Consider the following 288,358-nt stretch of genomic DNA (forward strand, 5'->3'; position numbering starts at 1 on the left):
CAAGATACATTATAGTTTTGTTTGTTATTTGCTGTTTGCTTTTTTTTTTTTACTATAGTTTTGATTGTCTTCTTTCCTATTGTATTATTAACTGATTATTGCTGGTATATAGAAATGCTATTGGTTTTTGTATGTTGATTTTATATCTGGTCATTCTGTTAGTCTTAAACCCTATATTTGTTGTGAATTTTGTGAAGATGATAATATCACCTATAGATTATAATTCTTTGTCTTTTTTTATTTCTTTATTCTTGTATTCCTTTATTCTGTGTTTTATTGCATTATTTGAACAATATTCATTCATAGTAGTGATAGAGGATATTATTACCCTGACTGGAAGCAATGGTGGTCCAGGCAGTGGAGAACTGAATGCCTTTAACTTGGCCACTGGAGTTCCTAGTGCCAACAGCACACTTCCAGCGAGAGGTGGCTTCAGTAGATCGAGAAGCAGAGATTTATTCTGAGCAACACTGGGACCATTGCCGCAGCAGCCTGGAACTAAAGAGGAAAGAAGTGGGCTTCCCTGGTGGCGCAGTGGTTGAGAATCCACCTGCCAATTCAGGGAACACGGGTTCGAGCCCTGGTCTGGGAGGATCCCACATGCCGCGGAGCAACTGGGCCCATGCGCCACAACTACTGAGCCTGCGCGTCTGGAGTCTGCGCTCCGCAACAAGAGAGGGCGCGATAGTGAGAGGCTCGCGCACCGCGATGAAGAGTGGCCCCCGCTCGCCGCAACTAGAGAAAGCCCTCGCACAGAAATGAAGACCCAACACAGCCATAAATAAATAAATAAATAAATAAAATTTTTAAAAAAAAAGAGGAAAGAAGTAACAGGCATATAGGGAGCTGTCCCAGACACAGTCTACCCCTTGGAGACTCCTACTCTAGAGAAACCTGAAGGGACCAATGTGAGATCTGTTCTTACTTCATCAGCCAGGTCTCAGGAACAACAAATGCAGGTGTTTGTTGAATAAATCAATGAATGTTTATTGGACTTTGTAGAGAAGATAGCTTGCCTCCTGTAAAGACTGAGATAGACTTCAAACTATCTAGAGAGAATGAGGGCTTGGGGACAGTTCTCGCCCTTCTCTGCATCACCTAAGGCCTTTCTTCTTCCTGTACCCTCTCCTGCTGAGCTGGTCCTTCTCTGCTCAACTCTTCTCCCTATCCCTGCTTCAGGATTCACAGGTGTGCTCCACCATGCCCCCTTGGTTTTGTTTTTCCAAGTCAGTCTCCAACCACTCCCTGATGTTTTTTTTTCTGATTCTGAGGAAGCCGGGTGAGAGGTTCTGTATCCCCCTCTCTCTCTTCCCTCTCCTTCCTCCTTCATCTTCCCTTTACTTCTATCTTGCATCTTTCCTCTGGCTTTTACTATCCTGCTTGCTGGAACTGAGCTGATACGGGGTCAAGCATAATGTCCAGGGATTAAAGGCAGGCTGGGCCTAATGGAAAGCCAGTCTGGTCTAGAAACAACGAGGGTTTTGGAACCACAGGGAACTAAGTTCAAACTCCAGGTCTTCCAGGTACTAGCTGGGTGATCTTAGGCAAGCCACTTACATTTAACATCTGTAAAGTGGGGATAATAAGAATAGTCTCATCATAGGATTGAGTTAATCATGTGAAATGCTCAGGACAGTGCCTAGTACATTCTAACTGATCAATAAATGTTAGCCATTGTTATTTCACTCTGCACGGGGGCAGACTAGAGCACTTGTCAGAAAAAGGAAGTCCCTCCTTCTATATTAGATTTTTAAGGCTGTCATAACCAAGTACCACAAACTGGGTGGCTTAAACCAACAGAAATGTATTATCTCACAGTTCTGGAGGCTGGAAGTCCAAAATAAAAGTGTTGGCAAGGACATATTCCATCTGAAACCTGTAGGGGAGAATTCTTCTTTGCTTCTTCCTAGTTCTTGCTGGTTGTTTTTTCTTGGCTTGCAGCATCACTTCAATCTCTGCCTCCATCATTACATGGCATTCTCCCTGTGTATCTGTGTCCAAATTGCTCTCTTCTGCCTTTTTTTTTTTAATTAATTAATTAATTAATTGATTTCTGGCTGTGTTGGGTCTTCGTTTCTGTGCGCGGGCTTTCTCTAGTTGTGGCAAGCGGGGGCCACTCTTCATCGCGGTGCGCAGGCCTCTCACTGTCGCGGCCTCTCTTGTTGCGGAGCACAGGCTCCAGACGCGCTGGCTCAGTAGTTGTGACGCACGGGCTTCGGTGCTCCACGGCATGTGGGATCTTCCCAGACCAGGGCTCGCACCCGTGTCCCCTGCATTGGCAGGCAGATTCTCAACCACTGTGCCACCAGGGAAGCCCCCTTTTTTTTTTTTTAATATTTATTTATTTATTTATTTTGGCTGCGCCTGGTCTTAGTTGCAGCATGCGGGATCTTTCGTTGCGGCGTGCAGGCTGCTTAGTTGCGGCATGTGGACTCTTAGTTGCGGCATGCAAACTCTTAGCTGTGGCATGCATGTAGGATCTAGTTCCCCAACCCAGGCCCCCTGCATTGGGAGCTCCGCGTCTTACCCACTGGACCACCAGGGAACTCCCCAAATTTCTCTCTTCTTTCAAGGACACCAGTAATGTTGGATTAGGACCCACTCTAATGATCTCATCTGAACTTGATTTCATCTACAAAAGACTCTATTTTCAAATAAGGTCACATTAACAGGTACCAGTGTTTATGGCTTTAATGTATCTTTTGAGGGAATACGATTCAACCCATAACACTCTCCAAATTTTTTAATATTCATCTTCTTGGCACCCAGATTGCTACCACCAAGTGAATTTGGATGGAGGCCTGGACTGAGAAAACGAACAACTCTTTCATTTTCAACATTGGCATCCCCCTGCCACCACGACCACCAGTTCCTAGAAGGCTTCCCAAACTGCCCTAGGGAGTTCACCCATTTTTAAGGGCTCCTCCTGCACGCAATGAGTCCATAATCTCTATTTCTTGGCCTGATATCATCTCGCAAACCTAGCCACTTAGATTTTAGAAGATAAAATCTTTCCCAATTGCCTCCTGTAGGCTTCCTTCTGAAGGTTCCTCCTTCATCTCTACTTTTCCATGTCTAAAGCTAAACTCAGCACTTCCCCAGTCCTGTTTGTGCCCTACACCCGTCTCTCAGGGCACGAGTCTGTCTTCCAGACTAGGAATCTTAGAGTCATTCCTGACTTCTCCCTTACTGTAATAGTTTCCAGTACTTACAGCTCTGAGACGCCAGTGAGGGAACGTCCACAGGTTATTTTCAACATTTCAGGAAGCTAAATGGAGACCGTGTCCACAATAAGTTCTCAAAGTTAACCAAAGTTCAAGTTCTTTATTGTTGTCTGATAATGTATCAATTCTGGGAAATAACACAGCTATGTAATGATGATCAGAGCCCCTGATTGGCTGTATCTGAATCAGAGTTCAAGCGTAGTTCCTAGCTGTCTGTGTAGGTGGCTATGCTCCTGATGGACACAGTGTGCCATGGATCCGGGACAAGACAGGATGGCCAACTTCCAGCTCAACATCCTCAGCAAGCTGCTCAACTTCTAGCAGAGGAGCTCTGGGACTCAGGACCCAGGAGTTCTTCCTCTCTGACCCCCCACATTTCTGCTGTGTGGGATCTGCCCTTCAGTTCTCTGTGCTTAGATCTGATGATTCTCCCAATCCTTTGTAGGTTCTAACCTCTCAAGCTGTCTTCAGTCTGCCCAGGTTTCTCCAAGACATCATCCAATCACGGCCTAAGCCACTGAGACTCCCTGGCAGGCTTTGGACTCCAGGTTGCATCAGATTTTACCTTAACCTGCTCTCTGAGCCTCGAGGCTGGACTATCCACACAGACTGAGATGGTCCCAGGGGGGCGCTGGCCAAGTGATTATAAGTTCTCCCATGTCACCTCCCCTGTCTTCCTTCTCACCATCCCTCCCCACCCCCATTCACTCTCCTTGCCTAGATTCTCAACACCCAGATTATGCAGAAGGACTTGGATCCAGAGGCTCCAGGATGTCCTCACCTAAGGGGGTGAGTTCGAGACAAGAGAGAAGATTAGGACTCTCTAGGCAGCTGAATCATGAAACTGCTGTGAGGCCAGGACTAACTGCCTTTCCTTCTCCGGATGTTTGGACCAGGAGATCTAGGTCTCTCATACCTGACAGGCCATGGGGAACAGATCTGGGCTTCAGAGGTGAGAAGTGCAGTACATGGAGCATAGAAGTCCTGATTTGTCCCTAGACCCAGGCTATAGGCAGGGAGACGAGGCTCCAGAGGGGACCGGTAGTGAATGTACCTTAACTGTGCAGCAGGTCATGTGCAGAGACACGGGATGGCATTATGAGATGGAGCCCTTCCAGTTGACACACTTTGCCCTGATGCCTCTGCCCCAGCCATCTCCTAGTTCTGTCCCTTCACCTTCTCTTCAGTCCTTGAGCAGTGCTTCACCTGGAGGGCTTGTTAAAACACAGCTTGCTGGGCTCTGCCCCCTGACTTCCTTATTCCTAGGTCTGGGGTCGGGCCCAAGAATTTGCATTTCTGACAAGTGTCCAGATCTGATACCGCTGGTCCTGGGAGAACACTCTGAGAACCACTGCTCCAGACAGAAAGCTGGAAGCACAGAACCACCTGAGGGCCATCACCAAAGTGAGTCAGGGTGTGTGCTCCCTGAGGGCAGGGACCAAGACTGATTGCCCTCTGCACCGAGGGCCTGGCCCTGAAGCTGCCGTGTGAGTACGGGACTGAATTGGCATGCGAAGTAAGCAGCAACCGGGCATTGAAAAGGTTGGGAACGGGCTTCCAGGAGGGAGAGGGTCCCAGGTGGGTGGCATCTACACAGAGCTCACCACAAGACATTACTTTGACTCCCCAAAAAAATCTCTGACAAATATCTCAGGTTTCAGAAAGCAGCTCAAGGAAGAAGCCACCTGCTACCTCCTGCCTTACCCTGGAAAACAGAAGATAAACAGCAGCAGAAGGGTGACTCAGAAGGTGAGGGTCCTGGGGTCCTCAGAGAGTCAGGGTATTGTGGATAAGTCCGCATGACCCGCTTGGCTTTCCTCGTGGATGTGCCAGCATATGGCTCTCTGCTCACAAGAGCGCAGTTACCATTGAAGAAGGGGGTGAGCAGATTTCCCAGAGCCAAGCCCACTAGACCTAGATCCGTCTCTCACTTGGCTCCTCAGCAGCCCCTTTCCTCTCTGCTGGGCTCTCACAGGCATAGAAAGAAGGGAAGGAAGTTTCACAGTCTCCTCGGCCGCTGAGATACGGTCTAACCAAGCTGGGACTGAGTTCCAGAGAGGGCAGAGAGCCGGATCTCCTGGCTTCCCAGAGCGAGGATTCAGGGCAAGGGCTGTGGTCTCTCTGCAAGTTACAATGGGAGGCGGCGGCCTCCCTGACTGTTCTGAGGAAAACAGAAGCTACCAGGAAAGAGGCTGAGGATGATGTGGAAAAAAAGAAACGGATCTGGCTGAAGTGGGGCCTGAACTTGGGAGGCTGGGCTCTCAGAAAGCGAAGGGGTGACAGGCCAGGGCTGCACAGGATGCGGCTGCCTGAGGTCGTCCGGCCCACACTGCCAGGAGAAGTCTCTCGTGTGCCCTGATGCCAGGCAGGACTGTTCTCCACCTAGCCACTGGCCGTCTTGGTAAGACTCTCTCAGACCTTGAGGAAGGCCCAGAATATGGAGACGTTGGAACAGGGACTTCAGAACAAGAACAGAGCCTTCCTGGACAACAGTATTTACAGACCTAAGGGCCAGATGATGACTGTAAGGGGCATTGAGTCAGCTCTGTGGGAAGCTGTTGATAGGACCTCTTTGACTGGGGCTGAGACTTGGGCTGCTAAAACCTTTTCTAAAGACTGGACAACTTCTGGAATTGGGGATGGTGAGGATAATGAGGTGAGTTCCATGCTGCCCTATCTGGAGTGAGGCAACAGATGATGCACATATTGGATTATCAGGCAAAGATATTAAAGCAAGTATAATAACAACACTGAGTGGTAAACACACTTAAAATTAATGGAAAAATGCTCATCAGAGAAATAGAGACTATAAAAAATTAAAATGTGATATCAGACGTAAAACATTCACTGGACAAATTTCAACAAGCAAGATGGAAGTGATAGGGGAAGAAGTTAATGAACTTGAAAATGTCAATAAAAATTATATTATCTGAAGAACAGAAAGGGGGAAAAAAGATTGAAAAGATAAACAGAACCTTAAGGACCTGAGGAACAATATTAAAGATCTAATGTTTGTGTCATTGAAGTCCTAGAAGAAGAGGAGAAACATATTAGTGCACAACAAATTTAAAGGAATGATGGTCAAAATGTCTCAAATTGGGAAAAGACATAAATGAAAAGAAGCACATAAACTGGATAAACTCAAAGAAAACCATCCCAGACACATCAAACCAAAACTACTAAAAGTCAAAGATTAAGAAAAAATCTTGAAAGTAGTCAGAAAAAAATTACACATTATTTACAGGAGAACAATGATTTGAATGATCACAGAAGTCAAAGGACAGTAAGACAACATCTTTAAAGTGCAAAGACCTTCCAATCCAGAATTCTATATTCAGTGAAAATACCCTTAAGGAATGAAGGCAAAATAAAGATATTCTCAGATAATGGAAAACTAACAGAATTTATCACCAGCAGCCCTGCTTTAAAGGAAATGATAAAGGAAGTTCTTTGGGCTGAAGGGAGATGATACCAAAGAGAAACTGGGAACTTCAGGAATGAAGGAAGAGCAAAACAAATGCAAATATCTGTATAAATATAAAATATTTTCCCCTCTTAAGTTCTTTAAAATATTTATGACTGCTCAAAGCAAAAAATACAATGGTATCTGGAGTAGTTTTCATGTAAGACATGTAAAACATATGACAACTATAACATGTAGGCCAGTGGGGGAGGGTAAATGACCTGTATAGTTACTTCTACATTTTGTTTGAAGTGGTAAAATATTAACTCTCAATAAACTACAAAAGGTTAGTGATTGTTGTGGGTTGAACTGTGTCTCCCTAGAATTTGTATGAAGTCCTCAGATGTGACCCTATTTAAAGATAAGATCTTTATAGAGGTAATCAAGTTAAAATGAGGGCATTAGGGTGGGCCCTAATCTGATATAACTGTGTCCTTAAAAAAAAAAGTAGAAATTTGGACACAAAGACAGACGCAGGGAGAATGCCATGTAAAGATCAGAGTTGTGCTGCCTAGAGCCCAGGAACCACCAAGCTAAGAGAGAGGCTGGAACGGATCCTACCATACTGCTTTCAGAGGGAGCATGGCCCTGCCAACACCTTGATCTTGGACTTCAAGCCTTCAGAACTGTGGGAAAATAAATCTCTGTTATTAAAGCTACCCAGATTGCGGTACTTTGTTACAGAAGCCCCAGGAAACTAATAGAGTTATGTGCATTATATTCTCTAGAGCAACCAGCAACAGAAGAGAAAAAAAATACAGATATAGGTAAAAAGCCAATATGTTAAAATCAAATACTAAAAAATATTCAAATAATCAAAAGAATGCAAAAAGCAGAAAGTAGGGAAGGGAAAAAGAGAAACAAACAGAAAACAAATAATAAAACGGTAGAACTAAATCTGACCATGTCAAGAGTGACACTAAATATGAATGATCTAAATCCCAATTAAATAGCAGAGGTTGTCAGATTGAGTTTTTTTTAAAGACCTAACCATATACTGTCTTCAAGAAAAAAAATACTTTAGGTAAAAGACATAAGTATGTTGAAAGTAGAAGAATGGAAAAAGGTATGCCATGCAAATATTAATCAAAAGAAAACTGAAATGATTACATTAATATCAAAGCAGTCTTCAGAACAAGGAATATTATCATGCATAAAGCATGACATAATATAATGATAAAAGGATCAATTAAACCTTAAATATGTATGTACCTAACAGCAAAGCTTCAAAACACATGCAAGGAAAACTGATTGGACTGAACAGAGAAATACACAATTATACTTGAAGACTTCACACTGCTCTCACAGTAATTAATAGAAAAAGTGGATAGAAAATTAGTAAGGACATGGAAGACCTGAATAACACTATTAAAAAGCTTGACTTAATTGACCCAACAACAGCATAATATACATTCTTTTTGTTTGCACGTGGAACACTTATCACAATAAAACATATTCTGGACTATTTGGGAGGAAAAAAGCTTAAGATTTTTAAAAGAATTGAAATTATACAAAGTATCTTCTCTGTCCTAACAAAATTAAATTAGAAATCAATAACAGAAAAATATCTAGGAAAACCCCAAATATTTGGAAATTAAACAATGTACTTCTAAAGCAATTTATAGGTCATAGATGATATCACTAAGGAAATTTGAAAATATTTTTAATTTCATGAAAACGTAATATATCAAAACTTATGAGATGCAGCAAAAGTAACCTTTCTAGGGAAATTTATAGCATTAAATGGTTATATTAGAAAAAAAAGTCTCAAATAAATAATCTAAGCTTCCACCTTAAGAACCTAGAAAAGGACTTCCCTGGTGGCGCAGTGGTTAAGAATCCGCCTGCTAATTCAGGGGACACGGGTTCAAGCCCTGGTCTGGGAAGATCCCACATGCCGCAGAGCAACTAAGCCCACGAGCCACAACGACTGAGCCCACGTGCCACAACTACTGAAGCCCGCACACCTAGAGCCCATGCTCCACAACTAGAGAAGCCACCGCAGTAAGAAGCCCGTGCACCGCTATGAAGAGTAGCCCCCAATCGCCGCAACTAGAGAAAGCCTGCATGCAGCAACGAAATTAAAAAGAAATAAAATTAAATTAAAATTTATTAAAAAAAAAAAGAACCTAGAAAAATTGGAGCAAATTAAACCCATAGCAAGTAGAAGGAAGAAAATAATAAAGATAAAATCAGAAAACAATCAAATTGTTTCACTGAAACAACAAATTGAAAATAATGGAATTGATTAAACCAAAAGCTATTTCTTTGAGAAGATCAATAAAATTGATAAATCTCTAGCCAAACTGACCAAGAGAATAAAAGACAGAAATTTCCAATATCAGGAATGAAAAAATGAGCATAGAAGCAAAAATCCTCCAATAACAAAGTGAATTCAACACAATATTAAAAGGATACTATTTTATAACCATTTGGGATTTATCCCAGGAATGCAAGGTTTGTTCAATATTCAAAAAATCAATCAAAGTGATTCACTAAATCAAGAGACTAAAGAAGAAAACAAGTATGATAATCAAAATAGATGCAGGACAAGCGTGTAACAAATTTCAATATCCATTCATAATAAAAAGAAAACTCTCAGCAAACTAGGAACAGAAAGGGACATCCTTAACCTGATTAAGGACATCTACAAAAAACAAACATCTTGCTTAAAGGTGAAAAATGGGAAGCTTTCCTCTGAGATTAATAACAAGGAAAAGATGTCCACTCTCACCACTCTTATTTAACATTGTTTGGAGTTCCTACCCAGTGCAATAAGGTGAGATAAAGAAATAAAAGGCATAGAGATTGGAAAAGTTGAAAGAGAACTTATTGTCTTATAGTCTTATTGTCAGATGACATGATTGTCTACATAGAAAATCTCAAGGAAAATGAAACAGAGGCCTAAATATAATAACTAAAACTATAAAATTTCTAGAAGAAAACATAAGAGAAAATATTCGTGACCCTGGGTTAGCGAAGATTTCTTAATATGACAACCAAAACATGATTCAGCAAAAAAAAATGTTTTTTTGATAAATCGGACATCATTAAAATTAAGAACCTCTGCTTAGTGAAAGACATTGTTCAGAGAACGAAAGAACAAATCTAGAATATGAGAAAATGGTTGCAAAACACATTTCTGAAAAACCTTTTGTTTCAGAATATAAAAAGAACTCAAAACTCAGTGTAAGAGAGCAAACAATCCAATTTTATATAGGCAAAAGATTTGGATACTTCGTGAAAGAAAATATATAGATGGCAAGTAAGCATATGAAAAGATGCTTAACATCATTAGTCCTTAGGTAAATGCAAGATCAAAACCACAATGAAAGATGACTGTGCCCTAATAGAATGACTTAAAAAAAAAATACAACTGCTGGGAAGGAACTGCAACTCTGGTACCTTGCTGTGTGTACAAACACACGAGTACAAACATATGTGTTATATACATAAATACTTGTGTATACACACACACATGCAAACAAAATGATTCTCTCATTGCTTTGTGTGTGTGTATATATACAAATACAAACCTATATGTGTATGTATACATACATACATGCATACAAACTCTCACATGTTGCTTATATATACATACATACAAAACGGTACAGCCACTTTGGAAAAGAAATTGGCAGTTTGTTATAAAGTTAAACACAAACTTATCACATGACTCAGCAATCCCACTCCTGGGTAACATATGAAGTGGAACACAAAACCTTACACACAATTGTTTATAGTGGCTTTATATATAAACACCCCAAACTGGAAACAACCCAACATGTCTTTCGTCTGATGAAGGAATGAGCACCTTGGGGTGCATCCACACAGAGAAATACTACTCAGCGATAAAGAGAAATGAACAACTGATAGATTCAACAGCATGATGAAATTCAATGCCTTATGCTGAGGAAAAGAAGCCAGACTCAAAGGGGTACACATTGTATGATGCTATGACAGTTTGGAAAATGTCATAGACATTTATGACATTCTGAAAAGGCCACATTATAGGAACAAATCAGCAGTTGTCAGGGGCTAGAGGCTAAGGGAGAAAATGACTACAAAGGGACAGCACGAGGTCATCCTGGGGTGAATTGGAACTGTTCAGTACATTGATTATGGGATGATTACATGACTACATGCATTTGTTAAAATTCAGACACCAATAAAGTGTGCATTTTCCTGTAATTTCAAAAAGGGAATATGGAACCTGGCTGCAGTGGGTCAGGGGCTGGGTCACGGCTGTAGCTGGGTTTCCAACTGGGGTTAGAGGGATGGTTAGAGATAATGTGATGGAGCAGCCCTCGCAGGTGCACTGGGGAGAGGGCTAGGGATGGGCAAGGAACAGGTGGCAGGACCCATAAGGGCTCCAGCCAGCAAGGCAATGGAAACTAAAAGACTGCCACAGATCTCAGACACCTCGTCCATGCCTTCCCCCACTCGATGTGTACGGGAATCGTTTGGAGGATGCATTAGACAGACAGGTCCCTGCCAGTACTGCCCACGTGCTCCCAGGTGCAAAGTGGGTACCTCTTTTGTGAGGGCAGTTGAGGAGGTCCCCAAACTGGCCATGCGCCCTGAGAAGCCAAAGGATGGGGTCCAGGCTGAGAACAACTTTCACATTAATGTGACGAGGGCAGGGTGGGATGCTCCTTCGGTGAGATTTTCAATGAAGAGGCACGTGTTACTCAGTAAAACCTTTCATGAGCACAGATGCAAACTCGATGGGCAATGCCGGCAAAAGAGACCCAGCTCGCACAAATTGTCGAGGGAGGATGGACATAGAATTACGTGCTCTAGCAGCAGGCAGGAGGGGTCTACCACGTCCTGATGACTCTAACCCAGTTTTCTCTCCCCTTCCATTTCCTTTATTGCACATAAAGCCACTAATGCATGTGCACAAGCGTATTGCATTTTTATTTTTTTATTTTTTGCTACACGGCCAATGATTCGTTTTCATGGACAGCAAATGGAGATGAAAAATGGATTTTGTAAAAATCCCTCCTTGCTTCGTTACCGAATTGCTCATTTTACTTTTATCTTCATTTTCTAGTAAATTTTTTTGCTCTCCATGTTTAGCAGCAACAAATCCTTGCGTATCTTATTTGGAGAATTTCAATGTTTTCCATTTTTTGTAAAGCCAAGGACTGTTTTGTGACTTTTTGGCATGTGACCATTTCATGTAAGGCAATCTATCTTTAGCTGGGAATATGACACTCTAAGTAGAGACTTTTTCCTTCATGTCAAGTATCTGGGTTTTCTGATTCTGGGGTTCTGGCTCTGTGGCTCTGGAGCGAGGCCCAGGACTCTGTATTTTGAACAAGTGCCGGAAGTGAGACTGATGCTATCGACGTCCACCAGCCTGGGGGGCACACTGTTCCCATCTAGAGATGGAAAAACTGAGGTCCTGTCCCGTGTGTTTGACTGAAGTTGGGACGCTCTGGGTGGGGCTGCTCCTGGCTCGTTTTGGAGGCAGGAAGAGAAAATGGTTTAAACACCAGCGGTGCCTAATACAGCGCTTGCTGCCCAGAAGGCACAACAGAAGAAGAAAGCCTGGTTTCTACTTGGGTGCCTTTAACAGTGGACCATGGGAGGGGTGAGTGGGAGTCTGGGCTGTGAGCCCCTGGGTGTGGCGGGATGAGGGACGGCTGGAGACCAGGTCTGAAGCCACAGAGAGGCACGTCAGAGTGGCATTTCCATACAACACTTTGGGTTCTTTGTAAAAGATTTGGGGATATGGGAAGGGAGGGTTCCCACCTATCCTCCGCATACCCCGTCCACTAGAAAACCAGCTCTTCCTCCCAGGGCTGTCTTGGATAATCGTCACCCCACCTCTCTAACCTCCCAAGAGCCCAAGGAAGAACTTTGGGTTGCGGCGTGTGCCAAGGGTCCAGTATGAGGACGTAAGTTGCAGGGGCCGAGAGACGGATGAATTGACCTGCAAGCAAAAGTGTGTGCACCTCATAGCGGCCACCTCTTCCACCTCCCCTGCCAAGCCTGAGCGTCCCCCGATCCCAGCCCCCTGGCCCCTCCCCAGGTGGGGCTGTGAGCCTTGCCTGACCAGGGAAGGCACCATGGTGCCCCTTTAACATTCAGGGGCTCCTTCCTTCCCTCCCCTCCCACCCCCAGGGAACACTCAGGGTCTTTCTTCCTCCTTCCCTTCAGGAGACAAAGGCTCTTCCACTGTCACGGGTAATTTCAGGCTCTCTTCAAGGCAGAGTTTCTCATCACACCTAAGCCTGACATACTTACTTGCCTGGCTCTGCAGATCACTCAGAGAGCAGGGCACAGACAACAATTGCGCAGGGGAAAATTCCACTCCTTCTGGGCAGGGATCCAGTTTCCAATTATTTCTTTATCCCGTTTACTTGATGACCAAATCTAGTGTCATCTCATAATTTTATGGCCATGAGCAGACCATGATAAGGGGAAATGGCTTCATGTCACTGCCAATGAGGGGCCTGCCTCCTCAGAGCCTGGAGGGACGCAAGGTTGCTACTCCTCTTTCTCTGCACCTGTGCACCTGCCACGCCTCCAGGATCAGCTACCCCTGCCCACATTTGAAGCTTCAGCTCTGTCCATTCCTGGGTCTGTCCACGAAGCAGCAAACCCCACCCCCAGCCTTACAAAGCCCTTCTCACCCTGGCTCTCTCTTAAGCATCCTCACCTCCTTGCCCTCACCTTCCACAGAAGCTGCCGGTGACTGGCATTATCCACGGCAAGGCACTGTGCCAAGTGCTTTTCTAACTACTGTGTCCATTCGTCCCTGTGACAACCACATTTTACACATCTAGATACAGAGACCAGAGATGTTAAGCGATTTGCCCAAGGTCACACAGGCAGGAAGGAAAAGAGCGACAACTTGAACCCAGCTCTGATTCTAAAACCTGTGCTCTCCATCAGTGCCCTAACCAGGCCCCCAAAGGTCACCAGGGACCCCCCCCCCCAAACCAACCTGTGGCTCCCCTTGGCCTCAGCCTCCTTGACATTCGAGTAACATTTGACTCCTCTGACTTCTGAGATCTCCTTTGCTGTCCTCCTCTGTGTCTCTTCCCCTCGACCCTCCCCTCATGGCCGTCAGTGCCCCATCCCTTCCCCCACCCCAGGTCAGATCTTCAGCCTTCTTCTCTTCTCCCTCTACTTTACCCAGGTGGCTCCGAGTTCCAACTCTTATCTCTACCAAACGCCTGTCCAATCTGCGTGAAGAGCTCTCCCCAAACTTCTCAGCTCTATATGTGTGTTTGCAAAGGATTCACCCTTCCTCCCCATACTCTCTTTGCCAGAAGCTGTGTCAGAGATAACTGGGCCCCCTTCTTCCTGCCCACGTGGGCCTGAGACTCCAGGGTCAGCTCTGCCTCCCTCCATCTTGCCGTGCTCTGCACTAATGAAATTGGCTGCCCGCATTTCTCTCCCTGTGAATTCTCATCCTTCATCCTGCAGCTTAGGGGTCCCTTGGAAGCCATTGGGAGCTTGTAATCTCCACCCTCTTCAGGATCCTGCAGTCTACTGATGGGTACCAGTCCTGGAACCCCTCATCTGAGCCGAGACCTCTGTGCCTTTCTTGCCTGTCAAGTTGGCACACACAGGGCTAGCACTGGACTTGGCTCAGAAGTCACCTCCACCTGGAAGCCACCCCGCTTAACTGGGCACTTTCCCCTCTGGACTCTGATAGCACCTGAGCAAACCTTAATACATGGTTTTTCTGTGCTAGGTGCTGGGGACCCTGGTAAGGAGAACAAATGGCCCCAGTATTATTGGAGGAAACAAACAGACATAAAGAAAATGCACAAGGTGTGTCTTAGGTTTGCATGCAGGAGGTCAACACTTGTGAGGGAATGACAGAAGCAAGACTGGACAGAGGACAGACATACTGAGCTGCAGTCACAATAGTCCTCAGCCAATCCTATGAGGAACTCTGAGCTGGATGGCCCTTCAGAGTGGTCTCAAATTGAGGCAAGAAGACTGGCCTTTACCCTGCTCCCATCCCTTAGAGTGTAGGCTGCTCCCAGCAAGGGCGTGGGCTTGGACAGGGCATCTGCCTCCTGCTGAAGGCAATTCCCAGAAAGGGCTGCAGCCATCCTGCCATTGCAGCCAGTACTCCAGGCATCTGGGAAAACAAGTGCCTTGTCCAGAAGTGAGCTCTGGGTAACACAGCACAACATCCACTCCAGGGCACACACAAGGATGCCTAAAGAGGGGATGGCCAATTCTAAGTTGAAAGGAGAAGCAATAAGAGGACAGTAGGAGATCTTCCCATTTGGGCTGGGTCTTGAAATACACATATAAGTCTTTGTCAAGCAGACAATCCAAACATCTTCAGTTCCAACAGCTCTTCCTCGTATAAACATGACAATAATGGCTAATGCTTTCTCTGCCTTTGCTATGTGTCAGGCCCTGTGCTAAGCTCTTCACCTGCACAGCTTAGTTAATCTTCACGGTACTCTGCCAATTAAGAACTGCTGCCGCCCTCATCCTACACAAAAGGAAAGCCAGGCTTAGAGAGGTAAAATGACTTGTCCAAGGTCACACAGTAAGTAAGAGAGGGCCCCCTCTGCCTTTCTCACTAGTGACCTCCTTTCATCCTTCAAAGCTCAATCCCCACTTGCTCGACCAAGCCTTCTTCATTCCTCTTAGGAAGATCAGGTCCTTGCAGCCAGCCTGCAGAGTGTAAGCTGATCTGCAGCCACAGACCTCGGTTTCCAGCCCCTTCACCATCAAGGACGAGTCATCTAGGAGGTTCCATCCAGCCCTGTGGCCTTGCCGGTTTAAGTGGGATTTCACTTCCTTTATTCTGGACCCTGGCTTTGCGGACACCCCACCCCCAGGATGGCTCATGAATCCAGGGCAGCTGAGCTGCACTGGGGCCTGAGCCTGTGGTCAGCAATAAAGCATTAGGTTGTTCTCACCTGTGCCCTAGAAAGCCACCTCTCCTCAGCCTGTGCTGGTCATTCGGTCTACCCAACTGAGACAAGGGAGACTGAATGGGTTCAGGGGTCCCTTCTGCTGTGAAACTCTGCTTTGAATGAACACATTCACTGCATTCATGAGGGGCGCATCAGGAACAGACCGTATTTGTGTTTTGTCCTCACTGGTTGTCATGGGTCCGTTCTTCAGAAGAAGACCCTGAGATGGGGGTTCATGCAACTGGCAAAGAGAGAAACCAGTAAGGGAGTGGGGGAAGCAGAAGAGAAAAAGGGAAGAAGATTGTGCTTTGGGCAGAATCCTAGCCTCAGCTCAAGGTCAATTATACCACTTGAGGCAGGGTGGCTGGGTTTCCACGGCCCAGCACTAGCCTGGCACCCAGGCATCTGTGCACATGTGCAGGCAAGGTGGCTCCAGCAGCCCAAAGGCCAAAGAGAGTCGCAGATGCAGGGCATTAGACGACACGCCCTCAGACCCTGGGGGATGGGTGCACAGACACAAGTAAACAGACCCGAGGGGATCAGAGCAGCGGCCTCTACACTGTTATAGGGATGTTCGCCTCCCCATGCAGAGCAGGGACCAGGCCTCTGATCCCCTGGGTCATTCCCTGTTCTGTGTTGCTCAGCCAGCTGAGATCAGAAGCCGCCCAGGCACCCAGGGAGACAATGCCCAGTAGGCTTTTGTTTTCAAAGTCTGTGCTCAGAAAGTTGATAGAACTGATTTTCCTAGGAGGAAGCGACACCAAAGTTTGGCAAGGTTGGAATCCAGGGAGAAAGAAGGATTTAGTCTTCCCCAAGACCTCGGAATCGAAATTTAGAAACTCTGGAAGCGGGGTCTCTGAGATGGCAGGAACCCATGCCTTCACCTGAACACCTTCCCAAGCAGATAGCAGACCTCACAGAGGAGGTGCCTAGGGAAGCCGACCTTAAATTCTGAGATTCCCACCTAGTAAAGATCTCCAGCTTCAGCCCACATAGAGGCAGAGAAGCCACACCTGCTGGGGTGGGAACTTAGAGTGACCAGCGACAGCAGAAGACCAGAGGGTTTCCCTGAATGTTCACCCTGGGTGAGGCCTGCCCAGAACATGACAGATACGGATTTCTCATCTATCTTGACAAATGGGGGCTTGCAGCCAGTTTAACTTGATTTGAAACAAATAAAATAATGTGACATTCTTTCACCCCCAGCAAGAACAAATCCCTTCTTCAATGCTCCTACACATGGCATGCATTTCCGTGATACTTCTTTGTGTGACTGTCCTTCCTCCTCCCTAGGAGACCCTAATTTCCTTAGGGGAGAGTTGATGGTTTTCCCACCATTTCTGCATCCCAGGTACAAGGGCCCAGCACAGTATGGCTCTGCCGTAAGTGGGATCTATTGTAACCAACCTTCCTCTACGTCAGCACAGAAGACATCACGGTATTGTAGGTCGTTTCCATTTCTACATCCCTTCCCCCTTCCCATCACCTCGTAGCTCTCCAAGCACATAGAACAGAGTAGGCACTAACTAAGTGCCTGTACTCATAAATGAGTGCCTGCTCTGCCTAAAGAAGGGATGGATGGATGGATGGATGGATGAATAGATGGGTGGATAGACAGATGGAAGGACTGACAGATGGGGCTAGTGAGAAAGTGAAGGAATGCTTGCTGCAGAGTGATCTATTTGGGACACTGTCATTTCCTCTTGGCTGAGCAATGAACATGCCACAGGGCCAATCAGCTTGAAATGCAAGGGAGTGCATGGCCAGAGGAAAGTTCTGCTGTCTCTCCTTCACCCTGACAGCCATCGCCCTGAAGGCTAACAGAGGTCCTTGAGACCAATTCCGCCATCAGAAAGGAAAAGCCCTGACAAAACGCTTTGCATTCAGAAAATTAATGTTTATAACACAGCCAGAGAACTACGAAAGTATCTTCCCAGCCAAGAACTGGGCAATGCCATCTTGGGTTCTCAGGAACACTGGCAAACTCACGTGGCATTTCCTACCTCCCCACATTCCAGATACCCCAAGGTGTGGAACCAGCACCCATTTTCATACATTGCTCTTGGGAATGCACTTTGATACAGCCTCTATTCAACAGCAATTTGGCAATATCTGATAACATTTTAAATGTACATACTATTTAATCTAGGCATTCTACTCCTAGGAATTTGTCCTGTAGATACAGTCACATACACACACACACAAAAACAAACAAAAAAACAAAACAAAACACTGCAAAAGCCAAGCTTGGAAACCATCAAAGTCTCCATCCAATGGGGACTGGGTAAATAAATAAGGCATATTCTGCAGCCATCACAACGAGACTTCTACATGCTCTGCTATGGAAAAAGCTCCAGGATATATTGCTAAGGAGGGAAAGGCAAAGTGCAGTTCTGTGTGCATCACTATTTTTGTGTGATGGTCTTATCTAGGATAGAGGGAACGGAGGAGATGCCTTGTGTTGTCACTTCTTGAGTACAGCTTATGGAGGGAGAGGAAAGGGGGGAGAATGCACTAATTCAGGTCCTCTTGTAGCCTTGGGATCCTTAGCCGCTCACTGCAGAGTCTGGGGGTAGAGAGAGCACCTGCCACTTTGCAGAAGTGCCCTTCTCTCCTGATCAAGATCTTTTTGGTCCTGACATCTGCGGGATGCCTCAGAGCACAAAGGTCAGAATGCCCACTAAGACGGTCTCTGGAGATGTTGGGCTGTACTGAGCCAGACTCGCCTTTCCGGCACTCCTGGAATGCAAGAGGCCAGCCCTGGGCCCAGGCTGGGGTGTTGTGGAGACTCAGTCTCAAGCTGCCTTCTCATGGACCATGAGCTCTTTGAGGCCTGGACCACATCCTACACAGGGTGCGTACAGAGAGGCCAGGAGAGTACGGAACACAGAGTAGGAGGGACCCAATATCTGGACCACTTCCCCATGTTTCAGGAATGGGCTGTTGAGTGAGTCTTGGAGAAGGTTAGCCCTGCCTGCTCCAGGAAAGCTTAAAAGGCCCTGACTTGCTCTCTTTAGCCTGGGCAGCCAACGACAGCAGGTGCCTGAAGTTCAGACGATGGGATTCCCCCATCAGGGATTTAGGCTAGAGTGAGTGACACCTAGAAGCAGGGCAGGTCACAAGTACGGCTGGGGCTTCCCTGGTGGCGCAGTGGTTAAGAATCTGTATGCCAATGCAGGGGACACGGGTTCGAGCCCTGGTCCTGGAAGATCCCACATGCTGTGGAGCAACTAAGCCCGTGCACCACAACTACTGAGCCTGTGCACCTAGAGCCTGTGCTCCGCAACAAGAGAAGCCACCACAATGAGAAGCCCGTGCACCGCAACAAAGAGTAGCCCCCACTCGCCACAACTAGAGAAAGCCCGCACACAGCAGAGAAGACCCACCGCAGACAAAAATAAAATAAATAAAATAAATAAATTTTTTTAAAAAAGAAGTACTGCTGGCCAGGGTGGCAGTGCCGCCCCCAGCTGCAGAAGAAGCAGGGCCAGTAGTGACAACTGGTGTCCACACTGATGGCCACAGTGTCCTGTCACATGACCTCAGCTGTCTTTCTGGCACCTGTGGTTCCAGCTCATTTCCCTTGTGCCTCCCTGGATTCTGTGAGGGCCCACATCTTCCTCCAGAGAGTCAGAGCCCAGGTCTGTTGTGGGCAACACGGAGCCCTCATGGTCACAGAAGGGGAGGGAGGGACACAGACAGCGAGGGAGGGAAGAAAGAATATGATGCTAGCAGACCCCTCTGTGGCATCTGGGGGAATTTAAGGCTTTGTCCAGCCCATCCCCCAGAAGCCTAAAGAGACTTCATCAGCCCTCTCACTGTGCGTGGGTTCCCGGCACATACCCCTGCTCTAATGCTTGTCACCTTGTACTAGTTACACATCTGCCTCCTTCATTTGCTTATAGGTGTTTGGAGGGCAATTGAAACTTTCTCTCCCTGGGACTCAGTTTCCATTTATTCATTCATTCATTCATTCATTTATTTATTTATTTATTTATTTATTTATTTATTTATTTATCTTCATTGGAGTATAATTGCTTTACGATGTTGTGTTACTTTCTGCTGTATAATAAAATGAATCAACTATACATATACATATATCCCCATATCTCCTCCCTCTTGTGTCTCCCTCCCTATCCCACCCTTCTTGGTGGACACAAAGCACCGAACTGACCTCCCTGTGCCATGCAGCTGCTTCCCACTAGCTATCTATTTTACATTTGGTAGTGTATATATGTTCATGCCACTCTCTCACTTCGTCCCAGCTTACCCTTCCCCTTCCCTGTGTCCTTAAGTCCATTCTCTACGTCTGTGTCTTTATTCCTGTCCTGCCCATAGGTTCTTAAGAACCATTTGTGGGGTTTTTAGAATCCATATATATGTGTTAGCATACGGTATTTGTTTTTCTCTTTCTGACTTACTTCACTCCATATGATGGACTCTAGGTCCATCCACCTCACTACAAATAACTCAATTTCATTTCTTTTTGTGGCTGACTAATATTCCATTGTATATATGTGCCACATCTTCTTTATCCATTCATCTGTCGATGGACACTTAGGTTGCTTCCATGTCCTCGCTATGGTAAATAGAGCTGCAATGAACATTGTGGTACATGACTCTTTTTGAATTATGGTTTTCTCAAAGTATACGCCTAGTAGTGGGATTGCTGGGTCATATGGTACTTCTAGTTTTAGTTTTTTAAGGAACCTCCATACTCTTCTCCATAGTGACTGTATCAATTTACATCCCCACCAACAGTGTAGGAGGGTTCCCTTTTCTCCACACCCTTGCCAGCATTTATTGTTTGTAGATTTTTTTGATGATGGCCATTCTGACCGGTGTGAGGTGATACCTCACTGTAGTTTTGATTTGCATTTCTCTAATGATTTGTGAAGTTGAGCATCCTTTCATGTGTTTGTTGACAAGCTGTATATCTTCTTTGGAGAAATGTCTATTTAGGTCTTCTGCCCATTTGTGGATTGGGTTGTTTGGTTTTTTGATATTGAGCTGCATGAGCTGCCTGTATATTTTGGAGATTAATCCTTTGTCAGTTGCTTCATTTGCAAATATTTTCTCTCATGCTGAGGGTTGTCTTTTCATCTTGTTTATGGTTTCCTTTGCTATGCTAAAGCTTTTAAGTTTCATTAGATCCCATTTGTTAATTTTTGTTTTTATTTCCATTTCTCTAGCAGGTAGGTCAAAAAGGATCTTGCTGTGATTTATGTCATAGAGTGTTCTACCTACATTTTCCTCTCAGAGTTTTATAGTGTCTGGCCTTACATTTAGGTCTTTAATCCATTTTGAGTTTACTTTTGTGTATGGTGTTAGGCAGTGCTCTAATTTCATTCTTTTACACGTAGCTGTCCAGTTTTCCCAGCACCACTTCTTGAAGAGGCTGTCTTTTCTCCATTGTATATTCTTGCTTCCTTTATCAAAGATGAGGTGAACATATGTGCACGGCTTTATCTCTGGGCTTTCTATCCTGTTTCATTGATCTATATTTCTGTTTTTGTGCCAGTACCATACTGTCTTGATGACTGTAGCTTTGTAGTATAGTCTGAAGTCAGGGAACCTGATTCCTCCAGCTCTGTTTTTCTTTCTCAAGATTGCTTTGGCTATTCGGGGTCTTTTGTGTTTCCATACAAATTGTGCAATTTCTTGTTCTAGTTCTGTGAAAAATGCCATTGGTAGTTTGATAGGGATTGCACTGACTATGTAGATTGCTTTGGGTAGTATAGTCATTTTCACAATATTGATTCTTCCAATCCAAGAACATGGTATATCTCTCCATCTGTTTGTATCACCTTTAATTTCTTTCATCAGTGTCTTATAGTTTTCTACATACAGGTCTTTTGTCTCCTTAGGTAGTTTTATTCCTAGGTATTTTATTCTTTTTGTTGCAATGGTAAATGGGAGTGTTTCCTTAATTTCTCTTTCAGATTTTTCATTGTTAGTGTATAGGGATGCAAGAGATTTCTGTGTATTAATTTTGGATACTGCTACTTTACCAAATTTACTGATGAGCTCTAGTAGTTTTCTGGTAACATCTTTAGGATGTCATCTGCAAACAGTGACAATTTTACTCCTTCTTTTCCAATTTGGATTCCTTTTATTTCTTTTCTTCTCTGACTGCCGTGGCTAAAACTTCCAAAAGTATGTTGAATAATAGTGGTGAGAGTGGACATCCTTGTCTTGTTCCTGATCTTAGTGGAAATGGTTTCAGTTTTTCACCATTGAGAACGATGTTGGCTGTGGGTTTGTCATATATGGCCTTTATTATGTTGAGTTAAGTTCCCTCTATGCCTACTTTATGGAGGGTTTTTATCATAAATGGGTGCTGAATTTTGTCGAAAGCTTTTTCTGCATCTATTGAGATGATCATATGGTTTTTCTCCTTCAGTTTGTTAATATGGTTTATCACATTGATTGACTTGCGTATATTGAAGAATGCTTGCATTCCTGGGATAAACCTCACTTGATCATTGTGTATGATCATTTTAATGTGCTGTTGGATTCTGTTTGCTAGTATTTTGTTGAGGATTTTTGCATCTATGACATTGGCCTGTAGTTTTCTCTTTTTGTGACATCTTTGTCTGGTTTTTGTATCAGGGTAATGGTGGCCTCGTAGAATGAGTTTGGGAGTGTTCCTCCCTCTGCTATATTTTGGAAGAGTTTCAGAAGGATAGGTGTTATCTCTTCTCTAAATGTTTGATTGAATTCGCCTGTGAAGACATCTGGTCCTGGGCTTTTGTTTGTTGGAAGATTTTTAATCACAGTCTCAATTTCAGTGCTTGTGATTGGTCTGTTTATATTTTCTATTTCTTCCTGGTTCAGTCTCAGAAGGTTGTGCTTTTCTAAGAATTTGTCCATTTCTTCCAGGTTGTCTGTCCATTTTATTGGCATATAGTTGCTTGTAGTAATCTCTCATGATCCTTTGTATTTCTGCAGTGTCAGTTTTTACTTCTTTTTCATTTCTCATTCTATTGATTTGAATCTTCTCCCTTTTTTTCTTGATGCGTCTGGCTAATGGTTTATCAATTTTGTTTATCTTCTCAAAGAACCAGCTTTTAGTTTTATTGATCTTTGCTATCGTTTCCTTCATTTCTTTTTCATTTATTTCTGCTCTGATCTTTATGATTTCTTTCCTTCTGCTAACTTTGGGGGTTTTTTGTTCTTCTTTCTCTAATTGCTTTAGGTGTAAGGCCAGGTTGTTTATTTGAGATTTTTCTTGTTTCTTGAGGTAGGATTGTACTGCTATAAACTTCCCTCTTAGAACTGATTTTGCTGCATCCCATAGGTTTTGGGTTGTCGTGTTTTCATTGTCATTTGTTTCTAGGTGTTTTTTGATTTCCTCTTTGATTTCTTCAGTGATATCTTGGTTATTAAGTAGTGTATTGTTTAGCCTCCATATGTTTGTATTTTTTACAGTTTTTTTCCTGTAATTGATACCTAGTCTCATAGTGTTAGGAAAAGATACTTGATACGATTTCAATATTCTTAAATTTACCAAGGCTTGATTTCTGACCCAAGATATGATGTATCCTGGAGAATGTTCCATGAGCACTTGAGAAGAAAGTGTATTCTGTTGTTTTTGGATGGAATGTGCTATAAATATCAATTAAATCCATCTGGTCTGACGTGTCATTTCAAGCTTGTGTTTCTTTATTTATTTTCATTTTGGATGATCTGTCCATTGGTGTAAGTGGGGTGTTAAAGTTCCCCACTATTATTGTGCTACTGTCAATTTCCCCTTTATGGCTGTTAGTATTTGTCTTATGTATTGAGGTGCTCCTATGTTGGGTGCATAAATATTTACAATTGTTATATCTTCTTCTTAGATTGATCCATTGATCACTATGTAGTACCTTTCTTTGTCTCTTGTAATAGTCTTTATTTTAAAGTCTATCTAGTCTTATATGAGTATTGCTACTCCAGCTTTCTTTTGATTTCCATTTGCATGGAATATCTTTTTCCATCTCCTCAATTTCAGTCTCTGTATGTCCCTAGGTCTGAAGTGGGTCTCTTGTAGACAGCATATATATGGGTCTTGGTTTTGTATCCATTCAGCCAGTCTGTGTCTTTTGGTTGGAGCATTTAATCCATTTATATTTAAGGTAATTATCAATATATATGTTCCTATTACCATTTTCTTAATTGTTTTGGGCTTGTTTTTGTAGGTCTTTTCCTTCTCTTGCGTTTCCTGCCTTGAGAAGTTCCTTTAGCATTTGTTGTAAAGCTGGTTTGGTGGTGTTGAATTCTCTTATCTTTTGCTTGTCTATAAAGGTTTTAATTTCGCCATCAAATCTGAATGAGATCCTTGCTGGGTAGAGTAATCTTGGTTGTAGGTTTTTCCCTTTCATCACTTTAAATATGTCCTGCCACTCCCTTCTGGCTTGCAGAGTTTCTGTTGAAAATCAGCTGTTAACCTTATGGGGATTCTCTTTCATGATATTTTTTGCTTTTCCCTTGCTGCTTTTAACATTTTTTCTTTGTATTTAATTTTTGATAGTTTGATTAATACATGTCTTGATGTGTTTCTCCTTGGATTTATCCTGTATGGGACTCTCTGCATTTCCTGGACTTGATTGACAATTTCCTTTCCCATGTTAGGGAAGTTTTTGACTATAATCTCCTCAAATATTTTCTCAGTCCCTTTCTTTTTCTCTTCTTCTTCTGGGACCTCTATAATTCGAATATTTGTGCACTTAATGTTGTCCCAGAGGTCTCTGAGACTTCCTCAGTTCTTTTCCTTCTTTTTTCTTTATTCTGCTTTGTGGTAGTTATTTCCACTATTTTTTCTTCCAGGTCACTTATCCATTCTTCTGCCTCAGTTATTGTGCTATTGATTCCTTCTAGAGTATTTTTAATTTCATTTATTGTGTTGTTCATCATTGTTTGTTTGCTCTTTAATTCTTCTAGGTCCTTGTTACACATTTCTTGTATTTTCTCCATTCTATTTCCAAGATTTTGGATCATCTTTACTATCATTACTCTGAATTCTTTTCCAGGTAGACTGCTTATTTCCTCTTCATTTGTTTGGTCTGGTGGGTTTTTACTTTGCTCCTTCATCTGCTGCATATTTCTCTGTCTTCTCATCTTGTCAAACTTACTGTGTTTGGGGTCTCCTTTTGCAGACTGCAGGTTCGTAGTTCCTCTTAGTTCTGGTGTCTGCCCCCAGTGGATGAGGTCGGTTCAGTGGCTTGTGTAGGCTTCCTGATTGGGGGGACTGGTGCCTGTGTTCTTGTGGGTGGGGCTGGATCTTGTTCCTCTGGTGGGCAAGGCTGTGTCCAGTGGCGTGTTTTGGGGTGTCTGTGAACTTAGTATGACTTTAGGCAGCCTGTCTGCTAATGTGTGGGGTTGTGTTCCTGTCTTGCTAGTTGTTTGACATGGGGTGTCTAGCACTGGAGCTTGCTGGCCATTGGATGGAGCTGGGTCTTAGTGTTGAGACCAAGATCTCTGGGAGAGCTCTTGCTGATTAATATTACATGGGGTCAGGAGGTCTCTGGTGGTCCAGCATCCTGAACTCAGCTTTCCCACCTCGGAGGCTCAGGCCCGACACCCAGCTGGAACACCAAGATCCTGCCATCAGTGTGGCATGGAAGAAAAGGAAAAACAAACAAACAAACAAAAAAGCACCAAACAAAACAAACAAAACTGACAGAACCGCAAGACAAATGATAAAAGCAAAACTAAACAGACAAAGTCACACAAAGAAACATACACACACTCACAAAAAGAGGGGAAAAAAAAAAGGAAGAGAGTAACCATACCAATAAACAAACCCACAAATGAAAACAAACACTAAAAACTAAACTAAGGACTTCCCTGGTGGCACAGTGGTTAAGAATCTGCCTGCCAATGCAGGGGACACGGGTTCGATCCCTGGTCTGGGAAGATCCCACATGCTGCGGAGCGACTAAGCCCATGCACCACAACTACTGAGCCTGCGCTCTGGAGCCCACAAGCCACAACTACTGAGCACATGTGCCACAACTACTGAAGCCCACACGCCTAGAGCCCATGCTCCACAACAAGAGAAGCCACCGCAATGAGAAGCCCACACACCATAATGAAGAGTAGCCCTGCTCACCGCAACTAGAGAAAGCCCACGTGCGGCAATGAAGACCCAACACACCCAAAAATAAATAAATTTTTAAAAAAAAACAACTAAACTAAGATTAAAATAAAACCAAAACCAAATCAAATGCAGAAAGCAAACCCCAAGTCCAAAGTTGCCCCCAAAGTCCACCACCTCAGTTTTGGGAACACTTGTTTTCTATTCAGGTATTTCACAGATGCAGGGTTTGCCAAGCCCGTTGCGGGGATTTAATCCGCTGCTCCTGAGGCTGCTGGGAGAGATTTCCCTTTCTCTTCTTTGTTCGCACGGCTCCTGGGGTTCAGCTTCGGTTTTGGCCCCACCTCTGCTTGTAGGCCACCCTCAGGCATCTGTTCTCCACCCAGACAGGAGGGGGTTAAAGCAGCGGCTGATTAGGGCTCTCTTGCTCACTCAGGCCGGGGAGAGGGAGGGGTAGAGTAGTCATAATTGGGCTGCGGGGGGGAATGCCTGCATCAGCAGAGGTCAGTGTGTAGTTGCAACAGCCTGAGATGTGCCATGTGTTCTGCGGGGGAAGTTGGCCCTGGATCACGGGACCCTGGCAGTGGTGAGCGGCACAGGCTCCCGGGAGGGTGTGGGTAGCGACCTGCATTTGCACACAGGACTCTTGTTGGCAGCAGTGGCACCAGCAGCAGTCTGTGCCCGCCTCTGGTGTCCGAGACGATAGCCGTGGCTCGCGGCCATCTCTGGAGCTTGCTTAGGTGGTGCTCTGCCGTCTGTGGGCACACGGAACAGGAAGCCCTTCTCCTCGTGTACCCTGAAACAATGGCCTCTTGTCTCTCCAGCAGCTCCAGACTTTTTCCCAGACTCCCTCCCAGCTAGCTGTGGCACACTAGCCCCCTTCAGGCTGTCTTCAAACCGCCAACTCCGGTCCTCTCCCTGGGGTCTGACATCCAAAGCCCGAGCCTCAGCTCCCAGCCCCCACCCGCCCCAGCGGGTGAGCAGACAAGCCTCTCGGGCTGGTGAGTGCTGGTTGGCACCGATCCTCTGTGCAGGAATCTCTCCACTTTGCCCTCCACTCCCCTGTTGCTGTGCTCTCCTCCGTGGCTCCGAAGCTCCCCACCCCCTGTCTCTGCCAGTGAAGGGGTTTCCTAGTGTGTGGAAATTTTCCTCCTTCACAGCTCCCTCCCAGAGGTGCAGGACCCATGCTTATTCCTTTGTCTCTTTTTTTTCTTTTGAACTACCCAGGTACGTGGGGAGTTTCTTGCCTTTTGGGAAGTCTGAGGTCTCTGCCAGCATTCAGTAGGTGTTCTGTAAGAGTTGTTCCACGTGTAGATGTATTTTTGATGTATTTGTGGGGAGGAAGGTGATCTCTGCATCTTACTCCTCTGCCATCTTGAAGGTTTCCTTAGTTTCCCTATCTTTAAACAAGAGATGGGGTAAGATTATCTCCAAGGCTGCTTCCACTGATTGTTTTATGGGTTGGTTCATGCATTCAACAAAGCATGCCTTTCTGGAAAAGCTCTACTGGGTTAAAAACATGGGGAAATTTAGGCTCAGAGAGAGGAAAGATGAATTGCCCAAGGTTAAACAGAACCAGAAGTACAGACACAGAAAGGAGAATGCATATGACTGTAGGACTCCAAATTCTATAACTGATGCCCGCTCTTTAAACAGATGCCCGCCCTCATCTCTTGCACTTAAGACTTTGTTTGCAGATCAATACCCATTAACAACTGGGGGAGATGGGCCAAGACTCCAGTAAAGGCCAGGTCTTCCCCTTGATGTGTCCAAAATAACGGGGACTCACCCTCCAGGTGGTGTAGTAAGTCAGTAGAGGCACTCCGAGCTGGGCCTGCCCACCCTCAGCCCCTACCCCCCACCCCGCCCAGCTCTCTAGGACTTCATGGTGAATCCCTCAATACATAGGCCGCCTTCTGAAGACACGTTAACTTCGCTCTCATTTTACTGTAATAAAATGGGCATAGTTGTTGAACAAACGAATACATGAACCTCAATTTTCCCTGTAAGTGAGAAGGTTGAACTAGAATTAACAAGGGGCTCTTTGAAGCTCTTTCCAGTTCTGACCTTGTCATCTGTCGCTCACTCGTTGTGCAACTGGATTATGTAAAGTCCTGGCCTCACCAGCTGTTTGGAAGGATCCTGTCTTTCGTCCCCAGCCAGACAACGATGAGCCTGAAGGCAGGGCTTGTGCCCACACTCACCAGGTATGTGTGTTAGTGTCTGTGGGTGGTGTGATGGGGGTCTCAGTGCTGGCCCACTGCGTCTGTCCCTTGCTGTACCTCTAGTGCCCCATCTCACACTCCCTTAACCTCCCCTCTGACCACAGCGGTGCCCAGTCTGCCCCCAGCTCAGAAGTGCAGGACAGCTAAGGATCCTTGGAACAGCTCTCAGTGGCCATGAGGCTGGGGCATCTGCAGAAGAACATAAACTCCCCAGAAGCTTCCAGCAGGATGGAGAGCGTGTCCAACAACGTACCCTTGACTTGGCTTTTCCTCCTTCTCCATTTCAGCCCCTCACTCTGCTCCCTGAGCTCTGCCCCCAAATACACCACGTGCACACTGGCCTGAGGCTCTGCCCTGAGTGGGACTCCAGGCTGAGACATGCCCCAGGGATCTGAGCCAGAGCCAGAGAGCAGGAGGGCTGTGGGCTGCAGCCAATGAGGGCTTCCTGGATGTGGCATAGGATCATGGGCAGGAGAGAGGCGATGGGACACAAGGAGGAGAAACACCAAGACAAAAACAACCAAACAAGAGGATTCCTCAGACAGGTTCAGAGGGCCTTTGGTTAATCCAGGGTTTTTCAATTTCTTGACTTCTTGGGCTAGACAGTGTTTTGCTGCAGAGTGGCTTCCCTATGCACTGCAGCCTCTCTCTGGCCTCTATCCACTAGATGCCAGTAGCACCCTCCCAGCCATGACAGCCAAAGATGTCTCCAGACATTGCCAAGTGTTCCCTGGGGGAGGAGGGGGAGGGAGTAAACTTGGCCCAGATGAGAACCACCGAGTTAATCAGAAATGATTCAAGAAACGTACTCCAGTTTGAGAGCTATTCACTAGAGAGAGTGGTTACGTCTATGGCACCGGGGAGTGCCTCAGTTTCCTCATCTATAAAATGAGGGTGATGGTCATGCAGCCCAGTTCATGGGTTGCCCATAAGACTTGATGAAATAATGTACGTCAGGACATATATATGACAGAGTCTGGCACCTGTAAGGGTTGTGTGAATGTGACCTCTCATTACTTGTCTCTTAAGAAGAAGTGACCCTAAAGGCAAAATAGAACAGTAAGTGATTCCTTTAGGGGATCTTGGCTTTTCCTTACTGATTTCCCGCTTAAAGAAAAATATGTAGTCAGAGTTAGCAAGCACTCAGCAAAGGACAGTGGTAGGCTAGTCTGTGGGGGGCTGCACGAGGCATGACCATTCTGCAGGGCTGGCTGGAGAGACGGCCATGAAACCCAAACGTTCCGGGACCAGAGCATCTCGAATGTTCAGGGGCGCATGGTGTCCTGGCCAGTCGGCACAGCGGCCTGCTCCCCGCCATCAGTGGGGCTTCCACAGCTCTGGCTCCACGTCCCAGGCGCCTGGCAGGGACATAGCCTGCTCCCCTTTCCTCAGTCCCCAGAGCTTGCTAACTACACGCAGGTGTTCAAGACAGGAGCTCGCCGAAGTCTCAGAACACAGGCCGTGGAAAACTTTGAGCGGAATGCCCCACAGCACAGTTTCTAGAAAGAAGCGCCTAGATTCCACCCTGTTTCAGAAACCCTTTTCTCTCTAGGTCTTCCTTCTGGCTGACTTTGAGCTCTGGCTCCTCTCCCTCTCTCCCAGGTTGCCCGAAAGGCAAAATTCCTGTTATTTAAAATACAAGAAAATGTATCTCCCATGAGTCTGGTCCCTCTGCGCCCAGGTGCGAGGTGAAAGGTTAGAGAGGAGTTTCCCTTTCATGGCAAAGGTGGCATCCCAAAGGAGCGGATCTCTCTCTTTCCCTCCCTGAGAGGAATTCTGCCTTCCTCCTAGCCCAGGGCACTCAAATTGTAGCCTGTCTTTAAAAATAATATACTTTTCCTCCATATTAAAGAAACATCCACCTGTTCCAATACGAAAGAGATGCAATTGCCCACTAAGTGGTGAAGAGCTCTGAGGACAGGGGGAGCGGGTCTGAAGCTTGGCTGTGGCGTCTGGGTGTGTAAGCGTGACTACGTCCCTGCATTCTGGATGCTGACATCTGAAGGGCTGGAGGAGGCCCAGAAAAGAGGGGCATATCAGGCAGCTTGACTCCCCACCTGCGATGCTTCCTGAGTGCCCAGAACAACAGCAGGAGGCCTCAGACCTGGCTGCCAGCGCCGCCCCCCCCCCCAGGCCTACCCCCTTCCCCATCCTCCACCTTTGCCCAACTGCCCCTGCAGTGCTGCCAGCCCCACTCGGCCCCTGGTGGCTCTTCCCTCAGTGCCTCCAGCCTCTAACTAGGCAGGACTTTACAGCCTAGAAAGTCAAGTTCAAGTTGGAGCAATCCCAGAACATCCAAGCTGGAACAGCCCATGGGTGTTATCAGCTACAGCTGTCTCAGTGCCCTGATAAGAAACTGAGAACAGAGAGAGTGACTAAGTCAAAGGCACCCAGGCAGGTTAGGGAAGCTGGGTCCCTGCAAGATGCAGAGTAGATGCCTCAGACCCCAGGCACCCCCTGGGGTACAGGCTCGAGAGTCACGTGGCTAGGACAGCCTTCCACCTGTTTCTCACTTACACAGGCCCCACTGTAGGGATCCCGAAATGCCACAACCCGCCACCACAGCGACCACAGCGTGCTGGCGGCACCACTTCCTGACCAGGGGCATGTGTCTGCCCGCCGGTGTTTGCAGATTTCAGTCTACATCTTTATTAGAGGGTTGGGTCAACAAGCTTTTTATTTATTTTTTATTAAAAAAAATTTTTTTAACATCTTTATTGGAGTATAATTGCTTTACAATGGTGTGTTAGTTTCTGCTGTGTAACAAAGTGAATCAGCTCTACATAGACATACATCCCCATATCTCCTCCCTCTTGCATCTCCCTCCCACCCTCCCTGCCCCACCCCTCTAGGTGGTCACAAAGCACAACAAGCTTTTTCTTTAATGAAGTGGAAGAGAATAAAAGTTTAAATATCAGATCTTATCCCACGTGGTGAGGCTAAGTTTTGCCTCCTAACACTTTTTTAAAAATTAATTAATTAAATTATCTATTTATTCATTTTGGCTGCGTTGGGTCTTCGCTGCTGCGCGCGCACGGGCCCTCTCCAGCTGCAGCGAGCGGGGGGGGGGGGCGGGGGGGGGCACTCCTCGCCGGGGCGCGGGGACGCGCGGTCTTCTCCCTGCAGTGGCCTTCCCTGTGTGCGGAGCGCGGGCATCCAGGCGTGCGGGCTTCGGCAGTTGCCGCAGGGGGGCGCCAGAGCGCAGGCTCAGCAGCTGCGGCGCACGGGGCCCAGCTGCTCCGAGGCACGTGGGATCCTCCCGGACCGGGGATCGAACCCGCGTCCCCCACCCTGGCAGGCGGACTCCCAACCACTGCGCCACCAGGGAAGCCCTGTCTGCTAACACTTTCGCTTCAGGTGTGGATCTATAGCCTATATTTGAGTATATATATACTGGGTGGATTCTACGACCCTGTGAAAGAGCCTGAAAGTCATCGCCTTGTACCCATTTGACAAACCAACCACCCATCAAAAGCTTTCCAATATGAAATCTGCCAACTGAAAGGGGGAGAGCTTGAGCCTGGGAGAAACCCCGGGTCTCAGGTGCTGTCTCCCTCGGCAAGGAGAGGGTTGAGGCCAGATTCGCGCTCAGGGCTGCGCTGAGCCTGACTGTTTGTAGCACCATCCGCCACGTGGCTGCTTCAGCTCTCCCTGCTGGAGGATCAGTGTTCTTGGCTGAGAAATGGGCAGATGCTGAGGGCCGGCCTAGAAGGGTGCTGAAGACGTTAGAGATAATGAAAGTGGAGCGGCCAGCGCACGCACCGGAGAGCTGGCTGGCAGGTGAGGGGACCCAGCGCCGGGCAGAGGGAGCTCCAGGGCCTCCTGGCCCTTCCCCCCGGCGCTCTCCTGCCCCCGCTCAGGTAGGATCTCTGCCCGGCAGTGTTTCCAACCGACTGGACTTCCGCCCTAAGAAAGCACCTTTGGGGGCTGACTGGGGAATGTGGGCCCGCTTAAGAGTGTGTGCCGCGGGGGAACGCCCTCGAGGTGAGAGAGCAGAGCCTTGGAGGGTCGAGGATGGCTTCCCAGACCTGAGTCTTAAGCGGGGACCATGAAAGAGATGCCCCAGCCCTCAGGGTCACTGCCTCAACCACACTCCTGGGGAAGGCTCCACGCGGCAAGCTCCATGTCTTTCCACGGTCTCTTCTTTTCCAAAAGCCCTGCCCATCACCGGCCCGCCTCTCGGGCCCACATGGTGCATTTGAGCCCCTAAGGGGACGTTCCTCTGCAAAGTGCATTACCTAGGCCTGTGGTTAATTTTTCAACAGTTGCTCGCCTTGCTAATGGTCTGGGAAACGGGCTGGGCCTCCAACCCTACCTAAGTGCTCAGGCACCCCACCTCTGCCCTGCGTGGGCAAGAAGCCCGGCGCTGCCCCCAAGCCAGGCTCGCCACACTGCCAGCCACTGCCGTTTGCCCTCTGCCAAGGACTTGAGCCCCTGCTTTGGGGTTTGGCATCTTACTTTACCAGTAATTTACCTGGTCCCTGGGAAAGTGAAAAGCTGTGTCTTATTTCACTTTGGGAGCCAGTCAAATTCTGAAGTAAATGCTGCTTGGGAGGAGATCCCAGTACTCAGAGGTTGGCAGTAAAAGGGGGCTGGATGCTGGGCCCAGGGACCCCACAGCTGCCACCAGTTCTGCCTGGACTCGCCAGCCCCTGCCAGCTCTGGCCACTCCTTCTGCCATCATCACACTGGCACACCCCCGTGGGTGTTTTTCCATGCTGTGCCTGACCAGTCCACAGGGTTTCTGAGCCCATCAGCCTGTGATCCCAAAAAGAAAATACCCTTGCTTTTTAGGCTGAAGTCTTTGTACCACAAGTCCCTACCATCATCTACCCAGAAAGTTATCCCCTCTCAAAGTATACCTGCCGTCGCCCCCCCATTATTTCTGAGTATTTCCCAGAAAGCTGCCTCCAAGGGCTCCTGCATGAAGCCCTTCCTCCAGCCTCTGGTCTGACCACCACGTTGCAAATGACCATATGAGATGGCCATCTGTGCACTTGTGTGGGCGCAACTGTCTCACTGGGGACCACTGATGACCCCACTGGCTTGGGAGAAGGAATGGGATCCCTGATTGCCCACAGCACAACTAGGCCCAGCCATGACTCTGAGCAAAACATCCCTCAAAGTTTGGAGTTAACCCAAGTCCGGCACTCTTAGCTCACACAGATCTTACAACTCACACTCAGTTCATAACCTTACGATTTACTGACCTTACAACTCCACTCAATTCTTGCCCATGTCCGTGTGATCCCCTAGAACTGAAGTTGGAATGGGGAGGGGCTGGAGAGGGGACGAGGGAAGTTGCCACTCGACGCCCACTGGCTGGAACTCTTGCCCCACCTTCTCTGAGCATTCAGGTCAACACTCTCCAGCCCCAGAGCGGACCTCCTTTGCCCAATTCTAAAGCCCCCTACTCTCCCACAGCTGCTTTGCCCATGACCTGACCAGCTAATAGAAATCCATTCTCTGCAGCAAGAAAACCCCACCCCCAGCTATCCTCATGGTATGGCCAGGCCTGGACCAGGCTGACTTAAGAGCAACAAATACCTTGAGTAGCTGAAATAGACTGTAAGTACCGACATTAAAGATGAGCTTTCAGGCATTCCTGAAAACATTAACCGAGCACCTACCAAGCTCTAGGCACTGAGTCTGGGAATGGGGACGTGGCCCAGGGCTACCACGTTAGGCAGGCCTGGGTCGCAGTACAGGGATCTGGAGGCTTCTATGCGACCCCATTCCCACATGTGTGTACACATGGAGCAGTGTTTAGTTGTCAGGTAGCACAGCACTGTAGACTGCGGTCACGGTGAAGGGGCATGGGATCAGAATCGGGCAGCCTTGGACTGAATTCCAGTTCTGTCACTTCTAGCTGGGTGATGGGGAAATTCCCCTCACCTCTCCAAGCCTCACTGTCCTTCTCTATGGAATGAAGACATTGTCCCGAATCAGACTGTCTGGAATCTTCCTCTCTGGTGCCCCCTCGGTGGCCCTGGTGCCTTCCTACACAGTGGGACCTACTCATTGTAGGCACTCCAGAGTTGTTTGTCTTTGGCGTAAGCCCACTGAGAAGAGGGATTGTGCAAAGGGAAGGCTATGGGCCTCTCCCTGTGAAGTCCTCAGAGGCCTAAGGCAAAGTCAGAAGTAAAGGGGAGGCATCCCATCCCGGACCAGCTGCCATCCCAGGGAAGCCAGCCTAAGGCCAGCTTCATATGCATGTTATTTGCATAAATTTGCGTAAGCACCATATCCTGTGCCTTGTAGCCAATTATTTCATTCCTGCATCTCTGCTTTCCAGGAAAGGGCACCAGCAGAGGTGTGGCCCCCCCTGGGCTTCATGTCAAGAGGGCACCCAGAGCCTCTGCCCCACCTCCAGCAGAAAATGTCTCCCACGGGCCTGCACTACCCCTTCTCCCCCTCACCTACCTGCTGCCCCAAACCCCCATCAGGGCCTACTATCCACTGCCTTTAGCTGTGACCACCGGAAGTTCCCAGTACCTGGGAAAGGCAGGTCTTGGCAACTCCAGTCATTCCCCACTCCTCAGCAGCCCTAATTTAACCAGATTAGAATCTTAAATGTGGAGGGGACTTTCCGGAGGTCTAATCCAAGGGCATTCAACTTGATTTCACACAGAGACAGGTAATGGTAGCCCTGCTCTAGAAGAGGGGTGGGCGCAGCCTGGAGTCCCACCCTTGGACTAGTCTCTCACCCTGCAGAGGCATCTGCAGGGACTTCAGGCTCCTCAGAGCATTTGAAACCCACCCTCATTTTATATCTGGGCAAACAGAGGCCCAAGGAGGGGAAGGATCTCAGCCAAGGTCACAATGGCTGCAGCAGAGCTGGAACCAGAACCAGAGGAGCTGGCATGCCTGTGGTCCCATTGAAACTGAGTCCCCCTAAAGCCCAGTTCCTCTACCAAGTTCATGATTAACCTCTCGATCCAAGACTTTATTCCCTTTCTTGTCTTGCACATGTTCTCCTCAAGATGGAGGAGTATCAAAGAAAAGGGAGGATTGAAACTGAGCAGGACCCTGCAGGGCCCTCCCGCATGCAAAAGCCTTTCCGTGTCCTCCATTTCTTATTTGTAGGAAAAGGCTTCAGCCTTCTAGACCTTCTGTGAGTTCCAAAGGGCAGATTCAAACAGTTACTAATTAGGGAAGTAAGGGAATGCAGAATCAGAGGAAAAGCAGTCAAGAAACAACAGTGCAGTGATAAAGCAGAGTCCTAGATCCTCCTCAAGGGATAGCAATCCGATACACATCTTTGAGTGTTCTACAGGAACTAAGCTCTCACCCCCTCCATGTGGAGGATGGTGACTCCATGCTGAGCCCAGGATTCTGGAACACCACCCTGCTACCTCACCGCCAATCAATCAGAAGAAAGTCATGCACCCTGCAGCCCTCACCCCAGGGTTGCCTATAAAAACTATTCCCTGAAAACAATCAAGGAGTTCAGGTCTTGTGAGCACGAGCTGCCCGTTCTCCTTGCTCGGCCCTGCAATAAACCTCTCTCTGCTCCAAACTCCAACGTTTTGATTTGCTTGGCCTCACTGTGTGTCGGGCACATGAACTTGGGTTCAACAACTCCAGCAGAGCTGGAGAACATGCCCAGGAGGCTCCAGGCTTCACAGAGCAGTTCCAGAAACAGAGTAGCCAGATGAGCCTGCAGCAGAAAGGGGAAAGACGGGTCCCTCCCTGCTTCCCACCCTTGGAGAATGAGGGTTCCCGGAACTTCAGGAAAGATTGCGAGGGGAGAGCTGAGGGAAGACTGGGCCTTGCAGCCACCCAGTTCAGGCCTTCCAGCCAGGACTGGGCCAGGGCCAAGGGACAGAGCGTACCCTGGGTCCTAGCATCCTCTTTCCATCCGCTCAGGCACTGGAATCCAGGGGATTGATTGAGGCAGAGGAGAATAAGGAACCAAGGAGTATAGGTGAGGGGAGGTGGGGAATTAACCTGTGTGCAAGCCTAATTGTACCACCTGCACTTGGTTTACTCCCCTGCTGTCATCATCTCCATTTTACAGATAAGAAAACTGAGGCTCAGGAGTCACACCTAGGTCCTTGTCACTTCAAAAGCCTTGTTCTCACCAGGTATCAAAGTCAGCAGGTGGGTCACGGGTCCTGCAGTCACTTCCCTTCCTGGACTCCCGAAGGCAAGAGATTTGACCTTGGCTAAATGACCTTTCTGAACCCCCTTTTTACCCCCGGCCAGAGGCCTACTTGGGCAGTTGCTTTGAACTCTGATTAAATGTGCAGCCCTTAGGCCTGGATGAGGAGCTCCCAACACACAAGATTTACTAGACTTATTGTGTCTCCTAAGTAGACTTCAAAACACAGCCTCGGGGCTTCCCTGGTGGCGCAGTGGTTGAGAATCTGCCTGCCAATGCAGGGGACACGGGTTCGCACCCTGGTCTGGGAGGATCCCACATGCCACGGAGCAACTGGGCCCGTGAGCCACAACTACTGAGCCAGCGCGTCTGGAGCCTGTGCTCTGCAACAGGAGAGGCCACGACGGTGAGAGGCCCGCGCACTGTGATGAAGAGTGGCCCCCGCTTGCCGCAACTAGAGAAAGCCCTAGTACAGACACGAAGACCCAACATAGCAATCAATCAATCAATCAATCAATCTTTAAAAAAAAAAAACAAAAAAAACACAGCCTCTCCCAGCCTCTCATGTGCCTCTTATGATCCAGCCCCATGGCTGCCAGAGAGAGAGGAGCTTTGGAAATGAACAGCCTCTGGACAACAGGAAGGTAGTGGTAGGGGGTGGGCACCAAAACACATCCATGGCGTTTCAATCCCAGCTCTACCACTATCTACTTCCCATTAAGCAGGTGACTTAACCTCCCCATACCTGTTTCCTCATTTGAAAATGGGGAAAATGTACCGTGAAGACTGTTGGGCTGCACCCTGCAGGCCTGCAAGGCTTGCAGCTGCCCAGACTCGAGACCAAAGAAAGAGCCCAGGGACAGCAACAGAGATACCAATAGCTTATTGGACAGGGACTTCCGTGGTGGTCCAGTGGTAAAGAATCCGCCTTCCAACGAAGGGGACGCGGGTTCGATCTCTGGTCGGGGAACTAAGATCCCACATGCTGCAGGGCAACTAAGACCGCCTGCCATAACTGCTGAGCTCGAGCGCCTCAACTACAGAGCCCACGTGCCCTGGAGCCCATGTGCCACAACTAGAGAGAGGAAATCCACACGCCACAACTAGAGAGAAGCCTACGCGCCACAAGGAAGAGTCCATGCCGCAATGAAAGAAACCGCACGCCTCAACGAAGACCCCATGTGCTGCAACTAAGACCCAATGCAGCCAAAAAAATAAATACATTAAATACATAAATAAATAAAATAAAATACTTTATTGGACAGGGGGATCTTACACAAAGGGTCCTGGAGTGACACCCCACCACATGTGGCAGATGGTGGGTGGGACATGACGACAGTCTTTGCTACTAAGGGGAGAAGGAGGCTACCATTTATAGGGGAATTGAAGTCAGGTGGGCTTATCTGTTACCAGGGACTAATTAAGCCCCATAATTAAAAGGATTAGGTAGTCATGTGAGTGGAGCAGGGCCTGGTTGAGGAGGGGATATACAGAGAACAAGAGAACAGCCATCTTGAATGGCCTGACCATACAGGGATTAAATGAGTTAATACAGATAACATGCTTAGAACAGTGCCTGGTATACAGGATGCCTCAAAAACTGTTAGCTATTATTATCACACACACTCATGCCTCTTCAAATCTTCCTGGCCCCCAGGGCCAGCAGGATAAAGCCTCGATTTTCACCCAAAGGCAAACCAGGCCTCTCTTCATCTGTCCCCTTCGTCCCCAGCCCCATGTGCTGCAGCACCATTCAGAGACCACCAGATCATGCACAGGGCAGGGCCTGTTCACAGGACTCTCAAGGCAGTGGGGGAACTTTCAGACACTAAGTTTTCAGACACCTCGAGCTGGCAGGAGAGGAAGACCCAGGAAGAAGATCCTACAGTCGGCCCGGAGGCTGACTAGGGGGCCCACAGTGCCCGCTGACCACGGGGACGGGGCGGGCAGAGAGAAGAGGGGTAGCTGGCATTCACTGCCCCCCTGGGGGTCCTTGACATGGGGTCAGAGGAGAGCCAGTTCCCTGAGGGCTTCTCAGAGGCAGGGAGAGTTTAGATCAGGACACAGAAGGAAGAAGACTTTTCGAAGGGGGAAGAGAGGGGCCTGACAATAAGTGCAGTTCTTACGGAAATGGCTCTTTCAGCCGTCTGCCCTTCTCACTCTTCCTCTTCCTCTTAATGGCTGACTACTTTTAGTGAGCACCTGCTAAGCGCCAGGCACTTTCCTGGCAATTTATCACCTCATTCTCACAACCACCTGAGGAGGTATATACTCTCATCTTGCAGTTGAGGAAACCAAGGTTCAGTGGAGAGACCACGTTTGGACCGAGGTCAATGTGCTGCTTTGCCCTGCAGATGCCTCCAAAGACCAAGGCCTGGTCCCTCTCCTCCCTGGAGGCCCCAGTACCTGGCTGACTGTGGCCGTGGCCCTTGGCACATGTACCAGATTTGGCCCACTATCTCCCTTATTTGTCCTGCAGGGACCTGGCTTCTCACATGCTGCCAGGGGCCAGCAAACATCTACACATGACTCGGAGGATGATGGCCAGCTTGTGCGCGTCAATGAAATCAGGCAGCACGCTGGAAAGAACCAGACTCTTGAAATCCTACCTCACATTCCACAGACCTGCTTCCAGGCTGTGCAAATCTCAGGTAGACACACTGGTGGAGCCGTCACCTCTGAGAGGCCGGGGGGTGGCTCATAGGCTCTCACCTAGGTGGGGCAGGGCTGCAAGCGTTTGGGAGTGACCCAGGTTCGTCTCCCCTTTGGTCCCGCTGCATGGACCGCCCCTGATCTTCCCCCGCACTGAGCTGGCCCCAGTCCTTGGCACAAGGTGTGCTGGCCACTGCCCACAGGAGCCGTCCACCTCGTGAGGCAGACCCGTTTCGAGTCCCAGCTCTACCATCTCCCCACTGCAGGATGCTTTCCTCATCTGAAAATGGGGCCGATTCCATGCACCTCACAACGTCTGGATGGGGCTTAAAGCAGGTGATTTAAACGTGGCACAGTCCTTGTCTCAAGGCGGGTCTTCAAAAATGTCACTTCCCTCCTCCCCTTGGGAGCCAGGATCCAGGAAGCGGAGAATTAAGCGGGTTGAAAACATCCCCAGGGCTGGAGGGAGGGCTTATCTCGGCTGCTGACCACAGTGTGTTTGCAGATAACCCTGAGGTCAGTGACGCCCATCTGGGCTGGACCCAGCTCTGACCCTCCTGCCCTTGAGCAGCCTCAGCTGACTCTCCCCACGCCCCACCCATGCCATGCTGAGTGGGCGCTGGCCACCCAGTAGGGGGCCTAGCAGCAGAAGATCAGCACATGGAGAGCCTGCCGCTGGGGTCCCTGGTGAGCAGGGCCCCTGCCCCGGGCTGGGAAAAGTCGCCTGACATGGAGGACAGCACCTTGCACCCCCAATCAGGTGAGCTGGGAACCGACTGGCAGGGAGAGAGCAGGGAGGTGCACAGGGTGAGTGTCACAATACCCCACCGCCACCTCCCCAGTGTCGCCCAGCTTTCTGGGCTTTCTTTTCTCGGTAACTTTGGGCAGAAGTCCACGGACTCATCCTTCTCCCAAGCCCTCCGTCCTCTTCTCAAAAATCCAGCAGAGGGTAGGAATGACCCTGTTCTTGCCACGAAAGGGAAACGGCCACCCAGGGGAAAAAGAATTTGCCACTGTAGCACACAGAGTTTACCTATTTATTTTGCTTAAACAATTGGCTTTTTCCGAAGGCAACTTAGAACACCTTATAACGAAAAGCTTCACGATACAGTTAATAGTTAACTAGACACAGAAAATCATGGGCTGGGGGAAAATAAAGTGGAACTTAAATACATTTAGTAAGGATCATATAGTCCTGAATACGGGTCTGAGTATCCTAGTCGCCACAGTAAAAAGGGAAATGAGATCAGCAATTGGAAAGGAATAAGCATACTAGTGTTATATTTTTTTCTCAGAGCTTTGTATAACAGGCATTGAGTATTGCGAAGGACAGGTCATTTACTTCATATTTATAAAAATTCAGAAGCGCATGAAATCAGGTTATTTGGTTCACAAGGACCTTTGAGAAAGCAAAGGGGACGGTATTAAAGAACCACCCAGTGAGGGTGAAGGCAGCCCAGTAGAGGTTTCTGATGATCTGCCCTGGCCCAGGTGTTCAGGGAGTTGTCCATTTTCTCATCTGTGCTGTAGACCAGCGTTTCTCAAACCTTCATGTGCATACCATCTCCGGCGGGTCTTGTGAAGATGCATTTCTGATTCGGATCTGGGGTGGGTCTGAGACTCTGCCATTCTAAAAACCTCCCAGGCCACCACGTGCACCACCCTTGGAGCAAGGGGCTAAAGCCCAGACTTCTCTAGTTGTGCACCTGTGCAATCTCCCCCAACTGAAGGCAACGCAGTGCTACCGTAGTTCCCGCTGGCTACGGATGTCCAGTCACGAGCCAAGATGCCTGGTCTCACGCAGAGATTAAGTACATGCCATGCGCCGGAGCTTCCTTAGCAAAATGGTTGTTCCAGCCCACCCCTCCCCTAGTCCTTTATCTGCCCACTCCTTCCCCTGAAAGCATCTGCCTTTCGAACCTTGTTCACACTCTTGTGCTGCCACAGTTAAATCTCTTGTGGATACGCAGTTTCTCATCCCACTGAGCTCAGAGGGCTTTTCTTCTGGAGAGAGATTTTCTTCTCATGTTTCAATAGAGAACTAGGAGGGCGAGCCTTATGCAAAAGCAGAGTACCAAGCCCTGGGGCGCAGGAACAGGGGCGGTGCCCTGTGCTCTGTTAGCCATGCCTTATAACGTCTTACAATATTGGCTCGAAATAAACTGCCACGTGAAAGAGTCTAAGCTTAAACGCCAGGCCCTGAGCACACTTTTGCAGCTTGCCTCCCCATCCGGTGCCTGCCCCTCACAGACCATGCCCATCGCCCACTGCCCTGACTCACCTCTGGGGGTTTTAGACATGGCTTCATCCACTGGGTCTTCATGGAGGAAGAGACAACCCCTCCATTTTCCCTCAGAATCCCTACCCCAAGCCGCAGCCCCTCTCCGTCCTTCACAGGAAGAAGCAGCTCCCTGTGCCCAGAGGCTTGGTTGGAGGAGTCTTACCTGGCCTGGGCTGGGCAATGGAGGCCAGGGCACCTTCCCTGGGGACACAGCCCGGGCTGGGCAGAGGTGGCCTGGCTCCCAGCCAGCCTGTCAGAATACATCCGGCACATGGGTTCTTGTGACCATCTTGATTGAGTAGTCATTTAGAGTATTTATTTTGTGAAATGGATGTGCTCTGTCTCAGCTTATAAGTGCGGGATCAATCCAAGAAGCGGAGCGTGAACTACGTCCTTCTCTCTGGCCCAAGTAGGAGATGAATCTAGATTCTCTTCCTGAATACTCTCATTTTCTTAGCCAAAGGAGTAGCCTTGTCTTCAGGAAAAAGGGCACTCTCAGGAGACTGACACCCAGGGGCTCCAGGTGCAGATATCCACCAGTGCGTGTACTGAACGTCTCCTGTGTTCCTGCAGTGTGCTAGCTCTGGGGCAAGCAAGGGGGGGGAGACCAGAGGTGGGCAGGAGCCCTGGGGAAACTTCCCAGAGATGCTGGGAGATGCAGAAGGTTGAGAATGGCAGTGCATTCATTCAACAACTATTTACAGAGCACCGACTATGTGCCAGGCTCTGATCCACGCGCTGGGAACACAGAAGTGAAGGAGGCAGATAAAACTCCCTTCCCTGGGGGAGCTCACATTTCTGTGGGAGCAGACAGTTCATAAACAGCTAACAGAGAAGATGTGTTTTATAGTGTGTTAGAAGGAAAAAAGGCTAAGTGAAGAGAAAAGAAATAGGGCAGGGTACACAGATGAGGGATGGGGATGATGGGGGGGGGTGGGTCTCGCGGAGGTGATATTATTCTGCAAGGCTCCAGAGGAGGGAGGGAGAAGGCCAGCTTGGCAGGGCTGAGAGAGCAGAGAGAGGGGAACCGGAGACAAGGTCCCACTGGGCCTGGTCACCATTACAAGGACTTTGCTTTGACTCCGAGAGACCAGGGAGCCAGGGCAGGTTTTGAGCCGAGGAGTAACATGATCTGACAAATGTCTCAGAAAGATGGCTCCAACTGCTCTGCCCTTGGCCTTGCCAAGGACTCTGGCACAGAGGAAGTGCTCAACCAATGTCGGTGCCACGCTCCCTCCCTGCTCAGGAGAGGGCTCGTCTGCTTCCGGGAGTTTGGCCCCAGGAAACGTGTATTGAGCGCTCACCCTCACCAGGCCCCATGCCAGGCGAGATAGGGAGACAGACGGGCAAAGCACCAAAGCCCGACGGCGTGGGTGGTGCTATGTCCACCAAGGTGCTTGGCCTCAGCAGGGTGTTCACCTCCCTCCCTCCCTGTGCCTTTCAGGCCCCTGATTGTTCTCTTGCAGAAGTTCATGCTCTACTAGGACATTCCTCTGTGCACCTCTGCCACTCCAGCCTTCAGCTCGCTCCCCAACTCATTGGGAGCGCCTCAGCGGCCCACCAGGTCTCTTTGGAAGGATTCTGGACAGATCCTTTGAGAAGGCTGGAAGACCTCTCAGTGTCTCCATTTCCCAGGCTTCATTTCCTTGTGCCTCCCTTCGGAGTTGCAGGAAGGGTGCTCAGAGACCCCCCCATCAGCCAGAGCAGATCCTTAAAGAGTACCTACTATGCGCAGGGCACCATGCTAGGGGCACCAAAGAGGGCTAGGTGCTCATTCTTGTCTCCCCAAAGTCTACAACCCACTGCAGAGGCAACTTGCTATCCAAGGGCCAGGACCAGGCATGGGGCATCTGTGTCTCCGGCACCTGGAACACTGGTATGGTGGGGTTCCCTGAGTGTGGAATGCATGAAGACCTATGAGAACTGCCACAGGAGCTCAGAGAGGTCCTAGGGTAGGGTGGGGCAGGAGGGTCACCGAAGGAGGTGGGAGAGGACCTGGGCCTTGGGGCCTGGCGGAGCAGCGAGCTGGGGAAGGAGGGTATTTCAGGCAGGAGGAAACCTACGGAAGTGAGGAAGCACAAGACGCTCATGGGTGGGTCTCGACAGGGTTGGAGGATGGAGGAGAGGCCCCTCACCCCACCACCCCGCCAGGTCTGCCCCTCCCCCCATAGTGCTCGCTGGGGTCTAGCTCTGGGGCCATTCCCGAGGCCCAGCCCCCTGCCTCTCTGGTCTCAGGGATCAGATTACCCCTCCCTAGGACTTATCTCTCCAGAACAGGTTGTTATCCTGGAGTAATTTGAAGCTCTTTATCAAGGGCTGGCAGAATATGTACTACAGGAATAATCCAGAAAGAGTCCCAGGGGTCAGGTGACCCCCAGTCAGCCTCCCAGAAGATGAGTGACATTGGTGCCCGACAACCATCAGGGTCCCTATGTCCTCACCTGTAAAGGGGGGCGGTATAGCTGTCAGCAGCACATGATGTGAGGTTGTAGGTGAGAAAGGGCTCCAGGTGAAGGCACACACCTCTAGAAAGGTACCCAAAAGATATCCTTAACTTACACCTGACTCCCTGCTGTGTGGGACGCCACTAGCGTAGGGGAGGGGAGGACAGTGCCCAGGGCTGGAGGCCATCTTTCTCGGGGGCAGAAGGGTGGTTTGAAGCCCAGGAAGTCTAGACAGACAGACAAGCTCCCAAGGGCCCTCCACCAGCTCCCAAAACCTGAAACTGAGGACTGTTTAGAGGGTCAGAGGTCTGCCCTAAGGGTAGACAAGCGACAGAGGAGAAACAAGGAACCAAAGGCCGGGATGCAGCCGCGTCCAGGAAGGGCCTGTACTGCCTGCTCCCCTGGCAGGCAGGCAGGAAGGAAGCCCGGTTGAACCTGGTGCCCTGGCCTCTTTCCACCTGTGTGAACTTGGCCTGCCACTCAACCTCGGTTATAAAATGGACGTGGATTTGAGATGTCCCTCAGGTGAAGGGAGCGAGTGGGTCCCAGAAGTTACCCCGGCCTCCACACGCCCCCCTTGTCCCGGTTAAGAGTTGGTCCCGGAGTTCTGCACCCTTTAAATCGGGGAAGGGGGCGCCGATCAACACGTGTCCGAAGCTCAGGCCAGGGGCTGAGGGGCGGAGGATCGTTGGTGCCTGCCGCCCGAGGACCCTGCGGCTCTCCGATTGTGGCCCCGGGGGAGGCGGCCGAGCCGGATAAGCAGCAGCGGGCTGGCGGGCGGCCACCTCCCCCCGCAGGTCCGGCCCCGCGGGCAGGCGGGGCGGGGGGAGAGGAGGAGCCTCCGGGCCGGGCCGCCGCCTCCGCCGCGGACCGTCTGCCGCCGCCGCCGCTGCTCCGCGCGGCGGGCCTGAGAGGTGAGTGACCCCCCGCCCGCTCGCCCCCAGCCCCGGAGCCCGCCCCCGAGCGCGCCCTCGCCGCGCGCCGCCGCACGCGAGCTGGAGGCCTGCGCCGCTGGGACCGAGCCACGTGTGCCCGGCGGCAGCGACCCTGGGTGCTGGGTCCCCCACGCCGTGGGCGCCTTCCTTCCCCAGGGACGCAAACCTCAGGCGCCACTCCGGCCGGGCAGGCCGGACGCGCCCTGCGCCGGGGGCGGGACTGCAGGGGCCGCGCTAAGCCCCGGGGCTGCTGCCTCTCGCGCCCCACCCCGCCGAGTCCTCCGGCCCCCGGTTCCCCGCAGCTCCGGGCCCGCGGTCTCCGGGCAGGGCGGGAGCGGTGGGCGGGCTCTTCTCGCAGCCCGTCGCAGCCCGGGCGAGGCAGGCGGTAGGGGCGGGGGCTCCCGACCTTGATCGGGAGGAGGCTGGGCTCACCAGTGTCCTCTGCCCGCGGAGCTCCCGCCTGGCAAACTTAACCCATTTCCCTTGCCCGTTTCCCCGAAATTGGGGGCAGGCTGCCCAGAGAGGTGCGGTTGGAACTTTGTTCACTCTGGATGGATGAAGGGGAGGGTACGGCAAGCTAATATTTCCTTTGAGGGCCAGGAGGCTGGGTCCGCGGGGAAAATGCAGACAGGTCTCGTTGGGAGCCCTGGCAGAGGACTCCGCGGAGAGGCCTCGCAGGTTTCCAGGGCCGCCTCTCAGGCTCCAGAAGCAGGGATTCTGGAGATACCCACAGGGAAATATTTCTGTCCATCAGAGTGCAGTGATGATATAATTAATAGCAGACATTTATTGTGCATTTATCTGTGCCAGACATCTTGCTTTGCGCACAATATCCCAGTTAATCCTCAGCATAGGAAGGCACCAATTATCTCATTTAAGACGGGGAAACTGAGCCTCAGAGAGCATGGGTATTTTGCAAGGATACACGGGTAGCAGGTTGCAAAAGTAGGATTTGTACACAGATTTATCTGACTTGAGGGCCCAGAGGAGCCTACTAGTGGGAGAAGAGACAGGCCGTGTTCTCAGAGGATTGTGGCAGCCTGAAGAATGCAGTACTGGGGGCCAGAATATCCACAGGACCAAAGAGTCTCACCTGGGTGTGCCCCTTCAGTCACCCGCATGGTTTCTTTTTTTTAATTGATTTATTTATTTTTGGCTGTGTTGGGTCTTCGTTTCTGTGCGAGGGCTTTCTCTAGTTGCAGCAAGCGGGGGCCACTCTTCATCGCAGTGTGCGGGCCTCTCACTATCGCGGCCTCTCTTGTTGCGGAGCACAGGCTCCAGACGCACAGGCTCAGTAGTTGTGGCTCACGGGCCTAGTTGCTCCATGGTATGTGGGATCTTCCCAGACCAGGGCTCGAACCCGTGTCCCCTGCATTGGCAGGCAGATTCTCAACCACTGCGCCACCAGGGAAGCCCCGCATGGTTTCTTAAAAAAAAAACAAACAAAAAAAAACAGATGCCTAGGTCCTACCCACAGCTGGCTGAATCCAGTTCTGCAGAGTGAACCCCTCCTGCATCCGGTCAGGAGTGCCTGGAGGGCTGGGACTGTGTCTAACTCACCTCTATTCCCACTCTATCCCCAGTGGCCGGCAGAGGGGTCACCTGGGAGCAGATGTTTAATCAATGTCTGATGGATGAATGGACGTAGTGGGGCAGGGGCTATCACTGGGGTAGAAAGGTTTTCCCAAAGGAGGCCTTGAATGGTAGACAGGTAGCCTCAGCCAGGCCTGGGGGAGGAAGGCCTGGAGTTGGCATGGGGCGACCCTGGCCTCAGAGCTCGCAGGGAGCTCAGGCCAGGCCACCTGTTCACTAGAGAGTTGGACAGCCAGCCCCAAGCCTGCTGAGCTCCCCAGGACCAGGCCTGGCCACACTGGGACCATAGGTGTGCCCTCTCCAGCCTAGAGATGCTAAACGGGTAAATTCCTCTCCCCTTCAAGTTTCCTGTCCTTAACTCAGGGCCCTTCCCTCGCTGGACGTCTCAGAGTATTGGGCAGGGCTTCAGGTAGTTAAAGAGGGAAATTTAAGGACTGAAGCCCAAGCTGCACACCTGAGCAGTGGAGAGGCTGACTGCAGGGGAGGGCGCCTGGCTCTGCAGTCAGGTGGACCCCCAAGTCTGAATCACAGCTCTTTACCATGTGGCCTTGGCCAAGTCCTCAGTTCTCTGAACCTGCTTCGTCTATAACACCTTGCTAAGGGCTTGGGACATAATCTTCCTGTAAAACAGGAACCATAATGCCTGCTGGGGGTGGGGGTGGATGTGACTGTGTGAAGTGCTGGGTTTTAGGAGTGCAGTAAATATCAGGTCCCTCCCCCTCCCCCCAGAGTTTGTGTTAAAGTCAGCTGGGGACCTTCCAGGCTCATCGCTCTTCCACTCTGAACCCCTCGGCTCACGAGAGCGTGGCCTCCATGCTCCCCTTCTCTGTTGCGGGCCTGACCTCGGGGCCCAGGCCTCAGTTTAGGAGCTGTGGAGATTACAGAACTTGGAGGTGGGGAGGCAAGGGTTGGGGGCACAGGGCAGTCTAGGTGATTTGCAAGTGTCACTTCCTCCTGTCTGCTCCCTGCAGCTGGACCCACCTACCTGTCCAGCCTGACCCGCTGTTCCCAGACCTCCGCATGTCAGCCCTTCACATCCTTGGCGTGCCACGAGCACCTCTTCCTTCACACCTCAAATGGCAATTGTCATCATCACTGAATGTCCAGCTTCCCACGTGCCAAGCGTGTTATGTGTGTGAGCACACTCAAACCTTCCGGCTCTCTTATGAAGTAGACAGTGCTGTTCTCCCAGCCACGTAACTCTCCCAAGAGCACATGAGACTCCATTCTTTTGAGCCCAAATTTGTGCTCCTAACCACGAACTCTATGCTTGTCCAAATTCGGCCTCATCGTTTATTCTTTCAACATTTACTGAGCACTAACTTGGTGCCAGGCACTCAGGACCTGGCTGAGTCCCACTTCTGGCAGGATGAGTGTCGGTTGTCATTTATCATCCCACGACAACCCACACCCTCCGCTTATTTCTGAATACAAGTGGGGCAGCTGAGGCCCAGGTCCCACAGCTAATGCAAGTCAGGATTCCAAAGCGGAGACGGCTCCCGCCTAGCTTGGAGGTATTGACCACTGTGCTTGCTGTCAGGGTGGGATCGGCGGCTGCTAGTTTATGCAGGATCCTAAACCCCTGCCTTCTCACTTCAACCCAGAGCAAACTGTTTCCCTCCTCCTCAGGTGTGGAAAACTGTCACTAGAGAATTACTCTTTCCAATCAGTCTGTCCTCATCAGTCACCGTAGTCACCGGGCGGAACGTGCAGCGGGTGAGCGCTAATTGTCCTGCGATCAGGCAGTAACTTACTCCTTGCTCCCTCTTCTGCTTAATGAGAGCCAGGTGGGGTCGGAGCACAGCACATTTTTAAGCCTTTTGGAGCTCTCCGATTAGGAGATCAAACTGTGAAAAATGCAGCCCCAAGACTATCAAATCAGTCACAGGTAGATGTAGAGGAATTTAGGGACTGGTGAGTGGGCTTCCTAAGCTTTCCACGGGGAGTGGGCCCAAGCTTTCTTGGTTCATGTGTAGACAGCTGGCTTCCCGGAGCCGCTGTGCCGGGTGTGTGACGGGAAGACCGTTCCCGTTACTGTGGCATCCGATGCTTATGGTGGCCGTCAGCCCGTGGGAAGGGTAGGCCTGTGATTTGACTGGCGGGCTTGGGAGGGTGACAGCATGCCCTGCCGTCGGGGTGAAGGTCTCTCTGAAGCTGAATGACTCAGGGCTCGCAGCTGAGGATGTTAGGGGGCTTTGGGTGGCCCTGTGAGGCGGGCCCTCCAGGGGGAGACTGCGCAAAGACAGGATGGCCAAACACAGAGCCTGTGGGGCCACCCAGACGGGCCTTTTGGGATCCAAGGGGCCTGTGCTGAGCCCGGGCGCCCAGTCGGACGTGTACATGGGTCGGTAATGCACCGGACGCGGTGGGGCAGGGTCCAGCGAACCAGCCCCGAAGTGGGTGTGGGCCTGAGCCGCCGCCGCCGCTGGAGGTCAGAGCACGCCCTTTGCGGCTGGTCTGCGGAGATGGCTCTGCTCTGGCCGGAAGTCAGGTGGCGCCTGGAACTGGAAGGGGAGAAAGCCAGACGTGCCGGGCCAGGTGGCCGCGGGTTGTGATGGGGGTCAGGGCACTCCATTCGGGAAAGCCCTGCCCTCCTGGGGTTGCTGGATTAGAAGGCTGGAGGCTGGAGACCTGACTGCTCTGTAAGTTCTGGCTTGGCTGCCTTCTGTCCTCCCGTAACTTTGGCTACAACTCTTCTTGAACATTCTGATCTGGCGCGGCTGTGTGTGGCAAGGGAGGGGAGAGGGGGCATCCCAAGATTGGGGGGAGCTCAGGGAGAACCCCAGGGGACAGGCCATCACAGCTGGAGCCGTGGGGGTGTGCCTGGACCTCCTGTCTGCTCATACCTGGCGGGTTTGCTTTCAGAAGGAAGTGCGGTTTCCTGACTGTGCAGCTTCTCCAGGGGGATAGGAGACCACCCGGTAGCCCTGATGGGAACAGAGCGTGCGGAGCCCACCCCAACTACTGCATCAGGCAGCGGCTCTACGCGTAGAGCTGCCCAGAAGCCCACTGCCGAAACTCCGGGGCGATTTGGTGTTCACTGTTGGGGAGCACTGCCTGAGCGCCCCCAGCCCCCAGGCATCCACCAGCCTCACTGAGCAGAGCACGACGCGTGGGGCTGGGTAGGTACACAGGAGTGGAGAGCCCTCAGGGAGCTTGTAGTCAACTGGGAAGCTGAGTGAGGGTACAAAATGCTACCAGGCGGCAGAGGGAGAAGAGGCCAGGGCTGCCTGTGGCCGGTGGCCCACGGTGGAACGCAGGACATGCGTAAGTAAGAGCAATGCTAAGATGCGGGTTTGGGGCTTTCATGTTCACTGTTTCACTTAACCAGCAGAACAGAGACGGAAAACAGCCTGCCCAAGGTCACACTGCTGGTACGTGGCCAAACCTGAATTCACACCTAGGTCTGTCTAACTAGATCTCCCACCTGAACAGCTGCCTCTGTATTCAGAGCGGGGGAAGATGGTTGCAGGGCTCTGGGGGGCTGGGAGGTACCTGGCAGGCCCAAGGGCTCAGGCTGGGTCTTTAGGGAAGGGGCGTTTGGATGGCCAGGAGGCTGTCAAGACTTCAGGTGGAGGTGGCAGCACCGGCCGAAGTGGGGAGCAGCGGGGACTGAAAGGAGGCAGGCGGGCTGAGTAGGGGAAAGTCAGTCCGCGCGTGCTGGCCTAGGCTGGACTACAGAAGATGCCAGAATGCCCCTGCCCGCAGGCGGGTGCGCTCGAGTAGAAGTGACAAGACATAGGAGCCACGCAGAGAGCCGTGCAGGCCCTGATCTGTTGCTGGTAATAAGAGTAAAGCTGTCAGGAGCCCAGGGTGATGTATTCTGGTCACCAAAGGCCCAGATGCCCAGGGTTGCTCAGAGCTAGTTTCCCAAGATCGCCAGTTTTCCAACAAGTTGAAAACAATCAAATACACCTGTCGTAAGACTGAACTTGGCATGATTTACTTCAATGATACGAAAGCCTCCAAACCTCTGGCCTCCCTCTGTGCTGTTGGTGTGGCCTCCAGGGTCGCTGGCAGAGCAGGGTCACCGGCACCGGCAGGCCCGCCCCATCCGTGCTTTGCCCTCCGAACAGGTTGTCTTTCTGTGGGTCCTTCTGTCTGTCTGTCTTTCTCCCCACCGTGGGCACTGACTAGCAAGTAAAGACGACTGTGAAGCCTTTGTTGGCACAAAATGTAACGAGAATTATCACTAAGCCAGTGACAGCCACAGTGATTGCAATGCGTTACCCACCCAGCAACTGGTAAATTGCCATTTTCTGCAGCCATTACGTTCGGCTTTGTATCCGAGAAGTAAAGGTGTCCCTCTCTTTCTCTTTCTCCTTCCCTCCCTCTCGCTCACACACACACACACATACACACAGCCCTGTGGTGAGGCGATCTGCCCTGCAGTGGATGACGTTTATTCATTTTCTGTATCCTGGGTTCTGCTGGCTGTCCTGCCTCAGTTCCTGTATCAAAGAGACTTGACTCTGAGCCACTAATTACCACCAGTGAGGTTTCCTCCCTAAACAGGAAGTATCAAGACAGAGCCGCTCTCCCGCAGTGCACTCTGAAACCGGGCATCAGTCACGACCCCGTCCACTCCCCACAGCCAGGAACTGGAGTGCAGGCTGAGGGGGCCGGCAGCCTGGCCCGTGGCGGGTCCCACGCCCATGGCAGGTCCCACGCATCTGGTTCTGAGCATCTGCCTGTCTTCAAAACCAAAGTCAGGCTGCTCGCAGGTCAGGGGGAGACCCCAGCAAGAACGGGTGGCCAGATCACAGTGGGGCTGTCAAGGGACCCGTGCTTCAGCCCCTCACATCAGCCTGTCGTTGGTGAGTCTGGTTAGAGCCAGGGTGGCCTGGGCAGGGTGTGGGTTCCTCCCTCCAGCCCCACGAACCCCTGGCCTGCTGAAGTGTACCCCGGCACCGCAGGGAGCCCCCGTTTGGCAACTGGCACCAAAGAGCACAGTCTGGTGAAGCTCTTGCCAAAATGGGGAATCTTCTCATCTGCACATTAAGTCAGGAACCTTTTCAAAATAAGGTGTTTAAGGATTTATCACACACAGTGCCTTCAGTTAATGAGAGCAACAGCTTTGCGGGTTCTGGTGTGTTACAAAAAAAAAAAAAAGGGTTAATGTTTATGATGTGTTTCTGTGGAAGGCAGGTCCATTTGGGAACCGTAAATTTTACTTATTGGTAACCACTTCTGTGTTGGTTTATCAGAGAACGACTGGTGTTAAGTAATCAAACCGGATTTTTCTAGAATGTTTCAAAACTCTAAATGTCTGTAAAAAGCCCTGTAAATTATTCATCCACTTCTATTTTGCAAGCGGTGTGGTGATAAACGTCTCTTTTCTGTCCAACCAAACTTGCACATGTGTGTTATTTGTGTGTGTACAGGCTTGTATGAGTGTGTGTGCACGCACCCGTGCTTTTTGTATTCTCTTTTGTAGGAGCTTGTCAGCCTTCCTTTTAAAACGATAATGATTTTTTAATGATGTCTGAATAACGATTCCAGGCAGTATTACAAGAAATGTAACAGTAAAATGTTTGTAAGAGTCCGTCAGAAAGGCAAAATGCCCACAGAGAAAATAGAAATGCACCAATTAAGATGTGTGTGGCTATAAACCTGGATTTGAGGCTGGCATCTTCTATGCTGTCTCCCCTCAAGTGAACTGTCGGGGTGGGGGGTGTGAGGGGCACCTGGACTCAGGTAGCACCTCCTTCTTGCCCCCTGGACCCATTAACCTGAGATCTGCGAGGGGGGGCCTGCGCTGCCGTGGTTTAGAATCTAGGAGAAGAGGGCAGCCCCAGATTTGCAGGAACAGCCTGAGAACGAGAGGCTGGAAAGTATGAGTTTGGGCAGCTCAGCAGGGCAGAGGCAGAGCCAAGAGGAAGCCAAGACCACCTCAGAGCCCCATGTAGACCAGGTAACCGGCTATGACTCATGCCCACGGCCACGAGCTGCCCAGCCTCACTGCCCTGGAGGCAGCTTGAATGCAGGGACTGGACTAGGGCAAGAGCCAACTGTGGGGCCTCAACCTCAGTTTTCTCATCTGTAAAATGGAAGTAATAATACCCTGAGTGTACAAGTCCACAGTCAGTCTCCCCACCATTTGAGTCGGGCCTCGCCTCACAGTAAGTTCTCTTCTTTGACTCTTGATCGTTGTTGATGTGGCAGGTGCCAGGCACTTGCTGGGTGCTGGAATGTGACCTCCCGGCTGCATCCCGGTAGGGGAGGGCGGACGGACCTCACAGCCCCGGGGAGGCCCGGGATTTCTACATGATGTGGCTTCAGGGGCAGTCATGTGGAGGGAAGGGGGAACTAGGGGACTTCCCTGAAAGCTGCTTCTATTTGCATAGCAAGTAGCCGGCTTTTTACTTGGATTGTTTGTTTCAGATCTGTAAAATGGGAACGATTTTGTAGGAGGTGTTATTCACTTTACCTGACTGGGAAATGTGAATTATTCATACCAAGGGTATTAGTTTTCATACTAACATTAGCACATGGGGAGGGGTGACGGAGATTAAAGGGGGCTAGGGACCCCACCGCCATCCACCCCTTGGACCTCTAAGTCCAAGTAGGTACTAAGGAAAGTACCTACCATTGTGTGCTGGTTCCATCCTGTTACCTGTGCTGCAGAGAGCCAAGGGGACTAGGGGAGGGACATTCATCCTGCCTCGAAGAGGAGGTAGGGTAAGGACTTCACAGAGGAGTGGCCTTTCTGCTGCACCTTGAATTTTGTCCTTCGGAGGAAAAGGACTTTCCAGGCACAGAGGTTAAATCTATGACTTGAGCCGGAAAAAAGCATAAGGTGGGAGAGCCAGAGTCGAGACTGTAGATCAGGTGGGGTTTGACTGGGAAAAGCCACGGAGGCCATCTGCCAGAAGCCGCAGCTGGGCCTCACCTGCCCCAGACGCTTCTCCCTGGTGGAGACTGGGCAGACCGCTCTACCCCCTGGCTCAGAGGCTCATGGGCCCTGGAGCCATCGACCGAGCATACCTGAAGCCTCCTTCCCTGGGTATGCACCTACCAGGCTGCCCCCTGATGTGCCTCAGATATGGGGTTTGATTTCCTACTTTTGCCAGAGTTGCACGAACTAAGCTGCATTTGTGTTATTCTGTTTACTTGCAGTGTTTAAGCACAGCTGCGCATTGGTCTTCTGTGTTACAAAGTTCATCAAATAGCGAAATGCCTGGCCAGTTCTAACAGTATGGCCAGGCTACCGGAGGGGTTCAAAACGCACTGTATGATTGAATCCCCACTGGGTGCAGGAGGGCTCCAGCTAGGTTCTGGGGAGAACAGACGCACTCAAGCGCACTCTGCCCTCAGGCACGGAATCTAGCAGTTAAGTCATTCAAGCCACAAGCGTTAATTGAGCACCTACATGGCGCCAGGCCCCGGGCTGGATGCTAGAGACACAGAAATGAGTCGGAAGTGGCCCCCAGCCTGGTGGGGTGACAGATGAGTGAACCAGTGTGTGCAGTCGATGGTAATGTGACAGGAGTGCGCAGGAAGAGGCCACGGAGGGTCAGGGGAGGGTGCCCCGAGGTGGCCCATCAGCGGGGCAAAGCTGGGAAGCATGCACCCCAACCCAAGAAACTGGCCGCGTGAGGCGGGCTGAGCTCCTTGGCAGGAGCCTCGGGAGCTGCCTCTCTCTGGCTTGGCCGCCTGCCTCTGCCCCTTTCCCGTCCTCCAGCCTCCCCAGGAGCAGGGGGCCCCTTGCTGAATCCGCAGATTTACACCGCGGCAAGGGGGAAGGTGGGGACAGCCAACAGCCCACAAGACCCATCTGGCCCCAGGGGTTGCAGCAGCAGGTGTCCCTGGAAAGCAAGAAGCCACCCAAGCCCAGGTGCTGAGGCTGCAGATTCAGCTGCCACTGCCGATAGCCTCTAGCCTGGCGGGATTAAGGGGTCCATAGGGAGCTGGGTGCGTCCACATGCCAGCGCCCTGACCTCCCTGGGCAGAGACAGGCGTTCCTCCCTGGCTGCCACAGAGCTGGGCACGCCCTCTTTCGAGCACTTTTCTCTTGGCTGCGGGGTGTAGCTGGCCTTTCCCCAAAGAGCCCCAAGAGGACAAGCCGTCTTCTAGCCAGCTGCCAGAACACCTGCTGGGTACACAGTGGGGACTCAGGGAATAACAGATGAGGACATTTTTCAGACGAGAATTGGCAGGACCAAGCTTTGCATAAAACCGTGCAGGCTGTGCACCGTACCACTCCAGAGGGCCCTCTTCACACGGATCACGATGTGAATCACGCCCCTGAGGTTGTGCAGCCTGGGGACCCTAGCATCTTCCCGCTTTGCGCCCCTGGTCTGGGCGCTGACCACTGACTCCCTCCCCCTCGCAACCGGCACTGACCCCCCTCCTGCCTCTGTGCTGACGGTGGGTAGTAACGAACTGTGCCGGTGAGACTTGCTCCAGGCCTGGCTATTCAATCTTAGTGAAAGAAAGTCATGAATATGGTGTCAGGCCTTCTGAATTCTAGGTCATCTAGGAAACTCGTACTCTGGGAAGATCACCCCAGTTGTTGTGTTGGGGGCTCCGGGGTCCCCAGGATCTGTGTGGTCTCCCAGTTCCACTACTCTCTTCACCCTCAGCCTGCAGTGGGCCTGGTGACCCACGTACAGGAGGGGAGGGGACCGTGGGAGCGGTTCTCCTGGAGGGTTTGCCTCATTGGCTGAGTGGGCAATGCCGCCATGGCCTGGACCACCTTCTCCTTACCAGAAGGAGCCAGCTTTGGGAGGCCAAGGGGTGTGCAGGAATGGGGCACACACACCTGACCCTCAAGACCAAGAGGAACATAAGGAGAGATACCAGGGGCCCTGTGGGTCAGGGAGGGCTTTATGGAGAGCTGGGCCCGACTATAAGAATTCAAGGGAAAAGTCAGATCTGGAGTGGTTCTTACATGCAAGTGATTCGTTAACTCACTCACCCCTCACATAGACCTTTTGTGAGTGTCTACTGCAGTGATTTTCAGCCTATGACCGGCAGCATCAGAAATCCTGGAGATGCAGCCCAGCAGCATGTTTTAACAGGCCCTCCAGCTGCCTCCAGTGTAGCTCAGGCTTAACCTAATGGCACTGGACTAAGTGCTGGGCTTACAGAAGTGAGTTTCACTCTGTTCTCGCCCTCAAGGAACTTGGGAAGGAGACAGGCAGGAAAGAGAGAAGTACCGTCAGTGGGAAAGGGCTGTTCTCAAGGGGTGTGAAGGCAGAGAGGCAGCTAGTAGGGTTTGATCCAGGAGCTGGGGATGCTGGTGAGGGAGGGTGGCCTGGGGACCGCCATGACATGAGGGCCATCCCTGGCAGGGGGCCCGATGTTGGGACTAGCAGCCCCTAGAGGGCTCACTGCCCGGTCCCAAACCGCCCTGGTGCCCTGCCCCTGACCGCCAGCCTCTCCCTACTCTACCCCTCCCTGCTCTACTGCCCCCCTCTTCTTACCTCTTCCTGAGTCCCGAAGAGTCTTGGTGAGAAATGTGTGCAGATCTCCAGACCATTATCTCAGAGCTTATTTTTAGAAAATTTTAGAGTAAATTTTTCCATTCAGCAGAGAACACCCTGTATTGATTCAGGTGCTTCTATTTATGCTTTACACAGACCAAAGGTTTTTAAAAATCCTAGGCAGAAAGGAACATCATGAAAATTGTGTGGCTTTAACAGGCTCAGACCGTGGCACTTAGCTTATCTCATATAATCCTTACTACATTTCATTCAGGTAACAAACATCACTCCATTGTACAGATGAGGAAACTGAGGCTCAGAGAGGTAAAGTGACTTGCCAAAGCCACCCAGCTAATATGTGGCGCAGCTGAAATATGACCCCACAGCTGCCTGTGTTCTTGCTGGCCTATCTCGCAGTTTACGAAGGCGTCTGATCCTGAGTAAATCCACAACATCCAGATGTTTTCCTGAGACCACATTCTGCTGGGCAAGCTCCCAATGATCAGTGATGGCTCTCGGCGGCTGATCTTCTGCCTAATTAAGGAGGGAATGAGTTTGGTGGGGGAAGACGAATGGATTGGACCTAATGCAAGCGGATTTGCCGTTGTGTGCCAGTTTCCAGCCGTATGTCTTTATATAAACCCTCAGCCACTTGGATGAGTAGCAGATGATTCCTCCCAGTCCTGTGTCACCGGAACACATCTGTCCTATTCACTGACCCACCCTGGGAGCTGGGAGGGTGGGCCTTAGGCCTCAGTACCCTTCGTCGCATGCCGTCCAGTGTGGCTCTGGAACAGCTGTCTGCTGGCGTGGGGTGGAGTGCAGAGAAGTAGCTGTGTGGGCAAAAGCTGCTGCAGGACCCACTCAGCAGCCAAGAGGGCTGTGTAGCCCGTGGTACCATCTCCCCTACACCAACATAAGCCTCACTTTGCTAGAGGTCCTGGGGCTTAGAAACCTCAGATTTTGGAAAACAGCTAGGAAATAACTTCGGAAGGTTGCAGAATCACCAGCACGGATGTCACAAAATTCACGCATGAAGTTCACTGAAGAGTCCTTAAACTCTCACCAAAGCACGTTTATTCTTAGTTTACACACAGTCATAACAGGCTGTGTGGTATCTCAGCTTTTTTGTAACAACATTATTGAGCTATAATTCACATACTATATAATTCATCCATTTAAAGTAAACAACCAGTGGTTTTTAGTGTATGCACAGAGCTGTACAACCATCACTACAGTCAATTTTAGAACATTTTCATCATGCCAAAAAAGAAACCCTGTACCATTTTCCCCACCCACTCCTCCCCTTAGGCCCTGGCAGCCTCTCATCTACTTTCTGTCTCTATAGATTTGCCTATTTCTAGGCATTTCATATAAATGGAATCATACAATATGTGACCTTTTGTGACTGGCTCCTTTCATTTAACATAATATTTTCAGGGTTCATCATGTTGTAGCATGTATCAGTACCTCATTCCTTTTCATTACTGAATATTATTCTATTGTGTGCATAAACCACATTTTGTTTAGGCATCCGTCCGTTGATGGTCATCGTGTTGTTTCCACTCTTTGGGTATTGTGAATGTGCTACTAGGAACATGGGTGCACATATTTTTGTGTGTACATATGCTTTCATTTCTCTAGGTTATATATGTTCCTAGGAGTGGGATTGCTGGGGCATATAGAAACTCTGTATTTAACTTTTTGAGGAACTTCCAGACTCTTTTTCCCTAGTGGCTACACCATTTTACTTTCCCACTAGCAGTGGATGAGGGTTCTGATTTCTCTACATCCTCACCAACACTTATTTTCTCTGTCTTGTTTTGATTAAGCCATCCTAGTGGGTGTGAAGAGGTATCTCATGGTTTTAATTTGCATTTCCCTGGGGGCTATTATGTTGAGCGTCTTTTTATGTGCTTATTGACAGCTAGTATATCTTTGGAGAAATGTCTACTCAAATCCTTTGCCCATTTTTATATAGGTTCTCTTTTTAATATTGAGTTGTAAGAGTTCTTTATATATTTAGAAACAAGTCCCTTATCAGATGTATGATTTGCAAAATCGATCTCTCATTCGGTGGGTTGTCTTTTCGCTCTCTTGATAGTGTGTTATCTGTATTTCTTGTCCCCAGCAGATGAGCAGGACCTGGGAGGGCTTTAATTAAGAGGCAAGCAGGCTGACAGCTGTGATAGATATCCTGACAATGAGGGAGGATATAAGGCTATAAAACAGTCCTATAAAAACAAGACGAGACTCAAGAACATCCCTTCTTGCAGCTCGGGTTGATCTCTGGGTTCTGGGAGAGGACCTGACTGCCTTCTCTTGAAATATGCACTGCATTTTGGAAGGATTTCTGCCCCCAAAAGACAAAATAGAGTAAGTTTTGAAGATGTAAGCTCCCGTGATGTGTATCTCTGGTCACAAATATGCATGGAACTTCTGCAATGTGCCAGGCACAGAGCTGGGTTTTCGAGTCGGGCCATGGAACAAGTATGGTGATCTCTATCTACCCTCCCAAAGCTGACTGGGAGTGGGGCGGCGCAGGGGTGCACAGAGAAGCCAACAGGCAAAGGACCCGGGGAAGCCCCCAACCACAGGCAAAGCCCCAGGCCCTTAACTGCCCACTGAGCGAAGCCGGGCAGCCCTCGGTCATTTTACAGATGAAGCTAGAGGGAAGATGTAACTTGTCCCGTGTCTACTGGTGAGGAAATCGTCGGGACAGAACCCAGAGTTTCAGCCTCTTGGATCCATACTCTTTTCATCCCTATAATTTTTAGGTTTAAAAAAGAATTCTGGGCAAGAATTTGTGTTTTCATTTATGGCTTGCCAACTCCCGGGTGCTGGCTGTAGGCGCACTCCAGTTTGCCCCCGGGGCCGCAAGCTGTCCGTGGACACCTGCTGTTCGGCCCCTGGGCCTTTGCTCACACAGGCTCTTCTTTCTAGAAGGCTTTTCCAGGCTCACTCTCACATCCTTCAAGGCTCAGCTCAGGCCCACCTCCTGCAGGAAGCCGCCCAGCTGCCCTGCCTGAAGGCAGCGTCCTCTCTCAGGAGACCTTGTTCAATTGCGTCTTGCGCCTGTCACTCCGCGGGGACCCAGGTGTCTAGGAGGGTGTGGACCTCCCCAGGGATCGTAAGAGATCATCCCTGGGAGCAGGAAGAAAACTCAGAGCTTCTATCTGTGTTTAAATTTTAGCCTTATCTCTTTACATTTATATTTGTTTATATATGATTTATTCTGTATATAACATTATAGTGCACCAGTCATATTTAAATATATTTATAAATAAATAGAGCAGTAGTAGGAATGTGTCCCCCCAGATTTAATGTTAAAATCTAAGACTAAAGTTTGAAGGTAACTGTGGGCTGTGTGAGACAGGAACTGTGCCATATTCCTCTCTCAGTCCCCGAGGCCAGAAGTGCTAAGTCAGCCTCTGGCTGGGAGGGGGTGGGCGGCACCCCAGCTGGCTTGTAGACCATCCGGCCGCCGGGTGCCCAGCTGGTCACCCCACCGCCACCCACCCACACCCACCTCCACGGTGACCCCTTCCCGGCCGTGGCCTGCTCCGGCCACTGGGGTCTGAGGGGCTGCGCGCTGCCCGGGCAGAACAGGCTGGGGGCTTGTCCACGCCCTGCCTGCCACGTGCCTGGGGGCCACGCCTGGCCCACTGGCCTGCCCAAGAGCAGACGGGAGCCGGCAGGTAGGCCTGTGGGCCAGGCGTGGCTTCCAGCCCCAAACAGCCCATGTCGGGGCCCTGCCGGGAAGAAGGCGAGACCGGGCAAGGCGGGTAGAGACCCAGAGGGGCTGGGAACCGTAGCTGGTGCCGGTGCCTGCACACCCGGGCCTCCGTGCTGCTCTGTCTGCAACCTGGGAGGGGGCAACGGGCAGGTCTGTGTGCGCAGGCCGCAGGCCCCCCCGGCCCAGCGGCTGTTGGATCCCTCCCCCCACCCCCAGATCTGTAAATAGAACAGCCAGCGAGCCAGGGCCCGGCCAGGATTAGGCACTCTCACCTTTGGGCCACATAGACAGGCAACAGGGGCTCTGCTGGACCTTTGGGGCCTCCAGGACTCTACCACCTGTCCTACCCTCGCCAGCATCACGCCAGCAGCAGGCCTTGTGCTGGGCACCGGGAGGGTGGAGGAATTCTGAAAGGCCCGTGAAGCACTTCAGAGAATACACACGCACACACACACACACACACACACACGTACACACACACACACACACACACATGCACGTGTACACAGAGCACCAGCCAGAAAAGGTGGCTCTGAGCTCTCGTTAACTAGTTTCATCCTCACAACAGGGCATGGAAGAGGTGCAATTCGTGTCCCCATTTTAAACGTGAGGGGACTAAGGTGCAGAGGCACCTGGGTAGTGAGTGATGGGCATGGCTATGATTAGAACCCAGCACCTCTGCCCAGGGGGCTGTGTCCCTGCGTCAGAGCTGGAGGGGAAGGAGGCGTTACAACCTGGCGCTTTCCTGTCCCAAGGATCGAATTTTGGTGGCAAGAGCACTTTAGAGGTGCTTTACGTTTAACTTCCATTTACCCTGCGGCTAAAAGCAGGGCCCCTTAGGACCGTAAGTCTGGGATGTTTAATAGGTCCCCAGAGGCTCCCATGTCCCAGGGCCAGTTTGGGGCAAAGCTGGGACCAGCCCCAGGCCACCAGGCCCGTGCCCTTGGCTTCCCTCTGCTGCAGCTGCCTCGTCTGGGGTCCCCCAAAGGGGACCGAATGAGGTTCTCAGCAGTGAGCCTTGAGTGCCAGCCCCGAACACTTGCTCCCCGCGTCGTGATGCTAAGTCTCGAGATAAACAAGGACAGGATGCAAAGCCCAGGTCTCATTGACTTTCTCGTTGGGCTGGTTCAGGTTTGCTGGGAGGCTGTAAATCATTCGGGGCTCTGCGAGGACCAGCAGGTGCTGGGTGTGCCACGAAGCCCTCCTTGGCTGCCCCTTTGGCAGCCCCACCCCTTCCTTCCCCGCATCCGCTCACGGTGGACACGCCACCCAACACGCACACGATTATAAGCCATCCGGAAGCGGGGAGCACGTCTTGCTCACCCGTATGCTCCTAAGAGTGTTCAGCACGTGGTAGTTGCCCAGGAGATGGGAGGGAGGAGAGAGACAGCAAAGCTGGAGGAGAGGCTTCCGTCCAGGAGGGGATCTGCCTGGGATCCTCCAAATTGCTAGCAAATGTGAAGACGACCTGAAGGCCTCAGCGTGGTGACTCTCCCTCCCCGTAGGGACAAAACCTGCCCCAGGACTGGTGTCTCCAGGTGGCTGAGGCAGGGACTGGGGTAAAGCCCTGGGGTGTATCTGTCCCAGGCATGACTGACCCATAGGGAAGGCGGGAGTCCCCAGGGAGGGATTTACAGTTACCTTGGCCCAAATCCCCCCCCGCCACCCTGGCGCTGGCCTGGGAGTCTGAGGCCACCTGCAAAGCCCCTGTCACCGCTCGCCCCTCTTCCCCCGGGGCTGCAGAGGTGCTGACAGGGTCTCTCCATCCTTCCTTTGCCGCATCCCCGCTGCTGGGACAGTGCTGGCAGCCAGTGTCTGCTTCGTCACCGCCAGCCGCCCACCCAGTACTTACTACGTACCGAGAGAGCACTGTCCCGAGTGCTTTACCCACATTGGCTTCATTCCTACAAGCTCCCCGTCAGGAAGGAACTGTGATCTCTCCCGTTTATAGCTGGGGAACTGAGGCACTGACAGGCCCAAGGTGGCAGAGTGAGAATTAGAACCCAGGCAGACGGACTCCGGAGCTGGCTCTCCACCCAGGCAACTGTAAGTCGGGTGCTAAAGCAGCCCACGGACACATGACACTAAGCCTGGCCTCTGGGTATCCTCGGGAGGCCCATTTGCATCTACAAAGCACAGATCATCACCACTTGGAAAAATATCCTGTACCCAGGCCAGGCAGAAAACGCTCTTTCCCATTTTTCAGGGAGTGGCAATCCCCGTCTGAGCCCACAGTCAGCCTGGCCCGAGCAGCGTGGAGGCCCCGGCTGGGGCTTGTATATCTGTGTGGTCATGGCCCCTCCATTTGTGTGTCCCCCAAAAAATGACCCTGAAGGGGCTTAGCTCAGCCGGTCCCTGGTGTCTGTGATAGAGACAGGGGCGATGCTCTGAAACCACTTCAGAGGCGCGAGACGCTAGGGGAGTTGCCTGTATTTGGCGGACGCAGGCCAGCAACACGTGTCCCTGACTCTCGGTCACTGCGTCCGCTTCCACACTGACCCTCTCTTCTCAGCCAGCATGGTCCCAACTATGCCACTTGCTGGACAGGTCACTGTCCTTCCTCTGGGAAGTAAGACTCCTGGGGAAGTTCAGACTACAGAGGCCAACAGACCTGCGTCCCATTCTTCCTTCCTTCGCTTCCCCTCTGTGCCACCTGAACTCGTCACGCGTCACACATCACCTTAGAGCAGCGTCTGGCACGTGGCGGCCGTCCCATAGCTAGGAGCTGCTGCTGCCCCCTTGTAAAATGTCCGGGTCAGTTTTCAAAGCCTTTTAAGATTGCATTGTCTGCCATCTCGGAGCAGAGATTGTGACCTCCATTTACAAAGGTGGAAGCTGGGGCCCAGAGAGGCACAGGGGCTTGTCCAAGGACACACAGCTGATTCGTGGGAGAGCCAGGACACAGCCTCCTGGTTCCCCTGCGCCCCCTTGTGTTAGATCTTGTGCCTCCCACCTCACCCGGTGTGTAGCACATGCCAGGAGGCTTCTGTGGAAAGTGGGAAGAGGGTGTTAAAAAGCCATCCCTGCAGCTCCACTGGTTCCAGGCAGGGGTTCTTAACCCTCCTATGCCGAGGACCCCCATGAACTCATAGACTGGTGAAGCCCCTAAACTTCTGCTCAGAATAATGCTCTTCTTACATACATAAAATTACATAGGGTTACAAAGAATACCTACTATATTGAAACACAGTCCCTAAAATATACTTTTAAAAGACGTATAATAGTAACATGCATGATTCTTTATGTTAAGTAACAAGATCTAGTGACAAAATCTAATACTATAATTTTAGTTTTTAATTTCCCCCCACCCTTATTGAGTTATGAAAGACAAATAAAATTGTGTATATTTAAGGTATACAATGTGATATTTTGATATACATTGTGAAATCACTACCACAATAAAGCTAATTAGCATATCCATCACCTCACATAGTTTCCATTTTTGTGTGTGTTGGGAACACTTGAGAACTACTCTCTTATAAAATTTCAAGTATGTAATACAGTATTATCAACTGTAGTCACCATAATATTCATTAGATCTCTCATCTTATAACTGAAAGTTTGTACCCTTTGACCAACATCTCCCCATTTCTCCTGGTCACTATTCTTTCTACTCTCTGCTTCTAAGTTTGACTTTTTCAGAACCACATGTAAGTGGGATCATGCAGTATTTGTCTCTCTGTGTTTGGCTTACTCCACTTAGTGTAATGTCCTCCAGGTTCATTATGTTGATGCAAATGTCAGGATTTCCTTCTTCTTTAAGGTTGAATATATTTCATTGTACGTATGCACCACATTTTCATTACCCAGTCATCCGTCGACAGACACTGAGGTTGTTTCCATATCTTGTCTACTATGAATTATGCTGCAATAAACATGGGGTGCAGATCTCTTCAAGATAGTGATTTTATTTCCTTTGGGTAAATACCCAGTAGTGGATTGCTGAATCATATGGTAGTTCTATTTTTGATATTTTGAGGAGCCGCCATGCTCTTTTCCATAATGGCTGTACAAATTGACATTCCCACCAGCAGTGCACAAGAGTTCCCTTTTCTCTACATGTGTGCCAACACTTATTATCTTTTGACTTTTTGACACTAGTCATCCTAAAAGGTGTGAGGTTTTGATTTACATTTTCCTAATGATTACTGATGTTAAGCATCTTTTTATAATACTTGTTGACCATTTGTATGTCTTCCTTAGAAAAATGTCTGTTCAGTTCCTTTGCATTTTTAATTGGATTATTTGGGTTTTTAACTATTGAGTTGTATGATTTCCTTATATATTTTGGAAATTAACCCCTTATTGGATATATGGTTTACAAATATTTTCTCCCATTCCATAGGTTACCTTTTCATGTTGTTGATTATTTCCTTTGCTGTGCAAAAACATTTTAGTTTGACTTAGTCAGACTAGACTTGTTTGCTTTTACTTTTGTTGCCTGTACTTTTGGTGTCAAGTCCAAAACAAGTCACTGACAAGACCAGTGTTTTCTTCTAAGACAGTAATACAGTTTCAGGTCTTACTTTTTTTTTTTTTTTGAGTTTAAGTCTTGAATCCATTTTGAGTTGATTTTTGTGTATGGTATGAGATGTGGGTCCAGTTTCATTCTTTTCCATGAGGATGTCCAGTTTTCCCAATGCCATTTATTGAAGAGACTGTCATTTCCCCATTGTGTATTCTTGGCACCTGTGCTGAAGATTAATTGACCGTATATGCATGGGTTTATTTCTGGGCTGTCTGTTCTGTTGCATTGGTTTATGTCTGTTTTTATGTCAGTACCATATTGCTTTGATTACTAAAGCTTTGTAATACAATTTGAAATTAGGAAGTGTGATGCTTCCAGCTTTGTTCTTCTTGCTCAAGATTGCTTCAGCTCTTTGGGGTCTTTTGTGGTTCTATACAAATCTTAGAATTTTTTTTCTATATCTGTGAAAAATGCTATTGGAATTTTTATATAGACTGCTTTGAATCTGAATGTCTTTCCATTTATTTGTGTCTTCTTCAATTTCTTTCATCAATGTTCCGTAGTTTTAAGTGTACAGCTCTTTCACATCCTTGGTTAAATTTATTCCTAAGTATTTTATTCTTTTTGGTGGTATCGTAAATGGGATTGTTTTATTAATTTCTTTTTCAGATAGTTAATTGTTGGTATATAGAAACACAGCCGATTTTTGTATGTTGATTTTTTTTTTGGCTGCAGTGGGTCTTTGTTGCTGGGCACGGGCTTTCTCTAGTTGCGGTGAGCGGGGGCTACTCTTCCTTGCTGTGTGCTGGCTTCTCATTGCAGTGGCTTCTCTTGTTGCGGAGCACGGGCTCTAGGCGTGAGGGCTTCAGTAGTTGTGGCTCGCAGGCTCTAGATCGCAGGCTCAGTAGTTGTGGCGCACGGGCTTCGGTGCTCGGCGGCATGTGGGATCTTCCCGGACCAGGGCTCGAACCCGTGTCCCCTGCATTGGCAGGCAGATTCTTAACCACTGCGCCACCAGGGAAGCCCTGTATGTTGATTTTGTATCCTGCAACTTTACTGGATTAATTTCTTAGTTGTAACAGTTTTTTGGTGGAGTCTTTAGAGTTTTCTATATATAAGATCACGTCAACTGCAAACAAAGATAATTTTATTTCTTCCTTACCAATTTGGATGCCTTTGTTCTTTTTCTTGTCTGATTGCTCAAGCTAGCACTTCCAGTACTATGTTGAATAGAAGCGGCAAGAGTGGGCACCCTTGTGTTGTTCCTGATCTTAGAGGAAAAAGCTTTCAGCTTCTCATCATTGAGTATGATGTTAGGTGTGAGCTTGTCATATATGGCCTTTATTATACTGAAGTACATTCCTAGTTCTGTATCTGATTTGTTGAGAGTTTTTATCATGAAAGAATGTCCAATTCTGGTAAATGTTTTTTTCTGCATCTATTGAGATGATCATATTATTTTCGTCCCTCTTCTGTTAACATGATGTATCACATTTAATGGTTTGCTTATGTTGAACCATCCTTGCATCCCAGAGATAAACCCCACTTTGATCATGGTGTAGGTTCCGTTTAATGTGCTGTTGAATTCAGTTTGCTTGTTTCATTGAGGATTTTTGCATCTATGTTCATCAGGGATATTGGCCTGTAATTTGCTTTTCTTGTAGTGTCCTTATCTGTCTTTGGTATCAGAGTAATGATGGCCTCATAAAATGAGCTTGGAAGTGTTCCCTCCTCTTCAGTTTTTTGGAAGAGTGGGAGAAGAATTAGCATTAACTCTTCATGAAATGTTTGGAAGAATTCACCAGGGAAGCCCCCCAGTCCTAGGCCTTTCTTTGTTGGGGGAGTTTTTTGCATCACTGATTCAATCTCCTTACTCATTACTGGCCTGTTCAGATTTTTTATTTCTTCATGAGTCAGTCTTGGTAGATTGTATGTTTTTAGGAATGTATCCATTCCTTCTGGGTTGTCCAGTTTGTTGTCATATAATTGTTCATAATAGTCGCATGATCTTTTGTATTTCTGGTGTTATCAGTTGTAATGTCTCTCTTTTTTTATCTTATTTGAGTCTTTTTTTTTTCTTTGTGAATCTAGCTAAACGTTTGTCAGTTTTATCTTTTCAAAAAACCAGGTCATAGTTTTATTGATTTTTTTTTCTGTTGTGTTTCTAGCCTTTATTTCAATTGTTTCCACTCTGATCTTTGTTATATCCTTCCTTCTGTTAACTTTGGACTTAGTTTGTTGTTCTTTTCCTAGTTCCTTGAGGTGTAAAGTTAAGTCGTTTGAGATCTTTCTTTTTTCTTCATTTTGGCATTAAGCTATAAACTTTCCTTTTAGAGCTGCTTTTGCTTCATCCCATACTTTTTGGTATGTTGTACTTCAATTTTTGCTTGTTTCAGATAAATTTTTTTTATTTCCCTTTTGATTTCTTCTTTGGCTCATTGGTTGTTCAGGAGTGTACTAATTTCCACATATTTGTGAATTATCTAATTTTCCTCCTGTTATTGATTTCTAATTTCATACCATTGTGGTCAGAAAAAATACCTGATATGACTTCAGTATTTTTTAAATTGTTAAGATGTGTTTTATGACCTAACATATGCTCTGTCCTGGAGAATATTCTGTGACACATGAGGAGAATGTGTATTGTGCTGCTATTGGCTAGAACGTTCTCTATATGTCTGTTAGGTTCATTTGGTCTAAAGTGTAGTTCAAGTTCAGTGTTTCCATACTGATTTTTTTTTGTCTGATCCATCCATGGTTGAAAGTGGGGTAGTGAAGTCCCCTACTGTTATTTATAATGTTGTCTATTTTCCCTTCAGATATGTTAATATTTGCTTTCTGTATTTAAGTGTTCTACCTACCATAATTTTAAATTAATGATGAGTTTAAATCGTATTTGGAGAGTTCTTTCACAATTAAATTTGTGATGTGACATTGGTCATTATTGGTGACAAACTCGCAGGTAGGCTAATACTACTGTGTTGCTGCTTACATTCATACTTGAAGAAAATAGCAACTTTCAGTTAGAAGTTGGTGACCATTAAAACAAATAATTTTCCCACCCAAGTTTACTATAAATTCGTGGCCCAAGTCCAGGGTTTCCTCCACGTCCCCTCATATCTCAGACTTAGTAAAGGAGCTCCCAGGGCACCCACCCAATCTTAGGGCCCCATTCACTGTCATGTCCCACTCCTATCCCACCCTCAGAGAGTAGGATTTCAGTGTTCATTCATTCAGCAAACATTGAACACCAGCTCCGTGCCAGGCCTTGGGACAAATGGTGAGATCCAAAGTCAAACAAGATGAGGTCCCTGCCTTTAAGCTGCTCGTCATCTACTTAAGGAAGAGCATCAGAGATACCATCCCAAAATGCAAACTGTAAACAAGCACAGGAACATATCTACCCTTCCTGGTAATCAGATAAACCCGGTGATGCTGAAGTTGGGTCACTAGTATTGATCATAGAAATTCCATACCCTTCTTTCTCAGCACTCTCACTCTTGCAAATTTGTGCCAAAGAAATAACTCAGGACAAAGGACAGAGTGTGGAGGGCAGAGGTCCTTTCCTCTTCTTTTCTGGAGGCTGTGTCCTCCTCAGGAAGGGGTTGGGTCTTGTTCAGCTTGTGCCCCCGTGCTGGCACATGTTAATACTCATAAAGCCCTGTTGGGTGAATGTTGGACCACCGTGCAGCTCCAGTGGACAAGAGAGGGAGCTGGTAGGAGGGGCAGTCCAAAAGCCCTCCACTCATCAAGTTCCTGTGTTCTCTTCTAGCCACCAGAACATCAGGAGAGATGGACAAGCCACTCATCAGCTGCCACCTGGTGGACAGTGATGGCAGCCTTGCTGAGGCCCCCAGTGAGGTTCCCAAAGTGGGCATCCTGGGCAGCGGGGACTTTGCCCGCTCCCTGGCCACACGCCTGGTGGGCTCCGGCTTCAGCGTGGTGGTGGGGAGCCGCAACCCCAAACGCACGGCTGGGCTGTTCCCCTCAGCAGCACAAGTGACTTTCCAGGAGGAAGCAGTGGGGTCCCCAGAGGTTATCTTCGTGGCTATGTTCCGGGAACACTACTCCACACTATGTGGTCTCAGTGACCAGCTGGCCGGCAAGATCCTGGTGGACGTGAGCAACCCCACAGAGCAGGAGCACCTTCGGCACCATGAGTCCAATGCTGAGTACCTGGCCTCCCTCTTCCCCGCCTGCACAGTGGTCAAGGCCTTCAATGTCATCTCTGCCTGGACCCTGCAGTCTGGCCCAAGGGATGGAAACAGGCAGGTAGGTGCTGGGGGAATGCCAGTCATCATAACAATAAATGTAAATGGCTAACTTTCATTGAGGGCCCTTGGTGTACCAGGCTCTCTATGTACATTATCTCAGCTCATCTCACAGCACTGCAAAGTTCCATTTTACAGAGCAGGAAACTGAGGCCCAGAGATGTTAATGAACTTACTTACACTAGGTCCCACAGCTTGGTGAGCTGGGATTTGAACCCAGTTCATAGGAACCTGAAATCATGTTCTTTCTTCTATGGTAATTTGATTTCCAAGAAGACAAGGAGGAAAAGGTTGATGGCTTTCTTTTTACTATTTGGAGTCAAAAAGAGGAGAGATTTTGCTTTTAGGATTGGACTTAGAAAGAAGAAGGTAACACACTCATGTGCCAGGTCCTAAGGAAGCAGGCATGTCCCAAACTTGATCTCATTTATTCCAAGGGCTTCCAAAAACTGTGTGGATTTCTCAGAATAGTCAACAGCAGGTTTTTCTGAGGGTGGAAAATGGCTCCAGAAAACAGCCATTGCTGCATACTGTTGTTGGCAAGTGGACCCCTAACCAAGACAAGGTGATTTTTAATGCCGAGAGGCAACCTGTACTTGCCTCAGGGAAGCATGCCAGGCTCCACATGTGTATGAGAACTTCCACCCATGAGTCCAGCTCAGACGCCTTCTCTGCCCAGCTCCATGCCAGGCTGTGGGGAGCCCACAGGTACCCAGCCAGCCCTGACTGGAGGGCCCTCCATGCAGCCTGCATCTTGGGACTCCTATATTTGGACAGGCAAGGAACAGCGGGGGAGTGTAGGGTAGCAGGGCCTGGGAGGGAGCAGAGCTAGAGGCTGGCTGGGGAAGACTTCGAGATCGGCCTTGGCCTTTGCCCTACCTCACGTCGTCAGGCACAGGGAACAGGAAGGGCGTTCCAAGCTGAGGGGGCAGCCCACAGAGGCACAGAGGTGAGGAACAGTGTTCCAAACGATGTTCCCAGATGGGGACGATAGTACCTACTTGCAGGCTTGTGACGAGGCTGAGGGTCCACACGTGTAACGCCTGGCACATAGCGGGTGCTGAGTCAGTGTTGGTAGACCACCTGACCACAGCGGTGTCAGGAAGACCCATGGAGTGTTCGGGGATCAGAGGACACCAGTGGGCCTGCGTTGGGGCTCATGGAGGGAAGCAGTGGGCTATGAGGCTGGGGCTGGCTTGTGGAAGGGCTTGTGTGTTGGCTGAGGGCTGTAAGGGGCCAGAGGACGTGGTCAAAGGGGACACTTCTGGACTGAGGGATGGAGCTGCAGCCACAGTTGCACTTTCTGGGCCATATTGCAAAGCCCAGTTGCTGAACGACCCCCAGGGCGGGCCACAGTCCTTTGAGGCACCTACTCCAAGGGCCCCCGGGGGCTGCCTAGATGGGCATTTTGCTTGTGGATGCTGATGGCAATGAACTGGGCGACATGCTCACTGTTGGATGAGCGTTGGCCGTTTTCCTCGAGTAGCGGGCATTGCTGGGCCAGAGGCTAGGGGCCCACAGGGAGCCGAGGAAAGGCCCCAGGCTGGGATTCAGGGCCCCCTTCCGCTCCAGCCGTACCCTTACCCGGCAGATCGCTGGGCCTCGGTTTCCTCCGCTGCTCCATGAGGAGCTTGGCCAAGATGCCCTCCGAGGACCCCACCTGATCCCCCCCACCTTCCTCCCCACAGGTGCCCATCTGCAGTGACCAGCCAGAAGCCAAACGCGCCGTCTTGGAGCTGGCGCAGGCCATGGGCTTCACCCCCGTGGACATGGGGTCCCTGGCCTCGGCCCGGGAGGTGGAGGCCATGCCCCTGCGCCTCCTCCCAGGCTGGAAGGTGCCTGCTCTCTTGGCCCTGGGGCTCTTCGTCTTCTTCTACACCTACAACTTCATCCGCGATGTGCTGCAGCCCTACCTGCAGGAGGGCAAGAACAAGTTCTACCAGCTGCCTGTGTCCGTGGTCAACACCACGCTGCCCTGCGTGGCCTACGTGCTGCTGTCGCTGGTGTACCTGCCCGGCGTGGTGGCGGCGGCCCTGCAGCTGCGCCGCGGCACCAAGTACCGCCGCTTCCCCGACTGGCTGGGCCACTGGCTGCAGCACCGCAAGCAGATCGGCCTGCTCAGCTTCTTCTGCGCCGCCCTGCACGCGCTCTACAGCTTCTGCCTGCCGCTGCGCCGCTCGCACCGCTACGAGCTGGTCAACCTGGCCGTCAAGCAGGTACGGCGCTCGCCTGCCTCCCGCCAATCACAGGGCCGGGGGTGCCCGTGGGTGCAGCCCACCGGTTGTCATCGGCCAATCCTGCCCGGACTGGGTCCCGCCCACATCCTGCTGTCCGAGGTTGGGCGTATCAGCGAACAAAACATGGAAAGCCCTATGCTCCCAAGCCAGGGAGACGTAAAGTGCAGCTGTGAGTTACAGAGGGTAGTGAGGTGCTCAGGAGGGAAGTCAAGCCGGGGAGGGGGTGGGGTGCAGTATTAAGGGGCGGTGAGGGAGGCCTGGCTGAGCGGGGGACATGTGAGCCCCGGTCGGAAGGGCAGGAGCTGCCTGGCACCTTTGAGGATCGGCAAAGAGGCCCTCTTGGTGGAGCCAAGGGACGGCGGAAGCCACACGAGAGCGGCCTTAAAGGCTGCGGAAGGGCTTTGACCTTAGACTTGAAGCCAAGGAAAGGTGTTGAGTAGAGGAGTGATGACCCGTCTGGGGTTTTAACTGGCTCCCTCTGCTGCCAGGTGGAGAACAGACAATCAAAGCGCAAACGCACACGCTGGGAAACCAGGTAGGCTGTGCAGGAACCCAGAGGAGAGGCGGTGGGGCTCGGAGTGGGGTGGGAGCGGCAGAGAGGCGAGAAGGTGCTGAAGGCGTGTTCTGAAGCTAGAGCGCGCAGAACTGCTGTAACAGACGTGGGATTCATGAGGTGTTTGAGGACGGCTCTGGGGTTTCAGCCTGAGCACCCGGAGGGCTGGAGTCGCCATCACCGGAGACGGGAAAGGCTGCAGGAGCATGTGTTTTCCGAGGGGGGAGAAGGGCACAGTAATTATTCATTTAGGAGAGCCGTACGGTGATCTTTCGCCAGCAGGATTCCTGGGAATGGAGGGCCTTCGGGCCAAGCCAGGTGGTATCACAGTCAGCATCCCCTGGCACCTGTACCCACAGAAATAGTCCCCCCCCAGATGCTTCCTCCGGGTTTCCAAGCTCACGGGGCCTGATCCTGAGTCCCAGGCTCAGGTCTGCAAGCAATGCTGTCTTTCTTTATTGTCCCCAGCCTGCTTAATTCCACCTCTAGTCCTCAGCCTCTGGCCTGGAGCGTGGGTCCTACCCACTCCAGGACCCTTAGTCACCCAATGAGACACTTCTCTTCTACCCCTGGTTCCAGCTGCAGTTTTGTTCTTGCTTGGGAAGCAGGGATCTTACTGAGGCTGGGCCCTCCCCAGGTTCACCCACCATGCGGCCGTCCCCTCGGAGGCCTGACCACTTCCCAGAGCAGGACCAGGAGGCAAGGCTGGGCCGCTCCCTGGGAACCACAGACCTCAGCCCCTATTCACTCTAGTTCCTGCTTCCCTGCTGGCAGCTTCTCAAATGCCCTCGTCATTCCCCACCCACGGACACCTGGCACCATTTCATCTGTAGGCTTGGGCTTTCATAAGAGAAAAGAGGAACCCCAGACTTCAAGCAAAGAAGCAAGACACCTGCTGGAAATGAGAGAGGAAGGGAGAAAATAATAGTCACTAACGCTTAAAAAGAGCTTACTGTGTTCCAGGTACCATCTAAGAGCTTTACATACCCAGTGTGAATTCATTGAACTCTTATCCCTATAAGGCGGGTGCTGTACTACCCTTATTTTACAGATGATAAAACTGAGGCACAGAGAGTTTAAGTAACTTGGTCAAAGTCACTCAGCCAGTAAGTGGCTGAGCTGGGATCCAGATCCAGCCAGTCTCCTCCAGATCCGTGTTCATGCCCATACTGCCTTCTACAGGGAAAACAAGTCCAAATTAACAGTTGAATAAATGATCCCAGAACTCATCCATTCGCTGAGTTCTACTCTACCGGGCCCTGAGGCCACAGGATGAAATAAGACGGTCTCGTCCCTCACCTTAGCTGGCGTGGGGTGGCGTGGAGGCCTGCAGGCCAGAGCCCTAGACTCTTGTCCTCCAGCATCACTGACTGGAACAAAGATCTTGACCTTGAGCAAGTCACAGCCCCTCTTTGGTCCTCAGGGCCCTGATGCAGATGGAGGTCTCACCCAGTGCTAACGTTTCCTGATGCAGATGGAGGTCTCACCCAGTGCTAACGTTTTTGATGCTCCTTGATGATATTTTCTTACTTCTAAGAAGAGTCAGCCCGCTGGGCAGGAAGCTCTGCATGGCTCCTCGGAGAGTGGAACAATGTTTGCTGCCCAGGAGGTGGCAGGTGTTTCAGGCAGTGGATGGGGAAGAAGGTAACGCCCCCTCCCCACTAGAGCACAAGGCAAAACCCCTGCCCCCTCCTTCCCCTGCCCACCCTCTGACTGCCATTCTCCAAATTCTCCGCCCCGCCAAGGCTCTCCTTGATATTACGTTCATATAGTTTTGCCATGATGCAAATACCAGGGCACAGAGGGGCCCGTGTGACGTAATTTTCCCTGAGTTCCAAGGCCCTTTAAGGCTGCAGGCCCCCGTGGCGGTTGCCAGGCCACCATCACTCCCACAGGACAGGATCAGAGACAGACAGCAAGGCCTGTCAGGCAAAGGGGCTGAACCTTGTTCTGCAGAGTTCTGGAGGGCAGAGCCAGGGCTGATGTGGCTTCTCAGGGACGGGAGTGGAAATGGGGGGGAGGGATTAACAGAGCAGAGCAGCCCAGAAGAGGGGTGAGCAGCCAAAAAGTAAATCAGTGGTGCCTTAGAAACGCATGTCAAGATCGAAATCCAAAATCAAGATAAAGATCAAAGAAAATGTTTTACCCACACACTGTTTTCTTCGCCCTATGACCCCAAATCTAGTCCAGGCTGTCAGAGAGAACTGTCTAAATCTCACATCTGAGTCTCCTGCCCCTGGGCCCTTCAGCTTCTAACTTGCAACCTACGGGGAAAGGAAACCCCACATGTGGATGGCAGCGTTCCATCTCTTGTGGACGAACGCTATCCTGGTCGTGCTCAAGGTGGCCAGCTTGATTAGCTCCGAACATGAGAGAATCACTAGGGGAGTGGAGAGCGTGTAACCTATGTCCCAGTTTGCCATCTGTGACACTGGTCACTGGGGAACCCTGGGAACAGCACTGTAGTTCAGTCAGCTGGGTGAGGCTCCCACAGGCTACTGAAGGTGGCCGGGAGCCAGATGCCTGTGCAGGTGCCTCACCCCACCCCTTCCCAGTGTCGCGGCTGAGTGGAACTATTAGAGGAAAAAACAAGACCTTTTGCAAGCAGATGTGGTGTATGTAATCATCCAAGCTCTGACTTGTGACATGAACTGCCTGATCTTACCAAAATGCAGAAAGGAGTGACTAATAAAGTATATTTGAAGAACAAACAACTTACAACTCGGGGATGACCCGCTGAGCGGCAGTCGTTAGTGCAGGGAAGGTCTGAGTTAACCTTCTCTGGGCTCAGTTACGTGGGAGACCTCCCTGCCCTCTGCAGGGTACCGTCGGCCCCGCCTTTCTCGCTAGCGCTGACATTCGTTTGGCACACAGCAAAATCACAGGATTTTAGACGTGACCTCTTCCAGCTCTGTCAGTGGAGAAACGGAGCCCCAGAGATGGAGTTGCCCGGAGTCTCACAGGACTCATGGTCAGGGTGAGAACCTGGGTCCCCAGACTCCTGGTCCTTTTGTGGCTTAAAGGCACCAGTGAGAGCCAGCTGCCCTGAAATAGAACAGAGGGCCTCGCTTCTCTCAAATTGCAGGAGAAGTACCCAGTGGATGGCCTTTTCTCAGTTTCTTTCAACGTTCTCTCATAAGCTTTTCAACCATTTTTGCTCAGACCACTAGATTCACGTTTAATATTATATCTTCTAACTGCACTTGGGTTCTTTTTTTCCTGCTGAAATAGTTTCTCAAAAACCTGTATGAGTCACTCTGTTTTGCGAAGCAGAGACCTACCTACTAAAGCCTAGTCATGTTTCCTAATGGAAATGCTGTTCCTTGTTGTGTGGGTAGAATTGAAGCAGCAGCGTTTCCTGGTGTTTCTCAGAAAACATCTTGACTTCCAGGAACTCTGCAACACGGTCTAGTTCGGAAATGATGGTTCTGTTAGAAGGATCTTAATAAAAGCTCTTCCTCGTGTGCACGGTACGAGTGAGCGTCGGCCAGGCTGGGGGGGAAGGGTGGGGCTGAGGTGCAAGGGGTCGCTGAGTGGGGAGGGAGAGGGTAGAATCCTCTGGGCCTGCAGGGGCTCCCCCATTGGTGCGTCCCTGGGGCTCACTGGGGGATCCCAGAACTCTGTGAGGGCAGGTATCTTTGCTCTCTGCAGCCCAGGGCCTAGAACACAGTAGGTGCTTCATAAGCACCTACTGTGTGCTAGATTCTTCATAAGTGCTCATGGGCCCGCTTGGTGAATGGATGTCGGCCTCTGTTGCCTGGCAGTGGTTGACTCAAAGCTACATTCCTCAGACAGAAATGGGGAGCTGGGTGGGAAGATGGGAGCTGGGGGCTAGTTAGGAAATGTTGAGGGGTTTGGTGTGTGTGTGTGTGTGTCTGGAATATGAGCCAGTGACAGGGGCAGCTTGGGGGACCAAGGATCCAGGGTGAGACAGGCTGGGAAGGAAGGTAGTCAGCAGAGGCCGCAGCCTGTCTGGCTGAAGGGATTCTGAGTTAAGAGAGCGCCTCCTTCCTGCTGGGGATTTGGGCACCAGAAAACCTTGTGAGATGGTCATAGTTGGAGGTTCTTTATGTCCTGTCAAATCCTCTGGCTCCTTACTCTTGGCTTATGTGACTGTTCTGGTCGACCGGCCCCAGACAGAGTTGTGAAAGCCCTGGGGAAGGAGGAGCCATGCCTTCCGAGCCAGCTGCCTGGGTCCTGATCTCAGCTCTGCCATCTGCTAAGCTGTGTGTGACCATGGAAAGGTCACTTGATCTCTGTGCCTCATTTCCCTCATCTGGAAAATGGGGACAACAGTGACCTCTGCCTCACGGGGTTGCTGTAAGGATCAGGTGAGCTGATACCTGAGGAGCGCTTAAAACAGAGCCAGACACATGTTACGTGGAGTGGAAAGTGGGAATGTTGGTCGTTACTGCGTTCTTCCCGTCCTAAATTCCTTGCTCGCCCAAATCCCAGGGCATCGACCTTGGCCACGGTGTTCATGGTTTCCTTTCCATCCACACCAGGTCTTGACCAATAAAAGTCACCTCTGGATCGAGGAGGAAGTCTGGCGGATGGAGATCTACCTGTCCCTGGGAGTGCTGGCCCTGGGCACGCTGTCCCTGCTGGCTGTCACCTCACTGCCATCCATCGCAAACTCCCTCAACTGGAGGGAGTTCAGCTTTGTTCAGGTAAAGCAGTTCTGCCTCTGCTGGTGAGCCTCGGCGTGGCCCTGGCCCTGCCTCTCCTGTGCAAGCACCTTGCCATCCACGCGCTGCCTGGGCTTTTGTAATCTGTGCTACAGAACCTCTCAGTCAGATGCCCGGGCCTCCCCAAGCCTGGCAGGCTCATCCGAGTCTCCTGATAAAGGGGCTTCCTGGGACGAGCTCAGCCTCGTGGCACCTGGGGATGCCAGATTTAGGCATGTGTAAAAATCAGACAGCAGAATGCTGAACCCTGGACTACACATTCTCAGTATCTACAGTTCTTGGGCTTCCCAAACAAAATCCCATAATACGCAGTCACTGGACGTGTCACTGATCTGGCTGGGTCGTCAGTGAGCCCTTGGGTGAGCCAAACTGCCCAGCCAGCACCCTCAGCTGAACCCGGCCCTGTTGTTTCCTTTAACCTCTTGATTCATGCAGGGTGGATGGCAGGTGAGAGTAGGACCTTCAGTTTATAGGAAATAAAACACAGCATTTCCCAAAGGACACCATTCCTATGTAAAAGGACATGCAGAGTCATATAAATCTGGGAAGAGATTTGCTTCCTGCTCAGCGAGTCACAATGCACTTTGGCACATCAAGTACTGTCTACAGCAAGCAAACCTTGTTAAGCAGACTTATTTCAGTATTAGCGTCCTCCCTCCCCCACCCCCCACCCCCCACCCCGTTTTTCTTTCACTGTCTACACTCCACAGAACACACTTTGGAAGATGCTACTAGTGGCAAAGGTTCTTTATGCATTTATTCACTCAATGTTTATTGAACACCTACTGCGTGCCCAGCGTCATGCTAGACCTGGGATGCAAGAGGGAACGAGACAGGTATAGCCACGTTTTAATTCTGAGGGCCACTGGGACAGGGACATTTTTTACATTCCTTTGGCATCTCCCACTGTTCTCCATACAGAGCACGTGGTCAGCCCCCAAGTGCTGGCAGATTAACTCATCCCCTCCAGTGATGGGCGCTGACTAAGACTGGGTTCTGCCATCGATATGGTATCAGGGCAGGGAAGAGACATCACACCCACCCCCGATGTCAACAAAAAATCTGTCCCATATCTTCTCTGTGCAGCGAGGACACAGTACGGGATTCCAAGAGGGACACCAACAGGGCAGTGCTCTTATGTAATCCAAATTAATTATCCCTCATTGGGGATGCATGCGTACCCTAGAACAAAACAGAGTTGTGGGTTTTTTGGGGGTTTTTTAAGTGTGTCTGTTTCTGAATCTCACTGGCTCTGCTCATCCCGGAAGGTCTCTGAAGGCGTGCTCAGGCCTGACACATGCCGGCAAAAGGGGAAAGAAAGAATTTTATTTATCTGCCACTAATCCTCACGTGTCGCACACCCAAATCTGGGATTTTCGTGTTCCTGCCTGGAGTATGCTGAGGTGCCTAGTTTATTCACAATTAAAACAGACTGCAGTTCGCTCCCCTCACCGGAAAGTTGCTCCCTTAAGCAGCTGTAGATTACAAGGCCCAGCTCCAGCTGCCAGAGAAAGCCGGGGGATTTGGTTTTGTTAGCAAAAGCTGACTGGGACTCAGCAGCTGTTCTACTTTACATACTGAAGAGTCGAAATACAAACAGGAAAGTCCTCATGCTGCTGCAAGAAGAGGGGAGTGGAAAGCCGAGAGATGGGTAGGAGGACAGGGTTTTACGTGAGGAAATCAAATGCCCACATTCTGTCCACAAATGCTCTATCTCCCCGGAGTGCTGATACTAGAGGAGGGACCGGCACATTGCAGCTCTGTAACCATTAGCAGATCACGTGCGCTCCCCGAGCCTCACTTTACACTCTTGTAAAATGGAGTTAGTCAGTTCCCTACAGACGTGTTGTGAGCCACTGTGCAAGATTACGTGTAAAAGAAAAATACAAAGCAATTTGCAGTGATTCTCGGGGCATGTAGCCACATTTCCATGATCTCTGACTAAGCCACCCATTTCTGAGTTCAGTAGGAGGCAGCAAGAGACAGGCAAGAGACTCCCACCCAGAGTTGCAGAATGGTCCGGGGCAGTGTTTGCAAACTGCAGTTGACACTTGTCGGTGGGTCATGAAATCAATTTTGTGGACCACAGCAAGCTTTTTAAACATGAAATAGAGTAGAACGTCTCCAAACATGTCAGAGTTCTTTTTACATGTTCTAAGCACAGACATTTTTTCAGTGGTATCAATTCAGTAGTTATATACACATATGTGGGCATACGTCATTGTGTACTGGGCAGTAATGAAAATGTGATTCTTAACGTGAGCCGCCATCAAAAAGTTTAAAGTCACGGAGCTCTTGGAGCAATGCAGATACCCAGGGCTACCCTTGACCTGTGGACTCAGATGCCCGGGGTTGGCTCTGGAGTCTGTTTTTATAGGCTCCTTGGGTGACTTAAGTGCACGTGATGCAATGTGTGACAGTCTCCGGGGTGGGGGACACAGGCTGTGGAGGCAGCAGACCTGGGTTTCAGTCCCAAGACCACCACTTAGCAGCCCTGCACCACTAGACAGTTCCTTAGCCTCTCAAGCGTCTGCGTCCTGACCTGTCTGCGTCCACCTCCTGTAGTCATTGGGAGGATTTGTGTTGAGGACATGTATAGCACATGATGCATGCACCCAACAGTGGCTGTGCACTTTTTGAGGTGAGCTGCAACCTCCTCCTGTAAGGTGAGCGCTGCTTTACAACGAGGAGCTACCCGGACCCCATTTCCTTTCCCAGCCACGAACGACTGCAACAGGTCACCAGGGCTTAAAAAGTGGCTGTGGAGACACCGTGGTTCTCAGTGGGCCTGGCCTGACCCCTGGGTCTGTAATGATTTATTGAGCTAGAAAGCCATCAAAACAGGGTGTGGATTCCACAGAGGTGGCTCGTGCTTACGTGTATCCTTTTGTTCCTGAGGCTGTTTTCGAAGTTTTTAATTTGGGGTTTTGTTTGTCTGGGTGTTTTTGTTGCTATTGTTTTGGTTTGGTTTGGGCTGTGCTAACTGCTCCGAATTAAGCCAGTTAAACATTGTTAGATTGCCAAATACCCAGGTCGGGGCAGCTGCCCCTGGACAGAGAAATGAGTGTTCGGCTCTTAGCACCTTGGCTCTGCCCCATCGTTAGGGGAGCTCCCTGTGGCCTTGCCCACTCCAGCCACCTGCCTGAGATAATAACAGAGCCCCGTCCTGACCCCAGCTTTGTGAGCGATTGTCCAAAGGCCCTCCCGCCACCGTGATTGAGCGCCAGCAGGAGCCACCAGCAACCTAGCTGTGTCTTGTCTGCTAACAAGCTTACGTAGAATAAAAATGGCCCTAGCTTGTGGTGGGCGTTATTAATTGCCCCCTGACGATGCCTCCCTTTCTTTTGGTTTCCTTTGACTGTTCTGGGATTTTTTAAATTGTTCCCAAGGAGAGAGAGTTTTAGGGAAACTTGCTGGAATCACCCAGGCTTCCCATTGGGACTGGAAAGTCAAAAGGCCCTTTGTTACTGGCTGGTCTTTGGGGCCTCCTGCCATCTGTCACCATGGGATTCTGGATGGCAAAGGGAAGAGGATACATGAGCAGAAGCGGGTCTTCATACTCTCCCAGGGCATGTCTTGTTTGCCCAGCACAGCCCATCACTCTCCAGATTAGGGCAGGGGACAGTGGTGAACATGGGCCAAACACTGGAGCCCCAGGGCACGTCACTGAGGGAGGTGCTGAGGCCTTTCTGGGGCCACCAGGACTCAGTCCCCAGGCCTGGGTGGCTTCTCGCTGCTGCAGCATCTGGGAGAGCTTCACGATGCAGCGTGTGAGCCCATTCAGGCCCTTGATGGGTCTTTGTCTAAGGAACAGAAAGGACCGGGTCCACCCCAATCAAAGAGCCTGGGCAGAGGGACCTTGACGACTTCTCAACCTGAAGTTAGAAGGGCTCAGGTGATAAGAGTCTCCTAAGTTAGTGGTTCTTAGTCCTGTCTGCATGTCAGCATAATCTCTGAGCTTATAAAAGCTACCATGCCTGAGCTTCACCCCTATCCAATTTAATCCGATTTTCTGGGACTGGCGCTTGGGCATTAAGATTTTCCCCATTGACCGTGTAGCCAGATTTGAAAACCACGCCTCAGGCCGCTAAAGTCTCAGGGGTAAAAAGGCACGTCCCAGCCGTCTCAGCAAAGCCCAGTAAATTCGCCTGAGTAAGGGGAGCAACAGCTTGCGACTTGGACGCTGGTTGGGGAATAACAAGGTGGTTGTCAGGCTAGTTCAAGATTTATTCCTGATGGTCAGTGCTGGGGCCTTTCCTCCCCCCAATTTTTTTTTTTTTTATTGTAGTAAAGTAACATAACAAAAGTTATCACCTTAACCGTTTTGAAGTGTGCAGTTCAGTAATATTAAGTATATTCACATTGTTGTGCAATCATCACCACCATCTATCTCCAGAGCTCTTTTCATCTTGCAGAACTGAAACTCTGTCCCCTTTAAACACTAACTCCCCATTCCTCTCTTCTCCCAGCCTCTGGCAATTACCATTCTACATTCTGGCCCAGTGATTTTTACTACCTCATACAGGCACCTTATATAAGTGGAATTATCCAGTACTTGTCTTTTTGTGACTGGCTTATTTCACTTAGCATGATGTCCTCAAGGTTCATCCATATTGTAGCATGTGACAGAATTTTATTCTTATTTAAGGCTGAATAGTATTCCATTGTACAGAGATACTACATTTTGCTTATCTGTCTGTCAGTGGACACTGGGGTTGCTTCTACATTTGAGCTATTGTGAATAATGCTGCTGTGAACATGGGTGTATAAATAACTCTTCAAGACCCTACTTTCAGTTATTTTGGGTATATACCAGAAGTGGAATTGCTGGAGCACATGGTGATTGTATTTTTAATTCACTGAGGATCCTCCATACCATTTTCCACAGTAGCTGCACCCTTTTACCTTCCCACTAGCAGTGCATAAGGGTTTTAATTTCTCCACCTCCGCACCAACACTTGTTTTCTTGTTTTCTTTTTTCTTAATAGTAGCCATCCTAATGGGTGTGAAGTGATTTTGATTTGCATTTCCCTGATGATGAGCAACGTTGAGCATTTCTTCATGTGTTTATTGGCCATTCATCTATCTTCTTTGGAGAAATTTCTATTCAAGTCCTTTGCCTATTTTTTAATTGGGTTGTTTGTTTTTGTTGTTGTTGAGTTTAAGAGTTCTCTATATAGTCTGGATATTAATCCCAAATATTTTCTCAATGCTGGGGACTTTTTTAACCCCCGTCTTCGTTATCAATAGATCAGAACTTGGAAAAAGTTGGTGTGGTTCAGAAGTTGCTACGAGATTTGGAATCTTGATAGACACGTCTGGAGGTGACAAGGATTTGGTTACACATGACTCATAGTCAAAGAGGCTTCCATTTGGGGGCTGACCGTTTGCACATGACACGTGAAGTAGCTGTGGGTAGTAGCATAGAGCCAGCCATGGCCTTTCCCTACAGGCTGTGCTGAGCCAGGAAGTTGTTAAGGATGTAATAAAAAGATCCTTGAAGTGGTCACAAAGCCAAAGAGAACCAGAGACGGCTAGGAAGGATAGAGACTGGGGATCTTCTGGCAGCTAGTATTTTGTTTAGGGTCAAAAATGTTATACTTGTGAACCTGTCTATGAACTTGTATGTATAGCCATTAGAAAATATTTATTATTACTATTAGTTTTACTATTTACTATTAGTTTACTATTATTTATTATTACTATTATTTATTATTACTATTATTATTACTATTATTTACTATTACTATTATTACTATTTACTATTATTAATAGTACTATTTATTATTATTATTACTATTATTTATTATTACTATTATTTACTATTGCTATTATTACTATTTACTATTAGTATTACTATTTACTATTAGTTTATTAGTTTTACTATTAGTAAAAGCGTTACAAACAATTCTTCTGAAGCATGTTCTTCCACTTACTGAGGTTCACCATCCTGGTGTTTATACTGGAGAAGGTATAAGCAAAGCGCCCCCCCATGCTAGAGAGGAGCGAGAATGAGGCACGGTAGCAGAATCAGACCCACTTAGCGCCGTGTCTGGGGGGAGTGCAAACAAGACAGCGTCCCTCAGCCAAGCCCCTGGATTGATGCTGAGAGGCTGGGCTGGAAGGAAATCCAGGAGGCCTGATTACACTTTCTCTGTGGAAAGCTCAAAACCAACCTGTAAAAAGCACCCTGAGGTATCGTCATGCTGCCACATTTCAATTAAACCCTTGCAGTGTCTCGTTGGAGAAAATGCAAATGTGTTCACTGCTCGATGGGCCACTGCTGTCTTCATTCCTTGTGTAATAAGCACGGGTCTCTCCCGCCCGGAACCTCTTGGTGCCCGGTGCCCTGTGCCCTGTGCCCGGTGCCCGGTGCCCCTCCTCCCGAACCTCCACGAAGTCCTAACCCCGGGGGCCCTCTGCTCTGCATCGCTGCCTGCCAGGCCTGGGGGCTGGAGAATGCTGCAGCTATACAGCACTTTCCCTACAGTTCTGACTTCACTTTTGTAATCACCTCCTTCTCACTGAGGCTAATTAAGCAACTTGCCGAGGGTCACAGTGTCAGTTGAGACTAGCACCAACAGTAGAATCCGGAAGGCATCATTTGTAGTTTGCAAGAAACCCTACATGCAAAAGATTCCCAGAGGCTAGAGGTACAGATCGTCACTTCCTGGCTATTTGCACATCACACTTCTTCCCATAGAAAGTCATGATTGTATAGCACTTGGGGTGACGAGGAACTGCTCGTGGCTGGAAGTGACCCACGAAAGCCCACACCTGGCTCAAGGGGCAAGATGCTCTGCTGTACGACGGCTCGGACCATTTCCATTTGCATCTGTGATGGTCTTGATCTCCCCAGCATCACTAATCTCCTTCCAGGCAGGAGAGTAATCCTGGTGGGGTTTGCACCTGGCGTGTTCATAGCTCAGAGCATGGGCAGGAGGTGAGGGACCAGCACCCACAGAAAGCATCTGTGTGATGTTATGGGCTTTCTATACAGTGTCAGGACAACTAGCCTGCAAGCCCCTGTGAGTCACCTTCACTATTGGTGCCAAATCCATGTGCCAAGTAAATTTTTCCTTTGTGTTTATCTTTTCTTTTTTTTAAATATTTTTTTAATTTTTATTTTTATTTATTTATGGCTGTGTTGGGTCTTCGTTTCTGTGCGAGGGCTTTCTCCAGTTGTGGCAAGTGGGGGCCACTCTTCATCGCGGTGCGCAGGCCTCTCACTATTGCGGCCTCTCTTCTTGCGGAGCACAGGCTCCAGACGCGCAGGCTCAGTAGTTGTGGCACACGGGCTTAGTTGATCCGCGGCATGTGGGATCTTCCCAGACCAGGGCTCGAACCCGTGTCCCCTGCATTGGCAGGCAGATTCTCAACCACTGCGCCACCAGGGAAGCCCCCTGTGTTTATCTTTAAATCAACTTGAAATCCACTCACTTTTTACCTGGCCGTATCTTATGCCAAATATTATCTGTGAAATTATGATTTTGATATGCTAACAGACACATTACTCTGTACACATGAAAAGATACACAAAAGTAGTAACATGTTTTTAAACTTCTTTAAATTTAATTCCATCTTAAGTCCTCTGGCAGCCACCAGAGGTAAGAATAATACAGTTTGGGGAAAAGCATTGGGTTTCTTTGTTTTTGTTTTTTAATAAATTTATTTATTTATTTATTTATTTATTTTTGGCTGCGTTGGGTCTTCGTTGCTGCGCGCGGGCTTTCTCTAGTTGCAGCGAGCGGGGGCTACTCTTCATTGCGGTGTGTGGGCTTCTCGTTGCGGTGGCTTCTCTTGTTGCGGAGCACGGGCTCTAGGCGCACGGACTTCAGTAGTTGTGGCTCGTGGGCTCAGTAGTTGTGGCTCACGGGCTCTAGAGCACAGGCTCAGTGGTTGTGGCGCACAGGCTCAGTTGCTCCGTGGCATGTGGGATCCTCCCGGACCAGGGCGCGAACCCGTGTCCCCTGCATTGGCAGGCAGATTGTGCACCACCAGGGAAGTCCCCAAGCATTGTTATTTTATAGAATCCTTATGAATCAACGAATCCTTATATACTTTGATGTACGAGCATTGTTCTCTTGGGGAAACTGAGGCTCCGCAGAGTTTAGATAGTAACAAGATCGCACAGAGAGTGAGTGATGGGGCTGGGATTTGAACCCAGAGCCCTGCTAAAGCTGCCCTCCTTCCTTCCCCTCTGCCAAGGAAGCAGACAAGCCATTGGTAGGATCTCTGTGTCCATCGTCACCCTGAGCCTCATTCTAGCCTTCTTCTGTCCGGCAGTCCACTCTGGGCTTCGTGGGCCTGGTGCTGAGCACCACGCATACCCTCACCTACGGCTGGACCCGCGCCTTCGAGGAGAGTCGCTACAAGTTCTACCTGCCCCCCACCTTCACACTCACCCTGCTGGTGCCCTGTGTGGTCATCCTGGCCAAAGGCCTCTTTCTCCTGCCCTGCTTCAGCCGCAGACTCTCCAAGATCCGGAGGGGCTGGGAGAAGGATGGCGCCGTCAAGTTCACGCTGCCAGTGGACCGCGCCCTGGCCCAGAAGACAAGCCACGTGTGAGGTGCCTGCACCCGGCTCCGGAAGCCAGACACAGGCAGGACAGTGCCCAGAGTCTCTCAGGACTTCTCGCCTTGATCATGCAGGGCAACAGAATTACACACAGATTGGTGGGTTGAGGTCTGAATTCCTGGGACGTGTGTGGTGATATTCAGAATGACACACCTGTGTGTGATATGTATGTCCATATGTATTTCATATATATAACAGGATTTGCAATTATACTTACTTAGCTAAAAAGTTGAGTCCCTGAGATTTCAACCTGTAGATTTAAAAGCAAGTGTCAGATGTTAGGAGAACAGCAGCTCACACTATTGTGACATTTACAGAGAGATGCACAGACTTTTTGCACAGAAAAGGCAGTGAGAGGCTTGCACTTTGGTGGATTCCATCCATTTGTGCACCTCCCCACCCGCCCCTTTTTGCTACTTCCCCAAGGCTTTTGCAGAACTGGGGCTCCAAGGTGGCAGGACAGACAAGAGCTCTGCCTGGAGCCCAGTTTGGGTGCACAGGGCTGACGAGTCTCCAGTGAGCAGGGCGTGCAGCTCCGTCTTTGGCTGCAGCAGGAGGCCAGGCGGGATTGAGGGCACTGGGGGTGAGCTTGTGTCTGTCCTGGGTGCCACCTGAAGGTCCATCCTTTGCCAGGTTGGTGGGTGGGAAGGGGGAGGGATTGGAGCTAAGCCTGCTCCCCCTAATTCTCCCTGAGCTGGGAGAGCTTTTCCTGAAAGTCAGAAGTCACCACGGCAGCTGCAAATTGATCCTCCTGTGGGAGTGTGAAGTCATCTCCTTGCCAGAACCACTAATGAACCCTGTCTTGAGAACAAGTGTAATTTTCTTTCCTTCCTTTAAGTTGGTGATGACCGTTCTTTAAACCGCTGTGCCTTCTCACCTTGTAAATCATTAGTTTGAATGTCTCCCAGGAAGGCCTAGAGCAGACCCTTTAAAAGTTGGTTCAGGGGGAAGGGAACACAAGACCCAGAGCGCTCAGCGTGACAGCCCCGCCTTTCTTGGGACCCCATCCAGCGGGCTGAAGGATGGATTGTCCTCACTGAGCTGGTTCAGTGGAAGGACACCGGGGACCTCTTCAAATATCTTCTGCTGCTACCGGGCAGAGAACCTGCCTTCCAAGCACCCCGAAAACCACACTGGCTCCAGGTTCCTCCTAATGCAGGGTTATGTTTCAAAATAGCTGGAAGGGTCTTTTCCTCCAAAGCCACAAATTTGAAACACTGCTGCTCCAAAGCACAAGAGGCTGCAGGGCGTGTATCCTTGAATCACACGCCATCCCTCACTGATTCATACTGAAACTGTTTTCATTTCCCCCGTAGAGAGAATCAGCTGTTCTCGGCTGAGCCCCCAACCCATGGCAGAATCAGGATGATTGAACACAGAGGGGATCTTTGAACACAGAGGGGTGCGGTCCTGATGGAGGACATCAGTGAGGCGTACCCAGGATGGGGGTGTTGGTCACGCTCATATTCTTAGGTCTCCTGGGCCAGAGGGCATCTTAGGATGGAACAGAGTCAGCTGGCAAAAGCTGACCCAAGAGCGCCCCAGGAGCGGATGGTCCCGCCTCCCCACAGAGACTGCGCTGGCTCATGGCTGTGAAGCACCTTAGGGTCCTTTAGCGAAAAGGGACAAAAGAGCCAAGTGCAAGCATATCTCATTGGCCCAGTGACCGATGGAGGGAAGGCAGTGCAGGCAAAGCTGCCTGCTTCCTGCACATGTTTTCCATCTGCAGCTCAAAGGCTGAGCAGCACAAGCTTGCCTCCCAGATGGGCCCTGACGGAGTGGCAGCCTTGGCCTCAGAGAGGCTTGCTGGAAAGGAGGCAGGCAAAGCAGACATGTCGGCGTTTGCTTGACAAAATGAGGGCCCATCAGTTTCCTGCTGACAGGAAGCAGGGAGAACATGGGCAGCTGGGACCCACCAAGGATTATCAACCCCGGTCAGTATTGGCTGCCCTTTTTCTCTGGCCCTCCCCAGGCCCAGGATGTTTCCTTCTACCAAAGATGCTGACCCAGAGCCAAGTTTAATGCGCTCCCTCCCCTTCCCCGCCCAGGAGGGGACAGGCGCAGCAGAGGAGCTGGCCACCCCCAAACTGGACAATCAGCTCATGAGAGGCAGGGTGGGCTGTGTGCTTGGCCTTGACCTGGTGTCTGCTGCTGCCCTTCCCTACCTCATCAGGCAGCTGGCAACAGCACCCCCGTGAGAGCAAGTCTCTCCCTTACAGCCTGGGAAATTCTATGTGCCTCTGGGTACAAAAGTGCCTGAACCAAAGTGCTCTGGAAACCCTAAATGCCATGGTCTGAGGTTGAATGTTTAAAATCTATGCTCTTGGAACTGTTTGTGTATTTTGTTTTTACCTTGTAGAGCTTGTCTGAGAAGCAGCAAAAATAAACACCTAACTTCCCGTGAATTTCAGGCTTTTATTTCTGTTGCACTGATCACCTGCCCATTCATTCATTCATTGGCCTGGTGAGCCTTCCGATTGGAGTTTGCTCTGAGTCAGGCAGCGTGCAAAGTGAGCACAGAATGATCTGGGCTAGAGCTCACCTCTGAGGAAGGGACCTGCAGACCTGCAGTGACAAGGCCAGTAAGGATATGGACGAGATCCAGGTGACAAAGTGCCAGGGTATGTGAAAGGAGTACCAGGAAGGCTTCCTGGAGGGAGCAGTGCCTGTGCTGTGGTCTGAAGGCTGTGGCTTTAATGTAGGTTAGAGCAGCAGTGCCTCTCAAACTATCACGCGCACAGGAGTTGCATAAGGGTCTTGTTCATACACAGGTTTGGATTCATGGGTCAGGGGTGAGGCCCGAGACTGTGCATCTCTAATGAAGTTCCCAGGTTACACACATGGTATTGATCCTCAGACAGAGTAACAAGGGCTTAGACAGCTTCCTTTGTCTCTGCTGTGCTATAGTCTATGGCCCACAGACCAGTGTATCTCTGCCGCATTAAGCTTCCTCTGGACTCTGGTGCCCTGGTTGCCCTGGTGAGATATGCCTCTGTATACTGCTGGTGCTGCTGCAAGCGCCTTGTTCTCTTTTTTTTTTTTAAAGAAATTCACGTTCTTTTATTTATTTATTTATTTATGACTGTGTTGAGTCTTCGTTTCTGTGCGAGGGCTTTCTCTAGTTGCGGCAAGTGGGGACCACTCTTCATCGCGGTGCGCGGGCCTCTCACCATCGCAGCCTCTCTTGTTGCGGAGCACAGGCTCCAGACGTGCAGGCTCAGTAATTGTGGCTCACGGGCCCAGTTGCTCCGTGGCATGTGGGATCTTCCCAGACCAGGGCTCGAACCCGTGTCCCCTGCATTGGCAGGCAGATTCTCAACCACTGCACCACCAGGGAAGCCCGCGCCTTGTTCTCTTAAAGGCAGAGGGAGAAGACACTCCACCAGGGCCACAGCCTTGCACTCTGCGTGCTCCGTGCAGGACGCCTCCAGGTAGTCCCACACATCAGCCCTGGGTCCATCAGGAAAACAGGAACTCTTCACAGAACACCCCCCTGTCATGCAGTCAAGCTTTTCTACTGAAGCAACCAGAAATGTCTTACTGTACTGGGAAATGAAAAGGAAACCTCCATGCAGAAAGCAGTCTAGTGACTAAAAACCATTTCTTGGGAACAATAACCATTCTGAGCCCATGAAAGGAGTTTTCCAAAATAAGAAACATGGCCAGAAAAAAAACTTCACAACAAATAGTTTTCAAAAAGAAAAAAAAGAATCTTGTGCTTGAAGGTTTGTTTTTCTACTCTGCATCCTCCCACGCATAATGCTGGGAGAGTTAAGTTTAAAAAGAAGTGATAAAATCAATGACAAAGTATCCATTATTTTGATAGTTCACATAAGAACTAACGAGCAACCAAAATAACTCATATTAGTTAAAGAGAAGAATGATCATTCAGCTACTTGAAAAGCTGAATCTGTTTCAAAAGCGATGAAGGGGGACCCTTGGAAGTACAGAAGCCCACTTGCCCTGGATCTCTTTAGAAAGAAGAAGTTGGCATCACTAGAGCAGAAACTCTCAATCCCACCAGACTAGCACCAACTTTTTCTAACAAATATGTTGAAAATTCCTTTCTACTAACCTAAGATGAAATTCAGAAATAATATAACCTACTTATGTGTGTAGTTCTTTTAATCAATATAAGGTCTGGATTCAAATATAAAGTATAAATAAATCCAAAGTCTAATTTACACTAACATGCGTATAATACTAATAATGAGTAGTAATTATTATAAGTAATAATCTTACAGTAAATAACTTGGTATTGAGAGAAATACAACGATATTCAACTAAACACTGCTGACCCTCTTTATAATTGACATTTTAAAATAAAGGCTAAAGAAGTGTAAGAGATTGTGTGTGTGCTCACGTGAGTGTGTGAAACAGTGTTGGAGCCTATGGAGAAGTCAAGTAGGGTGAAGACCGGTAAAAGTCCACAGAATTTGGAAATACGGAAACTTTAGGGTAAGAATTTCAGTGGAATGTTGGGCATAAAATCAAGATTGGGAATGAGTGAGAAGTAAGGAAATGGAGGCTAGTTCTAGATACTCTTTTGAGATTTGGCTGTGAAGTGGGGGAAGAGAGGATTGTAGATATAGGGGGTTAGAAGGAGAGCTGGTTATTTTTTTCCCATGGTTCTGACCTGAACCTGTTTTAAATGTTTCTGGAAAAGAACAAGATGAACTGGAGTGGTTGAAGATGAGAGAGAGAGAGAAAGATCAAAGTCCTAGAAGGTATGGGAAGAGATGAGGTCCAGAGAACAGGTGGCTTTAGCGAGGAGGAGTGCCAACTTGTCTTTTAAAATTAGGAGAAAAGAATAGGGGCCAATGAGGGGAGGATTTACTCCTGGTGATGTAAGGTGTGGAAGTTCTCTTCTGATGATGTCTATACCCTTCGTAGATAAGTAGTCAATGCCATCTGTTGAGAGTGACAGGGAAGGAAGTTGTTTTGGCCCTGAGGGTTGAAGAGGGAGGAGAAGTTTAAAAGTAGTTGTTGGAAAAAGTGAAAGAGGACCTGACCAGAGAAACATGGTAGGATTAACCTAAAACAAAACACCTTGTTTAGAACAGTTTTTGTCTAAGATGAAACATACTAATTTTGTTTCCTGGAGAGTGTGCAAAGTAGAATTTTTGTTCAGTTAAATTCTATTTTCCCCCACCAATTTCTGTAATAGTTCCAGACAGTTTATCTTAGTTCACTTTGATCTCCAATAGTTACTCAAAATGCTTTGGCTTCATTTTTGTTTTCTCTGTTCAGAAATGAACAGTCATAAATGGAACCTTTGATGCGCCTGGCAACCAAAAGCTTCCACTGCCAATCCTCCCATAAAGTGAATAATCAACCCCTTGTTTATTGAGTGTTGATTTTATTTATTGGATCAGAAACCTAGCTTATTTCTATAATATCCATCATATGCAGAGCCTACTCTTGAAAATCTAATTTTACCCAACAGTTGAAACTTTTCCCCAACTAAAGAATTTATTAGGGCTTAACTTCCTGAAGAGTCTATCTGTTATAAAGCAACTAGTTCCTGGCCAAAAAAAAAAACATACTTTTTAATACACTGCTGAACTCTCAGGAGGTAAGGGAAATCACCGGGCAGAAAATAAATGGGAATACACATGCACATGCAAATAAATGAACAAAACAATGCTCTCCATGGCTACTGCCAGAAGCAAACTTAAGTCCTGGAGAAAAGCAAACTCACTTCAGACTAACCAAATAGGAACTCAATATCTAAGATCAACAAACCACAGGGGAGAATCAGCAGAAACACAACTCCAAGGAATAGAATTATCAAAATAGAAAAATGATATACTAAATATCTAAGGAATTAAAAAGTAGAGTCATGAAAATAAGTAAGCAATGAGACACTATGAAAGGACCAGGCATGATGAAAAATAGAACCTTCAGAAATGAAAAACTGTTGGAAACAAACCTAATTTGAGAGATTTAACAACAGACTAAAGAAAACTAATGAATTCTAAAACGGAGCTGAAGAAGTTACCCAGATTGCAAAAGAAGAGACAAATGGATTAAAAAATATAAAAGGTTAAAAGACAGAGGTTAAAATAAAAAAGACTAACATGAAAATAACTGGAGCTCCAGAAAGAAAGAATGGAGGAGAGGCAAATTTTTAAAAATAAAGGCTAAGGATTTTCCAAAAGTAATAAAGACTGAAATCCAAAAAACCAGGAAAAACAATGCATACCACCAAGCAGGAAAGCAAACTTTAAAAATAAAACCACACTTAGACACACTAAGAAGCCCTTAAAAGCAGCCAGAGAAGAATGACAGATCATTTAAAATTGTGAAATTGTAACAGACTTCTTAACAAATTAATGGAAATCAGAAAATAGCAATCTAATATCTTGGAAGTCCAGAGAAGAAATAATTGTCAAAATTGTAAATCTAGAAAAACTGATTTTCAAGAAAGAAGGAAAAATACAAAAATTTAGAGAGTTTACCAATAGTTCTTATATAAAGAACTTCTAAAAAGTACACTTCATGTAGAAGGAAAATGATCCCAAAGGGGGAATCTGAAAAGCAAGATGGTATGGTGAGTAAAGACATGGTGACTGTGAAGATAAATATAAATAAGCTTTATCTATTTAAATTACATAATGTTTATTTATGTAGTTTTTTTTTAAGGGCACACTAAAAGACAGATAAAAATGACGTGTAAGTTGATTGAGTAAAGGATTGAGTTAAAATGTTCTGAGACCCTTGTATTTGGGAGCAGGGGCAAATTATGGACTAATTTAGATTTTGTTCAATAAGCCTGGAAAAATGTCAGGGGAAATCACTAAAAAGCTAAAAATATAACATCCAAAACCTTAAGAGGGGAAAAATGAAATAAGAAAGCAAACAAACAATTCTTGAAAATCAAGAAAAGAGAAAAATAGCATAGAAAAGGCAGGACATGTTGAAATCAAAAAGTAGATGTTAGAAACAAATCCACATATATATCAATAATCACAATAAATATAAATGAATTAAACCCTTGAATTAAAAGATAGAGATGACTAGATTGGATTTTCAATATAGTTATATGCTATTTATTTTTATCTTTAAGTAAAGATAAAGGTATAATAAAAGAGATGTTAGGCAAAAGCAAACTAAATGAAAGTTGAGGTAGCTAGGTTATTATCACATAAAGTATACTTTATGACAAAGGACATTATTAGGGATAGAAAGAGTCACTATGGAATGATAAAAGGAAGAATTAAATATTTTATAATTGTATGCATTTAATAATATAGCTTCAAAATCATAAAGAAGAAAAACACTGTGGACAAATCCATCATCATACAAAAAATTATGTGTGTACATGTGTGTACAACACAACAAGCTTCATATAAAAAATAGGGAACTTATATTCCCCTCAAGAAAACAAATTGAAAACATAATAGACCTGAGCAAATCTCAATAAATTTCAAAGAATAAATATCATATAGACTACATTCTCTAAACATTGTGCAAAAAAGTTAGAAATCAAGAATAAAGGCTATATTTTAAATACCCACACATTTTGAAATTACATTTCTAAATAAATCATTAATCAAAGAGGAGATTATAATGGAAATTTTTCAAAAATTTAAAACTAAACGGTAATTAAATATCTCCATAGCAAAAATTTGAGGATGCAGCAAAAAATATTACTTAGAAGGAAATCAATAATCTCAGTAGGAAATAATGCCCTAAGAATCCAACCCAGAAAAAGTAAAAAGAAAAATATACTACATATAAGAGCTGAAACTGGTGAAATAGAAAAAAAAGATCATTAAAGAGGACTGACAAAGCCAAACATTGATTTTTTGATAAAACTAATCAAACAGATAAATCTTTGATAAGGCTGGTCATGGAAAAAAAGAAACCAGAAAAGCCTCAAAGGAATAATTTTAGGTATAAAAAGACAAAACTATAAATGAAACAGAAATTTAAGAGATGATAAGAGAATACTACAGAGTTTATGTGATTAAATTGGACAACTTAGAATGGACAAAATATAACTTACCAAAAGAATAAAGTCTGAATATTCCTAAAGTCATTAAAGAATTCATATCAGTAGTTTAAAATTTTCCCACCAAAAGACCCCCTCAAAAAACCCAAGGCCCAGATGATCTATCAGCAAAATTCTACTAAACTTTCAAGGAACAAATAATTCCATCTTATATAAACCCTCCCAAATATTATAAATTGATAAACTACTCCCCAACTTATTCTAAGAGGGAATGAGTTATAATAAAAATAGACAAGAATTATATAAGAAAGAAAAATTATAGGTCAGTCTCACTCCTAAACATAAATGCAAAACTCCTAAATGAAAATATTAGCAAACTTAATCTTGTGATATATAAAAAGGTCATACATCATGACTAGGTTTGACTTTTTCCAGGAATACAAGTATAGTTTAATATAAATTCTATAAATATCATTCACTGCATTAAAATTTTTATCATCTCAATAGATACAGAAAAAGATAAAATTCAATACCTATTTATGATTTAATTTTTTAAAAAAAATTTCTTAGCAAAATAGGAATAGAAGGGAACTTTCTTAACCTGATAAATGTAATCTATTAAAAACTTATAGCAAATATCATTCTTAATGGTGAAATGTTAGTAGCAGTTCACTTAAAATCAGAAGTAAGGATGTCCGCTATCACCACTCCTATTTAAGATTGTACCAGAGGTACTAGCCAGTGCAAAAGAAGAAAATAATAAAAGAAATAAATGGCATATAGAACAGGAAAGGAAGACACAAAACTGTCATTATTTACAGATAATATAATTGCATATACTGGAAACCCAAAAGAATCTACAAATTATAATAAGAGAATTTAGCTATTTTTAAATAGCTAACTCTCTTTTAATGGGAAACTATGTCTAAATAACTAAAAGAAAGCATGAGAATTGTATCTCACCAAATAGTATCAACAAAGAGATAGAAAATGACCATACTGGACTTCGATCTTGGACTTTCCAGCCTCCAGAACTATGAGAAAATTAGTTTCTGTTGTTTATGCTACCCAGTCTATGGTATTTGTTATGGAAGCCTGACCTTACTGAGATAACCACGGAGGCAAGAAGGCAGAAAGATGATATATTTAAATTGCTAGAAGATAAAGACAGTCAACCAAGAATCCTAAATCCAATAAAACTACCCTTGAAAAATGAAGGAGATCAACTTCCAGCATCAGTGTGAGGAGCTCCCACTCCCCAGTGAAACTGTGAAAATTATGTAAACAAGCATGTAAAGCCTCTGGAAATGGTCCTAAAGGCAAATAGCAAATGGAGAAGCATATGTTTAAGAAAACCTTCCCCTCAAAGTTGGTAGGAAAGGCAAGAATGTGCAGTCCTCGAACAAAGACCACTCCCTCCCTCCCTCTCCCAGCTCAGTGAGGTAAAGACTCCAGACTCCTGCAGCCAAGGACACAGGGCTCCCTCTCCTCAAGCTCAGTTGAAGGAACTTCAGTGTTTCTCCGCCTATCCCCAGCTGCCTATTGCTGAGGCTAATTCCAAGCAAGTGTCGTTGAGAGGTGGGAGCTCCCTTCTTCTGTTCAGCCCCCACTTATAGAATAGAGGTTGTACCTTGGATGTGGCATGCTGAGAACACTGGGGCCCAATTGCTCTTGCCCCAACTGATGAGGTGGGTGGCTTCATGCCAGAAGAGACAAGACAAAGGGACTTCAGGCTGCCATCATCACATTCCAGTGATCGCTCAGCTCCTAGAGAAGGGGTATGATCAAAGAGAAGCTTGTCATCACCCCCACCTGCAGCTCTAGAGCCCTGGCTCAGAGATTTTGCCTGGGTGGAGAAGCAGGCTGTAAAATAGGTAGCTCTGAATCTCTTCCCAAAGGAACTGATTTTATTTTCAACAGAGCATGGAAAACTTCAAAGCTAAGAGCACTGTCAAGAACAGTGAAGGTTTAGGTGAAATGCAATGAGGGAGAGATTCATGGATTTTTAAGAAAACACAACCTAGGGACCTCGTTGGTGGTCCAGTGGCTAAGACTCTGTGCTCCCAATGCAGGGGGCCTGGGTTCGATCCCTGGTCAGGGAACTAGATCCACAACTAAAAAGATCCCACATGCCACAACTAAAGAGCTCGCATGCCACAACTAAAAAAAAAAAAGATCCCGCATGCCACAACTAAGAGTCAGTACAGCCAAATAAATAAATAAATATTTTTTAAAAATTAAAAGAAAACACAACCTAGACTGTAGGGTGGCTAGTTTATGAGGGAACTATGGAATAAGACTGCTGGGAGGAACCCTCCTGGAGTCAGAACAAATATCAAACACAGACCTCAGGAACTATTTTTTCAAAGGAGCCACACTTTGATTGGATTCGTTTGTAGAACATTTATGCCCTGGGGCATTATTGGAAACAATAGATCAATAAGCTAGCAATTAGTGGGGTTTAACAACTGGGTGTGGTCAGAGAAAGAGAGAAGGAGAACCCTACCAATACCACTATCATCCCAAGGTGACTGTGGGAATATCCAAATTGGGCCTCCTGATGCCGAAAACTCAGCCTCTGTGCACCAGTGCCTAATTGAATCTTGGAGACAGAGTTTTGGGTGAAGTAGAAAAGAATAGCTTTATTGCTTTGCCAGGCAAAGGGGGACGCAGGGGGCTCCTGCCCTCGAAAACTCTGTGTCCCAACCTGGGAGGATTTGGTGAGGAGTGTTATAGAAATAGTTCAAGGGTGGGGTTCCTGACAAGATTAGGGTGTCTGCAGGGCCTGCCCTCCTTTAATCTGGTCTCAGGTAATCTCTTGATGAGCTTCTCTGGTTCCTTTAATCTGGCCTCAGGTGGTCTTCTCTGGAATGAAGAATGCTGACATCTTCCATTTGTTGGGGGTTTCAGTTCTATAAAGATATTGCTATGTGTATCTCTTGAGGACCCTGCCCCAAGGCTGCACTATTGTTTCTTGTCTGTTCCTCCCTTGTTTCTGCATCCCCTCACTTCCCTGATTAGCAACTGTTTGAATCTGCCCTTTGGGACTCAGGGAAGGTCATGGAGGCTGGAGGCTGTTCCCTACAAACAAGGAATGGGGGACACAGAAAGGCTTCTGTGCCCAGGAGCCCTGCAGGGTCCTGCTCGGTTTCACTGCCTGAGGAGCAACGTCAGAGGCTTCACACTTTATGGGAGGGAGAAAATAAACGTCACTAAAATAATCCAGTCACTAAAAAACAAACAAAAATAACAAATCTTGGTGGAGGAAAGGGGGAGACCAGAACCCAGAGTTGCTACAATATATTATCTAAAATGTCCAGTTTCCAACAAAAAGTGATGAGGCATGCAAGAAACAGGAAAATGTAACCCATCCACCATGGGAAAAAAGCAACAAAAACTGCCTCTGGAAACAACTGGATATCAGATTTTACAGAAAAGACCTCAAAATACCTATTATAAATATGTTCAAATATGAAGGAAAAAAGAAGACATTCACAGGTAATAAAAACTGAGATAATTCATCACTAGCTGACCAGCCCTACAAGATATACTAAAGTTTTTCAGGCTGAACTGAAAGGACACTAGACAGTAACTCAAACCCAGATGAAAAATAAAGAACACCAATAAAGGTAACTACAGAGGTAAATATATAAATGTATTTTTTATTTGTAATTTTCTCCCATCTGATTTAAAAGACAATGTGTAAAGCAATAACTATCATCTGAGTTGATGGGCACACAGTGTATAATGATGTAATTTATACAACAATAACAGCACAAAGGAGGGGGGATGGAAAGGAGCATATAGGGGCAAAGTTTTATATAATACTGAAATTAAGTTGGTATTAACCCAAACTAAACTGTTATAAGTTAATATGTTAATCACAATTCTAAAAACAACCAGTAAGAAAATAATACATAGTAAAAGAAATGACAAGGGAATTAAAATGGTACACTAGAAAAGGTCTATTTAACACAAAACAAAGAAATAATGCTGAAATTGAGGCACAAAAAAGAAGATATATAGAAAACAAATGGCCAGATGGAGACATAAATCCTACCTTATCAATAATTACATTATATGTAAAAAGACTGAACACTCCAATTAAAAGGCAGAAGGGATTTTCTTTACATGACCAAACTATCTGTTGGCTGCAAGAGAAATACTTTAGATTCAAAACCACAGATAGGTTGAAAGTAAAAGGATAGAAAAAGATATTCTATGCAAACAGTAACCAAAAGTGAACTAGCATGACTCTCTGAAAAAAGACAAATAGATTTAAGACAAAATTAGTTAATGGAGACAACATTTTAAAACAATAAAAGAGTCAATATACTGAAAATATATAACAGTTATAAACATATATGCACGTAACAACCCCTCAAATACATGAAGTAAAAGCTGTCAGAATTGAAGAGAAAAATAGATAATTCAAAAATAATAGTTGGAGACTTCAATAGCCCACAGAAAACTTGACAAAAGAGCAATAAGAAAATCCAAGATTTGAACACTATAAACCAACTAGACTTAACACGTAGCTATAGAACACTCCAACAACAGCAGTGTACACCTTCTTCTCAAGTACACAGGGAATATTCTCCAGGACAGACTATACATTAGACTATAAAACCAGTTCCAATAGATTTTAAAAGACTAAAATTATACAAAGTATGTTCTCCAACCACAATGGAAAGAAATTAGAAATCAATAAGAAAAATATATTTTGGGAATTCACAAATATCTGGAAATTAAACAACATATCAATGAGTCAAAGAAAATAACACAGGAAATTAGAAAATATTTTGAGATGAATGAAAATAGAAACATAACATACCAAAGCTTATAGGATATAGCTAAAGCAGTGCTTAGAGGAAAATTATAGCTGTAAATACTTATATTTAAAAAGAAGATCTCAAATCAATAATCTGAATAAACTAGAAAAGCAAGAGCAAACAAAACTCCAAAAAAGCAGAAGGAAGGAAAAATAAAGACTAGAGTGGAAATAAATGAAATAGAGAATAGAAAAACAATAGAATCCACAAAACCAAAAAATTGGCTCTTTGAAAAGATCAACAAAATTGATAAACATAGACTGATCAAAAAAAACCACAGAAGCCTTAAATTATTAAAATCACAAATGAAAGCAGGGACATTACTACTGATCTTACAGAAATAAAACAAATTATAAGGGAATACTATGAGCAACTGTATGCCAACAAATTAGATAGCCTTCTAGGACAAATTCCTAGAAAGTCACAAACTACTGACACCGAGTCAAGAAGAAACAAAATCTGAACAGACCTGTAACAAGTAAAAAGATTGAATTAGTAATCAAAACAACTTCCTACAAAAAAAAAATAAAAGCCCCTGGAACTTCCCTGGTGTTCCAGTGGTTCAGAATCCACCTTCCAATGCAAGGGACGCGGATTCGATCCCTGGTCGGGGAACTAAGATCCCACATGCCGCGGGGCAACTAAGCCCATGTGCTCTACAGCCTGCGCCACAACTAGAGAGCCCACGCACTGAAACTACTGAGCCCACGCACTCTGGAGCCTGCACGCGACAACTGGAGAGAAGCCCGCGCACCACAGTGAAGGGCCCGCACGCTGCAACAAAAGATCCTGCACGCCGCAACTAAGACCTGATGCAGCCAAATAAATAAATAAATAAATTTTTTTTTAAAAAAGCCCCTGAAGGAGGCTTCATTAGTGGATTCTACCTAATGTTTAAAGAAAATTAACAATAATCCTTCACAAACTCTTCCCAGGTATAAAAAATATGTGAACGCTTCATATTATGGGTTGAACTGTGTCCCCCCCAAAATTCACATGTTGAATTTCTAAGCCCCCAGGGCCTCAGAATATGACCTTATTAGGATATAGTGTCTTTACAGAGGTAATAAGTTAAAGTGAGGTCATTAGGGTGGGCCCTAATCCAATATGTGTGGATTACATATTATAGTTGTTTGTAACATATCATTGTGTCCTTATAAAAAGGGGAAATTTGGACACAGTTATACACATAGGAGGAAGATAATATGAAGAGGCATAGGGAGAAGATGGTCATCTACAAGCCAAGGAATAGGCCTAGTATAGACCCATCCCTCAGAGCCCTCAGAAGGAACCAACACTGCTGCCACCTTGATTTTGGACTTCTACCTCCAGAATTATAAGACAATAAATTTCTATCGTTTAAGCCACCCAGTTGGTAGTACTTCATTACAGCAGCTCTAGCAAACTTAGATATTTCCCAATACATTCTGTGAAGCCAGTATGACCATGATACCAAAACCATACAAAGATATCACAAGAAAACTACAGACCAGTATCCTTTCTATGAATACAGACACAAAAAATCCTCAATAAAATACTAGAAAATTGAATCCAGTAACATATAAAAAAGAGTTATAGATAATGACCAAGTGGAAAAGCAATGTAATACACCATATTAATAAAGGACAAAGATCACATAATTATCTCACTAGATATTAAAAAAAGCATATGACAGAACCCAACATCCTTTCATGATAAAAACACACAACTGATTAGGAATAGAAGGGAACTTCCTCAACCTGATAGAGGGAATCTATGAAAAACCCATAGCTAACACAGTGGTGAAAGACTACTTGATTTTCTCCTAAGATCAGGAAGAAAACAAGGATGTTCACTCTTACCAATATTGTATTGGAGTTCTCTCCAGGGCAATTAGGCAAGAAGAGAAATAGAAGGCATCCAGATTAGAAAGGAAGAAGTAAAACTACCTCTGTTTACAGATGACATGATCTTGTATATAGGAAATCCTAAGGAATCCACTAAAAAATTAGAGCTAATAAATGAATTCAGCAAAGTTACAGGATATAAGATCAATATGTGAAAATCAGTTGTACTTCTATGTCCTAGCAATGAACAATACAAAAATTAAACAATTCCATTAATAATACCACCAAAAAGACTAAAATACTTAAGAATAAATTTAGCGAAAAGGTGTGAGTACACTTAAGTACACTGAAAACTATAAAACATTATTGAAAGAAATTAAAGAAGACCTAAATAAGCAGAAAGACGCCCCATCTTCATGGATTAGAATACTTTAACGTTTTTAAGATGACAATATTCCCCAAATTGATCTACAGATTCAATGCAATCCCTATCAAAATTCCATCCATCTTTTTTTTTGCAGAAATTGACAAGCAGATCCTAAAATTCATATGCAAATGCAAAGAGCACAGAATAGCCAAAACAATTTTGAAAAGAACAAAGTTGGAGGACTTTCAAAAACTTACTACAAAGCTACAGTAAACAAGACTGGCATAAAGATAGACATATAGATCAGTGAAATAGAATTTAGAATCCAGAAATAAACCCATACACCTACGGTCAATTGATTTGAAACAAGGGTGCCTATTGAATGGTGAAAGAATAGTCTTTTCAACAAATGGTGCTGGGACAACTGGATAGTGACACACAAAAGAAAGAAATTAGACCTTTACCTCACATCACAGATAAAAATTAACTCAAACAGATCAAAGACCTAAAGGAAAGAGCTAAACGATAAAACTCTTAGAACAAAACATACATGTGAATCTTCACGACCATGGATTAGGCAATGGTTTCTTTGATATGGTATGCAAAGCACAGCAACACAAGGCAATAGATGAATTGAAATTAAAAACTTCTGTACTTCAAAGCACATCACCAAGAAGTGAAAAAACAATCCACACTATGGGCGATAATATTTGCAAATAATTTAACTGATGTGGAACTTATATCCAGAATACATAAAAAACTCTTTTTTAAAAAATATTTATTTATATTTATTTTGGCTGCCCTGGGTCTTAGTTGCGGCACGCGGTATCTTTAGTTGTGGCATACAGGTTTCTTAGTTACAGCGTGCAGACTCTTAGTTGCGGCATGCGAACTCTTAGTTGCGGCATGCATGCGGGATCTAGTTCCCCGACCAGGGATCGAACCCAGGCCCCCTGCATTGGGAGTGTGGTGTCTTACCCACTGGACCACGAGGGAAGCCCCCTATAAAGAGCTCTTTCAACTGACCAATAAAAAGACAAATAACCCAATTTTTTGGATCTAAATAGGTAAAAGACCTAGATATCTAGAAAACGGTTTGGCAGTACTTCAAAAAGTTAAACACAGAGTTACCATATGACCCAGCAATTCCACTCCTAGGTATACACCCCCCAAAATTGAAAACACATGTTTATACAAAAATTTGTATATGAATGCTCATAGCAGCATTATAATAGCAAAAAAGTGGAAATCACCCAAAATGTCCATCAAATGGACTAAATAAACAAAAATGTGGTATAACCATACAATGGAATATTATTCAACCATAAGAAAGAATGAAGTACTGGTACATGCTACAACATGATGAACCTTAAAAAACATTATACTGAGTGAAAGAAGCCAGACACAAAATGCCACATACCACATGATTCCTTTTATATTATGTGTCCAGAATGGAAATCTAGGCTGAAGGGAGTGGGAATGGGGAATGACTGCAAATAGGTACAAGGTTTCTTTTCAGGGTGATGAAAATGTTCTAGAATTGGATGTTAGTGATGGTCATACAACCTTATGATGTGCTGAAAGACCACTGGATTGTTCCCTTTAAGGGGTAAATTTTACGGTGTGTGAATTATGTCCCAATTAAAAGAAAGTGATTCAGAAGTAAATGTGAATAAATTTTAGGACTACTTTAACCAATTTAATTCACATATATTTTACTTATGTGGATTCAAAAGAGTGATAGATGATAAAAATGCTTTTCAAAAAAGTATAAAATAAACCATGTTAAGTGATAAGAAAGCATTATGTCATCTTTTAATTGACAGCAATTTTTCTTTTTTAGCTGCACCAAAATAATGTTACATCTTACATGGATAGCTTCTTAGAGTCAGTGAAATATGGTATGACAGAAGTAGCATCACAGGTTACTGGAAAAAAGGTTATTATCAATAAATGGTGCTGGATAATTGGTTACACATATAGGGAAAAATCGAATCCCACCTCACACTACTTACTAAAAACAATTCCAGATAAAGACTCAAGTTTCAAAGGAGAAAGTACAGAACATCTTTACGACAAAGGGGCAGAGAAAGATTCTTTTAACAAGACACAAAAGGCACTAAGCATAATAGAAAATAGTGATATATTCAACTATAGTAAAATTTTTAAAGTCACTGCATTGCACATGTTAAAATGGTGAATTTTATGTTATATGAATTTTACCCGAGTAAAATATCAAGAACTCTTATCAAAAAGGCACCATAAATATGTGAAATATAAACGGAGAAAAGTATATTCTCTAAGAACTAAAATTAATTTAAAAACATGACTACCCAAAAGAAAACTGGACAAAAGACATGAAAGGCAATTCATTTAAAAGAATGAATGCAGGATAAATAAACATACGAAAAGATGTCTGACCTCATTATGATTCAGGGAAATGCAAATGAAGATGAACCATTTCCATCTAGCATATATGGAAAATCAAGAAGTCTGACAATACCAAGTATCGGCAAGCATGTGGATCAACAGGGACTTTTATATTCCGACAATGACAGCATAAATTGATACAACATCGTTAGAAAACAATTTACAATTACCTTGTAATATCAAATATTTGCCCTAAGAACCTGTAATTTCTCCCATAAGTACACTCAGAAAAATTCTTATAGGTATACAACAATAAACTCTATAACAATATTCATGGGGATTCTGGGAAGGCAGTAACCTTGGTAGTGTAACTGTTTAATCTCTTCAAATTCTCCATAAGGATACACAGAGCAGCCAGGATTGGCAAAACTGAAAACCCAAGGGCAATCACTACTACAAACTAAATGACACAGAAGCCACAAACCCTTAAACCTGACTGGGTGGAGACACACCTACAAGACCTGCACATCACAGCAGCTGTGTCAGAGGAAGCAACAGAGCATGTGACAGACCTAAGAACCTCGAATAAGTAATCCAGCAGGCCAACTGTAGAAGGGCACTAGATGCAGGGAGGGGGTCTGCTTACCCCCAGAGCAGTGGTACAAGGGCGGAGTCTGAAGGGACCAGTGGAGACTGGACCTGAGAAACACTCAGAGCTGACCAGCTCAGGCTCCCATCAGGACAAATCCCAACTGAGGAGGGACTGCCAGGAATAGAATACAAAGGGAGCAGGTCAGGAAACTAGAGAAAAGGGGGGAAAATAAAGTGGATCCTGTTAAAAGTAGTCAGGAGATCTCAGGAAGTGAGGTGCCATAGTTCTTTAATACTTAACAACAACCACAGAAGAGGATATTCTAAAGCTGTAAAAGTAGAACAACTCTTAAATTATACCTCCTTTCTGTAAGTTAGGGAAATCTAATGTTATGTACGCATAAGTAACAGAAAAGGATTGAAGTCAAATCCTATGCAGTTATTTAAAGAAAAAATAAGGAGCAGAATAACATCCCAGCAGATAATAAAAGCATGCCAGATGAAATGCACAGATGAAAACAATAGCCTAATATTTCAAAATGGCAAGAGGAAGAAGAGGAGATGGAAGGGGGGCCTACAGATTAAAGGAGATCTAAAAAAGACATCTGAAGAAAGAAAAAAAAAACAAGCAAAGCTAAATTGTAGTGTTTAGGAATGGCGACAGTACAACAGAGAAAAGTGAAGTGCTGATTAGCACAAAAGTCAGGCTGGAGGAGGGAGGGCATGTGAGCACTGCTGGCTTTGCAGTCAGAGTCAAGTCTCCTTGCCATGTGGTATTTAGAGGGGCTTGCTTTTTAATTCATGAACTTTTCATTTTTTATGCTATATGTATGTGTGTATAATGTTATTTTAACAGTTCAAAAAATTTTTTTAAGAATGTTCATAGCTGTATTGTTCATAATTGCCCCAAACTAGAAACAACCTAAATTCCATTGACGGGGGACTGCATGAAAAAACTGTACTATTCAGATGATGTCCTATTTATTATTCAGCAATGAAAATAAACCACCTATTGCTCCAGTGAAACTTAGAAACATAATGTGGAGTGAAAAAGCAAGTAGCAAAAAACAATAAGCTGTATGATATCATTTTTATAAACTTCAGAAACCAAGCAAAAACTAAACAATACACTGTTTAGGGATACATACATATGTGATTTGAAAAACTATTTTAAGGAAGTAAGGGTGGTAAACATAAGATTTAGGATGGAATACATACATATGTGATTTTTTTTAAACTACTCTTTTAAAAAGCAAGGGAATGAGAAACACAAAATTCAGGGTGGTTTTTATTTAGAGGGAAGTGATGGGAAGGTATCCACAAGCTTTTTTCTGAAGCTATGTAGTGGGTTAACAGTGTACTTCCCACTACTGTTTCTTAATTTACAAATATGTTTATATGAAGTGTTTATCAGATCTGCACACAAAGAATAAAAAATTAAAAATGTAATTCTCCCTTTCATCCACCATTTGTTCACTCACTCAGTTACTCAACAAACGGTTCCTGTGCACCTACTCTATACCAGGCACTGTGCTAAGTTCTAGGACAGTGCAGTGAACAAAACAGATACTGCTGTTCTCCTCTTGCAGCTCACAACTTCCTAGGACTTATCACGTCACTGGAGATCGTGCTGAGTGTGAAGCAGCTTTTTAAAAATCTACAGAACTAACAGCCAGGACAATCGCAGAACAATCAATTTCAGGATAACTGGGAGATACTTTCTTAGCATCACTTGAAGGAGGTCATTTTAAAATTAAGCTGCCAATATATCTGGAAAAGATGAAAACTCTAATTCGAAAAGATACATGCACCCGAATGTTCATTGCAGCACTATTTACAATAGCCAGGACATGGCAGCAACCTAAGTGTCCATCAACAGATGAATGGATAAAGAATATGTGATATACATATACAGTGGAATATTACTCAGCCATAAAAAGGAATGAAATAATGCCTTTTGCAGTAACATGGATGGACCTAGAGATGATCATACTGAGTGAAGTAAGTCAGACAAAGACAAATATCATATGATATCACTTATTTGTGGAATCTAAAAAAATGATACAAATGAACTTACTTATAAAACAGAAATAGACTCACAGACATAGAAAACAAACTTATGGTTACCAAAGGGGAAAGGGGTGGGGAGGGATAAATTGGGAGTATGGGATTAACATATACACACTACTGTATATAAAATAAACAACAAGGTCCTACTGTATAGGGGACTATATGCTTGCATACACACACATATATGCACATGCACTTGCACACACACACACACACACATACACACACACAGATTATTCTGAGCTTATGTCCTCCCTATGTTTCTGGGTCAGGATCTCCTTTCATTCTTTATCATTTATTGACAATGATAAAGAATGATTGTTGGATTTTGCTACTACTTAGAGAAGTAATATGTTTACTTGGTGAAATAAAGAGATGGCAAAGCCAAATCAACCTCTAAGATTTAAGTTATTTATTATTTAAATGCCAGAGTCTGAGACTTGTGGTCAAGAGTTATGTTCGGACCCAACTTTTTTTGAAAGAGAATGTAGGAAGACTGAGCTCAGCTTTCACTAACAAGTAACTGAGAGTGTAATGACGTGGCTGAGACCTTGCTGGGTTTCAGAAGTGGCCTGGCCTGTCCTCCCAGGCCAGCTCCACTCCTGTTGGCAGAGTGGCCTGGACAAGTTCCACAGCATATCCCAGGCTCAGCTTCCTCATCCTGGGGTGGGCAAGAAAACCACCACAGAGGCTGTCATGAAAATTTAAAGGGATAATATGGGTTAAAGAAAACAAGCAGATGAATGGATAAAGAAGATGTGGTACATATACAATGGAATACTACTCAGCCATTAAAAAGAATGAAATTTTGCCATTTGCAGCAACATGGATAATAGAGATTATCATACTAAGTGAAGTAAGTCAGACAGAGAAAGACAAATATCATATGATACCACTTATATGTGGAATCTAAAAAACGATACAAATGAACTTATTTATAAAACAGAAACAGAGTCACAAAGAAAACAAACTTCTGGTTACCAAAGGGGAAAGGGGTGGGGAGGGATAAATTGGGAGTTTCGGATTAACATATACACACTACTATATATAAAATAAACAACAAGGACCTACTGTATAGCACAGGGAGCTATATTCAATGTCTTGTAATAACCTGTAATGGAAAAGAATCTGAAAAAGAATATATATATATACATATATATATGTATATCTATCTATATATATATAACTGAATCACTTTGCTGTATACCAGAAACTAACACAACACTGTATTTTTTGTTTGTTTTGTTTTGTTTGTCTTTATAACACAACACTGTAAATCAACTATACTTCAGTTAGAAAAGAAAAGAAAGAATGGTGCTGATAAAGCTGTGGGGCCCCATTCCTGGTACACAACGGCAGTGAAAGCAGCAGCGTGCATCTGCATGTACGTGTGCATGCGTATGTGCGTGTATCTGTGGATGTATATACCTATTATTACAAATACATCCTCTGCCGCAGCAGGACATCTCTAGTACAGAATCAACCTGCAAGAAGTTTTATCTGCAGCTCCAGGGATCCTTTGGGTCAGTGTGCAGTGTCTGTGTCTCAGGTCCAGTGCTTAGTCAGCCGAACACAAAGTCTGGAGCCGAACACAAAGTCTTCCCCCACTGCCGAACCTGATTGAACCCTCTTGTTCCTCGGTTTCCCCATCTGTAAGATGAGGGTGATTACAGTTCTTATCACACAGGTTTACAATCAAGTTGTGAGAATCATAGGATTGTCTCTTTGTAAAGTGTTTGAAAAAGGCCTTCCACACAGTAAGTGCTATATGAGTGTCTGCTAAATAAACGCCTCTAATGTAAACGGAAAACCAGTATTACCCGCCATAAAATCTTAAAACAAATAAAACCTTAAAAACAAAATAGGTTTACTGAAGTCTAGCTAGATATCTACCTGCTACAATGCTTAGTGGGGTGGCCTTCGTATCTTTAAAAATATAAAATAGACAGGAGGGGATGAGGCGAGGGAAATCTTAAGGACATCCCAGCACCAGAGTGAGGCCTCCTCTCCACTCCAGCAGACGACCAGGAGGGGAAGTGAAACAAGAGTAAATTTCTCACTGTGCCGTGACCAGAAATCATCCCCAGACGCACCAGGAATAGGCTGTATATGCTCTGGAAAGTTCTGGAAAGCCCGTTAAGATGGAAAGTGAGAGGTGCCCTGAGGAGAACATATAAATGAAAAATGAAAGCAGGCATTCCTGTGTCGATCTGTTTATCACAAACATCCCCGTATTGAGAGTAAAACATTTTACACTGGTAAGTTGGCTCCAGTGCAGAGAATCCGTTTTCACTTTGAACTGAAGCTTCGTTGTACAAGGTGTCGCCAGTGGGACTGTCACTCAAGCCTCCTCTCCATCCTTAGTCTTGAGGTGACCCAGCACTTCTCAGTAGGTGATGCCAGGTGACAGCCTACAGCCAACTTGCCTTCTCTTCTCTTTTGCAGGCACAGCGGGCTTAATTTCCATGTATTTATTCTTTTAAGCACCAGTGTCACCTGAGATGGATGGCTAGAGGGGCAGCAATAGATTTGGGATCTTGGCACCTCCGAACCTCCTGTTCTGTGTAGGCCAGGTTACAAAGGCCTGTGAAGTGTCAGTCTCAATGGGCCCTGATGGATGGGGCGAGGAGCACCTTGGACAGGCTCCCTCCATAAAAGGATTAAAGGTGATGTTTAGAAAGCAGAGCTCCATCCCTGGAGGCAAGGTGCTAAGAGACATCCACACGCAGCTCTGCATAATCGGTTCAACACCAAAACAGCAAAAATGGGAAAGGAAGATTAAAAAATAATCCAAATTTCATAGCACTGAGCGGTGTGATGAAATGGGGAATAGGGTAAAAGCATGAAGCCCAGAATCACAAAATGCTCTCCTTTCACTCTTTTAAAACATCAAGGCTGAGGTAGGAGATGGCGTTCCTGCCCTTGGGAGAATTCTTCCAAGTCCCTCGGAAAGAGTGTCCACTTCGGAGGTTCTCTCTTTGTGAATGAGCACAGGAGGGGGTAGAAAGCTGGCCACCTTAGGTGAGTGTCTCCAATAATTAACGGGGCATTCACAGTTGAGTGAGGCCCTAATAGGCCCACCTCCCAACCTGGGAAATCTCTCCACAGGGCCCTTGGCAGGAGGCCAGGGCTCCAGAGAGCTGCTGGTGACCTCCTCCCTCGAGGCTGCAGGCTGGATGCCCCTGGAGGCACCAAGGGGCAGCAGGGGCAAGTGGAGGGTACAAGGGTCAGCACTCAGCAGTCTCTGCTGGCGTCACCCTGCCCTCCCCGTCTCTGGTTTATGTAATGTGCTCACCCAACCCCAGTGCAGCAACCCACTCTCCCAACATTCCTGGGTGTCCAGCCCAGGGTTTGCCCTGGTCCTGCCTTTCTCCTCCCTCTGTCCTTCCTGTACCCCTCCCACCTGCTCCCCTTTCTCTTTGCCATGTCCCAAATCTAATTTACAGTATTGAAAGACTGACATTGGAGGATTTTTCCACTTCTAGGTTCCATATTATCAAAACCAAAAATTCAGAAATTGGGCTTTGACAATAGGACTGAACCTTGGAAACTGAGACTTCCCAGGAAGTCCAGAATACAAGCCCTATTTACACAGTGAAATGACCACAGACCTTTGGGAGCACAACTAAGACATCCAGTATTGGCTTCTTGGTAGAATCTGGCCTTTCTGCTCACCCATAATATGAAAATGGTTTCAGACTTCATGCTCACTCCTCCTCTAAGTGACATCTTTGCTCCCTCCTGGAGTTCCTAGAAGTCTTCCATAATTACCCAGCAGCAACCTCAGTTTCTGCATACCCTCTCAATCTGCAGAGCCAGAAGAGTGCACCTTGCTAACCAACGTGAAGGAGAGTGCATCTCCAGCCAATGACAAGAGCTACCTACCGCTTGCCGAGCCACACCACTAAGAGACGCCATGCTAAGCACTGGACAGACAGCTGATATTTAATCTTGATGACACCCCATGCAGTAGGCACCATTAGCCTAATTTTACAGATGAGGAAAATGGGGCTCAAAGTAAATTTCCCAGAGTCATATGGACCCCAGAGCCTCTCATCTTAACTATTGTGTCACTGTGTCACATAGAATCGCCAAAGAGGCCTCAATGGGTCATTGGGTTTGTGTAACATTGATTTAGGTATATATTGTCAAATTACCTCCACCCCAAAAATACTGCTCCAGGTTTTCTCAGGCTTTTACCATATGGAAATACTGACGTACATCAGCCCACGTTCATTTTCTATACTATGCATTTTTTTTTGAAGCCTAATGGCTAAAATATTTTTCATGTTTGAAACTTAAAAACATATACATGGAAAGGATGTATTGTACAACACAGGGCAGATAGCCAATGTTTTGTAATAACTGTAAATGGAAAGTGACCTGTAAAAATCATATAAAATTTTTAAAAATTAAATTTAGAAAACATATACATGGATAAAAAATTAAAATAAATATACTGTATTTGCCAACAGAATCTTATGGCTGACAATTTTCTAAAGAATTTAACCCAGAATTTCACATGAATGAACTTAGATTTAACTATCTATAGGTGGTATGTGTTAGTGGCTGTAGAGACCTCCAGCAAATTAATGAGCTTCGGTTTTTTATTCTGTAAGGAAGGGATTTAATATCATTGTGCCAGGATTGTGGAGAAGATCAAGTAAGGTTATTCATATCCAAAATACCCATCACAGTCTTCACTAAACATCAGTACTCTTGTAATTTCCTTCTTGGGTTTCTTTAAATAAGATATACACATTTGTTTGCATATTCTTATGAAATTCTTAAAAATCAATAGTCAAATCCAATTCACCTATACATACATATATAATAAAACCATCTACTGGGCATAAAATCATTTGAAAAGAATGACACAATAACTATCAAATGACGTTTGATTTAACATGATAGAGTGCCATAGTCTCAGTACAAAGTGACCTTAACTGCTTCAGAGTTCCTTCCTTATTCTTATTGCAACAATCATATGATGAGGGAAGACCTTCATCAGGGTCATGCAACTCAGAATGGATTCTTTGTGGCTATGTGCAGACATCTTTGGGGACTTTGGAGGAACGTCTTAGTAATTGGCTTTAATGGGGCTTTTTCCCCACAGGCTCTGTCCTGTCTCCGTTTTTTTTATTTTTATTTTTTTAAATAAATTTATTTATTTTTTTATTTATTTTTGGCTGTGTTGGGTCTTCGTTGCTGCGCGTGGGCTTTCTCTAGTTGCGGCGAGCGGGGGCTACTCTTAGTTGCGGTGCTTGGGCTTCTCATTGCAGTGGCTTGTCTTGTTGTGGAGCATGGGCTCTAGGTGCATGGGTTTCAGTAGTTGTGGCATGCGGGCTCAATAGTTGTGGCTTGAGGGCTCTAGAGATGTGCCACAAGATTAAACCAAGAAGTCCCCAGCACCACACTAGAGTGTGGACTTGGACATAGTCAGACTTACACTTTTTTTTTTATTAAAGTATTTGTTTATTTATTTATTTATTTATGGCTGTGTTGGGTCTTCGTTTCTGTGCGAGGGCTTTCTCTAGTTGCGGCAGGTGGGGGCCACTCTTCATCGCGGTGCGCGGGCCTCTCACTATCGCGGCCTCTCTTGTTGCGGACCACAGGCTCCAGACGCGCAGGCTCAGTAGTTGTGGCTCACAGGCCTAGTTGCTCCGCGGCATGTGGGATCTTCCCAGGCCAGGGCTCGAACCCGTGTCCCCTGCATTAGCAGGCAGATTCTCAACCACTGCGCCACCAGGGAAGCCCCAGACTTATATTTTTAAGAGATTACTCTGGTAGCACACATGACAGATGGACTCAATGCACAAGAGTCTGCAGGTAGGGACACCAGACAGGAGAGTGTCTCTATGGTCAAGATAAAAATGACCAGGGCCCAAAGCAGGGCAGTGGAAGTGGAAAGAGAAGGGGAGGGCCGTCTCGTGAAATGTTAATTCCAGGAGTTCTGAGCTGACTCATCTTGAGGAGGTATCAGAAAGCAGTGAAAGGCAAAGAAGGATATCATTCACTCCAGCTACAATCAGGAAATTTTTTCTAGTACAGCTGGTGAGTCTAAGGAACCTCTCTTTTACCCTTAGAGTCCCTCCTGGCTTCCTTACAAAGACAGTGTGATAGCTGCTCGTGAGCAGGCTCTACACCCCAGCAGGGTAACTAAGTGCGTAAATCTAGTAGCACTCACTAAATGCTAGCTGCTCTTGGACCTGCTGGGCCTCTCTTCTGATGGCCTAGCTTGTCCTACAGAGGTCTCTGACTCTTGTTGTGGGAAAGACACTCAGACTTAGCATTTTAAAATATGGCTTTCATCATTCATGGAAGATCTACATGAAGCGAACAACCCCCAGGCAGAAGCTAGGCAATTAGAACACCCCAGTCCTTATCACAGGTCCCCTCTACACACACGGCACCACCCAGGATCCACCCTCCCTTCCACCCCTGCCTTGAGGGCCTTGTGCCACAAGTGCACACACTTCAGAAGGTATTTGAAAGGATGGCTAATCATATATGTTTTGATAAGAGGTCAGATATCCATTTGAAAACAAGGGGAATCTTGGTTTTTGTTTAGAAGAACAAAGAGGAGTGTGACCTTGAAGATCCAGAAAGAGGGTGTGATGTTTGTTCAAAGATATTAAGGATGGTTTTTGACTACTTGAGTTTTAAACTAAATATGTGATATGAAGTTCTGATGGTTATGGAGGAAACTGATTTCCTCAAAAGTCTTTCTAGGTAACAATAAATCTCTCTTCACTCCCGAAGAAGGACGTAAGATTTGGACAAAATTCTGTGCCTTTTTTTTTTTTTTTAAATAAAACAGAGTTGCTCTCACTTAAATTTCGATTTCTTATAATAATAGAGTTGTTCTTCAGTTAGATAAGTTGGGAGAGTGATTTGTACCATATAAATACTTCCCTCAAACATTCAAAAATGAGGATCCCAAACTTATCTATAGTGACAGAAATCAGAACAGTGGCTTTTGATGGTGGAAAGGCAGGGAGGGAACTGAAAAGGGGCATGAAGGAAATCGCTGGGGCATGGGCACGTTCTGTAAAGATGCAGGTAGGGATATAGATTGCACATTTGTCACGCCTCATGGAACTGTACACTTAAGGTCTTTGCATTTTACTATATGTAAATTATACTTCCATTTTTAAAAAGGAAACAGGGAAAGAGCATGCAAGCAGATTTCCAGTTAAACATGATAGACCGACCATATTCATTATATCATCTCCTCTGGAAACTCCAATAAAATGAGGATAAAGGAATAGCATAGGTATAAGCCCATGAAGACAAAGAGATTAAGAGAGTTCATCCAATTTTTGAAGATGGACAGTTAATAGAGGAGTAGGAATTGCCAGAATGAAGAAGCTCCGAGTAAAGTGCTCACAGAACGTGCTAAGAAGCTGGCTGACTCACGCTTCTGGACCCTGGGAACCTCGGGCTGTTCCCAGGCAGGAGACTGGACATTTATCCTCTGGACTCTGGGACCTGCAGCACCATTCAGCAGGTCCCATCCACCCACAGAGCTCTTTTAAGAAGTTGTTTAGCACCTCAAGCTTAATATAAATGGACAGACATTTGAGGAATACCTCTACCACACAAGAAAGAAACTAAAGCAAACTGGGGAAAGGAACCCAGAGGAAACAGAAACAATGTAAGGAACAGAATAAAACATTCCAATAAAACTACACCTAACATCTTTAGAGAGAAAAGAGAAGATACTGCACCCATAAAATAAGAAAAGGACACTATAGAAAGGAAATAGAGAATTAAAAATTGAAAATCAAAAATATGAGAGCAGAAATCTTTAAAAATCAATAGAAAAGTAGGAAGATAAAACTTAGTAAATTTCCCAGAAAGGCAAACCAGAAGACAAAAGATAAAGGCTTTAGAGGAGAAATCCAGGAAGCAGAGAAAACAGAGGAAAAAAAGAAATCATCAACCTATACAAGAAAACTTCCCCAAACTGAAAGACACAAGTTTCTAGATTAAAATGGTCCACCAAATGCCCAACCCAAAGCCTTAAAACACAAGCACCAGGTTGTGAGATTTTATCACACCTGGGATAAAGAGAATGTTCTAAAAGCTTTTAGAGAGAAAAAAATGGTTTGCCTACAAAAAAATAAGGCTTAGAATGGCACGGGTCCTCTCAACGGCTTCCTATAAGCTAAAAGCGATGGGACGGTGCCTTCAAAATTCTGAGCATCGGTGTTTCAGCCTAGATTTCAATACCCACCAACAGTGTCTGAGAGAAAAACAAAGACATTTTCAAACATTTCAAAACATGGACCTTCTGTGTGCTCATTTTTAGGAAACTACTAGAAGCTGTGCTACAGCTCAACAAGTGAGACAAGACAACAGTAAAGTATTCAGGGAACAAAGAGGACAGGAAAGCAAGGGAGGGGAGTCCCAGATGATGACAGTGGGAAGCCCCCTGTAATATTTTTACAGCAGACCCAAGGAGCAGCCCATCCTGGTTGGAGCAGGATAGAGGTCTCAGAAAACAGCAGGCCAGGGAGAAGAGGTTATCTGATGTGCTTCAATAGTTTGGAAAAACTACAAGAGGCTTAGACCAATCTGATGGGGAAACGTATGTATATGTATACAGACAACTACACATGTGAAGCTGGAAAGCATTTACAAATTCCCAAGAAAAGGCACAATCATGGTATACAACCATAACAGTGTAAACACTGAATGTTGATCTAACTAAAAACTGTTCAAATACAGTGTGAAAACAGGGGGCAGAAATGTGAAAGTAGCATAAAAGAGTTAAATCCTCACCTACCTGTAATAGGTTGAGTCAATTCCCTTCTATAATAGGAAGTCAATAGATTCTTCCACAAATGGACAAATCAAGGAAAGGAACAGGAGCATATAAGATGAACTGTGGAGATAGATAGCAGAAGGAACTAATATAAGAGTTTAAAATAGTTGCTCTTGGGTTTTGAGACTAGGGAGAGGAGTTAGGTCAGGAAGCTAGTATAATGCTTTCAGTACCATTGGACATTTTTTTAAATTGGTAAAAATAAAATAAATATATTTTTTAATTCTCCAAAAAAGAGATGTTTCTTTTGATAATTTAGGAGTAGAATTTAATTCGGTACTCCATTTTTCATTAAATTATCATTTTGGTTGGTAACGAAGAGGCTATGTTGCCCTTCCTTAAATATTAGGTTGGGTCAACTTGGTATAGTGGGTATGAATCTGCAATTGTAAACATATGTGTAAAAGAAATTTCATGTTTTTTTGATTTTCTGAAGTCCGATTCCAAGTCCCTATCTGGCTTGAAATTCAACCTCAGTCATTATTGAGCTTCCTTATTCTCTGCCTGAGGGTATGCAAAGGTCCTGGGGCAACGCATTCCAGAGACTCTTAGTCTTCAGTTCACAGTGGCTTTCCCAGAAATGCCTGTTGTCTCAATCCCTGTGGTTCTGAGAGGCTGAGCAACTTGGCTGCTCACAGGAAGAGTGGAGGCCCGGGGTCTTGGGTGGAGGTGGAGTGCTCCCCCTGCTTAGGGCTAGCTCTTTGCCTCTGAGGCCAGACCCCCACGAGAATGCAGACACCTGCTTATGGTAGAACCCACAGGCCTCCATCCTCGCCTGCCTTGGGGAATCACTCCAGCTCCCCAGTCTCACCCACCCTCCCTTCCAAAATCTGCCTGACCAGCTAAGGCTTTCAGGAAAGACTTAAAGAATTTATCTTCAAGTTGCTTCTGCTTTCAAGCCTTCAAGCACCCTGGGCTAGGACACCAAAGAGTCTGACGACCTTGGAATGAGCGGAGGGGAGAATACAGAGGACCACACACAAATCCCTGTCTCTGTACTACTCTGTCCTCTTGAGCTGGAGACTCTGAGGAAGGCTAGTCACCATGCCTTTGCACAACAGGTCCCAACACATTTCCATCAAATATGGGAGACCTAAGACCACAGAATGCTCACTGGGTCAGGGGAGTCCCATTCAGCCCAGGGCTGTAAGAATTTGGAAAAGGGAGAGCTGGGGAAGGGTTGGACTAGCTCCTACATCAAATCTTCTCCTCCTTTCCAGCCTCTGTGCTTCATCTTGCACTTGACCAAGTCTTTCATCAGCATCTTAGTCTGGAAGCATCTACCAGCTGTGGTACATGCATTAAAGAGCTGAATGGCATTGACAGCACTGGGGCTGAAATTAGACATCAACAGAGTCCCCAAAGCTGTAAAGAGACCCTGCTACCTCAAACCTACTCTCAGGCCCCACTCCTCGCACCACCTCAGCCCTCTGTCTGCCCAAAAAGTTTTCTTCTAATAGCCAGACTGAAGCTAAACCATGAAGAGAACCCACGGAGGCAATTCTGCACCACAGCAGACTGGATTTTAATTCTGTTCACTAACTTAAAGTGATGTTTTAAAGTTTTTAAAATAATTCAGAAAAAAACCACAGGGTTTTTTGTAAACTATTCAGGGTTAATGGCATTGCCTAATCACGTGTGAGAACATCCAGCCTTCAGAAGGGAAGAGAGACGCCACCTCCCTCGTGCAAAGTAATGCCTGTGTCCTTGAGGTGGGAGTCTTTGCTCCCAGAGCTGTGGGCACTGCTTTAAAGCTCGCAAAAAGAGAGCTTCCAAGGCCTTCCACCAAGTGCAATGTATGCACAAACATCACTGGTTTGGGAAGGAATTGGTTCAAGTATCTCACCTCAGCCAAACAAAGGAAGTTGTATATAATGCAGTATACAGTAAGTCCCCTACATACGAACCTTCAAGTTGCAAACTTTCAAAGATGCGAACGTGCGTTCGCTTGTCAAATCACGTAAGTTAGATAACATGTCTGGCGTACATTGTCACGTGCGTGCATCCTCTGCAAGTGGTTGTGCTTTTGTGTACTTTACTGTACAGTACTGTATAGAGTACAGTAGTACAGTATCTTTATTTCAAGCCCAGGCTGTCCAGAAGCAAGCGTAAAAACAGCAGTGATGTAGCTGGTGCTGCTAAGAAGCGCCAGGAATTGGAGGCCCAGAGAAAGGACGAACAGAGACAAGAGGAAGAAGAAGTAACTGAAGAACCGAAGAGATTCATGACGCAGGAAATGGCAAGGGGATTTTCTTTATTTGAGGGGGCACTGTTAGTTTTTGAGGCACAGGACCTGAACTTAGAATGGTACACGAAGGATGCAGAAGCCATTCAGAATGCAATCCAGTGCTACCGTGTCATCTATGCCAAGAAGAAAAGAGCTACTACCCAGACATCACTGGATCATTTTTTCAAGAGGGTAGATAGAATTGAATCCAGCAAGGAACCAGAACCTGTGCCATCCACGTCAGGCGTGAGTGACATTGCAGCTTGCCCTCCGTCTCCTATTGCTGACGACCCTTCAGCTCTACCATCTCCCACCTCCTCTCCCTCCTCCTGTCGTAACTCTTCTTGCCTGTTCACTCGATGCCAGCCCTGTATGCCAGCTGTTGTACTGTACTACTATACTTTTCAAGGTACTGTACTGTAAGATGAAAAATGTTTTTATTTTTTGTGTTTGTTTTTCATGTATTATTTGTGTGAAAAGTATTATAAACCTATTACAGTACAGTACTATATAGCTGATTGTGTTAGTTGGGTACCTAGGCTAACTTTGTTGGACTTAAGAACAAATTGGACTTACGAACGTGCTCTCAGAATGGAACTCGTTCGCATGTGAGGGACTTGCCATACTTGGAAGCTTTTAACAAAGCCTCTATTAAAACTTGCTTGCCACCTTTCAGTCCTTAGCTTTAAAAAATAATCCTCCTCAACAAATAAGTAGGAGCATTTTCTGAAGCGTTAACACATTATTGGTATTCGTTGTAGAAATAAACAAGATTATAAAGGTATAGCCGACTAAAAGTAAGGCACTGGCTTTGAAATAATTAGGCACTGGTTTTTGAAACAAATCAAAATTTTAGGCAGTAGAAACCACACAATCGCTTTGTCCGTGAGTACAACATACCATTTACTGGTCGAAGGCTTTGACTTTCAGCTGATGGACTGCAGGGCCGACTCAAGAGGTGTACAAACCTCCCCACTAAGCACAGTCATTGACGGACGCCTCAGCCCTCTCTGCCCCGGTGGCTCTGAGGCCCAGCAGCCTCTGCTGACACCTGCTGGCAGATAGCAGGCAGATGGAGCCGAGTCCATAGCGGAGTTTCCTCCTCCTGACCTGCTGCCTGGACTTCCGGTCTGTGGAGTGGGTATTGGCTAGAACAGCAGGAAAGGCGTTATATTAGAGGAACAGCTGCTCTATAAGATCTTCATACTAATGGCCAGGCATTAATCAGCACCAATAACGAAGCCCGGGCAGGTATCTGGAAAATTCAAATGGTAAAACCGGCTTTTGCAAGATTGCTCTTCCCAAAGATGATATTTGTTTGAAAAACATCCGGGCTTCCCTGGTGGCGCAGTGGTTGAGAATCTGCCTGCCAATGCAGGGGACACGGGTTCGAGCCCTGGTCTGGGAAGATCCCACATGCCGCGGAGCAACTGGGCCCGTGAGCCACAACTACTGAGCCTGCGCGTCTGGAGCCTGTGCTCTGCAACAAGAGAGGCTGCGATAGTGAGAGGCCCGCGCACCGCAATGAAGAGTGGCCCCCACTTGCCGCAACTAGAGAAAGCCCTCGCACAGAAATGAAGACCCAACACAGCCAAAAATAAATATAAAAATAAATAAATAAATAAATAAAATTTTTAAAAAAAGATTACTATAAAATTCTTTAAAAAAAAAATCCATATCCACCTCTGTGGAACCCATTCATTCTATCACCCCCGATCTCCTCCCCATTTTAAGCAAGTTATACCCAGAGAATAGAGAAGGGGCTGGCCTTATTCTTTTAAAAAGGGAATTTAAATTGTTCTGCTGTTGTTAATTAACTCAGTCCTAATTGGGAACAATGCCAACCAGAAGAAAGGGGACATGCACACGAAACATTTGACAGGTAATGTGCGAAGGGTGAGCTGCATCCGAGGACAACGCTTCTCAGGAAAGGAAATGGGATGGGAAGATTTCTTGGAAAAAGCAAAATGAATTCTTCCCTGGGTCCAAGAACATTGCTGAGCTGTGCTGTTGGAACCAACAGGTCAAGCAGAGAGAATTGGCAAGCAGCAGGAAATAGCTGTCTTGTAAAGGCTTGGCTCTACTGCCCAGCATTTGATGCAGGATAATCTCATCTGTCTAGATTGTCCCTAATGGGGATGAATAGTCTCCTTTGTGAAAATAGCAACACGATAGTTCTTCCCAAAATAGAGTATGTGTGTGCCAGGCACAGAGCTAGGCCATCCTACCGAAGCTCAGAGCAATCCTGTGCGGTTAGTGTTATTATCCCCATTTAACAGGACAAGAGACTGAGACCTGGAGAGGCCGAGCCGCTTGCCCAAGGTTACACCTCCACGCCGGTGACAGTGTGTGTGTCCTTCCTTCCCAGGGCTGTCTGACTTCAGAGTCAATGCTCTTTCCTCCTCCTCATGCTTTCCTAAAGCAAACACTGAAAGATAAATAATTCCAATGCAGGCAAAAGTGCACCATTTGCCTTTTTCAATTTGTATAATTTTAAATGTCACCACAAGTTCACTTCTAAATCACTTTTAAAACAAGTAACTTTGTCTTAAGGCAAGTGGGGGAAAAATCCTGCTGTAATTTGTACAGTTGTAGAATTCGCTGTGCAGTTTTCTACTCGGCTTTCCGGGGACAGTTCAAACAGAAACAGATGACAGTCTAGGACACTTATCTTGCCTATTGTGAATACCCACCACCGCGGTTTTTTTCCAGCTTGTAAAAAAGCCGTCACACGAGGTACACGATGGCCTCCAGGCACACACAGAGACTGCACAGCGAAGAGAGCTGTCAGCTGCATGCCTAGGCAGGGGTGGCAGCGACCAGCTTCAGATGAATAAACACCAACTGTAACAAGATTTTTAATCTCATTTCCTCAACTGCATTTGAAGCACATCTGCATTCAGGACTGCTGGCCGATTACCGCAGGGCCAGGTCCATATTAGTATACAAATCTAGATGACTGTCCTTCAAGTAAAAAAGCATCTAGAATTTATCCGGCCTACTTTGCTAAGGGATGAGCTTCAAGAATCTATAAAGTTTTGCTTTAAGATTCAAATATAATCCTAAAGTCATTCTTTCATTCAAGAAATACTCGTGCTGGCCTATTAAGCGGCAGCACAATGCTACATACTGTGGATAGCCTGTTAGGAGACTGACTAGAAAAAGATTTTTTAAGAGTAGAGTTCAAGGGACAGGGAGTGCTGCAGGGGCAGGCATTTGCTATTTTATACAGGGCGAGCAGGGAAGGCTTCTTTAATGGCATTTGAGCAGATATCTGACAAAAATGAGGGGGCAGCCCATAAAAATAACTGGGAGAAAAGGCATTGCAAGCAGTGGGAAGAGCAAGTGCAAAGGCTCTGAGGTGTTATGTTTGGCACGTATCAAGAAGAGAACCAAGACCAAGGGGGCTATTGCAGAGTGAGGGGAGATGTTAGAGAAAGCCACAGAGGTGGCAGGGGCTGATCACTTAGGGCCTTGTATGCCTCAGCAGGAAACTGGCTTTTTCTCTGAGTGAGGGTTTTAAGCTGAAGCATGACGGGATTTGACTTATGTTCTAGAAGAATCACTGTGACTGCTGGGTGGAGAACTGTAGTGGGGTAGGAGTGGGAGCAGGGAACCCAGTTAGATGGCTACTGCAATAATCCAGGTGAGGGATGCTGGTGCCTCGGACCAGGTGGTAGCAGTGAAAAAGGCTACGACTGTGAGGCTGGACACTGGATATACCTTGAAGGTGGAACAAACAGGGCTGGCTGATGGACTGGATGTGGAGTATAAGAGGAAAAAGAGAGATGACTCCCAAGTTTTTGGCCCGAACACATGGACAACTAGAGTTCTTTCCTTTGCTGGGGAAGACTGAGGAGGGACCAGGTTTGGGGAGAAAGCTCAGAAGCTTGGTTTCTGACATGTTAAAGTCTGAGATATCTATTAGTTGATGCCTATTAACCATCTTAATGGAGAGTAGCCAGTTAGATGTACGCACGCAGGATTCGTGGGCAAGATCTGGGCTGTTGTATAAAGTCGGGAGTCCACGGCATCTAGTAGTCATTTAAAGTTGTGAGATGCATGAGGTCATCGAGGGAGTAGAAAGGTTAAGAAGATGAGGAAGGACCAGCAAAGGAAATCAGGATGAGTTGCCAGCGGAGCTTGAGGAAGCTAAATGAAGACCGTGTTTGCAAGTAGGAGAGTGCCAAGTCAATCTCTGGGTCAAATGCTTCTGATAGGTTAAGTAATTAGAAGACAGAGAATCATATTCCTTTGGCAACAGGGAAACCATTGGTGATCCTGACCAGACCCATTTCAGTAGAATAATGGGGATGGAAACCCAATTGGAGAGAGTTCAGGGGAAAATGGGAAGAGAGAAAGCGGAAAAAAAGAGGGTATGTATAATCCTGTTAAGGAACTTTGCTGTAAAGGGAAAATGGGACAACTGCTGTGGGATGGTCAAGATGGGAGACGTTACAGCACGTTTACATGCTGCTGGGAATGATCCAGTGGAGAGGGGAGGTGAGACGACGCAGGAGAGGGAGAGGCTGACTGCTACGGCGGAGCTCGCGAGGCGGGGTGGATGCACGAGTAGAGGACAGACTCAGAAAGGGGCACTGCTCATTCACCACCGTCACTGTGGCGGAACAGAAGCAAGCTGTCTTCTGATGACCCCTGTTTTCTCAGTGAAATAGGAACCAGGGAAGTGTAAGAACTGTAGGGCAGCGTTAGGAACTCACTTGAGCTTAGTAGTCGTGAACTAAAGCTTTGTCGGTCAACATGTTCTTAGGCAGCCATGCAGCTATTCAGGGCAGGTGTGGAGAAGGCAGAGCGTGGAATTAAACCTGGGGGCTTGGGGGTGGTAAGTGAGGGTCATACAAAGGCATGATAATGGAGGACCAGAAAATCTCGATTAGGTTAGGGGAGGAACACTGAGAAGACAGTGGAGTCAACGATGGCGGAGTCTTGTGAGGTTGACGGGCTGTGGGAGAGGGCACCGGAGGGAGAGAAAGGGAACGGCAGTAGGCAGTGGTTGATGAATGAGAGGCATGATGCCGAGACGAAGCTGTGGACGAGGATGTGGTTACTGGTGGTAACTATGGCTACAGTGTGACTGTAGGAGCAGGTGGCTGAGACCGCTGAGCTGGCCAGTGACCGCCAGGACCCATGGTACCGGAAGGCTTGCCTAGAGCAAATGACGACAGGAGTAGTACTGGCCTGAGCCAGGAGCTGGTCTGAGTTTGCAGGGAACAAGGGGGACTGGCACTGGCCCTACAACAAGCAGGTGGGGAGGCAGGCGACGTACAGTCTGACGGCATGAGGCACAAAACTGGGGTTACGTGGAGGGGGAAGGGGCAATGATCAGGAAATTAAATGGGATTCTTGTATTTCACTAAATGGGATTTAACAACAAAAGGATTGAAGATGACAGTCCTTGATCTTTCTGGCTCTCATTTCCCAAGAAGTGAGAAACGGGGGGAAGAAGCACCCACAGTCTTATCCTTATCACTTGCCTTAGTCCTGTTAAAGAATCAGAGCCTCAAGCGTACTCTGCTCACTCATGGACCACAAGAATATGATTATTGGGGGTGGCATTTTTCCTGTGGATTGAACTTAATAGGTATGAGGCTAAAACCAAAGCCTTGAATCTCTAAGGCAACATTCCCAGCATTTTCCAAAAGGTTTGCCTTCATGTATTTCAGGAGTCGTATGACATCATCTGGGGCCTGAAATGGATCTTCTCGATCTTAAATCTCACTGCCTATGAATATTACTTACTGAATACTCATGTGAAGAGCCAGAAGCACAGAATAGTCGGGTCACAGCTCTCTAAAAACCCACACTGCAGAGCAGCATGACACACATCCTGCATATTCCTGTTATTTTTATTTCTTAATTTTTATTGGAGTATAGTTGCTTTACAATGTTGTGTTAGTTTCTGCTGTACAGCTAAGTGAATGTTATACATAGACATATATTCACTCTTTTTTTAGATTTCCTTCCCATTTATGTCACCACAGAGCGTTGAGTAGAGTTCCCTGTGCTATTCAGTAGGTTCTCATTAGTTATCTATGCTATACATAGTAGTGTATATATGTCAATCCCAATCTCCCAATTCATCCCACCCCCTCTTCTCCGCTTAGTAACCATAACTTTGTTCTCTACCTCTGTGACTCTATTTCTGCTTTGCAAATAAGTTCATCTGTACCATTTTTCTAGATTCTACGTATAAGTGATATTATATGATACTTGTTTTTCTCTTTCTTACTTCACTCTGTATGACAATCTCTAGGTCCATCCACGTGTCCGCAAAGGGCACTATTTTATTCCTTTTTATGGCTGAGTAATATTCCATTGTATATATGTACCATATCTTCTTTATCCATTCCTCTGTCAATGGACATTTAGGTTGCTTCCAATGTCCTGGCTATTGTAAATAGTGTTGCAATGAACATTGGGGTGCATGCATCTTTTTGAATTATGGTTTTCTCTGCATATACGCCTAGGAGTGGGATTTCTGGGTCATATGGTAGCTCTATTTTTCATTTTTTAAGGAACCTCCATACTGTTCTCCATAGTGGCTGTATCAATTTACATTCCCACCAACAGTGCAAGAGGGTTCCCTTTTCTCCTCACCCTCTCCAGCATTTACTGTTTGCAGATTTTTTTGATGATGGCCATTCTAACCAGTGTGAGGTGATACCTCATTGTAGTTTTGATTTGCATTTCTCTAATAATTAGTGATATTAAGCATCCTTTCATGTATTTGTTGGCCATCTGTATGTCTTCTTTGGAGAAATGTCTATTTAGGTCTTCTGCCCATTTTTTGATTGGGTTGGTTTTTTTGTTGTTGTTGTTGTTTTGATATTGAGCTGCATGAGCTGTTTGTATATTTTGGAGATTAATCCCTTGTCGGTTGCTTCATTTGCATATATCTTCTCCCATTCTGACGGCTGTCTTTTTGTTTTCTTTATGTTTTCCTTTGCTGTGCAAAAGCTTTTAAGTTTAATTAGGTCCCATTTGCTTATTTTGATGTTTGCTGTAGGTTTGTCCTATATGGCCTTTATTATGTTGAGGTAGGTTCCCTCTATGCCCACTTTCTGGACATAGTTTTTATCATAACTGGGTGTTGAACTTTGTCAAAAGCTTTTTCTGCATCTATTGAGAAGATCATACAGTTTTTATTCTTCAGTTTGTTAATGTGGTGTATCACATTGATTGATTTGCATATATTGAAGAATCCTTATATCCCTGGGATAAATCCCACTTGATCATGGTGTATGATCCTTTTAATGTATTGTTGGATTGGGTTTGCTAGTATTTTGTTGAGGATTTTTGCGTCTATGTTCATCAGTGATATTGCCCTGTAATTTTCTTTTTTCGTGATATCTTTGTCTGGTTTTGGTATCAGGGCGATGGTGGCCTTGTAGAATGAGTTTGGGAGTGTTCCTTCCTCTGTAATTCTTTGGAAGAATTTCAGAAGGGTAGGTATTAACTCTTCTCTAAATGTTTGATAGAATTCACCTGTGAAACTATCTGGCCCTGGACTTTTGTTTGTTGGAAGATTTTTATTTTTTTATTGTTTAAAAAAATTTTTTGGCTGCGTGGGGTCTTCACTGCTGCACGTGGGCTTTCTCTAGTTGCAGCGAGTAGGGGCTACTCTTCATTGCTGTGCATGGGGTTTCTCATTGCGGAGGCTTCTCTTGCTGCAGAGCACGGGCTCTATGCACGCAGGCTTCAGTAGTTGCAGCACAGGGGCTCAGTAGTTGTGGCGCACGGGCTCTAGGGCACATGGCCTTCAGTAGTGTGGCACGTGGGCTCAGTAGTTGTGGCACATGGGCTTAGTTGCTCAGCGGCATGTGGGATCTTCCTGGACCAGGGATCGAACCCATGTCCCCTTCATTGGCAGGCAGATTCTTAACCACTGCACCACCAGGGAGGACCCTGTTGGAAGATTTTTAATCACAGTTTCAATTTCAGTACTTGTGACTGAGCTGTTCATATTTTCTATTTCTTCCTGGCTCAGTCTTGGAAGGTTGCATCTTTCTAAGAATTTGTCCATTTCTTCTAGGTTGTCCATTTTATTGGTGTAAAGTTGCTTGTAGTAATCTCTTATGATTCTTTGCATTTCTGTGGTGTCCATTGTAACTTCTCCTTTTTCATTTCTAATTTTATTGATTTGAATCCTCTCCCTTTTTTTCTTGATGAGTCTGGCTAAAGGTTTATCAATTTTGTTTACCTTTGCAAAGAACCTTTGAGAATCTTTTAGTTTCATTGATCTTTGCTATTTTCTTCGTCTCTATTTCATTTATTTCTGCTCTGATTTTTACAATTTCTTTGCTTCTACTAACTTTGGGTTTTGGTTGTTCTTCTCTCTCTAGTTGCTTTAGGTGTAAGGATAGGTTGTTTGAGATTTTTCTTGTTTCTTGAGGTAGGATTGTATTGCTATAAACTTCCCCTTAGAATTGCTTTTAATGTGTTCCATAGGTTTTGGATTGTTGTGTTTTCATTGTCACTTTTCTCTAGGTATTTCATTTCCTCTTTGATTTTTTCAGTGATCCATTGATTATTTAGTAACATATTGTTTAGCCTCCATGTGTTTGTGTTTTTTACAGTTTTTTTTCCTGTAATTGATTTCTAATCTCAGCGTTGTGGTTGGAAAAGATGCTTGATATGATTTCGATTTCCTTAAATTTACCTAGGCTCGATTTGTCGCCCAAGTTGTGATCTATCTTGGAGAATGCTCCATGTGCACTGGAGAAGAAAGTGTATTCTGCTGCTTTCAGATGGAATGTCCATTAAGTATCAATTAAATCTATCTATCTGGTCTAATGTGTTATTTAAGGCTTGTGTTCCCTTATTAATTTTCTGTCTGGATGATCTATCCATTGGTGTGAGTGGGGTGTTACAGTCCCCCACTATTATTGTGTTACTGTCGATTTCCCCTTTTATGGCTGTTAACATTTACCTTGCATATTGAGGTGCACCTATGTTGGGTGCATATATATTTACAATTGTTATGTTTTCTTCTTGGATTGATCCCTTGATCATGTAGTGTGCTTGTCTCTTGGAACAGTCTTCAAAGTCTATTTTTTTTTGTTGTCTGATCTGAGTATTGCTACTCCAGCTTTCTTTTGATTTCCATTTGTGTGGAATATCTTTTTCCATCCCCTCACTCTTAGTCTGTATGTGTCCCTAGGTCTGAAGTGGTCTCTTGTAGACAGCATATACACGGGTCTTGTTTTTGTATTCATTCAGCCAGTCTGTGTCTTTTGGTTGGAGCATTTAATCCATTTACATTTAAGGTAATTGTCGATATGTATGTTCCTACTGCCATTTTCTTAATTGTTTTTGGTTTGTTTTTTAAGATTTTTTTATGTGGACCATTTTTAAAGTCTTTGTTGAACTTCTTACAGTATTGCTTCCATTTTATGTTTTTTGGCCACAAGGCATGTGGGATATTAGCTCCCCAATCAGGGATTGAACCCACCCCCTGCATTGGAAGGTGAAGTCTTAACCACTGGACCGCCACAGGGAAGTCCCTGTTTTGGGTTTGTTTTTGTAGGTCTTTTTCTTCTCTTGTGTTTCCCGCCTAGAGAAGTTCCTTTAAAAGGAACCTTGCCAACCAGGGATCGAACCTGTGCCCCCGGCAGTGGAAGCGCAAGTCTCAACCACTGGACCACCAGGGAAGCCCTGTATGTTTCTTTTAAATCATTATACATTATATGATCCTCTCACTAACAACCAAAAAATGAGTCTCCAAAGACCATTATCCAAAATCAGTGTATTATAACCCAAAATGCACACTTGGGGATGGGGGAACTGGTCTCAGGTCTGATTCATTGAATAAATACATCTCCTTTGATGGAGAGAAATGACAAAAGCCGTGCTCTCCTCTACCACGTCCTCACTTCCCATAAATGCTGGAGGTGTGGAGGGAAAGGTCGATAGTGACCATGAGCTTCATGCTGGGGGTTCAACATGAGAGATGGGTACTTTCCAGGCCCACAGACACCCAAGACCCCCCCCATCATGACAGTGGAGTTCAAAATGTTCACCTCAAACCAAGTAAGAAACTATGCCACGTACTTCAGTTACCTTTGCTAATCTAATTAACCATGAGAGCGTTTGAAGAGTAAAATGAAGGGAAGCGACCTGTAACCAACAATCAGAGCCCCTCCCCCAGCACACATGCATGCCCACACAGCAAAGAAAAGAGGACCAGAGTCCGGATCCTTGGACACTGTCATACTTGGACTTCTCTGTGCTCTAGAGATGAAGTTCAGCAACCTCAGACTCCTCCAGCCCCTGCCGCCACATGCAGGGAGTGGGAAAAACTCACTCTCCCCTCCCCACCTCAGCAGTGAGCAGCAGTTTTCCCAAGGGGCCCAGGCCGGGCCATCTCTCTGAGTGTCCCACATAGGCAGGAGCACCACCACCTCTCCTGCATGTATCTGGAACAGGCAGAGAGAGAAGGGAATAAAACACCTTTGCTGTGGCAAAAAGCTCCTCAGACTCACATAAAACTAGGTGTGATTATTAAGTGGGGCTAGGGCCTGTCTGTTCCTTTGGCACAAGAAGAGAAAGTAAGTTCAACTGAGAATGGCAAAAATGCTTGGAGAAGGGGTGACAATCAACAAAAATTGGACACAGTCTCTCGGCCCGTGGTTGACAACCTTCATACCATGTTTCTCCAAGTGCCCGACACCCCTTGTTTTCAGTGAGTGGCAGAACGTTCTTTGACTTTCCAGATTTTAGGCCTTGGGCAAGTGGCTTAACATCTGAGAGTATCAGGGTTTTTGGCTCCAAGTTGGAGTTGATGCTGCTGCACTGCTCATAATGAGTATCATAAGACATCTGATGAGCACTTACCTCATGCCAGGCCCTGCCTACTAAGTCCCATGTAGGCAGTGTCTCACTTGATCCCCAAGACTCTGTGAGGTGGGCATCATCATCTCCACTTCACAGATGGGGCTACTCACAGCTCTACCCAACTCGAGGACTTGAATAATGGATAAAACACATGCAGTATCTGGTATACAATGATGATTCAAAAAGAAAATGAGACTTTTATATATAAGAGAATGATATTTTAAAATAATCAAATGATAATGCTTTAAAATGCACATTTAAATAATGATATGTGTGCAGAAAAAAAAAGCTCCTAAAGTATAAACACCAAGTTATGCAAAAAAGTGACCTTTGAAGGGGATTTTTACTTTTTACCTGAGTTGTTTTTAACAAGGAAATATTACTTGTATAACTTAAAACACACTCAAAAGATCAGAAACATTAAAAAAATACATAGAAAAAATAACCTAGATGGAATATGCCGAAATATTAATGGCAATTGCCTGATCGGTTTTTTTCCTGCTTCTTTTAATTTCTACACATGCATTAGTTTTTACTAATTCTTAACACAAATAGATTCTCCTTAAATATACAGATACAGGCTTTTACCACCTTCACCTCCCAATTCTAGGCCCCTCCCCAGAGGTAATCGATGTTATCAATTTGGTGTATATTCTTTTGTGTATATGTATATATGTGTATATAATGTGTATATTCATATACACACATGTATTATATATATACATTATATATATATATTATCATTTTGTGCCTTTTTTAAACAAACGACATCAGTTTATGAGCCTCTCTGCAATTTTATCCATCAAGATGTCTCAAAGATTGTCCCATGTCAGTAAGTAATATGAATGTCCCCCATTGTTCTAGATTAAGTAGTAACCCAGAGTATAGATATACCAAACGTCATTTATATACTCTCTACTGACAGCATTTAGGTTGTTTACAGTGTTTTTCTACTATAAATAACACTGCAGTGAATTCCCTTATAAATGCCTCCTCCTGCAAGCATGAGAGGGTTTCTTTGGGACAAATTTTAAGAAGTGGAACTGCGGGGTCAATAGAAGACATACATTTGTTATTTCAATAGATAGCACATCAAATTGCTTGACCAAGTGACTGCACATGACTTTATACTCCCACTGGCAGCGTAGGCACACATCACTGCCAATACTTGTTATCAAACCCTTTACTTTTTGCCATCTTAATGAATGGAAATGATACTCTGTTGTTGTTTTAATTTCCTTGAATAAAAGGATGTGCATCTTTTCACATTTTTATAAGCCATATATGTTTCCTTTTATTTTTTTACAAATTTCTTCTTTACAAAATGTGTCCATTTTTCTGTTGCAGGTTCGTCCTTTTCTCATTGACTTGTAAGAGTTCTTCATATATTCTGGAAACTAATCCTCTGTCTACCTTGTAAGTCCAAGTAGTTTTTCCCAGTCTTTACTGGCCTTTCAACCCATTTATAATTTTTCTGGGGGGAGGGGGAATCTAGTTTCTCATATAGATACTTCAAACTCAGCAAATTATGGCACTTGCACATTTTGTGTTTTAAGAAGGCCATCTCTACCCCCAAGGTCATAAAATAATCCATTTTTTTTCTAATAAATTCATCATCTTGTTTTTCATGCTTATTTAATCTGTCTGAAATTTTAGTGAATGGTAGGAGGTAGGGTCCTTAATCATTTTTTTAATGCCTAGGCAGGGGATAAATATCCATCTTTCTTCACTGATTACAAATACTACCTTTATTATATACTAAGTTTCCATATACAGCAGTCAGTTTCTATTCATTGATTTTTTGGTCTACTTCTGTATCACAACCAAGATGTTTTAATTACTACAGCTTTAAAATATATTTTGACATCTGGTAGGCAATCCGCCCTCCTTTTCATTTTTCCAAATTGATCTTGGCTATTCTTATATATTTGCTTTTCCAAATGAACCTTAAAATCAGTTTGTCAAATCCCAATATAAATCCTGGGATTTTGATTGAGGTTGCACTGAAGTACAGATTAGGTATAAATCAACATCTTTACTACATCAAAGCTTCCATCTATGAACATGTAGTATCTCTCTATTTAGGTCTTTTATATCCTCTAGTTAACATTTTATAGCTTTTGTGCACATTTTAAGTTCATTATCAGGCATTCATAAAGTCTCTTATTAGTTCTTATAACTTGTCAGTTGATTCTCTTGCAATCATATTGTCTGCAAATGAATGTGTAGTCTCCTTTCCAATGTCTGTGGTCCTCACTACTTTTCTTTTCTTATTGCACTGGCTACAATAAGAGGCAGAACAATTCTGAATAGTACTGGTAATAGTGCCCTCCCTGTCCTATTCATCTAATAGGTTTGCTTAAGCACTTCTCCATTAGTAGGTTTTCTGTGGGTAACCCTCATCAGGTTAAGGGGATTCTGTTCTATTCTATTTCTATTCACGCATGGGGTTGCCCATCATCAGATGCTTTTTTTGGGCAACACTGAGATAGCACAATTTCTTTCTTCTTTATATATTTTGAGAATTATGTACATTGATAAGTTTTCTATGTTTTGGACCAATCTTTCACTCTTGGTTAAAAGCCCTTTTTAGTCATAATGTATTTTAGTTTCTGATTTTTACATCTGTGTTTACAAGTGAAAAAAGCCTATATGTAACTTTCTAATAAGGAAAATAAATACACGCCAAAACAAAGATTAGACATATGTACATATTTTTGCATTATTTGTTAAAAAGAAAACATACAGGTAAAGGTATGCTTAATTTTTCTTAAAAAAGAAACAAAGTGTGTGTAAATTGAATGTTTGCAAAATAATCAAACGGAGTATGTTTTAACCTGTTCTTCTACTTACTAAATTCCTTATTTGGGTTGATGCTGTCACCATCGATCCAGTCATTCACTCCAGGAAGAATCATTGAAGTCTCCACTCCTCCTCCTACACCTTCCACACCAGCCATTCACCTAGTCCCAAAGATTCTACTTCATACCTCTCCTGGGAGGCCACAGGATGAAATGGGCAAGGTCAGAAATTTAAGAAAGACCTGGCTCCACTCCCAGTGTAAATTACTGCACTGCCTTGGGAAAGTTACCTTACCTCTCTGGGCCGCAATTTCCTCAGCCATAGATAAATATGATACTATCAAGACTAAAGAGTTGTGGTAAAAATTAAATAACACATGTAGGTACCTAACACAATGCCTGCCATCTAATGCATGACCAAATGTTAGCACTATGTCAACAAGGTCTCCTCTTCTCCATTCCCCTTTGTCAAGTCCTAGGTGAGTCCTTCCAATCTTCCTCTGGTCTATGACAACTGTCCTCTAGTCTTTCTGCCATCTGGATACTGCTGCCAAAGCTTACGTTCTAAAATACAAATCTAATCATGTAATTCGTCTGTTTAAATCTTTCCACTGGCTCCCAACTACCTACTAGATAAAGTTTCCAACTCCTCAGCATAACTTATAAGGCCTAGCTCAACAGACCTTCTGCCTTTATCTTCCTTTACTCCAAGTGCTTTGTCTTTAAACAAAGCAACGCATCTTCTGGTTATGTTAACCAGACTTTCAAGCTTGATTTTTTAAGCAGAATAGGTTTTCTTAAATTAGCCTATACCACAATGAAACCAATTTGCCCTCCTAGCAGTTTTAAGGCTTCATGGAGTAATTCTAGAGCCAACTAACCTCTCTCAGAGTTCCGATTAGATGCATGCTGGCTGAAAGGCCCCCTTGAATTCACCACTCTTCGGGTGCTGGTAGTCCGTCATTAAAGTATTATGTTATTTTGAAAGAATGTATCATCCGTGACTTAGACTTGTTCTCAATGAACAATTTTCTTCCAGAAGTGCAATCATCCTGCTATCTTCTTTCTCCAAATAAATGAGTTTGATTCTATTATAGTTTGCCCCTGAAGTCAGGAAACACAGCTCAGAAAAACACATTTCAGCAATGTTATTTGTGTGGGCTTAATACAAAAAGAAAGAAAAGCCCTCCGACATCAGAAAACCTCCCTAAAATATACCCAATTCTATTTCATGTGTGGTGGTGTGTAACATGGTAAGTGAAAAGATGGCATTCATGGTCATAAGAGACTCTTACAATCCCTGCTAGCCAAAGATAGTAACAGGGGTCTAACTAGAAACTACGGAGAAAACACAAAATAAACAGAATGACCTTAAGTCTTATAATCTTTTTAAAGAATCCAACATGCAAGTCACCAAAATGACCTCTAATTTCAGAAAAACAAATTATAACTAAAGAACCAACACTCCATGGTGATTTTTGAATAACTATTTCTTTCACTTAAAAAAATCAAATGTTTTCCCCATAAATAAATACATTATTTTACAACAAGAAAGAAAAAAATGAGACCTGCAGAAGAGAGAATACACCACAGATTTTACCTCAAGTGGCAGAGCTTGGGATTCATTTTTTTAAGTTTATTTGTCAATTTAAAAAACTCACTAGTGGAATAAAGAGCTTAATACAAGTATGCAAAAAGGAAGCCCTGTGAAGTTCTCACCAGGATGAAAGGGGATTAGCTTTGTAGCTCTTATAGTCCTCTTCACAGAAGAATGCAATTTCAGTTTCATTGGCTGAAAAAAAAGAAAAATAGAAAATGGAAAGAAAATCTAATGTAAAACTAGATTTTAAACAAGTATGGAAATCCATTTCTTTGATTCAGTGCTTTAGTTGCCTAAAGTTAGAAAGATGAGTTACTTGTTTGGTTTCACATTTCACAAAATCAACAAGAAGTATAAGTTGTAGTTTTAAGACTCTAGAATTCAACTGATTTAAAAGAAAAATAAGCAAAAACATTAAAAACAAGAATTAACACTTCAATCTGGTTTTCAGGAAATCATAAAATTGCTCATTTATAGTCCTCTTAACAGTCCTAGAAATAATAAGCCTTTATTTTTTTCAAATTTGCTACTCAGTTCCTGAAGAAGGAGGAAAACTCTTTTTTTTTTCCCCCTCTGAAATTAGCCTGTAGGTATAATAATTTAATACTTAGAGGATCAGTAGAATATTTTACAGATCACTTTACATTCTCCCTCATGACCCATCAAAATATGTCTGAAGAAGTTAATTTTTTGCCTGCTTATGATTAATTCATGAGGCTTCAACAATATGCAAAGTGAAAGACACAAATTGGCTTCTACCGCAATACCTTCAAATACCTCTAATTATTCACAGGGGATATGGCACAGCTAAAGGACCCACAAAGGTTCAGAGCAGTCACAATTCTTTCAACCTAACAGGTCAAGGACTCTGTCTTCTAAAACAATAAGTCAGCAACATTATTAATTCAGACTGGAGACAAATCTGATGGAAAGCCTTCCAATTATTAAACATGCGATTCTTTAAGGCGTCACGCCAACAAGTTCCACATTTGTTTTTTAAATTAAACCAGAAGTTAATACAGTCTGCTTAGCTTTTACAGAAAGAGCAAAAGGGCCTTCAGAATCTTGACAAGAAAACAGACAAGATTATTTGTAAGGAATACTGATCACACAATTAACATATCCTCCTAAAACTGACAAGTAAAATTCTTCAAGCCAAATAAATAGGATAATAAGGAAGGATGCCAAGGATTAGCACGGGTCTCCTAGTTTACAGTTCTCATCTCATCATTAGAATTTATCACAGAAGAACGAAATTAAAGAACTTAGCATGACATTTCATTAAAAATGTTTTTTGCTAGTTTTAAGAATAGCAAATTTAATGTTTCTCAAACCTAAATTACCGTGTTCTTTACAGAAAATACAGAAATACTGAAAGAGGAAAATAAGATCACCCATAGTCTCAGATCCTCATTCCAGTCCTACTGTATCTTCAAGATTAGATGAAGATTAATCTTGATAAAAATCAGATTACAAGCTCTTGTCACAATAAGCCTGGATGTGCGTGGAGGGTGTAGGGGATGGGGAGACACAGAAGAAAGAAGCTGGGAATCAATGAGAGGGGCTGTAAACAAATGCGCCCTGGGCAAACAGTAAGTTAATGTACAGTGAAATTTTACAAGAAAATAGCATTTAAAAGAACGGCTAAGAGCTCTACACTTGGAATCAAGGGGCTTCAAAAAATTCAACATTCAAAGAGAAGATATTTTGAGATCTATCCTTCATATAAAAAGCTCCTGGGGTTTCCTTTTTTGAAGAGAAGCAAGCCCAAAGGTAGACTACATAATTTGCAAGTGATTCTAATATCCTCCTCCTAATGGAGAATGAGAAAAGCCCCCTGTTCTTAATAATCACAATGCAAGGTTTCATCCATGATGTGCTATTTACATACAGAACTTTACATCGTGCTTTGCCCACACAGCACTTTGCTCAATACACACTAACTGTAATTACAATTTTACTTACCGCAGTTGACATTTATCTCTGTACCCCTTCTGAGAAACTAATATATCGTATGGCTCTTCAGGAAACCAATAAGAGGTTTAGAATGAAGCGGATAAAAAGAAAGAACTGACAAAGCATTTTTGTTTTGACACATAGGTTCTCTTCTTTCTAATTAACTTACAGAGCAATCCATTATCTACATAATACATATAATACAGACTCAAAATGAGATCACCTAGGTAAAGATTCTATTTTCAGATGAATGAATTTTTTCAGGAAAACTAGATTGACAAACGGGTTAAACTCAAATGGTCCAGGCTGAAAAAATTTCTCACCCTTAACAAATTGGAGAATAACACACAAATTAAGAGTTAGTTGCTCTGAACATTCAAAAGAAAGACATAAAATGGATTTTAAACTTTGGTAATGTGGTCCTCAAACAGAAATAGAATATAATGTTTTTTTTAAATCTATAGAACTCTGTTGAAAATGTCTGAATGATTTCACGTATTTAGACTGCAAATTTACTTGCCAATTAAAATGAAAACAAATAACGATTTTCAAGACCTCTACATACCACCCTTTCCACCATTATCCCTTAAATTCCTGCTTCCCAAATTCTATTTAAAATGGCTCCAGAAGAACCCTCGGGAAGTCTACCACATGCCGGTCCCCTACGGCACCTGATTTTAAATTAAATGTGCCGCAGGCGCCAGTGCACTCAGGTGCACAGTGCTTTGGCGTGTGAATCTGAAATGAATGTGCATTCTCAAATCCAATAAATACACTCCAGCTCATCCCTTTGTCTTACTATCAAATGAAATCAAGTAAGAACTCTCCAAATACATTTGTGGTTCATTTTAATACTGACTTTCAGGTTTAATAAAATGAACGCAAGCTAGGACATCACATGTTGGATACGAAATAAATAATTAAGAATTTTATAAAGTTTCCATTATAAAATACACATATATACACCTTGAACAGGAAAATAATGACTTCAAATTTTTTAAATATAAGAAAAACCCATTTTAAATGTAAAATCTCCAGAAAAATTAAGTGCAATGTACTTAAACTCCTCAACGAACTTATTTCAATAAACTCGCCTGCCAGCAAGGATTTAGTGTATAGTTTCTAAGTCCCTAGGCTTGTACTAGTCAGTACCAAAGTCGTGCGCAGCACAGCAACCGTCGTCTGAGGAAAGAGACTGAGACGTGCATCCTGACTGCAGTACAGATAATTAATGATCAGGGCAGACTATCATCGGGCGGGCTGTAATGTGAAAATAACTGCAGATTATTGGCAAAAACAAAAACAGAAACAAAAAAACCATGAAGGGCCAGGTGTGATTTCTGCAGCAATTTGAGACCAAAAGGACAAAGTTTCACCCTCTCCCCTGGTCCAGGACTATACCCCATCCTTGCAAGTTTCACAAAATCCTAATCTACAAATCATTGAAAACCATGCTCTCTGCTGAGTTATATTTTTAACTTTTCACCAAAGGAGGTCAACAATCCAACAGATAGTTCCAAACTACTGTGTCTTTTATTTCGTAGCTGCTTGAGCATCTGTTTTCAAGCTGGCAGAGAAGATTTCAAACTAGTTTGAAGAAAACAAATAGTAAAATGAATCTGACCTTTGATAGACTGGACACTGTGATTTCCACAACGGCGAGGGGAGGGCAATAAGGGAAGAAACATGTCTGGGAGGTTCCTTCTGACCCCCTTGCTCTGGGATCTCAAATTCCCTGGTCCCACCACCTACTTAATCGAGTACCAGACCGTCGCTGTTATGATGTTAACGTGAACAGCCAGTTTAACGCACTGTCAAAGGAGAAAAGCACGTATGCCCCAAGATATTACTACCCAAAAGAGAATGGGAAAGGGACCCAAACCTTCAGGAAACACAAATCAAATATGATCCTGATAAAGAAGTGGGAGCCAAGGAATCCTATCATATGAGCTGCTTATCCAAGATCACCCAGAGGTGCTAGGCACAAAGGCTGGGTTCTGGTTGCGGGCAGACAACAGGAGTGACACACAAGATGAAGACAAGCCACAAGGGAGTTTGGGAATTATTACAAGATCTGGCTTGATGCGAACTCTTCCCACAGATGAGCACTTATGGTTTGGCCGCCTGTATCTTGTTTTAAAATATTTCCAATAAAACGTAACTGACTTTAGAAGAGTTACCCTACCCCAGTTTCTTTCCTAAACCAGAGAAGATTCAAAAGATAGCAGCAGTAGAATGTAGCAAAATGAAAGAGATAAAATATAACCCCAAAAATACTTAACACGCAAATTTATTACTTAGGGGAATTAGTCCATAAAACCACAATTGTTAACAACAAGATGAAAATCTTTAAATTATAAATAACAATTCTAGGTAAGGCCTTCTTCTTCCTTCCACAAAGCAAATCTTTTTATTTATGTATTTTAGAACTAAATCCACAACCAAAAACTTCCCCTGACATCAAGCGTAGGCAGAACATACAATTGGGATCTGCAATGTAGATAAAAGGCCAGAGAATTTCTCAGTGAGAAAAGAAATCTTCAAACCAGTTTGTTCCCCTAATTTCCCCCCTCACAGTCTTTCTTTTCCTTTCATGGTTTTTACAGAAAAGTCCTAATGATACATTTGTTACACTGGCATTATTCCCATGGCAATTGGCTATGCTAGCAGAGTGACAGCTCTACAGCAAGATCAAGTGGTAAAAAGGGAGAGAGTGATGACTTCGAGTTTTTCTCTTAAACCTCTTAAAACCCTAACCAGGCACGCCACCGAGGGAGGGAAAATTCCCTAGAAAAATCACACACTTCAAGTATCACTTTTACAATCTACTTGCACTTAGAACTTTTTGCACTGCTCTAGGCAACAAAGGGGAACATGCAGGAGAGGGGATCACTCCCCACAGGGACCAAAGTCACCCTCAGGCAGGGCTGTAGGCTTGCCACGGCAGGAGAGCAGTTTGAAGTACCACCCTGAAACCAGTGGAGAACCCACAAAAAGGATCTGATGCTGATCTAAGATCTATGGCCCTAAAACAAGAATGACAAAAAGAGGGATTTGATTTACACCTTTAAAGGTGGTTCGTTACTTAAGTCTGAAATTAATAACAATTAAACCAACAACTTGATGTTTTAACAAATTCAAAACATTTGCCAATTGCTTTCTCCAAAATGGCTTCCAAATAAACTAAGTATTTTTGAGGGCCTTTACATGCATTGCTCTGGATGCTTTCATATACATTCCTTTACTCAACCCATGACAACCATCTGAAATAGGTTTAATTGTTTCCGTTTTGTTTTACAGAAATCAAAGTAGAAGTTCAGAGAGGCTAAATGGCTTCCAGGTCACAAAGCAAGCAAAATGTGGAGCCTTCATTCAAACCAATTTTCTCCAAATTTAGGAGTTTATTCCTTAAAATTGGGTCCTTACTTTACAAGTAATACATGTAAATAGTAGAAAAAAGTTTAAATTATCAATACAAGAACAATTAGATAATGTGGAGAATAAAGGGAAGAAGATTAATTACTGGCAATGCCACCACCCAGAGAAACCATTTCTATAATTTTAGCATATGATCTTTTCTCCATATACATATACAGACATGTAAACACATACATTTTAAAATAATAATGGTATCACACAATATAGTCTATTTCCATTCAGTAAATAAAGCTCTACATCAATGAATCCCAAACAGAGAAGGTGAGAGATAACACCTCAGAAGGCATATCACAACCTGGGGGGGAGTCACAGAGTTGAGGAAGCACTTCTGTTGGCTTGGTAATAGATATGACAGAAAATTAAGTTTGAGAAAGTCTTATTGGTCAAACTGACCTACAGAAAGTTAGAGGTAATACAGCTTCCGAACAATAGTACAAGAGAACATTCATTTCCTAACACTCCCTCAGATACTACCACCGTTCTTCACGTCTGCTAGTCTTATAATCACTGCTTGTTGAAGGTCACCCAGACAGTAAGTGGCAGAGTCAAGCTGTGAACCCAAGCACTCTGACTCTAGCCTCTAATTCTTAACCACTAGAGTAGAAAACGACATAAAATAGTATCTATTTTCATGTGCATTTCTCTCATTTCTAATAAGGCTGAACTATTTTTTATGTTAGCTATTTCTTCTCTCAGTAGAATTTATTTCTGCTTTTTATATTAATTATAAGACCTCTTTATAAAGTCAGGCTAATAATTTTTTCTTTGTCATACATGCTGCAAATATTTTTTTACAGTTATTGCTTCTCGTTTAACTCTATGTGGTCAAATCTATCATTTCTCCCGGCTTTATGGCTTCTGGCTTCAAAGGTACGCCCTTTCTAAGGGCATGCCCTTCTCCCCAGCATTATGAAACTACTGACCTACATTTAAGAAAATTTTTTTACATTATCACATTTAACCTATAGAGAATTTATTTTGGAATGAAGACTAAGAATTTAAATTTGATTTTCCCAAATGTTTTCGCAATGGGCCCAACATTTTCTGGCTAATTCATTCTTTTCCCCACTTATCTGAGATGTCAGAATTTTGTTATATTGTGAAATTTCTTTTAGTTGGTTTTGGGATTTTCCAGTCTTTTCCATGGAGCTATCTGTCAATTCCTATATCAATACCAGTCTATTATACTAATTATAGCTTTATGCTTAACAACAAGCAGTTGCTAAGTGCCACCTGCTATAATAATATAATAGCAATTGAAGAAATAAATGCCAAATTGAAAATTGTTTTTCCAAATAATAAGTTTTTCCAATCAATCTTATGTATTCACAATAAGGAAAGACACTGAATCTAGCCAACAGTGTAGACTTAAACACAGTAAACAAGTCTGAGGTTATACAACATGGTATTTAAAATCATATTTAAATTGGAAGATATGCCAGGAACCCACTTTAGCCACGTGTGTCATTTAAAAATGAATTCCTGACAGATGTGACTAAAATAACTCAATAAAACACCTGTCAAAAAAATTTAAGGCTTCCTAACATGGACTTCGTGACCCTTAGAGTGCTCCTTAACCAGTGCATATAAAAAAGTTAGAAAGTAAGTATGATTTGTGCTGTTTCATTAGAGTCACGGACCACAAAGGCATGTCCGAGGCATAATGCCTTCAACTGCTCACATCTCTCTCACAAACTTCGTCCACCTGCCACATCATCTGTAAGTGTACACGTAAGTAGAATTATAGTGACCTCTAATGGTCATAAAACATGTCACACAGCACTTCTTTAAACTAAAACTACATGCATATTCCAAATGGAAAGGCTAAATCAGGCAATTTTTCAACTGTACACACTAGGCTCCTATTTGAAATTCCATGACTTGGTTGGCCCAGAGTGATCTGGGTGACTATCAGAAACTACGCTGCATGTTATACAAACAACATCTCACTTCATTATTCCACATGAGTTCTACCAGGCCCTATTCTCTTAAACTGTCTGTTCAAATGATGCTGATATGAGTAAGTAGGTTATTAAGTGAGTAATAACCTGTCAATCACTTAAAGTCGCCCTCCGCAGAATTCTGAGCATACCTTCTGGAAAGAACTATTTGCATTCTTAATGTTTGGAGAGCAGATATCTACTTCCCTGAGTCAAATGATCTGAATGTACTTCATTCTCGTCCTCCTCCTCTGAATAATTATAAGGTAGTGTAAAGAGCACCAAGGGTACCATTTACATTGCATTAAGTTATCCAAATACAATCAGCCAGGTATCACCATACAGGCCAGGAAAGCCAGCGCCCCCCCAACTCTACATGGCACACACACTCTTTCTCACCGATTCCAGCTGCTTTCAGGGTGCTGTCTTCTTTTAACAGGAGTCTGTCATCATCTTCCAAACTCAACACAAGTTCATTTGTCTAGAAGGAAAGAAAATCTGCATTTTACCAGTACTTATATGTGTTTCATACTTGGTAAGATTCCTCAAAGACAACTGAATTGTTACTCTGGGTCACAGCAATAATTTACATTCTGCTCCCATCATTGTAGGGAGAGAAGTGAACAGATACACAGTGAGTACCTACTACATGCACACACTACATAAAGCACTGAGCTTTGGAGCTGGAGCTGGGTTCAAGTTCAGGTTCCACCAACATCCAGCTGCGTGGTCTCAACAACCACCTCTTAGAGGTCTCAACAAACAAACCTCTCTTAGAGGTGCTCTTATGTGCTCATCTGTTAAAAAACAAAAAAAGTAGGGGGAGGGATGCATCTTCTCACTACCCTGTGGAGAGGATGAAAAGAGATGAAGCATACAAAACCCTCAGGACAGTGTCAGCCACACAGGGAGTACTGTTGGCTGTCACTGTTCTGTTATCATCGTCATCATCACATCCTCACAATAATCCAGGAGGAATCAGAGAGGTTAAGATATAGGCCCAGAGTATGTGGCTAGTCAGCCAGGGGGCTGAGGTTCCAGCTTTGGCCAGTCTTTTTTTTTTTTTTTTTTGAATTTTATTTTATTTATTTTTTTATACAGCAGGCTCTTATTAGTCATCCATTTTATACACATCAGTGTATACATGTCAATCCCAATCTCCCAATTCATCACACCACCACCGCCCCCCGCGGCTTTCCCTGCTTGATGTCCATACGTTTGTTCTCTACATCTGTGTCTCAATTTCTGCCCTGCAAACTGGTTCACCTGTACCATTTTTCTAGGTTCCACATATATGCGTTAATATGCGATATTTGTTTTTCTCTTTCTGACTTACTTCACTCTGTATGACAGTCTCTAGATCCATCCACGTCTCTACAAATGACTCAATTTCATTCCTTTTTATGGCTGAGTAATATTCCATTGTATATATGTACCACAACTTCTTTATCCATTCGTCTGTTGATGGGCATTTAGGTTGTTTCCATGACCTGGCTATTGTAAATAGTGCTGCAATGAATATTGGGGTACACGTGTCTTTTTGAATTCTGGTTTTCTCAGGGTATATGCCCAGTAGTGGGATTGCTGGGTCATATGGTAGCTCTATTTTTTGTTTTTTAAGGAACCTCCATACTGTTCTCCATAGTGGCTGTATCAATTTACATTCCTACCAACAGTGCAAGAGGGTTCCCTTTTCTCCACATCCTCTCCAGCATTTGTTGTTTGTAGTTGCCATTCTAACTGGTGTGTGAGGTGATACCTCATCGTAGTTTTGATTTGCATTTCTCTAATAATTAATGATGTTGAGCAGCGTTTCATGTGCTTCTTGGCCATCTGTATGTCCTCTTTGGAGAAATGTCTACTTAGGTCTTCTGCCCATTATTTGATTGGGTTGTTTGTTTTTTTAATATTGAGCTGCATGAGCTGTTTATATATTTTGGAGATTAATCCTTTGTCTGATGATTCGTTTGCAAATATTTTCTCCCATTCTGAGGGTTGTCTTTTCGCCTTGTTTATGGTTTCCTTTGCTGTGCAAAAGCTTTGAAGTTTCATTAGGTCCCATTTGTTTATTTTTGTTTTTATTTCCATTACTCTAGGAGGTGGATCAAAAAACATCTTGCTGTGATTTATGTCAAAGAGTGTTCTTCCTATGTTTTCCTCTAAGAGTTTTATAGTGTCTGGTCTTACATTTAGGTCCTTAATTCATTCTGAGTTTATTTTTGTGTATGGTGTTAGGGAGTGTTCTAATTTCATTCTTTTACATGTAATTGTCCAGTTTTCCCAGCACCACTTATTGAAGAGGCTGTCTTTTCTCCATTGTATATCCTTGCCTCCTTTGTCATAGATTAGTTGACCATAGGTGCATGGGTTTATCTCTGGGCTTTCCATCCTGTTCCATTGATCTATATTTCTGTTTTTGCAAAAACAAAAACAGTCTGACTTCTGAGAGAAGCAAATTTGCCTCTGCTGAAAGTCCACATATCTAAACACCTTGCTAACAAACACTTGGTCCCATGTCATATTAACTAACATTTCTCTGTGTGATTTGGGGTGGGAGTAGATGAGATTGCTCTCCAATGCTATTCACAAATTCAGTCAAACATCATAAATACAGGAGGATTGATATCTGCCCCTAAACAGCACCTAGTAGTGAGCACTAGTTGGGCACACAGTACCACCTGTCAACCAGAACGCAGCCGTTTAGCGACGGATTCTCTTTCTAGAATATGGCTGAGAGGGAGGCTCAACAATAAGGCCTCTCAGCAGCCAAAAGAGCTGACCCAGAAGCCATGCTCCAAAGCTTCACTCACTAGAGAGCACAGGGGCTTAAACTCCAAAGCACACAGATTAAAAGGGGGAAAAAAAAACTTCACTAAAGAAATCATTAATTAATTAACTAATTAATTAATTTAATATTTATTTATTTGGCTGCACCAGGTCTTAGTTGCAGCACACAGGACACTCCATGCTGCATGCAGGATCTTCGTTGCAGGCTGCGGGGTCTTTAGTTGCAGCATGCGGGATCTAGTTCCCTGACCAGGGATCAAACCCGGGCCCCCTGCATTGGGAGCGCAGAGTCTTAGCCACTGGACCACCAGGGAAGGCCTAAAAAAATCATTTTAGAATAGGTAATACATACTCACAATACAAAATTCTCCAAGTACATATGGAAAGAGTGAGAAGTAGTCTCCTCCCAACCCCATCCAACTAGTTCTTCTCCAGAGAATTTGTACTAATTCTTATGTATCCTTCCAGAGACTGTCCCTGTACGTGTACATGCAGGTGGAGATGTGCATGTAAACTTTTTCACACAAATAATGGCATATTATACGCTGTGTTCTAACACCTTACTTTTTTCTCTTAAAATATCTTAAAGTCATTCAAAATCAGTGTAAGAGCTGCCTCATAATTTATCAAGATTGCAGCGTATTCCAATGAAAGTATTAACTCTCCCTCTCTGTCCCTACTGATGGACATTCAGGTTGTTTCCTATCTCTTCGTACCATACACAATCCTGCAACAAATATCCTTGTACATATATTATTTTGCATAAGTTTTATCTGTAAGATAAATTCCTAGAACTATTGATTCAGAAAGTAAGGGCAATTTTTATTTTGACAGATATCGCCAAATTACTCTCCAAAGAAGCAGTACCCATTTATACCAATGCTACCCATCACTGAGAGTCCCTGTTTCCCACACCCTCACCAACACAGTGTATTACCAAAATCTTTTGATCTCTGCCAATCCAGCAGATATAAATTAAGTATAGTCTTAATTTGTATTTATTTTAAGTAAAGATTTGAATATTTTCTATTTTTTAATAAACTTGTAGGATAATTTTTTCAATGGAATTGTAAAATTAGGCCTTTTCTGTAATATAAGTTAGAAAATTTTCTCTCAGTTTTTCAGTTGTTCATTTTTCTTATAGTGTTTTTTTTTAAAAGAAGGTGCTGAATGTCTGTTGAATAAATTAATGAATAAAGTAAAATGTATCAATCTTTTATTTTCCTATCATATTTGGACCTTCAGTCTAAGATTACTTTTAAGATTCCATGTTTACTTCAAATATTTTAATTAATTTCATCTTTTAAACTTTTAATCATAGAGAATTTCAAACATACAATGTATACAGAATAGTACAATGAACCCTCCTGTACCCATCACACGGCCTGAACAAATTATCCACTCATGTTAATCTATTTCATTTCTACCCTCACCTATGGGTTTCATCTTAGATTTATGTCATTAACCCAATGAGTATTTATTTTGGCATAAGAAAAGGATATGGATTCAATTTAACTGTTTTCTAGATGTCTACCTAGCTGTTCCAATAACATTTACTGAATCCTCCATATTTTCTCCATAAATTTGAAATGCAATATTTAATATATATTAAATTCCTATATATAATTAGGTCTATTTTTGGGCTTCTAATTCTGTGCCATTGAACTAACAGTTCATGTGACAGTACCACACTGTTTTAACTAGTATAGTTTTATAATATGTCTTAACATGTGCCAGGGTTAGTCACTTTCATTTCTCTTCTTTTTTCTGACTATTCTTCATTATTTATTTTTTGCATGTTAATTTTATAATCAGTTTCTTTAGCTCATATATATATATACACACACACACATATACACACACACATATATACAAATACATATATACACACAACTGTAGAATTTTATTTGGGTGGCATTAAATTTGTAAATTAACTATGAGAGAACTGACATCTTCATGCTGTTGCATCTTCCCATCCAAATATCCTAATACTTGCACTTAAGTCTCATCTTGTATCCCTCTTTACATGCTTTACTTTTTTGTTAAATTGAGGTAGAATTTCACATAAAAAAATGCATAGATCTTAAGAGGAGTTCAGCTCAATGAGTTTGGACAACTGAATACCCTCACTGGCATTTTAAAGTCTTCTTCTTAAAGATCTTGTATATTTCTTACAAAGTTTATTCAAGAGTGTGACTTCTTCCTTTCATAAACTTTGAACAAGGATAGCTATCTGGTTTCCAAACTCACAAAATAAAAGATAGAAATTATGGTTTTTCTTTCAAATCTTTTTGATAGGAATTATGACTTTATAAGTAGCCTACTGATTATAATCAAAATACACAGACACACAAATACATTTTCTTGATAAAAAATAAATCATATTATGGTAATTATTTGTAACTATTGATTCATTCAATAAACACTGAGCTCATCATCCAAACAGGAGGCTCTGGTGGGAAGGTATCCAGTCACCTTTTTATTGTGATGGCAAGAAATTTCTGTGTATACCTGGTAATTGTAATTAAGAAAGTCTTTGGACCTAGAAAATTCGGGAAATGGGGAAAATGCCTTTCGTGAACAAGTTCATTAAGATACAGGAGTTATTTGGAAGTCTCTCCCTTTGGCTAAGGGAGGAGATTAAAATTACAGATGGGTTGGAAAACTGACAGTCTGGGCCAGTGATGCTTATAGGCCCTGCAAATGAGGAGTAGAATGCACATGAAAAATGACAAAAATGTCTGGTAGTTGGAAAAGGCACAAATGAGGACATGTGGGTAAAATTTTTAAGTCTTAAAACCATATCTGTGAAAATATATTGGCTCCTTCCTTACAAAAGTTAAAGAGGAAATTTGAAGAACCATCTCTGGGGTATATAGGCTGTACTTAACCAGAATCATTATGGTTTAGATGAAAGTTTATAAAGCCAGATTCCTGAAACATTCTAAGTGACTTAATTTGTTCTGGGACTCTTTCTTTAAGTAAATACATTGTTCAACTAAAAAATAGGCCCTAATTTTTCAACTCTAACATGCCAAGATGGAACACATGTTTTAAATATAAGGAACAATTCTAAGATATTTCCAACTATAGAAGGAAAACTTCCTGATTTTTTAAAAATGTAATAATACTGATTATTTGAATATTATGAACTAGGTCTTCATTAAGGATAAGGGAATAATTTAGTTATTATCCCTTTTAGGAAACATGAGCTTAATGATGTAAAAATGCAACACTGAATGGAGAATGACAACCTTTTCAAAGAGCATACTGTTTCATTGTGACTTCATTTTATATATTCCCCTTCTACAATCAGACCAAGCTTCCTACTCTCCACGTTTTAGGGACAAGATTGTAAAGGGTCCCGCCTTGGAGAAGAGAAAGTGGATGGAGAATGTGGACAGATACAATTCTAGAATCGATACAAAGTACAGATTCTACACCACAGTCCCAGACACACACAAGCACTAAATTTTAAAGTGTTTGACAATGGATACTGTCAAATTTGTATATATAATCCTTGGTATAAAAAAATAAAGTTACTGGAAAGACCCAGCTTGATTTTACCGAGGGAAACTGATTTCAGATTTCTGACCTCCAGAACTATAAGAGAATAAATGTGTGTTGTTTTAAGCCATCAGAAAAAAAATGTTTTTGAGTTACTAATTCACAGTCAACAGACATACCCTCAGGCCATCTTCTTTATGATCTTTTGTTATACGTTTATTTAAAAGCTGATTGAGTTTATGGAGGGCATCTATGACTAGAGAAGAGAATGAAATTAAATGAATTCATAAAATATTTCCTTCAAAAATTGTTATGGAAACACTCCTACGAATGAGGCATTGTGCTAGGTATTGGAGATATGAAGAATAAGATACAGTCCCTTGTCCTTGAGTAGTCTGTATAATAGAGAAGGTTACTTTAATGAGAAGTCTACACAAGGTCGCTGAGATTCAAGAAAAAAAATCACTCTGGTCTATCTGTATGAGAAGCAAACATAAAAACATCGCTCTAAAAAAGTAAGAAAACAGAAATGGAAATATACTATAAACAAATAACTAATCAGTCCTCTTTGGGGAAGGCTATGTCCTCTGTGGAACTAATAGGTCTGTTCCCAAAAGCCACAGTCCGGAGCCTTCTCTTACACACCGAAACAGTCAAATCAGAAAAAAAACACAGTATTTTCATCTACTTTTGGCTCTCTTCTTCTGGTACAGAATTAAGAAAATCAAAGAAATTGGACTGACAGATAATACTTGACTTCCTTTATATGTAACCTGAATTTATTTTACCAAGTTTTATGCTTATTTTATGTTACACATTTGCTTGATATATAACGTTGTTTTTTTTTTAATTAACACTTTTTTTTTAAAGGATCTACTAACAGGAATATGACTTAGAGGTTTTTTTTTTTTCCTTTAATGGAAAAGTAAGGCTATAGAAAGGGTAGCTACAAAATTAAAAATTCTATTATAATGGAAAATATCTGAGAAATACATGTGTTCATTCATTTATTCACTAAGTCAACAAAAATTGATTACTTGCTATGTGTGTGCCATATACTGTACATATGAAACATACCTTTGATTTATGTGCTTGATGAACAATCTTTAGTTTATCTGAAAGAAAAAAAAAAAACAAGTTGTCTTTTTACTAAAACTATTCTAAAACTTCATTTCAAACTATTAAACTGAGATGGGGAGAAGGTGGCAGCTATGAAACTGAGAAATCTGAGTCTTTGCCTTATGATCAGGTTCACTTAAACCTCTAGTACATAGTAAAATAAAAATTACATTTGCATATTATTAAAATTAAAGCTCACTGTATAAAGATATTTAAAGCCCTGGCCTTTGACACACACAACTGTGTTTGTACAATAACCTGAAGTCAACTCAGCACAGTTTCCCTTAGAAGACAGGTGAATGACATTATTCTACCCTGTTTGTTAGAGTCATTAAATGCTAAGATTAACAAATAAGGTTTAAAAAAAACAGTCTGTCTTAAATTAAGACAGACTTTGTTAATGTCTACTACTACTACTATTACTAATCTATTAATCTCTCAGAATAGATTCAGTGACAGGAGGTCAAATCATACCAACAAGTTGTTACCATTCTCAGAATTCAAACACCATCAAGGATCACTGGTAATCTGACCAAGGCTGCTAATACCCAAAGACTACTACTGTCTTCTGGTTTTGAAATAATACACAGGCTCACACCATCTAATCTGCTTTACTCAATTCAGAAAGTTTCCAATTCTTCACTCATTTTTATCTAACCATTTAATTAATGTATTATGATTACATGTGTTATTATGTCTGAATAAACTCTTAACCTTAAACTAAAATTCATTTCTATCAATCATGCTGTTTGATTCAACAAGGAATTCCAGTGAAATGAAATGAAACAAGATAAAAAAGGAACAAGATAAAACCCCAGAAAAACAACTAAATGGAGATAGGCAACCTTCCAGAAAAAGAATTCAGAATAATGATAGTGAAGATGATCCAGGACCTCAGAAAAAGAATGAAGGCAAAGATTGAGAAGATGCAAGAAATGTTTAACAAAGACCTAGAAGAATTAAAGAACAAACAAACAGAGATGAACAATACAATAACTGAAATGAAAACTACACTAGAAGGAATCAATAGAATAACTGAGGCAGAAGAACGGATAAGTGACCTGGAAGACAGAATGGTGGAATTCACTGCTGCGGAACAGAATAAAGAAAAAAGAATGAAAAGAAATGAAGACAGCCTAAGAGACCTCTGGGACAACATTAAACGCAACAACATTCGCATGATAGGGGTCCCAGAAGGAGAAGAGAGAGAGAAAGGACTAGAGAAAACATTTCAAGAAATTATAGTTGAAAACTTCCCTAACATGGGGAAGGAAATAGCCACCCAAGTCCAGGAAGCGCAGAGAGTCCCATACAGGATAAACCCAAGGAGAAACACGCCGAGACACACAGTAATCAAATTGGCAAAAATTAAAGACAAAGAAAATTTATTGAAAGCAGCAAGGGAACAACGACAAATAACATACAAGGGAACTCCCATAAGGTTAACAGCTGATTTCTCAGCAGAAACTCTACAAGCCAGAAGGGAGTGGCATGATATACTTAAAGTGATGAAAGGGAAGAACCTACAACCAAGATTACTCTACCCAGCAAGGATCTCATTCAGATTCGATGGAGAAATCAAAAGCTTTAAACACAAGCAAAAGCTAAGAGAATTCAGCACCACCAAACCAGCTCTACAACAAATGCTAAAGGAACTTCTCTAAGTGGGAAACACAAGAGAAGAAAATAACCTACAAAAACAAACCCAAAACAATTAAGAAAATGGTCATAGGAACATACATATCGATAATTACCTTAAACGTGAATGGATTAAATGCTCCAACCAAAAGACACAGGCTTACTGAATGTATATAAAAACAAGACCCATATATATGCTGTCTACAAGAGACCCACTTTAGACCTAGGGACACATACAGACTGAAAGTGAGGGGATGGAAAAAGATATTCCATGCAAATGGAAATCAAAAGAAAGCTGGAGTAGCAATACTCATATCAGATAAAATAGACTTTAAAATAAAGAATGTTACAAGAGACAAGGAAGGACAGTACATAATGATCAAGGAATCAATCCAAGAAGAAGACATAACAATTATAAATATATATGCACCCAGCATAGGAGCACCTCAATACATAAGGCAACTGCTAACAGCTATAAAAGAGGAAATTGACAGTAACACAATAATAGTGGGGGACTTTAACACCTCACTTACACCAATGGACAGATCATCCAAAATGAAAATAAATAAGGAAACACAAGCTTTAAATGACACAATAGACCAGATAGATTTAATTGATATTTATAGGACATTCCATCCAAAAACAGCAGGTTACACTTTCTTCTCAAGTGCGCACGGGACATTCTCCAGGATAGATCACATCTTGGGTCACAAATCAAGCCTCAGTAAATTGAAGAAAACTGAAATCATATCAGGCATCTTTTCTGACCACAACGCTATGAGATTAGACATCAATTACAGGGGAAAAAAAGGTAAAAAACACAGACAACATGGAGGCTAAATGATACGTTACTAAATAACCAAGAGATCATTGAAGAAATCAAAGAGGAAATTAAAAAATACCTAGAGACAAATGACAATGAAAACACGACAATCCAAAACCTATGGGATGCAGCAAAAGCAGTTCTAAGAGGGAAGTTTATAGCTATACAAGCCTACCTCAAGAAACAAGAAAAATCTCAAGTAAACAATCTAACCTTACACCTAAAGGAATTAGAGAAAGAAGAACAAACAAAACCCAAAGTTAGCAGAAGGAAAGAAATTATAAAGATCAGAGTGGAAATAAATGAAATAGAAACAAAGAAAATAGCAAAGATCAATAAAACTAAAAGCTGGTTCTTTGAGAAGATAAACAAAATTGATAAACCATTAGCCAGACTCATCAAGAAATAGAGGGATAGGACTCAAATCAATAAAATTACAAATGAAAAAGGAGAAGTTACAACAGACACCGCAGAAATACAAAGCACCCTAAGAGACTACTACAAGCAACTCTATGCCAATAAAATGGACAACCTGGAAGAAATGGACAAATTCTTAGAAAGGTATAACCTTCCAAGACTGAACCAGGAAGAAACAGAAAATATGAACAGACCAATCACAAGTAATGAAATTGAAACTGTGATTAAAAATCTTCCAACAAACAAAAGTCCAGGACCAGATGGCTTCACAGGTGAATTCTATCAAACATTTAGAGAAGAGCTAACACCCACCTTTCTCAAACTCTTCCAAAAACTTGCAGAGGAAGGAACACTCCCAAACTCATTCTCTGAGGCCACCATCACCCTGATACCAAAACCAGACAAAGATACTACAAAAAAAGAAAATCACAGACCAATATCACTGATGAATATAGATGCAAAAATCCTCAACAAAATACTAGCAAACAGAACCCAACAACACATTAAAAGGATCATACACCATGATCAAGTGGGATTAATCCCAGGGATGTAAGGATTCTTCAATATATGCAAATCAATCAATGTGATACATCATATTAACAAATTGAAGAATAAAAACCATATGATCATCTCAATAGATGCAGAAAAAGCTTTTGACAAAATTCAACACCCATTTATGATAAAAACTCCCCAGAAAGTGGGCATAGAGGGAACCTACCTCAACATAATAAAGGCCATATATGACAAACCCACAGCAAACATCATTCTCAATGGTGAAAAATTGAAACCACTTCCTCTAAGATCAGGAACAAGACAAGGATGTCCACCCTCATATTATTCAACATAGTTTTGGAAGTCCTAGCTACGGCAATCAGAGAAGAAAAAGAAATAAAAGAAATACAAATTGGAAAAGAAGAAGTAAAACTGTCACTGTTTGCAGATGACATGATACTATACACAGAGAATCGTAAAGATGCCACCAGAAAACTACTAGAGCTAATCAATGAATTTGGTAAAGTTGCAGGATACAAAATTAATGCACAGAAATCTCTTGCACTCCTATACACTAATGATGAAAAATCTGAAAGAGAAATTAAGGAAACACTCCCATTTACCATTGCAACAAGAATAAAATACCTAGGAATAAACCTACCTAGGGAGACAAAAGACCTGTATGCAGAAAACTATAAGACACTGATGAAAGAAATTAAAGATGATACCAACAAATGGAGAGATATACCATGTTCTTGGATTGGAAGAAGCAATATTGTGAAAATGACTATACTACCCAAAGCAATCTACAGATTCAATGCAATCCCTATCAATCAATCACTGGCATTTTTCACAGAACTAGAACAAAAACTCTTAAAATTTATATGGACACACAAAAGACCCTGAATAGCCAAAGCAGTCTTGAGGGAAAAAAATGGAGCGGGAGGAATCAGACCCCCTGACTTCAGGCTATACTACAAAGCTACAGTAATCAGGACAATATGGTACTGGCACAAAAACAGAAACATAGATCAATGGAACAAGATAGAAAGCCCAGTGATAAACCCACACACCTATGGTCAACTAATCTATGACAAAGGAGGCAAGGATATACAATGGAGAAAAGACAGTCTCTTCAATAAGTGGTGCTGTGAAAACTGGACAGCTACATGTAAAAGAATGAAATTAGAACAATCCCTAACACCATACACAAAAATAAACTCAAAATGGATTCGAGACCTAAATGTAAGACCAGACTCTATAAAACTCTTAGAGGAAAACATAGGAAGAACACTCTTGACATAAATCACAGCAAGATGTTTTTTGATCCACCTCCTAGAGTAATGGAAATAAAAACAAAAATAAACAAATGGGACCTAATGAAACTTCAAAGCTTTTGCACAGCAAAGGAAACCATAAACAAGGCGAAAAGACAACCCTCAGAATGGGAGAAAATATTTGCAAACGAATCATCAGACAAAGGATTAATCTCCAAAATAAATAAACAGCTCATGCAGCTCAATATTAAAAAAACAACCCAATCCAAAAATGGGCAGAAGACCTAAATAGACATTTCTCCAAAGAAGACATACAGATGGCAAAGAGGTACATGAAAAGCTGCTCAACATCACTAATTATTAGAGAAATGCAAATTGAAACTACAATGAGGTATCACCTCACACCATTAGAATGGGCATCATCAGAAAATCTACAAACAAATGCTGGAGAGGATGTGGAGAAAAGGGAACCCTCTTGCACTGTTGGTGGGAATGTAAATTGATACAGCCACTGTGGAGAACAGTATGGAGGTTCCTTAAAAAACTAAAAATAGAATTACCATATGATCCAGCAATCCCACTACTGGGCATATACCCAGAGAAAACCATAATTCAAAAAGACACATGCACCCCAATGTTCATTGCAGCACTATTTACAATAGCCAGGTCATGGAAGCAACCTAAATGCCCGTCGACAGACGAATGGATAAAGAAGATGTGGTACATATATACAATGGAATATTACTCAGCCATAAAAAGGAACGAAATTGGGTCCTTTGTTGAGACGTGGATGGACCTAGAGACTGTCATACAGAGTGAAGTAAGTCAGAAAGAGAAAAACAAATATCGTAAACGCATGTATGTGGAACCTAGAAAAATGGTACAGATGAACCAGTTTGCAGGGCAGAAGTTGAGACACAGATGTAGAGAAGAAACGTATGGACACCAAAGGGGGAAAGCCGTGGGGGGGTGGGGATGGTGGTGTGATGAATTGGGAGATTGGGATTGACATGTATACACTGATGTGTATAAAATGGATGACTAATAAGAACCTGCTGTATAAAAAAATAAATAAAATTAAATTAAAAAATTAAAAAACAAAAAAACAACTAATACTAAACTTTCTTTGGGTTATTTGTTTGGAAATATGTTAATATAAATGTTTCAGACATTACATGAAATTCCTAAAAATCCTATATGTTCTGGTATAATGTTATAAGTCATAATTCTAGTTATTATTTTAAAATGTGCATCTCAGAAATAACTAAATTTCCTTGTCAATTGCATTATTATGAACTTTCATCAAGTCTTTAACTGTGGTCATTTTTAAGTTTTTTGTCATATACAGACAGTTCTGGGTGTACTCTGATGCTTTTGCAAAAATGTTCCTATAAAAGGGTTTCATCTTCAAGGAATTCATGGAAAAGACTCTGACAAGCACAGGTTTCTGGTAACTGACTATACTGCTGAACTGAATGAATAAGCATTTTCAGAACTCTAATGGAAAACTGATGAATTCATAAAAGTGCTAACAAAAGATCAACATGAAAAAAAAAATTAATTACATGGGACTGAGTGAACTGATGAGGATGAGTATAATTTTTGTGACTTTCTGTTTGAATTAAAAAAAAAAAAATCAGGCCTCCCTGGTGGCGCAGTCGTTGAGAGTCTGCTTGCCAATGCAGGGGACACGGGTTCGAGCCCTGGTCTGGGAAGATCCCACATGCCGCAGAGCGGCTAGGCCCGTGAGCCACGACTACTGAGCCTGCGCGTCTGGAGCCTGTGCTCCGCAACAAGAGAGGCCGTGACAGTGAGAGGCCCGCGCACCGTGATGAAGAGTGGACTCCACTCGCTGGAACTGGAGAAAGCCCTCGCACAGAAACGAAGACCCAACACACCCAAAAATAAATAAATTAATTAATTAAAAAAAAAAAATCCCACAAGGGCTCAGAGGCAAAGAATATACAAATCAATTTTCACTGCAAAGTAAAGGAGCTGTTACAGTGGAGGATTACTGGACTGAATGTCAATATTATGACATAGTATGAGTGTGTTTCGTGTTTGGTAATTGCAATCATTGTTGCTTTTGTTGTGGTCATCCATGTACAACGCTTGGTGTCAGTCTATTTATCTCTTGTAAAAATAAAATACAGTGTGTGTGTGTGAAAAAAAAAGATCTTTAACTGTGGTCATTTTTAAGTTTTTTGTCATTTACAGACAGTTTTGGGTGTACTCTGATGCTTTTGCAAAATGTTCCTATAAAAGGGTTTCATCTTCAAGGAATTCATGAAAAAGACTCTGACAAGCACAGGTTTCTGGTAACTGACTATACTGCTGAACTGAATGAATAAGCATTTTCAGAACTCTAATGGAAAACTGATGAATTCATAAAAGTGCTAACAAAAGATCAACATGAAAAAAAAATTAATTACATGGGACTGAGTGAACTGATGAGGATGATTATAATTTGTGTGACTTTCTGATGAATAAAAAAAAAAGGATCTGTTTAAAAAAAAAAACCTTGATTTAACTATGTTCTAATAATACAGAAGAATAGGGTACCTATTCAGTTAAGAACCAGCACCCTGAATTACCCATTATTTTAAATAGTCAACTTTCAATTACCTATTGCAATTTTTAATATAAGGTCAGACTAATCCCTGGACTATATGTATTGTTAAGAAATAAAAATAAATCTAACCTAAGTGAAATACACATACTTCGGATGTAAATATGCCACAACTGCTAAAAATAAGCTTACAATGTACACAAGAAGATAAACAAATGTGACTTGTGAATTATCTATTATACTGAGTTACCTATTACACTCTTTTTCTCACTGCAGATATATATCAGTTTGTTACTGGAGACTAAAGAAGCCAAGAGTAGTTTTTTTTTAAACAAAAGGACCTTGCAATCAACTTGCAAAACTGTAGTTTGACCTTGCCAAATGTTAATCATGTTCTGTATATTTTGCTAACAAGTCTTTAAATTAGACATATCTTTGTTCTGATAGGTTCTAGAACCCCACAAGAAGGAGGCCACATTTTTTAGCAGAAAAAGAAATGCTTTGAACAGAAATTTTCACCAGATTTTTCTCTCCAACAGAAATTGGTAAGACTTGGGAAGAAGGTAAGAAATGAGAAATGACAAGCTAGCAGAAGATGTTGTATTAATGTCCCTTTCTTTGTTAAATCATCTCTTTCACTTGTTTTTCCTTCTTAAAAAAATAATCTTCATTATTAACAGAAACAACTTCTGTGGATATTGTTTCCTTAATGCAAATTCCTTGAGGAAAGCAACCTCATAAAAATAAAAAGAAGATCTTATGTTTGCGGAGTATTTAATGTGTTCACACGTGCACTGTTTAATCTACTCTCACACAGCCTTAGAAACAAACAGGATTAGCAGCCCCACACTGCACAACAACCAACATTTACTGCACACATGCACCATGCCTAAACGATAGGATTTAAAAATAAAACAACATCCCCCGTGCTTTATGAACACACTGTCTGGCCAGGGTAAATCAGTAATAGATGTAGATGCCAATTAAATGGGAGGAAGGGCTCTGAGAAATCTCAGACTCTTGGTGGCCTGGCAGAGAGAACTGGACCTTTGTCCAAGGGCACAGAAATGGCAACTAACAAAAATGAAATTTGAGCCTGTGCCCTTTCCACTCCCCAACACCCAGTGTGTTCAACCCCATAGAGAGTGTAGCAATACTGCAGGACAAGGACAGGTGAGAAAGTAACACTTCAGCCTTTCTTGTCAAACACAAAGTGGCAGACTGTTAAAGAGCCAAATGCAGACAGTCACTTGAAATCTATCAAAGCCATGGTGGTTCTCTAATTTCTTCACAGATAAATGTATTCATTTTTCCTGTCAATTCATCTGAGTAGTATAGAAATAATAGGACAAGAGAATGTTAATAAGGTAGAATAATATGAGAGGTACATTATCCACTACCATGGAAAAACAAAAAGAACAAGGAAGAAATACAAAATCAACTGGAAAGCAACGTTTAAAATGGCAATAAATACCTATCTATCAATAATTACCTTAAATGTCAATGGACTAAATGCTCCAATCAAATGACACAGAGTGAAAGATTGGATAATAAAATGAGAGCCTACAATATGCTGCCTACAAGAGACCCACTTTAGGGTGAAGGACATACATAGATTGAAAGTGAGGCGATGGAAAAAGATATTTCATGCATGGAACCATAAAAGACCCAGAATTGCCAAAGCAATCCTGAGGAAAAGGAACAAAGCAGGAGGCATAACCCTTCTAGACTTCAGACAATACTACAAAGCTACAGTAATCAAAACAGTGTGATACTGGTACAAAAACAGACATATGTTTCAATGGAACAGAATAGAGAGCCAAGAAATAAACCCACACACCTAGAGTCAATTAATCATCGACAAAGTAGGCAAGAATACAAAATGGGAAAAAGTCTCTTCAGCAAGTGGCGCTGGGAAAGTTGGATAGCTGCATGTAAATCAATGAAGTTAGAACACACCCTCACACCATGTACAAAAATAAACTCAAAATGGCTTAAAGACTTAAACATAAGACAATACACCATAAAACTCCTAGAAGAAAACATTCTCTGACATAAATCATACCAATGTTTTCTTAGGTCAGTCTCCCAAGGCAATAGGCAATAGAAAAATAAACAAATGGGACCTAATCAAACTTACAAGCTTTTGCACAGCAAAGGAAACCATAAACAAAACGAAAAGACAATCTACAGAATGGGAGAAAATATTTGCAAATGATGTGACCAACAAGGGCTTAATTTCCAAAATATACAAACAGCTCATACAACTCAACAATAAAAAACCAAACAACCCAATCAAAAAATGGGCAGAAGACCTAAATAGACGTTTCTCCAAAGAAGACATACAGATGGCCAATAGGCACATGAAAAGATGCTCAACATCACTAATTATTAGAGAAATGTAAATCAAAACTACAACTAGTGCCACCTCACAGTGGTTTTTAATGGAGTGTTGTATTAATGTCCCTTTCCTTGTTAAATCATCTAAGCTACAGACATATGTTTGTATGTAGCTTGTATGTAGCTAACCAGACCTCACACTGGTCAGAATGGTCATCATTAAAAAGTCTATAAATAACAAATGCTGGAGAGGGTGTGGAGAAAGGGGAACCCTCCTACACTGTTGGTGGGAATGTAAGTTGGTGCAGCCACTATGGAAAACAGTATGGAGGTTCCTCAAAAAACTAAAAATAGAACTACCATATGATCCAACAATCCCACTCCTGGGCATATATCCGAACAAAACTATAATTCAAAAAGATACATGTACCCCTATGTTCATAGCAGCACTATTCACAATAGCCAAGACATGGAAACAACCTAAATGTCTACTGACAGAGGAATGGATAAAGAAGACGTGGTACATGTATACAATGGGATACTACTCAGCCATAAAAAAGAACGAAACAATGCCATTTGCAGCAACATGGATGCAACTAGAGAGTATCACACTAAGTAAGTCAGAAAGAGAAAGACAAATACCACATGATATCACTTATATGTTGAATCTAAAATATGACACAAATGAACCCTATCTACAAAGCAGAAACAGACTCACAGACATAGAGAACAGACTTGTGGTTGCCAAGGGGGAGGAGTGTGGGGGAGGGATGGACTGGGAGTTTTGGGATTAGCAGATGCAAACTATTATGTACAGAATGGATGGGCAACAAGGTCCTACTATACAGCACAACGTACTGGGATAAACCATAATGGAAAAGAATATAAAAAAGAATGTATATATATGTATAACTGAATCACTTTGCTGCGCAGCAGAAATTAACATAACATTGTAAATCAACTATACTTCAATTAAAAATAAACAGAACAAAAACAAAAAAATTTTTTAAAGCTATTTCAGGCAAATGAAAAGGACAAGAAAGCAGGGGTGGAAATACTTATATCAGACAAAATAGACTTTATGACAAAGGCCATAAAGAAAGAAAGGACACTATATAATGATAAAAGGCTCAATACAAGAAGAGGATTACACTCATTAACATATATGCACCTGGGACTTCCCTGGTGGTCCAGTGGTTAAGAATCTGCCTTCCAATGCAAGGGACGCGGGTTCGATTCCTGGTCGGGGAACTAAGATCCCACATGCTGCGGGTCAACTAAGCCCGTGTGCTCTACAGCCTGCGCCCCAACTACTGAGCCCACGCACCACAATGAGAGAGAAGCCCACGCACCGCAACAAAGAGCCAATGCAGCCTAATTAATTAATTAATTAATTAATTTTTAAAAACATATAGCACCCAATATAGGAGCACGTAAAAACACAAAACAAATACTAACATACATAAAGGGAGAAATTGACAGGAATATATTATTTACCACCGTGATGATTAACAGTCAGATATTTTGATGATTTCATGATCTAACACTGGTCTTTTAAAATAACTTACATGGAACACAAGTTTGAATACACACCCACACCATGCAAAAAGGGAAACTATATGTAGCTATGCTAACTTTAAGTGGCATCTGCAGGCTGATTCAAGTTTAAGGTTATATTTCAAGGCATGATACTTTGAAAGCCATGAAAGACGAAACTGGAGAAGTTTCATATTTAGTTAATCATGCTTTTTATTCCTTTCTCTTATTCAATATTTAGTACATAAATTCTTTAAGTCCAATAAATCAAAGTACTTTCCACTCAGTGCCTTTAACTTCTGCTTGACTACCCCTTGTGACCTCACAATTAGTCTCTGGATATTAAAATGCATACACACGGTGAAGATTGTGATTTCAAAGTATTTTAGGTCATAAGTTGCTCTACCAAATGGCAGCAGAATTAAAAACCACTCCAAAAATGATCTAGGGTAATAAAAAATTTATGCTTTAAAAATGTCTGCACCAATTAACAGAAATATTTATTAGGTGCATTGTAATTCTCAAGTGAAGTCTCAAATTCAAAGTTTGGTGAGTGTCACTACGCTGAAGGTTAATAACTGTACCATCTTTATAATGAATAATGAAACCCAGCTTCTTGCCTTATTACTACATTTTAAAATCAATAATTGCAACATATAAAATTACTATGTAACATGCTCAAGTTACTGGCCTCTAAAATGTTAAATCTCTTCTTATAATTCCTAGTCTTTAATCATTTCTTCTTTTCTGATTACCTGACAAAGAAATTCATTTTAAACAGTTTGCCAAACATGCTATTCCTCACAAATAGGAGGAATATACAATTCATACACTTCCCTACACAATTACAATTTAACGATATACTAGAATTCCTATATTTCTAAATAACTTCCATAGTGGTTTTTATATACAGAGAGTAAATTCATTTTTGAAAACCAAATTTAAATTCACATCAATATAAAACTAATGTGAAATTATATTAACATATATCTTAAAAGAATAAGAAAAATTGGTTACCATATTTATAATTTCTGAATGGTGGTGGCAGGTTGGTCCTCAAAGGGATATCTGTAAAAGATAGATTATTTTTATTATAAAATATTCAAATAGACATAGTATTAAGTGAGTTAGCATTTTATTATACAATAGCATCTTATACATTTGAAATATACAGTATGTATGTGGGAGACATTATTATATAGTTGATGTTCATTTAGCACATGAATCTGAGAACCCCTTGGGGGGGTTAAGTTAGTAGTGGAAACCAATGATCTAGAACGATCTTAATACTCTTACCAAATTTCAGATAACCTATCATGTAACAACTCTAACTCAGCAAAGAAAACAGAACAAAAACAGAGTAAAAAAATTTTTAAACAGTGTCCCAAAGACTAGAATTAGTTTTAAATAATAACTAAACTACAACCCCTACAGAGGGCAATTAAGTAACATATATCAAAATTACATATGCATATACCTTTTGACCTAGCAATTCCACTTGGAGAATTTACCATAGAGATATACTTTGCACACTCTTGTACGTGTGTGTATGAAACGACATACATACAAAGGTACTAACTGTAGCACTGTTTGCAATAGTAAATGCCTAGAAAAATCCAAATATCCTTCAATGGGGGTACTTGCTAAATAAACTATAATATGCCCAAACCATTAAACATATTTTTCAACTGTAAAAAAAAAAAAAAAAAAGGATGAGGAAGAAGCTCTCTGCTAATATGATAAGATCTTCAAGATATGTCAAGAGTAAAGGAGGCATAAGGCAGAGCCTTATTTTTAGTAAGCCACCTTTGAAGTAAAAGAGGGGGAAAATACGAATATATGTTTGCACATGCTTATGTTTTCATGGGAGGGAGTATGATGCACTGGTCAGATAGAGAACAGAAGTGGCAACGAGGCTTCTCACTGGATTCCTTTTTACATTTTGATCTTAAAACTACAGGAATGTGTTATCAAAGAAAACTCTAAAAACTCCCACACATCTGAATTAGGAAAATTGTTTAAGTACAGTTACCTTTTAAAGGTCAAATACATACCAAAATTAAAATATAATTTATTCATTTATGTTATATGCATTTAAACTACCTACTACCAAGTATTCCAGATACAGGGTAAATAAGAAGTTACCAAGACAAGTCCCCACTCTTGAGAACACATGCTCCCTGTGAATCCTGTAAAAAGGTACTGAGTTGGCCAAAAGGTAAGATGGCTCTAGTAGCACTTAGTTGCCTTTAACTTCATTCAAAACAATTATGTTAGACTGTATTGTGACAGCTGTCATATCAGAGTGCATTTTTTTAAAAACTTATCAAAATTGGTGAATTTTTGTGTAACCATTTTAATATTGAAGATGGAAGAAAAAAAGCAACATTTTCAGCATATTATGCTTTACTATTTCAAGAAAGGTAAAAATGCAACTGAAAAGCAAAAAAAAAGATTTGTGCAGTGTATGGAGAAGCTGCTGTGACTGATCGAACTTGTCAAAAGTGGTCTGCGGAGTTTCGTGCTGGAGATTTCTGGCTGGCTGATGCTCCACGGTCGGGTAAACCAGCTGAGGTTGATAGCGATCAAATAGAGACATTAATTGAGAACAATCAATGTCATACCACACAGGAGAGAGGCAACATACTCAAAATATCCAAATCAAGCGCTGAAAATCATTTGCACCAGCTTGGTTTTGTTCATTGCTTTGATGTTTGGGTTCCACATAAGTTAAGTGAAAAAAACCTTCCTGACCGTATTTCCACATGCGATTCTCTACTTAAACGTAATGAAAATGTTCTGTTTTTAAAACAAATTGTGACGGGCGATGAAAATTGGATACTGTACAATAACGTGGAACGGAAGAGATCGTGGGGCAAGTGAAATGAACCACCACCAACCACACCAAAGGCCGGTCTTCATCCACAGAAGGTGATGTTGCATATATGGTGGGATTAGAAGGGAGTCCTCTATTAAGAACTCCTTCCAGAAAACCAAACGATTAATTCCAACAAGTACTGCTCCCAACTAGACCAACTGAAAGCAGCACTCGATGAAAAGCATCCAGAATTAGTCAACAGAAAATGCATAATCTTCCATCAGGATAACGCAAGACTGCATATTTTTTCTTTGATGACCAGGCAAAAACTGTTACAGCTCGGCTGGGAAGTTCTGATTCATCCGCCGTATTCACCCAGACATTGCACCTTCGGATTTCCATATATTTCGGTCTTTACAAAATTCACTTAATGGAAAAAATGTCAATTCCTTGGAAGACTGTAAAAGGCACCAGGAACAGTTCTTTGCTCAAAAAGATAAAAAGTTTTGGGAAGATGGAATCATGAAGTTGCCTGAAAAATTGAAGAAGGTAGTGGAACAAAATGGTGAATACGTTGTTCAATAAAGTTCTTGGTGTTACTGAAAAATGTGTCTTTTATTTTTACTTAAAAACCGAAGGCACTTTTTGGCCAACCCAGTACATTCACAGCCAGGGCTATGGTCTCACCAGCCAACGTTAGAATCACCCAGCCCCCTGCACCAGTAGATCAGACTCACAGCAGGCCAGTCCCAGGCATGTTTAAACACAAAACAAAAACCTGTTGAGATGATTCTTTGACAAACAAAATCACAGGAGGCCAACCAGATGACAGGAGTAAATGAGGCCCGGCAAACAGGAGGGGGCTGTGAGGTATGAGCAAGCATCCCATTAAAGGGGGCTACAGCCCATACATTCTAATCTGTTGCCTAAAGTTTTAAATGGAAACGCTAAAGTCTGGGGGGTCAGGTGAATTTTTCTGACTTTGAAAATACTGTAGGCCAAAGGAAACCTGTCTGAAGTCCAAATTTGCCTGCCTGATCCCCATCTGAAACGTCTGTCTTAGGCTTAGCAGAGCACAGACCTTCATTTTATCTTTTGTTTCTCACTTACTTATGAATTCTGGGCCAAAGAAGTATTGACTAAACATCGGAAAGGAGAATTAAATGTTTAACTTATTGCCATTTATATTCCCTGAACTAGACAGTGAAAACCCCTGAAGAAAGGGTTGAGGTGCAGAACAGAGAGCTCAACGAAACTATTTTCATTCAGAGATGTCGACAGTCAAAACACCAAGTCACTGCCTTACGCTCGGTCTAGACTTCTGAGAGGAGAGACGATGACAGAGGCGAATGGGAGCCCCTTTTCTCTTTCTCTCTTTAGATCTCAGCTCAACTGTCACCTCCACCAAGAGGCCTCCCCCGACAGCCCTACTAACACAGGGGTCTCCTCTCATATTCCTCCCTTCACAACATTTTTTACGATTATACTTTTGTCTGTTTACTTAGTTTGGTCTCTCTTTCCTACTAATTCATAAATTCCTGGAGATTACAACACAGTGGCCTGTCTTCCCAAAACCTACGACAGTGCATGGCACATTATAGGTTAATGAATACTGGTTCCAGTGAGGGCAGGTACTACAGCCTATTTTCTTCATCATGTTGCCAGTACCTAAAAGAGTGCCTGGCACATGGCAGGTGCTCAAAAATATACATGAGTGAATATGTATCGTTTAATCTCTTTAATCAGCAGGTAAAAACCCTGAGGTCTCAAGAAGGCAGGTGGTCAGCACAAAGCATTAAGAACCAGGACTAGAATCCAGCCCTCCCAACTCCCATCTGCTGCACTAAGAAGGGTAGGATAAAGCTGGTATCTTCCGCGGTGGCAAAAGAAAAGATTAGACGTTAAACACATTATGGTGAGAAAAATGCTTTACATATAAAAATGCTTGAAGAGGAGGAGAAAAAGAACAAACGCTTCCTTATGAAAAAGGGTGTTTCCCATTTTGCACCACTACGAATAAGGCTATGAGTATTCATACGTGCACAGACATTTTCATTTCACCTACAAGTGGAATTGGCTGGATTGTATGTTAGGTGTATGTTTAACTTAAGACTTTGCCAAATCATCTTCCAAAGTGGTATCTTTTTAACATTCCCACTAGCAACATATAAGGAGTTCCAGTTCTTCCACATCCTAGCTGAAAACCAGCTTTTAATTTCTACAATTTTTTGATTTTAGTCATGTTAGTGGGTGTGTTATGCTCTCACTATGGTTTTAATTTGCATTTCACTAAAGGCCAGTGATGATGAGTATCACTGAATGTGTTTGTCATCCATACATTTTCTTTGATGAAGTGCGTGTTCAAATATTTTGCCCATTTTTTTTAAAGGAATTCCTTTATTTTTATTTATTTATTTATTTATTTTTGGCTGTGTTGGGTCTTCGTTTCTGTGCAAGGGCTTTCTCCAGTTGCGGCAAGCGGGGGCCACTCTTCATCGCGGTGCGCGGGCCTCTCACTGTCACGGCCTCTCTTGTTGCGGAGCACAGGCTCCAGACGCGCAGGCTCAGCAGTTGTGGCTCACGGGCCCTGTTGCTCCGCGGCATGTGGGATCTTCCCAGACCAGGGCTCGAACCCGTGTCCCCTGCATTGGCAGGCAGATTCTGAACCACTGCGCCACCAGGGAAGCCCTATTTTGCCCATTTTTAATTGGGTTGTATGTCTTATTACTGAGTGGTAACAGCTTGGTTTCTTTTCTAGTTATTATGATTCTAGATACAAATCCCTTGTTTTTATGTTTTACAAAGTCCTTCCAAGTCTGTGGTTTGCCTCTTCATTTTCTTAAGTGTATTTTAAAAAGCAAAACTTTTTAATTTTGATGAAGCCTAAGTTTTTTTATTTTTTGCTTATTGTGCTGTATTAAGAAATTTTACCAAAATCAGCCCCTAAGATCTTCTCTTATGTTTTCTTTCAGAAGTTTTATGGTTTCAGCTTTCAAATTCAGGTCTTGAACAAAAATTGTTTTTGTGTATGGTAGGAGGTAAGAGTTGAGTTCATTTATTTGCATATGGATATCCAAATGTTCCAAAACCTTTTTAGAAAGATGACCTCTTCCCCCCAAAATGCCTTGGTCAAAAACCAATTAATCATATATGTGTAGGACTATTTCTGGACTATTTTTCATTGATATATATGTCATCTATATATCAATACCACACACACTATCCTGCCTTATATAGCATTACAGTAATAAGTCATGAAACCAGATAGTGTTAAGTCTTCCAACTTTTTGTGACTTATTTATATATTTATTTATTTATATATTATGGGTCTTTTTTACTTTCCTTATAATTTCTGAACAAGTTAGAATAACTTGTTTATAAACTTTAGGATAAGTTTGACATTACCTGAAGGGAAAAAGAAAGTCTGTTGAGATTTTCATTGGCATTGGAATCCACACATTATTTTGAGGAGTCATGGTGTCTTAACCATATCGAGTTTTCTGATCCATGAACACAGTCTATCTCTCCATTTACTTAGGTCTTTTGAAATTTCTCTCAGTGATGTTTTGGAGTTTCCAGTGTAAAGTTCTTACAGCTCTATCAAATATATACTAAGTATTTCATATTTTTTGATGCTATTATTCTTTTTCAGTTTCCAACTATATATTGCTAGTAACACAATTAATTTTTGTATATTGATTTATATCCTTCAACCTTGCTAATAAGCTCAACTTACTAGTTCCAGTACTGTTTTTATAGACTCCATAGGATTTTTTACATAGATAATCATGTCACCAGTGAATAATGACAATTTCTTTCTTTCTAACTTGGATGCCATTTATTTCTCTTTCTTGTCTTACTTAACTGGCTAGAACCTCCAACACAGTGTTGAATAGAAGTGATTTCTAAAAAACACCATGCCTGGTTCCTTATATTAGGAGAAAAGCCCTCAGTTTTTCACCATTAAGTATGATGTAGGGTGTCAGTTTTTCATAAATATCCTTAATCAGGCAGAGAAAGTTCCCTTCTATTCCTACTTTACTGAAAGTTTCTAACAGAAGTGGATGCAGCATTTTGTCTTCATCTATTGAAATAATTACATGGGTTTCCTTTCTTAATCTATAATATGATGCGTTACACTGACTGATTTTTGAATGGTAAACCATCCTTGCATTCCTAATATAAACCCCACATGGGCATAATGTATTATTCCTTTTTAAATATTGTTGGATTTGATTTGCTAAAATTTTATTAAGAATTTTTACATCTTTATGCATGAAAGTTATTGGTTGGCAGCTTTTTTTTTTTTTTTCCTTCTAATTGCTTTCTCTGATTTTGGTATCAGGATAAGGATGGCCTCAGAGAATGAGATAATAATAATAATTCCTTTTCTTTTATTTTCTGGAAGAGTTTCTGTAGGATTGAGATTATTTCTTCCTTAAATGTATGGTAGAATTTACCAGTGAAGCCATCTGGGACTGGAGTTTTCTTTGTGAAAATGTATTTTAGTTACTGTTCATTTTAAAATACAGAATTATTCAGGTTGTTTGTTCCTGTTTAGTGAGATTTGGTAGTTTGGGTTGAGTCTTTCAAGGAATTTTTCCACGTACCTAGGATAACATATTTATGGCACAAAGTTGTTCAAAATATTCCTGTATTATTCTTTCAAACTCTGTAGAGAATCTGTAGTGATATAACAACTCTCACTCCTGATACTGATAACCTGTGTCTTCTCTCTCTCTTTTCTCCTGATTAGTCTGGCTAGCACTTTATCAATTTTATTAATCTCAAAGATCAGCTTTGGCTGTTATTGATTTTCCCAATAGTTTTTCTATTTTCTGCTACGATCTTTTTTATTTCTTTTATTCTGCTTACTTTGGGTTTAATTTGCTTTTATTTTTCTAGTTTCTTAACATAAGGGCTGAAATCACTGATTTGAGACCTCTTCTCTTTTTTACATTAGGCATTTTTAGTACCATAAATTTTCCCCTAAGTACTGTTTCACCTGTTTCCCACAAATTTTGAAAAATTGTGTATACATTTTTATTCAGTTCAAAAGTTTCCCTTTTCTCTGCTTTTATCCATAGGTTATTTAGAACTGTGTTATTCAGTTTCCAAATACTTGGGGATTTTACAGAGATATATCTGTTACTGCTTTCTAACCTAATTCCATTGTGGTCAGAAAACAACAGTACAGAGGAAGACACTGGAACTCACCAAAAAAGATACCCCACATCCAAAGACAAAGGAGAAGCCACAGTGAGACAGTAGGAGGGGCGCAATCACAATAAAATCAACTCCCATAACTGCTGGGTGGGTGACTCACAAACTGGAGAACACTTATACCACAGAAGTCCACCAACTGGAGTGAAGGTTCTGAGCCCCATGTCAGGCTTCCGAACCTGGGGATCCGGCAACAGGAGGAGGAATTCCTAGAGAATCAGACTTTGAAGGCTAGCGGGATTTGACTGCAGGATTTTGACACGACAGGGGGAAACAGAGACTCCACTCTTGGAGTGCACACACAAAGTAGTGTGTGCATCAGGACGCAGGGGAAGGAGCAGTGACCCCATAGGAGACTGAACCAGACCTACCTGCTAGTGTTGGAGGGTCTCCTGCAGAGGCGGGGGTGGCTCTGTCTCACCGTGAGGACAAGGACAGTGGCAGCAGAAGTTCTGGGAAGTACTCCTTGGCGTGAGCCCTACCAGAGTCCGCCATTAGCCCCACCAAAGAGCCGGAGTAGGCTCCAGTGTCGAGTCGCCTCAGGCCAAACAACCAACAGGGAGGGGACCCAGCCCCAGCCATCAGCAGACGAGCGGATTAAAGTTATACTGAGCTCTGTCCACCAGAGCAACAGCCAGCTCTACCCACCACCAGTCCCTCCCATCAGGAAACTTGCACAAGCCTCTTAGATAGCCTCATCCACCAGAGGGCAGACAGCAGAAGCAAGACGAACTACAATGTTGCAGCCTGTGGAACAAAAACCACATTCACAGAAAGATACACAAGATGAAAAGGGAGAGGGCTATGTACCAGATGAAGGAACAAGATAAAACCCCAGAAAAACAATTAAATGAACTGGAGATAGGTAACCTTCCAGAAAAAGAATTCAGAATAATGATAGTGAAGATGATCCAGGACCTCAGAAAAAGAATGGAGGCAAAGATAGAGAAGATGCAAGAAATGTTTAACAAAGACCTAGAAGAATTAAAGAACAAACAAACAGAGATGACCAATACAATAACTGAAATGAAAACTTCACTAGAAGGAATCAATAGCAGAATAACTGAGGCAGAAGAACGGATAAGTGACCTGGAAGACAGAATGGTGGAATTCACTGCTGCGGAACAGAATAAAGAAAAAAGAATGAAAAGAAATGAAGACAGCCTAAGAGACCTCTGGGACAACATTAAACGCAACAACATTCACATTATAGGGGTTCCAGAAGGAGAAGAGAGAGAGAAAGGACCAGAGAAAATATTTCAAGAGATGATAGTCGAAAACTTCCCTAACATGGGAAAGGAAATAGCCACCCAAGTCCAGGAAGCACAGAGAGTCCCATAGAGGATAAACCCAAGGAGAAACACGCCAAGACACATAGTAATCAAACTGGCAAAAATTAAAGACAAAGAAAAATTATTGAAAGCAGCAAGGGAAAAAAGACAAATAATATACAAGGGAACTCCCATAAGGTTAACAGCTGATTTCTCAGCAGAAACTCTACAAGCCAGAAGGGAGTGGCATGATATACTTAAAGTGATGAAAGGGAAGAACCTACAACCAAGATTACTCTACCCAGCAAGGATCTCATTCAGATTCGATGGAGAAATCAAAAGCTTTAAACACAAGCAAAAGCTAAGAGAAATCAGCACCACCAAACCAGCTCTACAACAAATGCTAAAGGAACTTCTCTAAGTGGGAAACACAAGAGAAGAAAAGGACCTACAAAAAAAAACCCAAAACAATTAAGAAAATGGTCATAGGAACATACATATCGATAATTACCTTAAACATGAATGGATTAAATGCTCCAACCAACAGACACAGGCTTGCTGAACAGATACAAAAAAAGACCCATATATATGCTGTCTAAAAGAGGCCCACTTCAGACCTAGGGACACATACAGACTGAAAGTGAGGGGATGGAAAAAGATATTCCATGCAAATGGAAATCTAAAGAAAGCTGGAGTAGCAATACTCATATCAGATAAAATAGACTTTAAAATAAAGAATGTTACAAGAGACAAGGAAGGACACTACATAATGATCAAGGAATCAATCCAAGAAGAAGATATAACAATTATAAATATATATGCACCCAACATAGGAGCACCTCAATACATAAGGCAACTGCTAACAGCTATAAAAGAGGAAATTGACAGTAACACAATAATAGTGGGGGACTTTAACACCTCACTTACACCAATGGACAGATCATCCAAACAGAAAATTAATAAGGAAACACAAGCATTAAATGACACAATAGACCAGATAGATTTAATTGATATTTATAGGACATTCAATCCAAAAAGAGCAGATTACACTTTTTTCTCAAGTGCACACAAAACATGCTCCAGGATAGATCACATCTAGGGTCACAACTCAAGCCTCAGTAAATTTAAGAAAATTGAAATCATATCAAGCATCTTTTCTGACCACAACGTTATGAGATTAGAAATCAATTACAGGGGAAAAAAAACATAAAAACACAAACACATGGAGGCTAAATAATACGTTACTAAATAACCAAGAGATCACTGAAGAAATCAAAGAGGAAATCAAAAAATACCTAGAGACAAATGACAATGAAAACACGACAATCCAAAACCTATGCAATGCAGCAAAAGCAGTCTTAAGAGGGAAGTTTATAGCTCTACAAGCCTACCTCAAGAAACAAGAAAAATCTCAAGTAAACAATCTAACCTTACACCCAAAGGAACTAGAGAAAGAACAAACAAAACCCAAACTTAGCAGAAGGAAAGAAATCATAAAGATCAGAGCAGAAATAAATGAAAGAGAAACAAAGAAAACAATAGCAAAGATCAATAAAACTAAAAGCTAGTTCTTTGAGAAGATAAACAAAGTTAACAAACCATTAGCCAGACTCATGAAGAAATAGAGGGAGAGGACTCAAAACAATAAAATTAGAAATGAAAAAGGAGAAGTTACAACAGACACCGCAGAAATACAAAGCATCCTAAGAGACTACTACAAGCAACTCTATGCCAATAAAATGGACAACCTGGAAGAAATGGACAAATTCTTAGAAAGGTATAACTTACTAAGACTGAACCAGGAAGAAACAGAAAATATGAACAGACCAATCACAAGTAATGAAATTGAAACTGTGATTAAAAATCTTCCAACAAACAAAAGTCCAGGACCAGATGGCTTCACAGGTGAATTCTATCAAACATTTAGAGAAGAGCTAACACCCATCTTTCTCAAACTCTTCCAAAAACTTGCAGAGGAAGGAACACTCCCAAACTCATTCTCTGAGGCCACCATCACCCTGATACCAAAACCAGACAAAGATACTACAAAAAAAGAAAATTACAGACCAATATCACTGATGAATATAGATGCAAAAATCCTCAACAAAATACTAGCAAACAGAATGCAACAACACATTAGAAGGATCATACACCATGATCAAGTGGGATTTATCCCAGGGATGTAAGGATTCTTCAATATACGTAAATCAATCAATGTGATACACCATATTAACAAATTGAGGAAGAAAAACCATATGATCATCTCAGTAGACGCAGAAAAGCTTTTGACAAAATTCAACACCCATTTATGATAAAAACTCTCCAGAAAGTGGGCATAGAGGGAACCTACCTCAACATAATAAAGGCCATATACGACAAACCCACAGCAAACATCATTCTCAATGGCGAAAAACTGAAACCACTTCCTCTAAGATCAGGAACAAGACAAGGATGTCCACTCTCACCACTATTATTCAACATAGTTTTGGAAGTCCTAGCTACGGCAATCAGAGAAGAAAAAGAAATAAAAGAAATACAAATTGGAAAAGAAGAAGTAAAACTGTCACTGTTTGCAGATGACATGATACTATACACAGAGAATCGTAATGATGCCACCAGAAAACCACTAGAGCTAATCAATGAACTTGGTAAAGTTGCAGGATACAAAATTAATGCACAGAAATCTCTTGCATTCCTATACACTAATGATGAAAAATCTGAAAGAGAAATTAAGGAAACACTCCCATTTACCATTGCAACAAGAAGAATAAAATACCTAGGAATAAACCTACCTAGGGAGACAAAAGACCTGTATGCAGAAAACTATAAGACACTGATGAAAGAAATTCAAGATGATACCAACAGATGGAGAGATATACCATGTTCTTGGATTGGAAGAATCAATATTGTGAAAAGGACTATACTACGCAAAGCAATCTACAGGTTCAATGTAATCCCTATCAAATTACCAATGGCATTTTTACAGAACTAGAACAAAAAAATCTTAAAATCTGTATGGAGACACAAAAGACCCCAAATAGCCAAAGCAGTCTTGAGGGAAAAAAATGGAGCTGGAGGAATCAGACTCCCTGACTTCAGAGTATACTACACAGTAATCAAGACAGTATGGTACCAGCACAAAAACAGAAATATAGATCAATGGAACAAGATAGAAAGCCCAGAGATAAGCCCACGCACCTATGGTCAATTAATCTGTGACAAAGGAGGCAAGGATATACAATGGAGAAAAGACAGTCTCTTCAATAAGTGGTGCTGCGAAAACTGGACAGCTACATGTAAAAGAATGAAATTAGAACACTCCCTGACACCATACACAAAAATAAACTCAAAATGGATTAGAGAACTACATGTAAGACCGGACACTATAAAACTCTTAGAGGAAAACATAGGAAGAACACTCTTGACATAAATCACAGCAAGATCTTTTTTGATCCACCTCCTAGAGTAATGGAAATAAAAACAAAAATAAACAAATGGGACCGAATGAAACTTCAAAGCTTTTGCACAGCAAAGGAAACCATAAACAAGGTGAAAAGACAACCCTCAGAATGGGAGAAAATATTTGCAAACGAATCATCAGACAAAGGATTAATCTCCAAGATATATAAACAGCTCATGCAGCTCAATATTAAAAAAACAAACAACCCAATCCAAAAATGGGCAGAAGACCTAAATAGACATTTCTCCAAAGAAGACATACAGATGGCCAAGAAGCACATGAAAAGCTGCTCAACATCACTAATTATTAGAAAAATGCAAACCAAAACTACAATGAGGTATCACCTCACACCTGTTAGAATGGGCATCATCAGAAAATCTACAAACAACAAATGCTGGAGAGGGTGAGGAGAAAAGGGAACCCTCTTGCACTGTTGGTGGGAATGTAAACTGATACAGCCACTATGGAGAACAGTATGGAGGTTCCTTAAAAAATGAAAAATAGAATTACCATATGACCCAGCAATTCCACTACTGGGCATATACCCAGGGAAAACCATAATTCAAAAAGACCCATGCACCCCAATGTTCATTGCAGCACTATTTACAATAGCCAGGTCATGGAAGCAACCTAAATGCCCATCGACAGACGAATGGATAAAGAAGATGTGGTACACATATACAATGGAATATTACTCAGCCATAAATAGGAACAAAATTGAGTCATTTGTTGAGACGTGGATGGACCTAGAGACTGTCATACAGAGTGAAGTAAGTCAGAAAGAGAAAAACAAATATCGTATATTAACGCATATATGTGGAACCTAGTAAATGGTACAGATGAACCGGTTTGCAGGGCAGAAATTGAGACAGAGATGTAGAGAACAAACGTATGGACACCAAGGGGGGAAAGCGGCGGGGTTCGGGTGGTAAAAAAAAAAAAAAAGAATTCTTTTTTACACTTCAAAAAGTTAAACATAGTCCAGAATAGGAAAATTTACAGAGACAGAGAGTAAATTAGTGGTTGCCAGAGGCTAGGGGAAGGGGAGAATGGGGAATGACTGCTAGTGGGTACAGGGTTTCTTTCTGGCACGATGAAAATGTTCTGGAATTAGACAGTGGTAATGATCGCACATCTTTGTGAATGTACTATAAACCACTAAATTGTACACTTCAAACGTGAATTTTATCATATGTGAATTACATCTCAATAAATCCATTATTAAAAAAAAAAAGTTACATCAGAAGCATGCATGTTAAAACATAAACCCAGAAAAAAAAAAAAGAAAAGAAAACAACATTGCATGACTCAAATCCTTTCAAATTTATCAAGATTTGTTTTTATGGCTCAGAATATGATCTCTCGGTAAATGTTCTCTGAGCACTTGAAAGGAATGTATATTCTGCTATTGTTGGGTAGAGTGTTTTTAAAATATCAATTTGGTCAATTTAGGTTGATAGTATTCAAGTTTTCTATATCCTTACTAATTTTCTACTTGTTCCATCAATTACTGAGAGAGGGGTGCTGAAATCTCTCACAATAATTGCAGCTTCACCTAATTTTCCTCGTAGTTCTACTAGTTTTGACTTCATGTATTTTGAGGCTCTGTTGTTAGGTGCATAAACATTTAGGATCATTATGTTCTCTTGACTAATTGATGCCTTATCATAATAAATTGAGAGCCTTTATCCCTGCTATATTCTTTATTCTGAAGTCTACTTTATGTGATATTAACAGTCACTCCAGCTTTCTTTAGATTAGTATTAGCATAGTATAACTTTTACCTTTAACTGATCTTTATCTTCATATACAAGAAAATACATTTTTTGCAAGCAACGTGTAATTGAGACTTCCTGTTATATGTTTGAATTTTAGTTGGGGTGTTTAAACCACTTACAATTAATGTGATTATTGATATAGTTGGGTTTAAACCTACCATTTTGCTATTTGTTTTTTATTTGTCCATCTATTCTTTATTTCCTCTTCTACTTTCCTTTATTTTTTCAATATAAAGCATTTTAATGTATTTGACTATAGTCACATAAAACTATTTAAATGATGAGAAATTTAACCACATAAACAGTGTTCAAAACTTCTGCACCTTCTGAAAGACAAGGCATCCATGGTCTCTTGGGTAGGGGAAAGCAGGAGGATCAGACACCAGATCTTAGAAGCTCTGTCCTAGAACTGACATCTATTACTTTCTCCTCCAGCATATTGGTCAGGAGCTCTATCTAAATGAGCACATGGACAGCTGGTGAGCAATCATTACAAAATGTGATGTTGTAGGTACCAACTAGAAAGACAAAAGAAGTTCTTAGTTTAGCAGGCGAAACTGAGTCTGGAGCACAGGAGAGAGACCAAGGAGAAATCAGTTAAGAGGGGAGAGAAAGACAGTGTGACTGGGAGAGGGAGAGAATGTCCCTTGCCTAAGTCCAAAACCCAACTACCTCCCGAAATTTCATTTGGGAGACATGGCTTAACAGTAGCAATCAGGATAAAAAAACAAAACCTAAGGATTTAAGAGATCATAGACACAATATGAAGCAACCAAGAATAATTTTAAATTAAGTTGTATGAACAGAACTACATTTTTAAGAAAAGGCAGATGATAGGCACTTGGGTTGCTTCCACGTCTAGGCTTTTGTAAATAATGCTGCAATGAGCACTGAGGTGCATGTATCTTTCTGAATTAGTGTTTTCATCTACTTTGGGAAAATGCCCAGGAGTGGAACTGCTGGATGATATGGTTGTTCTAGTTTTAGTTTTTTGAGGAATCTCCAAACTGTTTCTATGATAGATTAGAAGAGAACAGAACTATCATCTCCCTTTTCTTTTTTCTTTTTTGAAGTATAGTTGATTTGCAATACTATATTAGTTTCAGGTGTACAACATAGTGATTCAATATTTTTATAGATTATACTCCATTTAAAGTTATTATAAAATAATGCCTATATTTCTCTGTGCTGTACAATATATGCTTGTTGCTTCTTTTACCTTCTTTTAAATTGACTATTTGACAGTTTTTTATGATTCTACTCTATCCCCCTTTTGTTGGTTTATTAGCTGTAATTCTTTAATTCGTGTGTGTGTGTATTTGCTTTAAGGTTTTTAGTAAATATCTTTAACTTATCAGTCTACCTCCAAGAGATACTGTAACACTTCATATATAGTAAAAGAATCTTATATCCTCATGTTTCCATTTCTCCCCTGTTGGCCTTTGTGCTATTGCTGCCATATATTTTCCATAAACCCCACAGCACATTATTGTTTTTCTTTAAATAGTCAAATATCTTTTAAAAAATATTTTTAAAATAAGGAAAAAAAGCATTTTCTGTTTACCTTCATTTACGATTTTTTAGTACTACTTCTTTGTGTGCATCCAGATTTCCATCTGGTATTATTTTCCTTCAGTTGGAAGAAGATCCTTTAGCATTTCTTATAGTTCAATCTCCTGGTGATAGACTCTTTCTGCTTCTGTATGTCTGACAAGCCTTCATTTCTGAAAAACAGGAACAGAATCCTAGGGTGACTTTTTTTCCTTCAATACTTTAAAGATGATGCTCCACTGTCTCCTGGCATGCATTGATTCTGATGAGAAGGCTGTTGTTGTTTTCATCTTTATTCCTTTTATGTAATGTGTCCTTTTTACTCTGGCTGTTTTTAATGTTTTACCTTTATTACCAGATGTAAGCAATTTGATTATGCTATGCCATGGTACTGCTTTCTTCATGTTTCTTTTCCTTGGGATCTGTTGAACTACTTGGATATGTGGGCTTATAGCTTTCATCACACTTGTAAAATTTCAATCATTATTTCTTCAAATAGGTCTTCCCTCCCCTGTCCCAACTCCTCTCCTCATGGTCTCCAATTACATGTATATTTGGCTACTGGAAGTTACCCCATACCCCTCTACTGCTCTATTTATTTTTCTCTCAGTCTTTTATCTCTTTGTGCTTTATTTTAGATAGTTTTTGTTGCTATGTTTTCAAGTTTACTTACCTTTTCTTCCGCCCATCTGATCTACATGTTAACCCTAATCAGTGCATATACATCTCAGACATGGTATTTTTCATCTACAGTTCAATCTGGACAATCTGGGGCTTTTTTTTTTTTTCGTATCTTCCATCTGTCACATGCTCAATCTTTCCTCTACTTTCTTGAACATTTGCAATATAGTCACAATAACTGTTTTAATTGTCATTGTCTACTAATTCTACCATCCACAGCATTTCCTGTTTGGTTTCAATTGATTTCTCTCCTATGATTTAGATTTCTTGAGATTTCTCTCTTATGATTTATATTTTCTTGTTTCTTTGCATTATTGGTAAGTTCTGATTTTCTTGTTTCTTTGCATTATTGGTAAGTTCTGATTTGATGCAGGACATTGTGGGTTTTATCTTGTTGAGTACTGGATATACTTGTATTCCTATAAACATCCTGAGCTTTGTTCTGGAACACAGTGAAATTACTTGGAAACATCCTTTTGAGTCTTACTTTTGAGCTTTGTTAGGTAAGAGCAGAGCAGAATTTAGCCAAGGGTTAATTTTGCCCTACTATTGCAGCAATACCCTTCTAGATACTCTACTCAATAACCTATTAATTACAAGGTTTTCCATCCTGACTGGTGTAACTACAAACTGTTCCCAGCCCTGCATGAGCTCTGAGTATTCTGCCTTCTGCTACTGTCAGGCGTTTCTCTACCTGGCTTCCTTAAACACACATGCTGATTGTATTCAACTGAAGATTCAGGCTCTGCAAATCTTTAGAGCTCTCTCTTTGTACAGCTCGCTCCATTCCAGTACTTTGCCCTGTGAACTCTCCAGACTCCACTCCAGGATGCCAGCTGTGACTCATAAACTCATGGAATTCTCCAGCCTCTGCCTGGATTCCCCCACTCTGCTCTGTGGCCTACATGCTCTCTCCTGCAGTAACATGGCACAATCATAGGGGCCACCTTGTTTGTTTCTGCTCTCTGATGTCCAATATCTGAACATCATTGTTTCATGTATTTTGCACAGTTTTTCAGTTGTTTCAATTGAAAGAATAAGTTCAGTCCCTGTTACTCCACCTTGGCTGAAAGCAAAAGCCTGTAACATATCTATTATATTCTGAAAATTATTTCCTACTTTGTACTAAGTTTTCCTTTCATTTTATGTTTTCCCACCTTTGAACTTAACTTTGGAATCTAATGAACTTTTACAGAAGAGTTCAGGATTGCAGAATTCTGCAAAAACCCACTTAGTATTTCATTATTGGAAAGTTCACAAGAAGGTAACCAGTAATTTTACTCATTCATTCAGGTCCCCATAAAAGGCATCCACAGAAGAATTAATTATGAGAAAAATAAGGCAACATAATAAATATACTGCTGGCAATTAGGATGCTACAAAGGAGTCTGAGATGTTAAAACACATGTTTCAATATAAAAATCAATAAAGTCTGGAAAATTATTAAAGTACCAATGGACAACAAAATAATTCTTTACCTCATAGTAAAGGCTCTAAAAATAGAAGTGGTATAATTTGTAATTTTTTATTAGATGCTGGATCTACATTTAAAGATTTTTAGGAAAGCACAAACACCTAAGGGAAAAAAAGAAACTGACTAAATCAATGACTAATCTGTACAGGCAAGAATACCAAAGACATAACATTAATCAGAACATTGTGCCAACATTCTACCCTGATGAAGGGTTCTATCAGATATTATAGTAAGACTTCGAAGTTAAGCTATATCAAGATGCTTTTTACTTTAATCATGAAATAATCTAAACATTAAAAAGTATGGAGAATAGAACAAAAGTTCATTTAACCTATCAACCAAATTTAACAAATGTTAACATATTGTCATAACTGCTTCAGATCTTTACTATTTTTTTGTTAAATACAACATTATGGATACAGTTGAAACCTTTTCTCTTTCTGTAGTCCCATTAACCTCCCTTCCCAGAGGTAAGCACTAACTATCCTTAAGTTAGCATATCTTCTTCGTTGTTATATATTCATTCTGTTGTCATAGCCACAGAAGATAGAGTATTATTTTGTGTTTCAAATTTATAGAGTTAAGTATTTAAACTAAAGAATCTACAATACATTTTCTAGTACAAACAGGAGACCATCACCTCAACACTGTATTGAAGGAATGGCCCCTTTGTGATAAGGTGATAATGTGCTATGACTTTGCTACTACAAAATTATCCTGTTCCTTTCTAAATAGGAGGGGCACCAAGGGAGTGCTTCTTTACAGAAGAATGCCAGATAATAAATGCAGAAGGAGTCACAGAGTTAGAAAAAAATCCCAATTTCTGCAACCACCAGTGACTCAGGTAAGGATCATCCATAGACACTAAAACTACTGGAAACAACACATGCATATCGCCTCAATGTTTATCGCTCCACACACTACTTATTAGTTATAAAGATACCTTTACAACAGAGAAATCTGGTAGACGGCACCTTAACCAAATGACCTAAATACGTATCACCAGAGCTTCCAGGTCGGTGAACACATGGAGATACCAGGGAGAATGGCGCACTCTGAGAGGGCACGGAAGCTCCACACCCTTTCCCCATGCTTTGTCCTATGCATATTTTCCACCTGGCCATTCCTGAGTTTTATCCTTTTATAAAAAACTGGTAATCCAGTAAGTTAAATAAGTAAATAAATACCGCCAATAATGGGACAAAGCAATACCAAGTGCTTCCTGATGTGATGCAACTAGGAGGAATCACCAACATCAGGGATCAGCAAACTATTTCTGTAAAGACCAGTAATAAATATTTTAGGTTTTTGTGAGCCATACAGTCTGTCACAACTGTGTAAGTGCCACTGAAACACAAAAGCAGTACATATAACATGTAGACAAATGGGTGTGGTTGTGTTTCAATAAACTTTGTTTATAAAAACAGGTGGCAGGGCTTCCCTGGTGGCGCAGTGGTTGAGAATCTGCCTGCCAATGCAGGGGACACGGGTTCGAGCCCTGGTCTGGGAAGATCCCACATGCTGCGGAGCAACTGGGCCCGTGAGCCACAACTACTGAGCCTGCGCGTCTGGAGCCTGTGCTCCGCAACAAGAGAGGCCGCGATAGTGAGAGGCCCGCGCGCCACGATGAAGAGTGGCCCCCGCTCGCCGCAACTAGAGAAAGCCCTCGCACAGAAACGAAGACCTAACACAGCCAAAAATAAATAAATTAATTAATTTAAAAAAAAAAAAAAAAAGAAAAAATACAGCCATTTGCTTATGACTTTAAAAAAAAGAAAAGGAAACCCTCCTACACTGTTGGTAGGAATGTAACTTGGTGCAGCCACTATGGAGAACAGTATGGAAGTCCCTTAAAGAACTAAAACTAGAGTTACCCTATGATCCAGCATTCCCACTCTTGGGCATATATCTGAAAAAGATGAAAACTCTTAATTTGAAAAGATATTTGCACCTCAATGTTCATTTCAGCACTATTTACAATAGCGAAGACATGGAAACAACCTAAATGTCCATTGACAGATGAATGGATAAAGAAGATGTGGTACACATATATAATGGAATCCATATACATATATATACTCAGCCATAAAAAAGAGTGAAATAATGCCATTTGCAGCAACATGGATGGACCTAGAGATTATCATACTAAGTGAAGTAAGTCAGATAAAGACAAATACCATATGATATCACTTATTTGTGGAATCTAAAGTAATGATACAAATGAACTTATTTACAAAACAGAAATAGACTCACAGACACAGAAAACAAACTTATGGTTACCAAAGGGTAAGGGGTGGGAAGGATTAATTGGTAATTTGGGATTAACAGATACACACTACTATATATAAAATATGTAAACAAGGACCTACTGTATAGCACAGGGAACTATATTCAATATCTTGTAATAACTTATAGTGGAAAAGAACCTGAAAAAGAATATGTATATATATAACTGAATCACTTTGCTGTACACCTGAAACACTGTAAATCAACTATATTTCAATTTAAAAAAACACTAGAGCAAGATGAACTAAATTCAAAGACTCTTTTGACACTGAGTGAATCCATTTACTTCAGGGATCCTCTTAAGCAAGCAAGGCGGTAGACAAAAATAAAGAGGCAACTTAGTGTAGTGTTTAGGAGTGCATGATGCACAGCTGAACAGCCTGGGTTGGACTGTAGCTTTGCCTTGTATTAGCCACGTAATCTCAGGCAAGTTGGACTGGGTTGGACTGTAGCTTTGCCTTGTATTAGCCTCGTAATCTCAGGCAAGTTGGACTGGGTTGGACTGTAGCTTTGCCTTGTATTGGCCTCGTAATCTCAGGCAAGTTGGACTGGGTTGGACTGTAGCTTTGCCTTGTATTAGCCTCGTAATCTCAGGCAAATTGGACTGGGTTGGACTGTAGCTTTGCCTTGTATTGGCCTCGTAATCTCAGGCAAGTTGGACTGGGTTGGACTGTAGCTTTGCCTTGTATTAGCCTCGTAATCTCAGGCCAAGTTTCTTAACTTCTCTCTCTGTTCCTTAGTTTCTTCATCTGTAAAATGGAGATAATAACAGTTCCTAATTTAGAAGGATGCTGTGAGGATGAAATGAGATAAGCTACTTAAAGTTCTTAGCACAGTATCTGATACAAAGTAATGCTTGCTATTATTATTATTAGTTCAAAAATTTCTCAGTAATAAGCTATTTGGTCTTTGTTATGTACACAATTCATAAAGCATAAATTCACCATCTTTGCAGAGTTCCACAGTACCTCAAATCAGATGACAAAGACAGGCACAGAGCACACAAGTCAAAAAGGTCTGAACCCCAAAGTTTACCTTTTAATCAGTGGAACACATTTCCCACATGCACAACAGAAACAAGTAGTGGATATACTATTAGTAGCACAGGTGAAAGATGTGAGTAGGCTGGGCTGAGCGTCTAGCTGTGATCCACACCACTGCTCTAATGGGGAGCGTTCTATGGTACTTGGGAAGGAAAGGACACAGTGACCCCAGGGAGAATACATCTTCCTCTGGCACTGGAGCAGCTTGAAGATTACATCTTATTCTCAAGGACTTCAGAGAACCTATTCTGCACTGTACCAAGAACACCACAGCACTCACTGTATTAACAGTAAGAAACACTGTAACCCATAACACACACAAAGATTTTAAAATAAAAAATGTAGGGATTTGTTTTTATTTCAAAACCTGAATATGCTTTTGGCGATATCTTTTCAAAAGCAGGACCCTCTTTAATTGGCAATATCTCAGTACCAACTCTCAATCTCTCCGTAACAAGTAGACTGACTGGTCTGTTTTCCCTATGGGTTTATATATCTCACTTTCTTCTTAAGCAAGTAATACTGAGCAGTGAAACCACTCAAAATTTGACCAAAAAAAAAAAGTAAGGGAGAAGAGTTTAGAGATTTTACAAAGTCAATCAGGAAGTAAAATGTCAAGAATTAACTACATTTTTTAAAGTTAGCTATACACACTTACATTGCACACACATAAACCAAGATCTTGGTCTCCCAATAGCATTCTCCAGTAACAAAATCAGAGATCCTCTGAGAAATGGCTGATCCCAGGGCTGGGGCAGAGAAAGAACAGGACATGTCTGGAACATCTTAGACCAAGAAGTAAGGAAGTGCTCAAAGAAGGATTGGGGACATGTTAAAAAGACATGGACCCAGACTGAAGGGGCTACCACCGGCCAAAATGGGGATGAGTAGAGCATCAAAATAAAATAATAATAGTAAAGAATTATAATCCTTTGAATAAAGTAAGAATCCTTGAGTCCACAGTGATATAAACAAAAGATGAAATAAATGGGGCGGGGGGTGAGAACGGGGGGGTAGGGTAAAAAGCTCTTCCTTACTGTAGAAAAACAACTAATGTATCTAAAAGGAATGATGGAATAAGAAAAATCACCATTTGCCAATCATCATCATAATAACTGATTCAGGCAAGAATCATCAAAGGATGCTGAACTAGTGGATGAAAGTTTGAGAAGCAACAGGACATTCACATAGTCTCAGAATATACCCCTACAAGTTACTTTTCAATTACAATAAAAATTTACAGTGGAGAAACCTGGCAGATATCACCTTAACCAACTGATTAAAGTCACCATTGCCAGTAATGGGGGCAGTCGACAGCATGTGCGTCCTAGTGTAAATGCACTGAGAAGTCAGCATTGTTTCAATGATTTCTCTGCCAAAAGCATAACCTAAATCTAATAATGAGAAAACATTGGAAAAACCCACCTGAGGGAGGCATTCTACAAAATAACTGGGCTGAACTATTCAAAATTGCCAATGTGATGAAATACAATAAAAGACTCCAGGATAAAGAAATTAACTCAGATTAAAGGAATTAATTAATTAATTAATTAATCTCAATAAGGTCTGTAAATTAGATAATAGCATTGTTTCAACGTTAAGTTCCTGATTCATCATTGTACTAGGTTTACTTAAGTGAATTCCTTGTTTTTAGAAAATACACACTGAAATATTTACAGGTAAAAGGGAATCATGTCTGCAACATACTTCTAAAAGGTTCAGAGAAAAAAATGAAGTGGGAGAGTAAGAGAGGAAGGGGGGAGGAGGAGGAGAGAGAAAAACAAATGTAACAAAATGTTGACATTTAGGGAATCTGTGAAGAGCATCCAGCAGTTTCTGCAACTTTTCTGTGTCTGAAATTATGTCAGTTTAAAAAAATTAAGTTGGATATAAAGTACTACATCTGTCAAAACTCATAGAACAGTACACTAAGATCTGTACATTATACCATAAGATAATAATAAAAGCTTATTCTAGATGTTTCATCAAATGTTGATGATTGGAACACTTCAGTAATTAAAAACAGAGGTTAGAAACCCACCAATCAAAATGAAGACTAAATTCATGCCTGCTGCATGTTAAGCTTGAAATGATACAGTAGCACCAGTGAGGCTGGCTGTCACTTCTGTGCCCACAATGACCAGCAGCTCTCGTGACCTCCTGGCTGTACAGAGGCCTGCCACCTTCCTGTCACACTCCCCAGAAGGCCCTCTTGTGCTCAGCCGGGTAACACTACATTCTCTTACTAATCAGTCTCCAAATACGTAAACCCGTTTGTTACAAGCAAACACAGACCTTAATTTTTTTTTTTTTTAATTAAAAACAAAAAAAAAGGGAGAAGCCAAACATGATAGTGACAATCTCTGATGAGGGCAAACCTGTTGCTAAATAAGCCTCAGGGAAACACTGCCGCTGATGCCAAGGCCCAGAGCAGGAGCCAGCCTCACACCTGGCTTAGAACACAGGTTAATATCTTTCCAAGTGTTTTTTAAAGATTACTATCACTCTAATAGTCAACAATTTTTTTCAAAACACTAATAAAACAAAGTGGCTGAGATGTCTCATACCTTGCTTTAGAAATACTATAAATTCCTTTACAGTTTGGTCCATCTGAACTCCATGATATACTACAGGTCTGAAATTGCGATGCTCAAATGAACGAATGAGGCGAACTGTAACGGTCACATCTTCGGAAGCCATGGGAAGAAATGCCTGTGGCAAGGGACAATAACATCAACTCATAATTATCTACAAGGCTGCACTTCCTCCATCAGCTCTTGGGCACCCAGCCCATCTCTCCCACACTGCACAGTTAACAACACAGCCCCCACACCCAGGCCAGATTCCGGGGCAACCAAAGGGTCCCAAGGTCACTCCCACCTACCCACTGCGATCCTGGACAGCTTTATCACAGTCACGGATGTTCTGACTGGTAGAAAACTGACAGGGCACAGAAGATGAACACAACTGACTCAAGGGTGTGGGTGTGCATGTATGGGGAGAAGTGGGGTTGCACTAAACATGTGACCGCTCTGGTTTGGTACACCAGCGATCTCCTCATTTGGCCCTGAGATGAAGTACACTTACATTAGCGTCAACTATCAGGCTGCATTTTGTTTTGTTTTGTTCTTTTTGTTTTGGCTGCGTTGGGTCTTCGTTGCTGTGCGCCGGCTTTCTCTAGTTGTGGTGAGCAGGAGCTACTCTTTGCTGCGGTGCGCAGGCTTCTCACTGTGGTGGCTTCTCTTGTTGCGTAGCACAGGCTCTAGGCACACGGGCTTCAGTAGTTGTGGCATGCGGGCTCAGCAGTTGTGGCTCGCGGGCTCTAGAGCGCAGGCTCAGTAGTTGTGGCGCACCGGCTTAGTTGCTCCGCGGCATGTGGGATCTTCCTGGACCGGGGCTCGAACCCGTGTCCCCTGCATTGGCAGGTGGATTCTTAAGCACTGCACCACCGGGGAAGCCCCAGGCTGCATTTTAATTTCACAAATGCTGCCAGATTTCAGGAAGGATTTAATCATGTGCCACGGTGTCATCCATCTTCCACGCTATTATTTAATTTGAATATGTTTGTTTCATCCTAAAGCTATGTACTGGGTTGGCCAAAAGGTTCTTTCGGTTTTTTCTGTAAGATGGCTCTAGTAGCACTTGGTTGTCTTTAACTTCATTCAAAACAATTATGTTAGATTGTATTGTGACAGCTGTCATATCAGAGTGCATTTAAAAAGAGACTTATCAAAATTGGTGAATTTTTGTGTAGCCATTTTAATATTGAAGATGGAAAAAAGAAAGCAACGTTTTTGGCATATTATGCTTTATTATTTCAGGAAAGGTAAAAACGAAACCAAAATGCAAAAAAAGATTTGTGCAGTGTATGGAGAAGGTGCTATGACTGATTGAAGTGTCATAAGTGTCATAACCATGTCAAAAGTGGTTTGCAAAGTTTTGTGCTGGAGATTTCTCGCTGGATGATGCTCCATGGTCGGGTAGACTAGCTGAAGTTGGTAGCAATCAAACCAAGACATTAATTGAGAAGAATCAACATTATACCACGCAGGAGATAGCCAACATACTCAAAATATCCAAATCAAGCCTTGAAAATCATTTGCACCAGCTTGGTTATGTTCATTGCTTTGATGTTTGGGTTCCACATAAGTTAAGTAAAAAAAACCTTCTTGACCATATTCCCATATGCGATTCTCTACTTAAACATGATGAAAACGTTCCGTTTTTAAAACAAATTGTGACAGGTGATGAAAAAATGGATACTGTACAATAATGTGGAAAGGAAGAGATCGTGGGGCAGGCAAAATAAACCACCACTGACCATACCAAAGGCCGGTCTTCATCCAAAGAAGGTGATGTTGTGTATATGGTGGGATTGGAAGGGAGTCCTCTATTATGAGCTCCTTCTGGAAAACCAAACGCTTAATTCCAACAAGTACTGCTCCCAATTAGACCAACTGAAAGCAGTACTCGATGAAAAGCGTCCAGAATTAGTCAACAGAAAAACACATAATCTGCCATCAGGATAACACAAGACCACGTGTTTCTTTGATGACCAGGCAAAAACTGTTACAGATTTAATTCTATCATCAAACCAGGAGGTATTATATTCATGTAAGGATGAGGAAAGACTCAGAGAGATTGCACTAATTGCCCAAGGTCATATAGCTGATAAAAAATGAGGCCAGGATTCAAGCACCAATTTAATTCCAAATCCAATGCTCTCTCTAATGCACTGTTCAAAAAATCATCCCAAACTATTTCCTCCAAAAACTGTGCAAAGTTGCCAATGTTTTTTTTTTTTTTAATGAATTTATTTATTTATTTATTTATTTTTGGGTGTGTTGGGTCTTCGTTTCTGTGCGAGGGCTTTCTCTAGCTGCGGCGAGCGGGGGCCACTCTTCATCGCGGTGCGCGGGCCTCTCACTGTCGCGGCCTCTCTTGTTGCGGAGCACAGGCTCCAGACGCGCAGGCTCAGTAGTTGTGGCTCACGGGCCTAGTTGCTCCGCGGCATGTGGGATCTTCCCAAACCAGGGCTCGAACCCGTGTCCCCTGCATTGGCAGGCAGATTCTCAACCACTGCGCCACCAGGGAAGCCCCGTTGCCAATGTTTTAAAAATAAAATTATGGTATATTTCTAACTAGTAGCAACTACTTCATGCTTTCAACTTTGCATACAACTTACAGCCATAATATGCAAGTACTAAAAAAATACCTGTAATGAGGGGAAAGCAGGGAGCAGGGGACGGGGGGGTGGGTGGTGGTGGTGGGATGAACTGGGAGATGGGGACTGACATATATACACTAATATGTATAAAATAGATAACTAATAAGAACCTGCTATATTAAGAATAAAATTCCAGAAGAAAAAAAACCTGTAATACTAATAACATAAAAAAAGATGTCCAACCTCACCAGTAATCAGTGAAATTCAAAATAACCATGAGATATATTACTCATCAAACTGACACACGAAGAAGTCTGACAATACCTAGTGTTGACAAGGGTGCAGAACCATTTAAGGCTGGCATCCAAACAGGTTCTACTTTTGGAGACAATTTGGCAATATTTAGTAAAGCTGAAGATTCACATACCTTTCAATCCATCAATTTCATTCATAGGTAGGTGTCCTGGGGACTCCCTTACACATGGCACAAGGAGAACTGTAAAAGAACATTAATAGTAACATCATTTGTTAATCGCAAAAACTGGAAACGACTAAATGTCCACCAGCAGGAGGATAGATAATTATGACATTTTCATACAGTGAAATTAGTTCAAGCAGCGAAAATGAATGAACCTGAACTATGCACATCAACACAGATGAAATCTCAGAAACAGTAAGGTGAATGGAAAAAAATCAAGCCGCAAAAGCATCAGACTACACTACCATTTACATAAAGTTCAAAAAGCGTAGCTTTTATTATGTTTAAAAGGAGATGATTAATTGTTCTTTCTGAGGCAAAGAAAGGATTATGCAATTAGGGAGAAGTAAAACCGTCGTTTCAATTATACTGGTTGCATTTTATATCTTAAGTAGGATGTTAGGTATAGGAATAGTATAAATTACTATTCTTTAAGCCTTTTAGTGTGTCTGGAATACTTCATAATATACACAAATAAGCCACACTAATTTGGCCTAGAAAGTCTCTCTGAATCATAGAATGCTTACACAAATATTTTACGAAGTTTGAGAGAATATACAGCATGTTTTGCATGAAAAGCAAAGGTTCAGCTGTTTTAATGCATAAAATAATTTGCAGTTATAATTAGTATACTGTTTATAATTAAACAAGTGGTTTTTAAGGAACTAAAAATAATATTTTCCCTCTAAATTAAATCTTTTGATAATTCCATTATTAAATTAAATCTTTTGATAATTCCATTATTAGCTACTATACTATTTGTTATTTTTTGTTGTTGTTATCTAATTCCTTTATTTTTGAGTATTGTGCAGCAAATTCCAGATTTCATATAATTTCACCCTATAACACTTCAGTATGTGTCTCTAACACTGAACATTTAAAAAAAAACTAAAATGTCATTATCATACCTAACAACACTAATAGCAAATACTCAATTTCATCTAATACTTAGTCCATGTTTGATTTTCTGTCTCCAAAATGTCTTTTTTACAGTTAGCTTGTTTGATTTAGAATCCAAAGTCTACATACTTTGACTTATATATACAAAAGTTTTTAAATTAGGAACATACAGTGCAAGCTCTTTATAATCTGCCTTTTAAATTAACTTCTTATGCACATTTTCCCATGTATTAAATATTTTTCTTCAATGATTTTAAGGTCTGTACAACATTCCATACTCCTTACCTCCAACATCTTACTATTGGACATTTAGCTTATTTTCAAATATATCACCCATGAGAAAGGCTCTGATATACATACATGAGAAATGACTCATGAGAAGTAGAAAACCTGGGCTCAAGATGAATAAGCATATTTGTTACATTTTTTGATACTGCCAAATTGCTCTGCAGAGGTGTACATCAGTTTTCCCATGAACAGTGTATTCCTTGCAAACACTAGGTATTATAATAGAAAAATTATTATTACTTTTATCCAAATCAATAGGTAAAATAATATCTTTTTATTTATTTGCATTCTTTAGTGTGGTTAAACATGACCAAAAACCAAACAAAACAAACAAACCAAAAAACCCTTACAAACCAACAATGAAAATGTAAAACATATCAGAAAAGTGGACAAAGAATATGAACATAAAAATTTCCAAAAAAATACACTATTTGTTATTAAATCTGGTTTTACAGTGCTTCCCAAAAATTCTGACCCTAGAATCTACCAAATAATGGCAGTTCAGCAAGACATTTACAATTTAAAATATACTGAGGTACTTAATAAAGAATCTCTCTCAAGAAAGGGATATTATAAAAGATTCCGTATTTTAGAAGCAGTGTTAACAGGTTTGTGAAAATTATGACCAACTTCTTCCTCCTCTCACCAAGCCCCCAAAACAACAAAGAAGCCCTCCAAATCACACCAGACATGTACATCCAAACGTGCTGGGAAGCCCTGTAATGCAGTCCAAGTTCCCAAAGAGTTTAGAGCTGGACAGATCTAACTTAATTATTGACTCTACCTCTTAGCCCCAACACATAGTTGGATCTCACACAGCTGGACCTCAATAAATAGTAGCTGCTTTTATCAACAGTCTACTTGGGATTAAATCGGTTTGGGCATAAAGACAGCTCATGTAGGCAGCAGATAAAGATACGAGATTCCCAGGTACAATGAAATAAATGATATAAATGGTCTAACCAAGGAGGCTGGGCAAGCTAGCATATGCATGCCTTATGAAACTTTTCTAATTGTAGGTTTGTTTTTTTCCACTTAATAAAAAGCTGCCCATATATTGTACTTAAATAGTTGAAGTTTTCAATTTAAAACTCCAAATTTGCATTAATATCTAATTTTGGTCAACAACATATGGTCATCTTCATCAGAAATTTGCTGTAATTTATACTCAGTAACTAAACCATATTAGCTACTATCAGAATGAAGCCATTATTTAATTTGCCTCAAGGACTGTTGGAAATACAGCTTGTTAGTTTAGAGAGCCAGACATACTGTAGAGACAGCTTGGAAAGCCAGTATTACAAATTATAAATGTGACATTTTCCCAGAAGGCTTGACCTACTTTAAAAAAATGAATCTGATCAAGTTTAAAAGGCATTCCTCAAATGAAGGGACAGAGAGGCAATTGGCTAAATTGTTAAGAAGTCAATAACATGAAAAGATGATCAACTTTACTAGTAACTAAAGAACTGAAAATAGAAATAGTAAGATATCAAGTTGCCATCAGATTGGTAAAATATTTTTAAATTAAAAACTGGCCACACCGGTGTTGGCAAGGGTATAGAAAAATAAATATTTTATATACTCTTGCTAAAAACATAAAATGATACAGCCTTTCTGGAGAGGAGTGGGGTAATCTATATCAAAATTTAAAATTTGCCTACCCTTTGACATGGCAATTTCTCTTCTACTAATTTACCTGGAAGATAATCACATCAAATATTTTAAAAATCCATGTGTTTATAACGATACGGTTTAGAAAGCCAATTAGTCACTCTGGAGCTAAAAGGGCACTTATTTGTTTTTCTGAAAACTGGCTTACCAAGGTGGGGAGGTGGGCATTGAAAATAAGAAAAATAATCAAATTCTTATACAGACTGTATTTCAAGGTTACCAAATGGCTAATGAAAAAGTTCTTCTTTATAGAAGAATTACAGCTAAAAAGCACTAAAGGAACGATAGAATTTAAAAATCATGATTTACATATTTATCAAAATGGCTAAAACAAAACAGTGATAACATCAAATGTTGGTGAGGGTGCAGAGAAACTAGATCTTTCATTCATTGCTGATGGGAATGCAAAACCGTATAGCCACTCTGGAAAAGAATAGCAGTTTCTTACACAACTAAACATGTGCTTATCACAGACCTAGCAAATACACTCTTGAGTATTTATGCCAGAGAAATGAAAACTTATGTTCACACAAAAACCTATACATGAATGCTCATAGCATATTCACGTGTAATACCCCAAAACTGGAAACCCAAATGTCCTTCAACATGTGAATGGTTAAACCAACTGTGGTATACTCATATCATGAAACACTGAGTAATGGAATAAACTGTTGATACACGTAACAATTTTGATGGATCTTAAGGGAATTTAAACTGAAAAAAAAAAAAACCAACCTCAGAACATTACATACTGCGTAGTCCCATTTGTATGTCATTCTTGTAATGACAAAATTATAGAAACGGAGAACAGTGTTCTGGAGGTCAGCGGGGAGGGAAGGAGGTGGCTGTGGCTATAAATGGGTAGCATGAGAGATCCTTGTGATGGAACGGATTCCTGACCATGGTGTTATCCACATTTATCTACAAATGTGATAAAACTGCATAAAACTAAATGCACATGCACGTGCATACATGCATACATAAGAAAATGTAAAACCAGTGAAATCTAAATATGGTCCACGGATTGTATCAACATCAATTCCCTGCATGTGATACTAGACTACACTGAAGCAGGACGTTACCCTTGGGGAAAACTGGATGAAGGGCGTACAGGATCACTCTGTATTCTTTCTTACAACTGCATGTGAATCTACAATTATCTCAAAAGTTGCTAAAAGCCATCATTTTGAAAACCCTAATGAAATAATGAATGTAGGCAATGATCATAAAGGGGTGTCAAAACCATTAGGTAAAAGACTGATGGGAAACTTTAGAATGAATACTGCAGGGGCTGGCAACACTTGAACTTAGTAATCAAACTTAACAAATGAATCAAGCCTCCGGATCTAACTCCTGGTTTATGGGCTATGATGGTGTCTGGAAGAACAAGTTAAATGACACCATAAGGAGGTCATCAGTCAAGTTCAGACTGTGGAAAATTCTACTAAATAAATGACTTGTTTTCTTCAACAAATAATTAGCATGAGATATATAGAAGGAGAGGAAGGTTATAAACCAAGAGACTTAAAAGAGATATATCAACCAATGTTTAGACCTTGCACGGATCCTTATTTGCATAATATTAGATGATATTAGGAATTAATATCAACTCTGTTTATTTAATATTATTATGCTTCTGAGTCTTTAACTTAAAAGACTGAGGTATATAGGTGAAATGGTATTATGACTGGTACTTGCTTTCAAATACTCTGACAGAGGGAAAACAATTATGGATGTGTAGATTATTTTAAAAATTGTAGAACATTGGTAACTGCTGAAGCTGGGTGTATGTGGGACCTTATCATACTACTCAATTTTTTTTTTTTTTCAATTTTTTTTTTATATGCTTAAAATTTTTCATAGTAAAATCATTTTACTGATTTAAGAGAAGATAAGTGCACAAAGATGTACATTCAAGGAAGATTTTTTCATTGATGTGTTTCTAATAGTTTATAAAAATTAGAATCCATCTAAATGTTCATCAATGAAGACCTAGTTAAGTAAATATGTCACGCCATAAAATAAAATCCCCTGCAGACATTAAAGGGTGAAATGGATCCAGGGATATTAACTTTAAAAGATGGCTATGACATATTAGTGAATATTAGCTCTTGCCTGTTACTTGGTTTATATATCTTTAATATTGCTTGATGTTTTAATAATGATTATGTGTTTTGGAATTAGGCTAATTTCCCTGTATACTTACATTTGCACTTTTCTGATGTATGTGGTATACAGCAACAAAAAGTTATTTTTAAAGCTAAAGTATTTCTACTTCCTTTAAGAAAAAAAGACCTAACTGAACAAAGCAAACAAAACAGAACTTATCAAACACTGTACAGAACAGAGAGGGTCGGAACCTTAGTTATACTACTGACACGTATTGAGGGACGCCAACTAAATCCGGAAAGTATTGAGCAGTGAGGGCACTAGGAGCAGGTCACATGCCCAGGATAAGTCTACACCTGTCCGAGGTGCACGAAAGGCCTTCCATATTCAGCCCCTCCCTACCCCTCGGATGGTATTCGTCCCCACCACAGCCCACTTTGCACATGTCACGCCGGCAGCAACAACTGCCCATGATTTCCACACGTAGCAGGCTGTTCCAAGCCTCCTCCGCACCTCTCCTCCCCCAGCTTCTCCCCAGGCTCCCTGTGCCCCTCGCCTCCTCACCTCACCACACAGGCAGGCAGCCCCCGAAACCGGCCCGGGACCACCTGCCCCGGGACAGCATCAGTCAGCTCCTCCTCTGCCCCAGCTCAGCGAAAGCCCCCTCTGTCCCCCCACAGCGCCTGACCGTGTCATACTGCAGTCATCTGTTCATGGTTTATTTTTGTAAACCCAGCAACGTGTGCGTCATGAGGCACAGCAGAGCCCCCATCAATGTCTGGATAACTGCAGGGCTGAGGGATGCCGGAATTCCTCCTGACACACCAGTCCTGCACTACAGACATAGTACCCAGGGTCTATGAGCTCTTCCAGGGCCATGAAAATGTTTGAGACCTGAAGAAAAACATCATTGCTCCAGAATATGAAAACCTTTAAAAATCAAAATTAACATTTAAGTAACTACCTACAACACGTTAACATTTCAACAGCAACTCAACTCGACTTATATATGTTTGATTTAATACAGGATATAGGTCCATTTTTTACAATGTAGGGTGGGGATCTGAAAAGTAACAGTGCCTAGGGCTTAGGAAGGTCTTTAAACTTCCCTGCCTAAAAAAACCTGTCCTCGCTGGTACCTTACCCAGCTGGTTTGGGATAATGAAGGAAAAACCCATATCCAAAGCAAAGCAAAACTCTTAAAAACAAACAAACAAAGCAAACACAAAACCCATGCAGGAATGAGCTCACATGGAGCTCCCACGTCCCTGACAGGTAACCACTGCATCATCAGAGCCAAGAATGGATGTAGCCCAGCACCCTCCCCTCCTGGACCAGCCTTACGGGTCAGGTTGAAGCTGCTTTTTATGGCCCAGGATCCAGCGGCCTGAACAGGGAAGGTGGAAATTCAGCATGGAATGGTCAGGGAAAGTCAAGACAAGCTGCAAGCCAGGTTCGCTAACAGCCTAACAGCTCTCATTCCGAAGCTGGCTCCTCTCCCCGAGGCAAAGTTCTGAGCTAAAGAGCTGTAAACCAGCTTGGTGGGGGTTGGCTCCTGAGGTGAACAAAAAGCTCAGAGCCCAGCATTATGATAAGCACAAAACATGCAAATGCATAAAATACTCGACAGATGACCTCTCTCAGCTTAAAAAAAAAAAAAAAGTAACTACAGCCAATTCTGGTTACTCACAGTGGATAAAAAGTAACTACAGCCAATTCTGGTTACTCGCAGTGGATAATGTCTGTAAAGTGGTCGTGAACACTGAATTCGTGAATACTGAACCACTGCTCCTAGGGAAATACAGGGCCAGGTTCTGGGGAGCCTCTGGTTCCTCTAGCCACAACATTTTCATCAGCCAATAAATACATAACCTTGTTTTACGTGCATTTCTGTTGAAAGATACCTTATTTGACATATATTGTTGATTCATGAACGCTGAACTCACAGCCAACAGTATTACAAGTCATGCCTGAACAAAGCTTACCTAATGCACGGATTTTCTCTGTAAGGCACACACAGCCCTCTTGCACTTAGGAACACTAGATGGCACTACGTTTGGGGGCCATTTTAAACAGCGACACCACCAACAACAAGCATAAAAATGTGAAAAGCATGGCATTAAATAAAGCACAATGCAGACAACTGCTTACAGTATGAGCTGAAACAAGACGGCAGCAAGTTGCCTGGTTTGACCTCAGCTGGTAACGTGAATTTTGTTGATTCAAATGTGTCACTGGGGAATGCACATCCGGGAATGACCAAGAAAGTGCCTGAGTATTGCTTTTACTCACAAGTAAATTTTAGTGAGTAGGCAAATTCACAAATACACAATCTGTGAATAATGAGAACTGACTGTATTACCAAAAAGAAAAAAGAAAAAAAAGTGCTTTCCAGTATTTGAAGAAAGCATGCTCTTGATCTTTTTGTAAGAGAATGGAAGAGAATCCAAAATGTCCTTAGGAGTTAGAAGCTTTAAGTACTCAGCACTCGGGCAGTTAGCATGGAGAAGATTTTATAACCACCAGGCAAAAGAGTGAACTGGTTGACTTTCCTTTCCACAACAGGCAGGAGAAGGGGTGTATGCGACTTGAAAATTAACAGACTCCTAAGGTGAATCATTTTGAAAAACTACAATATTTTGTAAAGTTATATCTACTCCCTAAATTTAAGTATTGTAAAATCAAATTTGTCATATATGAAGTTTGCTTTAAACCTTGTCTTACCCATATGAAAAAGGTACAACTTTCAAAGAACTAACATTCTAACCACATACAAAAATATATATGTATATTACTCACACTAAATGCTTAATTTTCCTCTAGATTTAGGAACTAATATTACAGGGTGAAGAGTCTATTTGCCTTCCTTTTGAAACAAATCAATAAAAAGAAGATAAGAAATACAGTTTGTTCTTTTACATGAGGAAACTAAACTGGCATAGATGATCAGGTATAAAAGTAGGAAAAAGAAGACTTCTGCTAAGATTCATCGTTACTCAATATGTAAATGATTCTGACAATGATTTTGGAGTAAATAAACATATGTACTACTAAATATCATCCAAGTATGTCATTTTACCCCTTAAAAAGTTGTTTAAGGGAGAGGGAAAAAACCTCCAGAGAGAGGGAAAAAACCTACATTCTCTTTATTACTCTTCTTAAAAATACTGAGCACCTAGCACGCTGCTAAGTAGGTGAATGAGAAATGTTCACCTTTTAAAGAGAATACAACCTTGGTAAATTAGTAACTTTATATAAAATTCCAATTTAACTAAAGTTCATAAGAATGACAAATTATAATCAAGTCACATTTAAGACTATGCCTAAAATGTTAATTCCATTTTAATCTATTCTGGCCTACTTCAAAAGCATAATTTTTTTTAAACTTTTAAATGGAAAACAAAATTTTATTCTAAAAATAGATCTTGGTAACAATGAAATACCAAAAGCTTGTCATTATAATAAAAAGAAAAAAGTTAACAGAAATTTGCTATAAAAATTTTCAAAAGCATAATTTTTAAGAAATGAAACTATACATTTATAGAGTAGGACCACGTGAGAATCAAATAAATATTTGAAAACCTCTTGGTCTTTTTCTTCCAAATGTTTAGTTGTATAATTCAAATCAAAACCCTACTATAGGGATTTCCCTCATGGTGCAGTGGTTAAGAATCTGCCTGCCAATGCAGGGGACATGGGTTCGAGCCCCGGTCCAGGAGGATCCCACATGCCGCGGAGCAACAAAGCCTGTGCACCACAACTACAGAGCCTGCGCTCTAGAGCCCGCGAGCCACAACTACTGAGCCCACACACAACTACAGAAGCCCGCGTGCCTAGAGCCCATGCTCTGCAACGAAAGAAGCCACCGCAGTGAGAAGCCCGGGCACTGCAACGAAGAGTAGCCCCTGCTCGCCGCAACTAGAGAAAGCCTACATGCAGCAACGAAGACCCAACGCAGCCAAATAAATAAATAAATTTTTTTAAATTATAAAAAAACCCTATTATATTAGAAAAATCAGTTTATTCATCTTTCACTGACGTGAAACTTTTAAGAAAGAGATTTTCAATGTATTAACTTATGAAAGATTTTAAAGTCTTTGACCTCAGCCATTTTTAAGATAGGTTAAAAAAATAAAGTCTCACACCTTAGGTGCTTAAGATAACATAGGAGGTGCAAAACAAATATTAGTTAAATCAGACAACCACACAAATACTTCTCCATGCTAGAACTGCTTTACTGCAAGATGACATTAGCAGCTGGCCTTTCCTGAGGAAGAGTCAGTCAATCAATTCTAGTAAATGAACCCTTGCTGTTCACCCTGAGTACACCACCCACTGACAAATCAACACCTACAATTCCACAGACCTGCCTTTGTGACCTTCAATTTGGGGCAAATACACAAAATCATAATCTGTTTTCTCTGCTCAAGGCAGGTAAGACTCTCAGAGAACTAACTATTCTGGGCAGTTGAGTTTTCCAAAGGGTTTGAGACTTAACCATTCGGAAAGAATATTTCACGCACTTTCCTTCTTGTTTTAAACAAGGTACACTGAATGTAAATCCGATTTTTCTTGATACGCAATCATCAGTGAGAATGTTAATCCTTGTACAGTGTGCGTGGGAGACGATTCTCCACGGCGCGCTCACGCTTCTGCACATCTTGCGAGCAGAGGCGCTGGCTGCTCTAGCTCTCAGATATCTTTTCAAGGATGTGAGTATAGCGAACAACCCAGGAAGACAGAGATATTCTCTCCCTCCAGAATAGAGGGCAGGTTGGTTTGTTGTCCACTGTAATAAAAATAACGTCTCTCTCTGGGCTAAGTTTGGGCAGGTTCGCTTGCAGTTCTTTTTTTTTTTTTTAAAGTGTTGCTACGTTATCTTTTCAATAGTACATTTATTTATTTATTTACTGACTGCACCATGTGGCACGCGGGATCTTAGTTCCCCGAGCAGGGATCGAACCCGTGCCCCCTGCAATGGAAGCACGGAGTCTTAACCACTGGGCCACCAGGGGAGTCTCTGCTTGCAGTTCTTTATAAAACATTTGGATTAGCTAAACTCAGGGCTCTACAGCTGTGGATTCACGGGGCAAGAGGAAATGACACAAACAGGGAGCTCATGCTATTGGCTGTGCTGTAATACAGTCCTTCGTCTCAGACCCAGGAGTTCCATGTCTTCTGCCAGCGACCAGTAAACTGTGACAGGCTGATTTGTCAGCTTCCGAGTAGGATAAAATCTCAAGACTCTTCACAGTTCTTGACAGTGTGTGACAAGGATGGGATGCTGGCAGAAACATGGCTTTCTGGAACAGAAAAGACAAAGGCCCCATGGGTTTAGGGCATATAAGAAGATTCCCTGGGATCCAGAAGCAAATGCTCTTGTCCAAGTGGTGGGTGTGGGGTTGTAAGGGTTAACTAACCTTTAGAGGATGAGCAGCAAAAGGTAGGATTGAAACAAACTGCCCGACGGTCCTCTGGTCGCTGATCACTCTCCTCGGGGTGGGCGGGGAAGGGGTGCAACCACGGCAATGAGGCGCCAGCCCCGCGGCCCCAGATGACAGGCAATGAGGCTGCAGCTGTTAAGTAGAGTCCCCAGAGCCGAAACAAATCATGTCATCAGTGGGGATCTAGAGCTTTTGGGTAACTGAAAAATTCATTAAGTTGAGCCACGAATAGCCACCGGGTCATATGAAACTAAACACATGTGTGCCCTGCTAACTGGCACAGAGCTCCAGTAACCCTCTGTAACCCTGATCCCTCCCCTTGCCCCCTACCCTGACATCTGCTTTAAGCAGGAGCATTAGGGGTGGCCTGAGGTCTCTCTGTCCCCAAGAGAGACTGAAGGCCTTATGCACCCAAGCATACTGAGGAACTTCAGGGAAAGGAGGGACTCAAATGTTTATGGCTCTGTGGATACAGGCACCCATGTCACTGTCCTACCCGGCCCTGTGCAGGAGGAGGTACTCAGATTCAGCTAGTGGGATCTGGACAGGATTCACAGCGGGGAAAGGAAACTAACATGAGGAAGTAGATGGGATGCTTCAGGCCAATTCAAAGTACTGTTGTTGTTTCTACATCTGATTGTACAAATGATGCATATATATCCTTATACTTCCCTGTCTACAGTGCCGAAGGAGATTCTCCCCCATCAGGAAGAGCTATAGGTAGAGAAATGCTAGTGGGAGGAGCTCCCCTGCTGTTTGTCATCAGTGGGTGGGTTGGGACGTCACACAATTGCCCTACCCACTGATGTTCAAAGTTTTCAACATATAAAAAAATGTCCTGTTAGTTGGCAAGTCAGAAACCTCAGTCTCAATGGTCCTGTGCTGTTATCACACCTCCACCAGCTAAATCCAGGGCTCTACTCAACAAGTAAAGTTTCTTGGGATTATGTGGGTGGATTCATAATGCCCAATCCCTTTGGCCATCAAGGAACAACAGCTGTCTCCTCAGCCTCCTACCACCAAAAAAGAACGCCAGCACCTTGCTGGTCTCTTTGGGGACTGGAGACGGTGTGTGCCTGGGACGGCTCTGTGACGTGTCAGTGTGGCCAGGCTGAGCTAGAGTGCCCAGAATGCCCTTTCTGGCATGCTTCTGGTTACTCTGAGCCACAAGGGATATTTTCTCCTGAATGTCAGAGGAAGAAGCATATTTTGTATGTACTTTGTAGCATACACATTTTGTAGATGTAATTAAAGTCCATAATCAGCTGACCTTAAATTAATCAAAAGGGAGATTCTCCTGGGCGGGCCTGACTTAATCTGTTAGAAGCCCTTTAGGAGGACTTAGGCGTCCCTGAGCTCAGAGACTCCAAATCACAGCGGGGTCTGCACTTGCTCTCCCTTCCCCTGGGTCCTCCCTCCTGAGCGCTGCTTGAGACCATGAGCCTCAGCTGGTGTCTGTGGGGTCCAGTCTGCTCCTCACGGGCCCTTCCTGACTACCGGCCTCTGCATGTCTAACCTACTTAGCCAGTCCCCAGCATGGAGTAAGCCAGTTCCTCGTGTGATATGTGTATGGTATGTGTGTGTGTGTTCTGTATTTTGTCTTCTACTGGTTCTGCTGCTTCTCCAGTTGAGCCCTGATTGATGAAGTCCTCACTTGGACACTCTACTTGGTTTTTTAACCTACAAGGCAGCATCCTGAGTGGCGCCCAAACCAATCAGCTGCATTGAAAGTGGTCTAGCAAGCTGCGGTACATCTCCACCTGTGGGCCCTACAACCCGACGACCCCTTTGAGGTACCAGTCACTGTGGCTGATGATTTTGCAAGCTGGAGCCTCTAGCAAAGGGAAGTCAGCCTCCACCCAGAGGACCCTTTTGGTCTTGGGCTCCTCACCTCCCTGACACAGCTTGCGATTCTTCAGCCTAATATTCCCATTCGGGAGTGAGTCAACTCCAGCTCAATGACTAATAAGATGGGAAGAACCAAACAGGTTCCCTTATCAAATGGAAATGATATGTTTAACAACTTAGCAAGTTGAGCCCTATGTGCATATCCGTTTGATTTGAAAAAGTGGCAGCTTTCCCTTTGGGGAAAACTTTCTTCTTCACTCTACCACGTGAAGCAAAGTTACTGACTCAACAGGACCCTCTGTTCACAGCAAGGTTCCCCTAAATGCCTGGGCCTAGTTCACAGATGGTTTGGCTAAGCTGAAACCCAGCAGTGCCCGCTGGCCTACTGTGACTGTTCAGCCGAGCTCCAGCTGTGAAAAACCAAAACCAGACATGTTCACTCTGCTCAGTGGCAGAACTGAAGGCTGTTCCCATAGCTCTGGCTAATATTCCCATAGATGAATCTTATGTTTTACTTACTCTTGAGCTGTTGCCAAAGGCCCAGCTATTTGATCTACCGCTTAGAAAACCACAGAGGGGCAGATTAACGGCACTTCTCTTAAGGGCTGTGAATCGTGGAAACAATCCTCAGAGGAGTAGAGGAAAATTTCTTTCTTCCCAACACAGTAGACCTCCCAAACCTCCCTAACATCTCAGCTACTTGGTACTGTTAAGCACTGAAACCGCCGTCTGAAAAATCAACTAAAAAAGAATTCTCACTCTACCTCCCTCATCGCCTCCTGGAACACACACCTTAGAATGGCAGCTTGTTCACTGAACACAGCTACCCCCAGAAAGGGATCGTCCTCTCTCTGCTGTTTCCTGGGAGGTGATCAGGACAAAGAGGAAGAGGGGCAGGGGCAGCTATAGAGACCAGTGTGGAATCCTGGGACTCCACCCAGACCGTTCCTGTGCATAATGCTTCTTTCTTTCCCCTTCAGGTACCCCAGCCAGCCTGACTGGTACATCTTCCATGTGGCAAGGTGGCCAAAAGGGGGCTGAGGGGATTTGAACACAACTCTGGTTCAGCTTCCTGGATTCTCTTGTTGGACGGACAATGATCTAGATCACATCGGTGGAGTACACTTCAGGCCAGAGTGGGGGACCTAATGGGTCTCCGTAAGTTTTATAAAAACTCCCTTCAGGGAATAGGAGTTGATTAGAAAAAAGGTGAAGTTATAGCTTCTGGAATGGGACACACACATTTTTGTGGAGGTGGAGGGAGGGAAATAACCTCACCACCCAGGGAGAGAACAGCTTGTGCCCCAGGAGATAGGGGTGGGAAGGATCATTCGTTAACTATCTCTTATCTTTCAGAATTGCCCCGGAGCAGTTCTCACGAAGCAGAACACCCTGACAAGGTTCCCCCAAACTGGTATAAGCACCTTAAATTTAACTGACTCCTGAATTTGCCACCCCTGAGAGATGGCTCTGACCACAATGATAACCATCACCAACAAGTGCATCAGAACATGTGTCCCAGCTCCTGTGCCTCCCATACAAAGCACCTGTCAACACTTCCAGATGTCTCCTCCACCCCATTCCCACAGCCACTGCTCAGCGTGCCATGTTACAGACAAATGACACTCAGCTGGCAGCCTAGTCAAACAAGACAGACTGCCTGCCTGCCCTCAGGCAGTCCCCCAAAAGCAAGGTTTAAATGCAATAATGTGAACCCAAGTGAAAACCCCAATGCCTTCTATCAGGCTAAAGGTCACACTGGAGGCCCTGACAACCTGTGTGCTCTGAACCATGTGGGTCCCAGCTGTAAATTGTAAAGAAATTTCTTTCCAGGGTCACACCAGCACCTCCAGGCTTGCGATTTTGTGTCTGTGTGTGTGTGGCGAGGGGGGGATCCAGTATTAACTTGCCTCTCTCCCCACAATACTGTTATTTGCATCTTAGACCTGCAGGTGTTTCAGAAAACACCATGAGTAAGCTCTCACATGACCAACGACTAGATCAATGGTGGCAATCTCTCCAAAACAGCCCTTGGTTACTCAGGAAAGCTTCCGGGAGGGTTAAGTGCACCCTATGGGCAGTTTTCCCCACAATGAGTCATCCAATTAGAAAAGGTGGTATGAAATCTGTCCCCAGCTTTAGCTAAAGTGATAAGTAACACCACCTCGCCCTCACTGCCAGTGTCATTATGGATGGCAGACTCTAAACTTCTGCCTTTTGCCCAGGTGGTCTGTGCCAAGGCTAGCACAAGCTGCTGCACCTGGATTGATGCCTCAGACCAAGTGGGAAGGTCAATATAGAAACTTAGAGAAAGGTCCCTCATTTTCTAAGGCCCATGGGTGGTTTCTGAGATTTGTTCAGGACCCTGGGGACATGGCTAAGGTCAATTCCGCAGGTTGGTCTAGTCCTGCTGCTTGGAGTCTTACTGAGAGTAGCCCTAATGAAATGCTGTCTGAGACGAATGGAATTGACTTAGTCCCAGCCCGTCAGTCAGATTAACCAGAGTGGCTGAGAAAGTGGCACACCCATAGGAAAATTCAGCAGAATATGGTGTAGAAATGAGGAGTGGCTCTTAGTGGAACACAATTTTCCAGGAGTCTCTGAGTTTCTGCGTATCTTATAAGCAGAGGCACTAGTGGCCTTTGTTCTGGGCTATCTTTTCCCAGGATGTCTGTATAGCCTACAGCCTTGGAGGACAGTGTCTGCCCCCAGCACAGGGCCAGTGTGTTTGCTCTCCAGAATAACAGAGTTGCCTACACATGCCTGATCCAATTCCCCACCTCTCCCATTCTCCCTTCAATCCATTCTAAACGAGACTTTGCACTCACCCCTCAGCTAAAACAGCACGAGGTCAGATCCACTGAACACGTCTCTGTCCTTATCTTCGTAGCACTCTGATGTCAGTGAAGGAAGATCACACTCAACTTCTGAGAAGCGCTCAGCACGGCTGAAAAACTTGCTCACCCTTCTCTGCCTCTGCGACACCGCTTTCTCCAGCTGTCTCTTCCTGCACTGCTCCCTTCCTAGATCGCTTCCAGGCTCCTCTCCTCTTTAAGAACTTGAAATGTTAGTGCTCCTCTGACAACTCTCTCAAACACATTTCCAGCCCTGAGGTCGAAACTGGGTTGGCTACTTAACTTCTCTACTTAGATATCACCAGGCATTTAACATTTCACATACCCCAAACTGAACTTGGCAGTTTAAATCTGACACCTACCCCCAACCCTGATTTCCCCATCTCAGTCGATTATACAATCATCCACTGAGTTACTCAAGCCATCAGCAAAGGATTCCTCCTTTCCCTACTCTCTAGCTAACCCATCAGCAAATCTTCGCAGCTCTTTCCCCAAAACGTACCTTGAATTTCCCCATTTCTCTCCATCTCCCTTACTGCTACACTAGTCCAAGCCTCCGCTGTCTTTGTCTCTATTGGAAAAATAGAAAAGCTTCCCAATTGGTCTTCCCACCACCAGTGTGGTCCCCTCAATCCATGTGGCATATAGCAGCGGGAGTGATCTTCTAAATATGTAAATCTGAGTATGTCTCCCCTGCTTAAAATTCTTCAAAGGCTCCCCAGAACCCCTAAAGAAGTGAACTCATCATCATGGCCAGCAAGTCCCTGCATGATTTGGCCCCAGACCCCATCTCCCCCTGGGCCACCACACAACAGTGACACTGGCCCCTCTTTCATTTCTTCCAATACATCGAGCTATTTCTGGTCTTTCCACAGGTAGCTCCCTAGCCTGAAACATTCTTGCTTTCCTGGATCCTCCCTAGCCTTCTGTTCCCAAAGTAAATGTCACCTCATCAGAAGGACCTTTCCTGACTGACTCAGCCCCACTTATTCCTCCTTTGCTCTCAGTTTTCCCATCACTGTGAGACAATAATGCATGAGGAAAAAGGCTGTGTTTTTAGTACCAACTCGCTTATTTCTGATTTTTAGATGAATGCTGTTGCGGGTTGTACTGTGTCCCCCCTAAAAAAACATGTTGAAGTTCTAACTCCCACCCAGGACCTCAGAATGTGACCTTATTTGTAAATACAGTTGTTGAAGACGTAACTCGTTAAGGTGAGGTCATACTGGAGTAGGCTGGGCCTCATATCCAATATGACCAGTGTCCTTATGAAAGAAGAGGGCCTTGTGAAGACAGACACACAGGAGAACACCATGCGAAGATCGTGGACTGAAGTGATGCATCTACAAGCCAAGGAATGCCTGGGGCTACGGGAAGCTAAGAGAGAGGCATGCAACAGATTCACCCTCACAGCCCTCAGAAGGAACCAACCCTGCTCATTGATTTTGGACTTCTAGCCTCCAGAACTGTGGGACAATAAATATCTGTTGTCTTAAGCCACCCTATTTGTGATACTTTGTTATAGCAACCCCAAGAGACTAATACAAATGCCAAATTGCAAAGACATATATAGAAGGGAAAGGTGTTCTTACAGAGGAAGGTGGTGGATAAAGGGGCATAAGTGACTGTTTTAACATTATGTTCGCATAAACTAAAACTTTCATTTTCAAAAGTAACCTAATTAAAACATGAACTAGAGTTACAGTGAAGCCTCACTACCACTGCATTATTGTGATTTGTAGGAAAAATATATATGTGGTCTTCATCCACAGTTCCTGGCTCACAGCTCCCAAAACTCCTGGAATTTCCTGAACAATGGGATGATATTTGGTCTCTTGTCCTCAGTTCCTGAAAACACTTCAGGGAAGGTGACTTTCGGGATCCCACCCAAAGGTGGGGGCTAGTTGTCAGGAGAACCAACTTTCAGTCCCACCCCCTGCTGGAAGTTGAGTCAATCACCATTGGCCAGTGACTTAGTCAATCATGACTATGTAACAAAGCCTCCATAAAAAACCCAAAAGGACAGCTTGTTGGACCTTTTCAGAGAGCTTCCACATTGGGGAACCAGAACACTTCCACATGCCCCTATGCTTGGCCCCATCCACCATGAGGACAGAAGCCCCTTTGTTCAGGACCTTGACCTTTGTATCTCATCTTGCTGTTGATTTATATCCTTTTATAATAAATCAGTAATCTAGTGAGTAAACAGGTTTCCCTGAGTTCTGGGAGCCCTTCTAACAAACTAATTGAACCCCAAGAGGGAGTCGTGGGAAACTCTGATTTACAGCCAGTTGATCAGAAGTATACGTTACAACCTGGACTTGCAACGGGCATCCTGAATTGGAGGGATCATCAGAACCTCCAATCTGCAGCTGGTCAAAAGCACAGGTAACAACTTGTGACTGGCCTCTGAAGTGGAGGGAGGTCTTGCGGGACTGAGCCCTTTGTCTATGGAATCTGATTCTATCTCTGAGCGGACAGTGTCAGAATTGAGTTGAACTTCTGTATACCTGCTAGCATCCAAGAATTGATTGTTGATGTGGGGAAGCCTCCACACACACACATTGGAATTGGGTCCAGGAACCCAACTCAACCAGGCCAAAAAAAAAAAAAAATCATGTAACTGTCTATTATTACACCAATCCATATTAAATGGTACTGCAAACAGTTCCTGAAAAATTATAATGGAGTCAATGAAGAAAAGCCACAGACCCCTCAGTCTCAACTCTATGACCTAATAATGAGGATAGGAGCAAGTTATTTAATCTCTAATTTTGTTATGAATTTGCTTCAAGGTTTCTGCTTTAATAAACGGCATTAATGATGATAATAATAGCTACTCAGCATGTGTCAAACATTGTGCTAAATGCTTTAGAAGCATCATTAATAATCCTCAATTACCTATCAGCAAAGCAGGTCCAATTGTCCCCATTTTACAGATGAGGAAACAAAGGATGTGTGAGTCAAGAATAATGCTGCTAATTCAGTAGCACAGCCAAGACCAGAATGTAACGTCTTGTGACTTCCATCAAGAGCTACCTATTATATCACACAAATAATGTATTTGGCAGACTCTAATAGAGAGCAACCAGTTTCACTGGAGCAACATTCCCAGCACTTTCACACTTAATCAGAAAGTACTGTTAAGATAAATTCAAAACTTACTTTTGTATCACTCATCCCAGGAAGGATGCTTTTTAAAATAAACTGTTTCTAAGGTAATATTTTAAAATGTACATTATACAAGCACTAGCTAAAGTTGAATTTGGCCTTACTGAAACTCACTTTTAATGGCAAACCAATAAGTATCTGACCAGATGGCTTTTTTTTTTTCATTGAAGTATAGTTGCTATACAATATTATATAAGTTACAGGTATACAACATTTTTTAAAGGTTATACTCCATTTATAGTTATTATAAAATATTGGCTATATTCCCCTACCACTTGGCTTCTTCAGAAGAAAAATATCCTGCTATTGAATTTGGTAAGTTTTAAGCTTAACCACATGTAACAGCTTTCACATAGCCAAAACAGAACTAATGCTCTCCTGAAAAGAATGGAGAACGATAAGTCTTTATTCAACTTTAATAGCCATAACTTAGGTTACAAATTCAGAATCTAGTGTAATTCACAGAGAAAATAATACTGATGAATTTTAAGCGGTACTGTTCTATACATCCGCTTCTGGGAAGATGGAGTAGATGTACTTTTCCCTATGCTTCCAGCTAAAGTACAACTAAAAATCCTGGACACTATCTATAGAACAAACATAAGAGGATCAAAAAAGTGGAGGGAGGGCGGCAGACTGGCCAGGGACCTGTAGACCTGAGGAACAACATGGTGGAGAGGTCCCTGGGTTTTCATATCTCTCAGACACGGAGCTGAAGAAGTCAGCAACCCAGAAACATGAACAGGTGCAGGAAAAAAAAAAAAAGCTTGAACAAAGCCTGCTCTCTCTAGCCAAAGGACCAGGAAAGGGACAACCTAGCCAAGACAGAAAACTTTTAGACAAACGAGCCCTCGAATCCAGCCAGAAATCGCATAAAAAACTGCAGCCCCACCGCCACGAGCAAAGGCAGAGCTAGAGCCTAGACCCCTACCCTTCCCAGGCTTTAATGAGGAGCCCCAGCCCCTGCCAGGGTCACATCAGAGAAGGCTGAGTAGGGAGCTGGACAATAATGAGCTTGACTCCCCTGCCTCCCAGAGTCAGTGGAGACCACCTGCAGAGCTCAGACTTCCACCTCCACAGTCATAACAGGGCCCTCCCCTTCCACACTGGGGCGCTGTGGAGAATTTAGCTAAGCTACTCCATGGTGTTGCTGCCTCGGCATCCATTCTGCTGGCTGTGTGGCCCATAGGGACCTCAAACTGAAACTTGCCCCCTCATGCAAGCATGTGCCCTAGATAGCAGCCCTCAGAGTCACAAGCAAATACAAGCTCCTCATATGACTTCCCCAACAGCCCCTGTGATCACCAGTTTCCCCTGCCTCCCAGGGCCTGCCCCTTACACACACCCCTTAGATAAAACCCCCATGGAGCTTACTAGAACCCTGCACTTCCCATCTGAATTGACCAATCTGGCCTTAGCCTGGGAACCCCAAAGCATTCCACCCATAGACCCTAATAAAGTCATGTGCTCCAGGCCCTATTGCTCACTCTCTCTCTCTGCACCCAGTCTTGACCTCACCATGTGGCCCCTCGAGGAGTGCCGTGTACTCCCTCCAGGACCTGTGAGTAATAAACTTCTCTATTTCAATTTCTCTATGGTCCTCTGCTGGCCACAGCTCACCATCCAACAATCTGTGCTCCACTTAACAAATGTTAATTTAACAAAGCAGGTAGTGTCAGAGGGGGCCCGGTGGAGAGTCAGGAAGCTCTCACCTCAAGAACCTAGAAAAAGAAAAGCGAAACAACCCAAAGTAGGCAGAAGGAAAGAGATAATAAAGAACAGAAATCAATAAAGTTGAAAACAGAAAAACAGTAAAGAGAAAGTCAATGAAAAAAGAGCTAGTTTTTTAGAAAGGTCAAAAAAGTTGACAAATCTTGTGCAAGACTGGCAAAAAAAGATGTAAATGACCAATATCAGAAATGAAACAAAGAATATCATCAAAGACTCTGCACACACCATGAGGGTAATAAGGGAATACTATGAACGAATCTACATATGTGCATTTCACAACTTAGATAAAATGGATCAATTTCTTGAAAAGCACAAACTACCACCGCTAATCCAATACAAAATAGATAATCTGAATGGGAACTATTAAGGAAACTGAATTCATAATTTTGAAACTCCCACAAGAGAAATCACCAGGCCCACAAGGTTTCACTGGAGAATTCTACAAAACACTTAAAGAATTAACATCAATTCTACACAATCACTTCTAGAAAACAGAAGAGGAGGGAACATTTCCTAATTCATTTTATGAAGCTAATAGTTCCAGGATAAGAAACCAGACAAAGACATTATAAAAAAGAAAACCACAGACCAATATCCCTTATGAACATAGACATAAACATCCTTAAAATATTAGCAAACAGAATTCAACAATATACACAAAGAATTATACACCATGACCAAGTGGGATTTCTTCCGGGGAAGCAAGTCTAGTTCAATATTCGAAAACCAAGCAATGTAATCTACCACATTAACAAGCTAAAGAAAAAAAATCACAAAATCATATCAATTGATGCAGAAAAAGTATCTGACAAATTTCAACATCTATTCATAATAAGAATTCTCAGAAAGAGAGGGGAACTTCCTCAGCTTGATAAATGGCACCTACAGCTAACATTACACTTAATGGTAAAAGACTAAATGCCCTCCCCTGAAGATCAGGAACAAGGCAAGGATATCCACTCTCATCACTCTTATTCAACATAGTGCTGGAAGTTCTAGTCAGTGCAATAACGCAAGAAAAGGAAATAAAAGGCACATACATCAGAAATTAAACTGTCCCTATCTGCAAATGAATCTACATAGAAAATGCCAAGAAATAGGAATCTAACAAAAATAAAAAAACAAAAAAAAAAACACTTCTAGAATAAGTGAATTCAGCAAAGTCACAGGATACAAGATAAACAATTGACCAAATACAAAAAAACCAATCGTATTTCTATATACTAGTAATGAACACAAGGACACAATTAAAAGTATAACACCATTTGCTATCACTCAAAAACAATTAAATGTTCAGGTATAAATCTACCAAAACATGCACATGACTTACACTGAAAACTACAAACTGCTGATGAAAGAAATCAAAGATCAAAATAAATGGAGAAACATGCTGTGTTCATAGACTGGAAGACTTGACATGGTAAAAATATCAATTCTCCCCAAATTGATATGCAAGTTTAACACAATTTCTATTCAAAATCACAGCAAGATTTTTTTTTTGTAGACACAGACAAGATTATTCTAAAATTCATATGGAATGGGAAAATAACTAAATAGCTAAAACAATTTTGAAAAAGAATAAAGTAGGAAGAATCGGTTTACCCAATTTCAAGACTTATTATACAGCTACAATAATCAGGACTGTGTGGTACTGGTGGAGGAATAGATACATATAGATCAATAGAAGACAGAACCCAGAAAAGACTTCATAAATATGCCCAATAGATTACTGACAAAGGTGGAAAACCAGTTCAATAGAGGAAAGATATCTTTTCAACAAATGGTGCTGGAGCAATTAGACATCCAAGGGGGCAGGGGATGGGGGGAGAACCTCAACCTAACTCTTACACCTTATACAAAAATTAACTCAAACCTCATTATGTTAATTTTAAAATGCAAAACTATAAAACTTTTACAAAAAATAGGAGAAAATCTTCAGGATCTAGGGCTAGGCAAAGATTTATTAGACTTGACACCAAAAGTGTAATCCACAAAAAAAAAATTGGAAAAACTGGATTTCAACTTATGCTCTGTGAAAGACTCTGTTAAGAGGATGAAAAAACAAAATAAAAACTGGAAGAAAACATTTGCAAACCACATATCCAACAAAGGAATAGTATCTGGACTATATTAAGAACTCCAAAAATTCAACATTAAAAAAAATCCAATTTAAACACATGCAAAAGACACAGAGAAATTTCAGAGAAGAGATATACAGATTGCACAAATAAACACATGAAAAGATGTTCAACATCATTAGTCATTAGGGAATGCAAATCTAAACCATAATGAGATACCACTACACACCTATCAGAATGCCTAAAATAAAAAACAGTGATAACACCAAATGCTGGCAAGGATATGGAGAAACTGGATCTCTCACTCACTGCTGGTAGGAATGCATAATAAAAGGGTGTAGCCACAACGGCAGTTTCTTACAAAACCAAACATGGAATGGCCATATGGCCCAGATTTGCACTCCTGGGCATTTATCCCAGAAAAATGAAAACATGTTCACAGAAAACCCTGTACATGAGTACAGATTCTGTACTAGCAGCAGCTTTGTCCTTCAACAGGTGAATGGTTAAACAAACTGGTTCATCCATATGATGGAATACACTCAGCAATGAGAAAGAACTACTGGTACACACAACAATCTGGATGAATCACCAGAGAATTGTGCTGAGTAAAAAAGCCAATCCCAAAAGATTACAAACTACATGCTTTCACTTATAGAGCATTCTTGAAATGACAAATTATAGCAATAGAAAGAACAAATTCCTGGCTGCCAGGAGCAGGGGAGGGGTAGGGGCAGGAGGGAAGCAGCTGTGGCTATCACAGGGCAACATAAGGATGATGATGGAAATGTTCTGTATCCTAAACATATCAATGTCAATGTACTGTTCGTGGCATGTACTACAGTTGTACAAGCCGTTACCACTGGGATAAAATGGGTAAAGGGTACAAAGGATCTCTGTGTTATTTAACAGTAAGAGCACATAGGGACTTCCCTGGCGGTCCAGTGTTTAAGACTCTGTGCTTCCACTGAAGAGGTCGGGGAACTAAGACCCCTCATGCTGGGGGAGCTGGGGAGCACATAAATCTACAATTATCTCAAGATAAAAATAAGGGTTTTTTTTTAATGGCATTATCTCAAAACAAAGTTTTTTTAAATGGCATTATCTCCAAAAGAATTATCAGCCAAATCATTTGTCATCAGATTTTAATATTTCTAATTTTTTTTGTCGACAGGCAAGAGAAGAGCTCACTAGAAAAATCATCTCTAACAACCGAGTTCCAAAGCATTTACCAAGTGCTTGTCATGTGCAACTAGGAGCTAGGTTAATAGGCAAAGATGAGGAAGACGATGTAGATTTAGAAGAGAGTTTATACTTCTAATGAAGCTGAACAAGAACTACAGTACTGAGCGCAAGACAACTTCATAAAACACTTCATTATTCCTGCCCATAGTCATAAGTATTTCTAAACAGAATACTTGACCACTGCATGACCAACTTACATAAAAGTAACTCTAAAGAAAGTCTTCCCTTCCTTCCTTCCTTACTCCCGGCCAGTGTAGGACACTTTCCGCCAGGAACGCTGACCCCCATCCAAGCCCTGGTCTCCATGTCTCAACTAAGCCCAAACCAACTCCGACCCCGAGCCATGTTGGCTGGGCAAAATCAGGACAGGGGAAAGGTGAGAATCACACACGCTTACGTCTCACACACACACACATTCTCCTCTCACCCACCTTGCTGCAACTTCTCTGAATACGAACACCCAAAGGAAGAAAAGAATGGCAAAGGGGAGGGGCTGGTTGAGACCTCCAGCTGCCAGGCCTCCTCTCACCAGTTATATCATCAGAGAAGGAAAAGAGACATAAGAGGGGAAAAGGAAAAAAAGAAAAGAAGAAGAAAGAAAAGCTACAAAAGGTACATTTTTACGCCACCCCCTCAGCTGTCACCTCCCCACCCTTCACAAAACAAAGGCGCCCAACTCTGCCCAGCTCTCTCCACTCCTGTCCCAGAAGCATTTCGCAAGTGCCTCTGAACCCAAGTCCCCCTAAAACCGAGTTCCCTTACCAAGTTTATGATTAATCTCTTTATCCAAAATTTTATTCCCTTTCTTGTCCCCTCAGACCCCAATCCTGTGCTAACTGAGCACTAATCAACCAGAGTCAGATGACTACAATTGCTGTTGTCGATAACATCTTTAATGTACTAAAATTGCTATTTATAGACATCATCATTAACATACAAACTCAGGTTGTTTCTCCAGGGCAAGATGAGCTAACAGATCCCCAAGCCATGGACCACACGGCCAGAGAATGGTAAACCAGAGACATCTTGACTCCCCAAACTAGAAACTACAATTAAGAAATGTCACAAAACAATGATTAATCCCAGCCTCTTTGTTCTTCCCCTTTTAAAAAAAAACCCCTAACTCAAAAACCAAGTTGGAGTGGCTAGGAGGCTTCTCCCACTCCCTTGCTTGGTGCCCTGCTGTACAGTAAACGCTGTACATTCCTTCACCACAAGCCCGCGTTAGTAGACTGGCTTTGCTGCCCATCGGGCGAGCAGACCCCAGTTGGGTTCAATAACACCTCCTTCCCTTTAAAACACACTGTTCTCCTCCCAGCTTTGGTGGAGCCATGCCTCAGGAGTCACATTCCAAGAAACTGGAAAACAAATACCAAATGAATATAATCCATCATTTGTGAATACTCTAACCCTTGCCTTCTAGTGAAGCTTTACTGTAAAGCTCTTTATTGATTTTCACGTTTTAATGGTTAGGTTACTCTTAGAAATCAGAGGTTTAGTTTATACCAAGAAATATTAAACTATTATTCACACCTACTGGGCAAGAACTGCTTTCACCTGTTAATATAACTTGCCCGACTGGCTTTCCACTGAGACCCAGCAAGTGAAGCCCGTGAGCAGTCAAAACTGGCAACCCAAGGATGTGAGGGCAAGCTGCAATAATGATAATGGCCTTTCCACTAACTAGGACGGTCCATCAGGCGAACGAGCTGGCTTATCAGGTTCCCTTCTTCCCTTAACATATCAGGTGTTCTGTTTCCAAGGCTGGGGGTATAACAAAGAGATTACACGGTCCACTTTAACCCACAGTTTCACATTCAGTTCTAATAAACTTAGTTTCTAAGCTCATGGCTAATCAGAAGGAATATGTTTCATAGAGGAAAAAGCACTCTGTTCATTCACCCACCACTTAAGTGCCTAACAAGTGTCAGGCACTTGGAGACGGAGCATTCATTGATACACAGTGATCCCCATCCCCCCTGGCTTATGTAGGGAAGGGGGCTCAGACAGTAGAAGAGGAAACTAAAATAAAAATAAATGTAAATAAAATAATTACAAAAAATAATTAAATAATTACAAACTGTGATTGTTGCTAAAAGGATATAAACAGAGCCAACGAACTTGTCTTTTCACGGGATATGAAGAGCAATTTCCTTTCCAGTATTGTCAAAATGTAGAACAAAAAAATTCATACAATTTATTAACCCCAAATATACTCTAAAATTTACTTTTAAAAATTAAATCCCAGCTGCTGACTTGTTACCCTCTCTTTATGTTAAAAGCTGAATGGCATTTCAGTTCCCTAGACTAGAGGTGGTAATGCAGGGCATAAGGCAGCATTTCCACAGGTGGAGGTTACAAAAAATAGGTCACTGACAAGTGAGGGAAGGAAGCAGTAAGACAAAAAGCATGCCTTCAGCTATTTCAAAACTTCGCCTAGGGTGGGCCCTCTAACAAGGAAAAACACTCTGTCTTCTCCTCCTTGTCAAGATCACATGGCACCCTGCTCCCTGGGATCCACAATCCCTACTAGTTTCATACTTTAGTTGCTTTAAGCAACTTTTGTAGACTGACCTGGACACAAAACCACCATGTGCAAGGTTGGTTTTTTAAGGAAAGTGGAGTATATTCCAAAAAAAAAGTAACCAACAAATCACCCCCACTTAAACTGGAGACTGCCAAGTTAATTTAAAACACTAGCCGTGCTCTCTGCAATGTTTAACTCCATTCAAAACTCAATCACACCAGCCAACCTTGGAGGAATATAAACAAAATTACATTATCAGAGGTACCTCATCTTTTCAAATGTGCCAAACACAATAACCTCGTGTTAAAACCTACTGACTGGAAGATATATTTGACTGCAAATCTGACCCACACAGGGAATCATCTGAATTTCCATCAAGAAGGCTGTAAGCACTAGATGATGGAGCAAAAGTGAATCCAAGCTTCATCCAAGCCTAGGAGTGAAAAGACAGTTCTGAACTGTCATTTTGGAAGACACTCACATCTCTTACAATTCAAATGTAATTTCCCCAAAGTTAATTCCAAAATTTTTGTTAGTTTGTTTGGCTTTGCTTTCTCAAACAAAATTATTCATAGACTGAAGACTCTAGATGTGTTCCCTGCTATTGCATCTCCACTTCTTCCCTTTTCACAAAGCCTGACCTCTACTAAGTTAGGAAGTTACATCTGAAAGCTTCTACCTGGACTTTCTTTAGTCTAAACACCTACAGCTATAAATTAACGGGGCGGGGGGGAGGGGAGTTGGGGGCGTGGATTTGTACTCCACTCATCTCGTTACAAATTAGGAACTGGAGAGGAATGGTCTCTCTTTTTTAAAAGATCTAGAGAGAATTATTTTCCATCAATTCCCTCCTTGCACCCAGCTCCTTTGTAACCGCTGCCACAAAATTCTCCCTTTGGGTCTCTTAGGCATCACCCTCAAACTCTCCCATCCACCTGTGCTGCTCCGTTCTCCCATGGAGAACATCGGCCTCTGTAACAACCTTGCAAAGCTGCCCCCCTCAGTCTCCTCATCCTCTGCTCAGAAGCCTCTAACTTCCCATTTCACTCAGAATAAAAGTCAAAGTTCTGCATCATTTAGCCAGCCTGCCACCTCCTTAACTCTCCAGCCTCATCTCCTATCTTTCCCTCACTCCCTGCTCACACATTTACACTAACTTTCTGCCTGGAAGGCTCCCTCCTCTCCTTGAGGGGCTTTCTCAAATGTTACCTTCCCTTAACCCTCCACCCGCCACCCCCCCATGTAAAACTGCAAACTTCCAACTCCCTGTCCCCCTAGCAAACTCTCTATTTAACTGATTTTATTCACTACTATCCCCAGTGTAAGTTCCAGGAATGCAGGGATTTATCTGTTTTATTCACTGCTGTATTCCCAAGGTCTAGAACGGCGCAAGATACCCGACCATTCAGTACGCATTCATGAATGAAGGAGTCATTTACTTAACAGATGTCTGCTGAGCACCTAGTCCGGGCCAAGTTTGTTAAGTCCAGACAAATAAGACACTGTCCCTGACTTTAACGCACCAGATGGATTACTGCACACAAACAAAACAGGACTGCAAACTACGGCCACCAGCAAGCCATAGAACGTGCCAAAAATTCAAAGGAAGAGGTCTCGGCTTCGCCCTTCGGGAACACAGTCCAGCTTCCCACCCTCGCGAGATTCTCCAGGGACCATCCCCAGAGGGCCTCTTCTGGTCCCCTGAGAGGGGTCCCGCCCTCCCCAAGTCCGAGAGGTTACTTGTCCAACGGTGCAACTTCCGGCCTTTCACGCCGGACACAAGATTTAATTAAACAAATTTTAAAACCTCCGCCCTTCAGCTCCCGCCCCCTCTCCTCTGCCTCGCCGGTCACTCCCTTCAGTGGCCCGCGACCGAATCCTCAACCCGGCCTAACAGCCCTCACAACGGAGAGCGCCCTACTTCCGCGGTCCCTACCTGCTCCCGGCGTCCCCTGCGGCTCCTCCCTGGTGCGCATGCGCGAGCAAACCCTCCTGCGTTCCGAAGAGGCAGGCCGTGCTCCGAGGCTGGGCACGCCCCCAGCGTACAGCTGGCTCCTGATTGGCTGCCTCTTGCTCGCCCGAGCGCTGTTGGGGAGACCTGCGGCTGCGCCTCTAAAGGCGCTGGCAGTTGACTCTTGTGTGGCTGCTTTCTGTTTCTCGCCGTCTTCGCGGGCTTCCTGGAATCGTTGCAACGCCGCCGGCATGTCTCAGGTATAACGCGTGCCCAGCCTAGCTGCGAAGGTGCCACGGGGCGGGAGGCTGGTGCGGGGATCATCCCGCAGACACAACCCTGCAAGGTCTTTTCCTTCCGGCTCTGCTGTTCTTCCTGGACCCATGCCCAGCGCAAACTCTTTGGACAGGGCCCTGTAAGCGGAACTTTCTGTGTTTGGACTCCTAACACCGCTACTTAGCCCGCAACTGCTGGCAAGCTGCCCATGGGGAGGAATTCGTAGTGAAGCAGGAATTGGGGTGGGAGGCGAGGGTCCTAGGAAGACAGACAGGATGTAGTGGGTTACATGGATCGAAAGAGTAAGGCGACCGTGTGCCCCATCCGGAAGGACACGGCAGGAGTAGGGGCGCCATACAGAGTGGAGAAGCAAGGAGGCCGTGGTTGAGAGCTTGGAGGTCAGGGAAAGTAGGGGCCGAGTGTCAGGCGTGAGGCAAGGGGAGGGTCCCAGCGTGAGGAGGGGTGACCTACAGGTCTTTCCCTCCTTTGACTGTAGACGCTTTTCTGGGACCTAGCAGTGTGGGGTGACCTTTGGCTCCTCTACCCTTCCTCCAGTTAGGCACTGGGTCAGAGGTCGGCGCTGGATGCCCTCCCTCATGGGGAGGGGGCCAGCGGGCTCTGGCCGCTGACACCGCTGCGCTCATGCCCTGTTCCTTTCTCAGCTGTTTCAATCACGCAGTGCCAGCCCTATCCGCAAGTCAGGGCTGTCCTGGGACCCCGTTCTGGCCAGGGAGTTGGCCACGCTGCCTTTTCTGTGAAGTGTATGCCCACTGCAGGCAGTCTTAGCCTGTCTCCTTCACCTCTGTTTCCAGCACCTGATACCTAGTATAGTGAGAGAGCCCAATGCATAGTTGTTCATCAAATGAGTGAACCGATGTGCTTCCCCTCCTGGTTTTGCTGAATCTTTCTAGCTGCCCTGTTGAGTTGAGGAAAGACTTCACTGCAAGAGGAGTGCTGCCTTTCCACTCCCTCCATCCCCATTACTGTGCTCTATTCAGGCCTCTTCTCTCCCTCGACTTTAGGCTGAGTTTGAGAAAGCTGCTGAGGAAGTTAAGCACCTCAAGACCAAGCCAGCAGACGATGAGATGCTGTTCATCTACAGCCGCTACAAACAAGCAACCGTGGGTGACATAAATACAGGTATGCTGAGGTGAGGCTGGGAGGGTCCAGACTCATCAAACCAGGCTCAGCAGGCTTGGCTGGTGCTGGAACTCTTAATCCCTGGGAACCTCACTCTCAAAACCACCCACAGCCCTACTGCCCTACTCTTAACGCAGTTCATGGCGTTCCTGAGGTTTAAGCTGGGAGAGGTTCCCCAGAGATCATGTTCTTGGATGGGGTTCACAGACCCTGCACTGTTCTTGGTTTCTTGGTGGCTCATATAGCAGTATTCAAATCCTAGTTTGGGAAGAACTTTATTCATTCCAGCGTTTTCCATCTATTTGGGAGGAAGCAAAGATCCCAGCTTGGAAGAAATTTGCTCCAACTCTCAGATCAGCGTTGAGCCATACTGCTTCCACCTAGATGGGCAGGATCAAAGTCGGAGCACTTGGCAGCCAGGCCAAGCCTGATGGCTGGAGCAGAGAAGCAGCTGGCTTCCTGCGGCAGGTCAGAAGCGTTTTTGCTGATAGCAGTTCCAGATGACCATTTGGCCCCTGTCAAAAAATCTTGGTAGAGGTTTTGAGACCTTGGTTTGGACCACCATATTCTGTAATCCTGTCTCTTCTGCCTTGGACGGTTTTCATTCTGCCCATAAGTTCCTGAAACTCAGGCGTATATGGCAACAGCACGATGCAGTCTATGAAGGGACTCAGAGGCGGTGGCCATAGTAGCGTAGAAGGAGGTCACCCCGCCCCTGTTCAGGAGGGCAAGCGTGGCCCCTAATTCCACTGCAGTTGGGGTAGAAGGTGGAGCTGGTGGGCCGGCTCTAAGGATCCTGGGCAGTGCCACAGCAAAGATTACAGGGTGGGCTTAGTTAAGAAAGGTCTTGCGGTGAAAGTGAGTTTTACCCTGGGTTAATAAATCCTGCATCTTCCTAGGGAGGCAGGAGAGATGAAATGAGGGTGACCAGAATGGCTGAGAAGCTATTCTGACAAACACGATTTTCACAGAGACTGGCCTCTGCCCTGCTTCCACATAAGTATAGGTAGACTGGCTTGGGAATCTATCACTTCCCGATCAGCTCACTCTAGGGCTGCACTGTCCGCTACAGTAGCCACTAGCCACATGCAGCTATCTAAATTTAAATGGAAAATACTTAAAATTAAATAAAATCAACAGTTCAGTCCCCAGTCACACAAGCCACATTGCAGGTGCTCAGCTGCCATAAGTGGCAAGTGGCCCCTGAGTTGGACAATGCAAATGTACCACCTTTCCATCATCACGAAAGGGCTGTTAGGATGTGCAGTTCTAGGATGCTGTTGATGATCCTGCAGGTGCAGTTTCGCTCAGGTATCCCTGGGAACGCTTCCTGGCGAGCACTTGGGGGGAGACTTGATGTTTCTCAGACACAGTGGTCCAGGCTATGGGCACTGCGATTGCTCCCCTTGGCTTTCTTCTCAGTGTGGCAGTGAACGAGGTTAGCAGGGAAGTGGTAAGTGTGTTTGCCAAGTGCAACTGATAACAGGTCTATATGTGTAAAACCACGGTATGACTTAAAGGAAGCTTGCCCTCATGAACAGAACTCCCACAAATCAACAAGAAATAGACTAACAGTTCGGTAGCAAAATGGGACAAGGATATGAACAGACAATTCACAGAAAAGGACACCCAGAGAACTGATAATAACGTGGGAGAGAAATTGGGTGGGAAGAGTGGGAGGAAACTTTATAGTATTCCCCTTGGGGTGTTTGAATTTTAAACCAGATGAATGGATTGTAGTACTTGTTTTAAAAAAAAAAAAAAACATTAAAGTACAGTTTTTAAAAGAAATTTTGGAGTTATTTAACTTATAAGACAAGGACTCTCTAGTAATGAGAACAGTTTTTCTCCTACTTTGTCTAGATTTTAAATTTGGGTTTCTGTACACGTGGGTTTCTGAAGGCAGAACCTGCCGTACTAGACCCATTTAACTCCATAGCAGAGCCTAGAAAGAATAGTGTAATAAAATATAGCTGTCATGGCAAGAAAATTGATAAAGTTCCACGTTAGAACTTGCAGCAGGTCTCATGTCTTTCCCTCTCTTGTTTAAGAACGGCCTGGAATGTTGGACCTCAAAGGCAAGGCCAAGTGGGATGCCTGGAGTAAGCTGAAAGGTACTTGTTCTGATGTGTTTCCCTCATTCGGGAAGCCCAGTAACGAACCACGCTTCATTAAGGAATGTAAGGGGTGAGGCGGGAGGACACAGTGGATGAGGCACATACTGGGAGCCAGTTTGACCGGGGCCAGAATGGAAACAAAACTGGGCCACCTACTTATTCTTCTAATACCATTTATGCCTTTTCCAACAACACCATCTCTGAGTCATGGTATCATCTGGAGAGAGGAGGGGCTGGCGACCAGGCCACTAACAGACTGGGAGGTGATTGAGTTGGCTTGGCCTTTATATGTATTCAGAATGAGGGGTGGTTTCCTGTCCAAACCTCCTTCTCCCCCACAAGGCCAGGCAGTGACCCTCTAGCCCAAGCAGCCCTCCCCGGTTCCCTTCCAGCCAGAAAGGCACCTAAAAAAAGGAATGAACTAATGCATGGCAAGCTGCTGGCACGTCGTAGCCTCGGTGAATGGAGCTATTATACGCTAAGCAACAGCAGCCAAGAAATATCCCAGCTCTGACTTAATCACGTGCCACCTACAGCAGTAGGACCCAAAAGTTGGCACTAAAGTGCCTGCCAGCTTTTGTGCCCTAGCTAGCTTGTTTCTGAATAAGCCCTCTGTCTTCCTGCAAATGAGAAACACTTGAATTCAAAAGGGGCCAGAATACAAAAAATAGATACTCCTAGGATTTGCAAGTAACTGGAAGAGGAATGCCCGTCTGACTGTCCATTCTCATTGGGCATTTCCATACCATTCTCAGGCCCCATGTACTTGCCATTGCTCCAGAACACACTCTGATTCCCAGTGAGTATCTCTCCTTCAGCGTAGAATCCAGGACTCCGGGCACCACTGTCTCTGAGGGCTATCTCCAGTGTCCTCTATATTCCCCTCCGAGAGCCAGCTGCTGTGCTCAGAGTTCTCAAGACTTTTCTCATAGCTTCTCTCTGGGGAGAAGAGGGTGCCTGCCTTTGTTTTTTCCCTGGCAGCTTAACAGCTCTGGGAGATAAGAGCCAGGCAGAGAAATAGGTGATAGGTCAAAGCCAGTTGTGAAAGTCAGCAGGACCAATAGTCACCGCAGCTCCCCATGTTAAGCTTGACACGACAGTAGGGGGACTCACGTGGCCAGCAGGCCAGTGACAGGCCCTGGACAGCTGCACACACATTATGGGCTCAGCGCTTTATGGGGCATTCCCTGTGGACCAGGCTCCTCGAGGACTTCAAGTCAGATCCTGGCCAGGTCTGTGAGGTGCAGGTAGTAGAACCACCACCCCCTCCACAGGTGAGAAATTGAGCCTCAGAGCATTGAACCAGGGCTCTAAAGTCTGCTGCCTTTCTACCATGCTGCCTCTCTGACAAATAATCTTGTTGATGCCTTACAGGGACTTCCAGGGAAGATGCCATGAAAGCTTATGTCGACAAAGTAGAAGAACTAAAGAAAAAATATGGAATGTAAGGGACTGGGTTTGGCTGCCAGCCACACATTTCACCTAAACTGATCTAATACCTTGTTTTTCTAATACTGTGGATGAAGTTAATAAATAACTAGTTAACCCAGTTGCTCAAAATAGCCCAGGATATGACACTAACAGAGTGGGGGCTGAAATGGTTACTGATCCCCGCTGAGTCGTTTTTATCAATAGGTCAATTAAAAGTACGTTTGTTACTTTAAGTCTTTGATGACCTGGGTTCTTGAAATGATGTACTCCGTTGCGATCTCTCTTCCTCACTTTTTCCAACAATTTCATCTGGAAGTGTTTGCGCTTCCCCTTCTCACCCTCCGCTATGCTCTGCTGGAGAGTGGGCAGGCGCTCCCACCTGTTCAGACCTGGCATGTGCTCACCTCTCGTGTGGAGGAAAAGGATTATAGAAGTGGCCTTTCCCGCCTCCTTCCCTCAACTCCAGCCACGCTGATCAGGCACGCTGAGACGTCAGTTTGCAGCTACTGCCAGCCCTCTGTCAGGAGCATTGCTGGCCGCAAGCTCGGAGGAAGGCCGGGTTGATGAGTGTCAGGTCTGTCTGAGGTCCAACAGTCTATGGTTGCAGAGCAAACAAGCAAGGGTGGAAGCCCCGGTCAGGGTGAAATGTGCATCTGCAGGGAGCATTCCCAGAGTCCCTGTGGAAGCTTGGCCACAGGCAGCTGGGTGGGCAAAAAACAAGTGGGGAAAGCGAGGGCTTAGCAGAGAGAAGGACAGTCAGGACCTAGGAAGGGCAAGGGGTTAAGGTTGCGGAGAAGAAAGGCTGGAGCTTGACTTTGGAGGATGCAGGTGGTTGCGTAGTAAGAAGGAAGAAAAGGAGACAGCTGTCAGACTCTCCTTGCCCCATGTTCCCCATCAGTCACTTCCACAGTCCTGCAGGGGAAGCACTCATGTTTCCATTTTGCAGGTGAGGACGCTAAGGCCGAGAGGAATTAAAGAGAGGCTCCCTGAGGCCAGGAAGCTCTTAGTTCTCCCCTCCCAAGCCTGTACCCTGGTTTTAGACATAGTTCAGCCTTGCTCGACAGTGAGACCTGAGCATTACAGTAACTTGGCCAGGGTCACTCAGCTGGTAAACTCAGAAGCAGCGTTCAAGTGCAGCTCTCCCTAGTCCAGATACCTGTACCACTCAAGGTGGCCTCACAGGTATGAGCAGCGCTGTGGTGGGAGACACAGGAGCAGCAGGGAGGACAGGTGTCTGGTGGGGCTGGCGTACGGCAGGCCGTCAACGCCGAATGGGACTAGCTAGTGGAAAGTTGGTAACGAAGTTAAGAAGTACAGAATTTGACCGTAGGTGATGGGGAGCTGCTGGGGAATCGACATGGTCAAAGGCATTCAGACGGTCAGTCTGACTGTATCAGTAATTATTGAGAGTAGCTGATCGTCCTGTTCCAGCCCAGGCTGCCCACGGAAAGCTAAGCCCCACAGCTCAGATGTAGACGGGAAGGTCACTCCAACAAAGCAGTGAGGTCAAGGTCCAAAACCCAGACATGCGGCCCAGGTGAGGTGACATCCTGAATAGCAGTGTCATTTGTGCAGCGCCAGTTGCTGGACGCGGATGTGACTGAGGGCATATGAGGCAGGGAGCCCACAGTCCTCTCCCACTTGGCTCCCCTCCACCCAGGCTGCCAGGACCACCCAACTCATGGGCATCTATGAGCCCCAAGGGAGGCAGTAAGGAGTCAGAGCCACTCGCCTGTACCCATATTTGGATCATCTTGGCTCGGTTATTGGCTGTTTCAGGAGTAAACCAAAGGAAGAACAGTCCTAAATAGAGGCCAAGGTACGGTGCTTGTCCAAACAGACCTGGTCCAGGGTCGGGCCTAGCGCACCCACCCAGGGCTTGTGAGAAGCTCCTGGCATAGAGTAGGTGCCCCAGTGTGTAGCACTTTATCAGGAATTTCTCTCTCGCCCTCCTTCAAACCAATTTTTGTCCCTGGCAACGTCCCTTGCAATATCTGTCAGAGTCAGGGACCTAACCCAAGAGCAAATTACCACTCCTTTGGTAACACTGGAGAGGGTGTGGATAAGAAAAGCACCTGCCTAGTATCCTGCCCTATTTCCAGCTTGTGAAAGTCAGCCAGGACCTGTGTTCAGGCTGCATGTCACTGCCTCGCTGTAACATGAATCCCAGAAGAGTGGGCCTGAGCTCAAGGAAGCCCTGATGAAGGTAGCGCAGCCTGGCCCCCTGCAGTTAGTTACACTACGCTAAGACTGTACTGTGATGACTTGTATCTCTTCTCCGGCGGATGCCGATTGGAGAGAAACACTGGAGTGAAAAGGCGGACCCAAGGCCCCCCTGCCCACCACTGGCTTGGCCTCTGATCGATGGCCGTCTTTTGCGGAGGGCCTGCAGAGCCAGGCTCCGTCTCAGTCCCTTTGCTTCAGTTCTGAATTTCATCCATGGCGCCTTGAGGTGGGGACTACACCTCCTAGCTGTGTCATGGGGGTTACCACGTCCATTATTCAAATGAGGAAATGAAGACTCAGGTGATGAGTAGATCCAAACCCGGGGCCCTCTGGCCGGGGAAGGCCTTTCTCGTCCCCTTCCGTCACGTTCCCTCTCGTGACCACTGGCTGTCCCTCCCTTTGCACTTCCTCCGTCTGTCCGATGATGGTGGTGACCCCTATCTCGCTGGGCAAGCGTAAGACGCTGTGGAATCCCACACCCACTAGCAGCTCCTTCCTGAAGAGTGGCTTCGAAAAGCAGGTCACCTCTCCAAGGCTGGCGTGGGGTCCAGGCGAGCTGTACTTTTTAAGCACCTCAGGTGATTCCGAGGCTCTGCCAGGTTTAGGAGAGGCCCTCCCCACTCACTATAAAGTGGTGGTACCGGTTTCTCCGAAAGCAGTGTTGGTCTGGCATTCTGAGAACATGTCACCAGTAGCCTTGGGGGCGGTGCCTGCTCGCGTAGCCTCTGCAGGAGTCCGTGTACAGCCCAGGGAGGGCTCACAGGTGTCACTGGGGAAGAAATGAGATAGCCACTGGGGAGCAGGCAGGACACCAGCCTTCACCCCCTCCTCAGGCACAGCCAGCACTTGTGTGGGACTTCTTCTTACCTCCAATCTGACTTTGGTGACAGACGTACATGTGAATCCCACTTCAGGCTCTCAGGTGCTGAATCACCTATGTTCTTAGAGCCACACTTGCTTCATCTGGAAAATGAGCCGATAAAATGGGTAAAGTGCTTCGCATGATGCCCAGCAAACAGCAACGTGCTAGCAGCCTGGAGGTCTTCCCTAGCCTGGAGGTGCTTCCCTTAGCCTCACCCTCAGTACTTCACTCCCCAACTGTGCGGACAAGCCTTGGCCTGAGGACACAAGCTCCTGCTCCCCTCTTAGCAGCGCTTCAACAATTGGGGGTCAGCCATGTCCTAGGATGTTCTCCCTACTCCAAAGTAGTTCCAAGATCCAAAAGCCTGGGAACTGCTCCTATGGATCAGGGACCAGGCGTCTTGGGGGACATGGAAAGGCCACTGGATTGCAATCTGGGGACCTTGGCTCAGCCATTGCCCTAGTTACATAGACATAGGGCAAGTTATGTCACCTCTGTAAGCCTCAGTTTCTTCAATAAAATGGGGCTGAGCAGAAGATCATGTGTCCAGCGTAGAAAGGAAGGAGAGCCAGAGGTGGGGAACAAGACGGCCCCAGGGATGGCTGGCTTGACAGGAATCAGGCTGGGAAGTTGTGAGGGGGCGGTTTAAGCAGCCGGATGAATAAAGGTGTGTAAAATGAAATTACAGGTATTCGACATGAAAGGATGCTCAACATCACTAATCATTAGAGAAATGCAAATCAGAACTACAATGAGGTATCACCTCACACTGGTCAGAATGGCCATCATCAAAAACTCTACAAACAATAAATGCTGGAGAGGGTGTGGAGAAAAGGGAACCCTCTTGCACTGTTGGTGGGAATGTAAATCAATACAGCCACTATGGAGAACAGTATGGAGGTTCCTTAAAAAACTACAAATAGAACTACCATACGACCCAGCAATCCCACTACTGGGCATATATCCTGAGAAAACCATAATTCAAAAAGAGTCATGTACCAAAATGTTCACTGCAGCTCTGTTTACAATAGCCAGGACATGGAAGCAACCTAAGTGTCCATCAACAGATGAATGGATAAAGAAGATGTGGCACATATAAACAATGGAATATTACTCAGCCATAAAAAGAAACGAAATGGAGTTATTTGTAGTGAGGTGGATGGACCTAGAGTCTGTTATACAGAGTGAAGTAAGTCAGAAAGAGAAAAACAAATACCGTATGCTAACACATATATATGGAATCTAAAAAAAAAGGAAAAAGGGTGGTTCTGAAGAACCTAGCGGCAGGACAGGAATGACGACGCGGACGTGGAGAATGGACTTGAGGACACGGGGTGGGGGAATGGTAAGCTGGGACGAAGTGAGAGAGTGGCACGGACATATATACACTACCAAATGTAAAATAGATAGCTGGTGGGAAGCAGCCGCATGGCACAGGGAGATCAGCTCGGTGCTTTGTGACCACCTGGAGGGGTGGGTTAGGGAGGGTGGGAGGGAGAAGCAAGAGGGAGGAGATATGGGGATATACGTATATGTATAGCTGATTCACTTTGTTATAAAGCAGAAACTAACACACCATTGTAAAGCAATTATACTCCAATAAATATGTTAAATAAATAAGTAAATAAATAAATAACAGGTATTCGGAGTTGAGGATGAGTGAAGAGAAATAACCAGCGGAGGCAGGCTTTAAGGGGCTGTGGCTTTGCGCTGGCTCAGGGCAGGACAGCACCTCTGCCCTCAGCAGCTCCCAGGGAAGAGAGGGTCAAAATGTTTCTTCCCTTATTTATTTATTTATTTATTTGTGTGATTGCACACAACCTCTCTTTTGAAAGGACTTGAGGTAGCTAAGAACAGACCCCCAAAATGAGCAAAGCCCCATCAGGATCCTAGGTCTAAGGATAACTCAGATGCCCTCCTTGATCTGAAAGAGCTGTAAACCAGACACTGCAACAGAAGTGCCCTTGGATGCCCTCTCTGTACACCTCCAAGCAGAGAATCCCCCTTGCTTCGCAACACCCGCCTGCCTTGGATACAGCTCAACCCTTGGAGGACCAGGAATTAGTCGACCTACAGCTTTTTTCTTATTTTGTGATTTTTTTAAATTTATTTATTTTATTTATTTATTTTTGGCTGCATTGGGTCTCCATCGCTGCGCACAGGCTTTCTCTAGTTGCGCTGAGCAGGGTCTACTCTTCGTTGCGGTGCGCAGGCTTCTCACTCTGGCGGCTTCTCTTGTTGCGGAGCATGGGCTCTAGGCGCGCGGGCTTCAGTAGTTGTAACACGCGGCCTCAGTAGTTGTGGCTCGCGAGCTCTAGAGCGCAGGCCCAGTAAGTGTGGCTCACGGGCTTAGCTGCTCCGCGGCATGTGGGATCTTCCCGGACCAGGGCTCGAACCCGTGTCCCCTGAATTGGCAGGCGGATTCTTAACCACTGCGCCACCAGGGAAGTCCCATTTTGTGATTTTTTTTGATAAGTATTCTTGCTAAGTAATCAATGAACTAGTGTAAGTCTAGACTGAAAATATTTTCCTTTCATGTAGCTGTAAAGATAGCCCCACAAAGCCTGTCCAGAGAAATCAGTGAGATATCAAAGACAGCACAGGACTCTGCACTTGATGGGGGGTAGCCTAAGTGTGTGACTTGTAGGGCCCCAAAATACCCTGCTAGAGTGGGTTAGATTGTGTTCCCCCAGGAGATACATCCAAGTCCTAACCCGCCCCCCCACACACACACCCCAATACCTGTGGATGTGACCTTATTTGGAAAGAGGGTCTTTGCAGTTGTAATTGAGACAAGGATCTCAAGACAAGATCATCCTGGATTAAGGCTGGGCCCTAGTGCAATGACTGCTGTTCTTATAAGAGAAAGGAAAGGGAAATTTGAGACCAAGTTATGCACAGAGAGGAGGACAACGTGAATATGGGGACACAGGTTGGAGTTCCATACCTAGGAGCCAACGAATGCCAAGGGCTGCCGGCAACACCAGAAGACAAGAGAGAAGCGTGGAATGGGTTTTCTCTGACTCCCCAGAAGGAACCAACCCTACCCATACCTTGCCTCTGGATTTCTGGCATCCAGAATTGTGGGAGAATAAATTTCTGGTCCTTTTTAGTTGCCCAGTTTATGTGATTTGTCACAGGAGCCCTAGGAAAGTGATATGCTCGCTGATCCCCGTGTGGCTACCCATGGGCTGGTCTCTTCCACCAGGAACCCTTCTTTAGAAGACAATGAATGTCATGGTCAAGTACAAACGAGACACCATTACGCGGAGGGCTCTCTTGTGAACACTTGATTGCGCTCACCTGTGTTAGGAATCAGGGGCCTTAAAGGCATGGGTGTGAGCACAGTTCTGGTGGAAATCATGAAAAAGCTAGGGCTCAGGTCGCTGCCAAGGTGACCATACTGAGAAATCACCCACCGGCACCAGGGCATGAGCATCTGGTAGGAGATTTGCCAAAAGAAAGGGCAGACTGCAAAGTGGGAGGGGTTTGGAGGGACTCTATCTCAGCCTTCGCACAGTTTTGCCTAAGTGTGGCCCTGAGGGACGTTGCCAGTTCACCAGGCCATATAATTTGAATCACAAAGTGGCCACTCTTATTCTTTCTGACCTTGAGTAAGTTTCTTATTTTCTCTGAGCCTCAGATTTTTTTTTTTTTTTTTTTGTCTATAAAATAAGGATAATCTCTATGGTGCAGAATTAAGTGAAGATTTAATAAATGCCTAATACACAAAAGAAAAATGAATACATGATAGCAATTATTAATCAACAAAAGTGTTTTGAATGAATAAAGAATGAATTAATTTTTTTAGGGTTTTAAGATCTGAGAGGTTCTGGTTGAGGTAGCCCAGACTCTTCCCCAATATTAAACTGTATATCCTTTGTGCTCATGTGTGCTTGGACCAGCACCCCTGCTTTTGAGGTATAATTCCCCCTCCCCTATTCCTGGGGAATTAGCCCATCAGGGTCCTAGAGTATAGGAGGGATCATTTTTCCCAAAGGTTCCAGCATGAAAATCCTAGGGAAGAATGATTGCCTGGGTCTTTTGACCATCTTTGAATGATCTCATGGCCAGGGGCACGGAACACCTTAAGTGGCCAGGCCTCAGTGGAAAGTTCGCCCATCCTCCAAAATCTCTAATTGTAGGGACATTATAAGAGGGAGCTGCTTGCTGCCATCTTTCCCAGAAGCATGGAAGAAGCTGTTTGCCCGAGCAAAGAATGATGTCAATAAAATCTCTTACCTGAGATTTTATTTGGACACTTTATCTGTTGCTGTATAACAAGCCACCCCCAAAATTAGTGGCTTAAAATAACAACTATAATTTCATTATCATTTTCATGGTTCTGGGCTTGATTAGGCTCAGTTGAGTGGCTCTTGTTCAGGATGGCTCATGGGGGTGCAGCTAGATGGTGGCGGGGATGGGGTCACCTCAGAGCTTCCTCACGCACATGTCTAGTGGTTAATGCTGGCTGTCAGCCAGAGACCCTACACACAGTTCTCCATGTGGCTTGGACTTCCTCACAGCATGGTGGCTGAGTTCCCAGAGTGAGTGTGCCAAGGGACCCAGGTAGAATCTGTACTGCCTTTCATAACCTAGCCTCAAAAGTCACATGGTATCACCTCTGCCATAGTCATAGCCCACCCAAATTCAAGGAGGAAGAACACGGACCCCATTCTTGATGTGAAGAGTATCATAATCACAATGTAGGAGAGGCCTGTGGGATGGGAGACATTGTTGCAGCTATTTTGGATTATACATAACCTGCCAGAGATTTATGAGCATATTGCATGTGGCCTCCATCAAACTGTCCTTTCCAGATAACTGAACCACTGCATCCTCTTTTTGCTTAAGCTAGTTTGACATGGGTTTCTGTCACTTCCTGGCTACAACAATATAACGCACATCTCACAGGGCTACTCTAAGGATTAGATGATTGATAATGCTTGCAAAACTCACAGCACAATGCAAACTATAGGAGTTCCATAAGTGGAAGTTCCCTTCACCCCCCATCCTTCCCTTCCAGTGACTCCTCATTTCCCCTGTGGCTGGTGAGAATTTGCATCTAATGCCATCTATGTTGCAAGACAGCAGTAGCAGTAACCTTTACCACCATGGACAGTTCATATCCCATGCTTACAATTACACTGTCAGGAATTTTGTAGTACGTTTGCTCCAGCCCAATGCAGACAGAACTCTGCTCTTAAGCTGTAATCTTTGTTCCTTCTACCCACCAACTTAACATTTCCATCAATATGATCCCAAACTGGGACCTGCACTGACTTCATATTATAAGCAAAAGATTTTGCAAATTGATTTTTTGAAGAGTTTTTAAACAAGCCTTTTAAGATACAGTTTCTTTACATTATATCCCAAATCCCTAGACAGACATCACTTTCATACCCCAGTCCAAGACTATGCTGCTTTTAAAAAAAAATTTTCTCTGATTTGAAAAACAATGTGCATGCATTGCAGAAAACTTGGGAAATACCAGAAATATGAAAAAGAGAACAAGTTACGTCTCATACTCTTATAGCATATAATGGGAATCACATTGTATATAAAATTCTGTAACCTGATTTTTCTCCCCTAAAAGCATATCATGAAAAATGTCTGCATAGTATTTGCATTACATTGTTGGACTGTCATTTAATTAGTACCCTGATGGACAATATCCAATTTTGCTATTATTATAATACTTTGTTAAACAATTTTATATACAGGTCTTTGAAAACATGTTGATTTTTCACCCTTAGAATGTAATTTATTGATTCAAAATGTATGATCTTTTATACATATTTTTTAATTATTTCCATAAAAAGTTCTTACTGGTAATGTACAAAAGTGCTCTTTCACTATCACATCCTTGCCAGCACTGAGTATTATCACTTAAGAATTATTTTGTTTTTACAGTTTGGCAGGTAAAAAATGGTGTTTTGCAGTTTGAGACTCCCTCGAAAGTGAGAGGGTTTGATGTCTTCTCCAGGTTCCTATCTCTAGTGGCCGCTGCTCCCCCAGACTCTCCCTCCCTCTCTCTCAATCTCTCTGCCATCTTTCACAGTCTTGCACAGTTTCCGCTCGTTTGTCTGGAGCAGACGTGTCTTTCTCAGTTCCAGCTCTGCTCTCCAAAGTCTCAATCTGCCGGGGAGCATAAGGCCAGATGTTTTCCATTAACCGAGGTCACGTGTGTTAAATGGGTAACCAGGAAGCCCCTGGAGGCGGCAGGAGTTCCCAGTTGGACTGCGCGCCCAGGAAAGCCGTGTGGGGCGGAGGCGCATCCCCCTGGGCTGGGCTGGCCGGATGCCACAGGCAGGGGGACACCAGACGCCTAGCCTTTCCTGGAGTCTCTGCGGGCTGAGTGTGAGGACGCAATCCTCCTGCACCACGCAGACGGTCAAGACGCACATGCTTGCACAGGATGCTGAACTCTTGGATGGGCGGAAGGAATGGTGTTCCTGGCTGGGAGGGAGGAAGCCGCTTTCCTGCAGGGGTAGCCCCAGGCCAGAACCGCGGGACGCACAGATGGAGGGAGGGTCTGCAGAAGCAGGTGATGTATGCAGAGCAGGAAAAACTGGCCTTCTTTTAGCCACACCGAACTTGGAAGGACTTTTTAAGGACTTTCAACTTATTTCTGTCCATTTAGTTATGAAACGTTACAAACCTACAGAAAAGTGAAGACTTTTTTTTTTTACAGTGATCACCCGAGTATCCCCTACCTCGATTTTTACCACAGCATTTTACTCTAGTTGTTTTATCAGATAGCAATCCATCCACTACTCTATCCAGGGACCTGAATGATTTTTTGGATGCAGTTCAAAGTAAGTTGCAGATATTAGTATGCTTCTCCCTGAATACTTAAGCGATAAAGTAGAGTTCAACATTTGCTTACAGTTTTATTATTTCTTTGGGGTAAAATTTCTTTACAGAAAATGCAAAAATCTTAAATGTACCGACTGATAAGTTTTAACAAGCGCATGTACCTGTACAACCCAGATCCCTATCAAAATATAGAATACAACCGTCGATCCAGGAAGTTCCTTCATGTCCCTTCCCAGCCACTATCTGTCATCATGCTCCCAGAGGCAAACCTTGCTCTCATTTTTTTCTACCATAAATCAGTTCTGCCTGTTCTACAACTTCACGTGCGTGAAATCATACATTTGTATCCTTTGTGGGAGGCTTCTTTCACTCCATCTAAGGACACTTTATTATGTACGAGAAAACTATCAAACTATAGGGCCAGCCAGAAACCCAGTTTTTATTTGAGACGAGGGAAAAACTTTTTGTTAAATAGAATTTCATTTAAAACCACAGTGGGAAACACCATTAAGAGAGTACGAAGACAAGCCACAGAGTGGGAAAACAGGCTTGCTATATGTCTATCCTACGAAATACTCATACCCAGAATGTATAAAGAATTCCTACAGATCAATAACAAAAAGACAGATAACCCAATGGAAAAATGAGTAAAAGACTTGAACTTCTCAAAGGAGGCTATCCAGTAGCCAAAAAAACACATGAAAAGGTGCTCAACCTCACTAGTCATCAGGGAAATGTAAAACCATGATGTGAGACAAGTACACAGCCATCAGAACGGCAAAAATGAGAAAGAAAAAAAAAAATGTCAAGAGTTGGCAAGGATATAGAGCAACCAGAACTCTCATAGACGGCTGATGTCTCATCAGCACAAACACTTCAGCTCAAATATTTTTTTTACAGCTGTGTGGCAATACCTACTAAAGCTAAACATGCATATACCCTATGGCCCAGTAATTCAATTCCTGGGTATACACACAAGTGAAATGCATACACATGTTCACAAAAAGACTTGTACAGAAGTGTTCATAACAACACTATTCACAATAGCCAAAACCTGGAAACAACCCAAATGCCCATCAACAGGAGAATAGATAAATAATGTTCGCACAGTGGCATAATAAATGGACAAACTACAGCCTCATGCAACAATATGGACAAATCTCATAATATTACAGTGAGTGAAAAAAAGACAAAACATAGCATAGATATCAAAATGCTTAACAAAATATTAGCAAATCAAATCCAGTGATATATAAAAAGGATAAAGTGAGATTTATTTCAGCAATACAAGTTTGGCCTAACATTCAGAAACTAATTGCTTTAATTCATACCGAAAGACTAAAGAAACAAAATATGATTACTTCAAAAGATGGAGGAAAAGCACTTGACAAATGTCATCCGCCCATTCATGATAAAAACTCTCAACAAACTAAGATCACAAGGAACCTTTTTCAACTTGATGAAGCGTATAAACAATACAACTACAGCTAACACCATACCTAATGGTGAAAGACTGAATGCTTTCCCTCTAAGATTAGGGGCAAGGTACAAATGACCACTCTCACTTCTATTCAGCTGTGTACTGGAGGGTCTAACAAGGCACTGTGGTAAGAAAAAGAAATATCTAGGTTGGAAAGAAAGAAGTAAAACTATCTTTATTAAGAGATAATATGATTACATTGAAAGAAAAACTCAAGGAATCTACAAAAAAGCTACAACTAATAACAGAGTTTAGCAATATCACAGGATGCAAGAGCTACTCATTTACTAACTTTCAATTTATCAGATATGTGTTTTGAAAATATTTTCTGCCAGTTTATGGCTTGTCTTTTCATTCTCTTTACAGTGTCTCTCACAAAGCAGAAGTTTTAAATTTTCTTTCATGGATCATGCTTTTGGTATTTTATCTAAAAAGTCATCACCAAATCTAAGATCTCCTAGATTTTGTCTTATGTTATCTTCTAGGAGTTTTATAATTTTGTATTTTACATTTAAGTCTATGATCCATTTTGAGTTAATTTTTGTGAAACATGTAAGGTTAATGTCTAGAATAATTTTTTATTACAAGTGGATATGCAGTAGTTCCCACACCATTTGTTGAAAAGACTACTCTTTGCTCCTTTGTCAATGGTCAATTGACTGTTTTCTGTTCCATTATTCTCCTTGTCTATTCTAGTACTTAATACCACACTGTCTTGATGACTGTAGCTTTATTAGTCAACTGATTTTTTTTTAAATTTTTATTTATTTATATATATATATATTTTTTGGCTGTGTTGGGTCTTCATTTCTGTGCGAGGGCTTTCTCTAGTTGCGGCAAGCGGGGACCACCCTTCATTGCGGTGCGCGGGCCTCTCACTGTCGCGGCCTCTCTTGTTGCGGAGCACAAGCTCCAGACGCGCAGGCTCAGTAGTTGTGGCTCACGGACCTAGTTGCTCCGTGGCATGTGGGATCTTCCCAGACCAGGGCTCAAACCCATGTCCCCTGAATTGGCAGGCAGATTCTCAACCGCTGCGCCACCAGGGAAGCCCAGTCAACTGATTTTTGACAATGGTTCTGAAATGATTCAGTGGGGAACGGGATAGACTTTTTGACAAATGGAGCTAAAACAACTGTAATCCATATGGAAAAAAATTAAAGCTGTCCCTTTTTCCATACCATATATAAAAAATTAACTCAAAATGGATCATAGACCTAAATATAAAAGGTAAAACTATAAAACTACTAGAGGAAAACATAAGAAAATATCTGAAACCTTGGGGTAAGCAAAGATTTCTTAGATAGGACACAAAAAACACAAAGCACAAACCATAAAGAAAAAAAATTGATAAATTGCATTTCATCATAATTAAAACCTTTACTCTTCAAAGATGTAATTAAGAAAATGAAAATGAAAGGGCAAGGCTAAACTGGGGGAAAGATATTAGCAATACATTTACCTGACAAGAAATTGTATCTAGAATATATAAAGAGTTCTTACAACTCAATAATAAAAAGAAGATAAAGAATCCAATCTCTAAAAATTGGCAAGAGATTCTAAGTCACTTCACAAAAGAAGATATACAAAGGGTAATAAGCCCAAAGGAAGATACTTAGCATCATTAGTCATCAGGGAGATTGCAAGTTAAAATCACAGTGAGATACCATTACATATACACTAAAATGTCTCAGATTAAAAAGACTGACACTACTAAGTGTTGAAGAAGATGTGGAGCAACTATATATTGCTAATGGGAACGTAAAATGGTGCAACCACTTCCCAGTTTGGTAGTTTCTTATAAAGTTAAACAGACTTTTACCCTATGACCGAGCAATTCCTCTCTTTAGTGTTGACTAAAGACAAATGAAAACATATGTCCACTCAAAACCTAATACCCAAATGTTCATAGCAACTTTATTCTCAATAGCCAAGAAACAATTCCAATATCCATACAGGAGAATGGAAAAGAAAATTGTTGTGTACTCATACAATGGAATTACTACTCAGCAGTAACATGGAACTACTGAGACACGAATGGATATCCAAAACATTATCCTGAGTGAAAGAAGTCAGACACAAGAGTACTTATTTTATATTTCACTTACATGAAACTCTAGAAAAGACAAATCTAATCTACAGTGCCAGAAACCAGATCAGTGATTGCCTGGGGCCAGAATGGAAGTGCAGAATTTTTTGAGAAGGAATACAAGGGAATTCTTTTTTTTTTTTTTTTTTAATTTATTTATTTAGCTGCGCCGGGTCTTAGTTGTGGCATGCGGGATCTAGTTCCCTGACCAGGGATCGAACCCGGGCCCCCTGCATTGGGAGCCTGCAGTCTTAACCACTGGACCACCAGGGAAGTCCCCAAGGGAATTCTTTTGAGTGATATAAATGTCTTCTGTCTTGATTGTGGTGGTCTACATGAATATATAAATTTATCAAAACTCATCAAAATGTATATTTAAAAGAAGTGCATTTTATTGTATTAAATTATACCCCAATAAAATTAATGTTTTTTAAAGTGACAAAAACAAAAAAGCACTATTAGAGACACAAATTAAATTGTATTTTAATTACACCTTACATTTCAAGTCTAATAAAATTTGGATACACTTCCAGTCTTGCCAAAGAAAGAAAGGCTGTCACATATGTGAAAACTATACTAGAAAAAAGTACCATAGAAGAGAGATGTCTCGGGAAAACAATGATAATTAAGTTAGTGTTCTAGCAATGAAAATAATAGGTAATTCAAAGGCAGAGGTCCTGGCGTGCCAGGAAGTTATCCTGGAGAAGGCAGAATTTGAGGCAGACATCACAGGAAGTAGAATTTGTGTGAGAGGCAGAAGGCATTGCAGGTGGAGAAACCCCAAGTCTAAAGCTGTGCAGGCGACAGTGGCCATGAAATATCTGTGTAGGAGAAGACTGGGCTGTCACATGTAGACCTGACAGCCCGGGGCCCTGGGAGGAGGATGGGGACCTACCCACTATTGTGTAGGAAGACAGAACAGGGCTGGAGACAGTCCAGAGAGAGCCAGCTATGGTTCTCAGAGGGACATGCAGAGATGGCGTAATTGCTCCCTGGATGGAGTGGGCCCAGGTCTGGAAGAAAGAAGGCCTGAGGGCCTGATGAGCAGAGCGTGAAGCCCCCAGGGAGTCAGCCCTAGGACAGAGTGCTTAAAGTATGGGACTCACTTCAGTGCCAGGAGGCCTGGATTCAAATCCTGGCTCTGCCACTTATTACTAACCACTCTGAGACGCCATTTACTCATCTGGAAGGGGGGTTGTTATGAGGACTGAATGAAATCAAATGTGTTCAGATGCATAAAGTACCTGGCACCCAGCATCTACTCCGTAAGTACAGCAATTTTTATTGTGAGGAGGGAACAAAGACTTAGGGTACAAATTCCAGAAGATGAGGTCAAGAATTCCTTACCTATTCTATACATATAGCCAACCCCTTCACTGAGTTCCTACGATATCCTACAAGTATGCCTCTTGGCGGACTGATCACATGCACGGAATTTAAGTGATCTGCTTATGTGTCTGTGGTCCCCACCGCCTACCAGACAATGGAATTGGAGCTGTACCAGATACACAGTAGACATTCAGGGCCTACTGAGAGACTGAACCTTTGTAGGAAGCACTGGCGCTCCCTCTGGAAGCCAAGGGAAGAACTATGACGGTGCCAACCGTCACTGTAGGGGTCCCAGCAAGCTTACTCAGGTCCTGTTGCCTAGCTCACTCTACAGCCTCTTCTTGTGGTGGCTGGAAAGAGCACTGTGAGAGCAGACTTCTGCTGACTCCTGAGCTTTTTATGCAGAGCTCAATCCTGGACCCCACTGCCTGCCTCTTGCCACGTGCCTGGTGGGACCTGAGGGGTGTCTGCTTCTCTGGCTTACCTCCTGGTACTCCTCCCCAACTACAGATCCAGTTGACCTCAGGCTATGGCACCTTTGAACGTTCTTGAAAGAAGCTGTTCCCTCCTTTCCCCCAACTGGTAACTCCTTCCTCTATCCCACCCACGCCCATGGATACAATTCTATCCTGGGACTCTGAGTGCTGTATTACGATTATTTGTTAACACAACTACCTGCTCCCTCCTGGTGAGGTCCTTGAAGACAGGGAATGTGTCTTCTCCATCTTTGTATCCTCAGAGCTTAGCCACATAAATCCGCAATAAATATGTGTTAAATGGTTGGATGGCTGGACGTCAAAATCCCATCTACTTCTTGCCGTACTCCACCTTACCCCCTTCAAAGACATTTCACAATAAATTATATTAATAAATCTTCATTGCAATCCACCATTACCATAATTACAATAATGTGTTTTGCTATAACAGCTATGCCAAAAATCTCAGAGACTCTTACAATAGAATTTAATTGTTCACTCATGGGAAGCCCAAAACAGATTTCCCACTCAGTGGATGGCTCTTTCCAGGGCCTTGGCTCTGCCTTCTCCTACAGCCTTGGAGTTCTCTGTATTCAGCCTGCAGACTGGGAAAGAAAGTGGAGGTTTTTACGGGCCAGGTCTGGAACTGACAGGTATCACTTGTGCTGATAGCCCACTGGCTAGAATTCAGTCATATGGCACCCTGACTGTAAGGGAACCAGGAAATGTGGTCTGGCTGTGTGTGCTCGAGAGAAGAGGAAATGGATTTGCTTGGTAGCAGGCCAGTCTCTGTCACACATGAATGAATGGGAATTCATTATTTTACCAATTGAAAAATGAGGGAGTTTAGATTCAGCTCTGCCCTTTATGTGGGCAGACTATTTTAATATCAGAAGGGCTTTTATGATCAGAGAGGAACAATTCTACCACTTGTATGGAAATGAATGCAGCCTTTATTAAACAACACAATTTTAATAAACCACATTTCGAGAACAAGTTTTCACAAATATTTGAACACTGATTACAGACTTAATTCAATAAATTTCCTCAACAATTTAAACTAAAATTAGAGTCTTATCACGACTGATTATTTGAAGCTTCACATACTCTCGTTCAAGCGTCAGCAAATTATGGTTCACCGTCTGCTTTTGTAAATAAAGTTTTATCAGCCCCCCCAGCCATGCCCTTCATTCAGAGGTTGTCTATGGCTGCTTTTGCACTACAACAGCAGAGCTGAGTAGCTGCAGAAGAGTCCACATGGCCTGCAAAGCCTAAAATATTAAGTATCTGGCCCTTTAAGAAAAAGATCTAGACTGAAAGAAAATATCCACAAATACACCATGGGATACATCTCATAATCATCACCCTTTTAGTTGTTTTTTACCTTTGTGGGATTATGGTGGGGTTTATTCTGATAACTTCTAGGAATACAGTAAAAAGACCTGAAAAGGAAGGAGAAGGGAAGGAAGGGGAGAAGGAAGGGGAGGGAGAGGAGGAAGCATATGCTTGCTTTATGGGGACTCATGTTTAGTTAACTAGGACAACTAGAGGTTTTATCTCCCAGAACTCAGGAAATGCCGTCTAGGCAGTTCTCTTCTTTTAGAGTCTTGCCTAATCCATCATCTTGCAGCACACTCTTGGGCTCTTTCTACTTTGTGACTTTGTGTGGCCATCAATGCTGCTAGGTCCTTGCTAAGGACCTAGCTCATCTCTCCCTCACTCACGTTGCCTGTACTCACTTGTTTCCACTTGCAAACATAGAGAATATGTTGGACGGATGCAGTTTTATAAACAGAGCCTCAAGAAATAAGAGATCCATATGTTATCAACACTGTCCGTATTACTGAAGTTTATTGAAAATACTATCTTTTTGTACACATTACATAAAGTTTTCCCTTTTTAGGTAGCATTATAGACTCATGTCTTTTTACACTAAAATTGCTCTTAACAACTACAACTATCCTGCCGTTTGAGGCCAACAGCAGGATACTCCAGGCCCCTCCTCACCTTTTGCTACTCCCTGTACATGGAATCAGTTACCTTCTAGCGGAGTCCTGACTCCCTTTAATGTAGAATTATATTAGAATACAAAACCTGGGTACTTAGAAATAGCCAAAATAATAGTCATCTTCTGCTGTCATTTTTGAAGTTATAGACCTGGAAAAGAAGTGTCTTTTGAACGTGTCATTGCTCACCTTTCAAAATGATTCTTTTTTTAATCCTAGGAAGACAGCAATCTTGAAAACTTGACTTCACAGAGACAGAAAAGTTTTTCTGATTTCCAAAAGCTTCCCACTACTTATCAAAAGCAAAGCTTGGGGGGCTGAGAACAGACTGTTGATTAACTACAATATAAAGAGGATGCAGAATTTGACCTAAGGGGTGTTTTCACTCCAGGAGAGGGAGAGAAGGACAGGAGGTGATCCTGGAGGGTCTTCTCTTACCCCTCCCTCCTCTAGCTGAATACGGAGGGAGGAGACCAAGTCCCATAAGAGTTAACTACTCCAGTGATTGAGGGTGGAGAAGATCATACAGGCAGCTCCCTCTCCCTGCTGGCAGGCAGCTGGATTCTTGGGAAGGACTAGAGGCTTCTGGCAAGGAGAACAGTGCACCAGTGCTGAGGGCCACGCCTGGGGCAGCTCCAGGACCCAGAGGAGCCCAAGTTCCCAGACGATGCCCTAGTCCTGACTCCTTCGGCAAGGTACAGAGGGGCTCTGAGGGACAGGGACGCAGGCAGGCTTTCAAGCCAGAGCCTTAAAGTGAGCTGTAACCATGCCTCCAGGACGGCAGGGCCAGCGAGCACGCGGTGAAGGCAAACAAGCATGGGCACGGGGACCGCTGAGCTTCCGGGAGAAGGCATATGCAGGTCCTGAGTTCCTGAAGCCACCGCACATCAATCACGGATCCAGTGGTGACCCAGACACAGCCCCAGGCCATAGACCGCTCCCTTGCCTCTGACCTCTTGGGAAGGAGGGGTGGAGAGGAGACTCTTCCGGAGAGGAGGCCTGATGGGGATGTCTTAAATCTGAAGTATTTGCAAAAGTCTCTTAAACCAGAAGAGACCTTTAACTGGCAATTTACTACCCCCTATTACTCAGTTCGTACCCTCAGCGGACCGGAGGCAGAACAAGAAGAGGCACACGCACATTTATTTGGAGGGACCACTGCCTCGCCCGCCCGCTACAAGGCTTTTTTCTTGTAGCCTCCCTGCTAAACTGGCCCTTTGCGAGGCTGCCGGCTCCGCTAGGGGCGGGGCAGGAGGAGGGGCGGGGCAGGGGGAGGGGCGGGGCGAGCTCGCGCTGTACTTTGGATCCTTGGCCTCTAGAGGGCGCGCTGAAGCCTCGACTCGCCAGCCTCGTTGAAACCCGTGAACCGCGTCCCCGCCTCAGAAGCATATTCCTCCTCCTTAAAAGCTCATGGCAGTTTCACCAAAGTTTTGTGTCAGGCCTTACTTTTGTAGGCTGTGTTGCAATGAGGTAGGGTTTTTTCCCTCTTCTAAAAGTGAGTTGTTATGATCTGAATGTGGTTTCTAAATACGTTCCATTCCATCCTGGAGATTTTCATATCCCTACACACAAAGACGTGTGAGCTCCCCTGCCTTTGAAAGTGACTCTGGGAGGTCTGTCCCCCGACGTGGCCATACTTTGGGACATCCTGAGACAGCACCATTCATTTCAAAAGCGAAATCTGCTCAGAGCCTCTCACCTGTGAGCTTCTCCCCCGAGGATGGGAGCAGAACCCGCCTTTGCAGACACTCCCTCCTGTCTCTATTTTCTGGATTTCCCCCCCTTCCTTTCAGCCCCTCTCCAGAAATACTTGGGTTTAATGTTGTCTAGGAATATTTGCCTTCTGAAAGGAGAAACGGGGAACAAGGCAATGCTCACCCCCCAAGAGATGACTCCCTCCTGCATCCTCAGGCATCGGAAAGCCAGGGAAGCTGTGTCTGGGCGATGCCATCTTCCCAGGGACCCTCCTGTCTCCCCACCCAGTGCCACCTGCACTGCCTGAGGGGCCTCAGCACTCACCTGGGTGTCCAGGCAGATGGAATAGCTGGTGGTGAGAAGGACCACTAACACTGAGAAGCATTTAAGAGCTGTGTACCAGGAAGGCTCTTCTAAGCCCTTACATGGAGTAGATACTATTATCCCCACTTGATAGATTAAGAAATAAAGACTCAGAAAGTTTGAGTAAGTTGCAGGTGCACGGTAAGGGACAGAGCTGGCATCTGGCCCCAGAGCTTTCACTTTAACTCTCCACCTCACCTCGTCTCGGGCTTTTTACCAAGAGAAAAAACAGGGACTCTACCCTGCCTCCTGCCCCCTCCCCTGCCCATCCCAGGGGCAGGAAGAGTCTGAGAAAGAGAGGCCCTGTAGCTGACTCAATCTCCCTGCCCCGGGGCGGGGTGGGCCCAGCGCTAGGAAGAGAGGGGGCCCACGGATGGAGCACCACATGGGAGCAAGGATTCCAGTCGCCCTCACCAGATGATGGGTACAGGGGCCTAAAGCAAAGGGAGGCTAGGCTCTTACCTGTGAGAGGCAGCTGCTGAGACCCTTCTTCTTTGGTCACAAAGGATTATACAGGCTCCACCACACATAAATAAAACATGTCCCTGAGAATCATGCAAATGGAACCACTCCTCCCCCTCTGGACCTTCTTGCAAATAATCTGACCTCAATCTGATCAAGACTCCAGATCTAACCATCATCTCACAGGAAATACTGGAGACAGATTAGGAACATGTTAAACTGCCCCATAGGGTTTCAACCAGCAAACTCCAGATGGTACACACACTACAAAGGAAAAATCAAGCTTTGTCCCCTGAAAGTGCATTGTAGGGGGGGATAAAGAGGGAGGGAGACACCCCGAGAGACAAATCAGCCAAGTACAATGTATGGACTGTGTTTGGGTCCTGATTTGAACAAAATAACTCAAAAAGAAGTGATGAGATAATTAGAAAATTTGAATATGGATGGGACATTTGATGATTAAGGAATCACTGTTTTGTGATAATGATATTGGATTATGTTTTTTAAAAAGAATTCTTATATCTACATCTTAGAGATACATACAGAAGGATTTACGGGTGAAATATTTGCTTAAAAAACATTCAGGCAGAAGTCAGAGTGGTAGGGGAGTAGGTAGTGGCATATAGATAAAAAAAGATTAGCCCTCAGTTGAGAACTGTTGAAGGTAAGTGGGCGTTTCTCTCTGCTTTTGTATAGAATATTTAGTGATTAACGTGTAAAATAGAATTCTGAGGGCAGAGGCATGTAAGTAACCAATGACTCTGTTTACAGCGCAGTCCTCAAGCTTGAGTCTCCATATATGGATCCAGGCCTCTCCCACCATCAGGAGCTGTACAGGAGCTAAATTCCTACAGCTCCTGGGGAAGCCAGGGAGTTTCTACATTGCCTGACACCTGGGCTGGCTCCCTTACCCCCTGAGAAGCTGGAATTCTGAAAGTAACTGTGTCATTCCTTAACTACACAAAACAGTGATGACGCCTGAGCATCGTGGAGGCCAAACTCGCACTCTGCCCACCAGTTACTAACAGTGAGTGCTGGCTGAGCGTCCCCCATCCACCTGGCTCTGTGTTCATTTAATGCTCACGGTGATTCAGCAGCTGAGCACATCAAGGCTTGGAGGACATAGGTAGCCTGCATAGGGTGACCCATTCGTCTAACTTGCTCAGGACTGATGTTAGCGCCGAAAGCCCTGCATCCTAGAAAACCACTCCACCTCCAGCAAACCTGGAGGGTTGGTCACCCTGAGATTACACCCAAGGGGTCCATGTTCCCTCCACCATGAAACATGATTTTTCCAAATTGATGAATAGAATATTCTCAATTTTAAGTGCCTTTCCTATCAATTTTCCTTAGTAGCAACAGATTTTTTTAATGGAAAATTTAATATTAATGGAAAACTGAGAAAATAAAGACGATTATTAGTTCGATGGCCTATTTTTCTATGTGGGATTCACAGGCTGTGGCTCTCCCATATGTCCATCTATATATTTATCTCATGGAGCCAGATCTTCTACTAAGTTCTTCCTCCCTATTTCACATAAGACAATTCAGTGCATCAGCGTTTCATGATGCTTCACAAAGAACATCATGGTTTTGGGGGGATTCCTTCCTGGACCAGTTTTTCAGTCCCTGGAGCCAACCAAGCACTCCTTCCTTTTTTCTGCCCACCCTCTACCTGTCATGGTAATTGCCTTCCCCTTACATAGAAATGAAACTGTGTGGCTCAGCTTACGTCTGATTGTTAGCACGAGAAGGGCCTGTGATCTCCACACCCAAGGAGAGCAAACAGGCTTCAACCTAAGTGCTGAGTCAGTTGATTGATTGGTAGTAGCTGCCTGAAGTACTGTGTTGAAAAGGATTCTGAAGCCATATCCAGGACCTGGCAAGAAAGCTCCAATTAACTTGTGATGCCTGCCCTGGGAGAATTTATAGAGGTTTGCACATGACATATACCTACTACCCCAAGCTTCCTATCCCACCCTTATTCTACAGGTAATAATTGCTAGTATTTATTGAGCACTTACTATGTGCCAGCCATTGTGCCAATTGCTTTATACATATTTCCACACTTGACTCTCACAATGACTCTAAGTTAGGGATTGTTATTATCATTATTTCACAGATGAGGGAACTGAGGCAGAAAGAGGATAGGTAGTGGGGGTGGAACTCCCAGTTGCAAGAGTGATAAGGTAGTGCTTTCCTGAGCTCCAAAGGCTGTGACATGCCCGAGGTCCAGAGAACACCCACGGTGCAGGGCAGTGGTTTCTGTTTTCTTTCCCTCCAGCTACACTCCACTCTATACAGGGGCCTTAAGGGAGCTTCTGCTCAGCACTGGAAATACAGACACAAACAGAAGCACAGTCTAAAGTCACTTTCGGTGGTTTTTCCCTCCTTCCGAGCATTGTTCAGTACTCCATTTATACATTGATTCACTCGTCAAGCATTTGCTGGCAGTGCTGTGTGCCACCCACTGAGCCCCGAGAGTTCAGCTGCTTTTACTACAAGTTAGTAAATAAAAGCTTCCTCCATTCCCCCAGGGGCGCCCTGACCACAAAGGGTTAAGGCCAGCTTGGTAAGGAGCCTCCAGGGCCCTGCTCCATGAGGCCTATTCAGTGCAGTTGTCCGGGTTGTTGGATGTGAGGTGTCAGTGGGAAGGATGAACGAGCAAATTGTCCTTACCGTGCAGGGCGTGGCCAGCCCAGAACTGGAGAGCCCACGGTTCTAGATGCTGCGGCTTGTCCCCAGAGGGAAGAACAAGCAAGGTGGTCTAACACGTATCAAATGGTTTATGATGTGTCACTGGTCCCTTCCATGCCCCATGGAGTCCTCACATCAGCCATGAATGATAATCCCATTTTCCCCATGAAGACACAGGACGGCTGAAAGTCTTGTTCAAGACCCCTCAGCTAGGAGTCAGATTCCAGCCCATCTGATGCCATCTCCGGGATGCCCCATCATTCTGGGCTGCCTCTGCAGGGAGTGAACCCTGGGTCTTTGCCTCCATGATACTCTGAGGAGCTTCTTCAGCATGAGGAGCCTGGGGTGGGAAGGAAGAGCCTTGCTTTGCCCCTCATCAAACTCCATTTCCTCAGCCATAAAACGAGGAAGTAAGAAAGACCAGGTCTCCACCCTCCCCAGCACCACACTCCTGGCTCTGGTCGTGCTCTGCCATCGTATCTGTACCTGCTGCACGAGCAGGACCGGCTGTATAAGCTGTGGAGCCCAGAGCAAAACGAAAACACAGGTCCCCTTGTTCAAAACTACTATGAATTTCAAGATGGTGACTGCAGAACATTGTTCCAAGCATGGGCCCTCCTGAGCCTGGAGACGTTTGTGACTATGTGGGTCACATGCCCATGAAGCTGGCCCTGCTTCCGTGGGATCTGACAGAAGTTGGCTGCCCTGGTGAAGAGTCAGGTGTCACCCACTGAGTGTCCTCAGTGTGGGGCTCCTGTACCTCATGCTCTAAGGGGTGCCTAGGAGACAGGAAGCTCTGCGCATAAGGCCTGTGGCTGATGTAGTGAGGCTAAGTCACGAGCATTCCTTGTTCTATGCTTGCTAGTGGGTGCCCAGGCCCAGGCAAAGATTCACAATTGGCCTAAGATAATCATGGGACTCCCTTCTCAGCCCCCCTGAGTTAGAGGAGGTACTGTGCTCTACTGGGCTTTATGGGAGAGATTTCACCTTCCCTGAGCCTTATAACCCCTCTTTATACTGCTGTGGGCTTCTTTGGTGCCTTTTGCTTTGCCCCATGTATGGACCTGAGGTGGCCCTTCCCTTCTCCAAACAGACACTGGGCTTGAGCAGGCAAAAGACTATGATCTGAAGGCATTTATCGTGTAGGAAAAGGCAAATTTAAAAGTGATGTTAAGAGAGGCTGCGATAGTGAGAGGCCCGCGCACCGCGATGAAGAGTGGCCCCCGCTTGCCACAACTAGAGAAAGCCCTCGCACAGAAACGAAGACCCAACAACAGCCATAAATAAATAAATAAATAAATTTAAAAATGGTCCACGTCAAAAAAAAAAAATCTTTAAAAGTGATGTTAGAAAAAATGTCATGCACTTCTGCATCACTCACTGGCACACTCACTCTTGACACTTTCAGCTGCATTTGCAGGCAGTCTCAGTTTGCAGAGGCTGCCATGCTGTGAGGAAGCCCAAGCTCACCCACATGGCCAGACCCCACAAAAGGCCCTGAGAAGCCAGAGAGCTTCAAGGTGCAATGTGAGTTGGAGGGGGTCAGGGGGTGACCCTTGACTGAGAGAGCTAGGTCACTACCACACAAGCAGCAGCAGGAGTAGAGGGATGTGCCTTCGACTGGAAGGGGACACATGGCACAGGAACGTGGCAGACTCTGGCTCCTGGACCTCAAGGGCAGAACCGGACCAGAAGCCAGGCTGATCATGATGGAGGGGGCACTTCCTTCTATCCCACTGACAAGTAATGGGTGTGACCCACACTTCTGAAATTGGGCTGGACCTAGGAGGGGAATACTGTGAGCCTGACTTTGAAGACTAGAGGTCTTTGAGGGCCAGCAGGAAGCCAGCCATTGTAGGATCTGCATCCCCACTTCCCCTAGTTGCTTGCCTTTTCCTGATGTTTCTTTGATTCTCTTCCTTAAATGCTCCCTCCCCACGTTATGGGAGAAATGGACACACTTTCTCTCTGTACAACAATTGTTTAGAATTTGGAGTACAAACCCTTAACCTGGGTTTAAATGGATCTAGTATTCCCTGGAAAAAGCACATTAAAATGGGCACCCAGCACGTCTGTGTCCCAATCTGACTAAAAGGTACAGTGGGTCCTTGAGAGTCTCAAGAGGGTTCCCATTTCCAAAAGATGTAAAGAATGGCTATTTTCGAGTTGCTCAAATCTTCCCAGCTCCCTAAAATCTCTCAAAGGAATCCTCTTGCTGAGTTTTCTCTTAGGCTGAAGATTCTTTTAACATATTTCTTGGGTTTGAGAGAATGTTCAGGAAGCAGTTTCAAGCAAGGGAGCTGCAACCACCAGAGCCTTAAGGAAGATTCCTTAAAGATGGTGCAAATTCAAGGCTGAGGAGGGAGCATCCCTGGAAGGCAGATGGACTTTTCTGAGATCCTAAAGGAGACTAAATGATTCGCTAACCCAAGGAGAACTCATGCAGCACACTGCCAATTAGTTGGTCCCAAAATATTTTCTTGACATAATAAAACATTTAACAAAAGTTTGGCACAATGTTTTGAGTGAAAGCGAAACTGAGCAAAACCCTGCAGCCCCCACTCCCCAAGTACAAAACCGAGCAGTTGATGATTAGGACAACAGAGTCACAGACTCAGTGTCTGATGCACATTCCTGAGTTGTTTTACAGATACTACAACTGCCACCAGAGGAAAAAAAGCTAACTGCATGATGACCAGACTGGAGCCATAACATAAGCTGCTCCATCTTGAGCAGTACTGAATCTACGGCTAGCACAGTTCCAAGAACTGGCCTCAAGAGAATGGGATTAACATTATTGCTCACAATAATCTATATCTTTGTGGGAATCAAAATAACTGTCGCTTGCTCTGCCTGTATATGTAAGTGGGCAACTAAAATTGCAACAAAGAGATGCTACAGACTCATGCTGACATCCTCCACTCTGAGAGTACAGCGCCCTATGTCAGCATGAAGAAGTTACAGAAGATGGACCTTCGCCCCTTAATCCCACCGAAGTGGAATCATGTTTGACAGTGGGGAATTGAAAGTAGCTCTTTTGCCCCTTTCCTGTTTGCCCATTTCTGTTCCCCTCTAACCTTGAAAGAACCGAATTAACCTGTTGATTCTTTTCCTAGATTAAAAAGAAGAATAAAGAATTAACTAGTTAAAGAATGACAACCCCCAACAACCCCCTTTAGCACTCCTGTTAGCAGATCACACAGGCAAGATAACATCTGAAGGGAGAGTCAACCAGCCTGCACACAACGGAGAATGATGCAGAACCCAACCTCCTGCCTCAGTGATTCACTGAGATTCTCTCCCCCTCACCTTTTCCGTTTAGAAACTGTCATGGCTAAGCAGAATCTTCAGAGTTGGTCTCAGGACATGAGGCAACCTTCTCCCCAGATTTCTGGGTTTTCTGATTAAAGCACCTTTCCTTTCTATTGACACTTCCTCTCAAATTATTGGCTTTTGACCGGTGGGCGCATGAACCTGAGTTTGGAAACAACACTTCTTACCAGAGAATGGTGTTGAGCTGCTGTCCCAGACCAGAGTATTGACATGGTATTTAAGAGTATTAAGCAAAGGAACAGGTTAGTTTTCCCTAGGGTTTTGCCCAATTCTGGCCTTTAGGCAATCCCATGCATGGTTGGAGCACCAGGAACACACACCCAGGAGTAACCAATTGCTGAGGCTGGTCTGAACACTACCGAGATTTCACGTTCCTCAAATCAGATCAACTGTAGTAAAATACACATTACCTAAAATTTATCATCTTAACTATTTTTTTTTTTTTAATATTTTAGTGAGTGGGTTTCAAACACTGTAGACGGGTTTAGTATTCTTCTGCTTTTTTATTTATTTATTTATTTATTTATGGCCGTGTTGGGTCTTCGTTTCCGTGCGAGGGCTTTCTCTAGTTGCGGCGAGCGGGGGCCACTCTTCATCGCGGTGTGCGGGCCTCTCACCGTCACGGCCTCTCTTGTTGCGGAGCACAGGCTCCAGACGCGCAGGCTCAGTAGTTGTGGCTCACGGGCCTAGTTGCTCCGTAGCATGTGGGATCCTCCCAGACCAGGGCTCGAACCCGTGTCCCCTGCACTGGCAGGCGGATTCTCAACCACTGCGCCACCAGGGAAGCCCTTAACTATTTTTAAGTGTACAGTTCCATGGCGTTAAGTACATTCACCTTGTTGTGCAATCATCACCACCGTCCGTCTCCAGAAGTCTTTGACTTGCAAGTCTATACCCATTAAACACTGACTCCAAATTTCCCCTCTCTCCAAGACCCTGGCAGCCATCATCCCACTCCTTGATTCTATGACTTTGACTATTTTAGATACGTCACATAAGTGGAGTCATGCGATATTTGGCTTTCTGTGACTGGTTTATTTCACTTAGCATAACGTCCTCAAGTTTTATCCATGTTGTAGCATTTGTCAGAGTTTCCTTCCTTTTAAAAACTGAGAGGGTGTGGAGAAAAGGGAACCCTTCTACACTGTTGGTGGGAATATAAATTTGTGCAGCCACTATGGAGAGAGTATGGAGGTTCCTTAAAAAACTAAAAAGAGATATGATCCAGCAATCCCATTCCTGGGCAGACCTCCAGAAAAGGCAAAAACTCTAATTTGAAAAGGTACATGCATCCCAGTGTTCATAGAAGCACTATTTACAATAGGCAAGACATGGAAGCAACCTAAATATCCATCAACAGATGAATGGATAAAGAAGTTGTGTGTATTTATATATATATATATATACACACACACACACACACACATATATATATGCACATACACACAAAATGGAATATTACTCAGCCATGAAAAAGAATGAAATAATGCCATTTGCTGAAACATGGATGGACCTAGAGATTATCATACTAAGTGAAGTAAGTCAAACAGAGGAAGACAAACATCATATGATATCACTTATATGCAGAATCTAAAAAAATGATACAAATGAACTTATTTAAAAGACAGAAACAGACACAGAGACATAGAAAAGAAACTTATGGTTACCAAAGGGGAAAGGGAGGAATGGAGGGATAAATTAGGAGTATGGGATAAACAGATACGAACTACTATACACAAAATAGATAAGCAACAAGGATTTACTGTATACACACAGGGAATTATATTCAATATTTTATAATAATCTATAATGAAAAAAAATCTGAAAAAATATAACCGATCACTTTGCTGTACACCTGAAACTCATGATATTGTAAATCACCTATACTTCATTTTAAAAAAAGAAAAAGGAAAAGGAAAATAACAGAAATAACAAAATGGAGCATCATCTAATTCTCATGCTCATTTCATCACTATTTCAAACACTTATGAGATGTTCTACTTCTAGAAAAGCTGGCCTTATTAAAATCTGTTCTGAAAGAGACAATAAAATGAATAAACAATGAATCAGTTATTACAAAACTTCCTAGATATGGCAACGAACTACAGAATTTTTTTTCAGAAATAGTACACTAGCCATGCAAAATTAAAATGCATATTATAGAGCAGTCAAGATGGCACAGTAGAAGGACCCTAAGCTCAACTCTTCTCACGAGCACACCAAAATCACAACAATCTGCAGAAAAACCATCATTGAAAAAGACTGAAATCTATCAGAAAAGATCCTCTACGGCTCTTTTTTCATAAAAATGGAATCACAATGAGACTGGTAGGAAGGGCGGACTTGCAATATAATCAAATTCCATACTCTGCAGGTGGGTGACCCACAAACTGGAGAATAATTATATTACAGAGGTTATCTCACAGGAGTCAGAGTTCTGAGCCCCACATCAGGCTGGGGGTCTGGCACTGGGAAGAGGGGTCCCCAGAGCATTTGGCTTTGAAGGTAATTGGGGCTTGATTGTAGGAGCTCCACAGGACTGAGGGAAATAGAGACTTCATTCTTAAAGGGTGCACACAAAATCTCATGCACACCAAGACCAAGCACAAAAGCAGTAATTTGGTAGGAGCCTAGTCCAGACCTACATGCTGGTCTTGGAGGGTCCCCTGGAAAGGAGGGGAACAGCTGTGGCCCACCCTGGAGACATAGATACTGGTGGCAGATAGATCAGGGAGCATTTATCTGCATGAGCTCTCCTGGAGGCACCAAGACCTGGCCCTACCCAACAGCCCATAGGATCAAGTTCTGGGACTCGCAGGGCCAAACAACAAACTGGGTGGGGACACAGACCCACCATCAGCAGAGAGGCTGCCTAAAGATTTCCTGAGCCCACACCTGCCTCTGGACATGCCCTTAGAAATGGCCCTGCCGACTAGAGGAAGAAGACCCAGTTCCACCCACCAGGGGCAGGCACCAACCACTCCCACCAGGAAGCCTGCACAACCCTCTAGACCAGCTTCACCCACCAGGTCACAGACACCAGAAACAAGAAAACTACAGTCCTGCAGCCTGCAGACCAATTCAGTGAACGCAGCCCAGACGCTACCCTGAGACCAGCAGGCCCCTGGCCCTTAGGGGATAAGAGGGGAGTGCTGGGGCCTATAGGATATCTCTACAGAGGGCCACTTGTACAAGGTCAAGAAACATAACTAACTTATCACATACATAAAAATGCAAATAGAAATTTAGACAAAATGAGGCAACAGAGGAATATGTTTCAGACGAGGGAACAAGATAAAACCCCAGAAGAAGAACTAAGTGACATAGAGCTAAGCAATCTACCTGAAAAGAGTTCAGAGTAACAATCATAAAGATGATCAAAGAACTTGGGAGGGGAATGGATGCATGAAGAGAGAAATTAAAGTTTTTGACAAAGAATTAGAAAAGATAAAGAACAACGAGACAGAATTAAAGAATACAATAACTGAAATGAAAAATACACTAGAAGGAATAAATAATAGACTAAATGAAGCATGAGGCAGAAAAATGGAGCAGTGAGTTGGAAGACAGAGTAGTGGAAATCACTGCCACTAAACAGAAAAAAGAAATAAGAATGAAAAGAAATGAGGACAGTTTAAGAGACCTCTGGGACAACATCAAGCATGCTAATATTCACATTATAGGGGTCTCATAAGGAGAAGAGAGAGAGAAAGGGCCTGAGAAAATATTTGAAGAGATAAGAGCTGAAAAGTCCCTAACCTGGGGAAACAGTACCCAAGTCCATGAAGTGCAGAGAGTCCCATGCAGAATTAACCCACACAGGAATAGACCATGGCACATTATAGTCAAAATGACAAAAATTAAAGATAAAGAGACAATATTAAAAGCAACAAAGGAAAAGTAACAAATAACAAATATTTTTTTCGGCAGAAACTCTGCAGGCCAGAAGTAAGTGGCACAATATACTTAAGGTGATGAAAGGGAAAAACCTACAACTAACAATACTTTACCCATTCAGATTTGATGGAGAAATCAAAAGTTTTACAAACAAGCAAAAGCTAAAAGAATTCTGCACCACCAAACCAGATTTACAACAAATGCTAAAGGAACGTCTCTAGGCAGAAAAGAAAAGGCCACAACTAGAAACAAGAAAATTATAAAATGGAAAGGCTCACTGGTAAAGGCAAACATACAATAATGGTAGGAAATCATCCATGCACAAAGCTAGTAGGGAGGTTAAAAGACAAAATAGCAAAATCATTTGTATCCACAATAAGCAGTTAAGGGATACACAAAACAACTAGATGTAAGATATGAAATCAAAAACAGTAATTGTGAGGGGAGGAGAGTACAAATTCAGGGCATCTAAAATGCTTTTGAAATTAAGAGATCAGCAACTTAAAACAGACACGTACAAATACAGACTTCTATACAAGAACCTCATGGTAACCACAAACAAAAATCTATAATAGATATACACACACACACAAACAAAAAGGAATCCAAACATAACATTAAAGATAGTCATCAAATCACAAGAAAAGAGACTAAAAGAATAAAGGGGGAAAAAAGACCTACAAAAACAAATCCAAAACAATTAACAAAATGGCAATAGGAACATACATATTGATAATTACCTTAAATGTAAACAGACTAAATACTCCAACCAAAAGACACAGACTGACCGAATGGATACCATAACAAGAAATGTATACTTGCTGCCTACAAGAGACTCACTTCAGAGAAACATACAGACTGAAAGTGAGGGGATGGAAAAAGCTATTCCACCCAAAGGAAAATCAAAAGAAAGCCAGAGTTGAAATACTCATATCAGACAAAATAGACTTTAAAATAAAGACTGTTACAAAAGACAAAGAAGGACACTACATAATGATCAAAGGATCAATCCAAGAAGATACAACAATTGGAAATATATATGCACCCAACATAAGAGCACCTCAATATATAAAGCGAATGTTAACAGACATAAAAGGAGAAATTGACAGAAACATAATAATAATGGGGGACTTTAACACTGCATTTACATCAATGAATAGATCATCCAGACAGAAAATCAATAAGGAAACACAGAACTTAAATGACACATTACATCAGATGGACTTAATTGATATTTATAGAGCATTCCATCCAAAAGATGCAGAATGCAAATTCTTTTCAAGTGCACATGAAACATTCTCCAGAATAGATTACATGCCAGGCCACAAAAGAAGCCTCAGTAAATTTACAAAAACTGAAATCATATCAAGCGTCATTTCTTTTTTTTTTTTTAATACATGTTTTGAATCATTTTCTTTTCATTTTTAAAATTATTTATTTATTTTATTTATTTTTGGCTGCATCGGGTCTTAGTTGTGGCATGAGGGGTCTTCGTTGAGGTGTGCAGGATCTTCACTGCAGCACGTGAGCTTCTCTCTAGTTGCGGCATGCGGCTTTTCTCTTCTCTAGTTGTGGTGCGCAGGTTCCAGAGCGTGTGGGCTCTGTAGTTGGTGGCACACAGGCTCTCTAGTTGAGGTGTGCGAGCTCAGTAGTTGTGGCATGTGGGCTTAGTTGCCCCATGGCATGTGGGATCTTAGTTCCCTGACCAGGGATCGAACTCCCATCCCCTGCATTGTAAGGTGGGGTTCTTTACCACTGGACCACCAGGGAAGTCCCATCATTTCTGATCACAGTGCTTTAAGACTAGAAATCAACTACAAGGAAAAACAACTGCAAGAAACACAAAAACATGGAGGCTAAACAATACGCTACTAAACAACCATTGGATCACTGAAGAGCTCAAAGAAGAAATTAAAAAATACCTAGAGACAAATGAAAACAAAAACATGATGATCCAAAACCTATGGGACTCAGCAAAAGCAGTCCTAAGAGGGAAGTTTATAGCAATACAACCTTACCTCAGGAAATAAGAAAAATCTCAAATAAACAACCTAACCTTACATCTAAAGCAACTAGAGGAAGAAGAACAAACAAAATCCAAAGTTAGTACGAGGAAAGAAACCACAAAGGTCAGAGCAGAAATTAATGAAATAGAGACTGAAAAAACAATTTAAAAAGTTCAATGAAACCAAAAGCTTGTTCTTTGAAGAGATAAACAAAATTGATAAATCTTTAGCCAGACTCATCAAGAAAAAGAGGGAGAGGGCCCAAATCAATAAAATCAGAAATGGAAAAGAAGAAGTTACAATTGACACTGCAGAAATATAAAGGATCACAAGAGACTACTATGAGCAACTATATGCCAATAACATGGACAACCTAGAAGAAACAGGCAAATTCTTAGAAAGGTAGAATCTCCCAGGAAGAAATAGAAAATATGAACAAATTACCAGTATGGAAATTGAATTGGTAATTTTAAAACTCTCAACAAACAAAAGTCTAGGACAAGATGACTTCACAGATGAATTCTCCCAAACATTTTGAGAAGAGTTAACACCTATCCTTTTGAAACTATTCCATAAAGACTGCAGAGGAGGGACTTCCCTGGTGGCACAGTGGTTAAGAATCTGCCTGCCAATGCAGGGGACACGGGTTCGATCCCTGGACCGGGAAGATCCCACATGCCACAGAGCAACTAAGCCTGTGCGCCACAACTACTGAGCCTGCGCTCTAGAGCCCGTGAGCCACAACTACTGAAGCCCGCGTGTCTAGAGCCCGTGCTCCGCAACAAGAGAAGCCACCACAATGAGAAGCCTGCGTACCGCAACAAAGAGTAGCCCCCGCTTGCCGCAACTAGAGAAAGCCTGCGCACAGCAACGAAGATCCAATGCAGCCAATAAATAAATAAATAAATTTATTTTTTAAAAAAAACAAAAAACTGCAGAGGAAGGAACACTTCTGAACTAATTTGATGAAGTCACCAGCACCCTGATACCCAAAGTAGACAAAGATACCACACACAAAAAAAGAAAATTACAGGCCAATATCACTGATGAGCATATACGCAAAAGTCCTCAACAAAATACTAAAATACTAAGGAGGAAGCAGCCCATGAATGTAGGACGTCTTCAGATGAAATTAATATTTGGATTGTTATTTCTATAGGGAATATATGTTAGATTATTTACTTGTAGTAGTTGCAGTTTTCCTAGTTTTATGTCTAATGCAGAAATTACATAGGACTTGAGGTTTAAATCTTCATAATTTGTATAGTCACAGCTTCAATATCATTGATGACCCTTACAAAAGGAAAAGATTACTAATTTTGTCTTATATATAAAGAATTTGTAGTGATGGTAGGGCAATTAATATTAGGATAATGGCTGGTAGAATAATTCACACCAGCCTGTACATCTATCGAACTTGTGTGAGTCAATTTACTTGCTGACATTAATGAAGTGATATAAAGGACTAAGGAGCTAATCAGGAAGCAACTATTAATGCATGATCATGAAAGTGTAAAAGTTTGCATCTTGGAAACCTACATGAAATGGACATGCCATAGAGATACAAAGGATTTGAACCTATAGTTTAACTTTGACAAAGTTCACTTATTGAGAAAGAGTTTATCTGTGTTTATCAGAGTTTATCATATTGAGCTGAAACCATTTGGAAGAGGTATGATTCCCTCTTTTCTTATTTTAAATTTATGTAAGTAGGTTCTTCAAATGTATGATATGGTGGGAGACATTCATTTAGTCATTTGAGATTAGTAGTTGATAATTCTACTATTGATATTTCTCACTTAGATGCAAATACCTGTCAAATTATAAAAATGATTAATATTACCACTGTCAATTAAATGATTGAACCTATGGATGAGATGGTATTTCATGTTTTATATGAAGCTGGGTAATCGGAGTAATAGCATGGCATTCCTGAAAGGCCAAGAAAGTGTTATGGGAAGAAAGTTATGTTAACACCTACAAATATAATTGTGAAATGAATTTTTGCTCGGGTTAGGGGTATAGTCTGAAAATAATGGGAATCAGTGAACAAATCCTCCTATAATGGCAAATACTGCTCCTACGGATAAGACATAATGAAAATGTGCTACTGCATAGTATGTATTGTGGAGAAAAATGTCCAAGGATGAATTAGCTAGAACAATTCCTGTCAGACATCCTACTGTAAATAAGAAAATAAAACCTAAGTCTCATTTAATGTCATTTAATATCAACTCCATGGAGGGTTGCAGGTCAACTAAATACTTTTACTCCTGTAGAAATGGCAATAATTATGGTAGCTGATGTAAAATGTGTTCCCATGTCAACATTTATGCCCATTGTGAATATATTATGAACTCATACAATAAAGCCTAAAAAATGGATATTACGGCTCGAAATATTTCTATATATTCAAAAGGTTCTTTTTTGCCTGAAAACTTTGTACCAATATGTGAAGTTATTCTGAAGCCTGGCAGGATAGGAATATAAACTTCGAGATGGCCAAAGAATCAGAATAAACGTTGATATAAAATTGAACCTCCTCTTTCTGTGGATCAAAGAAAGTAGTGTTTAGATTGTGGTCTGTTAATAGTATAGTAATTCTGGCTGCTAAGCCTGGGAGTGATAATAGTAATGGTACAGCCAGAAGTAGACCTGACCAAACAAATAAGGGTGTTTGGTATTGATATAAAGCTGGTGCTTTCATAATAATTGTAGTGATAAAATTGATAGCAACCTTAATTGAGGACACCCTGCTAAATGTAGAGAAAAATGGTTAGGTCAACAGAAGATCCTGCATGAGCTAGATTACCAGCTAGAGGTGGGTATATAGTTCAACCTGATCCTGCACTTGCTTCAAATATCAATGATGTGAGCAAGAGTAAAAATGTTGGTGGGATTATTCAGAAACATTTAGTTGAGAAAATGCTATGTTGAGTGCTCCAATTATTAATGGAACTTAGTTTTTGAATCCTCCAATTATGATAGGTATAAGTCTGAAGAAAATTATTACAAATGCATGGGTGGTTTACAACTACATTATAGACTTGGTCATCACCTAGTAAAGCTACAGGTTGACCTGGATTGGCGTGGATTAAAAAGCTTAAGTCAGTGCCTACCATTTTAGCTCAGACACCAAATAGTGAATAAAAAGCGCTTATATCTTGGTGGCTTGTTGAGAATAGGTAAAATGGCTGAACAAGCAGAGTAAATCTAAAGACAGAGGTTAAGCCCTCTTTTTGGCATGCCCTGTGGTGAGTGACATTGAATTGCAAGTTCAAAGAAGCAGCTTCAGTTTTGCTGGGGTTTCTCCTGCCTTTATTCCCGAAAAGGTGGGAGAAGTAAATTGAAACTGGTTGATTAGGGGATTTAGCTGTTAAAAGTTTGTGGGGTGGAAACCAAGCAATCTAATTAGGATTTAGCTTAGTAGAAGTGTTTGATTTGCATTCAGTTAATGCAAGATAAAGTCTTGCAATCTTTATTTTTCAGAAATTAATAAAATTGTATTTGCTTAGGGCTTTGCAGGCTCTTGTAACTATGCTAACCTAAATTCCTAGACCAGTACTGATAAAATTGGTTTTAAGGGAAGAATTAATGTCAGGCTTAAAATTAGTGGTGAAAAAAGGGTTATTCATTTTCTCAAAATGGCATTTTATTTTTATGTTGTTTACTGATGGAAATGTAGTTAGTGATGTGGAGGGGTTTAATTGTATGTAGAAATATGTTAAGTAGTGCTGTAATAGCTATTAATGTTGGTAAAATGTTATTATTTTTTTCTTAATTCTTGAATGGTTATTCAGAATCACTAGATATGGGGCTCTAATCATGATGACCTGGAGATCACTAGCGTTGAGTGAGCAATGAGTGATCACCAAAGTCTTTCTTTTCTTTATGACACTGAGAATGTTTAAGGCAGTGAGAATCCTCACATGTCCTACAAGTGTCTTTGTGTGCTTAATAGACTTCCAATGTACAGGTGACTGAATTGCTTTTCCATTACAAGTTATTTGGTGTAACCTAAGAGTTTTCCCCTCCAAGTAATCTGTTCTCCCCACTTTCCTGCTTTAAGTATTATATCTATTTATAGTCTTCTTTTGCACATTGGGGCTGGAGCTTGGATGAAGGCTCACCCAGAGTGATTAGGGGACCTATGGTTTCTTGACAAGGAGAATGTGTTCTTGTTGAAGGGTTACATTGACACCTTTTCATGGTGATTGCAAACAGTTCCTCCTCTGTGAGTTCTTTGGTTTAAATAAAGGTTAGCTTTCTGGCTACTGGTTTTCTTACATCTGTTACATTTATATGGTTTCTCTACAGAGGGCTGCATTTGGGTATTTCCCTTCCTTCTTGTCAGTTACGTTAAAAACCCAGTTGTTTCGTGTTTGGTAAAATAGTTTCTCTTGAGGGCAGGCCTCATGAAGAACAGAATGTTCTGGCCTATTTCAGAATTGGTACTCCACCCCTACCACCCCACTCCTGCTGGAAGTGCAGCACATTTTCTCTAATTTTCAGTGTGAAAACCTGGCAGGGATGAATTCTGTAGGTTAGACGCACAAAAGTGGGGGACCCCTCCTATGAGTGAGTACCCACTCCAAGTTTTTAACTCTCAGACTTGGCCACAATGAACCTCTAGCAACTTGCAGATTGCAGTTTAAATTTTCCTACCCTGGTTCCTGTGGAGGTTTCTCCTTGTGAGTTTCTGCTCTGTAAATGAGATTCTTTGTATCCACCTGTCTGTCTCTCCCATTTTGAAGGCAGCAGTTTGCCCTGTGACCTCAATTCTCTTATGGATCTAAGAAGAGTTATTTTCAGTTTGTTCAGTTTCTTACCTGTTATATGGAGTGACAGCTTCTATACTTTTTACACGCTGAACCAGAAATCAAAAGTCTGCATGTGTTCTTTTTTCTTTATTTCCCTGTAAAATTTTGCTGCTTTCGATTAATATTGATACAATAATCTTTCTTCATTTTGTTAATTCCTCATTATTTCTTTAAGCTTTTATTAATGTCTACTTTATTTGAAGTGATTTGAACCTTCTAATTCACTTCCGTTTATGTTTCACTCCTTTTAGCTTAGAAAGTTGAACATTTAATTCATTTATTTTTATACAATTTTGTTTTCTACTAATTTTTTAAAACCTACTACTTTGGTCTCATAATTTTATCACTTACATTTTTCTTGATGATAATGACAATAATTATTAATGCCATTTTGTTTTCAGTTTACCCTAGTTGTTACATATTTATATATAGCTTTTGCTTTAATCACATTCTAAGTGATTAAACTCTTTTTTATACTTTAGTATTATTTTTACTATCTGACTACTTTTATTTTGATTCTCTTGTGATAGGAAACTGTGGTCTCTTCGATAAATAAATTTTACAACTACCTGAGATTTTTCCATGGCCAACTACAGATATTTGAAAGATGTTTCATAGGTGTGTTGAAGTGGAATAATAAGTCTTTGCTTTAAGAAGTTTCCGTGACAGATGTAAAGAAGTTCCACATGTGTTACGGTGTCTGAAACCAAAAAACAAAAATTCAGGAGGCTTAATACATAAAAGGCTTATTATTATCTCTCAGTTGCTCTGGGTAGTTGACCCTCTAGGTGTGTTGACTACCACGGTTACTCAGGAATGCAGTTGCTCCCATCCCACAACTGGGACTCTCTGATCATGATTGCAAAGGAAGAGAGAGAAAGCAGGTCACACATTGGCTCTAACATGATTGGCCCAGAAGTGAGGCATCAATTCTACTCTTACCCTATTAGGCAGAATTTGTCATATGGACTTGTCTTGATGAAAGGGGCCTGGGAGATGAGGGGAAAACACATAATTATATGAGGTACAGCTAAAAGATATCAGAGAAAGACTGTTATTCTAATATGGAGTGATCTCCACTGTATGTGGAAAATATGATATAGCCTGCTTTTTTGGTATAAAAATGGGAAATAAAATCAAAAAGAATACAAGTGTCTACTTATCGGCTGCAGGGAAGAGATAAGGCAGAATTGTAGAAACTCTCTGAGTGTATATTTTAATATAATTTTGACTGCTGAGATTCACAGATACTTTATATGTGCATAATTAAATAAAATGAGAACACTGAAAAACTGAACCAATCACCTTATTTGTTGAATATATAATATGAAATAAAGATAGAAGTATTTCAAGTGGTTTACAGCAAAACATGACATAAGATATAATCATTTTAAATGTATATAATCAGTTCAACATATCTAGTATCAATATAGAGAAGCTTTTGAAGTCCATTTGCTTTTTTGGAAAAGTTTAATTGAGGTGTCTTATGTCCTAAGGTCACTGAGTCATTATAGTGATAGTTACATTATAATCTGTTATTAAAATACCATTGGATATTTCACAACTACAATCCTTTTCATAGAACTGCCTCTTAACAGTAGGATGGTGTTGGCTGAAGAATGCCTCAGTAGTGGTTTCCTCTTTTTCCTTACTTGGAATAGAGTCTGAATAGTATCTATAGTAAAGCTTTGAAAATGTTTTAGTTTGTGTAATTTGGTTAGAGTTCTAAAGTAATACATATGTAAATTAGGAAACATTAAAATTGTGTAAATGGTGATTTTATTTCTTTACTTGGGGTACCTAGTAGACTGGACGTGGGATGCTTGGAATATTAGATACTCAGCATAAAGAACAAAGTCTTTATAAAATCCTTGATAGAATCTGTTTCTTCCCATAAATATCCTGGATTACCAAGCATAAAAGCAACTGAGTTTCTCTATTGCCATCCTAATCTTGAGTCATTCCTGTGTTTATTAAATACAACTTTTCATGAGGTAGTTTCCTGTAGCATCATACTGCAATCTATGCCTCTACATTTTATTAGGATCTCTAAAGCTTTACTCATAATCATTACTGGCCTACAAAATAACTATTTACACATAAATGGAGAATTGCCATAACTCAAAACTTATAATACCTCAATATAAAGTAAAATGACTAGGTATAAAAATAAATCTAATTATAGATGTGGATTATTTGAAGCACACAGGTAAGTAGATGTGTTAGTATAGCATAGTAGTTAACTGCACTGCCTTTATTACCAGCCCAGCCCACCAGAACATTTGGGTTCAAGTCCCCACCGTTCTCCTAACCAGAGGGTGAAATTTAGACAAGCCTACATTTTCTTTGTGTTTACTATGCAATAAATAGCAGTGCTTGAGTCACAGATTTGTGAAGAACAAGGAAATTAACACACGTGATCGCCTTCATAGTACTGATTTATACATTGTAATTGCTCTTTACAGATTATGCATTCAAATTGAGACAGGCCTGGGACCTGGGACCCTTTGCTGCCCTGCTGCAAAGCTTGCACCTGGACACACCTCTCCTGGAGCTACAAAATACAAAGAAACTACATGGGACTAAAAATAACTGCGTGCATGCCCAGTGGGGGCAAATTCTGGACCCAAAAGATACAAAAGGCAAACAAAACAAAACAAAACAAAACAAAACCCAACTGCCATTTCTGCAGCGCCCGGAGCAAAAACTTGGTGTTGGGAGCAATAGCCCGGTACTGCGCATGCCCCCCAGTCCAACCCCTGGACACGCCCCTACCCTCCCCCCCTATAAGGAACGAGCTCGCCCCGCCCCCCTGGGGGAGGGAGCAGGGGAGCCTGTCACTTGTTCTCGCTGCCTCCTGCAGCCAGTTCAGGGACCCCAGTGAAGCTTTGCCTGAATTTCTTGTCTGGCCTCTAGTCAGTTTCTATGGACTGGGGAAAGCCAAGGACCCTGGTCGGTATCAAAACTCTCCAAAGATTCTTAGAAAAAAACTTTAAATATTTCAAGGTGTCACACAAGGGTAATTGGAGAATTTTCTATCCGTTCACATGATAAATGTAGCTCAAGCATGTCTCCATGAAGGATCATCTGACTCGGAACTTGAATACCAATCTCTGGGAATGACAAAATGCCCTTCAGAAACTTAAAACAGGAATGTCTTATCACAGACCACAGTCGGAATCCTGGAGAATTTCATTGTTCTTTACTATTGTATAGTCTTTTATTTTACTGGATGCAGACTAAGGCCCACAGATTTGATTCTCAGGCATCTGACTTTAGACAACTCCTTGTTCCTCCTCCCTAAAGGAATCCTCTAGTAAAGCACAAATGTGGGGTTAAAACATTTTTTCATTGATTTCTGTGACCACAGAGTGGGCAGGGGTTGTATCTGTTTGTACCTCCTGCCTGTTAAGTATTTCCAGGCTGTCTCAATCGGCTCCAGGATCTCCAAGTGGACAGAGCTTAAGGCAAAAGATTTCATAACATTATTTTCCTGTGTATGTGACTGGAAAATGAAGCAACAAAAACATCAGAAAGAAAAAGGATTTGGGGTCTCACATAGAGGTATGTAAGGGTAGCTGGATCTCTTGTAAAAACCCATGTCAGTGTCATCCTCTGACAGAGTCCAAAGCCACCTAAAATGGAACTACCTTCACCCACAGTAGAGACCAGGGAACTTTGGAGAGCCTGACAGCCCTTGGCCTAATCTTAGAGAAAAAATGGCCTGAGGCATGGACTGTACACTTGGGAAGGGAGTCACATCAAGGCGGAGCATTTCTGGGACTACAGGACTCCTTGCTACTGGAGCAAAGGCAGTGATGAGTGTCACAGCCTGAAGCCAACCACCTACCTCTGAGGAACACAAATGTCTGATCATAGACAAGAGGGTCACAGAAAGATACAGACACCCCAAGAAAAGTGTGAAATTCAAGGATCCTCATGTGTAGGAGGCACCCCCTCCCATCCCCTGCAGGACTTCCGTCACCCCAGCCATATCCTGGTGCCAAGGACTCTGGTGCTCTGTCCTTCTTCAGCCCTGTTCTGGTTTTGTCTTTGGGTGTGTGCCTCTTGACATTAGCCAGAAATGTTTTCTACTTTTTCTCGGAGAAAAACTTCTCACAAAGAAAAGTTTCTGTGTAGGCAGTAATAAAAGAAATTTTTTCATATTAAGATATAGGGAAGTCATTCTGGCTTATACATGAGTTCACTTGAATTTTATGCTAACTAAAATAGCCTCTTTGTGGCCTATCAAACATACATTGTAAATATGCTTTAATTATTAAAGAAAAGGGCACATTGACCAGAAATAAAGAATGTCCATGTTAAAAATAAAGATTAAATGCCTCTCTTTCTGGGACGCCAATGCTGGTACTTCTTAAATGTTAAGACTCCCTTCCCAGGTGCCAAGGCCATATTGATTCACTGTGTACATGCTGGTCTGTTTTTTTTTTTACTTTGGAGAAATGTATCCCTGACTTGTTCATGTTCTTTGTTCTGACAAGATAGAAAAACTGTGCTGGAAACCCTGCTTCTCTGGAGCAACTTGTCAGAGTGATCTGGAAGCTGGCTTCTGGGCTGGTCTTCAGTTTAGCTCAAATAAAACTCTTTTCTATTCTTATTATTGATTGTTTATTGATTATTTTCCTCAGCAGCAGTTTTTATGCTAGCATATGCTCTGAAGAAGGTGGTCTGTTTCTCATAATCAAGGATGCTTCTTATTTCTACATTTTTTTTCTTTTAAAGAGTTGTTGTCTTCTGCTTGTGCTGTTTTGTGTTTGTCTCCTGACATTATCCATAAAGTTATGTAATTTAATTTATATTAAATTTCCATATACATTTACTTTTCTTTTGAATTTTGTATTCCATTAGTCTCTCACTCTATCCATGAATCAACACAAAACTATTTTAATTTCCAGTTCTTTTTTTTTATAAATTTATCTGTTTATTTATTTATTTATTTTTGGCTGCGTTGGGCACACGGGCTTTCTTTTAGTTGCAGCGAGCGGGGGCTACTCTTCGTTGCGGTGCACAGGTTTCTCGTTGCGGTGGCTCCTCTTGTTGTGGAGCACGGGCTCTAGATGCACAGGCTTCAGTAGTTGTGGCACACAGGTTCAGTAGCTGTGGCGCACGGGCTTAGTTGCTCCGTGGCATGTGGGATCTTCCTGGACCAGGGCTCAAAACCGTGTCCCCTACGTTGGCAGTCGGATTCTTAACCACTGCGCCACCAGGGAAGTCCCATCCAGTTCTTTATAATATATGTTAGGGGACATCACTCTCTTTTTTCCTTCAGGTTTTTCACAAATATTATTTGTTTATTCTTCTTGTCAATAAAATTTCTACCTGCACGACACAATCAAATGGTATCAATATAGAAGTCAAACTCAATTTATAAATTGATTAAAGGCTTGTTGGTTTCTTGATATTGTTAGATCTTCCTGTCTAAACTAGCAGTGTTATTTTTGATTTGTACAGATCTTTTTTGATAGTTTTCAGAAATATCTTACCCCAACTCCATTTGATTGGATTTTTAAAGTATAATTTTCTCTAGAATTCTGTCAATCTCTTTTTTACATCTCTGAACATAATCACATGGCATTTTCATTATTTCTCTTAATGTGATTAATTGTATTAATGGATCTCTCCTGTTAGTTAATACCCATGTAATTAATTTTATTGATACTGAAACACACTTTCCCACTCACTGCATAAGGTGCTTGATCACAATATAATGTTTCAATGTATTGATGTAATTGTTTCTAATATTTAATATTTTTACTTTCATATTCACATATCTTATTTGTCTGCAGTATTTTCTATGACTCAATCTAGGCAAAATTCTGATATCACACATATTTACCATCCTAAAAATTATTCAGAAGATTGACTACTTTATAACTCTTGAATAGTTTAGGTAACATTGGTTTATCAATCAGTTCATCACTGGTAGAATTTCTCTCGACTATAAAAAATTGGTGCCTTTATGTGTGTGAGGGAACTCTTCACAAATGTCTGTTTCTTTTATAGATATTGTTTAGAATCCCTATCTTCATGAGGATAAATATTGATAAAATATACATTCCTAGGATATATATCATGTGCATTTGTACATTAATTTGCATTGAGTTGTATCCATTTCTCTCTATATTCTAATATCAATATTTGATTTCCAGTTCTTCTGTGCTCTAACCAAGTTTTTTGTGTGATTCTATTTCTCTATTCATAATTAAATGATAGCTCAGTTCAGGAATCTGTCGATTAACAGGAAATTAGATTTCAGCAGAACATCATGTCAGGGAAGCACGGAATCCTGTAAGACGCCCGTGCTTTGCTGTCAGTCCTCATGTCTTAGACCTCAGCATTCTCTGCTGTGTCCCTTTGAGCCCTTTTTTGCTTCCAGGGACCATGGAAAAGGAAAGCCTTTTCCAAATACTCTAATCGGTGTCTCTGGAGATGCTCACTAGAAAATTGTGATTGTTTGTGCTAACTGGTAGCTGAGACAAAGTTTTTGAAAGATGTTCTCAACTTCCCAAATCTCTACTGTCATTGACACTACAGGGGAACAGATAATGGCAGTTTTGTGGGGACCTGAGGACCCTCACGGGCTGTCATAACCATCACATTGAGCCCAGTGCCATGCCAGAAGGAAGGTGTTTGGTCTTATGTCCATTTTGGTTAAGATGAAAAGAGTCTCCTCTCTTAATTCCAGCTTGGAAACACTCGTGAATTCAATACATTTCATTTAGTCTTATATGGTTATTCTTTTAGGATTGTACTAATATCAGGGTATCATATTCTACCTGGATCTCTGAATAATTATAGGTGATATTTGCCTGTAGAATAAATAATTAGATTTAACTTTGTGACCACCTAGGGGGTGGGATAGGGAGGGTGGGAGGGAGGGAGATGCAAGAGGGAAGAGATATGGGAACATATGTATATGTATAACTGATTCACTTTGTTATAAAAAAAATTTTTTTAAAGTCCTCTTAAAGGGGAGAAAAAAAAATCATGAACTTTCTCTCCATGCTATTTAAGGATATAATAAAATAAATATTTTCAAATAAAAAAACGTATCTGCATAAAATATTTTTAGAATGATGCCCAGGAAACTGGTAAATGGCTGTCACCGGTAGGCAGGCCTGCCTTATGAATTCTGCCTCCCTTGAAAATTATTTTAAATTATGCTTTATAATTACCTTGGTATAAAGACAGATATGATCCAGGCTCGACTCATTATTATATGTTTATTTTTTTTCTTCTGATTGTAAAAGAAATTACAATTAAAACAGCACTGGCATGTCTCAGACCAAGCAGCTCCCCGGTCAAGGACACAGCCCCCCACCAGCAGTCTGGCTGCCTTGAGACCCCTGAGCTCACAGCTGCCCTGGGACCCGGCCCCTCACGCCAGTGCACTGGCCATAGCCTTGGGACCCCCAGAGCCCTGCAGCCAGCCTTCAGGACCCCACCCTGCCCACCAGCAGGCCTGCACCAACTCTGGGACTCCCGGGGCCTGCAGTCAGAGACCCCAGGACCTGGCTCTGCCCACCAGTGGGCGCCTTCCTGGGCTGGTTTCCTCCACTTGCCCCCAGGCAGGCCCTGTCCCCGGTTCTTTGCTCTGGGAAGCGGAACAGGCTGACCGCTGGGGGCTGCAGCCACCGTCCCCGTGCCCTTGGCTCCTAGGCGGACTTGCCAATGGGGGTGCCCACAGGACTGTGGAGGGCGAGGACAGAGAGATGGGTGTCGACTTCCCTGGCTCCTGCCAGCCCTGGGGCTAGACAGAGGCTGGCGTCCTATGTGGCCACGTGGTCCTGGCAACTCCTGCCCTTGCTGGCATCTTAACCCTGCCCTCAGTCCCGCCAGAGCCTCTCTGCAGTCAACCCTTGGAAGGTCCTCTGTTTCAGCCAGCCCCTATCAGGCCCACCTCCGTGCCTCTGGATAATATCCGGCTAGACTTGGTCTGCCTTGAGGCCCCTCCTTGTCCCCAACCTGGCCGCATCTCCCATGACCAAACCTGGTACTTAAAATGTCCATTTCTGCTGGAGACACCAAAAGGTAGCTGTTTAAGAGGCTGATGCTACCTGGACCTATTACCAATTAGTGCAGCAGAAAAAGTCAAACAGATCTGAATTTGAATACTGTGTGACTTTGGGCAAGTCACTTAACCTCTCTGAGTCTCTGTTTTCTCCTTTGTAAAATGAGGATTCTAATACGACCTTCTTGGATTGTTGTGGAGATTTAATGGATTAGCAGCGTGCCTGGCACATGGCAGATGACAGGAGGCGGAGCTCTGGGGAGTTTTGCATCCCACCGACCCCTCATGACCCCCACTCTGGGGGAAGGCAGACACCATTGTCCCCATTTTACAGAGAAAATGCGTCTAGAGCATGTTCCTGCAGCAGTGAAGACCCAAATTAAGTACTTGAACTCAGGTCTCCCAACACCCAGGCCAGGGACCCCTTGGATACAGCACAAGCCTTCTTCCAGAGCCTTTACAATGCTTTTTGATATGTATGGGTGAAAAGACAGGCTATCTGGAGTTGACTTTAAAATAGTCCAACAGGGCTTCCCTGGTGGCGCAGTGGTTGAGAATCTGCCTGCCAATGCAGGGGACACGGGTTCGAGCCCTGGTCTGGGAAGATCCCACATGCCGCGGAGCAACTAGGCCCGTGAGCCACAACTACTGAGCCTGCGCGTCTGGAGCCTGTGCTCCGCGATAAGAGAGGCCGCGATAGTGAGAGGCCCGTGCACCGCGATGAAGAGTGGCACCTGCTCGCTGCAACTAGAGAAAGCCCTCGCGCAGAAACGAAGACCCAACACAGCCAAAAATAATAAAAAATAAATAAATTAAAATAGTCCAACAAAACCCAAAAAAGCTGGGGGGAAGCAGAATAGATAAAATAAGCAGACTGTTGGTAAATGTCGTAGCTGATGGCAGATACATGGGCTCCTTATGTGATTTTCTCCAACGTTAGGTACATTTGAAGTTTTCCATAATAAAACGTTGACATACATTTGAACCATCTTTAATAACTGATGAAAACACTCACGATAAAATAATCAGCAAGAAAGCAAGATACAGAATTGCATAAGCATTGCAATCCCAACTGTGTGTGTGTGTGTGTGTGTGTGTGTGTGTCTACACACACAGGTGTGAAAAGGTCAGGAATGAATGACATTGTTCATTTAACATGTTTGTGTGATGGACTCATTATTTTTCCTATCTATATTTTCCAAGGTTTCTAAAATGAACATGTATTACTTGCATAATCAGAAAAACGATCGATATGAAAATGCTTAAAATATAATTCTGCTTATATAAAACCAAGCAGTTGGGAGATGCTGGGGCCATTTAGCCGGTTGGGGACAGAGAGGCTGGGGGTCCCCGCGGCTGCTTGGCCCCCGCCCTCGGAGAGGAGGGGTGCAGGACAGGCACCTCCGGTCTTTGGTTCCTCTCCCACGAGTGGGTGCCAGTCCCAGGAGGCCCAGCCCGCTGCAGGCTGGTTGGCACGGCCCTGCCCGGCTGCCACGGCCCTGCCTCAAGGACCAGGTACCAGGGGAGGTGAGCCAGATGTCAGAGCCACAGCCTGCGTCTGGGAGGGTGGTGGAGAGGCACATCGCCCAGCTCTCTGGGCCGGGATCTGGTTTCATCACCTGACCCCAGCACAGAGGGCTCCAGGGCCGGAGGGTGTGGCACTGCGCCTTCGTCCTGGTTGGACAAGGCAGACACAGTGGCTGCATCCGTACTGAGGACCTACCATGTGCTGGGTTCAGCCCGCAACCTGGAGAAGCTGCGATTGCTGTGTCCACTCTACAGATGAGGGAGTCGAGACCAAGAACTCCACCCACTTGGATAAAATCTGCCCGTGCTTCCCCATTGCCCTCAGGCTAGAGCAGAGCCCCTTCCCCTGGATCCTGCTGCTACCCACCCCACACGTGTTTCTGCCACGGAAATACTCACAGCCTCTCCACCCACTGGGCACACACATCTCCAGCCCTATGCTTATGATTTCCGCTCACTGTGTCAGCTTTCCTCTTATTTCCACATCATCTTGTCTCTGTGGCAATGCCACCTCCTCCAGGAAGCCTCCCCTGATAGGCTCGGACTACTGGGGCAACTCCCATGAAGGCAGTGTTCCTCTTTGCAGAGCCCTGGTTGTGCTGGGTTGCAAGCACACTTGCACATCATTAGCCCCTACTGCCCCTGACCATGGACTTCCCGAGGTCAGGGAAGGGACCAGGGCCACCGCACAGAATCTTTCCCCCAGGAGGAAGCAGCCCCATGCTACCACGGGGTGAGGCTTGGTGTCCTGGGGCAGGACAAAACCTGCACAACTGTACACAGCGTCCCTGGCCTGGGTCTTGCTCGTCTGTGGGCCTGACACAGAGGCTTGTGTGAATGAACAAGCGAATGAATGAATGAATGAGTGGGTGGGTGGGTGAATGAGAAAGTTGTCCAGGGTCTTCCAGCGGTAATGGCACAGCCAGGGTTCGATCCCTGGCTCAAGGGACTCCAGATCTCATGCTTGGCACGCCCGCTGGGGATGTGGGAAGCTTGGGGCACATCCAGATGCTGAGCCAAGGCTGCTCCAGAGGCCTGAGCCCTGCCCAGGCCCGACTGCGGCGGCCTCCGGGCCTCCCAGAGGATGAGGTGCTGCTAGACGCGGGGTCAGGGCTGGCTAAGGCTGATGACCACGTGGCAGGGAGCACCAGGCCAGGCCAGGCTCCAGGCAGCCCAGGTCCCGGCCCCTGAGGGCGCATGGAAGCTGAACACTTGAGATCAACTGTGTCCTTGGGGCACCTTGGGAATCCTCGATGTGGAGGTGGCTTGGACCTCAGCGTGGGGTCTCCCAAAAAGGCTGCCCCATGGAAGAGACAAAACGGAGAAAGGAGTCCAACACAAATCTGTTGAAGACCATTCCGGTGGGGTACAGTGCGGTGAGCACTTTGCCTGCCCTCGGGCTGCACACAGCCTATAGGGGATGTGCAGGGCGGTTCCTCCCCTTCCCCGGGATGGGGGTGGCTCTAGACTTTAGGGAGCAAGGTCCCGATTCTCCCACAGAAGGTGCAGAGATGGACGGGGCAGAACAGGAAGTGGAGGTGCAGGGGGTGGGCCCAGAGCAGGGGCTAGCACTTACTCTGCAGAAATCGGGCTTGCTCCAAGGTGCTTCTTACAGGCAGGGACGTAATAGAAGGAAAGAGTGAGTGGCTTTGGGGGTCAGACGGAGCTGGGCTCGTATCCTGGCTCCACCGCTACAGGGCTGTGTGACATTTGCAGTTTACCCAGCTCGTGAGGGTCTATGAAATGGGAGTGAAGGTAAGACCCACTGGGGCAAGTTACAACAGACCTGCATCTCCCATAGGCCGCTTGAAGAAGCCAGGCCCCAGAAGGCACAATGTGATGATTCCATTCATATTCAGAGAGAGCTGATCCGTGGCGATGGGGCTTGGGAGGGAAGGGATTACAAAAGGCCTTCACAAGCAAACTTCGGAAGATGACCGACATGTTCATGACCTTGAATGTGATAATGGCCTCAAAAGTGTGTACATAGGTTAAAATTTGTTGTACACTTTAAATCTGTGCAGTTTGTTGTATGTCAATTATGCCTCAATAAAGCTGTTAAAAAAAAAAAAAAGAAATCCCCCAACCTCGAAATTTTTTAAAAGTCTCAGTGACTTCTTCCTGGGGAGCAAGTTACAGGGTGTAAGTGACTTTCGCAGATGCCTTGTTTCTGTTTGGGTTAGTTCCCTCCCCATCTTTACATCATCAAGACAATTATTCCCTGACTCATTTGTTGAATGCACATCTATTGAGTTCCAACAAGGCTCCAGGCCAACAGGCTGGGACAGAGCTCCAAAGGAGACCAACCTTGTGGGGTTCCGCCTGTCTGGAGGGGAGCCCAGGGCAGCCCCAAACTTGGCCTGGGGACCCAGAAACCAAGGTGGGGATGCCCAGTTGGCTCAGTTTGGAGCCCTTGTCTGGTGGTCCCCCTGGCCAGCAGGAGGAAGGGCGTGTTTCAGAGCTCACTCCCTGTGCCCCCGATTCTGCGTATGTTGATGAGTTCGGTGCACCTTGGGCTTTTTAACCTCTCGTGCACCTGTAAGCAAGCATCCTTGTCAGTTTTAATTTTTTTCAATGTAAATTTTGTATTGAAGGACTTCCCTGGTGGTGCAATGGTCAAGAATCTGCCTGCCAATGCAGGGCACACAGGTTCCATCCCTGGTCCGGGAAGATCCCACATGCCGCGGAGCAACTAAGCCTGTGCGCCACAACTACTGAGCCTGCGCTCTAGAGCCCGTGAGCCACAACTACTGAGCCTGCGTGCCACAACTACTGAAGCCCATGCACCTAGAGCCCGTGCTCCTCAACAAGAGAAGTCACGGCAATGAGAAGCCCATGCACCGCAACGAAGAGTAGCCCCCGCTCGCTGCAACTAGAGAAAGCCCACACGCAGCAATGAAGATCCAACGCAGCCAAAATTAATTAATTAATTAAAATTTTGTGTTGAAGTTGATTTACAATGTTGTGTTAGTTTCAGGTATACAGCACAGTGATTCAGTAATACTTGTGTGTATGTGTATATATATACATATATATATATAGTTTTTCAGGTTCTTTTCCCTTTTAGGTTAAGAAAAAATATTGAATATAGTTCCCTGTGCTACACAGTAGGCCCTTGTTGGTTGTCTATTCTTTGTCAGATTTAGATGACTTTCTTTTTCATTCTGGTTCATTTTTAGTCGATTATTCCCATTCTGACCTGTCACTGCAAAAAGTTCAAACTAAAATGTCCAGCAATATGGATTTTGTTGAAGGAATTAGACTGAGTTTAAATCATCATGTAGGATATTTGCGGGGTGGGGGGGGGGGCGGGGTGATGTGTGTCTGCGCATTCACGGGCCACAAGCTGTGAACAGTCATTTCTCGGGGCAACTGCAGCTGTGGCTGTCCTTCAGGACCTTCTTGCTAGTTGATATTTTCTGTTCTTAGAAATGATCATGCACCACTCCAATATTAAGAGAAAAATCATGAAAGAAACCAGCACTGAAGGAAGCGTATAGAACCACGTCTGGCCAGCCGTCCTCTCTGCCCTGACCTGAGACTGTCCCCCACATCCACGTGGGCTCCAGGCTGGCTTCCTCCCCTCTGTTCTGTACCCTGAGTGACCTTTACAAGATGCGAATCTGATTATGTCTTTCTTCTGCTTGCAGAACAAAGTCTGGTCCCCCGTTGAGTGGAAGACAAAGCCTTTTACTGACCATCCCTTCCCACCTTGCAAGCTCAAGGCTCTGGAGGGAACATTCCAGACTCTTTCTGCCCCCTCCGGGCCCTTTGTACCCGGGGCTCCATGTGCAGGAGACGCTTTCCTGCCTTGGCACTCACCCTCTTTCTTCCCCCAGCAATCAGCTCCCGATCCAGCAGGTCTCGGCCAAGGCCTTCCTCTGTGGAGCCGCCCTGGCCCTGGGTGCTCCCACAGCTCCTGCAGCCCATCCATCCGGGCATGTGCACCCCGAACCCTGCCCCTGCTTCCTGTCTGGTCAGGGAGGGCCCCGCCCATCCGCCCTCATGTGGCCACTCCCCACGCCCAGCTCGGGGCTTAGTGGAGAAGATGCTCATCAAAGTATTAGTGAATGAATAACGAATCCCGAGTCTGCGTTAGCCTGAACCCTGCCCACATCAAGTCCGTCCGCCTTTACAGAGGTTTTCCCAACTCCATTGGCCCCTGGTGATCTCACCCTATTCTGAACTTTCATGAAATCTACTGAAAAAATTGGTGATTTGACCCTTGTTCTACACTACCTGGAATTCTTTATTTCTTTGTTTATTCTTCAATATTTGTTTTTATTCTTATATATATATATAAAATTAATATCTAGAACAGGTGAAGAACTCCTACAAATCAACAACAATAATAGAAGACCAAGAACCCCATAGAAATGGAAAAAGGATCTGAACCACACTTAGCAAAATAGAAAATCCACACGGCCAGTAAACATTTGACAAGAGACTCGTCCTCACTAACAATCAGGGAAATGTAAGCAAACACCACAGTGCAATACTATTTCTCTTGCATGAGTTGGGCAGAAGTTAGAAAGTTCAAGGACCTCAGGAATGGAGAGGATATGGAAATGGACGTTCTCATGCCCTGATGTGGGGCGTGTAAATAGATATAACCACGTTGGAAGGCAATTTGGCTATGTGAATTTCAAACTTCAAATCTCGTATACAGTGACCTGACCATTCCATTTCTTGGTATGTACCCATGAGAAACACTTGTACACACATGCAAAGAGGCATATACAGACTTGCTGACCGCAACCTTCTCTAAAGGAGCAAAGACAAGAGATACAACCTAAACGTCACAGATGGGGACAGGCCTAAGAAACTGTGATATGACCATACAATGAAATAACAATAACATGCTGCGTTACAAATAATGAGGTTGCTCCTCTGACTTGACCAGGACGGGGCTCCAAGTCATACTATTGTTAGAATAAAAAAGCAAGTCACAGAGTGATACCACCCGTACCACGCCACGTGTGAAAGCATGCATACAACAAAAATGAAACGTGCTTTCTCAGACACATGTATGTGTCAATACAGGGGTTGCCCCCAGGTAGGAGAGTGGGATTAGCCTGTGATCAAAGAGGACCAAAGAGGTGATTTTTTTAGTACTGATTCAATTTTTTTCAAGTAGAATATATTTGTATAATTTAAAAATATGACAACATTGTAAATCAACCATACTTCAATTAAAAATAAATTAAAAAAAAAAGAGGTAAAAATTTAGGCCCAGAAAAGTTAAGATCTAATTCTATTCTGGAAAAAGTTCAGGAAACTCAAATTATTGTTACAGATTTTTTTATAGACATCTGGGTGAATACAGTGACCTCAAACTAGGAAAAAATGAAATATGAATTAGACACAGGGAACTATATTCAATATCCTATGATAAACCATAATGGAAAAGAATATACATGACTTCCCTGGTGGTGCAGTGGTTAAGAATCCGCCTGCCAATACAGGGGACATGGGTCCGAGCCCTGGTCGGGGAAGATCTCACATGCCGTGGAGCAACTAAGCCCGTGCTGGGTTTGGGATCATGTCTGCACCCCCATATCAGTGGTACGAAGGTCAGAGTGGTGAAGCCATTTCCTCCATATCACACAGTTGGCTGGCACCAGAGTGAAGAGTATAAACCCGGTGTCCTGACTCTTTCGACTGCCCAACCCACCCTGCATGCCAGATTCAACTATAAACTAAGCATGTGATGTGTCAGCAAAATCCTCAGAAATCCTACACCCAAGCATGTGTTTTCCTTCACACTAGTCACCTGGCAGGCAAAACACTTGTTCCAGGTCGAGATTTTCAGGTTGAGAGTAGAACTGACCAAAAGCATCCAAAACCTGGTCTGGGAGATGACGTGGACAATCAATCATAGCTTGCTATTTATTTTTACCCTGCTCTCTCTGAAATGGATTTGAGTTGATTTTTAAAAGGTGTGTGAACAAGAAAATATAAAATAAATAAATGATGAAAGGGGAAAATGAAAGTTTAAGTCGAAACAGAGCAAAGTCAGTACGTAAAAAGCATGCACCATAGTGCTAGAAGTGGGCTCCAAATGTGATCCCAAGCTTCCTAGCGGCCAAAGCAAAGAGGGAAAATGGTCAACTTCAAGGTGCTCATATTCTACAATTTATAAACAAGTTGACTGTCAGATGCACAGGCTTTCCTGAACATGAGCTCTGAAGCCAATGTCTTTTGTGGCTCCCAATAAAATTGGTCTCGTGGGATGAGGGGACAATGTCCTGACCACATCCCTACAACAGCGAGTAGGGAGTTTCTGGAGAGCCTTTTTAAAACAGCATCTTCGAAGCACTCAGCTGGCATGGCACCAGAATGTAATTCAGTAAAGTCACCCGTCCGGGGGGGTCAGTCTGGGCAATACAGATTTGTCACAAACAAGTTGTGGACAAAGGAACAGGCTCATAGATGGATGCGGAAATTAATTCCCAAAGAAAACCCAGGCAGCAGCTGGCAGCGAATGGGACAGACACCACTGGAGGCACGGTGGTCCTGCTCCTGTGGGAGAGGCCTAGGGAGGAGGGGCAGGGTGCCCTTGCATAAGAAGGTTCTATTGTGTTTCTTTCAAAAAGGGGGTGGGGGGCTTCCCTGGTGGCTCAGTGATTAAGAGTCCGCCTGCCAATGCAGGGGACACGGGTTCGAGCCCTGGTCCGGGAAGATCCCACATGCCGCGGAGCAACTAAGCCCATGCGCCACAACTACTGAGCCTTCGCTCTAGAGCCCACAAGCCACAACTACTGAAGCCTGCGCACCTAGAAACCGTGCTCTGCAACAAGAGAAGCCACCGCAATGAGAAGCACGTGCACCGCAACGAAGAGTAGCCCCCGCTCGCCACAAGCAGCAACGGAGACCCAATGCAGCCAAAAGTAAAATAAATTAATAAAAAGAAAAAAAAGTTCTCAGTTTATGAGGCTGCGTCTTGTGTCTGGAAAATGCCCATCACGGTCCCTAGCCTTGTTGACTTCAGGCTGTGCTGACCAGACAGCGGAAGTGCTGAAAACCTCCTGTGTGAGGGGTCGTGAACCCAGCGCCTGTGGCTTGGGCAAGTTACTTCGTCACTTTGAACCTGAGTCTCTTCCTCAGCCATGCAGGTCGGCTGGGAGGCCTGGAGAGAGAGCAGGGGACATGCTGGTCCCTTGTGGGCGCTGGACAGATGCTACGTCTTTCTGTCATGAAAGAACGGAGGGTGGCACCGTGCATCTGGTGGAGGACCCTGGCCCGTTCCCCGGCCTGGATACGGGATGCTCGCCACGGACCAGGATCTTCGGCTCAAGCCCCAGGATCCATCAGGTCCTCCGGGGCCCCACGCAGGAACTGGCTCTTTCAGACCCGCAGGCTTCTGGGCAGGTCAGGAGCCTGCCTGCCCGGACGGACCAGCCTTGGAAGGAATTTTAATGGAAGTTCATTAACATTTTTCTCCCACTTCTGGAGGATTTGCTTTGAGAGGTGGGAGGAATGTTATCTCTGATAAGATGGAAGTAGGGCCCCCCCGGATGAATCAAGCCCCCTTGCTCCGAGGGATCCTGTTCGATGCTAAGTTTGCACACACATACCTGGCAAGCCCCTGCAGCCCACTTCCAGGCCCAAGACATTGGGGCCACTGGCTTAGGTTCCCCAAGAGCTGTCCCCTTGGTGCCTTGGTGAGCTGGAGAGGTGAGAAATCCCAGCGCCTGCGTCCATCTGCAGGGCCCAAGGCCAGGTAGCCGCACATTCATTCAACTTTGATCCGCCTGTTCCCAGGTGCTGGCCTGGGCGCTCACAGTGACTGCTATGGGGGGCTCCTGGGGGATGCAGTTACGTGGCCAAGGGTGCGTCACAGCCATCGAGCACAGGAACTGCCACTCCAGCCCCACTCTGCCCCATCCCAGAACTCAGGCCCCCTGCCCCGCCCTGCTGGACCATCCAATGTGGAGGCCGCGACCTTACATGGCTATTTATATTTAAACTTAATTCAACCAAATACAAATCCAGTTCCTTAGTGGCACCAGCTTCATTTCCAGGGCTTGGTAGCCACTCCTGGCTACCCTACGGGACAGAGCAGGTGGAGAACATTTCCATCACCGTAGGAAGTTATGATGGATAGTGTGGCCAGGGCGTTAGGCCTTTCCACTTGCTGGGGGAGGCCAGTGGGCTCCAAGACCGAGATACTGGGGATGGCCGGTGACATGCACCTCCAGATGCATCCGTGGGTGTTGAACCCTGGGTGCATCTGGGCCTCGCTAGGCTGCCTCTGTCCTGAGCCAGGCTCACCCCCTAAGCCCTGTGCTTGCTCCCCTGCCCTCAGAGAGGTCAGAGTGGAGAAACTGGTCCCAGCAACCCAAGGTCAGCAGTTTCCAGCCAAGCAGGTCTGGGCTGGGCCTCGTGTTTGCAGAGCTCAGCGGCCCCTGGGGCCCCATGGCCGCCTGGGCCTCCACCCTCCGGAGGCAGCCAGACACCACAGCCCACTGCCTTGACTCCATCTGCCCATCTGGGACCGTCCTCCTGCCTCCCAGCCAGAGACAGGCAGCTGAGAACAAGGCAGCAGCCCTCCGTAGCCCACCCTGAGAGCACCCACGTCTGCCCGCGTGAGAGCCTGGCAGAGCCTCCGCTTCTGTAAAGGCCTTCGCCTCCCCGTGTGTGCCTGTTTGTGTCTGCAGATGTGTACCTATGTGCACGTGTGTGTGTGCGTGTGTCATGCGGGGCTGAGGCTTTGGGGACCGAGGGCATCCTCCCCTTCCTCCACAACGTACGCTGATGGCAGGAGGAACATCTGCATCCCAGTCTTGCCCAGCAAGCAAGGGCTGGTCCTGGGGTTTGACAGAGTTCATGGAATAATCTCCAGCATGTGAAAGATGCTAATCCTGGGCTTGAGTCCAGCTTAGCTCAGTTTTCTCTTCTGTAAAATGGGGACAGGAAAGACAGCTACCGTATAGCACCGGGGTGGAGATGAAGTGTAAAAGCTCTCAGCACGGTGCCTGGCATGTGGCACGTGTTCAGTAACTCTTAGCTACTGCTGCCTTTTAAGATAATAAATACAGGGGCTTCCCTGCTGGTCCAGTGGCTGAGACTCCACACTCCAAATGCAGGGGGTCTGGGTTCGATCCCTGGTCAGGGAACTAGATCCCGCATGCTGCAACTAAGACCCTGTGCAGCCAAATAAATAAATAAATTTTTTTTTAAAGATAATAAATACAGAGGAACACCTTCCTTTATTAAACTCCTACTACAAATCGGAGTTCTACTGAGCAATTTTTTATCTTATTTTCTTTCATTTGTTGTAGTATAGTTGATTTACAGTATCGTGTTAGTTTCAGGTGTACAGCACAGCAATTCAGTTACATGTACATATACTTCTTCAAATTCTTTTCCCATATAGGTTATTACAAAATATTGAGTAGAGTTCCCTGTGCTATACAGTTGGTCCTTGTTGTTTATCTATTTTATATATAGTAGTGTGTACATGTCAATCCCAAACTCCTAACTTATCCCTCCCCCCACCCCCTCTCCCCTTTGTTAAGCATACATTTGTTTTCTGTGCCTGTGGGTCTCTTTCTATATACAATGGAATATTACTCAGCCATTAAAAAGAATGAAATAATGCCATTTTCAGCAACATGGCTGGACCTAGAGATTGTCATACAAAGTGAAGTAAACCAGAGGAAGATAAATATCATACGATATCACTTATATGTGGACTCAAAAAAAAAGATGCACTTGATGACATTAGCTCCTTGAACGCTCCCCGTGCCTGTAAGACATGCTGATGGAGAGCAGGGGGGTCAGAGAGGTTAAATGAATGGCCCATGGCCACAGGCTGTGGGATTCCCCGTCCTCAGCATGGCCTCTCCTGCTGCCCTAGAAGCATCAGAGCCCACGTGGGAAGTGAGAGGCCTAAGAGCAAAGAAACAAGCTAAGTGGTTGCCACGGGTGCAGGCTGCAGGAGAGGGTGTCCAGTGTCCCCTGCTCAGTTCTGTGACCCCCAAGGAGCATCCACTGGGTACCAGGCCCCCTGGGCTACCTGCAGGGGTGGAAGAAGGAGGAAGGTTCCTGGAGAAGCCCCGGAGAGGCCACTGCTGAGTAGAGAAAGCAGCGGTAGCCAAGCAGGCCAGACCGGCCGTCGAGGGCTTCTCTGCTCGGGCCACACAGGCCTAGAGTAAGGCTGCCTGCTCGGCCTGCCATGGAAGAGGAGCAGGAGGGCCAGGGCCCGGCAGAGGGCGTGCACTTACATGACATGAGGCCTCCAAACACCCTCCCGCTGTGACAGAATTCCCCTCCCGGCTGCTACCCAAAGGCCACTGCTTAAGAAGCATCCACACCTTAAGACTGGGAAAGTCTGTGTCTCTAAAAGGCAAACTGTCTTACAGGGTTGGAACCACTCACAACCAGCAGAGTCTTGGGGAAAGCTGTCACATACTCTTTTTTTTTTAAAACATCTTTATTGAAGTATAATTGCTTTACAATGGTGTGTTAGTTTCTGCTTTATAACAAAGTGAATCAGTTATACATATACATATGTTCCCATATCTCTTCCCTCTTGCATCTCCCTCCCTCCCACCCTCCCTATCCCACCCCTCTAGGTGGTCACAAAGCACCAAGCTGATCTCCCTGTGCTATGCTGCTTCCCACTAGCTATCTATTTTACATTTGGTAGTGTATATATGTCCATGACACTCTCTCACCCTGTCACATCTCACCCCTCCCCCTCCCCATATCCTCAAGTCCATTCTCTAGTAGGTCTGTGTCTTTATTCCCGTCTTGCCACTAGGTTCTTCATGGCCTTTTTTTTTTTTCCTTAGATTCCATATATATGTGTTAGCATACCGTATTTGTTTTTCTCTTTCTGACTTACTTTACTCTGTATGACAGACTCTAATTCCATCCACCTCATTACAAATACCTCCATTTCATTTCTTTTTATGGCTGAGTAATATTCCATTGTATATATGTGCCACATCTTTATCCATTCATCCGATGACGGACACTTAGGTTGCTTCCATGTCCTGGCTATTGTAAATAGAGCTGCAATGAAACTTAAAAGCTTTTGCACAGCAAAGGAAACCATAGACAGGACCAAAAGACAACCCTCGGAATGGGAGAAAATATTTGCAAATGAAGCAACTGACAAAGGATTAATCTCCAAGATTTACAAGCAGCTCATGCAGCTCAATAACAAAAAAATGAACAACCCAATCCAAAAATGGGCAGAAGACCTAAATAGACATTTCTCCAAAGAAGATATACAGATTGCCAACAGACACATGAAAAAATGCTCAACATCATTAATCATTAGAGAAATGTCACATACTCTTAGCAGAGAAATGGACCCGAGTGAGACGCTGGGTGGAGAAGTTTCGATGAGACACAGGAGGGAAAATCGTGGCAGTGCCAGAGTGGGAGGGTGCTGATCTGGGGGTGGGACCCCAGTGAGATGGGCCACAAGGCCCGGCCAGACAGCTGCCTCAGCAGACACACTCAGGACTCAGCAGGCGATGTTGACAGGCCCACACCTGAGCACAATGACTTCATTTTCAGCTTATTATTATTTAAACATGGAAACAAAAACGAGGAAAGACAAAAGAAGTTTGTTTTGGCAACTGGACTTTCAGCCTCAGGAAAGTCGAGGCCTAGGGTTTTTTCCCCCAGCATTTGTTCCCCTGGGTCTCGGGTGCAGGGCGAGGGGGGCAGGAACAGCTGGGACCGGGTGCAAAGGCAAGGGTGACATCCAGGGCCACTTGTTTTGCCTACAAGACCACATGACTGGGGTGGCTGATTCTTTCTTTTTTTAACTGCAGTACCTGGTAGACTAAAATACTGCTTTGGGTCTTTTTCTCTGTTTTGGTTTTTGTTTAGTTTGTTGCGATTCCTGGGTAAGCATACTGTTTCTAGCCCTGGCTCTGCCGTTGCAGTGCTCTGTGGCCTCACGCAAGGAGATGCCCCCACTGGGCCTCATCTCATAGCACACGTACGGCGAGGGCTGTCCCTGCAGGAGCCTGGGATCCTTGTGTGGTGCCTGCCCCTCCACACCTTTGATTCAGATAAACCCATTTCCAAGGCTTCACCCCAGTGCCCCGTCCTCCGAGAGTCGGCCTGGACCCTCTGGTCGTTCGCCATGCCTGTATCTCTCGTGCTTGGCTTCACATTTTGCAAACAGCAGACGAGAGGGTTCGAACCCTGGCTCTCCCCTGTTGTAGGCACCCAGGCAAGTCACTTGCCCTCTTGGCACCTGTTTCTTCATCTCAGGACTGGGGAGCTGTCATCACCATGAAATGGGTGTGAGGACATTGCACGCCGGTCTGGTCCAGCCCCGGCACGCCATCAACCTGTCGATTTCAGGGCCGTGCGCATTGTCCCCCACTTGCCTCTCACGGCCTGGATGGACCTGTTCTGTCTGACGCTCAAGTGGAAACTTCTGGGGCAGCGACCGCGTCTCCTCGCGGCCCTGGATCAGTGAGAACCCTGGATGAGGTCCAGTGTCTTCTCCCAAGGCTACAGGAGCATCTGGGTCCAGGGTATGGGGCAAGCCAGGGGCCTGGGGACAACGCTGAGGGAGGCGCCCACTCCCAGCTGGCAAGGGCAGGGTCGGCCTCCCTTGTCTCATCCGAGTCCCAGCCCTGCGTTGGGGACCAGAACGAGAAGATGCCGCCATCAGCCATGGAGGAGTGCGGGCTTCCCCTGGGATACGGGGGTGCCAGAGCCGCCATTCTCCCTCTGCTCGTTTACCTGTCACCTGGACGGGTGGCCCTTTGAGAGCAGGGGCTGTGTAGTCTTGCTCTGCACTGCACGGGTGGTGCCTAGAGCACAGCCCGCACGCAGTAGGTGCTCAATAGACAGAGGCTGAACACATGCTTTGCAGAACACACACTCAACTGGCCGGTCTTGTGTAAATCTGTCCATCTGTCCGTCCATCCACACAGAAAACATGGCCTTAAAGCCTTATCGTGTGCCGAGCACCGTGCTGAGAGCTGGAACCCACAGCATGGCTCACAGTGAATGTGAGTGAGTGTGTGTGAGTGTGTGTGTGTGTGCACGCGTGTGTGTGTGCGTCTCTGTGTGTATCTTGGCTCCCTCCCCAACTGCCCTGCAGAAAGGTGACCTGACAGCCAGGGGCCCTGCCACTGGCGTATTCAGCAGGTGCCTGCAGGGAACGAGGCAAGGTCACACCCCAGACAGTGGAATTTCTCCATAAATCAGGAGTACCCCCCCCCCCACCGGCAGTGGGGCCTGAACAGAGCCGGTTCTTTATCTGTCCCAAACATCTGTGAGGAAGGCCTTTATGAGAATGGAGAGACGTCAGCCGCCCAGAACTAAAGGTCTGGGGTGGAGAGTCACAGCTGGTCCCCATGGGTCGGGCAGAGCTGTGATGGGCTTGATGCTGGCCTGGCCTCCAGCCAGCCTTCACCATCGTGAGCTCGGTCTCAGCAAAGCCACACAGAGGCTCACTGTAGGGTGGAGGCCTGCCTCAGCCTGAACTGGGCTGCACATCCACCCTTGGAATCCCCTGCAGTGATGAAGTAGATGATTGGCATGGCCAGCACGGAGTTTTGTAATAATAATAACAAATTATAGCACCTGCTCCATGAATTGAGTGCCTACTATGTGTTAGACACTGTCTGAGTTCTGCCTGTATCTTATCTCATTTAATCCAATAATAACAAATAAAGCAGCTAGTACTCTCACCTCCATTTTATAGATGAAGAGACTGAGGTTCAGAGTGGTCCTCACCCTCTCCAAGCCTCAGTTTCCTCACCTGGGAAGATAGGATGCAATACCTCGGAGGAGGAGTTAATGCAACAGCTGGGGAGGATCGCCGGGCACTTTAAAATGCATTTAGCCCAGCAGAACTGCCACAGAGCCAGAGGAAGTCAGGGGATCACCAGGTAGCCAGTGCCCCTTTCACTATGACACTGTGCAGTAGGTCCTGCTATGACCCCCCAGTTCCAGAGGAGGAACTGAGGCTCAGATGCACCGAAAAACTTCGCCAGGTCCCAGGACTAGCAAGCGAACAGCCAGGATTCAGACCCACAGTCAGTTCTGCAACCCTGAGTACTATTCACGGTTCGAGTGACAGCGTGGGGTAGAGCGTGCAGCATTTGGAATCAGGTCGCTCTCGAGTTCAAACCCCAACTCTAGCACTTACTACCTGTAGGATTTCGAGGCGGGGGAAACCTCTCCAAGCCTCAGTTTCCTCATCTGTCAAACGGGGCTCAGATCCGACCCTTGCAGGAGGGCTGTGAGGACCGAGTGAAGTAACGCGGCAGAGTGCCCAGCCCAGGATCTGGAACATCCGGATGGCACGTGTAGTCTGTTAGCACTGAGTCCTGCTAGGTACAGCAGGAACCCAACGGGGGGCTTAACTGAGTGGGCTTTACTTTTTCTCGAGTATCAAGCCCAGGGATGGGCAATCAGGGCCAGCACAGTGATCCCACGCACCACGGGGAGGTACACTCGGGCTTTTCCTCTGCCATCCTTAGCTCGTGGCCTCCTCCCTCCTGCCCCTAAGACGGCTGTTCCTCCTCCGGTGTGGCATCCGGCTCCCTACGAGGTAAGTACCCCTACACGTCACTGGCCAGACCTAGGTCACATAGCCACTGCTCCCTGCCAGGGAGTCTGGGAAGGGGACACTGCCCCCAACTAAGCCTGGGTTCTGAGGGCGAGGTTCTGATGGGTGTGGGGACTTCCAGCAGTCCTGAACACCTGCTGCCCAGGGAGTGTGGTCCCTCTCCCTCCCCCATCCCTGTTGGCTCCTTTTTCTCCTGCTTTCACCTGCTCCCCACGCCTTCCCACCAATTTCTCCTCCGGCAGGACCTTGGTTACTGTCAATAGCCAGACCTGGCCACCTGGGTTGGTCTTGATTTCCATTCAGAAAATGCCTCCTTTCCCAAAACCCAAACACGTGGGAAGCCCAAATGGACAGGACACATTTCCTATCACGAGGATATTCCAACGATCACGTAATTGTGTTTGACTTTCCAGAACTGTCGAGGACATGCCCCCAGGAGCAGGAAGCCCGGATGTGCCTTCATCTCCTGACATGAGGTCCATAGTGAAGCCTTTTGGACCCAAGGACTCGCAAAAGCTTGAGGAGCCTTCTGAAGAACCCAGAAAGCCACGATCAAGGTCATCATAACGTCAGATGGATGCTCTGACCAGGCCCCTTGGCTCTGCACAGAGCCCTTTCCTGGTCCCAGTCTGGAGCCCCGGGGGTCTGCGTGGTGCAGGGATGGGGCTCTGGCTTCAGATGCACCAGGCTGGACTCGGGGCATTTCATCCCTTCCCAAGAGTGTTGTTTTGAAGAAACTGAGGGTCAGAGAGGCAGACACACTTTTCCACAACTATTTTGTTGGAGAATATTGGAGCCAGGATTCACACCCAGGTCGGGCAACATAACACCTCTCTTCCCTCTGCCCAAAAAAGCCCCCAAGCGTCTGAATCAACCCTCCCATTGGACATATGGGGAAACTGAGGCCCGAGGTGGAGAGGTTGGTGGGGGGGAACTTGGCCAGACACAACGCCTGCTTGACAGAAGTTTCTGGGCAAAGGAGTCTGATAGGGGTCTCTTGACTCGAATAACCTCAGTTGATGTTTTAGAAGAAAGGAGAAGAAGAAGGAAGGGGTGAGAAGATAAGTCTGGATCCTGTGTAATGTTGTTCCATGGAAAGAAACCACTGCTTTTCTTCTGTCTGGACTGTCCTTCTCCCAAACCTCCACACATTCATTTCTTCACATCCTCGGTCGCTGTTCAAATGCCACCTTCTAGCATTTGCCGCCTGAAATGGCTGCCCACTCAAGTCATTTTCTGTTCATTTTCTTCCCAGCACCTGTAACTAAAATGTTTATGCTAAATATTTATGTGCTTATATGCTTATTGCTTTCTCTCATACTAGGATGTGAGCTCCACAAGGGAAGAGATGCGTCTCATTTTCTGCTGTATTCCCGGTGCCAAGAACAGTGCTGGGAGCCGACCCTCAACAGATATTTGTCAAGTGAAAGAATGGAATTTTGTCCACCCATTGAAAATCCTATGCCTTTACCAGACTAAAATCCTGGTGACCATCACAGAGATGTCTGCAGTACGGTAAATTTCCCTGTACTGGCCATTGGCTCTAAAGTTGTGAGAAATTGCATAAAATATCTCCACACTTGCAAAATTAACTTCCAAGTTACTTAGCTGCAAATATATGGATGCAATTCAACTGTTTTGATACAATTTGTCATTTTTATCTTTTTTTTTTTGGCCACTCCACGCAGCTTGCGGGATCTTAGTTTCCCAACTAGGGGTTGAACCCGCGCTTGTGGCAGTGAAAACGCCGATTCTTAACCACTGGACCGCCAGGAAATTCCCTCTATCATTTTAAATTAAATTTCTGCACTTTGAACATTCTTCTGAGAATTGAGAGGATGGACAATGTAAGCTCTTCTCTCTACATCAAGGGTGACTCGACAAAGTCTGGAGACAGTTTGGTTGTCACAACTGGGGAGGGGTACTCCTGGCATCTAGCCGGTAGAGGCCAGAGATGTTGTTAAACATCCTCCAATGCACAGGGCAGTTCCCACAACAAAGAAGGATCTGGCCCTAAATGTCAATAATACAGCAGTTAAGAAACCCTGTTGGGGGTGGGGAGAAATAAATTAGGAGTTTGGGATTAACATATACACACTACTATATATAAAATAGATAAACAACAAGGACCTACTGTATAGCACAGGGGACTATATTCAGTATCTTGTAATAACCTATAAGGGAAAATGATTTGAAAAAGAATATATATATGTGTATATACATAACTGAAAATACATATATACTGTACATATATACATAACTGTACATATATACATAACTGTACATATATACATAACTGAATCACTGTGTTGTACACTAGAAACTAACACAACATTGTAAATTAACTATACTTCAATAAAAAAAAGAAACCCTGTTCTATATCAACTTAACGACAGTCTTACTGAGTCTTTGGTGATGAGAGACCGAGTCGGACATATTCATGAATGAATGTGTGGAAGTTTGTCTGACCCTGACCCTGTGCCAGGAATTGTGCCCGGTATTGGGGAAGGTATGCAAAAAAAAAAAAAAAAAAAAAAAATAGCACACGAGCCTTATGCTTGAGAAGTTCATCAACTCCCTCTCTGGCCAGAAATCTGAAGTCAAATCTTCCTGGTTCTGCCTTAGCTTTCTGTCTCGGTGGGAAAGTGGTATTTTGCTTTTTGGATGAAGAAGCAACAATGTTTTTCGTTAAAAAATCTTTGCACATACATTATTCATGAGCTCTATCCCATATTCAACATCGTGTTGCCGCCATCTTGGAAAATGGCAGAGACGATGGTAATTCCCCAGGGTAGCTGTAGTGTATGGTAACACTGTTCCCAATTTTTTCACGGCCCCCTGTAGCCATCCTCCTTGGCATGTGGCTCCCATTACGCAAAAGATATATTTCCCCACCCCACTGATGTTGGATTTGGCCAAGTGCTTTGGCCAATGGCATGTGAGCGTACAGGGGAGGCTTTAGTGCATGTTAGCGTACAAGCAGAGGCTTTCAATGTGTTTGTGAAATTAGGTCACTGCTGGTCCCAGAATGATGGGACACATGAGGAAAAGACCTAAATTCAACCCTCAGCTTAGAGCCAAGTCCAGCCAGCCTACAGCTCGGGGTAGAGCTACAGCCAAGCTCAGCTAAGTCAGCCGAGCCTCAGCTGATTGCAGAACCGTGGCCAGGAGAATCAATTCTTGTTGTTGTAAACCACTAAATTTTGTGTTTCTGTTGTTGGCTCGGACAAAACAGAAGTTTATTTTTCTCAGAAAAGAAATCTACGGATGGGCAGTCCAGGGTTAATAGGATGGTTTCATGATGCCATCAGGGCCCCAGGCACCTCTGTTTTGTCCTCAGCCCTTGGTTTATAATTCTAAGATCACTTGGTGGTCCTAAAAGGCTGCTAGGGGTACAGCTGACAAGCCTGCATCCCAGACAGAAGGAGGAAGAGAAAAAGATATGCCTTATTCCTGTTTAGGAAGACTTTACGGAAGTCCCACGTGACGCTTGAGTTTATATCTTAATTGGCCAGAACTTATTCATGTCTATATCTGCCTGCTAGGGAGATGGGGAAATGTGATCTTTTAACTGGGCCTCAATGTCTTCATCTATAAAATGGGCATGAGAACACCCACCTTGATGCTTGTTGGGGCACTAGAGATCAGGAATGTTATATTCTAGTGATGACAGTGGCTTCATATGGAGAAAGCTAAGCTATTGTCTTATATTGTAACACTTAAGTCCTTCGACAACCCCATTTGAATTCCATTTTTTTTCTATAAAAAAGCTGAAAAATTAAACAGTTAGTAAATAATCAAGTTAGGATTCGAACCCAGCTGGTTTGATTCCAGCGCCCTGTTTCCCACCCACATTTCAATACTGCCTGCAAAAACTGGGAACTGATGATTGGCAGATAAAAAACAACTTCACGGTACACACCTATTAGAATGGCTAAAGTTAAAAAGCAAAAACGAGACAAAACCAGGTGCTGGCAAAGATGCCGAGAAACTGGGACTCTTAAACGTTACTGGTGGGAATGCAAAGTGGTACAGCCAACCATGGAAATCAGTTGGTCAGTTTCTTAAGTCAGATATACATTTGCCATATGACCCAGTAATCAGAATCCTGGGCATTTTACTCTAGAGAAATGAAAACTATATTCACCCCAAAACCTGTACAGGAATGTTTACGGCAGCTCTATTTATAGTCAACAAGTTCTGGAAACAACCAAAGTCCTTCAACAGGTGGATGATAAACTGTGACATAGCCACACGACGGAATACTATTCAGCAACGAAAAGGATGCAGAAACCAGGGTGAATCTGCAGTGCATTTTGCTAGAAAGATGAAAGAAACCAGACTCAAAAGGCTACCTATTGGATGACGTACCTATTTATATGACATTCTGGAAAAAGCAAAATGACAGGGTCGGAAATCAGATGGGTTGTTTGGGTCTGGGGTGGGGGAAAGGTTTGACTGCAGAGGGGCACAAGGAAACTTTTTGAGGGTCATGAAAATACTCTATATCTCGATTGAGGTGGTGATGGTTACATAAAGCTTATGAAACTGCACACAAAAAAGAGCAACTTTTACTATATGTGAATTCTGTCTCAATTTAAAAAATTAAAACGTATCGTCTCATTCAAATACCCCAGGGAATGGAGGCTAACACAACATTATAAAGCAACCATACTCCAATAAAAATTAATTAAAAAAACAACAACAACAACAAATACCCCAGGGACCTTGTGAGTCAGATACTGTATTGTTTCAATTCCACAGGTAAGGGAACAGAAGGTCGGAGGCATGAAGATCACTCGCTGGCTGTGGGCTCTGGCTGTGCCCCCCACTGGGCCTCAGTAAGTGGCAGCAGCCATTGCCGAGGCCAGCAGAAGATGCCCAGGTCTGCAGAGCAGGCCCCAGCCTCAGGGAGAGCTCCCACCCGACCCCACCCGTACCCCCAGGCTGCATCTGACCTGCCCATTCAGACCTGGTCCAGGAGATGGGCCGACCACCCCACTAGAGCCCCAGATGGGGAACCTGGGACCTTCTGGTCACCCAGCTGTCCTCTGTGATTGGTGAGCAGGGACTGCCCATCCGTGTGTCTGTCCTTGGCTGTCTGGACACTAGGACAGGCTTGTTCTGTGCCCTAAAAGCAGCATTCCTAAGCCCGAGGGAGGGGGCAGCTCCTTTAAATATTTTCTTTAGCGGCAACAGGGGACCAACACAAGCACAGCACATTCATCATTCCTCCACCCCAGAGAGGAGGGTCCCCGATGTCAGGCCCGGGCGGCAAAATGAAGGAACGAACACAGAGGGAGCTCCAGGTCTGAAACTAAATACATCAGTCATGGGCTTCCCTGGTGGCGCAGTGGTTGGGAGTCTGCCTGCTAATGCAGGGAACACGGGTTCGAGCCCTGGTCTGGGAAGATCCCACATGCTGCAGAGCAACTAGGCCTGTGAGCCACAGTTACTGAGCCTGCGCGTCTGGAGCCTGTGCTCCGCAACAAGAGAGGCCGCGGTAGTGAGAGGCCCGCTCACCGCGATGAGGAGTGGCCCTCACTTGCCGCAACTAGAGAAAGCCCTCGCACAGAAACGAAGACCCAACACAGCCAAAAATAGATAAATTAATTAATAAAAATAAATAAATAAATAAATAAATACAGCAGTCAACTGAAACGTCACCAGCAAAAACAGTTTGGAGTTGCTATACCTGTAAGCAAATGCTTTAAGGAGCAGGTGACAACAGAGCAAGCCCCAGGTGTGTCGGGGGGGAGGGTGGTGGCATAGGTTTGGGGACCGCAGGACTGATAGCTTCCCAGCACACCCTTCAGAGCCGGTCTGTGTGCGCGGCTCCGGGTGGGCCACGGGCACACGTGAGGTGTTCGGCCAAGATTCACCTATTAACAGGTATTTATTGAGAGCCCACTATGTCCCAGGTACCCGTCTAGGAGTGTGGATACGTTAGTGAACAAAACACACAGGGGTTACGTTGTAACGGGGAGAATGAGTCCATGAAAAAAATCAATCAAACAAATGTCAGATGGAGACAGATGCCTCGAGGGCAAGGGGAGGAGCGGCCGGGAAGGGGTGTCTTAGACAGGTGGTCCGGGAAGGCTTTCCCTAGAGGATGACAGTAAAGCAGGGCCACGGATGCAGCGGTGAAGCGTAGCACGTGACCCCCTGGGCAAGCACAGAGTTTGGGGTGTGCTTGGTGTGTTTGAGAGTCGGCAGACCGGAGAGTGAAGCTGGAGCGGAGAAGTGGGAGAGGTGAGGTCAGAGGTGTTAATGGACCTTATAGGTCATTCGTAAGTCATGGATTTGATGCCAAGAGAGCTGGGAAGACACTGAAGGGTTTTGAGCATAGGAGTGACCCTCTGGCAGCTGCACTAGACACTACCAGAGTGTCTCAACCTCTGCACTATGACACCTCGGGTAAGGGGAATTCCCTGGCGGTCCAGTGGTTAGGACTTGGCACTTTCACCACGGTGGCCCGGATTTCATCCCGGAGAACTAAGACCCCACAAGCTGCATGGCATGGCCAAAAAACCCTCTAAATGACATCTCGGGCTTGATGAGTCTTTGTGCTGGGGTTCTAAATGGTGGGGGGTACGGTGCAGTGCATTGTACAATATTTCAAAGCATCCCAGGTATCTACCCACTAGATGCCAGTAGCACCCCTTCCTCCTGACCAAAAATGTCTTCAGACCTTACCCTGTGTCCCCTGCTGGGCAAAGCACCTGGCTGAGAAGCACTGCCACAGGGCCGCAGGGGAAGCAGGATTAGATGCGATGCCCCCAGCAGGAGACGGTCAGCTTGCACTAGGATGGGAGGGGGCTGGCGAGGGTGCAGGGGGAGGTCGGTTGGAGGTAAGAAGCAGTAGACGTCTAGGGGTTTGACGCCAGACAGGAGGACCCAGTTCATCACTTTAACCATTCTCAGTTGTACCTAAACACAGTTTAAGGGACGAGAATTGGGGGTATTCTGCAATTTTGAAAAAAAGGAGTTGTGTGCTTATATGTGCATAAAAAAGTTTAAAAGGAAACACAAGAAATTGTTAACAAAGTTTGCATGTGGAGGGAGGACCTGAGGCCTGGGATGAGAAGGGAACTGAGTATGGCCTTCAGTTCTATTTAAATGTTTTACTTTATATATATACACACATATATCTATTTATGTTAGGTAAAAAAAATCAAGAGGTATGTACTGAGACTTCCCTGGCGGTCCAGCAGTTAAGACCCCGCACTTCCACTGCAGGCGGTGTGGGTTCGATCCCTGGTTAGGGAGCTAAGATGCTGTATGCTGTAGGGTACGGCCAAAAAAAAAAAAGTTATGTACTGTATGATTCTGTTTATATAAAATTTTTAAAATGGCAAGATTACGGTGAAGGAGAGCAGATTAAGCGTTGCCAGGGTTGCAGAGGGCGAGGAGGGGACACAGCTGGTGTGTGACTCTAGAGTGATGGACTGGCTCTGGAGCTTGATGGTTACATGAACCTATACGTGTGATTAAAATGTATAGATACACACAGTCACACGTGCGCATGCGCACATGATATGTAAAAATGAGGCAAACTGAATAGATCGGTAAAGTTGTACCAATGTCGATTTCCTGGTTTTGAGAACATGTTACGTAAGACGATGCCATTGGGGGAAACTGGGTGAAGGGTACACAGATGTCTCTGCACTCTTTTTGCAACTTCCTGTGAGTCTATGATTATTTCAAAATGAAAAGTAGTTTTTAAAGGGCAGTGGGAAGTGTCTCTGAAGACAGAGGTCTTGTCTCGTTGACCTGAGTGTGAGCGCCGGAGGACAGAACCTCACAGTAAGGTCCGACTCCCCAAGCCTCGCCTAGCCCCAGCCACCCCGCAGAAGCTGCTCAGTCCTTAGGAAGAGGGTGGCTGAGTCCGGGGCAGAGCAACACGCAGATGCCCTCAGCAAACGTAGGAAGGGGACACAATGGTGGGGAGAGAGAAATAGGTGGGACGAAAAATATGGGTCCAAATACCTCTGAAACATGCGTATAAGGCTGCGCGTGTTTCTGCTCCAACAGCCAAGGGCGTTTTTGTTGATAGGCACTCAATTCTGGCCTGAAAAGCACTGGTGAAGGAATGGGGTTGGGATACAAAGCAGTGATAAAAGAATACAATGACCAGCACGTCCTGCAGGGGCTGAGGGTCATGCAGCTGAGGTCATGGGAGCAGCTGAAACAGCCAGACAGCGAGCCAGAGGGGCTAGTGGAAGGCGGGGCCCCCTGTGTGTGGTCATCCGTCGCTGGGCCCAGGACGCGCCCTCCGTGCTTCCCCAAGCTCAGGAAGGAAAGTGCAATAAGCTTGCGATGAGTCAGAGGGAGGAGGGGGCTGGGAGTCGGGGTGACCTTGGCTGATCCCTCAGGGCTGGGCTAAGTGTACCTTCTCCCAAGGTGGCCAGCAAGGCAGGAAAGGAGGCACACGACACTGAGGAGAGGAGAGTGGAGTTGCAGGACCCCGCCACACTTTGGGGTGCAGAGGGGCCCCCAGCTCCTTTGCAAGGGAAAGAGCAGAGGGTGTGATCAGCCATGCAGTTGGGAAGAGAGTGAATGGGCAGTCGTCTACCCCAGACCACGGCCAAGACCTTAAGACGCCTCCTGACCCCAAAGGGAGGCTGGATTTTCAGTGAGCTCGAGGCAAGGAGGGAAGTGCACCGGGCCGTGCAGAGAGGGCTGTGGTAACCACTGCCCCTGACAGCCTCACCCAAGGCTGCTCCCCTCCCGAGCCCATTACCCCCGAGACCAGCTCCATCTGGGCTCGGCCATCATCCCTGTGTGCGCCTCAGGGTCTCCATGCAAGGTGGGCGCTGGGGAGCAGGGGCCCAGTGGCTCTGTGAGCTCCATCTCCTCCCTGGCCTGTGGAAATACCACTAGTACCCACGGTATTTATTGCACACGGACCCTGTGCCAGGCTGCATCCAAGTCAGGGCACCAGGCTGTCACTGATTCTCACGCCGTCCTTGTGAAGCAGGCACCGTTGTTTGCCCGAGGTACCCACGAGGATGCTACGTGATCTTCCTGCGGCCCTAGGACATGGCCAGGATTCCAGCCAGGCCTGTCTGATTCCAGCATCCAGGCTTTAACTAGTCCTACCCTCCTGCCCCCCGGGATTGCTCTGAGGGGAACTGTGATAAGACTAGAATTCCAAAAAATCAGAAGCTCACGCCTGCACCTCCAGACCACGGTCACATGGCACCTGTGCTGGGAATGGCTCCCGGGCTTTCACTCAAGCAGAAGGAAGCCCTTTCCATCCTTCCAGGTCAGGCTCAATCTCACCTCCTCCAGGAAGCCTTCCCTGACTCTTCTAGTTCAGGGGACCTCACCCTTCTCTCAATGCCTCCAGAATATCTGCTGGTCTGGCCCCTTCACCTAATGCCTTATCCTCCCCCCACCCCCATCACCAAGGCAGGACAGGGTGGGGGTAAGGGCTACCCCCAGAGCCAGCTTACCTGTCTTCAAACAGGATAACGGCTGAGATGGCTAAGCACAGTGCCTGGCAGAGGGAGGGCTCAATAAACACCAGGCATTAGGCATCATAAGATAGATAGATAGATAGATAGATAGATAGATAGATAGATAGATAGATTGACAGATAATAGATAGATGATAGATAGATTGATAGCTAATAGATAGATGATAGACAGATAGATATAGATAGATAGATAAATATATGATAGATAATAGATAATAGACAGATGATAGATAATAAATGATTGATAGCTAGATAGATAGATGAGAGATAGATGATAGATAGAAGATAGATGATAGATAGATGAAAGACTGATAGATGATAGATATAGATAGATAATAGATAGATCATAGATAATAGATGAAAGATAGATAATAGATAGATAATAGATAGATAGATAAATAGATATAGATATTTATACTGTATATTAACAAGAAAGCAGGCATTACCTTAGAAAATAACTTTATGCGGGATTATGTGTAATTTCTTTAAACTTCTCTGTATTTTCTAGGTTATTAAACCAAAAATATTACTTTGATGTTCTGGGGGGAAAAAATGAAGTAAAGAAGCGTTAAAAAATTAAAGCAATGTAATCTTTGAAGCAAACAAGTGCTTCCATGAGAAATGCAGGTGATTTCATTGAGCACCTGCCATGTGCCCCTGGGAGGTGCCGGGGACCCAGAAGTGAATAGGACTCAGCCTTTGCCCAGGGAGCCCGGATGTGGGGCAGTGCCTTGCCTGACGGATCTCAGAGTAACTATTCCCAGAGGTACCAGCAAGGTGTTCTCACAGCCCCAGTGGGTGTAAATGTTCATACAATGCAGCCCTTGCCCTGAACAAACACGCAATTGAATCGCATCTTAAAACTGCTACGCCAATCGTCAGACTAGCTTAGAAGCCCCACCAGGAAACAGACCCACGTCAGCCACACTGTCTTCAGCTCTCCAGCCTCACAGCAGCCCTTGGCTCTCACTACTTAAGCCTTTATTAGGCACCTACAGTTAGCCAAATATGCTGTTAAGCCATTTATGTTCTCCCCTCCGACCTTCTAAAACAGCATTTTCTCCCTTTTACAGATGGCAACACAGGCTCATAGAGGTAGTGACGCCAGAGCTGGGAGTGCACGGCACGGGGCTGTCGCCTGGACGGTCCAGCGTCCCTTCAGCCAAAAAGATGTAGGCCGAGCCCCCTGACCAGGGGACCCCACCCCCGGCCCTCTTGCTCCCCTAATAAAAGCCAAGTGGAACAGAAAGGCAGCCCCATCCTTTGTCCTCTCTCCTCTCCATAAACATGTTTTCTTTCCCTCTGGGAATGGAGTCCAGCTACCCGCTCGCTTTGCCGTTTCTTAATCTTTTTTTACAAGGATTCTCAAGTTAATTAACAGCCCCAACTTGGCTATGCCAGGAAAGCAACAGAAGGATATTTTTAAAGACCAAAGAGACAAGGAACAAAGTGTAAGTGGCTTTAGAGTCCAAGGCAAGGTTCTAGAAAGCCCCTTTGGAACAAGGAAACCTGGACCACTTCTGTTCTCTTGGTCCACGAAAACAGGAAGCGGAAGGAGAGACCCAGGAGAAAACGTTGACGTTGCCACACCCTCTCCTATTGCTCAAGAACCAGCCGTGGCTCCCCGTTACCTGGTTATGAAAGATAAGTCAGCCTGGCATTTGTTTCTTCTACCCACTGCCCCCTGTTCTACTGTCCATCTCCCTGAGAGAGTCCCTTGGCAGGTGCAGAGACACACCAGCTGGCCTGTGAATTATCACCACATGCCAGAAATCCCCAGCAAGGTCAGTGATAAAGCAGTCCTCCCTGCTTGGACAGACCGACCCACCGCCCTGCCCCCTTGCTATTCACCGTTGCCTGTAGCCGTCCCTTTATTTAAACACACGCCCCAGAAAAGCACTGTCTTGGGTCCTTCCCCGACCACTCAGAATTCTTTAGAGCTGTTTCCCAAACTGTGGTCCGTGGACCATCTGCATCAGAATCCATTGGGGGGAATCAAATGCAAATTCCTGGGCCCTAGCCTAGACCTGCTAAGTCAGGCTCTCTGAGGGCAATCTAATGAATTAATGGATCCAGGCAATGATTGTCAACAGTTGCCAACATGACAAAAAGAAAGCTACCCAGGTATCATGTGCCTCCGAATAACCAGGAAGTAG

The 288,358-nt window shown here is 44.1% G+C and overlaps 3 protein-coding genes and 1 long non-coding RNA gene across 9 annotated transcripts; 3 read left to right on the forward strand and 1 right to left on the reverse strand.

The window, feature by feature from the left end:
- The first annotated feature begins 39,277 nt into the window (after positions 1 to 39,277).
- Positions 39,278 to 177,160, forward strand: STEAP3 (STEAP3 metalloreductase). 5 transcript variants are annotated; one of them, XM_082397901.1, is made up of 5 exons: positions 39,278 to 39,412; positions 67,310 to 67,809; positions 69,497 to 70,024; positions 75,104 to 75,268; positions 175,019 to 177,160. In XM_082397901.1, the coding sequence occupies exons 1-5, from the start codon at positions 39,313 to 39,315 to the stop codon at positions 175,061 to 175,063; spliced, it is 1,338 nt and encodes a 445-aa protein (XP_082254027.1). In that variant the 5' UTR covers positions 39,278 to 39,312; the 3' UTR covers positions 175,064 to 177,160. The 5 variants fall into 5 exon arrangements, with proteins under 5 accessions (XP_082254027.1, XP_082254028.1, XP_082254029.1 ...); XM_082397902.1 differs by lacking the exon at positions 175,019 to 177,160 and adding an exon at positions 107,690 to 110,684 and having other exon boundaries at positions 39,279 to 39,412; XM_082397903.1 differs by lacking the exon at positions 175,019 to 177,160 and adding an exon at positions 135,445 to 135,812 and having other exon boundaries at positions 39,280 to 39,412.
- LOC309631458 (UPF0538 protein C2orf76 homolog) lies at positions 130,204 to 211,120 on the reverse strand. Of its 2 annotated transcripts, XM_082397934.1 has the most exons (7): positions 211,064 to 211,120; positions 183,207 to 183,275; positions 180,180 to 180,324; positions 157,045 to 157,095; positions 144,894 to 144,931; positions 137,922 to 138,003; positions 130,204 to 130,380 (listed from the first exon to the last, which is right to left on the reverse strand). In XM_082397934.1, exons 3-7 carry the CDS (start codon positions 180,310 to 180,312, stop codon positions 130,304 to 130,306), a joined length of 381 nt encoding a protein of 126 aa, XP_082254060.1. In that variant the 5' UTR covers positions 180,313 to 180,324; positions 183,207 to 183,275; positions 211,064 to 211,120; the 3' UTR covers positions 130,204 to 130,303. The 2 variants fall into 2 exon arrangements, with proteins under 2 accessions (XP_082254060.1, XP_082254059.1); XM_082397933.1 differs by lacking the exons at positions 180,180 to 180,324; positions 183,207 to 183,275; positions 211,064 to 211,120 and adding an exon at positions 178,271 to 178,644.
- DBI (diazepam binding inhibitor, acyl-CoA binding protein) lies at positions 211,065 to 216,275 on the forward strand. The gene is made up of 4 exons (XM_082397932.1): positions 211,065 to 211,338; positions 212,377 to 212,494; positions 214,546 to 214,608; positions 215,986 to 216,275. Exons 1-4 carry the CDS (start codon positions 211,102 to 211,104, stop codon positions 216,057 to 216,059), a joined length of 492 nt encoding a protein of 163 aa, XP_082254058.1. The 5' UTR covers positions 211,065 to 211,101; the 3' UTR covers positions 216,060 to 216,275.
- On the forward strand, positions 212,501 to 214,292 carry LOC309631495. Its single transcript, XR_014246312.1, has 2 exons — positions 212,501 to 212,962; positions 213,790 to 214,292. It is a non-coding gene; the product is annotated as an uncharacterized lncRNA (long non-coding RNA).
- Positions 216,276 to 288,358: the final 72,083 nt, after the last annotated feature.

This window comes from Balaenoptera borealis (assembly GCF_965194805.1).
Source record: "Balaenoptera borealis genome assembly, chromosome: 6".
NCBI lineage: Eukaryota > Metazoa > Chordata > Mammalia > Artiodactyla > Balaenopteridae > Balaenoptera > Balaenoptera borealis.

Coding starts and splice junctions, on each gene's coding strand:
- DBI (XM_082397932.1), top strand. CDS start 211,102: ATGCGCGAGCAAACCCTCCTGCGTTCCGAAGAGGCAGGCCGTGCTCCG. Junction 211,339..212,376: donor ACGCCGCCGGCATGTCTCAG/GTATAACGCGTG, acceptor CCTCGACTTTAG/GCTGAGTTTGAGAAAGCTGC. Junction 212,495..214,545: donor CGTGGGTGACATAAATACAG/GTATGCTGAGGT, acceptor CTCTTGTTTAAG/AACGGCCTGGAATGTTGGAC.
- STEAP3 (XM_082397899.1), top strand. CDS start 39,313: ATGGAGAGCCTGCCGCTGGGGTCCCTGGTGAGCAGGGCCCCTGCCCCG. Junction 39,413..67,309: donor CACCTTGCACCCCCAATCAG/GTGAGCTGGGAA, acceptor GTTCTCTTCTAG/CCACCAGAACATCAGGAGAG. Junction 75,269..83,572: donor GGGAGTTCAGCTTTGTTCAG/GTAAAGCAGTTC, acceptor TCTGTCCGGCAG/TCCACTCTGGGCTTCGTGGG.
- LOC309631458 (XM_082397933.1), bottom strand. CDS start 178,508: ATGCTCTACTCATCCCCATTTTGGCCGGTGGTAGCCCCTTCAGTCTGG. Junction 157,096..178,270: donor TTGGTTTATGTGTGTGCAAT/GTAAGTGTGTAT, acceptor TATCTTTTACAG/ATATCCCTTTGAGGACCAAC. Junction 138,004..144,893: donor ATCAAGCACATAAATCAAAG/GTATGTTTCATA, acceptor CTTTCCTTCTAG/ACAAATGAACTTGTGTTGAG.